At 41.9% G+C, this 288,358-nt stretch overlaps 1 protein-coding gene across 1 annotated transcript; it reads right to left on the bottom strand.

Moving 5' to 3' along the window:
• Nucleotides 1-23,361: 23,361 nt before the first annotated feature.
• LOC126188611 (methyl farnesoate epoxidase-like) lies at nucleotides 23,362-221,918 on the bottom strand. Its single transcript, XM_049930213.1, has 9 exons — nucleotides 221,825-221,918; nucleotides 150,874-151,128; nucleotides 104,139-104,357; nucleotides 101,385-101,572; nucleotides 92,046-92,166; nucleotides 65,864-66,044; nucleotides 42,753-42,870; nucleotides 23,615-23,756; nucleotides 23,362-23,537 (listed from the first exon to the last, which is right to left on the bottom strand). The coding sequence occupies exons 1-9, from the start codon at nucleotides 221,916-221,918 to the stop codon at nucleotides 23,362-23,364; spliced, it is 1,494 nt and encodes a 497-aa protein (XP_049786170.1).
• Between the last annotated feature and the right edge of the window lie 66,440 nt (nucleotides 221,919-288,358).

The raw sequence follows: 288,358 nt of genomic DNA on the forward strand, positions 1-288,358 counted from the left end.
GTTAAAGTCGATGACTTTCCGTCTGTTACTACAAACTATGATCTTTCTGACAGGAAATCACGAATCAAGTCGCACAACTGAGGCGATATTCCATAGGCATGCAGTTTGATTAGAAGACGCTTGTGAGGAACGGTGTCGAAAGCCTTCTGGAAATCTAAAAATATGGAATCAATTTGAAATCCCCTGTCGATAGCACTCATTACTTCATGAGTATAAAGAGCCACTTGTATTTCACAAGAACGATATATTTTTTGAATCCGTGCTGACTATGTGTCAATAAATCGTATGGTGGGTCTGACACACCGGTGTCAATGTGTTCTTTTTCCATTTCCAGGAGTGTAGTTAGACAGCTTATCAGCTGGTCGTGAACTATATTTTCTAAGGCCTTGGGGCAGTACAGCAAGAATGCAGATAGGTCAGTAATTAGGAGGTGCTGCGGCAGTGTCCTGTACAGGTAGTGGCTTATCTAGTTTCTGTTTCGAGGCCTCAGGAAAAACGCTTGTGACTAAGGAGTGTTTGAAGATATCTGTAATTGTGGGCAGTAGTGGGTCAATAATAAGCTTCATTATTTGGAGTGTGATGCCAATGTGTCAAGTACATGCCGAAGTTATACACACGATGGCCCTTTTGATGGTGCTGCAAGTAACAAGTTTTATAGTCAGTCCCACGAAAAAGTGTACCGCGTTATCTGTATGAAATAAAAGACACTATTATAAACATATATTTACATGAAACTACACGTTATTACTAATTGCACAATTACCTAATAGTTAATCCAATCGCCGCCATTATCAATTATAGCATGGTACCTTAACCCTCTCTCCGGTAAATCATTGACGTTTCCGAACTGTAAATATCATTTGACTCACTTTGCAACGAATTTTTCTGACTTTCTAAGAATTTCAGCAGCAGTTCCATATGAAATCTTTGGTCCCTTTGGATGATTTGCAAGGAACAATGCCTCGTGACGCTTCAGATATTTTACACTCATTTTAAACTGCGACCGACAAAATAAAACAGTCAGCTCTCACACTCTTTATCTATACACTTTGCAAAAGCGAATTCATTACAGATTCGAGATCACTACCAGAGATATCGCTGCGGACTTCACATTTAAAATTATGGCGAACTCCTTCTTGTGGAACTGACAGTAGATAGAATTTTTTGTGGCTACAATCGTTTACCCCTATGAAGACTTAATGAATGTCTACTTCGTTTCTGGTCCAGTAGTCGTTGTAGGTAATGTATAGTACCGGTTCAGTTCATAGGCTGTGATAATGGTTATCAGCTGCAGCTATTTCTTTGCCTATAGCAAGATCGTGTAGGTTTTTTTCTGTAGGACAGCTGGTCTATTTCTGTTGACGGTTCATGTCTGGCCTTGACTGAGTTTTGCATTTCTCACAGCTTGACTGACTCTGCCCCGCTTCTGCTTGTAAGTAATATAATCCTGCGGCATGGGCACAGTTTGTATGCACTATGTGTGCGTCTCTGAGACTCATGAGCTGTTTTGGTTCTTCAGTTAGCCAAGGTGTTGGTTTCTGTTCTTTAAGTGGGCGTATTTGTCGTATAGTTGAGTAAGTTTGTTACTATTTCCAGCAACATATCTGTCAGTTTGGACACTGAAGACACTGTAGGTAGCATGCGATAATACATTCCTGGAAATGGAAAAAAGATCACATTGACACCGGTGTGTCAGACCCACCATACTTGCTCCGGACACTGCGAGAGGGCTGTACAAGCAATGATCACACGCACGGCACAGCGGACACACCAGGAACCGCGGTGTTGGCCGTCGAATGGCGCTAGCTGCGCAGCATTCGTGCACCGCCGCCGTCAGTGTCAGCCAGTTTGCCGTGGCATACGGAGCTCCATCGCAGTCTTTAACACTGGTAGCATGCCGCGACAGCGTGGACGTGAACCGTATGTGCAGTTGACGGACTTTGAGCGAGGGCGTATAGTGGGCATGCGGGAGGCCGGGTGGACGTACCGCCGAATTGCTCAACACGTGGGGCGTGAGGTCTCCACAGTACATCGATGTTGTCGCCAGTGGTCGGCGGAAGGTGCACGTGCCCGTCGACATGGGACCGGACCGCAGAGACGCACAGATGCACGCCAAGACCGTAGGATCCTACGCAGTGCCGTAGGGGACCGCACCGCCACTTCCCAGCAAATTAGGGACACTGTTGCTCCTGGGGTATCGGCGAGGACCATTCGCAACCGTCTCCATGAAGCTGGGCTACGGTCCCGCACACCGTTAGGCCGTCTTCCGCTCACGCCCCAACATCGTGCAGCCCGCCTCCAGCGGTGTCGCGACAGGCGTGAATGGAGGGACGAATGGAGACGTGTCGTCTTCAGCGATGAGAGTCGCTTCTGCCTTGGTGCCAATGATGGTCGTATGCGTGTTTGGCGCCGTGCAGGTGAGCGCCACAATCAGGACTGCATACGACCGAGGCACACAGGGCCAACACCCGGCATCATGGTGTGGGGAGCGATCTCCTACACTGGCCGTACACCACTGGTGATCGTCGAGGGGACACTGAATAGTGCACGGTACATCCAAACCGTCATCGAACCCATCGTCCTACCATTCCTAGACCGGCAAGGGAACTTGCTGTTCCAACAGGACAATGCACGTCCGCATGTACCCCGTGCCACCCAACGTGCTCTAGAAGGTGTAAGTCAACTACCCTGGCCAGCAAGATCTCCGGATCTGTCCCCCATTGAGCATGTTTGGGACTGGATGAAGCGTCGTCTCACGCGGTCTGCACGTCCAGCACGAACGCTGGTCCAACTGAGGCGCCAGGTGGAAATGGCATGGCAAGCCGTTCCACAGGACTACATCCAGCATCTCTACGATCGTCTCCATGGGAGAATAGCAGCCTGCATTGCTGCGAAAGGTGGATATACACTGTACTAGTGCCGACATTGTGCATGCTCTGTTGCCTGTGTCTATGTGCCTGTGGTTCTGTCAGTGTGATCATGTGATGTATCTGACCCCAGGAATGTGTCAATAAAGTTTCCCCTTCCTGGGACAATGAATTCACGGTGTTCTTATTTCAATTTCCAGGAGTGTAGAAGCAATGACAACATACATATAGTCGACCGGGAAACTTTCATTAAACAAGATCACGACCAGTCGATTACGGGAAACATTCAATACCACACAGGTATCCCGTTGTTATTTCATGTATACTCAGAAAACAGACTTATGAAGCATATGACCTTAAAAAATTCAAAATGCTTACAGAAACGTGCTTTAGGACGTGATTAGGCTCGATTTAGTAATACACTAAGAAGGCAGCAAAAGGATGTGGTGCTGCTGCCAACTGGAGCATTTGAAACTACTCCACTAAATTTGTTACTAGTCATAGTCGGTGTTTTGTCTCATAGGAATTGCCGCCAGATGTCAAGAGGGAGCTTGTTGGCTTGAAAATATTGGCTAGACAAATTTCAGAGTGTAATGCCGGATTTTCCAATAAGAGTCGACTGAAGCGCTGACGGATGAATGCTTGGCAAGTGGACTGGGACACTTCTGATAAGGTTCGTCAAGTCAATGATATCTTCCCAAACAGCCAGCACAGACTTAAAACTGTATCTTTTCAAATTCCGCAGTGGCATATTTCTCTACTAACAGGCCAACGCCCTTATCTCAAGCACATCGATAGTTCAACGAAGAAGATGTGATCCTACAACACTGTGTGCGAAAGTGTATTATAACAGTGCCTAAGACCTGAAGTTACTCCTGACAGCGCACATAGTACGTTAAACTTATGAGATATAACAGACCAGCCACAGAGCGACGCGGTGCCGTGGTAAATCACCATTCGACCATCCTACTGTAGGTTTTCGGTGGAAGAACACGTGCAGTTTCCATCACCAGCCTTATTATATCCGAGCTCCATAAAGACCGTGTTGTTAACTCGACGTTAAATCCTAATTTTTCCTTTTTGAGAATTTCTTCTCTAGGAATTGAGGTGATCCACAACTTATCACGCATGTTTGAAGAAACAGTACAGATTAGATGACAACAGCAGCAGCCAAAGTTTTACGAGTGACAATAATAATTGTGATTAACTCTGAACTAAACGGAATAGTGACATTAATGGCTAACTCCATAGAAATGAAAATAGTAAGTTACTTGATTGACGGTTAATTTGCAGTTTTTCAGAATTACTGGAGTATCCATGTTACACTTACCCCCATGAAGCCATGGAAGTACGAAACGGGGGTATTTGTGGAGAGATCGGATAAACATGTGTTTCTTGAAGAAGGCCAGCAGCCTTTTCAGTACTTGTCAGGGGCAACGATCCGATCTGACCTTGTAACATTAGCCAACATGGCCTTCATATGTTGGTACTTTGAATATCTAAAAGCAATGGGAAACTATAGTCGTAACTTTTACCGAGGGTGTAAAGCTCCACTGTATGGTTAAATGATGATATCGTCTTGGGTAAAAGTTTCCGGAGGTAAAATAGTCCCCAGTTCGCAAATCCGAGCGGAGGCTACTCAGGAGGACATCATCATAAGGAAAAGAAAACCAGGCAATCTGCGGGTCGGAGCTTGGAACGTTGGATCGCTTAATCGCTTAGGAAGGTTAAAGAATTTAAGAAGATAAATGGATAGGCTGAAATTAGAAACAGTGGGAGTTAGTGAAGTGCGGTGGCATGAAGAACGGGAGTTCCGGTCAGGTGAATACAGGCCCATAAATAAGAAATCGAATAGCGGTAATGCAGTAGTAGGTCTAATGGCGAATAAGGAAATACGAATGCGGCTAAGCTACAATGAACTGCGTAGCGAAAGAATCATCGTATCCTAGATAAATACGAAGCAAACATCTATCACAGTAGTACAAAATTACGTGTCAGCTAGTTCTGCAGATGGTGAAGACTTCGAAAGAACGCGCTGCTTCCCGAGCGGGAAGGCGTGCCGGTCCCCGGCTCGAATGCGCCCGGCACATCAGTGTCGAGGTGCGGTGTGCCTGCCAGTCTGTGGATGGCTTTTAAGGCGGTTTTCCCTCTACCTTGGCGAATGCGGCCTGGTTTCCCTTATTCCGCCTCAGTTACACTGTGTCGGCGGTTGTTGCCAAACACTGTTTCCACGTACGTCAATATAATTTCTCTTACACAGAAACATTTGGAGTTACACTTGTGTGGTACGTGAAGTTCCCGGGGGGGGGGGGGGTTGGGTCCACGGCGGGGGAAGGGGGGGGGCACATCCACAGTCCACAGGGGCTGAACGGCATAACAACCCTGGTTTCGGTGTGGGGTGGGCGGACTGCTGTGGCCAGTTGAGGGGTTGTGAACCACTGAGGGCTACGGCGGGACGAACCTCTCCGTCGTTTATAGGTCCCCGGTTTAATACATGTATCATGAGATAAAGGAAATTATTCAGATAGTTAAGCGTAAGGAAATGGGAATTCAATATCAGGAAAGTGATGAGAAGGAAAAATAGCGGGAGATTTATGGGTGAACTGGGGCAAAGGAATGAGACAAGTGAAATACCCTTCGACTTACAGAAGAACGTAATAATTTCAATTCCAAAGAAAGCAGGGGTAGAGTCGAGTGAATATTACCGAACTGTCAGTTTAATAAGTCACGGCTGCAAAATACACTCCTGGAAATTGAAATAAGAACACCGTGAATTCATTGTCCCAGAAAGGGGAAACTTTATTGACACATTCCTGGGGTCAGATACATCACATGATCACACTGACAGAACCACAGGCACATAGACACAGGCAACATAGCATGCACAATGTCGGCACTAGTACAGTGTATATCCACCTTTCGCAGCAATGCAGGCTGCTATTCTCCCATGGAGACGATTGTAGAGATGCTGGATGTAGTCCTGTGGAACGGCTTGCCATGCCATTTCCACCTGGCGCCTCAGTTGGACCAGCGTTCGTGCTGGACGTGCAGATCGCGTGAGACGACGCTTCATCCAGTCCCAAACATACTCAATGGGGGACAGATCCGGAGATCTTGCTGGCCAGGGTAGTTGACTTACACCTTCTAGAGCACGTTGGGTGGCACGGGATACATGCGGACGTGCATTGTCCTGTTGGAACAGCAAGTTCCCTTGCCGGTCTAGGAATGGTAGAACGATGGGTTCGATGACGGTTTGGATGTACCGTGCACTATTCAGTGTCCCCTCGACGATCACCAGTGGTGTACGGCCAGTGTAGGAGATCGCTCCCCACACCATGATGCCGGGTGTTGGCCCTGTGTTCCTCGGTCGTATGCAGTCCTGATTGTGGCGCTCACCTGCACGGCGCCAAACACGCATACGACCATCATTGGCACCAAGGCAGAAGCGACTCTCATCGCTGAAGACGACACGTCTCCATTCGTCCCTCCATTCACGCCTGTCGCGACACCACTGGAGGCGGGCTGCACGATGTTGGGGAGTGAGCGGAAGACGGCCTAACGGTGTGCGGGACCGTAGCCCAGCTTCATGGAGACGGTTGCGAATGGTCCTCGCCGATACCCCAGGAGCAACAGTGTCCCTAATTTGCTGGGAAGTGGCGGTGCGGTCCTCTACGGCACTGCATAGGATCCTACGGTCTTGGCGTGCATCCGTGCGTCGCTGCGGTTCAGTCCCAGGTCGACGGGCACGTGCACCTTCCGCCGACCACTGGCGACAACATCGATGTACTGTGGAGACCTCACGCCCCACGTGTTGAGCAATTCGGCGGTACGTCCACCCGGCCTCCCGCATGCCCACTATACGCCCTCGCTCAAAGTCCGTCAACTGCACATACGGTTCACGTCCACGCTGTCGCGGCATGCTACCAGTGTTAAAGACTGCGATGGAGCTCCGTATGCCACGGCAAACTGGCTGACAGTGACGGCGGCGGTGCACAAATGCTGCGCAGCTAGCGCCATTCGACGGCCAACACTGCGGTTCCTGGTGTGTCCGCTGTGCCGTGCGTGTGATCATTGCTTGTACAGCCCTCTCGCAGTGTCCGGAGCAAGTATGGTGGGTCTGACACACCGGTGTCAATGTGTTCTTTTTTCCATTTCCAGGAGTGTACTACCACTAATTCTCTACATAGAAATGGAAAAGCTGATATTAACGCACCTCGGGGAAGATCAGTTTGGATTCCTATGAAATGTAGGAACACGCGCGGCAATCACCCTACGACTTACCTTAGGAGATAGGTTAAGGAAAGGCAAATTTACGTTTATAGCATTCACATATTTAGAGTAAGCTGTTGACAATGTTCACTGGAATACTCTCTTTGAACTTCTGAACGTAGCAGGTGGATGTAATATACAGGATCTAAACGATAAGATGAGCGGCAAGGGTCCAAACACACACTGTCCAGTCACATTAGTGTGTCCAACTGTCAAAGGCCTAAATAATCACTTTTCAGAGTGCGGACCACTGCGAGACGTGCAGGGAGAGAGTCAGTGAGGTTCTGGAAGGTACCGACAGGGATACAGAGCCATGCCGACTCCAGCGCCGTTTCGCTTTGTTTTGTTCTAGGGCGCAAAATAACAACTGGGTTCATTCGCGCCCAAGTCAGAACTATAGAACACGGACACACACTCCAGTGCCGTGGCTAGCTAGGTTCCTCGGTTGCGGATCCGTGGTGCGAACAGCGGGATCGAGGTGGACCTACTGGTTCTCAGTTGTGTTTAGATCTGGGGGGTTTGGTGGTCAGGAGAGTACGGTAAACTCATCGTGGTGCTCATAGAACCACGCGCGTGCACTGCCAGCTGTGCGACACGTTGCATTGCCCTTTTAGCAGATGTCATCGCTCCGAAGAAACACAAACAGTATGTAGCGGTAAGCATGGTCAATAAGAATAGATGCATACTTGTGTTGATCGATTTCCCCCACTCCCCCACTGCTAGTGCTGCCGCCTGCCGCGTGTGATGATGATGATGATGTTTGGTTTGTGGGGCGCTCAACTGCGTGGTTATCAGCGCCCGTACAATTACCCAATCTTTGCTCAGTCCAGTTTCGCCACTTTCCTGGATGATGATGAAATGATGAGGACAACACCAACACCCAGTCATCTCGAGGCAGGTGAAAATCCCTGACCCCGCCGGGAATCGAACCCGGGACCCCGTGCTCGGGAAGCGAGAACGCTACCGCGAGACCACGAGCGGCGGACGCCCGCCGCGTGTGAGTGGTTATTGCACGTTGACGTCGAACACAGGCGGTGGTCACATGAATGTGGAATATTAAAGATATTTGAAAGATATTGTTAATATTCCATTTATACAATTTAAATGTGAGTAATATTCTGTACAGTTTTCAAACTAGTTATGTAACGTGTGGATGATTAAAGCATGCTTCGTCAGTCGTGAACTGTCTTGTACCTTGAAACGGAAGGCGATCTTTTACCATGAAACATGTGATATTTCAAAAGAACTGAGTTTGTCTAATACATTAACTACTTCATCTGTCTTGAAAACGGAAATCCGTATTAGTTTACAGCAGATTCTGTTTCAGAATGTATTTAACTTTTAACAGGGTTTGCATAATAATTTTACTTACTGATTAATTATCTGTGTATAGTAGAGTAATAATGTGACAGATAGACTATTAAATACACTATCGACAAGATTTTCGTGACTGCAACACTTTTAAATTTCGATATTGCAAGACCAATGACCACGCTGATCCTTGGAACATTTTTTCACATTTGGAAAAACTTTGCTTTTCTAGAGTAATTCTTGTCATTCGAGAAAAAGATTGCAGCACACAAAAAGTGAAGTCTATAATTTAAAAATTGAATAAGAAAATTTATGACGCCTTATTGCAACGCTGATTATAGGCGAAAGCCTGTAAAGAGTTCCGATACACAACACTCTCCCCTACACGAATTTCAGATTGTAAAATTGGGCCAAAAGCAATTTAACATAATAGCACACAACCTCTTGGCGTCACAAATGTATGTTTTTTTTCCTTTATTGCATTTCGATTCACCCCTCCCAGAGGGGGAGGGCGGGGTGGCAGCAGCATAATATGTTGCTCTACAGCCTGCAGAAAAGTTAAAAAACATAATGAGAATATAAACAGACGAGAAAAAAGGCGATAAAACGGTGAGATTGTAATAGAACTGTAAAATGGTGGAATTTAAAACATAAAAACACTGTGGTGACGATGCAGATGAAGACACAAAATAAATAGACAGGCACAATTAAAAAAAAACATGGCGACAGTCTGGTTTCTGTTTGTACGAGATAAAAAACACAACTAGCGACAGTATGGTGGCTGTTTGCAACACTGACAGGGGACGGACAACACTGAACACTCACTTAAAACAGCTCTATACAGGTGACATGGCAGCAGATGGGGGGTGAGGACCTGGACCGATGAGGAGAAAAAAGGGGAGAAGAGAGGAAAAGAGAAAAGGGGGAGCTGATGGAGGGAGGGGACACAGAAAAAGGGTGGGGGGCACCGCGGACACGAGAAGGAGTGGGAAAGGCAATAGAGGGGAGAGCAAAAAGGACTTTGGGGAGAGAAGGGAGGCAGAGATGGTAGGCAGGGCGAAAACAGGATGGAAGGGGGGAAGGGGGAGCCTGGGAAAAGGACAGAGGAAGGGAGGGGTATGTGAGGATCAGAGTTGATGGGAGGGATAAGTGGAGGGAGAGAGGTCATCATCTGGGAGGGGGAGTCGACGGAAGCCACCTTGGGAAAGGAGATGAAGCGTGTAGAGGTGAAAGGTAGAGGGGGGACAACGGTGGAGGCGCAGTAGAGGGCAGGGGTTGGAGAGGAGAGGAGAGAAGCAACCAGGGCATGAGGGGGATCAAGGTGGCGGGAGGTGTAGAGGACGTGGATATGTTTGAGGAAAAGGAGCAGATGGGGCAAAGGAATCAGGTCATAGAGGATCCGCGTGGGGGACTCGAGGCGTATGCGGAAGGCAAGGTGGAGTGCATGGCACTCGAGGATCTGGTGGGACTTATAGAATTTGGGGGGCACAAAGGTATGAGAAAGATAAGACGTATATTCTAATATCACATGAACTAAATTAGATACATGGCACTCACAAGAATTGCTGAATAAATTAAACTGAGGGAAATAATCTCGGTATTTGGTGAATAAGTCTTTGGATTAAGAGACTAAAGGTCGATTCTGTAACCTCATGTTCAGCCTCGTGCCTATTGATTTTACGAAGACATGACGTCTTCACCTCTATGAAAAGATGATTAGTTGCGCCTCTTGTTGTTACATATTGCTATAAGCATCTCATTTAGTTATTGAAGAACTCGTCTTCTATTTTTTCAGCTGAGTTTTGAACTGATTCGAGTAGGGCTGTATTTGGGCACAACTTGAACTGTTCGAACAGTTTACATCACTATTCGGCAAATCTCAAGTTCTGTTCGATCTTTTGATCGGTCTGTGATCTAATACTGGTACTATATTCATACCATGCCTCAGCGTTTGTATGGCACTGTGGATTTTAATAATAAAAATAACTGTGAAAGACGAAGTAAAATATCTTCTAGGGTATGTGTCATACATAACATCGGCAACTACTCAGTAAATAAGAACTTGCAATGATACTTCTGTCAAGTTCTCGAGCTTCTGATCCTCCCGCGATCTGGTGGCGTCTTGTGTTGCTATTTCCCGGACGAGCATTGCAGTTGTAATTTATTCTGGCGATAGGAATAACAGTCAGTTTACAACAATTAATGTATCATTAATTTTCTTGTTTGTTTCATCTGAATATAGAAATTTGAAGTAAATCGGCCAAGAACTTTTAGAAATTTTTGGCAACAAAATTTCCCCTTTTGTAGTACATACATATGTAAGTCAGATTACGAAATCTTCCTCTTGTCTTGAAAATAAAGAGTGCAAAATTACATCAAGGTCTGAATGAAACTGTAGATTTGTATAAATTACAAACAAACAATTGGACACACTTCTTCAAATATAGATATGTTCAAATAAAATTTTTTGAAGTCCCTAAGCAATTCATAACAAGTTTAACAACACGAATTGGCGAAAAACTTAACTGTGACATTTTAGCACCCATGATTTGTCAGAGTAATCTTTTATATCAGTTAACAGCTCGGATTATAGAAATAAATAAAACCGTCTCACCAAAACTGCAAACCAGCAGTGTTGTTGTTGTGGTCTTCAGTCCTGAGACTGGTTTGATGCAGCTCTCCATGCTACTCTATCCTGTGCAAGCTTCTTCATCTCCCAGTACCTACTGCAACCTACATCCTTCTCAATCTGCTTAGTGTATTCATCTCTTGGTCTTCCTCTACGGTTTTTACCCTCCACGCTGCCCTCCAATACTAAATTCGTGATCCCATAATGCCTCAGAACATGTCCTACCAACCGATCCCTTCTTCTGGTCAAGTTGTGCCACAAACTTCTCTTCTCCCCAATCCTATTCAATACTCCCTCATTAGTTATGTGATCTACCCATCTAATCTTCAGCATTCTTCTGTAGCACCACATTTCGAAAGCATCTATTCTCTTCTTGTCAAAACTATTTACCGTTCATGTTTCACTTCCATACATGGCTACACTCCATACAAATACTTTCAGAAATGACTTCCTGACACTTAAATCTATACTCGGTGTTAACAAATTTCTCTTCTTCAGAAACGCTTTCCTTGCCATTGCCAGTCTACATTTTATATCCTCTCTACTTCGACCATCATCAGTTATTTTGCTCCCCAAATAGCAAAATTCCTTTACTACTTTAAGTGTCTCATTTCCTAATCTAATACCCTCAACAACACCCGACTTAATTCGAGTACATTCCATTATCCTCGTTTTGCTTTTGTTGATGTTCATCTTATATCCTCCCTTCAAGACACCATCCATTCCGTTCAACTGCTCTTCCAAGTCCTTTGCTGTCTCTGACAGAATTACAATGTCATCGGCGAACCTCAAAGTTTTTATTTCTTCTCCATGGATTTTAATACCTACTCCGAATTTTTCTTTTGTTTTCTTTACTGCTTGCTCAATATACAGATTGAATAACATCGGGGAGAGGCTACAACTCTGTCTTACTCCCTTCCCAACCACTGCTTCCCTTTCATGTCCCTCGACTCTTCTAACTGCCATCTGGTTTCTGTACAACTTGTAAATAGCCTTTCGCTCCCTGTATTTTACCCTTGCCACCTTTAGAATTTGAGAGTATTCCAATCAAAACTGTCAAAAGCTTTCTCTAAGTCTACAAATGCTAGAAACGTAGGTTTGCCTTTCCTTAATCTTTCTTCAAAGATAAGTCGTAAGGTCAGTATTGCCTCACGTGTTCCAGTATTTCTACAGAATCCAAACTGATCTTCCCCGAGGTCAGCTTCTACTAGTTTTTCCATTCGTCTGTAAAGAATTCGTGTTAGTATTTTGCAGCTGTTTCTTATTAAACTGATTGTTCGGTAATTTTCACATCTGTCAACACCTGCTTTCTTTGCGATTGGAATTATTATATTCTTCTTGAAGTCTGAGGTTATTTCACCTGTTTCATACATATTGCTCACCAGATGGTAGAGTTTTGTCAGGACTGGATCTCCCAAGGCCGTCAGTAGTCCCAATGGAATGTTGTCTACTCCGGGGGCCTTGTTTCGACTTAGGTCTTTCAGTGCTCTGTCAAACTCTTCCCATTTCATCTTCATCTACATCCTCTTCCATTTCCATAATATTGTCCTCAAGTACATCGCCCTTGTATAGACGCTCTATATACTCCTTCCACCTTTCTGCTTTTCCTTCTTTGCTTAGTACTGGGTTTCCATCTGAACTCTTGATGTTCATACAAGTGGTTCTCTTATCTCCAAAGGTCTCTTTAATTTTCCTGTAGGCAGTATCTATCTTACCTTTAGTGAGATAAGCCCATACATCCTTACATTTGTCCTCTAGCCATCCCTGCTTAGCCATTTTGCACTTCCTGTCGATCTCATTTTTGAGACGTTTGTATTCCTTTTTGCCTGCTTCATTTCCTGCATTTTTATATTTTCTCCTTTCGTCAATTAAATTCAATATTTCTTCTGTTACCCAAGGATTTCTACTAGCCCTCGTCTTTTTACCTACTTGATCCTCTGCTGCCTTCACTACTTCATGCCTCAAAGCTACCCATTCTTCTTCTACTGTATGCTCTCCCTGAAACTCTGTACAACCTCTGATTCTTTCAGTTTATCCAGGTCCCATCTCCTTAAATTCCCACCTTTTTGCAGTTTCTTCAGTTTTAATCTACAGTTCATAACCAATACATTGTGGTCAGAGTCCACATCTGCCCCTGGAAATGTCTTACAATTGAAAACCTGGTTCCTAAATCTCTGTCTTACCATTATATAATCTATCTCATACCTTTTAGTATCTTCAGGGTTCTTCCATGTATACAACCTTCTATCATGATTCTTAAACCAAGTGTTAGCTATGATTAAGTTGTGCTGTGTGCAAAATTCTACCAGGCGGCTTCCTCTTTCATTTCTTAGCCGCAATCCATATTCACCTACTATGTTTCCTTCTCTCCCTTTTCCTACACTCGAATTCCAGTCACCCATGACTATTAAATTTTCGTTTCCCTTCACTATCTGAACAATTTCTTTTATTTCATCATATATTTTTCCAATTTCTTCGTCATCTGCAGAGCTAGTTGGCATATAAACTTGTACTACTGTAGTAGGTGTGGGCTTCGTATCTGTCTTGGCCACAATAATGCGTTCACTATGCTGTTTGTAGTAGCTTACCCACATTCCTGTTTTCCTATTCATTATTAAACCTACTCCTGCATTAAACCTATTTGACTTTGTGTTTATAACCCTGTAGTCACCTGACCAGAGGTCTTGTTCCTCCTGCCACCGAACTTCACTAATTCCCACTATATCTAACTTTAACCTATCCATTTCCCTTTTTAAATTTTCTAACCTACCTGCTCGATTAAGGGATCTGACATACCACGCTCCGATCCGTAGAACGCCAGTTTTCTTTCTCCTGATAACGACATCCTCTTGAATAGTCCCCGCCCGGAGATCCGAATGGGGGACTATTTTACCTCAGGAATATTTTACCCAAGAGGACGCCATCATCATTTAACCATACAGTAAAGCTGCATGCCCTCGGGAAAAATTACGGCCGTAGTTTCCGCTTGCTTTCAGCCGTTCGCAGTACCAACACAGCAAGGCCGTTTTGGTTATTGTTACAAGGCCAGATCAGTCAATCATCCAGACTGTTGCCCTTGCAACTACTGAAAAGGCTGCTGCCCCTCTTCAGGAACCACATGTTTGTCTGGCCTCTCAACAGATACCCCTCCGTTGAGGTTGTACCTACGGTACGGCTATCTGTATCGCTGAGGCACGCAAGCCTCCCCACCAATGGCAAGGTCCATGGTTCATGGGGGGGGGGGGGGGGGAAACCAGCAGTAGTCACAGTAAATAACAGTCATCTGCCATGTCATGATGGAACTGGAACAAGTGTGTCATACAAAAGGGTGCCGGGCAACATGTTCGTATTCCAGTTAAGACGCTCAACCGCCAGTGCGCCCAGAAGCTTTTGGCCAGACCTTACTTAGATAACGCTTCTATGATCGTTACTGCCTGTAGTCGATACTGGTACAGAATCAGCTTTGCAAAGATTCTGCAATGACTAGTTAGCAAAATAATGTGATAATATAATTTAAAATTTGAAGGGATATCTAACAAGTGACTCTCAACTTAACATAAAAAAGTCGTCACGTGACTGTCACATAAAGCTGGGTGCTATTGTTCCATTTTTCTGACGCTATTTTGTGATTACTTTATTGAGAGTATATGACATGTTTGCTTGGGAGGAAGAGATTTGAGTTTCTTTCACTGGGAAGATGCGTTCCCAGAGTGGTCTCCCCAGAGTGGTCTCTAGTTCTGGTTTGTCGGTAGAAGGGGGTCAGTGAGTCTCACTGTAAGGATCGAGTGTCTCTGGGGAGCTGAGCAGTATCGTGGAAGTAGGGTCATGGCCCGCTTCGAGCTTTCTTTGGAAAGAGCTGGCGCCTGTCCTAGTTGAGGACAGAGACTCCATGCCACCACTGCCATCCCCATGGACATGACATTTCTGTCCTTTCTGTATTGACATCAAAGGACAGAACACCATGGCTCCGAAATTTTCGTGTATCCAATGAAATGAATGGATTGTAGCTAGTCATATCAGTTAAATGTTTTGATGGAGCATAACAGAATTATATGATTCAATACAAAATTACTATATAGCGTGTTTCAGAATTGGACAGTAAAACTTAAGGAACGGCTTCCTCGTGATACGAGAAGAAAAGACTGTCATCTTGAGCCCAGAAATGCCTCATTTCAGATTTATTCGATGTTCATTTCCTACAAACTGCGCTGTACATCTATAGCGCCAGCTGGCGTACTCTGTATACATACCAGACGAAATGCTGAAAGTCATCTCCTCTTGCCTGAAAATAGACCTTCATTCACTGCCTCATTAACTTCCGCACGATGAAAAAGTCTCTTAAATCAGTCGCAGGGAGGGGCGAAGTAAATGGTCCACCTCTACCTCTCCGTCACTCGTGAACGACTGTATTCATGTGGTTTGTGGCATATAGGGTAAAATATATGGGAACTCCATCCTGCATGAACTATAGTTGTCTACAAAATGCAAACGGTATGTCTTCTAAGTAATCAGGCAATGTAGTGTTCAAGAACTCTGTATAGTTCTGTCCAGTAAGTATCCCTAGAAGAACGTCGGGTCCCAACAAACAGTTGCCCTCAGTGGCTGTCCAGATGTTAATGGAGAACATATTATGTTGGTAAGACGGCTGGATAGTTGCATGGGAGGGTTTGTGTCATCCTTTCATGTGCTGTTTATGCGTATTAAGGGTTCCGTTCCTTGTCAACTTCACTTCGTCTGCGTTAAAGCACCAGCTACAAAGCTGACCGTCAAAAGAAATTACTGTAGGAACCACTGGCAGAACGCTACTCTTGGAGGACAATTCCCAGGACACAAGACTTGTACACGCTGCAGATGGTATGGACACAGCACATTTTCACGTAAATGTCTCCAGATCGTAACTCCGGCGCATTTCTCCCCCCCCCCCCCCCCACGCTACCTGATGGACTCGTGAAACTCACGTATTCACAAAGGGGGCGATGAGTTCCTACAAATGTCTTTCGGTCCGGCAGTTTGGCAATGGGTGGTGTGCCTAGTACAAGTGACGTGCCTCCAATGCATTGCAATCCACTAAAACGTACATATAATGCATGGCCGCGAGCTCTTGGTTGGTGTACATTTCCAGATTGCAAACCATGGACAGAGGCCATTACAAACTATTCCATTCACATATTTGCTATTGGATATGGAGACATTTTACATTCCTAATACTTATGTGCCACTTCAGAGCAGCCTGCACACCATAATTACGAACGACAGATATTCCCACAGCTAGGTATTTAAATGGCGATCACTGTACTTAATCTGCACATTCTAGAGGATATGCAGGCCCATATCGTCGCTTCGCACGTTCACTACCTGTGAGGGAAAGTTAGTCATTGTACAGGGTGAGCACAAAGTTTTGCCCTAATTATAACAATTTATTACAGAATAACCGTTTGACATAAAAATTTGCATTTGATGCCGTTACATAGGTTAGTGTTACTAATTTTTTTTTTACGATCCCTTACATCAGTAAACCTCAACGTGTGCTCCCTTGGTAGCTTGGAGAATGTCGAGGCGGTATTCCAGTTCGAGCCAGGTATTTCGTAACATGTGTTTCGTCACAGTACCAACAGCAACTTGTATCATAGCCTTCAGTTCGTCGACATCAGCAACTGGTGTGACGAAGACTCTGTCCTTGATATGTTGTTTTTGTTGAGGTCTTCAGTCCAGAGACTCGTTTGATGCAGCTTGTAACGGTACTTGAATTACATAACCATTACGGCACCTCACCTCAACCTCTCGATACTAGCAATATTCTACTGTGTTTCCGTAAAATAGTTAACATATTTCTATGACAACATTCAGATTTGATTTCATTAATGTAGAGGTACTTCGATACATCGATATGTATATATTGCAATGATATTATTCTTATGTGTATTCTCTCTTTTGTCACTATTACCTTTGACGTACTTGTAACTCTGATTTTTGGGCGCGTAGGCGGTTATTAGAGAGTCAAGTATTGGTCGTCATGTTAAAAAGACGCAAATTGTAGTCAGTTTATGAAATGTGAACTTTAACCGTGAGGAAGATATTTTCAAGTATGTTTTATATTGTGAAGTGATGTTTTGGAACAAGTTACGTGATATTGCAGCAAAATTAATAAAAAAGTAGTGTAACTTAATTTTGGAGTGCTGATTACTTTTTTACATCACCATTGTCCTAACTTGCAAAAGTTTAATCTTCAAGAATGGTTTATGAAACACAACTATAAAACTTTTGAATATCGCAGAACAACACCTAGGCCTCTTTGCATCCGAGCTTGGAATCATCACTACCTAGATTTTCGACTATTGAGCCATGAGTTCACAACGAGAACAGCGTGGGAAACACGAAAAGATGAGTGCCTGGTTTATCCATTATTTCAAGAAATGACTTTATTAACTGTGCTCTAATGACACCTGCCACATAATATAACTTTGTTGTTGCCAGAAAATGCAATATTTAGCAGCGTGAGCAACACTGCAATCATAATTAATTTTTTACTTTTGTTGTGGTAGGGTTGTTAGAAGCTCTCCATGCTACTCTATCCTGTGCAAGGTTCTTCATCTCCCAGTACCTACTGCAACCTACATCCTTCTGAATCTGCTTCGTGTATTCATTAGTGTATTTATCTCTTGGTCTCCCTCTGCGATTTTTACCCTCCACGCTGCCCTCCAACACTAAATTGATGATCCCGTGATGCCTCAGAATATGCCCTACCAACCGATCCCTTCTCCTAGTCAAGTTGTGCCACAAATTTCTCTTCTCTCCAATTCTATTCAATACGTCCTCTTTAGTTACGTGATCTACCCATCTAATCTTTAGCATTCTTCTGTAGCACCACATTTCCAAAGCTTCTATTCTCTTTTTCTCTAAACTATTTATCGTCCATGTTTCACTTCCATACATGGCTACACTCCATTCAAATACCTTCAGAAACGACTTCCTGACACTTAAATCTATACTCGATGTTAACAAATTTCTTTTCTTCAGAAATGCTTTATTTGCCATTGCCAGTCTACATTTCATATCCTCTCTGCTTCGAACATCATCAGTTATTTTGCTCCCCAAATAGCAAAACTCATTTACTACTTTAAGTGTCTCATCTAATTCCCGCAGCATAACCCGATTTAATTCGACTACATTCCATTATTCTCGTTTTGCTTTTGTTGATGTTCATCTTATATCGTCCTTTCAAGATACTGTCCATGCCGTTCAGCTGCTCTTCCAGGTCCTTTGCTGTCTCTGACAGAATTACAATGTCATCGGCGAACCTCAAAGTTTTTATTTCTTCTCCATGGATTTTAATCCCTACTCCAAATTTTTCATTTGTTTCGTTTACTGCTTGCTCAATATACAGATTGAATAACATTGGGGAGAGGCTACAACCCTGTCTCACTCCCTTCCCAACCTCTGCTTCCCTTTCATGTCCCTCGACTCTTCTAACTCCCATCTCGTTTCTGTTCAAATTGTAAATAGCCTTTCGCTCCCTGTATTTTACCCCTGCCACCTTCAGAATTTGAAAGAGAGTATTCCAGCTAACATTGTCAAAAGCTTTCTCTAAGTCTACAAATGCTAGAAACGTAGGTTTGCCTTTCCTTAATCTATTTTCTAAGATAGGTCGTAAGGTCAGTATTGCCTCACGTGTTCCAACATTTGTACGGAATCCAAACTGATCTTCCCCGAGGTCGGCTTGTACCAGTTTTTCCATTCGTCTGTAGAGAATTCGTGTTAGTATTTTGCAGCTGTGGCTTATTAAACTGATTGTTCGGTAATTTTCCCATCTGTCAAAATCTACTTTCTTTGGGATTGGAATTATTATATTCTTCTTGAAGTCTGAGGGTATTTCGCCTGTGTCATACATCGTGCTCACCAGATGGTAGAGTTTTGTCAGAACTGGCTCTCCAAAGGCTGTCAGTAGTTCCAATGGAATGTTGTCTACTCCGGGGGCCTTGTTTCGACTTAGGTCTTTCAATGCTCTGTCAAACTCTTCACGCAGTATCGTATCTCCTATTTCATCTTCATCTACATTCTCTTTAATTTCCATAATATTGTCCTCAAGAACATCGTCCTTGTACAGACCCTCTATATACTCTTTCCATCTTTCTGCTTTCCCTTCTTTGCTTGGAACTGGGTTTCCGTCTGAGCTCTTGATATTCCTGCAAGTGTGCAAGTGGATCTCTTTCCTCCGAAGGTCTCTTTAATTTTCCTGTAGGCAGTATCTATCTTACCCCTAGTGAGATAAGCCTCTACATCCTTACATTTGTCCTTTAGCCATCCCTGCTTAGCCATTTTGCATTTACTGTCGATCTCATTTTTGAGACGTTTGATTCCTTTTTGCCCTTATCCATTTACTGCATTTTTATATTTTCTCTTTTCATCAATTAATTTCAATGTCTCTTCTGTTACCCAAGGATTTCTACTAGCCCTTGTCTTTTTACCTACTTGATCCTCTGCTACCTTCACTATTTTGTCTCTCAAAGACACCATTCTTTTTATATTGTATTTCTTTCCCCCATTCTTGTGAATCGTTCCCTAATGCTCTCCCTGAAGCTCTCTACAACCTGTGGTTCTTTCACTTTATCCAGGTCCCATCTCCTCCAATTCTCACCTTTTTGGAGTTTCTTCAGTTTTAATCTACAGTTTTCATATAACTCCAGAAAAAAAGTCAAGGGGCGTAATGTATGGAGAGCGGAGTGACCAGGGTGTTGGACCGTTCCTTCCACTCCACCAATCCGGAAATGTTTCATGCAGGAAATCACGCACTATCGAACCCACTGGGAGGGTGAGGGGGGAGGAGGGGGGGGAGTGCTCCATCTTGCTGGAAAGGTATCCGTGGTTGATATTCTTCTAACTGTGGGCCAATGAACTGTTGCAAAACGTCTAAGTAAATGTTAGCGGCACTGGATTCTTCCGCCAAGAAAAATGGCCCAAAAACCTTGTTATGCATGAGGCCGCACCAAACATTCACTTTTTCGCTGTCTCGCTGTAACTATGCAGTAGTATGTGGAGACTCTGAACCCCATATGGAAATTATGCCTATGTACCATTCCACTGACATGAAATGTGGATTCATCGGTAAAGCATATGCGATTTAAGTAATCATTAGCGCCATCAATCCTGTTGAGAATATCAGCTGCAAATTCAGCACGTGCAGCAAATCATTCGGTTGCAAGGCCTGCACGATTTGCACTTTGTAAGCCTGCAACCTAAGCCTTTCATGAAGAATCTTCACCACACTTGCTTGTAGTATTTGAAGTTCACGTGATGCTTGACTAGTTGTTTTAGATGGACTCCGCTGGAACGATTGCTGAACACGGTCAACAGTTGCATCACTCACACGAGGCCTACCTCTTCGAAGCTTCCTGTTTCGTTAAACTTTACATACCATCGCTTTATTGATTTAACGTCAGTAGGGATGCGTCCATAAGAAGCCTGAAATTTACGCTCAACACTGATGGGAGATTTCGGTTCGTGAAACCAAAGCACACATTGCGGTTTCTCCTGCTTCGACGCCATATCGCCAGCAACTAACGTGACCTAACAGACCGCGACGGAGTTATGGAGCACTAGTGCCATCTATTGGTCACAACGACTAGTAACACTAACCTATGTAACGGTATCAGTTGTAACTTATTATGTCAAACAGTTATTCTGTTATAAATTTTCATAATCAGGGCAAGACTTTGTGCTCACCCTGGATCCCTCATCTCCGCTCCATCCAATCCAAAGCCCACAATTGCCTCCGACTCCTCAAACTCTTCTCTGGCCGGACATGGGTGTTGAACCCCTCTACCATCCTCCACACCTACAAATCCTTAATCTGTCCCATCCTCTGTTATGCCAGTCCCACTTGGGTATCTACCCGGCCTCCCCAAATTCTATAAGTCCCTCCAGATCCTTGAGCGTCATGCACTTCGCCTCTCCTTCCGTATATGCTCCCGTCCCCCATGCGGATCCTCTATGACCTCATTGCTTTCCCCCATCTGCTCCTGTTCCTCGAACATATCCGTATTCTTTACACCTCCCGCCGCCTTCATCCCCCTCACCCCCTGGTTGCTCCTCTCCCATCCCCACCCAGTGCTACGTATTCACTGTTGTGTCCCCCCTTCCCTCCATTTCTACATCCTTCACCTCCTTTCCCAAGGTGGCTTCCATCAACTCCCCCTCCCAGATGATGCCCTCTCTCCCTCCATTTATCCCTCCTATCAACTCTGATCCTCACCACCCCTCCTTTCCTCTGTCCTTTTCCTGGGCTCCCTCTCCCCCCCTTCCATCCTCTTCTTTTCCCCACCTACCCTCTCTCTGCCCCCCTTCTCCACCCCCCCCCCCCCGAGTCCTTTTGCATTTCCCTCCTCTGCCATTTCCCATTCCCTCTCACATCTGCCCTGCCCCTCCCCCCATTATGAGTCCTCTACATCCTTTGGTTCCCCCCCTTTCGGTTTTCCTCTCCTCCCTCCTTGTTTTCCCCCCATCTGCCTAGGTCCCTCCCCCATCTGCCCTCGGCTATGGTGTGTTATCTTTGTGCCGACATTTTAGTATAGTGTTTACAGTGAGTGTTCAGTGTTGTGTGTCTTCTCCGAAGTGTTGCGAACGAACATCATACTGTCTCTGGGTGTGATTTTTACGTTTCTTGCGAACAGAAACCAGACTGTCGCCATGTTTTTTAATTATCTGTCTACTATGTTCCCTGTCTGCTTCCTGTGTATTTTATTAGCTTTGCCACCCCTTTGCTTTATGTTTTAACTTTCCACAATTTTGCGCGTTTTACAATTTCAGTCACCATTTTATCGCCTGCTTTTATTGTCTCTTATTTTCTTTCTTACGTTTCAAAAAGTCTGTAGGCTGCAGAGCAGCGTAATAAGCTGCTGCCAGCCCGCCCCCTTCGGGGGGTATCGAAATACAATAAAGGAAAAAAAAGTGTTGTAGTGAGAGGAAACCGGCCACCTACCTATCAAAACACCCTCTCTTCATCCAGCCAGGAACCACAAAACATTACGAGAGGGCACAGCCACTACAGTAACACTTGCAACCATCGTCGTACATTTTCATCTGGCAAACAACACTTGTCAGCGTGCAGTGCATAACAGCTACACGCTCGAATAACTCGGTAACTTTGCGTTTTCGGACCCGCGTTGATACAGCCATTTTTTTCTTCTTGTTATATAACTAATTCATTCCCGAAATTTTGCTACTGAGTTTTGAAAAACCATGTATACATAATTTAGGTACTGCAGTTGCTCTTTTTCACTTCCATTGTGGAATATGAGATTGCCAGTAAGGATAACCGTTCATCTATGCGAAATTCCGTAACACAGAGTGAGTGCCAAATGCTACAGTGAAATCAGTAGCAAAAATTTTGTTAACTGAGTTATTCTGGATTTAAGGAAGTCTTCAGGGTGTAAGACTCAGCATAACGTAAAATCATTCAAAATTTTAGCCATCACTATAGATGGCTAAAACCCTGAACAGCTATTGACAGAACAATGGGCATCGAAACCTACTTTCAAATGTGTTGCTGACTTATTCAGACGGTCTTTGCAAATGGTTTTTTTGGAAAGCCAGCAAAATTTTTAACGAAAATGAATTACAGTTCTGTAAAAATGTCTTGTTACAACATAGTTAATTTTATGTGTTGCGTTGAAGTAAATGATTCTGTCAGGTGTTCCACAAGAAACAAGTTTCTGTTTGCAGGATTATAAGTGTTCTAACTACTGCTTTTTACTGAAACAAATATAAACTATGAATTAATTGGTGATGAAGAGCGACACAGGGGCAGAGTAAGTCCAGCCACCACTGCATAATCATTTCCCTAACAGAATACTGTAGCAAGCAATTATTAATGAGACTGCCATAAGTAAATTGATGTACTTATTTGGGTGCTGATATATATAAACTGCAAAGTTCATTACTGAAAAGCATTAAAAAAACTAAATTAGAATTTAATTGTTAGTTGAGAATAACAGCTCATGTACTGACAACAGTGACTTAAAAACACTCATATTCTTGATCAAGTGTAACCAAGTTTTACGAACTTCATCTGTCCTTCTCATAATTTTCTTTGAACACTGTTGTACATTCTCACAAATTCAAGGAAGGAAAATTGGAAGTGATGATGTGGCTGTATGGAAACAGGTTAATGAACTTTCATTTTACTGAACATTGACACCTCAATTTAAATTCAGTAAGGCATGTTCTCCTATTAGATTTCATGTTTAGTTGCAATAATGACAATCATTATATTTCTGCGGCGTTGAAATATTACCGAGATTTGAAAATAATGTCATAAGGTTTTGGTGCGAGAGTAACGCCCTCAAGAGTAGAGTACTTCAGGTTAGTAACATCAGCTGGAAGAAGTTGAAAATTTTGCAAGATTCCGGTAAACATTTGAAATAAACAACATCTTGCCAAATGCTCTCCCAAACATCGACGCCGACCTGAAAGACAAATTGAAGTTGTCAGGTATGGTTCACAAATTACCTTACCATAACTCATTACATTGTCAATAACTCACCAAGACCAAATGGTAAGAACGCATCATCCTCTCTAAACTTCCCAGCTTCAGTAATGAAACGCTCTGGTCGATACACTTCGGGATCACCCCAGTGGTCTTTATCCATATGCAGCGCCCAGATATTTACCAGTACAACTGTATTCTGCATAAAAAACAACAGTTGCTTCAAGTTAACGTCTTATTAAAGTTAGGAAGCAATATAAACTTCTGTTTTTAAGTACACATTTGAGACAGCAGTGTTACTTTTGTTGATATTATTTTTCAGCCTATAATTAACAGTGTAACTGAAATGTTTTGAATTTAAAAATATGTATATATACTACCCAACCTTCTTTGAAGGTATATCAGGACTCTTCCATACATTTCAATTCAAACTAACGTTAGCACTGCACATTTACAGGGTATGGTCTCTTAGATGCAGGTCCATAGTTGCGTATTAGTAATGGTTGTCCATGGCATAGCAGTCAGTTTGTCAGCAAATGGTCCAATTCTAATTAATGAAGTTCCGGCGTGTTGACCTTCCAGGAGGTGTTTTATTATGTTAATGCTTTTCTGAGCATTGTAAAAGTGTAAACAGAACGTTTATTTTGCATAATTTCAGCCGCAGGAAAAGTTCTATCGTACCACATCTCAAAATCTGAGTCCGATTTATTTCGTAAGAGGCACCGATGCATATCGTCGCCCACGAGCGTGCGCGCGCACACACGCACACATACACACACAATATATATATATATATATATATATATATATATATATATATATATATATAAGCAAAATAGAAACAGTACACCGACGAAGTGCAAGAAGTTCAGTATAGAGCAGTCTGCAACATCCAAGGTGTCGTGGTTGAATGGTTACGGTGTTGAACTGCAAAGTAAGTGAGCTCTGTTCAAAGCTCCGTCACCCTAATTTTTCCCCCGCTGTTCGCTGTATTCATATTTGTGTCTGTGTCGTGCTGTAACGTCCGTTTGTAAGAGTGAGGTGTAAGGAAGGGACCTACAATGAAAGTTGATTCTGCACAACTACTCGGTTAGCAGTCGAAAGGAAGTGGCTTTCGAACGGGAACTGCAAACGTTTGATGACAAGGCGACAATTCAGCCAACACGTCTGATGTGCATACATGGCGTTAGCGACAGTACGTGTGGCACATGTCAGGAATCTCTTATCGACGCACCTAATTTGTACGCCTGGTGATTGACTGAGATTCGCCTCCTTGCCTGAGTTAGGTGTTCGTATGAATGTGTATGTGATCAGTTCTAAAAAAAAAAAGTTTGTTACATAAGGTGCAACAAACGAACGCCACAGTTTCACATTGACACATTTTCTCTGTGCTCTGACAATAGATATGTTTTTAGCGTTTTTGAAGTTGTGTTCCGTTTTGGAAGTTTTGACTCTTGAACTCCTTTGCTGTAACATAGTTCACACCAGTCTATTTGTTGTTTTCATTTCTGTGAGGCGTTTACGTGGTATCCCGCCCGCTCTCACTATTCATCACATTTGTTCGCGACGGTAATTTATTCTTACCACTTCACTCATATTCTATAACCAGTGTCTGGTGTGACAACTGCTAGGACTACAGAAAGAGGACAGACAACTCAATGACAGGACGGACAGTTCATAATGTTGTGAGAAAAAAAGAAAATAAATCGCATGATAGAGTTTCGAACACGGCTCGTCCTCTTTCTAGTCCACCACCATGACCCCTTAACCACGACGCCGTTGCTTTTCTAGTTCGCTCGATGTTTCACTTGTTAAGCTAGGGCAGTTCACTGTTTCTAGTTGCTTCTTTTTACAGTTCAGTACACCTTCTTCCCGTTTTCATGCTTCACTTGTTATCAGTTTTTAACAGACTATCCACTGTGCCATCTTACCAATAAATCTGAAGATGAGATGGGAAGTTTCCCTTGTAAGTACGGAATCAGGTGCTTAATTTTAACCTGTGGGAGATTCAAGAATCAACTTCCCGATGTCACAGTTTATAAAGTATTCCCCATTCCCTTTGTACAGTTTGACCGATTGACACCTTAAGGTTAGAACCCAACAGTTCACTTTCCCTAAGTTTAAAGTAGTGGGGTATTCAGAAATGTACATGTCCTAAATTTAAAATGATAAAAAATTTTAAAAAATCCCTTGTCTTAAGTTTAAAATGGGGTGGAATTGAAAAAGAATCACTGTGTACATATATCGCTGGTGCAACCTGCACGCTTATCAAATAGTTGTAACTGTTTTTCAAGCATTTGCCACTTGCGCCGGTCCGCTTACAGAACTTGCACTGCCAAATCCACCAGGTGCCTCGTCTGTACAATGCTGTTGCATCTCATGCCGAGGACAGCTTCCGCGGCAGTATCTGGACGCTCCAAAGGCCAGCAACGAAATTCATCTTCGGGAGTCTAGTGTTGAATAACTGGAAGGTTACGAGAGCAGCCGGTGCACTGTGTGACATCACGTGGGGCAAGCATACCGCGCCGACAAACAGGAGCTTGCCTATTGTGATGTGTCCATACCTGAAGTTTGGATTGCATAGAGTCCTATGGGCTGTTCCCCCCTACACAGTCGGTTACAAGATTTCACACTCAGCCATGCACTAATTGTAGAACAGGATGTGACTGTTGTGCTAGAAGGACATGGTGTTGCGATGAAATGTATGCGACGTTTGTGGGAGCTAATTCAGATCTTTCAGTCCTCTGTAACGCGTCGCTATTAACGTTCCAATGTAGCAAATCTATTTCCAGCACCTGCTACACCATCACCTAGGAAGGGATTTCAAGGGGATGAAAATGCAGCATAAAAATCGTATAGTGACTGCTATGAGTAACTGCAGTTTTGGTATGCCTTTTAGATCTAATACATAGTTGATTCTGCGAGACACAAACACTGATGCATATGGCATCAGATGGAATACACACTAACCTCGAGAAGTTGAAAATAGGTCGGCAGTAAAATGTGTTTCCTGGTTTGTGATAAAAGCACTGATAATGTGTTAGAGATGAATAAGCGCCATCCAACAATCCTTAGGTCGAAATGTTAAAGTAAAATCAACAGACCAGTACTACAATGGTCTGCTGGAAACACGCTTATAAGCACTGTAGCGGTACTAGATATTTTCCTCACAAGATAGATGAAGCTACTTGACAGAGTACGTGGCTGGTAATACAGACACCACATGATGTCATTTGGTGCATTGGCTGCTGTTGTATGGAACAGGAAAGTTGTTCTGCAACATGCGCTGTGTGGAGACTTGTAGAGCACCTATGTAGATTCGATTCTGAAATAGAAGCTAGTAGTGACACTGAGACGAACGAACATAACATCAAAAGTCAGAGAACATAAAGAAGACAACTAATATGGCGAAATATCGCGGGCAAAGTGGAATCGTTTGTACAGAAATCCGAAACCGTTCAAATGTGTGTGAATTCCAAAAGGACCAAACTGCTGAGGTCATCGGTCCCTAGACTTACACACTACTTAAACTACCTTATAATAAGAACGACACCCACACCCATGGCCGAGGGAGGACTCTAACCTCCGGTGGGAATGGCCGCGCAGTCCGAAACCGTACAATCAACCACGCTGAGAAAAAGTTAAAAAATCGTAACGTCCCCGTCACCATCGTGAACATATAAGCGGAATAGAGAAAGGGTTGTGAAGAGGGGGAAAATGCGGAAGAACTAAATACGTAGAGTTGGTTCAAGGGCTCTGAGCACTATGGGACTTAACTTCAGAGGTCATCAGTCCCCTAGAATGTAGAACTACTTAAACGTATCTAACCTAAGCCCTAGGCAGGATTCGAACCTGCGACCGTAGCGATCGCGCGGTTCCAGACTGTAGAGCCTAGAACAGCTCGGCCAGCAATACGTAGGGGAGTGGCTTCGAACATATAATTTCAAGCTTTTAGTGATGCTTCATCTCTCGGGTGCACTGTGTTTACGTATTTAGTTGGTGATATACCTTTGAAATTTCTGGAACTCTCGAGGATGATACTGTAGACAGTTTTCACGAATTGCAAACATGGTTCAGGTTTTCGCCAACGTCTATGGTAAGCTGCCATCTTGTCATCTGGTACAGTTCTTTATAGATTGTACTTACAAAAACCGCTGTTATCAATAGGCACATCCCTGACCAGTGTGATGATAGTGAACATGTGACGTGTAAAGAACAACAGTGTGTGAGGTCTGAACCCAACAGTATGCTGCTGATTTTGTAGTAACATGAAGAACAGAACATATCTCTGGTAGTAACTTCCAAGAAAACGTGGGCATAATGATGAGAGAATCTCACCAAATCCTGTCACTGACTCTAAATCACTACAGACATGAATCTGAACAACATGGGTATGTCCAGACTACTTGCATGTCTACCAGATGTGGTGGACAAGATGGTTTTGGGAGTTTGATACAGCTTTTCGCAATAGGGCATTCCCTGCAATTCATCTATATGTATAACTGCAACAGTCTACACCAGACAGCACACAGTCAACGAAGCGGAATGTCATGAGCGCCGGTATTAGATTACCGTTACGATGAACAACGAGGGTTGGAACTTAAATAGTAGCAACTATTTATTCACAACCGATACAAAAGAGTTACATGTTTTCACCTGTTAATGTCCTTAAAAGTAGACCCCTCCATTGGCACCATCAACAGAACAGGCTCTGCTAAAGATATACTACGCCTTCCACATCGCTGGCAACGGGTTCTACACAACGCTGGTGACTAATTTGAAGCACAGTAACAAGTGCAAACATGTAACTCTTTTATATCGGTTGTGAATAAACAGTTGCCACTATTTAAGTTCTCCGGCCGGAGGTTCGAGTCCTCCCTCGGGCATGGTTGTGTGTGTTGTTCTTAGCATAAGTTAGATTAAGTTCGTTTAAGTAGTGTGTAATCCTAGGGACCGATGACCTCAGCAGTTTGGTCCCTTAGGAATTCAAACACATTTGAACATTTTTGAACTATTTAAGTTCCAGCCCTCGTATGTACATCCTCAAACCAATGTAACACGATTCGATCCTTAAACCAAAGACACCGATCCTGCTGTAAGTATAGAGCATACATACAGTGAATTTTACTTTTTTATCCCGCACAACTGCAATGATGTTCTGTAGCTGTAAATAGCAAAATCTGAGGAACAACGCTATTATCACCAAACAGGGAGGCAGCATTTGAAGACTGAACCTAACAGTATTCTGTCACATTGCCCGTTAGCTTATTAGTATGACAGGCTCCGACGTCAACAGAGAAGTAACTTGAATTTTCAGTTTGGTGCCTAAATTAAGGAATTTAACGTTGGGAAGTTTTTCCAGAACTCTGAATCCAACCGAAAGCTATCACAGTCCGTAGAGCAGCATTTATAAGTTCACAGTTTGTAGCTTAGCAGAAGTAGCGTGAAAGTCTCAGACTTAGAGATATTGCAGTAATTCTAGACGCGACAGAGTAGCATTTTTATCGGCAGGAGTCCTGCCCTGCCGCAAACCGCAGGTGACAAATCATGGGATACCTCCTAAATCGTGTCGGATCTCTTTTTACCCGGCGAAGTGTAGGAACTCGACGTGGTATGAACTCAACAAGTAGTTGGCAACCCCTGCACAAGTATAGAGCCATCCGTAATGCCGGTGCATGATTCTGTATACGAACTGGCCGCTCAATTACGTCCCATCTATGTTCGATGGGATTCATGTCGGACGATCTGGGTGGCTAAATCATTCGCTAGAATTATCCAGAATGTTCCTCAGAATGTCTCTGAGCACTATGGGACTTAACTTCTGCGGTCATCAGTCCCCTAGAACTTAGAACTACATAAACCTAACTAACTTAATGACATCACACACATCCATGCCCGAGGCAAATGTTCCTCAAACCAGTCGCGAACAGTTGTGCCACGGTAACATAACGCATGTCATCAACAAAAATTCGATCGGTGTTTGGGAACATGAAGTCAATGAATGGCTGCAAATTGCCTCTAAGTAGCCAAACATTACCCGGTCCCGCTCTATTTAATATTAATACAGTCATACGATTATGGAGCCACCACACCTTGCACAGTGTCTTGTTGACAACTGGTGTGCAAGGCTTCATGGGGACTGTGCCATACTCGAGCCCTAGCAAACTGAAATCGGGACTCATGTGACCAGGCCACTGTTTTCCAATCGTCTAGGGTCCAACCGATATGGTTACGAGCCTAGGTGAGGCCCTGTGAGCGATGTCGTGATGTTAACAAAGTCACTCGCGTCGATCGCCTTCTGCCATAGCCCATTAACGCCAGATTTCGCCACACTGTCCTAACGGATACGTTTGTTGTACGTCTACATAGATATCTACGTTTATTTCATCCAGTGTTGCTTGTCTGTCAGCACTGTAAACTCTATGAAAACGCCGCTAGTCTCGGTCATCAAGTGGAAGATGTCAGATGCTGCGCTGCCCGTGCTGAGAGGTAATCCCTTAAATTTGGTATTCTCGGTACGCTCTTGACATTGTGGACATCCGAATATTGAACTTCCTAATTATTTCGGAAATTAAGTGTCTCCAACTACCATTCCACGTAAAAAGTTTGTTAAATACCATCATGCGACCATGATCACGTCTTCACTGAGTACAAATAAGAGCTTAGCCAATACACTACCCTTTCATACACTGAAGAGCCAAAGAAAGTACACTACTGGCCATTAAAATTCCTACACTGAGAAGAAATGCAGATGATAAACGGGTATTCATTGGACAAATATACACTCCTGGAAATTGAAATAAGAACACCGTGAATTCATTGTCCCAGGAAGGGGAAACTTTATTGACACATTCCTGGGGTCAGATACATCACATGATCACACTGACAGAACCACAGGCACATAGACACAGGCAACAGAGCATGCACAATGTCGGCACTAGTACAGTGTATATCCACCTTTCGCAGCAATGCAGGCTGCTATTCTCCCATGGAGACGATCGTAGAGATGCTGGATGTAGTCCTGTGGAACGGCTTGCCATGCCATTTCCACCTGGCGCCTCAGTTGGACCAGCGTTCGTGCTGGACGTGCAGACCGCGTGAGACGCCGCTTCATCCAGTCCCAAACATGCTCAATGGGGGACAGATCCGGAGATATTGCTGGCCAGGGTAGTTGACTTACACCTTCTAGAGCACGTTGGGTGGCACGGGATACATGCGGACGTGCATTGTCCTGTTGGAACAGCAAGTTCCCTTGCCGGTCTAGGAATGGTAGAACGATGGGTTCGATGACGGTTTGGATGTACCGTGCACTATTCAGTGTCCCCTCGACGATCACCAGTGGTGTACGGCCAGTGTAGGAGATCGCTCCCCACACCATGATGCCGGGTGTTGGCCCTGTGTGCCTCGATCGTATGCAGTCCTGATTGTGGCGCTCACCTGCACGGCGCCAAACACGCATACGACCATCATTGGCACCAAGGCAGAAGCGACTCTCATCGCTGAAGACGACACGTCTCCATTCGTCCCTCCATTCACGCCTGTCGCGACACCACTGGAGGCGGGCTGCACGATGTTGGGGCGTGAGCGGAAGACGGCCTAATGGTGTGCGGGACCGTAGCCCAGCTTCATGGAGACGGTTGCGAATGGTCCTCGCCGATACCCCAGGAGCAACAGTGTCCCTAATTTGCTGGGAAGTGGCGGTGCGGTCCCCTACGGCACTGCGTAGGATCCTACGGTCTTGGCGTGCATCCGTGCGTCGCTGCGGTCCGGTCCCAGGTCGACGGGCACGTGCACCTTCCGCCGACCACTGGCGACAACATCGATGTACTGTGGAGACCTCACGCCCCACGTGTTGAGCAATTCGGCGGTACGTCCACCCGGCCTCCCGCATGCCCACTATACGCCCTCGCTCAAAGTCCGTCAACTGCACATACGGTTCACGTCCTCGCTGTCGCGGCATGCTACCAGTGTTAAAGACTGCGATGGAGCTCCGTATGCCACGGCAAACTGGCTGACCCTGACGGCGGCGGTGCACAAATGCTGCGCAGCTAGCGCCATTCGGCGGCCAACACCGCGGTTCCTGGTGTGTCCGCTGTGCCGTGCGTGTGATCATTGCTTGTACAGCCCTCTCGCAGTGTCCGGAGCAACTATGGTGGGTCTGACACACCGGTGTCAATGTGTTCTTTTTTCCATTTCCAGGAGTGTATTATACTGGAACTGACATGCGAGTACATGTTCGAGCAATTTGGGTGCATAGATCCTGAGAAATCAGTACCCAGAACAACCACCTCTGGCCGTAATAACGGCCCTGATACTCCTGGGCATTGAGTCAAACAGAGCTTGGATGGTGTGTACAGGTACAGCTGCCCATGCAGCTTCAACACGATACCACAGTTCATCAAGAGTAGTGACTGGAGTATTGTGACGAGCCAGTTGCTCGGCCACAATTGACCAAACGTTTTCAATTGGTGAGAGATCTGGAGAATGTGCTGGCCAGGTCAGCAGTCGAACATTTTCTGTATCCAGAAAGGCCCGTAAAGGACATGCAACATGCGGTTGTGCATTATCCTGCTGAAATGTAGGGTTTCGCGGGGATCGAATGAAGGGTAGAGCTACGGGTCGTTAACACATCTGAAATGTAACGTCCACTGTTCAAAGTGCCGTCAATGCAAACAAGAGGTGTCCGAGACGTATAACCAACGGCACCCCATACCATTACGCCGGGTGATACGCCAGTTTGGCGATGACGAATACACGCTTCCAATGTGCGTCCACCGCGATGTCGCCAGACACAGATGCGACCATCAGGATGCTGTAAACAGAACCTGGATTCATCCGAAAAAATAACGTTTTGCCATTCGGGCACCCAGATTCGTCATTGAGTACACCATCGCAGGCGCTCCTGTCTGTGATGCAGCGTCAAGGGTAACCGCAGCCATGGTCTCCGAGTTGATAGTCCATGCTGCTGCAAACGTCGTCGAACTGTTCGTGCAGATGGCCGTTGTCTGGCAAACGTCCCCATCTGTTGACTCAGGGATCGAGACGTGGCTGCACGGTCCGTGACAGCCGTGCGGATAAGATGCCTGTCGTATCGACTGCTAGTGATACGAGGCCGTTGGGATCCAGCTCGGAGTTCCGTATTACCCTCCTGAACCCACCGACTCCATATTCTGCTAACAGTTATTGGATCTCGTCCAACGCGAGCAGCAGTGTCGCGATACGATAAACCGCAATCGCGATTGGCTACAATCCGACCTTTATCAAAGTCGGAAACGTGATGGCACGCATTTCTCCCCCTTACCCGAGGCATCACAACAACGATTCACCAGGCAACGCCGTTCAACTGCTGTTTGTGAATGAGAAATTGGTTGGAAACTTTCCTCATGTCAGCACGTTGTAGGCGTCGCCACCGGCGCCAAACTTGTGTGAATGGTCTGTAAAACTAATCATTTTCATATCACAGCATCTTCTTCCTGTCGGTTAAATTTCGCGTCTGTAGCACTTGATCTTTGTGATGTAGCAATTTTAATGGCCAGTAGTGTAGTATAACTGCGCAATATTGTGCAGGGCCCCAGCAAGCACACAGAAGCGCCGCAATACGACGTGTCATGGAGTTGACTAGGGTCTGTAGTAGTGCTGGAGGGAATTGACACCATGAATCCTCCAGGGCTGTCGATAAATCAGTAAGAGTACGAGGGGGTGGAGATTTTTTCTGAACAGCGCATTGCAGAGCATCCCAGATATGCTCAATAATTTTATGTCTAGAGAGTTTGGTGGCGAGGGAAAGTTTTTCAATTCAGAAGAGTATTCCTGGAGCCACTCTGTAGAAATTCTGGACGTGTGGGGTGTTGCATTGTCCTGCTAGAATTGCCAAAGTCCGTCGCAATGCACAACGGACATGAATGGATGCAGGTGATCAGACAGCATGCTTACGTACGTGTCACCTGTCAGAGTCGTTTCTAGACTTATCAGGGGTCCCACATCACTCGAAATGAACAAGCCCCACACCATTACAAGGGCCACCACCAGCTTGAACAGTCCACTGCTGACATGCAGGGTCCGTGGATTCATGAGGTTGTCACCATACCTGTACACGTCCGTCCTCTTCCTACAATTTGAAACGAGATTCGTCCGACCAGGCAACATCTTTCCATCCATCAACATTCTAATGTCGGTGTTGACGGGCCCAGGCGAGGTGTAACACTTTGTGCCGTGCAGTCGTTAAGAGTACACTAGTGGGCCTTCGGCTCCGAAAGCCCATATCGATGATGTTTTGTTGAATGGTTCGCACGCTGACACTGGTTGATATGCCAGCATTGAAATCTACAGCAATTTGGGGAAGGGTTGTACTTCTGTCACGTCGAAAGATTCATTCAGTCATCGATAGTTCCGTTCTCGCTGGATTTTTTTTCCAGCCATAGAGACATCGGAGATTTGATGTTTTACCGGATTCCTGATATTCACGGTACACTCGTGAAATGGTCATACGGAAGAATTCCCACTTCATCACTACCTCGGAGATGCTGTGTCCCATCGCTCGTGCGCCGACTATAACACCACGTTCAAACTCACTTAAATCTTGATAACCTGCCATTGTAACGGCAGTAGCCGATCTAACAACTGCGCCAGACACTTGTATTACACAGGCATTGCTTGCCGCAGCGCCGTAGTCTGCCTGTTTTCATATCTCTGTATTTGAATATGCAAGCTTATACCAGTTTCTTTAGCGCTTCAGTGTACCTTGTGTACGCAATACTACTGCCATATGTATATGCGCATATTGTTGTCCTATGACGTTTGTCAGCTCAGTGTAGATGAAGAGTGACAAGTGTCATAAGATCGAAGAAAATGTGCAGATTTGTGGTCCATACGCATCGAGGGATATGTATCTCACGCAAACATGAGAACGACCGGCGATGCGTGATGTCAGAAGACGAAGTTTTCTTCTGGCTCCGGAAGAATGTAGCGTCATTATTGACATGAAAGCGACTGTCATACGCGTCAGTAGAATGGAGTCTTGACCCAGTAAATGTTGAATAAGGTTGAAAGACAATGCTACTGCTCATATGTCTACCAGTTGGATCAGAGTTGATGCTACAACTGTCACTGAACCTGCCGCCGTTAATAATCCATAATATATCACACCTAACAGACATCAAGAAGGGTTAAATAGGAGACCATCGTCAAATATCTGCTACAGGCATATACAGATACTGTATCTAGTGTTGCAGCAACACACACAGATCATAGGCAGATCCATATGTTTAATTTTGTACAAGAAGTATAGCTGAAAATCACTATCACAGCATGCAGACAGACACCCTGATACAGCGTCCGACATAGTGGAGCAGTGCACAGAACTATTTTCAGACAAACATCATTTGAGGAGGACACTCGGAATTGTTTCCAGACGTTGAGTTTTCACTATCTCCAAAGTCAGACCACTCTTATTGCTTATTACACCAATGAATGTGGCGTTATTCTCTGCAACGTTAAATACCTTCTTATGCGATGTTCTCAGAACGAGAGTTCAGTGTACTGTTAATTTCACGAATTACTGACATGAATGTTGTGCTGAAAAGTTATGATTGATATCAGTTATGTCAGAATTCAGCGCAAATAAATGGAATGTTCATCTCTCAACCACTGACAAAGATACTGGATTACCGTACAAAAAATGTGAGTACGACTGAAGAATAGTGAAAATACACTTCAACAATGAGAGTCCTAAGCAGAACACTCATTTTCAGCAGTCTACGTTCGGAAACCTGATGTATGACAGCCAACTCATCCAAAGTGTGAGTCCCTAAGTGTACGGATTTTATGGAACTGTCTGGTGAACCCTTGGAAAGCTCAGCCATCAGGAAACGACAGAAGAAGTCTTTGGTACGAATTTCTTGAATTTATTCGCTAGGAATGTGACATTTCAACACAATATACTATGCTAAATATCTTGTTATAGGTTTTTCATCAATCTGCGAGTTCAATGTAGTGTTAATTTTTGAAAATCCACTAATTAACGACATGAACATGACATTCCATCACAGTAAACTGCTTAGACAAAGCATGCTCCGCTTTGTCTACACTTATAGCTGAACTGCCTCCCCCAGTACCGTTTCATGTCTGCAAACGGGTTATTCACTAACCAGGAATGTAACACAGTAAACCACTTAGTTGGGTAATGATGTTTCTATGACAGTAACCTACAGATGCTAATGTGTATGGGCATATAACACATTTCGTCAGCTTTTTTAGTTTGTCAACATTGCATACCTGGTGCGCCCTGCACGGTTGAATGTTTTCCTTCCTGTCACCCATTGAGTTTTCCCTGCCATTACAGTGAAACTAGGCTACATGTGCTAAGTTTGGAATCCAAGACGACCATATTACCAAGTAAAAATCCAAAATACTCGCTTATCTACTAGATTCTCCACCTGTACGTGAGTAAATTTGGTACAATTTATGCTGTAAAACGGGGAATTTGTTGCAGTCTCACTGTAACCGGAGCATTTGGGGACAGTTTCACTATTTTTGCTGTAACATGACGGTGTAGGGTGGCAAGTGTCATGTAGTCAGCATTGTGTGATTAAGTTACCACTGTCACCAGAAGATGACAGACGATTTATACCGTCAGATAATGTTAATACCCTAGTTTGGAGACACTACAGTATTTGGCTGACTCTGACAGTAATTGAATGTGGACGGCTGAAAGCATGACAATCCTCGCTTCATACCTATAAAAATGACTGTTACTAGTGTCCAGCATGCTACTTCATCAAAACCTGTATGGCAGCATAAGTCAGACACTGACAAATGTACTTTAACGTGTAAGTTAGATCATTATTAGTCCCCGCGTGCCTTGTAATGTTGTAGAACAAATCTTTTATTATTTTGAAAAGAATGGTAATAAACAACATGTAGAAGTTACAGAGAGAGATGCCTGGATTCGGGATTGAAAAGAGGTAAGACGAAGAGCTGCAGCCCTATCAACCTGTAGTTAAATCTGTACATCCAAAAAGAACCGAGAGCTGATGAGGTATTCCACGCAGTTGTACCGACAGAAAAGCCGTCTTAAAGTATGCCGATTGCACTTTGTATAGTATGGTCACAGGATGTTTAAATGTTTCCTTGCCGATTTTACCCAGTATTTCTCCTGATATCACATTACAATTCTATGTAGGAGAAATGATGTTTATGCTTTGATGCTATCTCTCACGGAGATGAAGTTGGAGAATTTTTCACGTTGATAGCTGTTAAGCGCACCGCACATATTTTGAAGTGTTCCTCAGTTGGACTCATCTTCCTACCATGAAGCTGTCGGGTGTTAAGCACGTTATGCCAGAACAAGCACACAAAGTGTGTGCCCAATGGGTGGCTCACAATTTTCAACCACCACATGAAGTTTGTCGAATGGGACTCTCTCTTGAACATCTGCAGCACTGTATCAAGGAAGGAAGTGAGTTACTATCATGAGTGGTCGCTGGAGACGTGGTGTCATCACTTCGAACCCGAATCCAAAAGGTGAAGTCTCCAGTGTAAGCAAGCAGACACTGCCAACCAGAAATATCCAAGGCCGTCCTCATAAGTGGATGAAAGGTTATGCTCACCTCGTTCTTTAACCAAAAGTACCCTTTCTTACCAACTTCTGCAGTGTTGTACCACGATGAATGTGCAGCCTTGGCCACGCTTCGCAAAGCTATGAAATCAAAACGGGCAGTGCAACACACAGTAGGAGTCATTGTGCTATACGAAAATACAAGGCAGCATACATCAAATGCAGTCAAGGACCTCTTTCAGATATTAAGATGCGAAGTCCTCAGTCGCCTTCCATAGGCGTGAGTATGCCGCTTTTGGTTAGCTGAAGAAGGCTCTGTGAGGCAAACGATTCACCTCAGATGAGGACGTCAAGCGGTACGTTCGGAACTGGTTCCCAGCGCGGCCCCAGGTATTTTACGAGACGACCATTCACAGCAATGAGTCGCAATGAGACAAGTGCCTCAATAGTGCTGTGCAATACTTATGAAATAAATGTACACGCTTCTGTTTAGAGCTCCCTGCTCTACGTTTTTCTTTTTTTGCTTAATGCCTCTCTAAACTATTTCATTGACGAAGTCGAAAGAAACATAACCGTGTTGTGATCTCCGAAACAAATATGGTGAGGGGCAAATGGCATCATATTCCTTATTTTTAGAGTTACGATACGTTATAGAGAGGGTAATTTCAGCAGCGAGCGAGCAGCGTTGTTGAATGGCGGTAGGAGTCAATGTGGGCTGCACAGAACTCCTCAGTCGTTGCTACAGTACAGGTTAGTTTTGTATTTTGCTGTCCCTGTGAATACGTATCGAAAAAACGAATATCCCGCTAGACTAGAATGAGATTTTCACCCTGCAGCGGAGTGTGCGCTGATATGAAACTTCCTGGCAGATTAAAACTATGTGAAGGACCGAGACTCGAACTCGGGACCTTTGCCTTTCGCGGGCAAGTGCTCTACCAACTTTTTTTTTTTTTTAATCTCATTTTGTTCGCTTTCGTTCGTTGAATCTGCTCGGGGCGGACACCGTAAGACACCCGCTTAAGTTCGTTGTTGATCGATTAACTCAGTTTTTTTTTTATTACAGAGGGCTGCTAACCCTCTGACCGAACACGCTGAGCAACCGTGCCGGCTAACCAACTGAGCTACCCAAGCACGACTCAGGCCCCGTCCTCACAGCTCTACTTCCGCCAGAACCTCGTCTCCTACCTTCCAAACTTTACAGAAGCTCTCGCATTGTGTTTTATGAACTTCAAAATATTTTGGCTAACGTAAGCTGTATAACAACATCAATCAACGTCCACTTTGGATATTACATCCGTATTTGAAATCGCAAGGGACAGGATTTGATTAGTACCAAAATAAATATTGAAGTAAAAGTTCAACATGTTCCAACAACCTATGATGGACAGACAACTTGGTTTTAACATACAAATTAGATCATATTTTACGACAGTGTCTGCGGTTACTTTGATTACCATAAGAAATACTTTACTTTCTCTCGGCTCTACACTATCATTTTCACACATCCTTCTATAGAAACGCTCTTCGTTCCTTTATTTGCTAGTAATGTTACACTAACACTTTCTTTGGTTTGTGTTTTGCGCCAGTTATGGTTTAGGAAGGTTTGCACTTTTGTCAACGGTGGAAAAAATGTTGGCTTCACGATGGCATTTTCTTTTATTAATGGTTTCCAATTAAACATTACGTAATTTGCTATAATTTCTGTTAAGGCCTCTGCTCTGTGTGGTGTGGCAAATAACATGTATGTCCAAAATTTGTGCTTCTTAGAGAAGGAATATAAGAATTTGACTTTTTTTTTTTTTTTTTGGTCATCAGTCTACTGACTGATTTGATGCGGCCCGCCACGAATTCCTTTCCTGTGCTAACCTCTTCATCTCAGAGTAGCACTTGCAACCTACGTCCTCAATTATTTGCTTGACGTATTCCAATCTCTGTCTTCCTCTACAGTTTTTGCCCTCTACAGCTCCCTCTAGTACCATGGAAGTCATTCCCTCATGTCTTAGCAGATGTCCTATTATCCTGTCCCTTCTCCTTATCAGTGTTTTCCACATATTCCTTTCCTCTCCGATTCTGCGTAGAACCTCCTCATTCCTTACCTTATCAGTCCACCTAATTTTCAAATGGTTCAGATGGCTCTGACCACTATGCGACTTAACTTCTGAGGTCATCAGCCGCCTAGAACTTAGAACTAATTAAACCTAACTAACCTAGGGACATCACACACAGCTATGCCCGAGGCAGGATTCGAACCTGCGACCGTAGCGGTCGATCGGCTCCAGACTGTAGCGCCTAGAACCGCACGGCCACTCCAGCCGGCCCTAATTTTCAACATTCGTCTATAGCACCACATCTCAAATGCTTCGATTCTCTTCTGTTCCGGTTTTCCCACAGTGCATGTTTCACTACGATACAATGCTGTACTCCAGACGTACACCCTCAGAAATTTCTTCCTCAAACTAAGGCCGGTACTTGATATTAGTAGACTTATCTTGGCCAGAAATGCCTTTTTTACCATAGCGAGTCTGCTTTTGATGTCCTCCTTGCTCCGTCCGTCATTGGTTATTTTACTGCCTAGGTAGCAGAATTCCTTAACTTCATTGACTTCGTGACCATCAATCCTAATGTTAAGTTTCTCGCTGTTCTCATTTCTACTACTTCTCATTACCTTCGTCTTTCTCAGATTTACTCTCAAACCGTACTGTGTACTCATTAGACTGTTCATTCCGTTCAGCAGATCATTTAATTCTTCTTCACTTTCACTCAGGATAGCAATGTCATCAGCGAATCGTATCATTGATATCCTTTCACCTTGTATTTTAATTCCACTCCTGAACCTTTCTTTTATTTCCATCTTTGCTTCCTCGATGTACAGATTGAAGAGTAGGGGTGAAAGGCTACAGCCTTGTCTTACACCCTTCTTAATATGAGCACTTCGTTCTTGATCGTCCACTCTTATTATTCCCTCATGATTGTTGTACATATTGTATATGACCCGTCTCTCGCTATAGCTTACCCCTACTTTTTTCAGAATCTCGAACAGCTTGCACCATTTTATATTGTCGAACGCTTTTTCCAGGTCGACAAATCCTATGAAAGTGTCTTGATTTTTCTTTAGCCTTGCTTCCGTTATTAGCCGTAACGTCAGAATTGCCTCTCTTGTCCCTTTACTTTTCCTAAAGCCAAACTGATCGTCACCTAGCGCATTCTCAATTTTCTTTTCCATTCTTCTGTATATTATTCTTGTAAGCAGCTTCGATTCATGAGCTGTTAAGCTGATTGTGCGATAATTCTCGCACTTGTCAGCTCTTGCCGTCTTCGGAATTATGTGGATGATGCTTTTCCGAAAGTCAGATGGTATGTCGCCAGACTCATATATTCTACACACCAACGTGAATAGTCGTTTTGTTGCCACTTCCCCCAATGATTTTAGAAATTCTGATGGAATGTTATCTATCCCTTCTGCCTTATTTGACCGTAAGTCCTCCAAAGCTCTTTTAAATTCCGATTCTAATACTGGATCCCCTATCTCTTCTAAATCGACTCCTGTTTCTTCTTCTATCACATCAGACAAATCTTCACCCTCATAGAGGCTTTCAATGTATTCTTTCCACCTATCTGCTCTCTCCTCTGCATTTAACAGTGGAATTCCCGTTGCACTCTTAATGTTACCACCGGTGCTTTTAATGTCACCAAAGGTTGTTTTGACTTTCCTGTATGCTGAGTCTGTCCTTCCGACAATCATATCTTTTTCGATGTCTTCACGTTTTTCCTGCAGCCATTTCGTCTTAGCTTCCCTGCACTTCCTATTTATTTCATTCCTCAGCGACTTGCATTACTGTATTTCTGATTTTCCCGGAACATGTTTGTACTGCCTCCTTTCATCAATCAACTGAAGTATTTCTTCTGTTACCCATGGTTTCTCCGCAGCTACCTTCTTTGTACCTATGTTTTCCTTCCCAACTTTTGTGATGGCCCTTTTTAGAGATTTCCATTCCTCTTCAACTGTACTGCCTACTGCGCTATTCCTTATTGCTGTATCTATAGCGTTTGAGAACTTCAAACGTATCTCGTCATTCCTTAGTACTTCCGTATCCCACGTCTTTGCGTATTGATTCTTCCTGACTAATGTCTTGAACTTCAGCCTACTCTTCATCACTACTATATTGTGATCTGAGTCTATATCTGCTCCTGGGTACGCCTTACAGTCCAGTATCTGATTTCGGAATCTCTGTCTGACCATGATGTAATCTAATTGAAATCTTCCCGTATCTCCCGGCTTTTTCCAAGTATACCTCCTCCTCTTGTGATTCTTGAACAGGGTATTCGCTATTATTAGCTGAAACTGGTTACAGAACTCAATTAGTCTTTCTCCTCTTTCATTATTTGTCCCAAGCCCATATTCTCCTGTAACCTTTTCTTCTACTCCTTCCCCTACAACTGCATTCCAGTCGCCCATGACTATTAGATTTTCGTCCCCCTTTACATACTGCATTACCCTTTCAATATCCTCATACAATTTCTCTATCTGTTCATCTTCAGCTTGCGTCGTCGGCATGTATATGAACTATCTGCTGTCGATTCTGATTAGAACAACCCGGTCACTGAAGTGTTCACAGTAACACACCCTCTGCCCTACCTTCCTATTCATAACGAATCCTACACCTGTTATACTATTTTCTGCTGCTGTTGATATTACCCGATACTCATCTGACCAGAAATCCATGTCTTCCTTCCACTTCACTTCACTGACCCCTACTATATCTAGATTGAGCCTTTACATTTCCCTTTTCAGATTTTCTAGTTTCCCTACCACGTTCAAGCTTCTGACATTCCACGCCCCGACTCGTAGAACGTTATCTTTTCGTTGATTATTCAATCTTTTTGTCATGGTAACCTCCCCCTTGGCAGTCCCCTACCGGAGATCCGAATGAGGGACTATTCCGGAATCTTTTGCCAATGGAGAGATCATCATGACACTTCTTATTACAGGCCACATGTCCTATGGATACACGTTACGTGTCTTTAATGCAGTGGTTTCCATTGCCTTCTGCATCCTCATGTCGTTGATCATTGCTGATTCTTCCGCCTTTAGGGGCAATTTCCCACCCCTAGGACAAGAGAGTGCCCTGAACCTCTATCCGCTCCTCCGCCCTCTTTGACAAGGCCGTTGGCAGAATGAGGCTGACTATAATGACAAAATGTTTTCTCCATGACTGTTCATATGTTTAAGCTGTGCTAGAAAGCCAGCGTTCCTTGGAAATGAAGAAAGAAATCTATTGGATTTCGGTTAGTTGCAGACGGTAGAACAGACTGACAAGGCGGAACAATTTTGCTAACTGTATTAGACATAAAAGTACGTATAATCGACGGTGGTCTGCACAAACAAAAGAACTTGACGGTCTCTGTAACCCCACAATTGTCTCCATGCTACATTGTCGTCGGGTTGCCACACTATACACGTAGACAGAATCAGACGTCGCAACATCTCATGGTGAATCATTTCAAGGGTAGAAAGTCAATACTGAAATGTCAGAGTTTTGTTTGAAAAGACTGGACACTCTGGGAAAAATTCTCAACAGTAAGTTTTTCACTGGTGTCTGACTTCGGTTTTAATGAGTATGACACAATGTGTGTACTAACCTCTGGAAGTCTACAGTCATATAGCGTGGTGTCTTCGAGTACCCGTCGATATCCACGTGTTGGTATGACATGACACATTCTCATTGATTCCGTCAGCGCAGCTCTGGTGTAAACCAATCTACAAATAGTAAATGTTTTTGTCATTATTTCATTGATATGGATTCACAGACATCGTTTTTACCCGAATTATACAGGAAAATATGACAATGGTTGAGGTCTCACTTTTTTACAAATCACAAAAAATCAAATGGCTCTAAGCGCTATGGCACTTACCATCTGAGGTTATCAGTCCCCTAGACTTAGAACTAATTAAACCTAACTAACCTAAGGACATCACACACAATCATGCCCGAGGCAGAATTCGAACCTGCGACCGGAGCAGCAGCGCGGTTCGAGACTGAAGCGCCTAGAACCGCTCGGCCACAACGGCCGGCCAACGATTATGTGAACATTTTAGGTGATCAGGTGCTCTCCCTGATTCAAATGTTATTCCCCAACAATGATGCCATATTTCAGGACGATAATGCACGCATTCACATAGCCAGGATAGTGCAATCGTGGTATGAGGAGCACAAGAACTGAATTGCAGCGTCTTCCCTGGCACCACAGCCCCCAAACTTGAACATTATTGAACCCTTGTTGGCGGTATTGGAGCGCAGACTCTGGAACAGATTTCCGCCTGCATCGTCACTACAGGCGTTAGAAGAGATTCCGATCAAAGAGTGGCAAAACATTCTATTGGAGACTATACAATGCTTATATGCCAATATTACAAGGACAACGGCAGCTACATTAAGGGCAAAAGGAAGTCCAACCCCTTTTTAATAAACCATTCCCAACTAAGAACAGGTGTTCACATTGCTTTGCCTAGCCACTGTATGTTAATAGGCAGAATCCGGCGCTGCGGTCGGCAACGCCTATATAACAGTTGTTAGATCGGTTACTGCTGCTACAATGGTAGGTTATTAAGATTTAAGTGAGTTTGAACGTGGTGTTATAGTCGGCGCACGAGCGATGGGACACAGCATCTCCGAGGTAGCGATGAAGAGGGGATTTTACCGCATAACCATTTCACGACTGTACAATGAATATCAGGAAACCGGTAAAACATCAACGCTCCGACATCGCTACGGCCGGGAAAAGATCCTGCAACAACGGAACCAACGACGACTAAAGAGTATCGTTCAACGTGACAGAAGTGCAACCCCCCCTCAAATTCCTACAGATTTTAATGCTGGGCCATCAGCCAGTGTCAGCATGCGAACCAGTCAACGAAACAACATCAATACGGGCTTTCGGAGCCGAACGCCACACAAAGTTTTACGCGTCGCCTGGACCTGTCAACACCAACATTGGACTGTTGATGGCTGGAATCATGTTGTCTGGTCGGATGAGTCTCGTTTCAGATTGTACTGAGCGGATGGGTGAGTACGGGTATGGAGACAACCTCATGAATCCATGGACACTGCATGTTAGCAAGGGATTGTTCAAGCTGGTGGAGGCTCTGTAATTTTGTGGGGCGTGTGCAGTTGGAGTGCTATGGGGCCCCTGATACGTCTACATACGATTCTGGCATGTGACACGTACGTAAGCCTGCTGTCTGATCACCTGCATCCATTCATCTTCATTGTGTGTTCCGACTAACTTGGCCAATTCCAGTAGGACAATGCAACACCCACAATTGCTACAGAGGGGCTCGAGGAACACTCTTCTGAGTTTAAACACTTCCGCTGGCCACCAAACTCCCCAGACCTGAATCTTATTGAACATATCTGGAATGCCTTGCAATGTGCTTTTCAGAAGAGACCTCCATCCCGTACTCTTACGAATTTACGGACAGCCTGCAGGATTCATGATAGTAGTGACCAAAGTCCAACCACGTTGGAGGGGTATCTGAAGGGAGGGCACACTAACGTATAGACTAACGTATAGTTCCTGTAGAGGGCCAACAGCCTAGATGATTGACTGATTCGGCCTTGTAACATTAGCCAACGTGGCCTTGCTACGATGGTGCTGCAAACGGCTTACAGCAAGTGAAAGCTACAGCCGCTGTATTTCCCAGGATCATATAGCACTACTGCATGGTTTAATGATAACTGCGTCCTATTGGGTAATATATTCCGGGCTTTAAGTAGTTCCTCACTTGGGACCGGTCGGGAACTATTCAGGACACTATCAGAAAAAAAACAAGGCCGAACAAGTATTCTGTAGCTATCAACAAGCGATTTACAAACCTCGATCATAGAGAAGTTGATTAGCATAGTTTATCCGCGAGAGACACATTGTGTTATGTCTTTTTCATATCAGAAAGCCTTTCATAAATTCGCACCACCACCTGGTAATTGAAATATGTGCTTTTCAAGTGTGGAACAAGTGTATGATTACAGTAAGCATTTGTCAGCAAACAGAATTCAGTACGTCGTTATTAATGGATAGACATGGGCAGAAGTGAAATAGAGTCTGGCGAACATGATCAATTTATGACACGGTCGCTAGTATTTGTGAACCATAACCCCACCGACAAACTATCGGGAGTTGTTGAGGAATAATTACTGGATATTTTTGTATAAGGGACATGTGGTCTCCGGTGGTCCGTTACAGAGAACTGCATTTCGTTTGACTTCTTGTCTTCATTTATCTTTGTATCTTCATTCCACTGAAAATAAGTGCATAACACTGCAAATTCCGCTGGTATGCACTGTGTGTCTTGTTTTAAAACCCTTGTTCCATTCACTCATGGCACTTGTTGCGACAATAGTAAAGCCAACTTTACTCTTCGACCTCAAGACTGAATTCAGTACTGCTCGGTTCTACATCGCTTTCCTCTTTTTTTCAGTTGAGTTTATTGTTTATTACCAGTGATACAGTGCAGCACTGATAGATTTACTGACGGAAAATCTGCATCTCGTATATGGGCTCACTGACTGCAGCGAAAGGCCGGCACAAAGACACTATACTGAGACGTTCTCCCATCGATGGCAACCCCATTACACAACATTTCATCTGTTTGGGGATTTTTGCATTCTCTGCGTTTTGTGTTGTAGTATTATCTACCTTTTTGCTGTTGTTAAGGTTTTGCCCATAAAGATAGGTAATCTGCGTGGCAAACTGAATAAGTCGTAACTATATCATTACTCTGTAAAGAACCAATGGAGACAAGGTGTCCCTTATACCAAAACACTCAAAAAATATCCCATCAACAACCTCCGAAATTTTATCGGTGGCGTTCTGGCTCACCCTGTGCACTGTATAAATGGCTTTCCGGATAACGTCTGTAGTTTTGTTAGGCAATTCAAAGAGAATACAGTTATTAACAAGAAGACGATGTCAGAAAATTGTTACGAAATGCAGATACACGCCCAGATGATCACTGACCGGAGCAAAGACTGGCAGCTGACCCTAAACAAAAGTGATTGTTGCGTGATGCCTGTAATCAGACGGAAGGGCGTGACACTATTTAATTCAACTATTGTCAATCAGTCACTGATGTCAGTTACAGCCTTCAAATCCCTAGGAATAAATCTACTGAATGGGTAGCTGCATAGTAGCGTATTAAGTATTAATTTCATTGGGTGATTAGTCACATGCTTCTATAAGAGGAACGACAAGCGCTTCAGGAGAGATGATATGAAAATTTTAAAATTAGGAAGTTTTCCAAGAATCGCAAGTAACCATTGGCTTATTATCATTGAGTTTTATACTTATTTTTAAACAAAAACGTCCTTAAATATTTTTATGTCAATTCTTTCAGGACCATTTCACTTATGATCTTCGGAGGCAACAATGACATATCAGAAATTTTCTAAATATGTATTATATTGATTTGTTTTTATAATATGTTTCACTTCGTCTAGGATCCTTATAGTCCTGCGGAAAGTACAGTGTGTCTAATCTAATTGAACTCTATTCCTCGTCTTGAATTGTCTGTTTCTCCGTAAACGTGCTGAAAAATGCACGCATGTTTAAGCCAACTTTTCATCTTCAAACTCTCCGTTCAAGACCCTCCAGAAATCTCTATTATTCCTGCAAAAACACCTTGTGTTTTAAAGAGATACAACTCTTTACCACATCTATCTTTCCCTTTATCAGCTGCGTTGGGTCTGGAATGATATAAGAAGCATTCTTCTGTAAAGGGGGGTGTTTTATCGGTTTTGTTTTTGCAATTATTAACGAACAAGTAATCACTATAATGATGTCAAACCATTGTGAGTTCCACATTCAGACAATGTATGTTGAGAACACTGGGTGAACGCAGCGGTGCTCCCAGGGGCAATATTCCAATGGGGGTGGTTTTCCTTTTTTTTTTTCCACAACCTGTCATCATTGTCGATTGCCTATACGTGCCGTATGAATGACTGTCATGAGTGATTGTACAGTATATTATTTGTGTCGCTGTCAATTTGAATGGAGAGGGAGAATGTGAAATCAGGCGCTGGTATACAGTCTACCCTCTCGAACAGTACTTTCTTAAGGCCTTCGTTTGACAGACAACGCCAACGACAGTGTCATATGCCCAAGAAATGCAAAGATGTTTGAGATTTAACCGAGGGCATTGGTTGAATGTCTAGTCATCAGGAATTTAAAATACCAACAATCACATACAGCCGCCTTCGCTTAGGAGGCTGGTTCTATGAAGAAATAGGCGTACACGATGATCTACATTTCCACATATAGAAGCTCTATCCTAAACATGATAGACTGCATGCCTGCCCTTTACTGTAATGAGCACCTTAATTCTCTCTCAACTCGTTAAGTCCACAAACGTCTTTACGGTACCTTCATTTTTCCTTAATTTTTTGTTCCGAAGCTATTCGTAGGTTAAGAGTTAAGAGGTGCTCTCAGTAAGTAGCGTAATGCATTTTTTTTTTCTGAACTGAAGTTGGTTTTATTCAGGATTCCAATACACCATATTATTCTGCTCTCTCTTGGCTACAAAATCCCGCTTTTGAACATAATCGCCTTTCGATGCGACGGCCATATGCCATGTTAGTGAGAAGCCCTGTATGTCCGCATGAAGCCCTTCTACTGATCGACGTCGGAACAAGCCTCTTGTTGCAATAATCCCCCCCCCCCCCCCGCCCTCCGTCATCCTCATATAATGCTTCGCGCGGAGTGGGCCAAAAATATGAAAGTCGGGAGGTGCGAGATAGGAGCTATAGTGTGGATGAGAAAGAACAGTACAATGAACTTTTATGAGCTCCTCTCAGGTGCGCAGGTCTTGCGGTGTTACGGTGAAGGGGAAGTTCATGTGCATTTTTGTGGCGACGAACACGCTGAAGTCGCTTCATCATTTCATTGTGATCCTTCTCTCACCTCGAATGAGAGGGTCCGTCACGCAGGGAGATGGGACAGCTCTTCGCGATCTTATTGCTATGATTGCAGACGCCTCGTTCAACGATTCACCGTTCTTTTGTTCACTGCCAGGTCTCCCCAGACACTCTGCAAGCACCTATGACTATCTGCGTACTCTGACCGCCCGGTTAGCCGCGCGGTCTAACGCGCTGCTTCCGGAGCAGAACGGCGTGCCAGTCCCCGGCACGAATCCGTCCAGCGGATTAGTGTCGAGGTTCGGTGTGCCCGCCAGTCTGTGGATGGTTTTTAAGGTGGTTTTCCATCTGCCTCGGCGAATGCGGGCTGCTTTCCCTTATTCCGCCTCAGTTACACTATGTCGGCGATTGCTACACCAACAATGTCTCCACGTACGCGTACACCACCATTATTCTACCACGCAAACATTTGGGGCTACACTCGTCTGGTGTGAGACGTTCTCAGAGGGGGGAGGGGGGGGGGGGCTCCACTGGAAGCCGAACCGCACAGTAACCCTGGGTTCGGTGTGGGGCGGCGGCGCGGTGAGTGGACTGATGTAACCTGTTGTGGAGTTGCGAACCACTGAGGGCTACGGCGGGGACGAAGCCTCTTCGTTGTTTCTAGGTCCCCGGTTCAATACACACAATCTGCGTATTCTGGTTTGCCGCCAACATAAACTCAATGAGAGCTCCCTGTTTAGAACACACCTGTGTTACAGATGCTATTTTGAAGGCTACCTTCGACCGAAATCGGTGGACAACAGAAAATTATTGCGTTATTTATTGAACGCACCTCGCATTTTTCGTGTACATCAATCTTTTTATAATGCGTAATGATATACACTGAAGAGTCAAAAAAACTGGTATCCCTGCCTAATATCGTGTAGGACGCTTGCGAGCACACAGAAGTGCCACAACACGACGTGGCATGGACTCGATTATTGCCTGAATTAATGCTAGAGGGAATTGACATCATGAGTCCTGCAGGTCTGTCCATAACCTATTATAGTACGAGGGGATGGAAATCTCTTCCGAAAAGCACGTTGCAAGGCAACCCAGATATGCTCAATACTGGGGAGTCTAGTGGTCAGGAGAGTGATCCTGCAGCCACCGTGTCCCAATTCTGGATGTGTAGGATGTCGCATTGTCCTGCTGGAATTCCGCAAGTCCGTCGGAATGCACAATGGACGTTAATGGATGCAGGTGATCAGACAGCTTGCTTACGTATGTGTCACCTGTCAGAGTCGTAACTAGACATATCAGGCGTCCCATATCACTCGAAGTGCACACGCCCCACAAAATTACAAAGCCTCCACCAGCTTGAACAGACTCTGATGACATGCAGGACGTGTAGGTTCATGAGGCTGTCTCCAAACACGTACACGTCCATCCGATCGATACAATTTGAAACGAAACTCGTACGACCAGGGAACATGTTTCCAGTCATCATCAGTCCAATGTCGGTGTTGACGGACGCAGGTGAGGCGTAAAGCTTTGTGTCGTCCAGCCATCAAGGCTACACGAGTAGACCATCGGCTCCGAAAGCCCATATCGATGATGTTTCGTTGAATGGTTCTCATGCTGACGCTTGTTCATGGTGCAGCCTTGAAATCTGCAGCAAGCTGAGGATGGGTTGGACTTCTGTCACGTTGAACGATTCTCTTTATTCGCCGTTTGCCCCGTTCTTGCACGATGTTTTTCCCGATGCAGCGATGTCGAAGATTTGATGTTTTACCGAATTCCTGATAATCATGGTACACTCGTGAAATCCCCAATTGATCGCTACCTCGGAGATGCTGTGTCCCATCACTCACGCGCCGAGTATAATACCACGTTCATATTCATTTAAATCTTTATATACTGGTTTTGTAGTAGCAATAACCGATGTAACAACTGCGCCAGCCATTTGCTGTCTTATGTAGACGTTGCCGACTGCAGCGCCGTATTCTATTTACATAAATCTTAATTTGAATAAGCAGGCCTATGCCAGTTTCTTTGGCGCTTCGATGTATTTCAAGTCTCTCTTTCTGTTGCCACGTATATTAACGGATTCTGGAAGCGTGGAATGCCGAACGTAACTAGCACTATTTCTTATGTGTATCTGCTAGCGCGAACTTCAGCAATAACACTTTTTTCACGGATCACGATTTGGCGAGAGGTTTTTCAGCGACTATAGCTGTCTGAACTGTCTTTACACCTTTTAATACCCTACTAATTTCAGACCGCTGTAGAAAATTACCTTGAATGATATTTGGAAGCTAAGCATGAAATGAGATGAAAGAAACAGGAACTGCAGCAAATGACCGTCAAGATTTCCGCACAAAGCTAAATTAAGCTACATCTATAGCAAAGCAGTAGGCCCACTCCTTACTTCCAGTAAGCGTACGATTCAAAGATAACTAAGGGCACTATGTCAGAGTGACAAAGTCTCACTCACGTTTGCGCTTGCGTTGTGAACAGTGTGTAGTCTCTTGATAACGTCTACAACATAACGCCTAAACGATGCCATATGGACATTATTTTGCAGAATATAACATTAGAACATTTCTGGAGACAGACGGCATCTCAGCAGCACTGGAAGCGCCTCAAAGACTCAGGTCAGCAGTTTGGCAACGATCGTCTTCGGTTAGTACCAGATCGACCGCAAATGCGCACTTCAGAAGAGGCGTGGGATCTGGCCTTAAATGCACGATAAAAACCTGGAATGTATGCAATACAAACGCCTGCAAAGTTTACAGTTGTCTCACGAGCTGTAATTTCTCGACCAACTGATCATCACAGGCTCACAGCAATTCGCCCGTGTGTTCATCCCGTGGTGCACTTCTCGCTCTCAGAGATAGACAGGCTCACTAATTTTAGGATCAGGAACATAAATGTCTTGCGAGGCGAAGGGTATTGCCATTGTATAACTTATTACAGCTTCTTCTCATACCTTTCGCCAACGGAGCGCGCGGAAAATGAATGCGTCTGTGCATACTGTGGTTAGTCTAATCTTGCCTTTTTAGTCGCTACGGGTGCAATACGTACAGGTTTGCAGTGTATCCATGGATTATTCACTCAGTACTGGTCATTGAAACTTTTTTAAGTAGACGTTCGCGAGCTAGCTGACGTTTATCTTTTATCAGTTCATGTCTTTTTAGCATCTCAGTGAAACTCTGTCACGGACCATTCAAGCCTGTGACGATATTTGCTGCCCCTCTTTGAATAAAGTTCGAAAGTCATAATTCGTATAGATCCCCCACATCCGATCAATATTCTGGGATATGTCGCAAAAATATTTTGTAAGGGACATGTCCGAGAGAAAGGACACCACGCATTCATGTAACTGATACGCCTCAATGGGCTACGAGTACACAACCGTCAATTCAGATGCACATTTACCAAGTGTAGAAGTATGAAACCGTAATTTCCCTACAGATGGTGCTAGTCGTCAGACTAGGGCCCCGTCTTCGACCATAGATACTAGTAGACTGGCCTTGCTGTACAGAAGCTATAGGGCTGGTGTGTCTCCAACATAAACCTCGTGACTGTTGGCAAAACGTGGCGGGATTTCAAATCAGCGGTCTGCCATCCTATGTTTGTATCGTATTTTACCCACATTTCTCAATTGACTGTCAAACGCTTCCAACAAAAATTACTTTTTTATTTGCGAAAAATTATGTCAGAACTACATTTGACCTGGATTTGTTCACAATACCATTTATAAAATCTAACAAATACATCTATCGCCCCTCTGGTGGGCAGCGGGACGAAATTACTATAAACATCAATTAAAGTAAAATGTCGTTAAAATTCTTTTAAACAGTAAGAGTGGGCTCTTGTCAAAACTTTAAATATTGGATTCGCCGCGTTTTCAGCTCTAGTCACTTATAAAAGAAAATGAGATATGGGAATTATGTCAACTATAGGTGCCAAAATTGTCGACTTTAGGAGCAGGTCCATTTTAGAGTATCAATTTTAGGTGCACTTCAAAGGTTCAGTTCCTACTACTTTTACAAAGGTTTAAACTATCAGTTTAAAATAAAATGATATTTTAAATGAAAGGTGAGACTTTGAAGTTTCAGAAAATAATTTTGGAGCCTACATTTATTTAATAGTATTAGAAGATAGAAAAAAATTCTCTTCATGTGTCGACTATAGGTGCTCTTATCTTATTATAATTTCACTTGTATATACAAAAAGGCGCGTATGTGCAGATGGCTTAAAGTTTTTCCGTTTCAGGGGCTGTATCCAAAGCTGCCTTCGGTTTTCATCCTTAGTGAAACTACGAGTCGGAACGAGAAACAGTTATACTTACTTTTGTAACCGAATTATCACAGATACTTTCCAAAATGTAATATGAGTCTGACTTTACAGGCATCACTTTCAACACTTTAATTTACGTGGTACTCTATTTCAAGTGTAAAAAACATATAAAAGTCACTTCAGCAGATTTCAATAAACGCATTTGCACTATCATAGAAACACACGTGAAATGTAATGCCATTTCCGGCGACAAAACGCTGAGTACAGCCATAAGCGCAACACGAAACAACCATGTTTTGACAACATTCACGTGACTTTAGCCCAGAGATGTTGGAGCCTCGAAAATAACGTCAGGGCCAGTCTATTATACACTCCTGGAAATGGAAAAAAGAACACATTGACATCGCTGTGTCAGACCCACCATACTTGCTCCGGACACTGTGAGAAGGCTGTACAAGCAATGATCACACGCACGGCACAGCGGACACACCAGGAACCGCGATGTTGGCCGTCGAATGGCGCTAGCTGCGCAGCATTTGTGCACCGCCGCCGTCAGTGTCAGCCAGTTTGCCGTGGCATACGGAGCTCCATCGCAGTCTTTAACACTGGTAGCATGCCGCGACAGCGTGGACGTGAACCGTATGTGCAGTTGACGGACTTTGAGCGAGGGCGTATAGTGGGCATGCGGGAGGCCGGGTGGACGTACCGCCGAATTGCTCAACACGTGGGGCGTGAGGTCTCCACAGTACATCGATGTTGTCGCCAGTGGTCGGCGGAAGGTGCACGTGCCAATCGACCTGGGACCGGACCGCAGCGACGCACGGATGCACGCCAAGACCGTAGGATCCTACGCAGTGCCGTAGGGGACCGCACCGCCACTTCCCAGCAAATTAGGGACACTGTTGCTCCTGGGGTATCGGCGAGGACCATTCGCAACCGTCTCCATGAAGCTGGGCTACGGTCCCGCACACCGTTAGGCCGTCTTCCGCTCACGCCCCAACATCGTGCAGCCCGCCTCCAGTGGTGTCGCGACAGGCGTGAATGGAGGGACGAATGGAGACGTGTCGTCTTCAGCGATGAGAGTCGCTTCTGCCTTGGTGCCAATGATGGTCGTATGCGTGTTTGGCGCCGTGCAGGTGAGCGCTACAATCAGGACTGCATACGACCGAGGCACACAGGGCCAACACCCGGCATCATGGTGTGGGGAGCGATCTCCTACACTGGCCGTACACTACTGGTGATCGTCGAGGGGACACTGAATAGTGTACGGTACATCCAAACCGTCATCGAACCCATCGTTCTACCATTCCTAGACCGGCAAGGGAACTTGCTGTTCCAACAGGACAATGCACGTCCGCATGTATCCCGTGCCACCCAACGTGCTCTAGAAGGTGTAAGTCAACTACCCTGGCCAGGAAGATCTCCGGATCTGTCCCCCATTGAGCATGTTTGGGACTGGATGAAGCGTCGTCTCACGCGGTCTGCACGTCCAGCACGAACGCTGGTCCAACTGAGGCGCCAGGTGGAAATGGCATGGCAAGCCGTTCCACAGGACTACATCCAGCATCTCTACGATCGTCTCCATGGGAGAATAGCAGCCTGCATTGCTGCGAAAGGTGGATATACACTGTACTAGTGCCGACATTGTGCATGCTCTGTTGCCTGTGTCTATGTGCCTGTGGTTCTGTCAGTGTGATCATGTGATGTATCTGACCCCAGGAATGTGTCAATAAAGTTTCCCCTTCCTGGGACAATGAATTCACGGTGTTCTTATTTCAATTTCCAGGTGTGTATTTATGGTCGAAGGGCCCGTGACACCGCGTCTGCTGCGCCATCTCCTTCCTGTAATGGCTGACGACGAATATCAACACGCAGTAACTCAAGCTACTGTGTGTATGTGTGTCGAGTTTTGTGCCTACGAACTACGATTTGCTAACAGCATTGGTTTTTAGTTGTCATTCGAAGAAAACAGCTGCAGAATCGCATCGAATTCTTGTCGAAGCTTTCGGCGAACATGCTCTTGGGAAAACAGTGTTTCGAGAGGTTCAAAAAATTCAAAAGTGGTGATTTTGACGTGAGAAACGGCGAGTGCGAGAAACCACAGAAAAGGTTCGAAGACAACGAATTGCAGTCCTTATTGGATGAAAATTATGCTCAAACTCAACAGGAACTCGCGGAACAGTTGACTGTGACGCAGAAAGCAGTTTCTCCTCGGTTGACTGCTACGGCAAAGGTGCAGAAAATGGGAAAATGGGTTCCGCACGAACTGAATGAAAGACAGCAAACAAATCGAAAGAGCACTTGCGAAATGCTGCTCGCCAGATACAAAAGCAAGTCGTTTCTCCATCTAATAGTGACAGGTGATAAAAAAATGGATGTATTTTGAGAATGAAACTTCCTGGCAGATTAAAACTGTGTGCCCGACCGAGACTCGAACTCGGGACCTTTGCCTTTCGCGGGCAAGTGCTGGCAGAAGTAAAGCTGTGAGTACCGGGCGTGAGTCGTGCTTCGGTAGCTCTGATGGTAGAGCACTTGCCCGCGAAAGGCAAAGGTCCCGAGTTCGAGTCTCGGTCGGGCACACAGTTTTAATCTGCCAGGAAGTTTCATATCAGCGCACACTCCGCTGCAGAGTGAAAATCTCATTCTGGTATTTTGAGAATCCTAAGCGTCGTAAATCATGGGTGATTGCAGGCAAATCATCGGCATCCACTTCAAGATCGAATCGCTTTGGAAAGAAGACAATGCTCCGTGTTTGGTGGGATCAGAAGGGTGTCATATATTATAAGCTGCTAAAACCTGGTGAAACAGTTAACACTGATCGCAACAGACAGAAAATGACAGACTGGAATCGAGCATTACGTGAAAAACGACCGCAATATGGAAAAAGGCAACACAAAGTCGTATTCTCCCTGATAACGTCCCATCACACACACAGCAAAACGGGTCAGGGAAACGATAGAGGCGATCAGTTGAGAAATACTAGGGCATGCGGCTTATTCTCTAGACTTGGCTCCGTCCAATTATCATGTATTTGCATCAATGGAACACGCTCTCGCTGAAAAACGCTTCAATTCGTATGAAAATGTACGAAAATTACCCGCTGACTGGTTCGCTTCAAAAGAAGAACTGTTTTTTTTTTTTTTTTTTTTTTTTTTGCTTGGTATTCTTACCCTGCCGGAGAGGTGGGAGACATATATAAATAGAAAAGGGGATTATTTTGAATAAAATATTGTTTATCAGTTTCAAACAACAGACCTGTGATTATTGCGACCAAATTCAGGTTTAATACTTCTACACCCGGTACGTTAGACCTCCAGCAGGAATCTGAAATTACGGAGCACGGAGGACATGCACGGTGACTGCGGGTAAGTGGTGGCGCTAAGTGTGAGTGTAGGTCGGACGAGGAGGTTGGCGAGATACTTCGCTGGTTGGCGAATAAGCAGTGTGTCCCGGTAGCACTGTGGTTAACGCTGTTTCTTAGTAAGCTGGAGATCCTGGGTTCGAGTTACAGTCTGGCAAACGTTTTACCTCGTCGTCACTGATTCGGCATAAAGTCCTGAGGCAGATCATATCATCAGTACCTTTCCTTGCGCCCCCCCCTTCCGTTTCCACCTTCAACTTACATAATGTGACTGAATATTCCAGTATATTACCAATAAATCGAAGTACGCCACCTGCATTACATGCAACTGAGAGTGTGTGGGCAATTCATTTAATGTCCTAACACATTTTTATACCTAGATATGAGGTGGCTGCAGTTGTGACTCATTGATGATGTAGTTAATAGATAGTAGGTTTCTACGTTCTGTGAAGAACAAAATTTTACATCGATGAACGTCTAAAGAAATTTCTAATCATTGCTCCTCTTCTAAATCGTATCAAGAGCTGCGCAACTGCTCAACCTATACTTGACACAGATATAGAAAACATTGGAGATACAGATACCGCAGTCGCAGCGACTAGTGGTACTTAGTCGCAAGCGACAGACGAAAATATATCAACTCTAGAAACTGTTCCGGATTCCGCAGATGTACCAGGTCCAGCAGAGGCAGGCATTATGCAGACGTTAAGAATAATAACAACACAGATAGCAAATGTAACAGTCCAAATGAATACACAGATACAAAATGTCAGAGCACAGATAGGGAATGTAACAGACCAAATGAACAAGCTAGACAGTGATGTAAAAACCCTTACTGAAATGCACAATAACCTGACGACACAACTGACAACACAACTAAAAAGAGAGGTAGCGTATCAAGTAACAGAAGTGGTGCTCGAATATCTAAACTGAATGAATCGGGATATTGATCATTTGAAAACCACAGTTAGGGATGTGTCAAATCAGATAAGAAAGTTAACTGGAAATTTCAATGCTATGAGTGTACAGCAAACCGAGCCCAATACAAAAATTCAGGAAGCTGTAAATCAAGTGGAGGACTTGACAAAACAGCAGAAACAGCAATTCGAGGACTTTTTAGAAGAAAAAGACACACACATAAACCGTAATCTAGAAACAGAGCTACACAAACAATAAGTAACACAATGGAGCAAGTATACACTACACAAAACACACATGTAGTTAAACTGGAAACTGACATAGGCCAGATACAGAAAACTTTGACACAGGACTTACCACGTTGGCAGAATCAAATAGTCGAGTAACTAAACAGGAGACTTGGTACAATGAAAGAACGAAACCAACATGCAGCAGAAGAACTTGACAACACACCCACATGTAAGAGCGATAGTGCGGTCAGTGAATATCCTGACCCGAATGTACATGTGTATTCACCAAACTATGAGGTGTACCGTAACCAACGACACCGCGACGAAAGAAGGGAACAGCAGATAGCTGAACCCCTTTGTCATCAGTTTTGTTAGAAGAGAGTCTTATAACAAATTCACGTGTTTATCCCGGAAAAAAATCCTGCATCCGGTAATTTTTATAAACTCATTCAAAAATGTATTGCCTAAAACGTAGTCGGAACAGCGAAAGATACAATATGCTACGGGTTATATCCAAGGCGATGGAATGTTATGGGCGATGGAAATGTCAGAAACTTGTCAGACATTAGAACAGTTTGAAAACGTGTTTCTTTCAAATTTTTGGGCACATGGCATGCAAGAGAGATTAAGAAAAGCCTTATTCAACCCTGAACAGTATAATCCAAAATTTGGATCACTTTGAGAAATATTTAAATGAAACAAGATTCTGGAATGAACCAGTGACACACACGGACGTCCTACGCATTCTGAAAGCTAAACTACCGCTAAATATTCTGCAAAAGCTAGTACAAGTACCCGAAAGCAATTTGGACTATTTTGTATCTGTCTTGGACTCTATTGACTTAATTAATGAAGACGCAAGACAAAGCCACACAAATCAAAATAATTTCCGTAGCAGCGGTGGCAACCACCAGTACGCAATGCGTCAACAATATAGTGCGCGGCTGAGTCACGACCGGCTTTTGTCGATTCCGCCGCAGCAGCGCATATGCCAGGCCCGAATTCCGGAGGCAATTTCAATAACGACTATAATCAAAATTTTAATCCAGGATTTAAATGAAAAAATGGGGACAGAAACTACTCTGGCTATTCCGGTAACCGGAAGCGAAACTGGAATAGGAACGATAACAGAAATCAGTGGGTAACGCTCACAGTAATTTTCAGCCTCAACTTAGCAACAACACGACTAACCCACGAAATGTGCAGTGGCAGTACCCGATTAGCAATCAGCACTATCAATCCCAATCTCAAAGTAACATTACGCCTGTAAACTCGGGGCGAAATCAAGATCCCAATGTGCAATGGAGTAACAACACGTTGGGGGTGAATATTATAGAAGTGACGAACGAAACACATACAAACAGTAATAATGGGACGTTAAACTAAACGTGGCCTCATTATGCTCCCCAATGTTGAGACAGTTATTGATCTCTATTGCCGAACAAGCTCAACGCTGTAAGAAACATTTTGACAAACAGCTACATGGTGTTACCAGATTTGTGATTAGAGAAAAAGTATTATTTAAGACACATGTGAAATCTTCTCTGTCAGCCAAGAAAAACGCTAAGTGGCAAATAAGATACACTGGTCCGTATATTATTGTATATATTCCGCATGACGGATGTTATTTACTTGCGTATCCTCACAATGGTAAAATCAATGAACTATTCACACAGAGACTTGAGGAAATTCCACCATGTTTAAGTATCACACTTTATATCTATCTATGCACACGAGTGAAATAAGTAAACTATGGTAAAAAGAAGAAATACGATTAGCTTAAAGCAGGTATATCTTCCTATGCAGCTACGTGAATCAGAGCATTCCACTACTTCTGTTTACAATTTGTCAGTGATTGTGGACTCAATACACAAGTAAGCTAGGACACACACGTCAGTTGATGACTAGGAATGATAACATAGGATGTACCTGGAAGGTTGACTGAATAGCAGTAGTATTTTGGTTTTAAGTTTATGTACAAAGGATTCTGGAGCGAACAATTAGCACAGACCTCGGAACAAAGTAGATGTAAGTTTTTTTTTTTCTACTTGTGTTACAAGATTATAAGTTACAGGGTAAGTTACAGAAAATATCGGACTCCCTAAGGTACATAAGCATACGGTCACGCAAGTACTTCCCATGTTACAGAGAGAATATTTTTTTGACGTGTCCACATCTTAAGTTATCAATATATCGAGAAAACGACCTTAAATTTTTTATGCTCTGATGATGGTATGATTTCTGGCTGCCAATGAAAGTTTAGCGTGTTATACACCATATCCATGACAAGGGGGAAAAAACGAAAGAAAACTAGTGTCATCTTAGTGAAATAAAAATAATTTTTCAACTTTATACACACGTTTGAGTGCAAGTACACTGCTGAGGTACGATTTGTAAACATGATATGAGGCATACTTAATACCGTCTCTTCTAGAATAAAGTAAAAGAAATATGTACGAGGTAAGTTACAGGAAAATGACGGGCAGAGAAATTGGACAATGCCGAAACAACCTTAATTCTTTACAGGCGGCGTTCATCGAGATGCTACGAGACTTCAATCGGCGAAGAGAAGCAACTATATTACCCTTACGTCACTACGACTTATGATCTACTTTACAGATTATTACCAAGATCACTTAGAAGTACACTACTTGACACTCAGTAACTCCAGAAAGTTTTAATAATTGGTCTTATCTTCGGCATGAGAGTACCAAGAATCTATGCTGACTTTAGAGCAATGTATGCACTGATTTTCTCTTATGTTTGCAATATTTTGTCCTATCCGAGTAGGAAACTTTTTGTGAAGAATTAGAGTAAGAAAGGACTTAGGTCACGTTCTATATATATATAATGTACACGTCCCAGTGATACAATGATGCACACAAGTAAACATGAATAAACACAGACACGGACTCAGAAAGCAGTATAGCGTATAGCGGCCAATCTTCATTATCAATCTGTTGTTCGTACTGCCTAACATTTTAATTTTTCTATTTATGTATGAATATTAGTATAGTGATTTATTTATGTATATGTTCTTTTAATTTCTTTCTACTTGTTCTTGATGTGTACCATGCATTGTTACAATCTTGGGTGACGTAAAGATGAAATTCTGCTCCCCACAGTAACTCACGGGTAGTAAATGAACAGATTTAGCCTCACTTGGAGACAATTTCTATAAGCACGTTTTGTGCATTAATTTTTTGTAGTGCCATTTCAATGTGTAAGTTCGTCTATAGCACGATCCAAAGTTATGGAAGTGCTGTTGTTCACGAAAACGTGTTCTCTTATGCCCTGTGGGAAGTCAGATAGTATCGCGATTGCGAACTGTAGTACTAGAGGCACGTATGTTCTGTGAACACATTCACCTAACAACAGCTATAATGAAATATTTTGAGCAATATGTACTCCGATAAAGTTTTGAAAGAGCATACAGGAGCAAATAATGAACATGGGCATAAACTACTAAAAACGAGCCAGTGGTCTGATGAGCTACATTTTTTTGGGGGTGGGGGGACAAAGAAAATCAACGGGCCGGTGCATAGTTACCCAACGACAGTGAGTTATTCAGTGTCAGTGACATGTGAAATATACGCATAGGAACCAGGGAGAATACTAATATACCACAAGCTTTCTCCTTCGAAATAAAAAAGACTTGGTAAATCGAGAAAGCCTGTTACGGCACGGGTGTTTGTACAAAGTATAGGACAGTGTGCCGTTGGCAAGCTAAATAATAAAGTGTAGTACTTACCTTCGTGCAGTGAGCTTAGGAGGTGCCCTGTGGTCCCTTCTCACAGCCAAGGTGTACGAATAGTGGAAGCAGATGCAGTAGTTTCGTAAACGCTACGAACGCTGTACAAAACACTTCACGGAAATGTATTGATCGGAGCGCGCGACATGGCTATCCGGCGGTGTTTGCACGACTTCTGGACTCCAAACGGCGCGTAGCGTGCCGCCAAACTCATTGTTGCACGTGCGGTTGCTTGTAACTGACACATTATTGACTGACAGCGTGAAGCTGGAGGGCAATTTGAATAGGAAGCAAAAATCTGCGTTCAAATGGACGCTCACCATATTGCAAAGAGGCGTAGAGGCTCACTGTCCTGACCTACTAAATAAAGTCTTACCACTACAGCTCATGATTTACATCCCACATTACAAGACAAAACATAAAAAACGACACCCATGTTCATTTATCAGTACCCATGTTTATGTTAGTGTTAAGCTGGAACAAGTACTAATCTATGTGAATTTCATTTGCTCTATGTTTATCTTGCCCATGATGAGACAACTATGAAACCCAGAAAGGACATTATCAAATAGATCCTGGTATAAAAGAGGGAGAACATGGAGAGCATAAGCAACTACAAGGAAGAATTTCTCCCACTTACTACTCCAAATGCCCTTGCAGCCATACAGCCTGGATCGATACACTAAAATTTACGACGTTCTTGCAAATGTTTCTTGTTTTCAGCAAAAATGTAACTGCAGAATCATAGAAAAGATTTGTGAAATGTAATGTTATTGTCAACGTGCGATTGAAGATGTTTTTGTACGTAGGAACAATGACACTGTGAATCGTCGTAAAGAACTGAACTATAAATTTGATCTAAAAGACGATGTAATGTAATATCCATGTACGAGTGTAAAGGACAATGTAATGTAATATCCATGTATTTAATGTAAAGGACGATGTAGTAATTTTTGTATCTAGTATGTTAAGTATTTTGTGTGCTCTAGTGTGTACGTTTTGTTTTCCTTGCTAAGTACTAGTGTCAGCACCAGAACTATATAAACTAAGTGATGAAGAGAACTCCATTAAAGAAATGAACAATGCCATTTAAGTACGTGTGTGGAGGAGTCAAGAACTACCAGTGTGTAAAGTGGTTGGGCTCATTGCCCGGAATTTGACATTTTGAATTTGACATTTCTTCGGACAATTCGCCCAAGGGGGCAATGTAAAGGAATAATATAATTTTTTTATGAATATATAGACACTAGTTCAGCTACCAGAGATTAATGAGTAAAGCATGTGCTGAACAAAAGAAGCTTTACGCTCTTCGTTTATTAGTTTTAGAATAAGTTACCTTTCGCTGTTATCCTGTCCTAGTGTTAAGACGTGTTGTGCCATTTCTTACTGATAAAATTGGGTTAAATAATGAAAGTGATTTTGAAGCCGAGTGACTTCGCCTTTAGTGATACCATGGGTCCTAGCTCCTGAAATTCTGGAAAATTATTACTATTATTTTAATTTTATGCAGAGAATTTAGATGGAGGCGACGATCTTCACGGCGACGCTGCTCAACAATAGAGGTACGTGAATGTGTTCATCTTTTTCCTTTCGTGGCCGCTACCTTCAATTTAAATATATTTGCCGCGACATTCAGAACCTGCAGTCTTTCTTTTCATTTTATTTCGAAGGCCATGCATTTACGTTCTAAGACGAGTAAATGCATTTAACTGTAATTCTTTTTATCCAGGCCACGGGGGGATGATTGCACTCAAAATGTACGTGCCTGTATCCCTTTCGTATCTTCGCATACATTTGATGTGTACAAGCGTAACTATATTTAAGACTCATTTCCTACACAGTATTAACGTTTTTTTTTTCACTCATTCGTGAATGTACGTGCCCTCTTATTTGATTTAGTCAGCCGTATTCTTTAATAACATTATGTATAATATTCAGTGGCTTAGTTTCCACAGTTGATCTTTGCCTGTGTCACAACAGCGCTTCACGCGAAATATTTATTACGCGACATCCACAATAACTTTTATTTCGAAATTTCGACGACCGACTGAATAAAGATTTTCCTAACAATAACAATAGCAAAACTTAATAATATAAGAGGACGCGCTACATACCCGACACATGCTTATGACGCTTTATGGCAGACATTCGGTTGCTAGGACTCATGTAATGCACTTGATCTAGAGCTCGGAGATCGCACGGTATTATGCTTCTGAGGGCATGGATCATCAATGGGTCATAGCCAGTGGAACCTTGCTGATATCCAGATATTGTCACAGGCGCAAGGCATGCATTAATCATGACGTCTGTACTATTGCATGCGAGTGTCTGCCTGTTCATGATCACATACAGCTGACACTTCTGACAGATAGATCATCGTCTGGTAATGCTATACACAATATCACTGCTGTAATAATCTGCCTACAATGTTTTATTTGCCTCAAATTAACAATAACTGGAACCTAGGGAAAATAATTCTGAGAAATTTTCATTACGATACTGGTCATATAATTGTTTTGATATTTTAACTATAGTATGGAAAAATATTTTTTTTTAGTCGTTGTGTTTCGTAGTGGGTACTTGAAATTAACTAGTTACGACTGAAAACAGAAAATTTTATGCAAATAAAGTGATTGTAATGTACTTCGTTCACATTCCTGAATGTGGCGCTCCTGAACCATTTGCATGTTATTAATTTTTAAATGTTGCACTCTAGTGCCATTGTCTCATAGTTAATAAATATGATCAATCTTAATTATCTTTATCAATGGACCGCTGCTAAATCCATCACTAAACATTTGCAGCCTTCGTGGATCTGCAAGTAAAATCCTTTCTCCACAAAATCTTGAACTACCTCATAAAGAAACTACACATACGTTAAGCATAACCTCGTAAAGGTTTTATCGTTATCTAAGACATTTCCGTTTATGTTACAATTTTTATTTGGAACGTCTACTGCTTATATCGAAACTTTTCTGTTTCCATGTTAAGCTCGCTGTCGTTTCTAAATGCCTTCTGATTAAGCTTTACTTTGCTGTAGTTCCATAATTCAGTTCAGGAGAAGTCTCATTTCTTCAGGATGCTGACTTTTTGAAGGTAGTGTATTTCTTATGTATGAGTCACTCTTTTTACGAGTCACAGCTTAGCTTTTATTACTCGTCGAACAAGTATTTTAATTGCAAATAAAGATGGTAATAAGAAACAAATATCAATAAGTCTCCATCAATTTTTATGCTCCCCAAGTGGCTAAGATGAACGATCAAGAAAGAATGGACTGATGACAACCCAAATAAGAATTCTAGTAATTTCTTATGCAGAATAAGATCAATAGAGGAATCACTGCATTGTAAGATATGCAAGAAGAGAGGTAAAGAAAAACAGATTATAATGAAAAAATGGAGGATCACGCTATTGGTAACACAGAACAGAAAATTGAAATTATGCATGGAAATAAATTTCTTAGATAACTGTGCAACAAAGATATTGTGGACATGGAAACAGAAGACCGAGCAGCGAGACGCCTTTAAAAAATTAATTTTGTAAACAGTTGCTTGCTAGTTATCTGTATAGTTAAAACAAAACATTCTAACGAAAAAAAAGAGAACGACGCATTGCTTAGGAATTATCCGAACGGGACAGAGATCGGTAGCTGTGATGTACTTGTAAGGCAAACAAATGATTACAGTGTCAGAAAAACTGGTTGATTTATTCAAGACAAAAAAATTCACAAACTGAGCAAGTCAGTAACGCGCTGGTCCACCTCTGGCCATCATGTAAGCAGTTATTCGGCTTGGCAGTGAATGATAAAGTTGCTGGATGTCATCCGAAGAGATATTGTGCCAAATTATATCCAATTGGTGCTTTAGATACTCAAAATTCCGAGCTGGTTGGAGGGCCCTGCCAATAATGCTCCAAACTTTCTGAGTTAGGGAGGGATCCGGTGACCGTGCTGGTCAAGGTAAGATTTGGCAAGCACTAAGACAAGCAGCAGAAACTCTCGTCATGTGCGAGCGGGCATTATTTCGCTGAAATGTAAGCCCAGGATGATTTGCCATGAATCCTCTTTTTAATTATTCTTAAATAACAAATTCATTTGTACTTCACTTCCCTTGTCCATTATATTATTTGTAACGGTTTTAAAATGCTGCACCACAAGAAATAATACTTGTTAACATACTGGAAGAATATACAGCCCGCCTCCACGTGGCGGGACACGGGCAACGGTGTGAGTGGGGTCGGGAAACGGGGTGGTGTCTTAATAGCCACTCTGGGCCCTGAACCCAGTCACAGCGGCCAAGTGGCATATAACGACTCACCATAAGCAACCAGAGGGTGGGTCAGAAAACATAGCAGCAAGTGAAAAAAAATGGGGTATAGAATATTTTGGACATACCACTGTGCAGTAATAGTGCCATGGATGATAACTGAAGAAGTCCTGCTATTAGATGAAATGGCACCCCAGACCATCACTCCCAGTTGTAGGGCCATGTGGCGGGCAACACGTCTGCAGACAGTCTCATTGGCTGGACTAGAATTGTCTTCAGTGACGAGTCCCGCTTCGAGATGAGCCCCGATGACCAGCAAAGAAGTGTCTGGAGACAACCCAGACAGCGATGAGATACCAACCTGACTGTCATCCACCAATGTCTGGGAGTGCCGTTTCTTCTCATAGGACGACCCCTTTGGTTTTCATCTGCTGCACCTTCAAAGTATGGCGGTGCATCGACTATATTACCCACCCATTTTGTTGCCCTTCATGGAAAGCCATCCTGGCTTACATTTCAGCAAGACAATGCCTGCCCACACACGGCGAGAGTTTCTACTACTTGTCTTCGTGCTTGACAAACTCTGCCGTGGCCAGCAAGGTCTCTGGATATCTCTCCCATTGAGAATGGTTGGAGCTTTTTTGGCAGGTTCTTCTAACCATCTCGTGTTTTTGGCGATCTAACTCGCCAATTGGACATAATTTGTCATAATATGCATCAGGAGGATATAAGGGGCAGGGCTGGACCAACGGGATATTGCCTTGCTCAATTTATTCCTTCTGAAATTGTTGTCATTTGTTGATCCGCATAAGTACATCACATCTACCAATTCTTGTCACATTTGGGTAAATCCTTCGTGGGTCATTGTTCCTTTCTTTTGTCTTGGAATGAGTGTTAATATCAGTGTCGCGTAAACTGTTTGTGAATATTAAGATTAGTTAGTTAGATGTATCACTAAATTACAAACATCATCTAGCTGTCAAGTTTTAACAATTTTCTCCCATAAGTTCATCAGTATAAAGTTGATCTAAGTACCTGTCTTTGTCATCGAGAGTTGGGAGTCTGTCAGTACCAATTGCTTCTTTTATCTCTTTGTGCACTCGTTCCTGGACCTCAGGATGCCGTAACATCATAAGGAAAGCAAATCGAAGAGAGTTGCTTGTCGTTTCTGCACCAGCAGTAAACATGTCGTAACACAGCATGAGGAGCTGGCTCTCTGTAAAACAAAGAAAGCACTTCAAACGGACAGCGAAAAGATTATCTAAGATACGCAAATAGGGTTTTCGCTTTTTGTATACTCATTAATGTGTGTGGGTTTGATTCAAGGGAAGCAGGGATCGAAGCAACAACACTTATGAAAATAACCCGAATAACTTTACCGCGAAATAAAATCAGAGCAGTCACAAAAACAAAGGGAGGCAGGTCGAAAGTGAACATTTTCTTTGGATATCTGCCAAATCAAAATCTACTCTGATCTATTTTGGTACGTTATCAACGAAGCTCTCGAGACCATTGATGAATACAGCCGATTTCCTCCAGGGAGGGACTGGGGGGTAGGGGATATAAAGTTCACGGGGGAGGGAGGGGGGAAAGCTTACAGGCTTCAGATTTTATTGATAACATACTAAACAAGTAACAATGTTACTAATATGTAAAAATTTCCCTTCATCTCTGATACTTAATTAAATAGTGTGAGAACTAGGTAGTTGTAGCAAAATTAATTATCTTAAAGAATAAAATTATGAGAATCAATAAAACAATATTATTTTATGGAATAACGTAGGCCTACATTTACTAAAAAGTAGAGTGTTCTTTACAGTATATCAGTCGTTATCAATGAAAATTTCTGTAGGTTTCTCATCCCCAGTGTATTCGCTAAGATACACTAATGAACCAACACGTTATGACCAACTACTTTAAAGATGGTTGCTTCACTTCTGGAACGAAATTCAGCACTGATTCTGCGTGCCACGGGTTATAGAAGCACTTGATAGGTTTCCATACTTGACAGGTTCGCAGAAGTGTGCAGCAGCAAATGTTACTCACAGGTCACACACTTGCTCTAATTTACGAGCGGTTGGTTCGAGGGCGTGGAGCTGACGCCCGATAGCGTCCCATTTGGGTTTCATCGGATTCAGATAAGTCGAATTTGATCACCAAGACATCAACGTGAATTCACTATCATGCTCTTGAAACCACAGCAGCACGATTATGGCTTTGTGACCCGGACAGTTATCGTGTTGGAATATCTCATTGCTGTTTAGCAAGATATCAAGGATATGGGGTTACGGTGGTTCCTAATAATGTTCACTTAGTTCACAGGTATCATGGCGCCTTCCATTATTACCGCAGCTCCCATGGAATCCCAGATGAATGTCCCCATAACCTAGTACTGCTTTCAAAGGTCTGCGTCCTTGGCCCGCTGCATGTTTCGAGCTGTCATTCGTCTGGATGACAGCGTATCTGAGCTCGAACTTCGACCTGGTTTAAAAATAAATGGGACTCCTCCGATCAGGCGACACGATTCCATTTATCCCCGGTGCATCCTAATGACCCTGTGCATACTGTAATCATAAGTGACTATATTATTGGGTAAACATAGGAACACGGAGGTGTCCTGTGCTGCGGAACACTATGTTCATCACTCTTCACTGAACGGCGTGTTCCAAAACAGTTGTGCTTGCGCCAGCACAATACTCTGTCATCAGCTCTGCAACACATCACCGCCTGTCCTGCTTCAGAGAGCGGGCCAGCCTCCGATCCCTATATTCTGTGATGAGGTATGGATGATGAGGTTTGGACGTCATACTTCTCGTCGACTACTCCTGGTTTCAACGTTCTTCAACCTCTTTCCATAGACGCACACCACAGCAGCACGCGAACAGCTTCGCCGTTTCCGAGATGCTCGCTCCCAGGCACTGGACCGCAACATCTGGCTTTTGTCAGTCGCGTAAGTCGACGGTTTTCCGCATTTGCGTGGCTTATCGTCGCCAGAATGATTCCCCATTTGTCTCTGCCCCGCTCATATATTTGTCCTACCGTGTCACGTGCCCTCTCCGCGACCAGGCAGCACACGACCTCGTGATGGACAGTATTCATAATGTTTTGCTCATCAGTGTATGTGGACCTTTCACTCCGAAATTAACCCATTTTTCAAGAATACTGTAGCTTTTTAATACTATCTTACGAATTAGAGATTACTATTTTGTTGTGTGGTGGTGTTGTTCAATACTAAGGAAATACACACACGAATTGAAAAAGACATTACTTCGCGATTAAAATGGTTCAAATGGCTCTGAGCACTATGGGACTTAACTACTGAGGTCATCAGTCCCCTAGAACTTAGAACTACTTAAACTAACTAACCTAAGGACATCACACACATCCATGCCCGAGGCAGGATTCGAACCCGAAACCGGAGCAGCAGCGCGGCTCCGGACTGGAGCGCCTAGAACCGCACGACCACCGCGGCCGGCTCACTGGACATCTCCTGAGGTGCTCCTCGTTCTGCTGTGTCTTGACAATCGACGAATCAGATAACGAAGAGTGACATAAATACTGTGAGAAAGTTCGTAGTCGAGGATTACATGCAGTACTATCATATTGTAACATTTTACAGTCGCCACACTCGCTAATGTGATAGTTGTTACCGTCTGATAGAACCACACCAGCACCCCTAACGGCGAGAAAGCCAGCCGTGAGCTGAAAGCAAGAGAACATAAACACGTATTTCACGCATGAGAAACATATTTCTGTTATTGTCTGTTTTTATTGTCATAAACACTTCCCTTGGCACGTACCGATTGTCCGCAGCTCGTGGTCGTGCGGTAGCGTTCTCGCTTCCCGCGCCCGGGTTCCCGGGTTCGATTCCCTGCCTCGTGATGACTGGGTGTTGTGTGATGTCCTTAGGTTAGTTAGGTTTAAGTAGTTCTAAGTTCCAGGAGACTGATGACCATAGATGTTAAGTCCCATAGTGCTCAGAGCCATTTGAACACGTACTGATTTTGTACGGTGTCTTATGATTCGCATATTCTTATACTTCAGTTGAATTTATAATACACGAATATTTTTTGTAAATGAAATTACCTTTACTTAAAAAGTGACTGTGTTGAAGAATCTTGCCATTTATGAACCTGGTTTCTTCTGTGCTGGGAAACACAGAGGTATTACGAGGGCTATTCGGAAAGTAATGAACGATAGGTCGCGAAATGGAAATCACAGTGACAATCAAAACTGTTTTATTTGCAACGGTTAGCTACACCTTCCAGCTACTTCTCTACATAGTCACCACTCAGACACCTGCCATAGCGTGCCGGCCGCGGTGGCCGAGCGGTCTAGGCGCTTCAGTTTGGAACCGCGCGACTGCTACAGTCGCAGGTTCGAATCCAGCCTCGGGCATGGATGTGTGCGATGCCCTTAGGTTAGTTAGTTTAAGTAGTACTAAGTTATAGGGGACTGATGACCTATGATGTTAAGTCCCATAGTGCTCAGAGCCATTTGAACCATTTTTGTCGTAGCGTTGTACCAACTTTTCAATTCCCTCGTTGTAGAATACAGCCGCAAGTGCTTTTCGATAATTTTCTACTCGGGACTGCAGCTCGTTGTCCGTGTCAAAATATTGTCCTCATAGGCAGCTGTTCATCTGAGCAGAGATGAACCTCAGGGGTAGCCAATTACGGGCTGTATTGTGGGTGATCAAACACGTCCCACTGAAAACACTGCAGGAGCAGTTTCATTGCCCCTGCAGAGTGCGGCCGAGAATTGTCATGTAGGACGAACCGCATGACAGTTATGTTATCTGGATTGCATAGCTTCAGGCGAAATCTGTCACTACGCCCTCATACTTTGCGGGAGACGCTAATTTATAGCCATCTTTACATTCTCACTGTGAACACAGAACTGAAAAGAGCGACATGATGCTATCGGCGGGTGTACTACACACAGTGCCCACCGCATCTGTGCAAAACTTCATTAGATTTTCACTGTATTTTCCATTTCGCGACCGTTCGTTTCTAACTTTACGAATAACCCTCGTATTATCACATCTTCTTGGTTCTCCCTTCAGCTACAGTTGTGGTGGCTTACTCGATACATTAAATAAAGTAGACAATGTATTCCATACAATGTTCTTATGTTCCACATTCTCTAACTTGACTGGAATGTTAGTGAACAAAATTCACGTTTTTGAGTAGATACACAGCATCTTTCTCAACAAGGTGAAGTCTTCTGCTGTTCACTCGCCATTTTCTTTTTCTTAAGAGAAAACGACTTTCTTCAGTAGATATATGTAGGTTACATGAAAATCGTAAAAAAACTGCCTTGTTATGAACCATTTCAAACCTGCCAGAGTCCTTTGTAAACTACAGAAGAACACATGGGTGTCAGGGATATGCCGCTGCACTTTGTATAGGCGCTGTAAACTGTTTTGAAGCAAGTGTGGGCGGTGCCCGCCGCCATTTTCAGTAGCCCAAAACAATAGTAGACTACTATTTGCATGTAACAGCTGCTTTAAATACAAAAAATTACAGTTCTTACACGAACAACATAGTGTTAGGAAGAAATTTCACTCCTTTTTCTGATCTTGAGTGAATTTTTGCTCGAGTAATACGACACATTTGGCCTCGTTAACGTAACTTGTTTTGCTTGATATGTTTCTAATAACCAATGGATGTATGTGATGTGAAAAGTATGCTTTCGTAAAGCATTTTATTCCAGTTTTACTGTATTTAAATCGATAGCAAATGAAGCTGGAACTCCGAAACTAATGCTTGTTTACTTACTGGTACTGCTTCTTGCCCGTCTCATTTTCAGCTTTCAATTCATAAACACAACATTTTTAATGTTCACTTATACAAGAACCTTACCTACGAGTTCTTTTGAGGTATACTTCCACGCAGAATAGAGTTCTTGTTTCATTAGATTGTCAGAGCATTAGTCTCATTGTAGTTTACACATATTGTCGCTCTGAAATCTTACCTGTGATGTGTCTTTCAGTGTGTGGCCAATACTAGCAATTACAGGGTAAGAAAAAAAGATATAATTTTTTTAAACGTCTTCCAGCGTTGTGGAGTGCTATAAATGTGATTAAGGGAATGGTCTCAAATCCTTAAGACCCCATAAAATGGACATCTGCTTTAACATGTATATAAGTATTTTTTATTAGTGATTGCTTAACCTGTGTAATATGGAGGCCTACCTTTCCAACAGTATCCTATTTGTTTCTTTCCCCAGAATATTTCTCGCCAGTAGCTCTATCAGTTTTTCAAGAACAACCAAATGTAGGACAATTTGAATGTATGTCTGCTTTGATCATCTGCTTGATTTTCCTGTTGAATTTTATTTTGATATTTTCAAAGTATATAAGTCTGTGCCACGCTTTTTGATGTACTAATAGTTAGTTACTTAGTTTCGTGTCCCATTTATCATTTTCATGATAACATTTAATGATATGGAACGAGCCATTGCATATTGACATCAGTTTATTTTTTGTAAATATGTGTCCATGCTGATCATTTTTTAGTTTCTACGTTTTTCAATTAAAGACAGACAGATGTTTGCCAGTAATTCCTACCGATCACCATTTGCACGTTGCGGTAATAGACAATCTTCTGCGGAATAGGAGGAGTTACCAAAGAGAAACGTTTATGAACTCTCCTCGGGTTATGAGCTGAGTGATGGCGTCGTCTTGTCGAAACGTTTCGATGAATTTCGTACCCATCACCCCAAGCAAAGTCTCGGGATGCTGCCTCTCTCACGTTTTACTTTCCCCTCCTTGGGGAAGTGTATGGAGGAGTTTATAGCCTGTTGGCTTTTACTTCACAATGTGTGTTGTGAGTGTGTGATTGTCTTTGAATGTTGTGGCTGTCTATGTGTTGTTTGGTGTTCTGGTGGTGTCTAGTACTTGCCTGAGGTTGGCGAGATGTTGGGTATTTTAAGGATTAAGGACTGGTATTAGGATTTGGAGATTTTTGGGATTTTTCTCTTCGACTTACTCGTTGAAGATCGTCATGGGGCGTTTGTGCTTGTAACGGGACATGTCATACTGACCTAAGGAATGGATGAGGTTATTTCCAGATCTGGAAGAGCTCTCGTGGAAAGCCCTTGCCAGATCTTGGAATCTTTCTTTGAGGAGTGGGATTTCGGTAGCGGCGTACAGATCGTCGATGGGGGATCCCATAGGTAGGTGCAGTGCCCTCCTGAGGACGCGGTTCTGCAGTCTCTGGAGTTTGTCCAGGTGCTGCTTCGTCGCGTTGAGGGTGTCCACTGTGCTGCACAATCCTAGAAAGGTTCTTGACCGCTGTCCTCGTTTGCAGGCGGGCCAATCACGAGGCTCCGGGATCAGGTGCCGAGCGGCGCGGCCGGTGGTGTGGGTTCACGGTGCGGCTCTGGTGCGGGCGACGAGTTCTGGTCAAAAAAATGGCTCTGAGCACTATGGGACTTAACATCTGAGGTCATCAGCCCCTAGAACTTAGAACTACTTAAACCTAACTAACCTAACGACATCACACACATCCATGCCCGAGGCAGGATTCGAACCTGCAACCGTAGCGGTCGCGTGGTTCCAGACTGTAGCGCCGAGAACCGCTCGGCGACTACGACCGGCAAGTCCACGTCGCTGTCCATTCTGTCCGCGGACGCCGCCACCTCCAGAACAGAGCGCTCCTGACGCATTTTCTCAATTGCGGAGTCCCACGTTGCGCTAAGTTGAAATCCTCTGTCACGGTTGACCAGATTGTTGTGGAGACGTATTTCCACTGCCTCCTTGAAGACGCAGTCCCAGAATCCGTTGGCACTGCACATCTTCTTCGTTTCTTTAAAGTTGAAGGTGTGCCCGTCGTTAACACTATGCTCTACTACCGAGGACTTGCTTATTTGTCCTAAGCGCGCGTATGTGATGTGATCCGTACAGCGCTGTAACATACACCGTTGTGTTTGTCCTATGTAATGCCTTCCACATTCGCACTGGATACTGTAGTTGCCAGGCGTCTGTATCCCTAAAGGGTCTTTGGTCGAGCCAAGTATGTCCTTCACTTTTTGCGTTGCGTGGAAAAAGGCTTTCATACCGCACTTTTTCGATATTCTTGCCATTTTGGCTGTTGGCGGGACAGCATAGGGCAGGAACGCTACACGATTTGCTTCGTCTTCTTCTGGCTTGTCTTCCCGCCTCTTGTCTGTCCGTAACATGCGTCTTTTCTGCATCTTGCTGTAGCCTTTCGGAAAGTTTCCTGCAGGTACTGCAGTTCCTGTGGAAAATTCCCCCTGTCGCAGATGGACCTGGCTTTTTGTACCAACTTCTTTCGTATCGAGTTGCGTTGTGCCGGATGGTGGCAACTCCGAGCATTAAGATAAAAGTCCGTGTGCGTCTTTTTCCCTGTACACCGAGAGTCCCAACGTACCGTCCGGATTTCTGTTGATTAAAATGTCCAGGAAGGGTAGGCATCCGTTGTCTTCTACTTCCATGGTGAACTTGATATTTTCATGCATGCCTTTGAGATGACGTAGAAACTCTTGTAGGTTTTTCTTGCCATGTAGCCCCACCAAAAAAGTGTCGTATGCGTATCTATAGAATGCATTTGGTTTAAGGCGGGCGGTATCCAGTGCTACATCTTCAACGTGGGAACCCATGGCAACCCCGTCTATTTTTTCATATAATTTCCCAACACATTTGAAATAGGTGGTAGTTAGCACAGGACGGAAGAGTCTGATTGTGTCTTCACCGAAGTGTCCAACTAGAAGCGCTAAGGAATCGTCCAGGGACACGCGGGTGAAAAGGGACTTAACATAAAAGCTGACTAGTAGGTCCTTCTCATTTGTGCACAGCTCTTGGAGAACCTTAACAAATTCTGTCGAGTTCTTGACGTGGTGTAGGCAGTGATCCAAATGTGGTGTTAGTAGTTGTGCTAGATGTTTGACTATCCCATATGTTGGTGAGTTTATGGTTTTCAGTATCGAACGTAATGGAACTCTCTCCTATGGATGTTCGGGGGCCATATAGTCGCGGAGACGCCGGTGCCCAGGGGTAAAGCCTTCCGGTGGTGTTCCTGTCTCGTTCCGAGATGGTGAGAAGATCTATAGCCCTACGTGTGATTTCGGTAGTCGTGTCTTTCCTAAGGTTTTGAGCTAGTCGACTTCAAGTGTGTGACGTAATGAGACATCCCTTCTCTTTTTACTTCCATGGATAAAACTCAATTAATGACTGTCGTCTGTCAAAGATAAAATTTACCCATCGGCTACTCGGAGCCTTTGGCCAAATATCGCTCAAGGACAATCTCATACCTGTTTCCTTTCTGTTAAATTACCACCACATTAATATATTTCGATGGCTATTCTGTATAGCCGTAGATAATAGCTGCTGAAGCCTATCTGAGTCATAGGTGGCGGGCATCTTGCGGAGGGATCCTGTGACGACGCCATGCAGATTCCAGCTGGTTCGGAGGGACTGTTCTATCACTCATCACTGCACATGGACTGCTGCGAAAGACTTCTGCAATAGCTGACAAGGATTAATGACGTCTGGTTCGCAGAATTTTCCTTAATTCTTTGAGTTTAGCTGTCAGTGACAATTTCTTATGCTTCTCAAAGAGATGATTTTGGTCAACGCTCTTCGGAGGAATCTACACAATAACACGCATCTGGTCAAATGTAGCCCTTGTGACGCCTCTGACAACATGCCTGACCTTGGTGCTCAAAACATGTCTGACCCTGAGTGTTCCTCTAACCATGCCACTTTCGATCACTCAACCAATTTCCATTCTTGAAATTTTGTAATGAGAAAGCAGTGGATCATGCTGTCTAATTGCGTATTTAACGTGACGTCGCTCAGGGTACATTCAAAATTGTTTCTGGGGTTTTTGGTCTACAGTTCTCCTATAGGTTAAGTTCCACTGCAGTGTCGAGTAGCAACTGAGCTAGTTTTGACAGGAAACAATATGTAAGTTGCCCAAAGGTGAAACGTGCTCTGTAATTACATTAAAGGAAAGTCAACTGAAGTTGAATGCTCCTTTCATGTCATTAGATACGGAGCACAAGCTTCGACTGGCTAAGCATGTTGGAAGTAACTGGCGGTACCTGTTCGAAGGTATCGTCCTATAATTCAACTGAAATGTTTTAGAGAAACAGTGGGGTATTTAGACACTGGATCTCCAGAGGGAGTCCACTTTGTATCAACTCGCATTGGTGGTCATGTTAAGTGTGCAAGTAGTGTATTTAGAGTTCAAAATGTACTTAATTTTAACTCTGCCGCAGCTATTCACGTGAAATCAGCTACTGTACACAGTATACCGTATTAAAAATCTTACTTATATCCAGTTAAGCGCAATGTTAAATTCCCCGCTGCAGTATTGGAAATGAATTGGGCGTCCCGTTTGTTTGAAATGTTAACCGGATTGCCAATGCGGGATTACGTTGCCTTTTCTTTTCTTTCTTTCTTTTTTCTTTTTGAGTCATCAATTTATCAATCTACTGACCGGTTTGAAGCGGTCCACGAACTCCTCTCTTCTACCAGCATCTTCATCTCAGGGAAGCGCTTGCATCCTACGTCCTCAAATATGCGGTGGGTGTATTCTAATCTCAGTCCGCGTCTGCAATTTTTATCCTCTACAGCTCCCTCTAGCGTCGTGGAAGTTATCCCGTGATTGCTTAACAGATATCCCACCATCCTATCCGCCCTTCTTGTCAGCGTTTTCCACATATTCCTTTCCTTGCCGAAACTTCGCAGAACCTCCTTATTCCTTACCTTATCAGTCTACCTAATTTTCAATATTCTCCTGTAACGCCACATCTCAACTGACTCGATTCTTTTTTTTTCTGGTTTTCCAACAGCCCATGTTTCACTGCTATAAAATACTGTTCTCGAAACGTAAATACTCAGGAACTTCGACCTCAAATTAAGACCTATATTTGATACTAGTAGTTTTCTGTTGTCCAGAAATGCCCTTTTGCCTTTGCTAGTCTGCTTTTGATGTCCTCCTTGCTCCGACCGTCGCAGGTTATTTTGCTGCCTAGAGAGCAGAATTCCTTAACTTCATCTCCTTCTTCATCACCAGTCGTGATGTTCAGTTTCTAGCTTTTCTCATTTCAGCTACTTCTCATTACTTTCATCTGTCTTCGATTTACTGTCAGTCCATATTCTGTACCCATTAGGATAAACATTCCATTCAGCAGATCTGTAATTCTTCTTCACTTCCATTAAGGATAGCAATATTATCGGTGACATCCTCTCATCTTGAATTTTAATTCAGTTGTTGAACCTTTCTTTTATTCCTGTAATTGCTTCTTCTCTGTATAGATTGAATTGTCGGGACGAAAGACTACATCCCTGTCTTACACCCTTTTCAATCCGAGCACTTCGTTCTTCGTCTTCCAGTCTTATTGTTCCTTCGTGATTCTTGTACACATTGTATATTACTCGTCTTTCCCTATAGCTTAACCTTATTTTTCCAAGTCGACAAATCCTGTAAACTTCTATTGATTTTTCTTTACTCTTGCTTCCATTATCAACCGCGTCAGAATTGCCTCTCTAATGCCTTTATTTTTCTAAAGTCACACTGGTTGTCGTCTAACATATCCTCAGTTTTCTTTTCCATTCCACTGTGTATTATCCTGGTCAGCAACTTGTATGCATGAGTTGTTAAACTGATTTTACGAAAATTCTCGCACTTGTGGGCTTTTGTAACAGTCGGAAATGTGTGGCTGATGTTTCTCCGAAGATCTGCTGATATATCACCATACTCATACATTCTACATACCAGCGTAATAGTCGTTTTGTTGCCACTTCCCCCATTATCTTGGAAATTCTGATGGAATGTTGTCAATCCTTCCTGCCTCAATCGATCGTAAGTCCTCCAAAACCCTTTTAAATTCTGTTTCTAATAGTGGATTCACTATCTCTTCTCTATCGACTCCTATTTCATCTTCTATCACGCCATCAAACAAGCCTTCTCCCTCATAGAGACCTTCAATGTACACTTTCCACCTATCTACTCTCTCCTTTGCATTTAACAGTGGAATTCCCATTGCACTCGTAATGCTGCCACCCTTGCTTTTAAATATACCGAAGGTTTTTTTGACTTACGCATTTGTTCCCCTGCGCGTTCTATTTATTTAATTCCTAAGTGACTTTTGTTTCTCTATTACTGAATTCCCTTAATCTTTCATCGATCAACTGAAGTAGTTCTTGTGCTTCCAATGGTTTCTTCGCAGTTATCTTCTTTGTATCTGTGTTTTTCTTTCCAGCTTCTGCATTGTCCTTTTTGAGACGTCCAACCCTCTTCGACTTAACTGTGTTTTGAGCTGTTGCTTGTGGCAGTATCTATAGCCTCAGAGAACTTCAAGAGCATCTCCTCATTCCTTAGTGTTTCCGTAGCCCACATCTTTGCGCATTTATTTTTCGTTACTAATCTTGTAAACTTCAGCCTACCTTTCATCACTACTAAATTGTGATTTGAGTCTACATCTCCTCCTGGGTACGCCTTACAACCTAGTACTGATTTCGGAATCTGTGCCTGACCATGACGTAATCTAACTGAAATCTTCCAGCATCTCCCGGCCTTTTCCACGTGTACGCCCTCCTCTTGTGATTATTGAATAGAGTATTTGCTATTACAAGCCGAAATTTAGTACAGAACTCAACTAGACTTTCTCCTCTCTCATTTCTAGTACCACGCCCTACTTGCCCTACAACCACATTCCAATCACCCATGGCTATTAGATTTTTATCTCCCTATACGTACTGAATTACGCGTTCAATAGCTTTATATACTTCCTCTATCTCTTGAGTCTTCAGTTTGCAACGTCGGCAAATATACTTGAACTATCGCTGTCGATGTTGGTTTGCTGTCGATTCTGATGAGAACAACCCTATCACTGAACTGTTCAAAGTAGCATACTCTCTGTCCTACCTTCCTATTCATAACGAGTCTTATCCCCGTTATACCGTCTTCTGCTGCAGTTTATGTTACCCTGTAGTCATTCGACCAAAAATCCTTGTCTTCTTCCCATTTCACTTCACTGATCTCCGCTGTATTTAAACTGAGCCTTAGCATTTCCCTTTTCTTATTTTATAGTGTTCCTAGCACGTAAAAACTTCTGATATTCCACGCCCCACCACGTAGAACATCATCCTTTCCTTGGTTATTCAATCTTTTACTCACGTTCGTCTCTTCCTAAGCAGCCCCTCCCGGAGATCCGAATTGGAGAACTATCCCAGATTCTTTTGCCAACGGAGAGATTAATCACAATGACAGTTTTTCAGTTACAGGCCACATGTCCTGTAGATACACATTATGTGTCTTTAATGCAGGAGGTTCCATAGCCCTCTGCATCCTCATGTCCTTGATCATTCCTGATTCTTCCCTCTTAAAAGGGGATGTTTTCCACCTCAAAAGGAAGAGAGTGCCCTGAACCTCTCCTGTCCGATGCTCCATGCTCTGTGACAAGGCCGTTGGCAGAATGAGGGTGACTTCTTGTCCCGAACGTCTTCGGCCGCCATTGCTGTTGATTTTTATTCAAAATTTAAACGGTGGCGGGGTTCGAACCTGTGACCGAAGACGTTTTGATAACTAATTTAATATACCACCGCTAGTCTACGGGTTGTCTATATGTGTCGTAAAACAGCGTGTTGGTTTTGTAGTGTAGCGTAACGTTTTTTGAAGTAATTCCCTTTGGAATTTTGGGCACTATATATTCGTGTATGATATTTGGAATTCTGGTTGTACTTTTTCGAAATATGTCGCGACCTTGGAGGAAAGTAGGGTCATTTTCAAACTTTTTCAAATTTTGAGCTTCATATCTTTTTGTGAAACCTACTTGGAGCACCGGATAAGTTGTAACGAAAACAATCGTTTTCAACATAGTACGTAGGCCTTTCGCATTGGATAACTGATATCTACATGAAGGCCAAATAAACATATAAAAAATTAGTATATATGATACTGTCACGTTGTAAACAGAATCAACTGCAAATTCGGAAGCAGTGACGTAGTTTAAGTATGACTCTTATTACTGAAAACACGTTTATTACGGAAATTAACATACAGCCAGAACATAAAAATATTGAATTACTGGATGGGGAGTGGTGTTATTCAGAAAAGCTTCGAGTATTCGATAATATACGACTATTACAAAGATAAAAAATTTCTAGAACCTTTCAGAAAATGATAAATACTTCGTAACATCTAACCCCTGCTTGGTGGCTTTGACCTATTACGTACAACACGCCAGGAAGGGACACTAACCGCTACGCCACGCTTATACGGCGTTGCGTCTGGCCATATGATCCTATTTATAGCGAATTCACAGAGTTGAACATCGAGGGTCCACTTTGCACTCAGTTGTTGACATCCGATTGCCATTAATGTAGGAGCGTGGCTGGTAGAAACTTTTCATAGATCATTTTTAAGCTGAGAACATAATGAAAGTGCCGTGTCCCTTTTAGCTGAGGTATTGAGGTTTAAAATTACTTCAGCAGAAACTGTCATTTGAACCACTGAAGTTGGCAGCACTTAAAATTAAGTTCAGTTTTGAAAAATCGCAAATATCAATGTATCTAAAGAAGTAATAATTTCAAAAATGAGATTGCAACACTGAAAACGCAATCGAATCCGATGAATATTGGCTTTTGTGCAGAAGGGTCAGTTAAGTCCGAGAGCTTTTCCTCGTAAATGATGTTTCACGTGTTTTCAGATTTTTCAACTGTTACAATGACGGAACCACATCCCAAGATGGCTTTTTACAAACAAAATTACAAATGACCGAACGTGGTGTAATGAGTATGACCCAGATACTAAGCAACGACAGTAGTAGGAAGATGGGGTTCAAGGTACAATTTTGATATCAAACTGATATGCAATTTAATTACATTTATCAATTAATAACCCCCCCAACCATGCCCACCTCCACTTCGACGACGCCCACCCCCATCCCCGGGTGACGACGTGTGTTTCTCAGCCTGCACGTGAGCTCCAGCTCCCCCCCCCCCTCCCCCCCACCTATCCCATTGGCGAGAATTTCGAATTGGTGGGAATTACTAATTCCAAAGACTGTGCTGACATCCCACCCCTTCCCCAATCTGGGAATTGGTGGGAAATTAAAAATGGCGGTACTCTTTCCAGGACATGAACCCTGGTCATCCTGGATGGAAAACCCAATTGCAACCCCCTAACACAGTTATACGACCAGAGGCACTTGTAATGGGCGGGGAATAACAAGTAGCCATAGCCTTTTCGGGACTCGAACCCTAGTCCTACTGGGTGGCAAGCCCAAGTCCCCCCAACTCATGGAACCTGTGCAGATGGAGAGGAAGGTTAGATTAGTGAATTTTATTTATTTTGGTTGGGAAACTCGAAGTAAAGATCGGTCCTAATTACATAATTATTCACAAAGATCGGGCGTAATTACACAACTATGTGCATAGCGATACACAAGGACTGCCTAAAATCGCAATACAGCTCAAAAATTGACGCTACCATACAACTGGTGTACTCTTCTGGGAAAAACTTCACAATACGACTGGAAACTAGTGACAGACATGCTCAAACTCTACCCTTCACCTGCAAGCTAGCGGGAAAATAAAGGCTGGGGTGTCAGGTACTACCTCTATTCGTTTTTGCGAGAAATACGTTCAACTGAGGAGATGCTGGTGTTGGACAAAGAAGAGTTCAATAAATATATTACCTGTTAACATACAGCTGAGGACATTGTCTGTCATTGTTTGATGTCAGAGTTCGCTACAGACGCCCGCAGCCCACGTAATAGAAGCCAGTACACGCTACCGCACCTGATGGACAAAATGCATCACTGTTCTAATTACACTTGGAAATTGTAGTAAAAAAACCAGAACTTGTAATGAATGGGACATTATGCACAGGGGGTGGTAGTTGAACGTGTGTTCAGCTCACAAACTGCCAAAATCAAGGCCGTCTTACACCCCCTCATCGCTCCCCTCCCTCCCACCACCCATCCATCCATCCACCTATGGGGACAACACAAGCTTTTTGAAACAGTCAACTGCTACAGCAGAGCACCCCACTGCCTACACTGGGCCTTTCACCACAACCCTGTGGACGCTGTCCGCCTTGAGGCGATGGTCATTCACCAACGCAAAAGCAGCTATGGTTAACTAAACGATAGCAGGTAAAACGACAGCCGCCCCATGGGCAAGTTGTTCGTGTAAAGTATAGCGACATCTGTACTATAAAACCTCCGCTAACTTCATCCGTTACAGAATTCGATAAGATATTACCGCATCCCTGTCTTCTGATAAATCCGACACAAATAAAGTGTGCCTTCCGGCGTGGACCATATGTGGCGACTCTCTTAAATATTGGTTCATTGGGGAAGGTGGCTCGTGATCGGTGTCGCATCTACAGACCAGTGTAAACGTTCGTCATCTGTACTGTGGGAGGACCACATCCGACGGGCTATCAGTCACACGAGAGGATTCATGTACTGTTCATTCATAAGCAGTGTAATGCATTCGTTTGTCACACATCCAATCTGTGTACACCGCCGTACACTTTGTTTTCTCTAGCATGACTTGGAGGTCTGTGTCACCTGCTGCTAAACTGACATTAACGCGTTTCGATCCTTTGGCTCTCACAGAAAGCTATACTGCTACAACAGCCACGGGCTGGTAGAAATAAAACACAGCAGCGATGTTTCTCATTGAAAAAAGTGTGGAACACATTGCAACATATGGAAACTGGAAGAGCTTGCGGTATTTTGTGGAGAGCTTCCAACAGCTATCCGACTGTTCAGTTAATCTCATTTTCTCCAGCGACAGGGTAGCGAATGTCTCGGTGTTCCATTTGGAAGAGCATTGCTCCCTCATTCTGCAATAATGTACATGATTACTGTTTCAGTGTTGACCATCGCCGGAAAGTGCTGTTCACAACACGTGTGAGGTGGTACAAATAAGAAGAAGTATTGTTATCATGTTGGTGAAAAAAATAAAAGTAAAAACACGTGGAAGGCATCGCAGCTTATGAAAACAGGACGAGTCTGCAGCGTCGAAGAACGCTTCCTAACAATTGTATGTTGCACAGCGACAAGTTGCAGATATCCAGGGTTCCGCCAAGGCTCTCTCCACCTCAGCCGAGTGTCGTCAGTCATTCATTATGCGGTAATCAACAGCGTACCCAGAGGACGAACGGGATGAAAAATGCATCGTTGATATGAGACGATGTTCTGTATTACAGGCCATACTTGATAGCTGGATTAATTTTAGCAATTTTACCTGTTGTTCCCTAATTTCAACGTCAGTCAATGACACGGTAGAACAATTCCCAATTTCTGCATCATTGCTAAATCACCCCTCCACTACTTTGCAAGTTCCATATACTAGATTGCGGATGCAGCTAGATAACTGTGCAGTACATCCATACGACCATATACACGAAAGTATACCAGACAGTGTCCTATACCGATGCAAAGAGGTTATATACATATTTCGAGCATATCGAAAGTTAGTGTCCAGAAGCTAGAATAGTTCGGATAGCGACAGCGTTGCCATCACGAGGTACACTGACGAACTGACTGACAGAAGCTGGCGTGGCGTTTTTGTCTGCTACCCCATCCGACAACCGGCGAGTCGCTCTGTCCACCACCGGCGCTCAGCATATTCTCCCCCACTCCTCCCACCAACACGTTACTGCCTCTTTGGCCTGTGTCCAGGTACACGTGCTAGTGACATGTCTTCTGTGCCTCCATCTGCCACTCGAAATCAGTTCATTCTGGAATGTCTCCTTCCTCTTCATCCTTCAGCTAAACCATGAGCACTGTTTGGTAGTGTCAGAGACGACCGTTGACTGCACAGATCTAGAGACTATCAGATACCCTACCAATGTGGCATCATATACATAGGGCCATGAAACCATGGGTAACAGAAGAAACACTTCACTTCATCGAAGAAAAAAGGAAGGACAAAAATTTCTGGGAATAGAGTAATACAAGGCATTTAGAAACGAAATAAATAGGAAGCGCAGGGAAGCTCAGGCGAGGGGGAGGACTCGTCTGATAACGTGATAGAAGAAGATAAAGGAGTCGATGGAGAACAAATAGGGAATCCAGTGTTATAACCAGAATTTAAAATCAAGTAGGGCAGAAGGGACAATAGTCCATGAGAATTTCTAACACCAATGGGGGAAGTATCAACAAAACTGTTGTTCAAGTTGGAGTGTAGAATGTATGAGTCTGGTGACATATCATCAAACTTACGGAGAAATATCATCCACACAGTTCCGAAGACTGCAAGAGCCGGCAAGTGCAAGAATTATCTCATGATAAGTTGTATACAAGTTGCTGACTACGATAATGTACAGAATAACGGAAAAGAAAATTGAGGAACTGTCAGATGGCGATCAGTATCGTTTTAGGGAACGTAAAGGCACCAGAGGGGCAGGTATGACGTTGCGGTTGAAAACGGAAGCCAGACTGAAGAAAAACCAAGAGACGTTCATAGGATTTGTTGACCTGCACAAAGCGTTTGACAATGTAAAATGATTCAAGATGTTAGAAATTCTGAGGAAAATAGGGGTAAGCTGTAGGGAAACACGGGTAATACACAATATACATAAGAACCAAACTGGAACAATAAGACTGCAAGAACAAGAAGGAAGTGCTCGGATTAAAAAGGACATAAGACAGGGATGTATTCTTTCACTGCTATTGTTCAAGACGTATATCAAAGAGGCAATTACAGAAATAAATGGAAGGTTCTAGAACGGGATAAAATTTATGTTGAAAGGATATCAATGATAAGATTCGCTGATGACATTACTATCCTCTGTGAAAGAGAAGAGGAATTACAGGATCTGCTGAATGGAATGAAGAGCCTGACGAGTATAAAATATGGATTGAGAGTAAATCGAAGAAAGACGAAAGTAATGAGAAGTAGTAGAAATGCAAACAGTGAGAATGTTAACATCAGGGTTGATGATCACGAAGTAGAGGAAGTTAAGGAATTCTGCAGCCTAGGCAGCAAAATAACCGGCGACGGTCGGAGCAAGGAGGACATGAAAAGGAGAATAGGTCTGGCAAAAAGGACATTACTGGACAAGAGAAATCTACTAGTATCAAACACAGGCCTTAATTTGAGGACTAAATTTCTAAGAAAGTACATTTAGATCACATCATTGGATGGTGGTGAGACATGGGCTATGGGAGAACCCGAACAGAAGAGACTAGAAGCATCTGAGATGTGGTGCTACAGAATAACGTTTAAAATTAGGTGGACTGATAAAGTAAGGACTGGGGAGGTTATCCGGAGAATCGGCGAGGAAAGGACTGTATCAGAAACACTTACAAGAAGAAGGGACGTCTGTTACGACAACAAGGAGTAACTTCCATGGTACTAGAGCGTGCTGTAGAGGGTAAAAATTGTAGAGGAAGACAGAGATATTGAAGCATCCAGCAAATAACTGCGCACGTAGATTGCAAGTGCTACTCTGAGATGAAGAGGTCGGCATAGGAGAGGAATTCGTGTCGGGCTGCATCGGACCAGTCAGAAGACTGATGTCCCCCCCCCCCCCCCCCAAAGAAAAGTGCATAGGGCAGACGGTGGGTACAGTTGAGGATCATTGCCGAGCACACTAACGGGACGCCAGATTGCAGCAGCCCAACAAGCTGGCAGTCGTAGAACATGGCCTATCGGAATTACATGGAATGATTATGACCAGACCAAGCTTCTGACACAGATGTATAACTTCTGAGACTGTGTAATTATAGAATTTACAGAGATTCGAATAAGGGAACTGATGATAAAGTTAAGGCATGGGAATTGGCCATAAAAGGAAGGCTACATCCCACAACAAACCCACTCTAGCGTAAGTGGAGAAACAGGAGAGGTACTTCAGTACATGTATCTGTGCACGAACCGAGGACGAAGCAACCTGTCTGTGGGAGAAATGAGGGAGGAGATGTTGGGTACGGACGAAGAGCAGCAAGGCGGAGGGAGGCGGTAGAAGACAGAAACACCAAGCTGTCCGCTCAGCAGTCAGTTCATCAGCGCTTCTCATGATCACTTGGTGAGTGGGGCAGTCGCAGCTGTAAAGATGCATTTGAATAAATAAATAACCGTAACAGCTGTCATAAAAAGATTTATTGACTTCCTACTGATTCACAACTAGTACCGTGACTATAAAGTCACATGTTCAGGTACAAAAAAATTGACCTTTCTTAGACATGTAAGCTGTCCTTCAATATAACACCCCTGTCCCCTGTCGCCATGCTGATCATAGCGTAGAGCCACAACAGTCAAAAAACTTGACAGTGGACTACATGCAAGATGTAGGACGAGCAGCAGTGGAAGAATGTTCGCAGAGTGGCTCAACCCAGAACATGGCACGTACTTTACCTCCACCTGGTGATGGCAAAGTGGTTGCTTTCTGAAATATGGTGACTGTTGGCCACTACATCTAGCCATTCACCTGTGAGCTATTTCGATACTTTGCAGCAGATTACATTAGTTAATAACATATTCACTTATTTCATCTTTAAGTTGCTAGGAGGGAGAAAAAGTAGCGTTGTTCAGAAAGTTACGATGCCGGAAAAAGAATTAGGACACCTGGAAAGATGACGTCTGCTCTGATCCGATGACAACGTATGCCACCTGAGAGGTAATATATGTACTGATAATAGTTTCAACGCCGCCCTCCAACAGATAGCAAAGCGGCATAGTTACCAGAGCGCCATCTGTGTCTACCCGATAAGAGGGGTTGCTTACAGATAAACCCCTTCCTCCTCGCGAGTTATACGATCCCATTAGACACCATCGGACCCTGCGCTCACTAGTGCCGAGAAAGGACCTAAATCTGATAAATCGCCACCCTGTCTCCACGCCCTCTGACTGTGAACACATTTGTGTGGTCTCAGCCAGGTGCGTGTCGGCAGGGGAGTGCAGTTCCTGTCCGCGGCGATCTCTGCCACTTGACTTACCACCAGACCCAGTCAGTCCCCAGGCTTCTGAGTCGATCTTAGAATTTATTAGGAATTCTCAACCCTTCCTGGATGCCTCGCGTCTACCATATCCATCCAATCAATGAGTCCCACGTTTTCCCATCTACCTCAAGATCTGCAGGCACAGTGACTCAGTTTCGCTTATCCTGCTCAACATGAGCTTTGGTTGCCCGTTATGTTCCAGCCGTAGCCGCAGCCGCAGCCGTAGCAGAAGGCTCAGTGTGGTGCAAACGTGTGAAGCAAGCAGGCGACTGTGCCACAAAGACGCACTCGTGCCTCATAAGGGGAACTGAGCGAGTTTGTAAAGCGTCATATTAAGGCTTTCCAAGTGGAGGGATGGTTCTTTCGGAGAAATGTCAAATAAGTTGGACGTGGTGTGTCAGTTGTGCAACGATGGTGGTATCACTGGCCATGTCAATACACACACAGTTGTATGTAAACGTAGGCTTCCGCGGCCGTTGTCATAGTCACAAAATTCTTCTGGGTTTGAGGCCGCATTGTCATCTGTAAAATTCCGACGTTTCGGCGACTGTTGCAAGGCGCCTTCATCAGGGTGTATTGCTAACTGCCGAATGAGCACTAGTTTGGATACTTATATACTATGGAGGAATGCTGTCATTGGATGTGAGGGTGAGGAGGAAGGGTATTAGGAGTTCATTTCATTGGTCTTTGCATTGCGTGTTGTCATTGGCGGAAATGGGCGGTTTCCATTGGAGTTTCCTTTACTGCTTGCCATTGGTATAAATCGGCGAATAGGAGACTGAGCGTCGACTACAGCGTAGCGTTGTTTACTAACTGCCTAGTATCGACTAGGCCGCGGCAGCACTCTGTGTACCCTCCAACGCTGTGGCCTACCGCGCGCCTGTTGCTCTGCGAGAGTTGTCCTTCCGCAAAGCTGTCACAGCCGGCAGCCAAGACGCTGGAAGTCGGTGCCGTCCTCTCTAGTCATATTGTTGGGTCCCCTGGCTATTTCTATAGCCTCTCTAATCTTCCTCCTCAAACTAAAAGGCTGTTTCGCCAGTACGTGGGCCTCTCGAAATTCGATCTTCATCCTGCACTGTTCCTGATGTTTTGTCACCGTTGATTTGTTGTACTGTTTGAGGCGGATGTATCTCTCGTGTTCAGTTAACCTTGTGCTTATTGCAAAACGGTTCAATTGGCTCTGAGCACTATGGGACTCAACTTCTGAGGTCATTAGTCCCCTAGAACTTAGAACTAGTTCAACCTAACTAACCTAAGGACATCACACACATCCATGCCCGAGGCAGGATTCGAACCTGCGACCGTAGCGGTCTCGCGGTTCCAGACTGCAGCGCCTAGAACCGCACGGCCACTTCGGCTGGCGTGCTTATTGCACGCCCAGTCTCATCTACATACACAAGTCCACATTGGCATCCGATTTCATAAACTCCGGCGGCATGAAACTTGTCAGTTGTATCTTTCGTCGAGCCCACAATGTCTTTTATGGCTACGAAAAATCGGCTTAATGCCTGCCCGACGGAGAATTTTGCAAAGACGTTCAGTATCCGCTTATTGACTCTCACAGTTGTAGATGAGGTCCTAGACGTCCACGCGGCAGAGACGCCTTCGTATTGTAAGGGCAACAGTTACAGATCGTACAGCTACTGCAGCACAGATAAGAGTGGTTGTGAGTCCAGGTGTGTCAACACAAACTGTTGCAATCCGGTTATTACCAGTGGGACTACGGGCACGCACAATTCTAGCCCGTCTTCCACTCACACCACAGTATCAAATGCACGGCTCAACTGGTGCTGTGAAAGAATCACTTGGAAGATGAAATGACGCGCTGTGGTCTTTAGCATTCAAAGCAGATTCTACCTTCACGCAAGTGATGGTCGTTTGAGCGTACAACATAGACCTGTTGAGCGCTTCTCTTAGAGTGCAAATGTCCAAGACACGCCGACACCACCCGAGGCCTTGGGATCTGGGATGCGATAACCCACAACTCTCATTCATCTTTGGTGTTTCTGGAGGGGACGCTAACCAGCGCTCGGTATCTGCAGAAAGTTGTTACCCCATTCTTTTGCCATTCTTGCAACAGGGAGGTGATATGTTGGTCCAGCCGGATAATGCTTGTCCACACACGGCCCGTGAAACTCGAAGTTCTCTATAAGACGTGCAGCAACTTCCGTGGCCAGCACGATCTGCAGCCTTGTCCTCAGTCGAGCATATGTGAGATACCATGGGACTAGAAGTGATTTATGCGGCTCGTCAACCAACTATTCCTACATAAATACGTGAACAGGTTGAACAGGAGTGGCATAACGTGTCCCAGGACAGTATTTACCATCTCTACGATAGACAGTATGCCAGAGCCAGCGTCGCATTGCCGCCCTTGGAGGCTACACCTCGACCTAACATGGGTGCTTCATCACTGGTCGATACTGATACGTCAGAACCGCTTGTCCTATTGATCAGTAGATGTAATCGTTTCATATTCTCCATACGCACTGCTGCAGCAATAAATTATGAGCAAATCGGAAACCTCTGCAACCGTGTAATAATTGTTTTCCCAGCAGTGTTTATGAAAAGGCGTGTCAACTAAACTGCAGAATTTTTAGTTCTGTAACTGTGCTGCACTCTGTAAGGATCGAGAAGTTACCAACATCTTGTGAAGACATCTTCCTGACCTATGTAAATGTCTGGGATTCAAATCCTGATAGGTCCTGGGATTTATATCTGTCATTTACCACTATTTCCACCTTAGACGGTATTTTTAATTTGAAACATACCGAGTTAGAACGGCGGTCAGAATTCTGTAGTTTCCATGTATAGCTGGCTGGGTAAGTCAGTTAAAGGGCGGAGGAAGGCAAGGGCATACCACCTCCAACAGGACCATGCCTAATAAAGCATTGTGATGGCTTTGGGTTGATAACAATGTTCTTAAAATTCCATACTTCCCTCCCTCCTCTCTCTTCTGGTAGACAGTGTGGCATTTTTCTATATCAGACTGATGCAGTTTGGGTCCATAGATATATCAGGGCACTTGGAAATTATCACAGTCGTGAGTGTCCTTCAGGGTTTACTACAATGGCTTTGGTGTGCTGAGATAAACATAGTCTCACCAAACCGCCGTTTGTGTTATTAATGCAAGTATACTAGTCTGATACACAAGTACTAATCAACGAAGAGATACTCTTGAAGTTCTCTGAGGCTTTATATACTGTGATAATGAATGGCCCAGTAGGCAGTTCAGCTGAAGAGAAATAGACATCGCTAAAAGGGTCAGTCAGAGAAGTTGGAAAGAAAAACATTGGTACAAAGAAGGTAACTCTGAAGAAACCATAGGCAACGGAAGAATTACTTCAGTTGAACGACGAAAGGAATAAATTCAAAAACGTGCAGTGATATTCAGGAATACAGAAGTCACTAAGACACGAAATGTATAGGAATTGCAGGGACGCTAAGGCGAAATGGCTGCATGAAAAATGTGAAGAAATCGGAAAAGGAATGACTGTCGGAAGTAGTGACTCAGCATACAGAAAACAAAAAATAACTTTCCATGACATAAAAGCAAGGGCGGTAACATTAAGAATACAATGGGAATTCCACTGTTAACTGCAGACGAGAGAGCAGAGCAGATAAAGAGAAAGTGTACTTTGAAGACCTCTATGAGAGGGGGGACTCGTCTGATGACGCGATAGGAGAAGAAACAAGAGTCGATGAGGAAGAGATAGGGGACCCAGTATTAGAATCAGAATTTAAAAGAGCTGTGGACATCTTAAGATCAAATAAGGCAGAAGCGATGGATACCATTCCGTTAGAGTTTCTAAAATCATTAGGGAGGAGTGGCAACAAAACGATTATTCACATTGGTGTGTAGAATGTCTGACGATATATCATCAAAGTTTTGGAAAAACATCATCCACACAATTCCGAAGACTGCAAGAGCCGACAAGTGCAATAATTATAGCACAATCAGTTTAACAGCTCATACATACAAGTTGCTGACAAGAATAATATACAGAAAAGTATAACAGAAAATTGAGGAATTGTCAGATGGTGAACAGTTTGGCTTTAGGAAATGTAAGGGTAGCAGAGAGGCAGTTCTGGCGCTGCGGTTGATAATGGAAGCAAGAATGAAGAAAAACCAAGAGACGTTCATAGGATTTGTTGACCTGCACAAAGCGTTTGACAATGTAAAATGCTGCAAGATGTTTGAAATTCTGAGGAAAATAGGGGTAAGCTGTAGGGAAAGACGGGTAGTACACAATATGTATAAGAACCAAACAGGAACAATAAGATTGCAAGAACAAGAAGGAAGTGCTCGGATTAAAAAGGGTATAAGACAGGGATGTGGTCTTTTGCTACTATTGTTCACCCCATATATCGAAGAGGCAATTACAGAAACAAAAGGAATGTTCTAGAATGGGATAAAATGTATGTTGAAAGGAAATCAATGATAAGATTCGCTGATAACATTACTATCCTTTGTGAAAGAGAAGAAGAATTACAGGATCTGCTGAATGGAATGAAGAGTCTGATGAGTACAGAATATGGACTGAGAGGTAAATTGAAGAAATACGAAAGTAGGAGAAGTAGCAGAAATGCGAACAACGATAATTTTTACATCAGAATTGAGGACTACGAAGTAGACAGGTTAAGGAATTCCGCTTCCTAGACAGCAAAATAACCCATGGTCAGAGCAAGGAGGACATAAAAAGTAGACTAGCACTGGCAAGAATGGCGTTCCTGGACAAAAGAAGTCTACTAGTGTCTAACAAAAGTTTTAATTTGAGGAAGAGATATCTGAGAATGTTCGTAGGGGGATAGAATTGCACGTTAGTGAATCATGGACTGTGGAAAAACCTAAAAAAAGAGAATCGAAGCATTTGAGATGTGGTGCTACAGAATAATGATGAAAATTAGATGGAGTGATAAGGTTATGAATGAGGAGGTTATCTAGGGAATCGGCGAGGAAAACACTACATGACGAACACTTACAGGAAGAAGGGATAGGATGATAGAAGGTCTCTTACGACAGGAAATAGCTTCCATGGTACTAGTGGGAGTAGCAGAGGGTAAAAACTGTAGAGGAGGACAGAGATTGGAATGCATCCCGAAAATAATTATGAACAAAGTTTGCAGCTGCTACTCTGAGATGAAAAGGTTGGCGCACGTGAGGAATTCGTGGCTGGCCACTGCATCAAACCAGTCTGAGGAGTGATGACTCAAAAAGAAAAAAAAAAAAAAAAAACTACTACTGTGATGAGGAACTTACGCAGTGGGTATATGTCTGCCACAGACGGGTGTCCTGTAGCCATGTTTAAATTCTGCTGGTGAGGGAGAAAAGAAGTATCTTGGGAACTGTGGCCAGCCAATGTGCTACAGGGTACTGGATGGGTCCTTCTTGGCAGCCTAAATAGCTTGTATCGGGGAGCTAAAGAGAAAAGTACGGCAACTCTATTTCGACTATATTCTATCAAGGTTCGCAGCCGCTTTGAATGCAGGATACCGCCGAAACCGTCTTCTCGGGCCCGGGAAAATTCCATTTCACTAGTGTGATTACCAAACAAACTGAAATTAAGTAGCGATTGCTGAAGACACAGTATTTGTCTTTCACAGCAAAAATGAATCGTAACTTTCCCTAAATTTGTAATGAATTAAAAGTCTGTACATAAAATTCCAAGAAGGGGCAAGGGTCTGTCTTGTTTAACACATCCCTGCCTTTCAGATGCCTGTGAAAGCAGACAAAGTTCGGTTGCAAGTTGCTCCAGCACGGTAACGTAACCGAAACAATACTTCCTCCGCTTTCTCCTTCCTTCTGGCTCTATTCTGTGTCTCCATGGGATCAACATGTTATATCGGATTTGTTCATCTTAGTAGCAGTGGGTGGTTGGATGCACTTCCTGATGCCATCTCTTCCATCCTCACCCACCCTGCACAGATTCGGACGGAATTTGTGAATCGTGTAACTGAGGCAGGATATGGGTACCAAACCAGTGTTCACCTAGTTGGAGATGAGAAGCCGCCTAAAAGCCACATGAAGGCTGTCCTACCCACAGACCCTTGTCGGTGATCTATCGTGTGGATTCTATCCGGGGCTAGCACATCTCCCGGTGTCCAAGAAGTGGGCAGGTTACTTCTTCCTTATTGAAAACTTTTTAGTTGTTGTTGTTGTGGTCTTCAGTCCTGAGACTGGTTTGATGCAGCTCTCCATGCTACTCTATCCTGTGCAAGCTTCTTCATCTCCCAGTACTTAGTACGTTGTAAATCTCGTTTTTCCAGGACAGATGTCACTTACCTGTAAATGTTGTGTTATCATTTTGTTCCTTTTGTGCTTTTGCCATTTTGGACAAAAATGCGTCCATGAGATCTCTCTTCTTCCTAAGAGTATATGTTGCCTTATGGTTTTCAATAATTTTCTGAAAAATTACAGGAATTTTATTATAACACAAGGGAAAAATTACTACCTTCAAGAACACGATATTTATACAAGTAAGTGTAAGAGAGAAAAATGTTGCAAGTTTTCCTTTTATATAGCATTGTTTGGCCTTGTCAACAAAATGTATGTGTTTCATAACTTCTTTGTAAACGTTTTCTTATCCATAAACAGTCGTCTTATGATCACCAGATCTCCACTTGAAATAATGATGGGAATCTGTTTTAAAAATGTCCATAGGAGTGAGCTGGCGCACCGGTTGCGGCACTGGATTCAAATCTGGGAGAGGTGGCGCTCAAAACTTCTAGTTTAACTTTCCCGTGGTTTTCACTTCAAGCGAAAGTTAGGACGATTAAGCAACGAGACCACAATCTTTATCTTACTCCATTTTTGTCCATCTGAGATAGTGTCCTGTCTCACTGATTACATTGTCGATTCACTTGGTTGGTTGTAAGACTTGACTTTACGTGTATTCTCTGTTAATCATTATGAAATGTGGGGCATATATCATTTTAACTGTTGCATTCCAAGATAGAGTAAGGGAGGAATGACTGCTAGTATGCTTCTTTTTTTCTTTGTTCTAATTTCTTTCACTTCTGGGGCTGGCTGATAGTGGTTACTTCCGTTCATCAACTGTACTGTTACAATTTAATAAAGAGATATATTAATACTACTAAAGTATATAAAGTACAGAGGAATTCATCCTAGCTGATGTAGCTGAAAAAGAACGCATCAATGCGATATTACGAAAGATGCTAACAAAACATGTTTACAATAAAAACTCATTTTCTAGAAGTGCAAAAATTCATCATTACACGGTACAGCAAGAATGCACATATACATCAGAAACGTTTACTTTACGAACAACAACAACAAAAAAATGGGGAAATCAGAAAACAGGGTTTTGAGGAAGATATTAGGAAATAGAACAACAGTAGAAACATTTGAATTAGAAAGTAACAGTGCTATAAAATCGTTCAAGAAATATTACAGGTGGAATTAGGAAAATAAGACAGGTATCCTTGGAAACATCCTAAAAATGTGTCCTAGAGTGTTGATGAGAAAATTGTACAGAATTAAAAAAAATAAAAAACCAAGCCTAACTGGCTTATGAAAGTACATGGACATCTAAAAAGAACTGGCACAAATAAGCATGAAACTGAAGACGAAAGAAAAAATTGAAACATAATTCAGAGACAAGAAGATTTACAAGTCAAAATATTTCCAAAAAGAAAGGGTAGAAAATGGAGATCAGAAGAGCAGAAAGGAATAAGTGAGCAAATGGAGTATTGGAGAAAGCATAAAGATAATTTAATGACTTAAATGTGGTGCTTAGTTGGTCTGCAACGAAAGAAGAAGTCGCAAACAAAACATGATTGTTTAATAAAAGTTCTGGTTATTTTTTTACATAACATTTTTTCACAGTCGTTGATTTTGTGGTCTGCTGGTGCTGATGATGAGGTTCTATGTTGCTCTGGAAGTGACGATACTGGTAATGATACTGAAATAGATGATGATGCTACAAGTGATCCTTTATTCCTGCTTTTATTGTTTGCATCAGATACAGTACCTCGTCCAACAGTATTGTCGATATAGCGAGAGAAACTACCTCATTCACAATTGAGTGGCTAGAGAACGAACTTAAAATTATATGCAATGTTTTTAGAGACGCAAAATAATAATATTTTCATTTATGATCTATAGTGGCGTAAGTGTGAGGGCCAGTACTGACAGTTCCTCTCTGTCTATCATTATCTCTCCTGTCTCTCTCTCTCTCTCTCTCTCTCTCTCTCTCTGTTCCACTACTTTGGTTCCAAGCGAGCTTAACAGAAAGTTTCCCTTTGTTATTAATTGAACGACACAACTGGAAATCACCTCCAGATATCCGCATTTGGTATCATTTTTCCCTACTCCCATTTTACCCCAGCTGGCTAGGATTTGATTGTTGTTTGAACAACAGTTTGAATAAACGATGAAGGAAAGCGCTCTGTGATAGTAGAATGAAACATACCTATATACCGAGGGAATCATGGAGTTTTATCTGTTTCACTCATTTCTCGATGTACACATATACACTGTGCCTTCATATATTAGCCTGGGACATGTCATCCTACTAAACAGAATAAAAATATGCCTCAATTTAAAGCCAGCTTTTCAAAAATTCATTAAATCTCGAAGGAAAGACCAAGGTTTCCTGGGAGATCATCTTGGTGTAAGGAAGGTACCAGAACTGATAATCTTCCCAAATATTCCAAAATGAGAACCTCTTTGCCCAAGTACCAGCTCTGAACGTTCTGCTGGAAGAGAACTGAGCTCTGCAAGAAATATGATCTCAGAACACATAAGAGAACATGATAGATAAAAAAGCACATTTGTTACCTGTCCCACTTTGCACCTTAAAAAGAGTAAGAGCTAGATTGGCTTGCCTATATGTCAATGACAAGAATGTCATCAATGAACTTAAACACATGTCATCAAGATGGGAGCAGTGGGGAAGTCAAAGACGCAGCATGATGGAACTAACTCAATTGTGATAGTGTGATATTTAAAAAAAATTAAAAAGTAAGAAATTAAGAAGAGTTTATAATGATGAAACTAGTGCACTTGTGATAGTAGCCATTAGATGCTACATTCAGAAGTACCTAAACTATCTGTAATTTATGTTACGTTCAAAAAATGTCATACTGATAATACGGCAGTATTTCCATTTCAATAATACATAAGATTCTTCTGAATGTTGCGCAAATTGGCACCGTGTTTACAAGTGTTCTATTGTTTATCGAAATACTTAAAATAGTGATCTAATTTGTCAGTTAAGCGGCACTTGTTGAATGTCCATAGCTCCATTCCTGTATCAGACTTGGTGTAAGGCACAATGGACCCTTGAATTAAATGTTTCCACATCTTAATTGTTCTATAAAACACATAAACCTTATAATGAAGTGCAATATTAATTGCACACCTAAAATGTTTGCAAAAATACTTAAAATTCATCAATAAAATGTTTATGTCAATGTTACTTCCATGTCTAAAATATTCATCATACCTGATGTCTATAACATGATTGTGGACTCTCAAATTAGTTGCATCAGTGCCACATCAATGTCCAAATTGTTTAGTAATATATGTGGTAAAAATCAACATCCAACTTAGGAAGTTGGTCATTCTAATTTTAGGCCTAGATGAGGCTTACCAAGACTATAACTGCTCAAAACACATTAGGTTAAAACACTCTAACAAACAGGCAAATACATACACAAACAAACAGGCAGCTGTATTACAGCGAGTTACTGGCAAAATGTAGTCAATGTGTGACACCTTAAGCACAACAATGAACTCTCAAAACAATTGTCACAGTGCTAATTCCGCATTCAATTTATTATACCAACAGCAAACACATTTAGTATGCTAAATAGCAGTTGATATTTCATCCCAGGCATAAACAAAGGTATGAACTAAATAAATCTTACCAAGTACCACTTTCAGGGGAAGAAGTTAATTAAAGAAAGTTTAATTCATGCGCCACAATGTTAACTTCATATTTAAAATGTCCATCAAAATACGTAAATGCTAAATTTACAGTATTTCCATGTCAAAAACATAAGTCAAAAACTGTTAGAAGTTTTTCACTTATGTGTCACATCACCAAGCAATCTTTAGTGGGTGGGGGAAACGTAATATATCAACTTCTACAGTATAAAAATCCAATCGCTATTATTCACTGTCTGTTATTGATATATATTGCATTTCATTTAAGTCCACCCAAGATATTATGAACAAAAACCGAGCTTTCAAGGAAGGTTGTGACATTTACTGGTCGGATCTATCGTGCCAAGGCTTACAAATAGCTTTTGCGGTCTTTACTTCCATTATCGACTAATAAATAATATCCAAACCTGGTTGTTTTGCTCCAAATACGAGATTAAAAACACATAACATGACCAAGCACCATTTTATTAAAACAGAAGGTAGTTTGATGAGGTCTCCATTGCATTGTAATACAAGAACTACATATTTCCGTAATATGCAAATATAAGTTCCTGGTGCTCCTGGTGCAAACATGACAAAAGACAATGATGGACAAATTTCCACACACAGACATTGAACTTTGGTATCTCTTTGCACCACTCATCTCTGATTCCAAACAAAAATCCTATCTTCGGAACAACATAAAATTATTTATGAAAATAAGTAAAGATTTGGAGCACAAAATTACATGAAGGTTGCTTACCGTAAATACATACCTCTGACTCTAAACAAAAATTTGAACTTTGCAGCAAAATAAAATTAAAATATTTCTAAAAATATGTACTATTTTGAGTACAACACACAGGTGGAACTATTATCACAACTTAATTGTTCTACAGGACTTTAAAAACGACACTATGATTATATCTTGGCACTACTGATAAAACTCACAGTATACGGTACAGTGGCGGTTACCACAGGTGGATATCTGTACAACATAAACCAAAACACATTTAAAATTTGTCCCATAACATTACAAAACTCGCTTAGGGACAACTGCTGATCAAACGTACTAGAATTACCATAGCTGTACGATCTGACAGCTTGCCACCAGTTAATGGATGTCATATTGGTTCATGAAATGACGACAGCCCCTACCATCAAGTTATCTCTTTCACTTACGAACTACAATCATGTTGGAATAGTTCTGGGTCAGCAACTTCTTAATCAGGACAACGAAAACCAATCCAAAATTGCAAATTCTTACTTTTTTGATTCACCCTTACAGCAAAACTGTAAGAACGTGCCTCATACATTACCATTGCTATAAAGATTGTCGCTAAGTGACTCGTACATAGTTTATTGCAGCAAATTAAAACAAACTGAAGCATAATCGCTATTACAGCAAGATTGTAACAAATTGTCTTGTCCATTCCTAAGTTATCACATCTTTGTAATATGATTTGAAAATGGGTCTTAGCCTGAAACTAGTCATCGAGTGATTAAAAAAGTGAAATCTGGAACTTTGGACAGGTTTTAGTTGTACTCTTTTATTTAAGCATTTCATTTCTCTAAGCACAAATTTAGCTTCAGTTTTGCATGAATAGGTGGAGAATGGACTGTCTTGCTAAGAAACTGTGCTATTGATTCTAAACATAGTAGTTTTATAGAGAAAAACATGCTTCAGTTCAGCTAAAACTGATATCAACCAAACGATGTAGTGACTCCCAGACCAGGATTACCTCTGTCTTGTAGTACAAAACCTTTGTCACACAGTAGAGAATAAAATACTTAATCCCATGCATAGACAGTTTACAGCAAAATTGTAAGAAGTTGCCGTATATATCTCTATGTTACCGCAAAACTGTAATAATGTGCCTCACACATTACCATTGTTATACAAGACTGTTACAAAACGCTTCATACATAGTTTATTGCAGCAAATTATAACAAACTGAACCATAATATCTGTTACAGCAAAATTTTAGCAGATCGTCCTATCCATTGCTAAGTTATTACAGAAGAGTACAAGCATAACAGATACACCATCATTTTCCAGGATGGTGTAGTGATGATAATTTTCTGGGGTTGGCCATTGATGAACAGTTTACAGGGTGGGTCAATAATGGTTACCTTTCAGTATGTTTCAATGACAATTTTTAAACATATTTTAACACTACTATTTGCCAGTGTGTGACTGCAGTTGCTGTCAATGGTGTCAGCTACTGGGGATGTCAGCCACTTATTTAGTTACAAATAAGCATCTAATGAAATGGTAATAAATTGCCTCATACATCGAAGCAGTAAAAAGAACTGAACATTTTACAGAAAAACTGTTGAGCATTTTCGTCTTATAGCAAAAATTGTAACAAATTACTCCATACATTGCAATATTACAGCAAAAATTGCTCAAACATCGCCATTGTTACACAACATTGTAACAAACTGCTGCATGTCTTCTAAGCAAGTTGATACTTCTTCTGTGAAGTTGTGGTTGTTCCAGTAATCAAAACCAATCAATCAAACAAGAAAAAACGCTTAGCCAGACACATAACATCACATTGCCGGATCAATACGAAATCTGTGACATCACAGACGACACCACCTTTACTATGACTATGACTGCACCATGAGATCAGACCTGGATCCATGCTCTTAGTCGCATGATGTCAACATCCATGATAGCAGAATTCATGATGTTGTGGTGGCATTTATTGTAAAGGATGGGTGTATGTCACACTGTGATTGGTCGTTTCATGTTCATAACTGATACAACACCACTGTGATAGCAGGGATTCTACCACTGGATTGCGCCATAACACAGTTAAGGTGAATGTCATGGTTGACCATAGTAAAGGGAGGGTGACTTGTGATGCTGCACGTGGGATGTAGCATGGAGTTTGTTACAACTCTGCTGTAACATAATGGTGCATGATGGAAGTTTTTACAATTCTGCTGTAACATTTCGATGGATCGGCTAATTTGTATTACTTTTTTCATGATATGGCGATGGGAAAATTTGTTACAGTTTTGCTGTAACAATAGTGATTTCAGGGTATTTTGTTACATTTGTATGTAATATAGGCAATTTACTATAATTTTGTTGAAACATGGTAGTGTGTGGACCTTTTTCTTAAATTTTTGCTACAACAGGAGGAAATTCAATACATTTTTGGTGTAACATTTTGATGCATGGAGCAATTTGTTACAATTTTCAAGAAATATGCTGATGTATGGGCAATTTTTTACAGTTTTATGTACAATGGGGCAGCTTGCTACAATTGTAAAGTAACATGAGATGCCATAGTGCTATTTGTTATAATTTTTGCTGTTATGGAGTATTTTGTTACATTTATTTTTACTGATGTATGGTCCAATTTGTAATAATATTTCTATACCATGAGACAATTTGTTAGAAATCTGTTGTAAAACGGCAGGTTTAGAACATTCAAGTTGCGTGTTCTTGTCAGTCATCTGTTTTTTATCCTCAATAATCTTTCTCTTCATTCTTTTATTTAACCTAGTTTCCTAGGTAGCAGGTTCTGCAGCTCTCTTCACTTCTGTTTATTCCAGTCTGGTTATCTAATTTCTTCAAAGTGTTAATTCTATAATCTGCATAGCACTGAAAGTTATTACTGCATCCATTCACCGGACTTCATCACGGTCAACCTGACCATTTCAATTTTTGGTATTTTCTCCCCTATGCAGCTGTTTTAGCTTCTGATGGAATTCTATGAGAGATCATGGAGATATTTCATAAGAAGATTTGTATTTGCCAGATCCCTTTATTTAGCTGTAATTGCTTTCAAAACAGCCAGGAATGCTTGTGAGTGTAATCTATGCTTGTACACCCAGTTACTGTAGATGACTATTGAACCAAATGATGTGTATTATTCAACATTGCTGTGAACAGATTGCCTCAAAGCCTGTTTCCTGACTAATTTGTTTACTCTTGGCATTTCTACCACAGCAAACACAAACACTGAAATAGAACAACACACCAGCAACTACGAAACATATGTGATTCAAATCCAAAAAGCAATAAGTAAACAAATATGTAACAAAACTTTTGGTTGCAGCTAAGGCACAGCCTTCTAGATACACGTGTACTTACTCCCAGAAGAGTAAGCCTTTTAGACTACTCCAGTGTTTACAATCCATACATAGAAGCTGAAGAAATAAGGAAAAGTAGAATATGACATGTCTTCCGATTCACTTTAAAATGACAGAGGGGCATGGCACCAGTGCAACATTACAAAGAAAATTCACGAAGACACGAAAATTGAAAATGTCCATAAACTCTACATATTTTGTAATTGACATGAAATACTTTTTTGTGTCGTGTGGTAATACTTATTACACATTTTTTTGTCATTTTTTACGAGTGGGACCCTTTAAAGTTATTTAATTGCTGTCAATTTCTTAAGCACATAATAATGTTGAATGGATGAATTGTATTGTAAAGGACAGTTATAAAATTCTTAACAGCTGGTGTTATCACTGTTATATTAGACATTAATGTAATAGATATGGATAGTATAACGCATTAAAATTCTCATAAGCTAGTATCAGTAGCTAGGATGTCAAAAATTATTTTAAATTGCGAAATTTATTGCTTGGTAGCATGTTAACATCACTTTGTATTAAACATTGTGATAGGCAGACACTGATGAGGGAGTGAGAATTTGTGAAATGATCTGGTGTGTTTATTTTTTGTGTGGTTCCCATGTGCCTTTCGTTATATAGAACTGTTCTTTAGCTTTGGTACTATAATGGGGAATTTCTCTGTTATTGCTTTTGTTGCTTTTGATATGAACTGCATGGACATGAATACACTGACTGAAAATTATCAGTAACCTCCAATTTTCAAGGTGATATATTTTTGCACACCACACCATATATATATATGGTGTGGTTTGCAAAAATATATCACCTTGAAAATTGGAGGTTACTGATAATTTTCAGTCAGTGTATTCATGTCCATGCAGTTCATATCAAAAGCAACAAAATATATATACATATATTTTATGTGATTCACAATGGATTGATATTAGCAAAGTTTCTAAATTTTTGGCAAAATCTTTTATTAGCTGTAAGTCCATAACTAAACATCTGTGGACCTGTGTTTATATGAAATTTTGTCTTTAGTTTTACTTGTGGAATACTATATTAAAATATTTACCTATCACCCAGTATATATATATATATATATATATATATATATATATATATATATATATATATATATATTGCTGCATGTTTTTTTCTGGGAAAAGTTTAGGTTACTGACAATTTTCAGTCTGCGTATTCATGTTTGTACAGGTTACATAAAGAATAACGAATGAACATATTAAATTTTCTTTCTTTTATATATATATATATATATATATATATATATATATAAAATTTTCAAAATGTAACTTTCTCATTCGTTATTTCATAGTTAGGATTTGTGGACTTTGTTGTTCCCTTTGAGGGTTGAACATTAATTTGTGTGTGTGTGTGTGTGTGTGTGTGTGTGTGTGTGTGTGTGTGCGTGCGTGTGTACGTGCTGACTGAAACATTGTGCGGTGAAATGTGTGGAATACTCAAAAGGTACAATTTCACAGAAAAAATAGCCTTTTTAAACTTCAAAAACCGTCATTCACTGCCAGGCTGTGAAATTTTTGTCCTTAAACCCAAAGTGGATACAGATACATAAGCTTAGTGAGACTTGAGTAGCAGAGTACTTACCAAAAAATAGGCGCACGCCATCTCATTGAACTTTGTGATTGCATTGTAACCCGATGCCTCAGGCTGGATGAAACGCAACCATGGCATGGCGCTGAGTTTCCCCCCAGCCATGTCGAAGGCACGCGAACGCGCGTGAATGAGGCCAAGCAGCGTCTGCAGTTGCTGGTCACCGTGTGGGAAGCGGTATCCTGCACAGTGCGACAGTCAAACGTTAGTCTACCATGTACTCAACATTGACAGCAGTATTGTACTATTGTCATGCCATGTTTGTAGTACTGAAAATGTGCTCCTTTTATGCTCTTCACCACACTCTTTTTAACATGTTGTTTCGAGCCTTATGAGTTGTAACTTACTCATTAATTAATTATCGTGGTATTCTGACAATGAATGTGGCTTCTTGGCTCAAAGGATAAGTGTCAAACAATAAATGGCAACTCTTTCTACTCACTAGATGAATTTTTTGATATAGTAAGTGGGTAATTTCTACAACCCCAACCAAAAAAAAAAAATTAAGTGTCGTGTAATATTTTGTGTAATGTAATATCTTGTATAGACACCTTTTATTAACCTGACACGTTCCACATCATTACGAAGTGTCGTATTCATGATCTATGGAACAAGTACTAATCTAATCTAGTCTAAATGGCGATCAGCAGAAATTGAGCCAAGAGACGGGAAAGAACTGGTTTCGAACAGTTTCAAGAGGATATTTAATGAAGCCAACTGGAAGTTTTATGAAATTCGTTTTGGAAATGGAAAGAGAACTTCACACAATTTCATTAATCGAAATCCAAAAGTTTTTGAAAGGTAAAAGGGCATTATCAATGAGAAGTATCCAAAAATGGAGGACTTCGTTGCATTGTGTTTCGTAAGGGAATGACTTTCATCTGAATGAAAGCTATGAACAAGAAAAAAATGCAAAGGTAGTAAGCGAAATGAGGGTGAACACAGACAAAAACTGAAAATAATGAAAAAGTTTTAACATAACTTTATGGAATGGAAAAAGACAGCCTATTAATACTGCTAAGAGCTTAATATAACATTACAGCGGTTTCTCTGTACTACAGGTCAATGTAGTCTCAGCGTTTGTGAACCTCATCCCCCAGACAAACAGCAGTGCTCTCCAAGATGGTGAAAGAGATTGACGTCCTTTGCGGGCTTTACACTAGCAATTTATTAACCATATAAAAAATACTATAATGTAAAGCATAATGATAATAACAATAAGAATAATTTACTAAAGCATGGAAAATCTCGATTGCATTCATACTTGCCTGCGAGTTAAAAATGTGTGCGTCATGTACCTACAAGCTTCAATGCTGTGCAGCGTGGCAAGAGGGTTTACCATGACGTCTAGAGTCCGTAATTGTGCTACTTCACTCGGTGTTTCGTGTCGGAAAATTTATGCTGAGGGCCAAGTGCCAACCTTTGCAGGTCTTCCACAATTTCGTTACAATTATATAAAGAAGGACTTCTCTATATACAACAGCATTATCTGCGAACAGCAATGGCCACGCAACACTTGCTTCGGTCATAGCGCAAAGTTATTTTTTTTGTTTGAAGACCTTGCTAAGAACTCTTGAGCCCAGTAACAATGCTGATAAGAGACGATTGCTGTCCAGAGACAATACGTAGCAGTATCAAAAGAGCTCCTAAAAGTCAAGGATGAGGTCATAAACCTAGGCACCAGTATCCGCTGTGTTCTTGGTCTGGTGGACGAGCTGAGCGACACATGTTTCACACGATTGTTGTTTGCGAAATCCGTGTAAATTTCCACAGAGGAGATTTTCCATTAGGTATGTGAAAATGAGAGGAAGTACCACCACTTACGAGGTGCAACCAAAAATTTCCTAAAATTTTAGTACTGCGCCCAAGCAATCAGTAGCACGAACTTCTGCTGCTACGTGCCTCTATTTATATCTTTCAGTTGTCAGTATTCACGTGACGACACTACTTTGTGCGCGAATTTCTAAATGACTCACATGCAGGAACAAAGCATCTGCTTTAAGTTTTGTTTTAAACGCCGCAAAACTGCAACTGAAACGCTCCACATGCTAAAGGAGGCTTTTGGTGTGGAAGCTTTAAGCCAAACAAGAAGAACTGAGTGGTTTAAGCGAATAAATATGGCCAGGAGTCAACCCCCGGACCAACGTCATTTATACTCGACTCTGGGAACGATCGTGAAAGTACCAGGTGGTTACAAGTAAAGTGCGGCTACTCGCAGAGACCCAGTGTGAGCTGTAATTGTCAAAAGACAGAGAAATTTGGTAGATATGCTATTGCGTTAATGTGGAATCGATTTACAGTAGAAAAATATTAGATACAATTTTGCCCGCGAGGTGCAAATTTGGCGCTGAAACAAAACAGCAGTGGAAGATACAATCCTCTCCACAACCCAAAAGTTCGCGCCACTTTCGCAGCAACGCCACGTCAATGCTCCTGTTTTTTTTTTGTTCTTTTTCTTTTTTAACGTCTATCAAATTGAACATAAGGAATTTCTTCCATGTAGTCAGACAACCGCAAAGATGCTTTGAGGAGATTAAGGGTAGATGTTACATGCAAACAGCATGAGGGATGGGAGAACAAAGAATGGTTGCTGCTTCATGCACGCACCTCGTGGAGACTTATTTCAAGATGACAGTGGTCATTAAGATGTGGTGCACGTTTTTTGATTATTAGGGGGAGTTCTCGAAATTTTTATGTAGCACCTCGCAGACACTAGCTATCAAGACATGAATGGATGGATGTACTCACCAGCACAGAATTGGAGGATGACGTTCAGCACGGAGGACGCCAGCAGCTTATTGAGCTGTGTCGGCCTTCCACGGCTGTCGCTCAGTACGTCCAGCAGGGCACGCACCTCCTTCCCCACCTGAGCCTGCATGGCAGCCCCACTGAAGCCCAGCGAGCGCAGCTGACGCATCACGAAGGCGCGTTGCTCCTGCCACAGCTTGCCGTCCACCACTGATACACCTGAGCAACCGACACACATATCCATCAGCAACTGTTTGAAGGTCAGTCAGACCCGAAATTCTGTATCAGGGCAAACGGATGAAGAAAGGAAAGAAGAATAGGACAAAGTCGTGTGAGGACGTTGGAGACACAGAACAAGCTCGGATAGCGGGGGAGTATTTGGACGTTATTTGGCTTGACGTTGATTGATAGAGTCGTCCTGAGAGGTATCATGGCAATTCTGTCCAATTTACGCGTTAGATAGTCAAAATCACAAGCTTGCTGGAGGCCTCTGTCCACAATGCTCCGGAAGTTCTCAATTGGGGAGAGATCCAGCAACCTTGCTAACCAAGGCAGGGTTTGGCAAGCATCGAGACAAGTAGTACAAACTCTCGCCATGTGAGAGTGGGCATTATTTTGCCGAAGTATAAACCCAGGGTGGTTTGCCACGAACAGCAAAAAAATGGGGCACGGCATATCGTCAACGTACCTCTCTGCTGTAAGGGCGCCAAGGAGAACTATCAAAGTGGTCATGGTATGAAATGAAATGGCACCCCAGAGCATCATTCCTAGCTGTCAGGCCATATGGCAGGCGTCAGTCAGGTTGGTATTACCCAGCTGTCCGATGCTGCTTCGGACACGTCTTCACTGGTCATCAGGGTTCAGTTCTAAGCAGGACTCATCACTGAAAACAATTCTACTCCGGTCATTGAGAGATTCCAGGGAAAATGTGTCCAACACCACTGCAAACGAGTGTGTTGGAGTACAGAGGTCAGTGGTAGTCGGCTCAAGAGGCGCCATTAGTTCAGAATCTTTACTATAAGCTGTCTATTAATTGTCCTTGTCGTCACTGATGCATCAGCTGCATGTCGGATTGTTCATAACAATGAATCCAGGGCAGTGAGCACCTCTCTGACGACTGCTCAGTTCACACTTTCTGTTTTCGCCGTAGGTTGTCCGCTTCCTACTTGACATTGTGTTCGACCAAGGTCGTCAGATAGTGATATCGCTCCTATTCCAATGTCGGGCGATTCGCCGATTACTCCAAGCAGCTTCTTTGAACCCAGCTATTCGTTCTGTCTCAAACTCTCATATCTGTGTATATTATTCATGTGATTGTGACTGATAGTTACTGTCCATCTGAGCACATGGAATAAAATTCGCAATAACTTTATGTCCTGGTATTGATATGCGGTGAAATTGCGCTGAAAAGTCACATATTCATCCACTGGGCGATAAAGTTTACAATTTTGTATTTTGGCCTATAACTGTATGAATACTAGTTTATGACCAATTTGCACAACTCCTTTGTCAAGCGTTGTTCTTTTTTTGTCTTATAGTGTATGTAAAAAAAAATTTTGCTCTGGTCAGTTGTATTAAACGAAAACATCTGAGTGAAACTGAACTTTCAGTGGCTCATGAATAACTATCATATCCCCACAAAGGAGAAAAACTATTTTCTTGTCCACTTTTTAGAGCAACTGCTACACATGAGAGCTTCATTTTGACGTAAAAAGTAAATCTTGAAAGTTGTATGTTATAATTTGCCAACTTCCATATACTACGTTCTTACACCGAGCGAGATGGTGCAGTGGTTACCGCATTCTGGAGGACAACAGTTCAAATTCATGTCCGGCCATCTAGATTTATATTTTCCGTGATTTCCCTAAACATCTCCAGGGAAATCCAGTGCTACTTCCTTTGAAAGGGCATGGACAATTTCCTTCCACATCCTAGAAACATTCCGAGCTTGTGCTCCATCTCTCATAACCTCTACGTCGACAGAACGTTAAACCATAATATTTTTCCTTCCTCCTATGTTCTTGCATGGTCTGCTCTGAGTGGTCGCGAAGTTAGAGGCGCCATGTCACGGATTGCACAGGCCTTCCCACGGGAGGTTCGAGTGTGTGTGTGTGTGTGTGTGTGTGTGTGTGTGTGTGTGTGTGTGTGTGTGTGTGTTTGTGTGTTTGTTTGTTTGTTTGTTTGTTCTTTATATCATAAGTTAGTTTAAGTTAATTTAAATAATCACCTCAGCAGTTTGGTCCCTTAGGAATTCACACACATTTGTTCTTGCATGTTTACTACGCATGAATAATCTCTGCTGTCGTATCTGAATCCAATGACTGATTTTCCGTATATTCACTTCTACATTTGTCATGCTAGTTTATCTTGCCTAAGATCTTTGAGAGGAGAACCGCATCAACCAATGACAACTGACGGCGCTGAGACGCTCTACATGGCTTGCACATGTGAAGGAGCGCAAAACCCTCTTTTGCGTGTGTGTTCCATTTGAGCTGTTCTGTAGGGAAAGTGGGCATTTACTTGTGTGTGATGGGATTTGCTTTTGAGCGTGACTGTATTGAATCTTACTGAGAAAGTTGGAGAGTGAAATCTTAAAGCAGCTTATAATTCACATTCACGACGTCATGCTGAGAAACGTATACAGTATTTCTCCATCCGTCTGCTCTGGAATACAAGGTAATGTTTTTGTTTTATTTATGATTTGGTGGCCACATTATAAAAGTAATACTCCATGGTTATGAAAGCAGAATAAATAGCAGAGCAATATTCGTGGTTACGATTAACATGGGGCAGCTTCAATTGTGCTTACATACTGTATTTGTTCAAAACTGAGCAAGCCAGTGTTTTGTTCACCAAAGCGTTTTTGCAGATTGTGTATTTCCATGGCTATCCAGAAGAGTAGGTCTTTCTACGATAGCGGTGTGTCGAGGTGCGACAATAAGGTAATAAGACTGATGATGCTTACCGTTTTAGTCAAGTTTAGTGTTGTCTCCATCAAAGTAGTTCCCTTTTGATTGCACACACTTTTTCCATCGCTGCTGCCATTGATGGTAACATTTCTGGAACTCATCTTCTGTAATATTCTTCAAGACCCTCGTCACAGCTTTTTGGACATCTTGGGTTGTTTGAAAATGGTGTGCCTTAACCACCGTTTTGACTCTTGGAAATAGAAAACAGTTGCACAGAGCGATATCTGGTGAATAAGGTGGCTGTGGTAGTACTGAAATTTGTTTTGAGGGTAAAAATTGCTGTACTGACAGAGCAGTATGGGATGGCGCATTATCGTGATGCAGAATCCAATTATCAACAATGTTGGCACGGACAAGAAGAACTCTTTTACGAAGTCTTTCTAAAATTTCTTTTTAGTAATATTGGTTAACTGTTTGTCCAGGAGGCACCTACTCTTTATGAACAATTCCCTTGGAATCAAAGAAGCACACAAACATGCATTTAACTTTTGACTTTGACATGCGAGCTTTTTTTGGTCTGGGTGATCCTTTTGAGTACCATTGCGAACTTTGGCGTTTTGTCTCTGGATACACTGAAAAAAACCAACTTTCATCACCAGTGATAACACGGCTCAACAATTCTGGATTGATTTCCGTTTGCTCTAACAGATCGGCTGCCACATTTTCCTATATTTCTCGCTGATGTAGTGTGAGATTTTTGGGGACCATTCTTGCACAGATCTTTCCTATACCAAGATATTCAGTTATTATTAGACAAACCGTTTCTCGATTAATGTTCAGTTCTTCTGCAATCATTTTCATGGATTATCTTCGATCAGATCGTATGAGTTCACACACCCTGGCCAAGCTGCAATCCGTCCGTGAGGTTGATAGTCGTCCACTGCGGTCTTCGTCTTCAATATTCGTACTGCCTTCACTACATATCTTATGCCAATGAAAAACTTGAGATCTTGACATAATCTCCTCTGCAAAAGCCTTTTGAAGCTTACTATAAACTGTCGTCGCGTTTTCACCCAATTTAACGCAGAAAGCAATGGCATACAATTGCGCAAAATTAAGCGGTTCCATTTCCGTGACGACAGACAAACATATATTAACTTATTACAACACAACTCACGACTGAGGAGCTGCATTGATGTGCCGCTTGGACTAGAAGCAGCTTATAGACCAAGGTCAAACATATTGTGCCTACGCAAGCCTGCAGGGTTGTCACACCTTGCAAAGAAAATCACTACTTTATTGCTGCACCTCACATCCCACATGATTCACGTAATGTTAATCATATTGTTCTATGTAAAAACAGATGTAACCATTGGGAGCTAATAATGACAAGTCAAAAGACAACGTCATATCCTTAAGTAATATTTTGTTTCTTCCATCTGTTTGTTTGAAAGAAGTATACTTCTCATGAAGGTGGTACTGAGTAACCATAGAGCCGTCCACTAGTGCCTTTCTCAGGATTAATAAAAGATATGACCTTGTGGTCTCAGCTTAATTATTAGTTTGATAATAACCTCTGCTCATTTTGTAAAAAATTGTACAGCCAGCAAGACCTATTACTTTATTAATACATCGTTTTAGATTGCAGAATGTATTTGTAAACGCAAAACGTTGAGGAGTTGCTGTCATTTCTTTGCTTTCTGTACATAAGCCTAGGTCTCATGTGTTGATGCTGATGGGACTCTTGCTTTAACAAGTATATTTATTATAAACATCTATCAGGGAAATATACGCACAGATTTGTGCATCAGAAATGGAATGCCTTGATCCTGGAGGGGCATATGGCTGTAGACAAGAGGAATATTGTTCAACAAATAAATACAATGCAAAATAATGGCAAGAAGATGCATTACGTGACTGGATGCACTGTTATTCTGCATATGCTGGAATCGTATACCCTTTTTAAAATGTCTGTCCAGTCCTCCACCACACAAGAAGCAAATAAACAATATAACAGAATTGCATAACTTTAGAGGACCCTCGCTGCAATTGCTGTAAGTACTCATCCTTCTAAAACAGTTATTATTATGATGTGTGCATAACGTTGTGTTTAAGTCTGTGTTGTTGTCATTACAGAACTATCAGAGCTACAACAGGAAAAGAAATGGTGGTGTTCCTCATGATACAGCAGCAGCAACAGTCCATAAGTGTGTATAGAACCAGGAGGAATATAGTGTAATTGTCGCTATGTAAATAAATATATCTAAAAAAAATTTATGTTATTATTTTCAAACCAGTCAATCAATAACACCACAAAAAAACACCTGCAGTTTATAAAATACCAACAGTTGAACTGTCTCTAAGTACAAGAAAGCCTTGCTGATGAACATGTTAATATAGGGCATATTCATTGAGAGATTTGACTAATGATAGCATAGTCTAGCAGCTGAAAGATCAGTTGGTGCACCATACGCAGAGGTAGAAAACCGCTCTGCAGACTCTCGTAATACATTTGATTGTAAGAGCCCACTGCACAGCCATCTTTGGGTTACACCTGCATCCATACAGTATGTGTACATTTCTGATCTGAGCCCCACAAATTCCATGATATGCAAGCCATTCACCTCATCTTTCATCAGGCCGGTAACTTTATTCTTCTAAGATGTTATTCTCTAAGGAATATCAGCTGCATGTCCAGTAAGGTCGAATTCCTCAGGATTGTAGCTAATTACTTCATATGAATCATGGCCTTTAGCCTAGGATATGAAAGTGTCTGCATCCTTATAACACGAGCAAAGTTATGAAACTCGTACTAGAATCTGTACATGTAGAGTTCGGAGAGTTCCATAATACACCTACCAATATAGATACGCTTCGGTAACTTTACTTAAACCTTAGCCATCTCCACAGTCACCAGTTCTCCATTGAAGATTGTGGCCCACTTAAAATTTGGCCAGGTAACGTAACCTCTAGCGTCATAACACAAGTCCTAAAAGTGAACTAAATGAATTGCGCGACTGAATTATTCACTAATTTATAAAAATGTTTCCCATAATTCGTTATTAACATAAAAAATGGTTCAAATGGCTCCGAACACTATGGGACTTAACTTCTGTGGTCATCAGTTCCCTAGAACATAGAACTACTTAAATCTAACTAACCTAAGGACATCACACACATCCATGCCCCAGGCAGGATTCGAACCTGTGACCGTAGCAATCGCACGGTTCCAGACTGCAGCGCCTAGAACCGATCGGCCACTCTGGCCAGCGTTATTAACATCAATGTACTTCTTCAACCAGGCATGCTGGTCAAAGGAGATAACGTAGGTGATTCTAGAAAATTGAGACATTTCTGGATGTTCCTGTAGTGCTGGTAGGAGATAATACAGATGGTTGTAACAAGTTGCATCCCCAAGCTGAGACACTGCTGGAGGTTTCTGCAGTGTAGAATTTATCTCTGCTTATTCCACACCATTGTCTTGGGGCCAGAAGTATTTTGTGGGACTAGGCACTCCAAACACAGTGTTAAGTTGTGTGCAGATCATCCAAAGTGATGAGATACTCCAGGTGTTCCTCGTGAACATGTTCATTACCAGCATCAGTACCACAGTTTGGATCTCATCTTTCAATCTGTCAACAGGTCGATTCAGCTGTGTTTTTTTTCTAACAGTGCATGACACGAAAGTCCTGGCGCAGGTTAATAGAAGGCAGGATCCAGAGCATATCCACCCAGATATACACTCTGAAATTTCTCAAAAACATCTGAACAAGCGCACATCTCTCTACATGTAAAATTTAGAATATTCCCATGAATTAGAAATGTTAAATTCCTGCCAACATTCTTCGCATACAAATCCTTCACATCCGTTATTATAGTTATTGTGAGTTTCCTAGTGAATGTGGGTATTTTGGGCAATGGTTTTGCGGAGTCTCTCCATCGAATCTAGGTATTTGTATCAGAAGACTTCTTTCTTCATCAAAAGCTGAAATTTTGTGTCATTGGGGTATGCAGCTCTGGTGACACTCGTATCCTCCTGATTTATTGTCTCAGAATGTTTCTGAAGAGGGGAGTGCCTGTTTCGTAAGGAATCTAGGAAGCAGAGTGATCTTGTAGATATTATTTATTTGGAGAATGAAAATGTATTTTTTTTTCATTGTCAGGTATGACACTGACCTGCCCAGCCTTCAACACAAAATCACGTTCTCAACAACAAAGTGAGCATCACAACCGCTTAAATTACGAAAAAACCTGTTTTTGTCGTGGCAGTTGGTACTTCAAGTAGCCTGCACTGTTATCTGCACTGCAGAACTTTCTCATTAGATGACAACGGTATCTACGTGCCGTTTCATCTGTTATATCCAATGGCAGGCCACAAATATAAAATTCAACTGTCTGCTTGTATAAGGCGTCATTCTTTCACGATTTGGTCTTTGGTATGTTTTTGCCATAAATAATATCAACACACAATGAAAGTTTTTCGAGGTTGGAGAGCAACTATCTTGCAGGATTATCCCTATTGTATGATTCAAATTTGCTTGGCCTAGTATCATATGAGCGTCCACCTTTATATACAGCTGCATATGGTATGTGTCGTTTTTTGAAAGTGGTGTGAGGGGTCTTGGGATCACATTCACAGCATGCCACAGGAGCTAGTAAACACTCAAAGTCAGCGTATATAACAAAGGGATAGTGTTCCTGATGTTGGACATTCTTGAACTTTAAGACTTTTTGTATTCAATGGAGATTTCCACACTTTCCTCGCCCAAGCAGTCAGTCAGATGTTTTACTAAATACTCGTAGTAAAAGAATTGAGACGTCTAATGTCCTATGATGTTTCGACAATCGGGAGGAAAGTAAGTGAGACATGCCCTTGGTCAAGATGTAGTGATGCTTCCCACCTTTGAAGAATAGCAGTAAATCACCGATTACTTTGGAAAAGTAGAGGAGCCCAACTGCTTTATGCTTCCCGTTTACTGGTTTGCTTTTTCTCATTTACATCCAGACAGTAAGCATGTGCCGAATAACTAGAGTTCTACCTCTAGAATTTTGGCAGGTCTGGGACTGCGATGAGGATCGAGGTGCTTTTGAAGTTATAATGCTTGCAGATTTTACTTGTTTCATATGTATCCGTAGGCACTGTATAACTCGAGTAATTTCTCTCACAAGCCAGAAGCGAGTACGTAAAGCAATAGTTATCTCCCTTTTTGGTATTCTGCACGTTACTAATGATTTTATGGCTGTAAAATCTTTCGGAAAAAGGATGAAATTGGACCACATCACGTAACACATATGCTGGATAAATCACAGGCTGACGAAAACATTTGAGATTTGAATCTAAGTGTTGGTTAGGTTGGAGGAGCTTTGGGCCTAGGGTGGCATTTGAGAATTCCTATGGCAAGGCTGTATGATCAGCAACAACAGGAGGATTAACGCAGGTACTCAGGAGATTTCACCCCAATAGTAGAAAGTTGCCGGCAGATCGTTTGTTCTTAAGTAAGTAAACCTGGACACTGGCAAGAGTTTAATACTTACAAAAGATAGTCATTCTTAAATGTGTTTATGATTTGTAATTATTAAAGAAAGAATGGCAAGACAAATCCAAGCATATCAAAATGATCACCACAATGTGATGCAACTAATAAAATGTCAGCTACAATTTTAGCAATAAAAATAGGGAAGTTAGAAATTACATCAAAACATTTCACAAGTGAAATTTTGTAGTTTAGGTCCTGAAAGCATTATAGGCAGTTTCGTGTGGAGGCTCTGAGCTTAGAATTTGCAGCATTTCTGTACGTACTAATGTGTAGCAGTAGTAGTTAAGCATGTGGAAAATAGACATGGAAGAAACGCAAGAAGGAAGAAAGAGACGACGCAGAGGCGTGCTGCGCTCGAGACTTTGGGCAGCTACCAGTCGGATGCAGTGAGTGAAGCTGACACTGGCAGTGGCTAATTGAGAATAAGTTGAAAGATATTACAGCAGAAGTGGGCTAAATGTTAGCTAATTTTGGTCTTGTTAACGGTTGTGTCGATTCAGTTGAGAACCCAGTAGTAAGTGGAATCGATGGGTAATAAGATGAGGTATGTAGTGGTGTGGAGGGTTGCAAGTCAGAGCGAAATACACTTGAGAAAGTGGCTAAGCAAACAAGCAGTGAATTAACGGACGTAGTAGTCTATAGCCAGATTAAAGACATTGAAGGCGAAGACTGTGGCAAAGCAGCGCAGCAGGAACAGCAGGTACAGATTCTGTGTTCCTCTGGCGATCAAAACTCTGATAATGTTACGAAAAAGGTAGTAAATTCGCAGATTAAAAACGTGAAATGCGAGAATATTGTTGCTGGTGAAAGAGTGACAAAGCAACGCACTGAGAATGGGAAACAGAAACTAAGCGTTTTACTGGGGATTTGATAGACTATAATAACGTTTTTCAAAACTGATAAAAATGTAGCTATATATAACGAACTTAAGTAGACGTTTGAAGGACCAGTGATTCATGGACCGCAAACCCAAGAGAGAAGGTCGGAAACAGATTTTCGTCGCAACTGACATCCTGGGGTGGAATGGTATACCAGCACGGAAAAGGACAAGTGATGGACTGAATTTTGTTAGGTGTGATATAGTGATGGTTGAGGCTCAGATATCAGAGGTGTTTATCGTTAAGAAAGTAGACAAATTTTGGAGCAGTCTGTAGTGCCACAGCAGATAAATTTACATAAGTAGTTGTAATAGCTATCCGTATTGTCTACTGAGAACCACACAGCACAGAACAGTGTTTTGCAAAAGTGGTGAATGTTTTAAATAGGTTTATGATAGACTTGGGGGAGAGGAGGAAATAGAAGGGGCAATGAAATGACGCTGGCTCGGTAGAGAAAAGCAAGCAGTGATAGAATGGTGGGGATGCCATGAGTTTAACAATAGAGGTGATGCTAAAATAATAGACCATACAATTATGTAAAAATCCTCATTAAAATACTAACAGTGTCGAACAATGTGTATGCAAAATGAAAAGGCATAAAATAGTAAAGTTATAAACTGGAGCAAGATGGATTTAGAGCAGGCAAAGAAGGCAGGGAAGGAGGGGAGGAAAGGTTAGTGGCAGAGACGCTATGGGTTTAACAAAATAGGGTTTTACACTAAAATTTCGAGAGGTCAATTATGTAAAAAAAACCTTGTTTAAAATACCACACTGAATTTTTAAAAATGTAAAAAGGGGATAAATAGTAGGTTACGAAACTGGAAATGAAGTAGTGAAATCTGAATAGTATCTTAAGATATTTAGAGTGTGAAACTTTGAAAGTATAAAATCACAGGGTCTTAACCTGAAAGTATAAAAAATAAAATTGTATGAAAATTTTATATTTGTAATATTGAAAGTATAGGCTTACAAAAATGAAAGTATAAACAGTGGAAGACAAAAAGATCGTAAAATTACATCAGTGGAATTATGTAGTGGACCTAGAACAGCATGAAGCGTCATTAAAAATACATTAAAAGTACATTGAAAGTATGAAACCATAAAAGGTGTAAAACAATAAATTATGAAAGTGAAACTATGTGCAGCTACTGAAGTTACAGGGTACAAGGTGTGGCAGTTACGGCTAGTTGCATTTGTTTCAGCTTTGTAGTATGTGTGGAAGCCAGTGTGCCTGCTGGCTAGGACAGTGCGTGAGCTGATGATGCACTGCCACTACTCTTCTTGGTGAGTGGGGCTGCTGATCACACCAACTCTGTAGTGAGATGGGCAACTGAAAGACGCTTTCAAATGTTCTAACAAATGCACTGTTAATAAAATGTAATGCTGACTTAATGTGTTGCTAGGCTGTTGCAGATGGTGTGTAAAAATCTTAGTTTCTTCAAATATTTTCAGGAAGCGTCTCTTAAGCTCACTTTGCAGCACTTCCAAATGCATATCATTAGTTCAAACAGCATCCTATGGTATTAGAAAATTCTCACCAAATACTGTTTTATTATACTGAACTGAAGTGCGATCTTTGAAGAGTATTTCAAACGTACTGGCAGTCTGACCTACACAAACTTTCGGATAGTTTCCATACTTTAGATTATAGACACCTGCTGCCGTTAATTTCAATGGTTTTCTGTTAACCTTGTGTCTGAATCTCAAGCGAGTAATTTCATTAGTCTTAAAACCTACACACAAATTGGTATTGTGAAATTGCCTAGCACTAATTTCTGAAACCTGTCCTTTATAATTCATAGGCATGAACAGGACTCTCCTGTTTTCATGATCGCCTGTTAGTGTGGTGACGAGGAACCACTTCCAGCGGAGTATTTTTGTGGAAATTCCTGTGCAGTTCGTGTGACAAATGTTCTGTTAGGTTTTCATCCACATGCATGTCATCGATTCTAGTGCAACAAAGAGCAGTCATGCATTTCCATGTGCGTGGGGAAAGCTATCCTGGTAGAACAATGATGTCATTCATCTTTTCGTGATCACGTGTACACATGTGGAAAATGAGGACCAGCTCAAAAGAGCCTATGATGGTGTAAGACGACATCCTTGGTGGTACTGCGGAGCTGGTTGCAAACACGTGTGTTGCAGTGCTTGTGATACGTGATGCATGTGGATGACTCAACAAGTTTCTTCCAGCTCTCGGCCAGACACAGCTAAACCACGCGAATTTGAGCCTGCTGGCCCAGAAGGCAAGGAGGCTATAAGGACACAGAATATGTTTTAAATATTCATCTGAAGCCCATAAGTGAGGAAGTGAAAAAATATGAACAAATGAATACAAAGCTTTAAAAAAACAGTTTAATTATTGGTAAATCAATTAAATAGTAATTGATAATTTTTTGCAGCGTTCAGAAACTCGTCCACATTTCAGTTGAGGTCTGGGTATTGGGGTGGTTTGAAATTGTGAACAGATACATTTTTATAACTGTCTTGGAACCAGGTCATCTTTCACATAAGCTATGCTGAATCTACGATCATTAGTCGGAGCCATGACACCACATGTCCACTCACCACTTCATCATTATCCCAGCGTTTCGCACTTTAAAATCGTACACCTCTGTTTTCTGAGGTTTAGCACACGACACTGAACTAAACGATTTGGGGGAGTGTCGATTATGGAATACCTTGTTAATACTTGTCTGGGACGGAGAATGTGATGAATGCAACAATTTCTATAACGCGTCATAAAACCCTTGTGCGTTTGCGATTATGTTTGCACTTCCAGGCGTCGTTGTAAAACACTCAACATGTGGGTAAATTCTATATTTACGCTATACATTAGAGAATTCCAATTAGGGACGAGCAGTTTATGAGGCTGCCATGTAGCAATAATGCGTACGCTATGGTGCCTGCACTGAAGTTCTGCAATGTTTCGAATTCGATATATACATCCAACTTCCAGTCTTCACCACCTCACATTGCTTTGAACAATTTATCACCACTATGGATGATAAATCCTTAAACCTTTGTGTGCTGAGTTTGAACGCAAAATCATGATCAGACTTTTAGTAATATGAGTAAAACTTTGCTTACATGTCGTACAAGATGCCATACACGTTTTTGTCCCAGCAAAACTGTAAGTTACCGAGTGGGAAAAAACTGGGAGTTTAGGTAAAATCTAGCACTGATTAGTTTACTGTTATCAAATACGCTCTAACACTTTTTCAGACATTCCTTCCTGCCTGTATGCAGTGCTAGAATAATGAAGTGAAGCGTTTCTAATCGAACAGATGTCTTAGTCATCCACACTTGGCGTTATTACTCTGGAAGGACTGGGTATTCAAACAGCTACAATGAACGGAAAGTAACTAGCAGCTGAACCAAGAATTTGGTACACATAAAACTTTCAAGTTTTCTTCGTCTAATAGAGATATATGAAGCACTTTTCACACAAATTTATCAAGCACAATTTCGTGCTCTTCTCCTTCTCGTAGAATATACGAGTTATTGCTAGTGGCACTTCGAACTAGAATCAGCTCCCGTTTAATGTTCTTAATGATGTGTTTCCTATCATCAATGAGGCCCATTAACATTTTTAGCAGGGAACACACTATAAAGAGGCCATCAGTCGATCCATCTATGAACTGTTCAGCGTTTTGTAATGCATTCATAGCTGATGTTGATGCAAAGACAGAAGGTTTGAGAGCCGATCTGTTGTCCATTTTAACATGATTAAGTTCGTTTGATATTTCTTGTAACAGAAAGTCAAATGCATTATATGTAAGGTGCAATGTCAACGCTTCTGCTGCTGGAATGTTCTTAGGTGTAAATACGACTTCTAAATATAGGAAGCTCTTGCTTCGAATTGTTAAACCAATTTGGTGTTGAGTAATTCATATCTAGTTACTATTATTAAACGTCGCTGACACAAAAGCTATGTGGGAAACATATTTCTGACTAATAACACGGCCATCGTATTCAGCTGGAGCTGTTATATAAAGTGACCTCACTGCGAGGTTTCAATCCTATCGGTTTAAGAAACTCTTAATTCTCACGTGTTTTCACATTACGCTTTCTTCGCACAATGGTCTTTTGACGGTTACGTGCGTTGAATTCATTCTTTATACTCACGATGCTGCTTCAGAAGAAGAGGTATTATAATTTCCTCATTGTTAAATTGAAGTAGATTTGCTTTCTGATCTATGATATGCAGCTTAAGGTGGTCTAAAGTATGAATACTGGGAGATATACTGGATTGTTAAGAACTACTAAAATTTTATAACCTGGGCTCACCATAGGAATTAATCCGTATACAGTATGGATTACTCTGTCATTCAGGTGTGAATTCATCATCATATAACACTCAATACAAATTGTACTGACTGGCAGTATACAGGGTGTTACCAAAAGGTACGGACAAACTTTCAGGAAACATTCCTCACACACAAATAAAGTAAAGATGTTATATGGACATGTGTCCGGAAACGATTAATTTCCATGTTAGAGCTCATTTTAGTTTCGTCAGTATGTACTGTACTTCCTCGATTCACCGCCAGTTGGTCCAATTGAAAGAAGGTAATGTTGACTTCGGTGCTTGTGTTGACATGCGACTCATTGCTCTACAGTACTAGCATCAAGCACATCAGTACGTTGCATCAACAGGTTAGTGTTCTTCACGAACGTGGTTTTGCAGTCAGTGCAATGTTTACAAATGCGGAGTTGGCAGATGCCCATTTGATGTACGGATTAGCACGGGGCAATAGCCGTGGCGCGGTACGTTTGTATCGAGACAGATTTCGAGAACGAAGGTGTCCCGACAGGAAGACGTTCGAAGCAATTGATCGGCGTCTTAGGGAGCACGTAATATTCCAGTCTATGACTCGCGACTGGGGAAGACCTAGAACGACTAGGACACCTGCAATGGACGAGGCAATTCTTCGTGCAGTTGACGATAATCCTAATGTCAGCGTCAGAGAAGTTTCTGCTGTACAAGGTAACGTTGACCACCTCACTGTATGGAGAGTGCTACGGGAGAACCAGTTGTTTCCGTACCACGTACAGCGTGTGCAGGCACTACCAGCAGCTGATTGGCCTTCACAGGTACACTTCTGCGAATGGTTCATCCAACAATGTGTCAATCCTCATTTCAGTGCAAATATTCTCTTTGCGGATGAGGCTTCATTCCAACGTGATCAAATTGTAAATTTTCACAATCAACATGTGTGGCCTGACGGGAATCCGCACGCAATTGTGCAATCACGTCATCAACACAGATTTTCTGTGAACGTTTGGGCAGGCATTGTTGGTGATGTCTTGATTGGACCCCATGTTCTTCCACCTACGCTCAATGGAGCACGTTATCATGATTTCATACGGGATACTCTACCTGTGCTATTAGAACATGTGCCTTTACAAGTACGACACAACATTTGGTTCATGCACGATGGAGCTCCTGCACATTTCAGTCGAAGTGTTCGTACGCTTCTCAACAACAGATTCGGTGACCGATGGATTGGTAGAGGCGGACCAATTCCATCGCCTCCACGCTCTCCTGACCACAACCCTCTTGACTTTCATTTATGGGGGCATTTGAAAGCTCTTGTCTACGCAACCCCGGTACCAAATGTAGAGACTCTTCGTGCTCGTATTGTGGACGGCTGTGATACAATACGTTATTCACCAGGGCTGCATTAGCGCATCAGGGATTCCATACGACGGAGGGTGGATGCATGTATTCTCGCTAACGGATGACATTTTGAACATTTCCTGTAACATAGTGTTTGAAGTCACGCTGGTACGTTCTGTTGCTGTGTGTTTCCACTCCATGGTTAACGCGACTTGAAGAGAAGTAATAAAATGAGCTCCAACATGGAAAGTAAGCGTTTCCGGACACATTTCCACATAACATATTTTCTTTCTTTGTGTTTGAGGAATGTTTCCTGAAAGTTTGGCCGTACCTTTTTGTAACACCCTGTATATACTTGTTCATTCAACCAGTACATACTACCAGTATTTTTCTCCAGCACTTGACCCCTTGAGAAATCTAATAGTGATCTTACTGAACCTTCATGGCTAACGTCTACTGTCTCTTCCCTTGTTTTTATGTCTGTTATAAACGTATTAACGTTCGCTTATAACTCAAACCTTTCTACAAATTGTTTTACATACACATTTAAATCGTAAATATCGTAGGAGGCAGGAGTTATAACTTTACCAACTCCTACAAGCATGTTTATTGATTGCCTCACTGACATTAGCTAAGCTGTTGTATATTTCCAGCTCAAACAATGCAATCCTCCACTCCACCTTGCTTAGCTCTATTGAAGGAAAGTAGTTTGCTTTCGATGTAGACGAACGTTCTTCTAAAGCTATGATATACGACACCCACATAAACCTCAATTAATGCAGTGGAGTGCATGCTGCTTGTTTTTATGCAATCGTCATGAGAAACATTAGATGTAGATGTCCATAGAGATGTGAAATGCAGCTTTTGTAGCGTCGAAAACTGTAGAACACCTGGTTAGTGTCAGTAAAGTTATGACATGATTCTTCTGTGGGTCTTAATCGCTGAATGGATCAAAGTAGTAGATTGTATTCTGTAAGCAATCCAGTGAGCCCCATATGCTCCTGCAACATCTGAACTGACAATCCCACATTCTTTGGATTTCCACTTAGTCTTTGGCAACGTATCCCACACAAACAATAATCTTGGGATTTTGAATTTTCTGATCAGTTGAAGGAGGTGTATGTATGTAAGTGGTCCATCTGGAACTATATGAGCTTTTTTGCTTATGAACAGCGTAATCCATTTCTTGTTCAGTTTTAAATATGGTCCTTGACCAATATCCATGGGCTCCATTGTCATATTATGTCTTTTTAGCCTCTTATAGTAGCGGCTCCTCCTCCTAATGTACCAGTGGCCAACAACATAGCAAATGCAAAAATTAGAAACAGAATTCTTCCACCAGATGTCTTAGGTACTCGCAGAACCCTTGACGGTTTTACTTGTCTTTTTTTCCTCCTTAATGCCTCAAAGCACTTCTCACCACTGGCACCGCTGATTCAGTGGAATTTGTAGAACACCTCATAAGCATTTTCTTCCTCTTCAGCGTACGATGAGCTGCATTCATAATTTGCCTGAAACTTATTCCTGCACTCAATTCAAGTTTTGCACACATTGCTTCTCTTACTGTGAATACAGCTATATGTTGTCCTATACCAACGTCCATTCTTCAACATATTTGCTTGGCTTTATCAGGTAGTATTTGGTCTGCAATTCAATGATCTTTATTTGTGGTAGAAGGAATACTGTGCTTCTTGCATGCATAATAAAGAGTATTACTTCCTTTATTATCATGAGCTATATGCTTTTTCAGCTTCGTACCAGGCCCACAGAAGTTGTATCCATGGGTATGAAGTTCAACACGTAGTTTATTGACAATAATCCTGCGTCTCTGCTGATGCATTTCCTAGCAAGCAAATTGCAAGCGTTCCCCCAACTGTTGCGCTATGATGAAAATCATCGCCATTTCACTAATGCCTTGCTCACTCAATGTCTTATGACGCCCTCGTCAAAGAACACGTCTAGTTCAGAACTTTTCTACAGTTCCTCTATGTAAAAACTCCCTTGCAAATTCTTCAGCGTAGCTGTCTTTTAACATGACAGTTCATGGGTATGTGCACTGCGTTTTGGAAACTGCATATATCTCCATTGACCAGTTTGGCAGGTAATACTTCTCAAATGCAGCTTTCTATTTCGAAATACACAAGATTTATACTCGTCAATAATTTGTGGTAGAGTTATTAGCCATTTGTATGACCCTTGAAGATTAAAGTGCATCCACATCTGGTTTCTCATTGTCCTGTTGAACTGTTCAACAATATTAGCTTTCAAATGGAAGAATGTTGACTAGTAGTTTATTACATATTATACATTACCGATTTGAAAAGCTATTGTAAAATTCGCTTCTATGGGCGGTTAGGAGGTTGTCAGTTCACAGATTTTTTCTAGTCTGCAGCAACTGTTCAAACAGCTGTTTAACATCCTTCTTTGTCTTTACCTTCACACCTTCACCTGCACGCATTTTGGATATGTGTTTACTGAACAAGCATTAAAATTTATTTGCAACCTTTATTTGATAATGAGTACTCTCACATACCTAAGAGATAAACCTGTTATATCACACAGTCCTTGTACTATTACATGTCTGCACGAGAATGTCTTGTGTACTAGCCCGTGGAGTTCAGTAGCAACTGTCTCTATAAGTACTAAGTGCTACATCTTCCTTAAAGGTCTGAAATGACTGGTGTGTCTTCCTTCATCTGAACTGTATTCCCTGCAGCAGAACAACAGGTATTCTTTCAAATTACTCATTCCCAACTGGCTTTGCATTCTTGGTTAAATTTGTAGGGTGATCACCAAACATATATGATTTCCTTTTGTTGACCCTTCACGTTCTGTCTTATGCACAATCACTGTGATGGATGGTGAAACTGTAATAGCACATCCTCCCTCTTCTTCTTCTTCTTCTTCTTTCCTACCTCCATCCATAGTGTTATTGGTTTAAACATTTCTGCGAGAGACTAATCTTGTTACAACTGTCCTAATTTTAACAACTGCAAGTTCTGTTGAATAGCATTATGTTCTTCAATAACTTAACACTGTGTCACCGACATGCTATTATAGGATATGCAACGTACATGTCCTCTGAGACTACTGGGGGCGATGCAGTGCAACCTCCTTGGATATTGGCTGGATAAAACTAAGGGCATCCATTGTTTCTATGGAACAACGTTGTAATATCAATTGACACATAGCATAATCGACGTCATTCACCTTGTATAATATTACCTTGATGTCATTAAATGGAGATTTTCAAATGTCACCACTGGGTAGAATTCCTGGATTGACATCACACTGACACTGAGATGCTAACTGCCATTGGTGTTTAAACTGTAGGTTTGATTGAACAGCTTTATTTCCGTGCAAGGTGGCTGTTGCTGCAACCTCGCCTACAAGGAAAAAAATTATTAGTTAAGCATATTTGTTTTTGCGCCTACATAACCTATTCATCAAAATCGGTGCTAATACTTAAAATGTCTCATGGCTGGGAGCCTTGATGTATGTGTCTACATCATTACCCTTTGATGGTCCCCTCACAAGTGGGTGAACTACTTATCGATTGCTGTGAGTATATACTATTTGCAAATTTAAAAAAAACGAAAACTCTACCTATACTATAGGCTCATCATGAGCAAAATGCTTACAGCTATAATTATCTTTGATGTTAAATTCAGAGCGATCATGCTCATTGTCAAGCTTCCTGAGGACACAGTGGCATCTGTTACATAGACGTGATGACGACATGTGCTGAGTGCAGACTATTGCAACATGTGGTTGACAAGCAGAGTGAAAGGTAGCACATTCACACATCATGCCATATGCTCAGCGCCATATTGACATGACATCTAAAGTTATTATTATAACATCATCACAAGATTTGCACTGTGCAACGACAGTTGGTCATATCTATTAGTTAGCACGTCCTACATCAGTGTATTTACCAACAAGGCTCTCAGATGTTTAGAGACAATTCAAATGTTGGCATTTTATAAATTGCAAGTGTGTGTGTGTGTGTGTGTGTGTGTGTGTGTGTGTGTGTGTGTGTGCGTGTGTGTGCTGTTATTAATTGATTGGGTTGAAAATGAAAAAAAGTAAATAAATAAATAAAAACATTTTTGCAGGACATATCTATTTCCATACCGACAATTTTACAACATTCCTCCTGATTGCTATAAACACCTGTGGACTGTTGCTACTGCTGCCATGTGTGGATTACCTCCATTTCCTGTTCTAGTTGCAGCCCTTCTGGCACTGTAATAATAATACAAAAACTAAAAGTATAATGTCATATACACCTCATAATTATTATTACAGATGGATGGATACATACTGTAATCGCAGTGAGGGGTTTTCTAGGTACTGTATTTCTGTTATATTGTCATTACGGCCTCTTTCATGGAGATAGAGTGGACAGACATTTTAAAAAGAGTGTATAGTTCCAGTATATGAAGAATGTTACGCTGGAGGACACACTAAGGAAATCCATCGACTTGCCAGTCTGTTGAAATCCCCCATTATCATACATTTCAAATCTTGTTGCAGAAAGCTTTGAGAACATTTATCTGATAGATACTTACAACGAATAGACTTTTTAAAGTCTTCCTCGACCAAAAAGGCGTCTCATCAATTGAACAAATGAGATGTTGACTTTCATACAGACAGTGAAGAAATGACAGCGACAAGGTAGCATTATGTTTTAAGAAATACCATACATATCAAGTCATTCTTACGATGGCCCAATCATAGGCTTTGCCAGCTCACAGCTTTTCTACAGTAGGGCAAGAGCAAAGTAGCACTGCATGCACATTAATTGTCCATGGAATGAGGGAGTAGTTGGATGAGGTTGCAGGTCATTGAGGTGTTCGGGGCTGCGGACTGGGGTGGTTGTCTTTGCAGGGCAGTAACACAATGATGTCAGAATTCCAGAAGTGATTATGTCACCGCCTTGGGGATATGATGATGCCAGAGTTCCTGGCGCAGTGCTGAAACAGTCTTGGTGAATGTGTATGGATACGCTGATGTCATAATTCCAGGAATGTTGATGCCACTACAGTGCTGACCTCAGCATTTGTGACCACAGTGCCAAGTGATCCTCTACTATCTAGATTATACCTTTGAGATCGAAGGTTCGATTCAGTATTCTAGGGGCCTGCGTGGAGTTCCTTGCTGTTGGGATGATGAAGCTTGGAGTGTGCAGTGGAGTAGGTAGGTCAGGGTGCTGGACATTAATCATACAACATTAACAGAACACGAATTTATTACTTTGACGTTTACAATCGTGTATTCCTCTGTGGCGGCGTCCAGGCCAACAGAAGTGCATTGGATGGCCCTGGAACGCGTTTACACTGTCTTATCAATCACTGAAGGACGTCGCCCCAGTAGCATCCATTCACATGAACTTGGTGTTAGGCAGGGGCAGGTCTCACTGGTGGCCATTGTAGACTGTAGAGTAGGTGTTGCTGCCCAGGACAGCGACTGTGTATTAACAGAGCACTCTCATGGACACTGAAGGTATGTGCGTGGGTAACCTCTCAGCAATTCTGCACAGTGTCGCCCTTCCACCAAGGAGGGCCAGGGAAGTAAGTGACTGCTTACAATACTAGTCTGGAGCAGCAGCGGTTAGCATGACTCCAAATTTCTGGTACAAATGGATGAGGCATCAAAGACCATCAGTCTGGCTCACCAAACCAGAGGTAAAAATATCCAAGTCTTCTCATTAGAGGTTGCAACATCAGCAGCTCACAGCGACCAACTACGGCAGATCAGACAAGTAGCAGTTTCGAAGTTGGAAGTCATCTTGGTGAATGGTGGCACCACATCACAGGCTCAGCCTCATAGCTGGTGTATTGCAACGCAGTTTCTCGGAAGGCTCGGCTGCCTGGTATCTGCTACTGCTCGTCTGAGACAATGGGGTTATGCTTGGTTGGCGATGACCAAATATGGCTATTCCGCAAGAATGGCTTTCAGGCCTTCAGCCGTGTCAACAGGCTTATAGGTGTTCTTGTGAAACTTTTACTATCTCATGAAATCAAGCTGTGCAGTTAGAATGACGTTATGTCTTTTCCTTATTGAGGTCATGTCGTTGAGTCAACGATTCATGCCTCTCGCTCGCATGAGTTGACACAATATCTTCCAGGTTTGTTACTCTGTTCTCAATGTCAGGTCTTTGGCTATTTGTCGTTCTGATTGTGACATGGCGTTGGACTCGCTTGCCTTGTTTGGTGCTGACTGGAGGGGACTTTGAAAAATTTTACTTGTCCTTAATATAACACATTCCTGCTGAGTAATGCTTCCCTCTCCTTTCACAAATTCGTTCCAATTTTTTTTAGTTTGCTCTGAAGCAATCTCATTACAGGCATGTTGCATAGGTAATTCCACACTGTACATTTTTACGTTATTTAAATGTTTGAAAAATTTACTGAAAAAGTTTTTTCTTCTCTTCTCAATCTTATATTGTGTCTGTTGAGTCCTATTTTCTAACAAATTTATATTTTTTCGTTATGGTACACTATTTTACTATGATACTAAATTTGGGCAGGTGTTTGGTGGATTGATGATCCCGGCGGAGTATTAATTTTATGTCCCAAACAAGAGCAGAACGCACGAACTGTTAGTAGAATCGTGAGAGTACTGTTGGTAAAAATTCTTATCGTCATGACGTACTGTTCTATATCCATATAGTTCTGAATATGTTGGAACATTTGTTCTGCCAAAATTCATCCTGTTTGTGATGCTATCAGCTCATCTAGTGAGTGCAATAGGGCGGAAATAACGTGTTGAGGAATGGGCGAGTAACACTTCTTGCGGTTTTTCCAGCCAATACAGAGTATGTTATAAGAACTGGATCGTGGGTGAGCCCATGGTAGTAGCTGGAAGACGAAATTTTCTCTTGCTGTATCACATGTTGTGCTATTTATTATTACCCCACTGTTTTTTAGTTCTAATTTGGTCATGACAATGAGCTTTTCATTTTGGTAACAGTTTATGATGACAATTTCTAATGAGAAAACTGACTATATCCAGTATGATAACACTTTCTGGAAATGTGGTTGCGGGGCAAGCGCTTCCCATTGACGCTTTGATACCGCAGTTTTCCTTAATAATAGTTCTATCTCAGATGCCTGTGCATTAGTCTGTATAGCTCTGGCGGGACAATTCGTCATGCTTTCCTTCTACATCCTTGTAACTGTGCTAATAATGGAGGTTGTAAACTTCCCTTTGTGCTGAGATTAATAATAGTTCTTGAGTTTGTTCTAGTGTACTATCTAGGTTTCATATGTTTTCACTGTCTGCTATGCCAAATACGGTTTTCAGTATCTTCCCTCCTGCATACAACCACCTTATTTTCCTTTCTGATGAACGTGTGTTACTATATCCGTCAACTGGTTTGGATGTGTTCTCTCTCTCTGTCTCTCTCCTTCTCTCTCTCTCTCTCTCGTATGAGAGTCCTAGCTCGTGATTCTCGTTTTCCATTTCCTTCAAACTTTCTCTTCCTGCACTTCCTCATGTCATATCGTCAACACCTCCTGTAACCTGCACACATCATTTCGGATTTCCCACATTTCAAAGTTTTATCTCAATCTTCACCGATGACTATTTAATCCATCCAGTTGTCTGGACGACAATATTCCAGAATTGGGCAGCTGCTTCCAAATTGTACTGGGTACTGTTCCCTTGACTAAGTGAAGTGTTATCAGGATAACAATAACCTCCCTATATGTCCATAGTAATATGCTTCATCAATTGCTTCGCTCTTGAGAAAACGTGTTTACACGTGAAGAAAAAGAAAATAAACTATACCCTACTCAACACAGTTCCTGAACTCTGTCATGATACGTCAGTAAATACATAGCAACAATTAAACATAACAAATGTACAGCAAACTCTAAACCAATACAAAAATATCTGACCAAAATCTTTTATTTCACGATTTGCGGGCGTAAGGCATTTTGTACGTAACTTGATAGTCATTAGACGCCTGTGTCCTAGGGTATTTGGATGCTTTTTTCCAGACTTGTAACTGGTGGAACTTGTTGTCAAGCATTAGGAGCTCCATTGAATGGTTTAATCATATTAACGTGAACTACAGAGCTTGGGGTTGGCAATTGGAAATTAAAATTTGCAGTGAGGTCATTTCAATGACTTTTTACAGGCTGTGGTACTCAGTTAAAATTTTTTTGGTTTTGTCTTTTGGTGTATATGAGTTGGTTAATAATACTCACTGACCTACAATGTGTTACTGTAGTTTTCCTATGCGTTCCTCTGCCTGCTTCAGAGGTTCTAAAGCTTTTCTATTGGCCTGTTTTACTCTTTGCCACACTTCCCATAAACGTTTTGTGAATTTGTATACTGATTCACTGTTAGCTTCAAGCTTGCATTTTATCATATCAAAAGAAGATGGTGTTTTCCAACCCTATATCAACATGAAGAGAATAGAAGCTTTCGAAATGTGATGCTACAGAAGAATGCTGAAGGTTAGATGGATAGATCACATAACTAATGAGGAGATGTTGAATAGGATTGGGGAGAAGAGAATTTTGTGGTACAACTTGACTAGAAGAAGGGCTCGATTGGTAGGACATGTTCTGAGGCATCAAGGGATCACCAATTTAGTATTGGAGGGCAGCGTCGAGGGTAAAAATCGTAGAGGGAGACCAAGAGATGAATACACCAAGCAGATTCAGAAGGATGTAAGTTACAGTAGGTACTGGGAGATGAAGAAGCTTGCACGGGATAGAGTAGCATGGAGAGCTGCATCAAACCAGTCTCAGGACTGAAGACCACAACAACAACAACAACAACAACCAACTTGTATTGTGCAAGGTTGGAACTGGAGTGAACTTTAGAATTGTTAGCTGAATTTATGAATTTGTATTTCTCCCAATTAACATATTGGCTGTTAGTGTAGTGACTTAACATTTTGGAAATCGTCCTGTGAACCCTTTCTGTTTGTCCATTTCCTTGTGGATATAAGAGATTTGTTCTTGCAAATGTAAAGCATTAGCCGTGATACAAAATTTATGCCCTTGGTCTGTTATTATAGTCTCCAATACTCCAAACATGAGGATCCAGTTATTTACTATGGCTTGCGCTACTGTGTTAGCTTGTTTGTCTGGATTTGTCTGGGTGTCTTTGTACCAGGAAAAGTGATCATTATTGTTAACATGTAGTTATTCCCTTCAGGAGTTACATGAAATTGTCCTAAGAAATCCTATCCTATCATTTCAAATGGTTTTTCGCTTTTGGAAATTTTTGCAGTGAAACTTTTTGGTGGCTAAGATCAGTTCTTCGTGCACAAGATACACATTTTTTATGTGCTCTTCCATATCATGTTTCCTAGTTTTCCACAGCTTTTCCAGCAACTCTCCTAGCCACTATTTTGCAACTGTCATGACTTGCTAACATGTGCTCCTGCATTTGTTGCAAAACTTCGTCTCTGGACACTGCTCAACATGCAATGCATGGTACACACTTTATTCATCTGCATAGGAAGCCATCATGCATCACAAAATGTTGCTACTGTTTGAATGCCTTATATATTACATCTCTTGCTTCTGCCACTCAGCTATACTTTGATTTACTGTTTGCAGTACTCCAATTTTTCTTCTCATTGTGTCCATATTTGTAGGCTAATTTCATGGTTTATGAACTACTTCATAGTAAAACTCACTCAGTTTAAGTGCCTATCACACTAATCTGTCAAAACGATTCTGTAATTCTATTAATAATTTTAGTAATGTGTATTATGTTACCACTTTGAACTTTTGGCCATTTGCATAGAAGGAAAGTGTATAATTCCATAAATCACAGAGAGCATTTCCTTTCCTGTTGCATCAAAATTCTTTCGGCGCCCACGATTTAGGACAAAAAAGTGGTTACGATATAAAAAAGGGGTAGCGTCTTTGGTTCATAATCAGAACGTCTTTGGTCCCAGGTTCGAATACCGTCGCTGCTTAAATTTTGTTTAATAATCAGCATTGGCGGCCGAAGACTTCCAGCAGAAGAAGTCACGCTCATACTGCCAACAACCCTGTCAAAGAGGGGGCAGAGGTGAGGACAGAGGTTCAAGGCACTCACATGTCCTACGGGTAGCAAACTGCCCCAAAAGGCGGAAGAATCAGCAATGATTAACGGCATGAGGATGCAGAAGGCAATGGAAACATTGCGTTAAAGACATGTAACGTGTACCCACAGGACATGTGGCCTGTATTTGAAGAAGTGTCATGATGATCTCTCCATTGGCAAAAGATTCCAGAATAGTCCCCCATTTGGATCTCTGGGAGGGGAGTGCCAAGGGAGAGACTAGTAGTGGGGCAACGAGGGTATCACCCCACAGATTGCCCTGAAAGTTCCGTTATGATGACGGCATCCAACCCCAGGGCGGGTGTCACCCCCACTCTCCATTGTTACCAAAATTATTCAAGATGGCGGCGATGACGTCATCCAAGATGGCGGCATGTAGACTTGGCAACATTGCATGAGTTCATCCAAGATGGCGGATTTTGGCGGGAAAATAGGCCAATTGTGCTACATCCACTAACCTAACCTCAAGAAAAAAATGGCGGGAATTTTGAAATTTGGCGGGAGAAATAGGCCAATTGTGCTATGTCCACTAATCTAAGCCTCCAGAAGAAAAAAAGGTGGAAAATTGGAATTCCAACAGGATAATGCATGCAAAAACCGTACTTCTCTTTATTATTATTATTCATTATTATTGATTATCATTTACTAACATTCATTGTCATTTATTATTATTTATTATCATTTATCATTATTTATTATCATTTATTATTATTTATTATTATTGACCTGCCTCCACTAGAAAATTCCCTCCAAATTCAAATTCCAACATGATAATGGCTGCAAAACCTTACTTTTGTTTATTATTCATTATCATCTATTAACATTCATTATCATTCATTGTCATTTATTATATTTCATTCTCATTCATTATCATATATCTGGTTAAAAATGGAAAGTGACACGGACCTTCAACAAGCGTGACTTCCTTTTAACTGTATGGTATATGTTACATTGTATTTAGGAACTTTCGGGTTATTGAACACGTATCAATAATTACGGATTTCTATAGTTGTATATATACGTTCGGATGTAGCTGTATTGCGTTGATGTACTGGTGGATATTGTGTGGTATGACTCCTGTACTTGATAGTATAATCGGTATAATGTCAACTTTATCCTGATGCCACATGTCCTTGACTTCCTCCCCTAGTTGGATGTATTTTTCAATTTTTTCTCCTGTTTTGTTCTGTATATTTGTTGTATTGGGTATGGATATTTCGATTAGTTGTGTTAATTTCTTCTGTTTATTGATGAGTATGATGTCAGGTTTGTTATGTGGTGTTGTTTTATCTGTTATAATGGTTCTGTTCCAGTATAATTTGTATTCATCATTCTCCAGTACATTTTGTGGTGCATACTTGTATGTGAGATTGTGTTGTTTTATTAGTTTATGTTTTATGGCAAGTTGTTGATGTATTATTTTTGCTACATTGTCATGTCTTCTGGGATATTCTGTATTTACTAGTATTGTACATCCACTTGTGATGTGATCTACTGTTTCTATTTGCTGTTTGCAAAGTCTGCATTTATCTGTTGTGGTATTGGGATCTTTAATAATATGCTTGCTGTAATACCTTGTGTTTATTGTTTGATCCTGTATTGCAATAATGAATCCTTCCGTCTCACTGTATATATTGCCTTTTCTTAGCCATGTGTTGGATGCGTCTTGATCGATGTGTGGCTTTGTTAGATGATACGGGTGCTTGCCATGTAGTGCCTTCCCCCTCCAACTTACTTTCTTCGTATCTGTTGATGTTAGGTGATCTAAAGGGTTGTAGAAGTGGTTATGAAATTGCAGTGGTGTAGCTGATGTATTTATGTGAGTGATTGCTTTGTTTATTTTGCTAGTTTCTGCTCGTTCTAGAAAGAATATTCTTAAATTGTCTACCTGTCCATAATGTAGGTTTTTTATGTCGATGAATCCCCTTCCTCCTTCCTTTCTGCTTAATGTGAATCTTTCTGTTGCTGAATGTATGTGATGTATTCTATATTTGTGACATTGTGAACGTGTAAGTGTATTGAGTGCTTCTAGGTCTGTGTTACTCCATTTCACTACTCCAAATGAGTAGGTCAATATTGGTATAGCATAAGTATTTATAGCTTTTGTCTTGTTTCTTGCTGTCAATTCTGTTTTCAGTATTTTTGTTAGTCTTTGTCTATATTTTTCTTTTAGTTCTTCTTTAATATTTGTATTATCTATTCCTATTTTTTGTCTGTATCCTAGATATTTATAGGCATCTGTTTTTTCCATCGCTTCTATGGAGTCACTGTGGTTATTCAATATGTAATCTTCTTGTTTAGTGTGTTTTCCATTGACTATGCTATTTAACTTACATTTGTATGTTCCAAAAGCCATATTTATATCATTGCTGACTACTTCTGTTATCTTTAGTAATTGGTTGAGTTGTTGATTGGTTGCTGCCAGTAGTTTTAGATCATCCATGTATAGCAAATGTGTGATTTTGTGTGGGTATGTTCCAGTAATATTATATCCATAATTTGTATTATTTAGCATGTTGGATAGTGGGTTCAGAGCAAGACAGAACCAGAAAGGACTTAATGAGTCTCCTTGGTATATTCCACACGTAATCTGTATTGGCTGTGATGTGATGTTATCTGAATTTGTTTGGATATTAAGTGTGGTTTTCCAGTTTTTCATTCGCGGTAGCGTTCTCGCTTCCCGAGCACGGGGTCCCGGGTTCGATTCCCGGCGGGGTCAGGGATTTTCACCTGCCTCGAGATGACTGGGTGTTTGTGTTGTCCTCACCATTTCATCATCATCCAGGAGAGTGGCGAAATTGGACTGAGCAAAGATTGGGTAATTGTACGGGCGCTGATAACCACGCAGTTGAGCGCCCCACAAACCAAACATCATCATCATCATCATCAGTTTTTCATTACTATGTTTAGGAACTGTATCAATTTAGGATCTACTTTGTATATTTCTAATATCCGTTGTAACCATGAATGGGGTACACTATCAAAAGCTTTTTGGTAATCAATGTATGTGTAGTGTAGCGACCTTTGTTTAGTTTTAGCTTGATATGTCACCTCTGTATCTATTATCAGTTGCTCTTTACATCCTCGTGCTCCTTTGCAGCAGCCTTTTTGTTCTTCATTTATAATTTTGTTCTGTGTTGTATGTGTCATTAATTTCTGTGCAATGACTGAAGTTAATATTTTGTAGATTGTTGGTAGGTATGTTATGGGGCGATATTTTACTGGGTTTGCTGTGTCTGCTTGATCTTTAGGTTTCAGATAAGTTATTCCAATGGTCAGTGTATCAGGGAATGTGTATGGGTCTGCAATGTAACTGTTAAATAATTTAGTTAGATGTGAATGTGTTAACCAGAAATTTGCTATTTTATCATTTCCAGGGGCTTTCCAATTGTGCGTAGAATTAATTGCTCGGGTGACTTCATGTGGCAAATTTATCATCTTGTATGTGTCTGTTTCTGCTTGTATCCACCGTGCATGCCTTTTATGTTGTACCGGGTTTGACCATATGTTGCTCCAGAAGTGTTCCATGTCTGTTATGTTTGGTGGATTGACTATTTTAATGTGTGTGTTATCTATTGTTTGGTAAAATTTCTTTTGGTTTGTGTTGAATGTTTGGTTTTGTTTCCTTCTATTTTCACTTTTTTTTTGTATCTTCTAAGTCGTTTGGTCAATGCTTGTAATTTCTGCTTCTTTTCATCTAATTGCTCTATTGCTTCTTGTTGTGAGATTTTACCTAACCTTTTTCGTTTTTTGTCTGATATTTCATTTCTTATAAATTGTGTTAGCTGTCCGATGTCTTTTCTCAGTTTTTCTATTCTGATCTGTAGCCTGTGTTGCCATGCTGGTTTTGTGGGTTTCTTCTGTGTGTTGGTTGGTTCTGATCTCTGCCTAGTGTGTATATTTAGAGTAGTGAGTGCTCCTACATAAACCAGTAGTTGTAACTCTTCCATAGTTGTATTTTCATTTATTTTCTTGTGTATGATTGTGTTGATAGTTGTTATTGTTGTTTCGACTTGTGGGCTATTTGGTGGTCTATGCAAGAATGGTCTAATGTCTGTATTTGTGTCTTTGTATTCTATATATGTCAACTGAAATTTTTCTTCTATATCTAACATGTGTGTCACTTCAAGTTCTATTTGTGCTTGTTCTGGTGGCTGTCTTAAGATTTCGTTTTCCTCTGATTGTTTAATTGATGCGTTTTGTTCTTTGTTTGTTTTCTCTGGGATGTTTGAGTCCATTACTGTATTATCTTCTTCTTCTAATTGCACATTATTTTGTTCCAGTAATTGTTGTACTTGTTGTTTGATGTTTTCAAATTCTGACTGGGGTATCCTGTTATTTTTTATTACTACACAGATCTGATCAGCTAGTCGTTGCTCTGTTAAAAATTTTAATTCCGGGTATCTGGTAATAAATGTTGTGTATACTTGTGATCTGTATCCAGTTGTGTTGGTTCCTAGGTTTGTTGCTTGGTAATAACAGAACATGAGGTGTCGATTAACTTCATCTGACCACCTCATCCTCTGTCTTTGTTTTCCTTCTAGGGTGGTTGCAGGAAGCATATCCTGCAAAACACCTCTATTTGGATTTAAAACATTTTCCAGTTGGCTAGCAGTGTTGTTACCATTGTGGGCGGGCATAGGGTTCAAGCGTCGTCCCCGACCATGACGGCGCTTGTCCGAGGCTTCTTTAGTTCTATCCTGAACCAAGTAATCACACTAATAGGGGGGTTAGCCCTATTAGTGGTTTGTTCTTTTCGTCGCCTTTTACGACTGGCAGAACATGCCGGAGGCCTATTCTTTTCCCGGGCCTCCACGGGGTAGTTATTATTATTATTAATATTATTATTATTATTATTATTACTATTATTATTTATTATTATAGGCCAACATCCACTAGAAAATTGCGCCAAATACAAATTCCAACACGATAATATCTCGAAAACTGTACTTCTGTATATTATTATCATTTATTATTTATTAAAAATGTCCGATTTTCTCGGTGAGAAACTCATTTTCCTTACATCCATAATAAAAACCTATCACAAGTTCAAATCCCAACACCATAATTGATCACACATACGAACTTTCTCCCTCACTTATCTCTTTTCACTGGTAGCCTATCATAATCGCATCAAATGATAAACTGCTACGTAAGTCACGTCCTTTGATTTTGCAGGGGGGAAGGGACTGAAGACTTTATTTCAAGCAGTACGGTCATCACTTGTTCTCCAACACAGTCAGCACACACATATTTGATATCGCAGTGCAGTCACCACGACGTCCGCGCTCCAACTGAATTACTTGAAATCCTAGCCACCCCCTGGCCAGCGCACGGAGACACTGCCTACGCCTGTCACGTGCAGCGGCTGGTCACTAGTGCGGGGGGCGAGCACAGCGATTGCTCCCTCGTCGTAAACATGTTTTCGCTGGACACACTGGAACTTGTCGAGTTTGACGTCACAGCGGCCCCTTGTCCGCTCACCATGTGTATTCGTCGCCTCCGCACGTTTCCCGCCAAAATTGTCTGCCTCGGAGCTGAATCACACAATGGTCGACCGTTCCCTGAGCAAATCCGAACCTGCAGATACCGACCTCACACAGTTGTTCGCCACGTGTCCTTGTGCGATCAAGGATGCAGTGCTGCACTTTTGGCGGCAAAGTTTGCTCGGCAGTGGAATCCGCCATGACTATATAACAGCACGTTTGGTCCGCACTAGAACGCTCGCTAATTGACTCGCTCTCGCGAGCGCGTAATAACTGTACAATCGCTGCGCCGCCGCCCTGCTTACGTCACACACCCTCCATACACGCGACGGACATAGTCTTCTGTAAATACCTGGAAAATGACTCTTTATTTCAGACATTACGGTCATGCAGGTGTGTCCCAACTGACTTCTCCACGCTCACACAGCAAAACTCCAGAGCGCAACTGAGGTACGCGCGGCCGGCTCCATCAGCAGCTCCCTGGCCGGCTGACGTCTACCTACCTCACACAACCGCCAGAGATGTTTGGAAAGTTCTATCACGTGACATGCTAAAAGCTATATCGGTCCTAAAGTTCGCAGCACCGACGGACGGGTACCGACACGCTTGCTCTGTCCAAACCACCCTCACGCCACATACAGCCCCACCAGCACGTGTGATGGAGCACAAAGGACGCCCTCAGCCCCATAAACTTTGCAATTCAAGACCGATAGACAGGAACCGACACGCTCGAACTGGAATGTTTTTTCTACCGAGTTGGAAACTTCCTTGAAATCACAACGCGCGATTGATCACGTGGCTCTGTCAGACAAAGAACGCTCTCACTAAGTTAACTGATCACCTGATTCTCATTATTCAGCCCACATGCTTCGATTATCTAATCCAGGATCTTGGCGAAAACACACGTCCGTACACATGAGCCATCGCGCGCACCTAGCTTAGTACCTCCGCAAGTTAATGTAACAAAGTCTGCGTGAGTATTTAATTAATCTGATCAATTAATTAACCTCTCTGATGTGGAAAACTGCCACGTCCACCTAGAGTTGGAATCAATTTTCGCCACTGCCACACCCACCTGGACTTGAAATGAAGTAGTTAAAGTCCCTACCGACCACCACGTCCTTTTACCGACCCATGTTCGTTGGCTAACATGTACTAATGCCTGCGTCCGTTTACTAACTTGCACTAACGTGTGCTAACCCACTTTAACTTATATCACATTCTGCCTATACAAATAAGCCAAGCTTCAATTCTGATGGTCAGTTCGTGTTTCGCTACCAAACACAAGAAAATTGTGGCAAACGAAGCCACTAACCTAAGTCAACTGTGATGACTCAAAATCGTCTGCTTTGCCTCTCTCACACACCACGAGCGCGAGCCCGCCCACATCACAGTCTGGACCTTTATACTCGCGTCGGACATACTCCTGTATAAATATTCTAGCTAAACCATGACCCTAATACTGTTGTTCAATACACACGGTCTAGCACATAGCCAGAGCACACCCCCAGTACCTAAGCCGAGAGCATTGCTCGCCCCATCTTTAGTTAACCGCTGAGAAACGGAGATGTGCTGCAATCACATCCCTCGCGCTCTCGCAGCTACTCACCTCAGCAATTCGATCTAACAAACCCTCCAAGTAGAAAAAATAACAACCAACTCGAACTCTCTCGTATTCTATCTCGTCCCACAAATACGTAACGTACATTTTATTTACGCATCGAGTATACCTATCACTCTCATACAAAGAACACTTGTCCTGATATACCTGGTGTCATGTTGCACAGTCAGCAGACACGCAAACAGCTCCTAATTTCAGTGCACAATATCAAACTGCTCCTAAATAATGCAGTACACATAACTGTAAACACCATCAGTACTCGTAATCTGTCCAAATAACGCACAGCAAAGTAACTCAACAGACGCGCGCAATCAACCTGTCCCACATTAAGTCACACGTCCGACAGCTCTCAATTCGCTCAAAGGCCTCTGTTCGACCCTTCAAACATGACTTGATGACAGCCGCATTCATACCCAACACCTGAGAAATTCATATCACCTACACGCCGAACATGACTATACAAGCCAGGCCACGCTAGTCGTCTGTCACCGTCCTAACTCAGTGCTATCCAACACACATGTTAAGGCCGCATTCCATTGCTTGCCGGCCTATATGCAACACCTTCACGTCTGTTGTCAGAATAGCCGAGAGCGAGTTCACACACGCACCGTCCGCACACATCCCAGTGCTTCTCTCCCCTCTCAGTCTAAAACGATCATTTGAAAATTAAAAAAAAAAAAAAGAAAACTAAGAGCCCAGTCAACCTCTCTCGAAATTGTATAGTGCCCCCAAAAATAGTTAACGCTCGCTTTCGTGTTTTCTCAGCTTATTTCTAAATTCAAATTCTTACCGTAACAGAAATTGTTCACCAAAATAATACTGAATGCGCTCCCCCCCCCCCCTCCTACCTTTCCAGCTCTCAACATTCGCAAATGTTCTCAACCCTCCTATATCCCAGCACAATCGATTAATCATTCTTATTCCGTCTTATCGAATTTACTGGCCTAATTTCCTAAGGACCCGTTATCGAAGTACCATCCTGCTTTTCTTTCTGATGCTTCCTATGCTTACTTTTACAGATATCGCTAAATTACCTCCACAGCCCCCCTCAATCTACAAACACACACACACACACACACACACACACACACACACACACACACACACGGTCATCCTCTCTACTCATCCCATAACATAAGCAATAGTAACTTTACAATCCATTATATACAAACCCTACACAATGTAAGCTACATTAACTTTACAATACCCACTACATGCCCCAATTCCTAAGGAAGCACTGTGAACCCGCTCTTTCTTTCTACACACGCCACACTCAGCGGTAATCAGCCCTTCTGCATCAACGGACGGAAGTCCCTCTCAGAACTGTTCCACAAATTCGGCGATCGCTTCCCTTCAACACAAATGCGTTACTCTCTCTTCTTCTTCCTTGCCTGCTCGCTTTTATTCTACAAACTTATCCAGACTCATAGACTACAAGAACACACCAATTTTTTTTTCTAAGTACAGCATCCTTTAAACCACTGAATAACTAGAAGCAAACAGACCAAAAAATTATATTCGCGCTCTCGAATACCGAAGTCGTTGATCTCATACTTATACAGTTAAATCTTACGATCGCGGTCTCATTTGATTGGCATTCCACAATAAGCTAAGTATCCGAAATACACTCTCTTGACCGCTGTTACTCTGGAAATATCTCTACCGTCCTTACGACTTCCTCTCTACTCGTCACAAATGGTTCAAATGGCTCTGAGCACTATGCGACTTAACTTCTGACGTCATCAGTCGCCTAGAACTTAGAACTAATTAAACCTAACTAACCTAAGGACATCACACACATCCATGCCCGAGGCAGGATTCGAACCTGACCGGAGCGGTCGCTCGGATCCAGACTGTAGCGCCTAGAACGGCACGGCCACTCCGGCCGGCTACTCGTCACATAACATAATCAATATTAACTTTACAGTGCAGTATATACAAACGCTACACAATGTAAACCACATTAACTTCACAATACAGTATATACACATTTGACACAAAACAGTGCACTTATCCAGTATATCTCTACAGCATGCGAAAAAAATATCCTATCCCTACAGCGTCTATATACAGCAATGCTCCCCAATCCTAGGAAAGCACCGTCAACCTGTTCTCTCTACAGACCCGACACTCAGAGCTAATCTTTCCTCTTACATCAGCGGACCTAAGTCACCCTCAGAACTCTTTTTACAAATTCGGTATTGTCCACTCCTCAGCACAAAAGCCTTACTGTCTCTCCTTCCTTATCTGTTCGCTTTCTACAAACATCCTCAGACTCATAGACTGCAAGAACAAATGTACTTTCTCCATAATATTACACCATTTTAGCTGTACTTCTCAATATCATGCACTAGGCTACACCCTACCGATCACTAGTTCATCATAATTCCCAAGATATAGACTTCAAATTAATTCTCTACAAACGCCGAACTTTATCTATGTGCAGCATGCTGTAAACCCCTGACTAACTAGAAACAAACATACGCAAAATGATATTTCCACTCTCGAATACCGGTCTCAGTCATGTAACATTTTCGAGATCTTGGCTATAATTTACACCTCAACTAAGGTCTGTCCCAGGTCTAGAGAACAGACAAGCATGTATCCAACACACCACAATCGATATTCACCCAGCTAAATAAAGGAAGAAAATGTGCAGAACTAGTCAACGGAACAATCTACATCCCATCTAATAACACTCCAACCCAAATCAATCATCTTCTCAAATTCTGACTTGATCACCAAAGCCGCCCAACACATAATATTACTTCGCTATTCGGTCGTCTAGAGGACATCAAAGTCCGCTCTTACAGATCCATACACTCCAACAGGTCTCTGCATTCGGACAGCTGCTCCAGTTATTTATTATAATTTCTATATCTACATCTACATTTATACTCCGCAAGCCACCCAACGGTGTTTGGCGGAGGGCACTTTACGTGCCACTGTCATTACCTCCCTTTTCTGTTCCAGTCGCGTATGGTTCGCGGGAAGAACGACTGTCTGAAAGCCTCCGTGCGTGCTCGAATCTCTCTAATTTTACATTAGTGATCTCCTCGGGACGTATAAGTAGGGGGAAGCAATATATTCGATACCTCATCCAGAAACGCCCCCTCTCGAAATCTGGCGAGCAAGTTACACCGCGATGCAGAGCGCCTCTCTTGTAGAGTCTGCCACTTGAGTTTGCTAAACATCTCCGTGACGCTATCACGGTTACCAAATAACCCTGTGACGAAACCCGCCGCTCTTCTTTGGATCTTCTCTATCTCCACCGTCAACCCGATCTGGTACGGATCCTACACTGATGAGCAATACTCAAGTATAGATCGAACGAGTGTTTTGTAAGCCACCTCCTTTGTTGGTGGACTATATTTTCTAAGGACTCTCCCAATGAATCTCAACCTGGTACCTGCCTTACCAACAATTAATTTTATATGATCATTCCACTTCAAATCGTTCCGTACGCATACTCCCAGATATTTTACAGAAGTAACTGCTACCAGTGTTTGTTCAGCTATCATATAATCATACAATAAAGGATCCTTCTTTCTATGTATTCGCAATACATTACATTTGTCTATGGTAAGTGTCAGTTGCCACTCCCTGCACCAAGTGCCTATCCGCTGCAGATCTTCCTGCATTTCGCAACAATTTTCTAATGCTGCAACTTCTCTGTATACTACAGCATCATCCGCGAAAAGCCGCATGGAACTTCCGACACTATCTACTAGGTCATTTATATATATATTGTGAAAAGCAATGGTCCCATACCACTCCCCTGTGGCACGCCAGAGGTTACTTTAACGTCTGTAGACGTCTCTCCATTGATAAGAACATGGTGTGTTCTGTTTGCTAAAAACTCTTCAATCCAGCCACACAACTGGTCTGATATTCCGTAGGCTCTTACTTTGTTTATCAGGCGACAGTGCAGAACTGTATCGAACGCCTTCCGGAAGTCAAGGAAAATAGCATCTACTTGTGAGCCTATATCTAATATTTTCTGGGTCTCATGAACAAATAAAGCGAGTTGGGTCTCACACGATCGCTGTTTCCGGAATCCATGTTGATTCCTACAGAGTAGATTCTGGGTTTCCAAAAACGACATGATACATGAGCAAAAAACATGTTCTAAGACTCTACAACAGATCGACGTCAGAGATATAGGTCTATAGTTTTGCGCATCTGCTCGACGACCCTTCTTGAAGACTGGGACTACCTGTGCTCTTTTCCAATCATTTGGAACCTTCCGTTCCTCTGGAGACTTGCGGTACACGGCTGTTAGAATGGGGGCAAGTTCTTTCGCGTACTCTGTGTAGAATCGAATTGGTATCCCGTCAGGTCCAGTGGACTTTCCTCTGTTGAGTGATTCCAGTTGCTTTTCTATTCCTTGGACACTTATTTCGATGTCAGCCATTTTTTCGTTTGTGCGAGGATTTAGTGAAGGAACTGCAGTGTGGTCTTCCTCTGCGAAACAGCTTTGGTAAAAGGTTATTTAGTATTTCAGTTTTACGCGTGTCATCCTCTGTTTCAATGCCATCATCATCCCGGAGTGTCTGGATATGCTGTTTCGAGCCACTTACTGATTTAACGTAAGACCAGAACTTCCTAGGATTTTCTGTCAAGTCCGTACATAGAATTTTACTTTTGAATTCACTGAACGCTTCACGCATAGCCCTCCTTAAGCTAACTTTGACATCGTTTAGCTTCTGTTTGTCTGAGAGGTTTTGGCTGCGTTTAAACTTGGAGTGAAGCTCTCTTTGCTTTCGCAGTAGTTTCCTAACTTTGTTGTTGAACCACGGTGGGTTTTTCCCGTCCCTCACAGTTTCATTTATTATTATTATTATTATTATTATTATTATTATTATTATTATTATTATTATTAATTATGATTTATTATTTACTATTATTTATATCATGTTACCTAACAATCTGTCAGATCCGTTGTTGAAAAGTATAAGCATTGACCCAGATTGTCCAACATCTCTGTAACACTGGGAAAAGGATACATGTCAGTGACAGATTTGGTGTTCAAGTATCTGTAATCGCAACAGAATCTGTAGTTTTTAGCATCTCTGTGGGAAAATGACTACATTTGCGTTCCATGGAATAACACTACGTTCTATTGCTCCTTGTGCCAGTTGCTGGTCAATGGATTCTTCCATCAATAATTGACACTTGGGTACCTGATATGGTTTCCTAAAGACTGGAGCACTGTTACCTGTGGGTATATGATGTTGTGTAACAGGCGTCGCTGGTAAAGGACTATTAATGTACAAATCTAAAAACCATAGTACCAAAACTTCCAGCACTTGTCGGTCACTTCCTTGCAAGCAGTTCACTTTCTTACGTAATGCAGACGCATTCATGATTTGCTTGTGATTCTATTTGACACATGACCTATCAATGTCTTCTTCATTTATAACATCTAAATAGGCAATCATCAGCGCCTCTGGCAGACTGACCTCATCCCTACACTGATAGGAACCATAAACTCTCCATTTCTATTACTAAACTGTGGCACACATCTACGCACGGAACAATGGATTTTATCTAACTCTTCGTTTCTTTGTAGTGGTTCTAACACAAACAAAACCTTTTGCGACACATCAGTATCTGCAGGAATTTCTGTACCTGGTGGTATGTTAACATGGAAACCAATATTTAGCTGGAATGTTTACAGTTTAGTTGGCCACATCTTCATGATTGGTGTACCTTTAAACATTCTCTCGCTTGCATTTGTTGTTCGTAGTGGAAAAAAGTTCCAGTGAGTTCAGCTGTGTGCCACAAAAGAAAGATTTTCGCGTGATGTTTATCAAGAAAGTCTAGTACGAGGATTGCAGAATAATCTTCACCAACATTCCCCAACTCTTCTATGAATTTTTGAAAACTCTTAGCTCCAATGTTAAAGTCAAATTGAGTTGTTCCTAATGTCTTCACGTAGTTGTTATCTACTCCACGTAAACTGTATCATGGAGACAAGTGTCTTCTTGCCTGTGATCCAGACTAATGGCTGACGGGTGTGCATCTGTGTCTACCAAACCCCTATGTCACTTGCCCTGTACTAAGCCTAACAAACAGCATTCTATCTCTGCATATGTGTGTGGAGCGCTAAATTCTAGTGGGAAAGCCATCTGACGGGCGATGCATTCCCGTTTGTGTTTAACAGACGAATTTTCTGGTGATGTTTCCCTCGTTTCTTATTCCTACACCAACTCGACCACACTCATAACAATGTCGTTGGCGATATTGCTTCTGCAAATGACCCTTACATACACATCTGTAACATCTTACTTCAGAGGTGAAATTACTTCATAGAAATATCGATTTCATCCAGCTAATAACTTTGGACAGGTCAGACAGGTTCTCCATGGTGTCAGGATGGAGAATCTGAGCCCTATTTTCAGCTTCACACAAGGTAACTGCATCAGCTTATACTCACTGCGTCAGCTCATATGTCTGTGCATTAGTCACTCACATCATATCCGAAAAAAATTTCATTTTCTCATTAGGCTTCTGCAACAAATTACTCAATTTCTCACTAAAAAAACTCACACTGTTTTCCTTTGGGTAGCGTTGACTCAAAACGTAATCAGCTCCTGGAACTTTCCTGCCTTGCTAAGCCCCTCATAATAGATTATATGTGTTTTAGCTTCACCCTCTTGACTGCAAGGTACCCATATGCAGTGAGCCGTGCATGCTTCGTGTCCCCATCTTTTACACCCTATTTTTAACGTACTTCCAACTCACTACGTTAACTTAAATTACTACTGTCACTGAGTTGCTGCTTTGCCTGACTGTCAGCGGTGTTAGCAGCGTGTATCGATATAACCCCTCTCGTAGTATCTTTGCTTGCCACGCCTGTATTCCCACGTCCCACCCGGTCTCCATCTCTCCACCCTCCTTACCCTCTCCCAAGGTGGCTTCCGCCAGCTCCCCCTCCCTGATGATGTCCTCCTCCCCTCCATCTATCCCTCCTACCAACTTTGATCCTCTCTCCCTCTTCCTGTGTCTGTTCCTTTGGGCACCCTCCCTCCCTCCTCCCTTTCTCCCCACTCCTCCCCCGGGCCTCCCCTCCCCTGTCCCTCTACTCCTCCTCCCATCTCCTCAGCCATTGGCATCTTTGTTCTCCCCTCTCCACCCTCTCCACCCCCTATCACCCTTCTTCCCCTCTTGGCAGGTCCCCGGACTCGTACACGCTATGTGGACTTTCGCGCGCCGGAGATCATCGCCATCAGTGTCTCATGTGTGTGACATCGTTTTGTGTTTTTAGTGTCCGCCGTCACGCTTCTACATTCACTTGTGCTGTCGGATTCATCAGTGTTATGTGCGCCGTGTCAACGTGTTTTCAGTGTCGTTATCGTCGAGTGTGAACAGCTCCGTGTTTTTGTGTATCTGTGACGACTATTTTTTGCCCGTCACTGTGGTCATTCGCATTCTCCTTTCTTGTACTGTTATTGTCAACACTATGGCTGAAGAGCGGCGTAGCATGCCGCTGGCAGCCTCCCTGATTGTTCAGGTATTACAATAACAATAAAGGAAAAAAAATATCTTTGCTTGACTGCTATTACTTCCCGGTCGTCGTCTGTCGTAAGCCAGTTCGGGTCGCGAGTTCGGGCTGCCAGTCAGTTGGAACGTGTCTGGAGCGCAGTCCAGACCTGCCCGTCAGGGAGTTGTAATGCAGCACTAGTGCGGTCGGGTTGGTGCAGCAGTGAGGTCTACGTCGACATGGCTCGCCCGACCATTGTCGCCACGCAGCAATTGAGCCGGGCCACGGTCTTGGTGGATCGTCGGTTGGTCGTCCTACTGGACAACGCGTTTTGGCTAGCCGATCGTTCATGAGTCGGCTGCGTGTGTGTGTGTGCATCGACTCCCGATTTGTCTTCGTGCATGCTTAGTTACTGTTTGGTATCATTCAGGTCTTCGTGCAAGTGTTTGTCAGGTTGTGTGTCTGTAGTTGTCGTATTTCCACTGACGACTATTTTAGATGTTGTCGTCATTCTGAGAGGAGTCAGAAGGGTTGCTGCGGACTGGGGAAGTTATCTCCAAGCAGTGCAGTCGGCTGGGTCCGCTGGTGGTCCCTGCACAGTGTCGGAGCGTGTTTGGAGCTGTACAATTGCTACGAGCTTCGTGTTTCACCGACCCAGGACGTCAAAGTTGAGTAGTGGTTTCAACTACCCAAGCCACGTCCATTCATGTTGTGGTGGTTCGTTTCGGTGCTTCACTGTTGGGGAGGTTTTCCTGTGAGCAACACAGAGTGTTTCTATTGCTGAAATTTAGCCGCCATGCGGTGCAATTAACTATATTGGTTGACTACAACATTGTATGTAATTTTGACAGCTAATACTCGTACATACTTCATTGTGGATTATCACGTTCGTAACCTTTTGTGTTTGAGTTCTCATGTACTGATTGATGACAAGCAAGTCTTTGTGTTGGTCGGTCCGTGGCTGCCCCGTGGTTGGGTTCCGACGGATCGAGTGTAGTTGGGCTCACCACCTGTCTCACCTAAGCGAACGAGGGCAGACCGACCTCCCTGGAGGCTTCTGAGTGCCGTCGTCTTTATTGTCTTTCGCACCGGTGTTTAATTATCTGTTTCCAGCTACTTAAAATTTAAGGATTATGGTTATATTTTATTAAAAATTTTGGAAAATTAATTGTGGGCTTTCAGCCTTGCAACTGTATTCTTGAAATTATCTTCAAGCTTAAACATTGCTGCCTTATGCCTTTAAAAGATTATGGTAATTTTTTATAAAGTTTGATACTTAATTGTGGCCTTCAACCATTTGTATTGCACTTTGCATATGTTTGTTCAATCTACCTTGCCTTGATGCTTTCCACCTAGCTGCGATATATGCTTTTTTAATCATTTTATTTGCTATTTTAACTGCATTTATATCTTGTTGATTTTAAGATTTCTTGTTTGGAGGTCTTCAGCATTTGGTAAAGGTTCGGCTATGTGCCGCTTTGGTTGTAAATGTGTTATTAAATTACAATAAATTACAATCAGAAGGTGAAACTGACCCCAACCTTATTTGGCCCTTTCCACAATCCTAATTACCTGTTCTGCCCAGCGGGTTTAGCGGGCGTTTCATGCCGACATGTTTCATTTATTCATTTGCACAATTTCGCAATAGCTAATGTGTCTGTAATTAACAGTTGCGTCCTATATTGATTTTCCAGAAAAAGGCATTATTAAATTTGCTGCTGACGGATCGAAAAAAGGGGAGGGTGCACTTCACACTGTCTTAACTTCTCCTGACTGCTGTACCATAGCTTGTGAAGTGTCAGCTTGCTTATGTAGCTCTAAATGAAGACGTGCTCATGGGCTTTTACTCGCTCATTTGAAGTAGTGAAAGCTTCACCCATAGTAGCAGCAAGTGTTTAGACCACTTTTCAGTTTATGCTACTGCCGGTACTGAGGAAAGATATGGTAAAACTACACTTATATTACACTGACAGATACAACAAATGAATAGTTACCCCGGACCATAGCCCAGTGTGACTGAACAGTCCTGCTCCAACTGTTGAAACTTGTCTACAAATGTCACATGTATCTGGTACAGATTTAGTACATGGCTACTCACGACCTGATAAGTTCCAAAATTTGCACCTCACTGGCGTTAAATACATTTGCCTGGTATTTCATCTAAAGAATTAGAAATCTGCAGGTTCCTGAGGTTTAGCAAACGACACTCTGAGTGTGGAATTAATGTCCCTACGATTCGACATGACTTTCAGAAAGCTCAACAGGAATATGCTTCATTCACTGCACTGTGTAGCACGGGAGTGGAGGTCCAGACGGTTATGACGATGATGGCGTAACGTAATCCTGCTATGGGCTGCGTCAACCGACTTAAACATTTCTAACGCTAATATGTTGGCGCCTGGATTAAGATCCCTGCTGTTGTCGGGATGACGGAGCATAGAGTGCGGTGGAGCAAGACGACTGGCACGCTGAACAACAATCATGAAACATTAACGGCACATGAATTTATTAATTTAAAGTTATAATCGTGTATTCTTCTCTGTGGCGGCACTCAGGCCAGCGGCAATGGAGCGGGTGGCCTCAGAAGTGTCAAGTCTGTCTCAACAACCTTTGGAGGTCATCGTCGCGGTGGCGTCCATACACGTAAACATGGTGTTGGGAGGGCGGGTAGCGGGTCTCGGTGGCGGCCAGCGTAGCTCGTACAGCAGGCACTGCTGCTGAGGACAGCGACGGCGTATTACCAGAGCACTCTCCTGGACGTCGAAGGGGTGTGTCCGAGTACTTTCTCAGCAGCGCTGATTGTGACATTGGGCGTTAAATTGGCTTGTCTTGGCTTGGTGTTGGTAATAATAGATCTCTGTTGTCCAACAGTATGCCGAAATTTCCTCAGTTAACAACAGAAAATTATGTCAAATGACAAAGAATAACTGTTGCGCTATACTGAATCATACCTTAAGGGCACTCGGATCATATTCTTATATTATCCTTTTTGGGCTTTATTTATTTAGTAAAAGGGGCATCTTTATTCAGGGCAAATTTATGTGGAACGTAATGACCACTACTGCAGGATATGGGCGTTTTAATTTTTCATACACCATACAGTCTGGCCTCATCCTGAAGATTGGTTTAATAACAGCAATGCTTTATTGTACATGGTCCTATGTCTTCGGTGTGTCCTTGCCTCTTCCGGCCACGGAACTGACTCACCAAGTTTAACGGGGATGAAATCTTCCTTTTCGTCCCACATGACGTGTTGTCCCACAGTGATTCCAGGAACCATTTATTGCTAGATCAGACTAATTATCTGTACTTTAACACATATAACACCAGTCGCCAGCCTCAATTTGGCCCGTGAAACACGGATAATATTGTCACTGCTCATATTGCATTATTCAGTCTCCTGCAGCAATCCAACTCCACTGTTTTGCAAAACGTACGGACGAGATAGATAAAGTAGCATACTATATCAACTACCCGAGTATGATGTCAGAGATCTCATGTTGGCAGAGATCTCATGGTGGTCATAGTGCCAAATTTGGCTGTTCCCGCAACAAGAGGCAAGTTGCAGGGACGGGAAAAGACAGCGTACGTAGATCAGCGAGCAGTTACGGTGGACTGTGGCCGTTCGTTACATCATGGCCTGACGCAACATCTGGATGATTTCACAGGGAATTACACAGGGAGAAAAAACATCTGGAAACTGGAAGAAGGACGAAGTATGACGAGTGTAGCCCGGAGTTTGGTACTGCTCACAGCATTGTTTCAAATGCATAGGGAGCGTTCCGAAGCACGGACACTGTTGCCGTAAGGAGAGGAATTAGATGGTCAAATGTCCCTAAGCACTGTGGGACTTAACAGCTGAAGTCATCAGTCCCCTAGACTTAGAACTACTTAAACCTGACTAACCTAAGGACGTCACACACATCCATGCCTGAGGCGGGATTCGAACCTGCGACTGTAGGAGCCGCGTGGTTCCGGTCTGAAGCGGCTAGAACTGCTCGGCCACAGCAGGAATTAGTCAGCTGCAATCAACTACAAGAGCAGATGACCGCTGCATTGTGTAATGGGGAAGAGTGAACCCGCCCAAACAGTGGGTGTAATTGCAATCACATTTAACAGGACTGCAAGGAACGCTATCTCGTGCTTTACAGTGCCCGCCGACCAGTACGTTGTTTTCAATTGGGATTCGCACATCAGCGGCAACGTCTGCGATGGTAACACGAGCATTGGAACTAGATCAACGGGAAGTGGGGTCCCGTGTTCTTCTCGGATGAGAACAGGTTCAGTATGATTACGCTAGGTTATTTTCTCTCTATTTCTTACATGCTCCTTTTGTCTTGTTGTCTAGCTGATGACCAATCTGTCGAAAGAGCTGCCTAACATCATTCCCGTACCCTCTCTTTGCCTCGTGTGTGAATAGAGATTCTGGACGCACCCTCATATGGTGAGTGGTGGGACCACACAATTTACCCAAGAACATTGTCAAATATGATAGGGCTGGTGGTCCAGGTGTTTTGGTGTGGAGAGGCATAATAATGCATGGGCGCAACCTATAGTACTATATTAAGCAGGTCTTTCTATTTATAGTCTAAGTTCCATCGAGCTATGTTACTTGGCAGTGGAACATCACGCGAAAGTGATTTTCGTCCTTAAGACTTGCACACCAGCGTTCTTTCAGAAGACGCTCAGATCCGGCCACTAGATTGAAAAACAGGCACCACAAACAGTCACTACGTGATCACCAACTGGCCTCCGAAATCTCCATAAACATCACATACTAAAGTCGAAAATGAGGACCCACGCAAAATCCACTTCAGGCTTCCATCGGAACAAATGAAATTTATTGCTTCTTATAACACATGGAGAAGTCCGTCTCGTTATCAAATATTACTTCCATATAGTTGTTTTTACAAGGTACTGATATAAGCCTACCTCTCGCTCATTAAGTCACCCCGCCAAGCCTTTCAACATCTACACGGTAAACACACTCACCAATTCTTTCCGTCGTTTTCTGTAGCAGAACAACTCCTTGATCGCTGAGTATCTCTCACTCCCATCAAATGAAACTATATGGTTCCAGAGACCTTGTAAAGTCTCAAACATCTGAGATGTATATAAGCAGACTGAAGCGACAACTGAAAAATTGTACCAAGGCCGGGATTCAAACCTGGCCTCCTGCTCACTGGGCAGATGCTCTAACCACTAAGCCACACAGGCACAGTGGCTTTGCACGGCTGCACGGATTACCCTATCGTCCGTCTGCATATATACATCATAGATGTTTGAGACTTGGAGAGGTGTCTCGGACCACATAGTTTCATTTCATTAAAGCACCTGTGCATGGGTTTCAGACAGAATCCCCCATTTCGTTCGATGCTGAAGTGATATTCCAATACAAATGGAATGTTGCAGTGTTATTCGAGTGCTTGTCAGTAGTGGACAAAGCCTGGAAGTGATGTAGTACTGTGACTACAGAGTAAGCTGGTATTTTCACATTAATGAATCATTGCAAGACCTGAAAAAATCGATAAACAGAAAAACATACACTCTAAGGAAAAAATCATGCACCATGAAAGAACATCAGTGGTTGTGAGGTGCATGTACAGACAAATAAATAATTACAATTTTAGAAAAAACTGAAAGATTTATTCAAGAGAAAGAACTTCACAAACAGAGTAGGTCGGTAACGCATTGGTACACACCTGGCCTATACGAAAGCACATATTCGGCTTGGCGTTGATTGACAGGGTCGTTCGATATCTTCCTGAGTGACATCGATCAAGTATTCAGTCCAACTGGCGCGTTAGCTCCTCAAAATCCCGAGCTGGTTAGAGGGCACTGCCGCCCAAGGTAGGGTTTCGCAAGCATGAAGATAACCAGTAGAAATTCTCGCCGCGTACAGGCAGGCGTTACCTTACTGAAAAGTAAGCCCAGAATGGCTTGCCATGAAAAGCAACAAAAGGGGGCGTAGAATATCGTCAACGTATAGCTGTGCTGTAAGGGTGCCATTGATGACAGCCAAAGGGGTCCTGCTATGAAATGAAATGACACCCCAGACAATCACACCTGGTTGTCAGGCCATATACATGTAAAGTAGTCACGCTGGTATCCCATCCATGTCCGAGGCGTCTCCAGACACGTCTCTGCTGCCCATCAGGTCTCAGTTCGAAGCAGGACTCATCCTGAAAACAGTTCTACTCCAATCAGTGAGATTCCAGGCCGAAGACACGTCTGGAGACGCTCTGGACAGTGGTGGATACCAACCCGACTGTCGCCCGCCATATGGTCAGACAGCCAGGAATGATGGCCTAGAGTGCCATTTCTTTTCGTAGGTGGACCCCTTTGATTGTCATCTGCTGCATCCTTACAGCACAGCGGTAGGTGACGATATTCTACCCCACTTCATGAGAAGCCATCTTCACCTTACATTTCTGCAAGGTAATGCCCGCCTGGTTATGGTGAGAGTTTCTGCTGCTTCTCTTCGTGCTTGCCAAAATCTACTTTGACCAGCAAGGTCGTCGAGTCTCTCTCCAACTGAGAACATTTGGAAAATTCTGCTTAGGGCCCTCCAAAAAGCTAGGGATCTTGACGATCTAACGCACCAGTCTGACATAATTTGGAACGATATCTCTCAGGAAGAAACCCAACAAATCTATCAATCAATGCCAAGCCCAATAACTGCTTGAATAAGGACCAGAACTAGACCAATACATTATTTACCTAGTCAATTTGTGAAGTTCTCTCTCTTGAACAAATCAGCCAATATTTCTGCAATTGTAACCATTTGTTTCTCTACACATGTACATCACATCTACGAACTTCCTTCATGGTACATCGTTTTTTATTTGTCTTCAACTGTACTAGTACAGATTGGGATCTAGACCCATTGCAGGCACTTATCCACTGAGCCACAGCATTTGTGTTTTGTTTTTTAAATCGCGACCACTAGGATGACAGCTACGTCGATTCTGTATACCAGTTTGATATTTGGTTGGTACCAGCTTTAGTCTCTGTTCGTATGTTTGTGATAACAGTGAAGCTGAACACCTCATTTATCGCTTTACTTTTAACTACTTGTAGTAATGCTACATTACATGTAAAGCAGTGCAACTCACCCTTTCTCAGACCCAGACTGCGCAGGTACGCGAAGAAGTTCTGGGGCCGTCCTTCAAACTCTGGTCGCGTGAGCACCTCTCGTATGAGGCTTCTGGTGGAGACGATGACGGTTAGGTCACCGCCCAGACGAAGGCCCACCACGGGCGACTTGTACTTCTGGGCGAGATATGTGAACGCCTGGTACTGCGATCCCAGTTTCTTGCTCAGCTGACGGACACCAGGGTAGTTGCCCACCAGGGGAAACCACGTCGGACCTTAGGAGGCACCCAGTAATACATATATAGAGGCGTCCAATAACAAGTGAATTTCAATGCCTCAGTGAAATGCCTGATTAGTAGGTAGTCGATTAATACTGTCTAGCTAACCTAATGTGTTCAAAAGTATCCGGACACCTAGCTGAAAATGACTTCCAAGTTCTTGGCGCCCTCCATCGGTAATGCTGGAATTTAATATGGTGTTGGCCCATCCTTAGCCTTCATGATAGCTTCCATCCTCGCAGGTATACGTTCAATCAGGTGCTGTAAGGTTTCCTGGGGAATGGCAGTCCATTCTTCACGGAGTGTTGCACTGAGGAGAGGTATCGATATCGGTCGGTGAGGCCTGGTACAAAGTCGGCGTTCCGAAACATCCTAAAGGTGTTCTATAGGATTCAGATCAGGACTCTGTGCAGGTCAGTCCATTACAGAGATGTTATTATCAAATAACCACTCTGCCACAGGCCGTTTATTATAAACAGGTGCTTGATCGTGTTGAAAGATGCAATCACCATCCCCGAATTGCTCTTCAATACTGGGAAGCAATGAGGTGCTTAAAACATCAATGATAGTGCCACGCAAAACAACAAGGTGTGCAAGCCGCCTCCATCAAAAACACGACCACTCCACAACACCTTCGCCTCTGAATTTTGCTGTTGGAACTACACACGCTGGCAGATGACGTTCACCGGGCGTTAGCCATACCCACACCCTGCCACCGGATCGCCACATTGTGTACCGTGATTCATCACTTCACACAACCTTTTTCCACTGTTCAATCGTCCGATGTCCACGCCTCTTACACAATGTGAGGCGTCAATTGACATATACTGGCGTGATGTGTGGCTCTGAGCATCTGCTCGACCGTGAAATCCAAGTTTTCTTACCTCCCACCTAACTGTCATAGTACTTGCAGTGGATCCTGATGCAGTTTGGAAATCCTGTGTCATGGTCTGGATAGATGTCTGTCTATTACACATTATGAACCTCTTCAACTGTCGGCGATCTCTGTCAGTCAAGAGACGAGGTCAGCCTTTACACTTCTGTGCTGTACGTGTACCTTCACGTTTCCATTTCATTATCACATCGGAAACAGTGGACCTACGAATTTTTAGGATTGTGGAAGACTCTCATACAGACGTATGACACAAGTGACACCCAACCACCTGACCACGTTCGAAATCCGTGAGTTCTGTGGAGCGCCCCATCCTGCTCTCTCACGATGTCTAATGGCTACTGAGGTCGCTGATATGGAGTACCTGGCAGAACAATGCACCTAATATGAAAAATGTATGTTTTTGTGGATGTCCGGATACTTTTGATCACAATGTATCTTTTATCTTATACAGTTATCGTATTGAAAGTACAGTGTGCTCATGCACATTGGAACCGAAATACACATTAAGTCACATTAATGTCATCAACGCCTGTTTTCGACGCCAACATGCAATAACCACTCATACAGCAGATGGCAGCTCTAACAATGAAGGGTATATGAAGCGTGCCAGTGGGACACGGAAGACAAAACAGTCGTAGTCGCATTGTGAAAACGGAGCGATTTATTTGATGTCCAAAAGAGCATAATCGTTGGCTTTCGAGTCACAGCTGGAAGTATTTGTGAAACTGCTGAGTTTGTTGTTAGCCTGTCGTCGTAGTTAAATTATTCAGTGAATAGCAAAATAGCGCTATCGAAAACCGACGTCGTGGTAGCTGTGGTGCACCATGGTCCACAGATGACAGAGGTGAGCAGTGGCTGCAGAGACGTGTACGAGTCAAAAGACGTGAATCTGTTAAGCAACTGAGTGCCCGGATGAACCAAGAGGCCAACAACTGTGTCTCCTGTACGAACGTTCGGCGAATGTTGCAGATTATGCACCTCCACAACAGGCGTCCTGTTCAAGCACAGACGTTGACTGCTGTTCATCAGAGATAAAGACGGCAATCTACAATTCAATACCACAACTGGATGTCCACAGAGCAGCAACAGGTGACCTTTCCAGGTGAATAACGTCTTACGCTCCATCGGACAGATGGCCGTTGGCATCTACGGATGAAACGCAGAAAAATAAACACGCTACAACAATCGTCAGATGGTTCCAAGCCGGAGGAAGGAGCTTTATGGTGACTCTCCCTGAGTGATCTCGTCATTCTGGAAGGCACAACGGATCACCACAAGTATTCATCTAACCCTTGGGACCTGGTCCGCCCCTGTAAGGACCTTATTTTTCTCGGCACGATTGGCATCTACCAGCAGGACAGTGCAACACGTCACACAGATCCCAATGTACGTGCTTGGTTGGAAGAGCACCGAGATGAGTCTTCTGTATTCCTCTGGCCACCAGACTCCGAAGATGTGAACTGAATCGAGAATGTGTGGGACCACCTACTCTCTTCCTGCGTGTCTCACAGTGGTATGCTCTTCGAAAGGTACGTATTCAGTCTTGTGACACGTGGTGATAATGTGACTTGACAGTGGATAAAATGTTGTGTTCAAATATGTATTCACTAATGAGACTCCAGCAAACGTTCAGCTATCTTACCGTTGCACATGTACAGGGTGAGTCAGGAGGAAAGGTACATGCTTTGAGACGCGATAGTATTAGTGATTCTGAAGAAAAAATTTCTTACAGAAATAGGCCCTATTGCGAATGGTTTCCGAGACAGAACACGTTTAATATCACTTTTGTACGTTTTTCGTTAATAACTCGAAAACCGGACACTCCAACGAAAACATGTCTCAGCACACAATTAAACTTGATGGCTCTCGATCTTCCGCCATAATCAAGTCCATCAACATGAGGTAGCAAGTATGAGGTAGCCAAGGAGGTGGAAACGTGGGTTCTACTACGCCAAGACTGCTTGGTGGCTACAACAGGAAAACACAATTAATTAGCAGGAGTACAAAATAAGGAAGTATTTATTACTTAACTTTGTTGTAGTCCATGATCTGTTGGCTGACAATTATAGCAGACGCGACTAGACTAAGCGTCTGTAGATTGACAATTTACAAGTCACAAATCTTACAGTGACGAATTAATCTCTATTAATCTTGGATGTCGAATCCGGTGAATTTGAAGACTAGCATGGAACTGGGCTACAAAGATTTGATGGCAGCAATGACTGAGCTGCAGACGATGACTGACTAACATCGGCGCTGGCTGACCACTGAGCGCGGCTACGAGCTGTAGACTGGCACAACTGCACTACTCCCCTGCTACACATGAAGTGGCCTCTTGGCGAGCACAAGTACTGCGACTGGCTGTGTACTCTTTGGCTAGCACAGCCGTTCTTCTGTTCCGTTTATCTAGAGAATCACATCCGGCGGATCGATATCGCAGGCGGCGGTGTGGTCGTATGACTGACGACATCACACAACTAAATTAAATTTGCAACAAAAAAGGTCCTATTTATTTTTTGTCTAGGACTAACAATTTGTGCGAAGAAATCGCGAGAATATTGGAAATCTCCCGCGATGAGCGTACGCCGTAGCGTAGGTACTTTTTGTAGGCCAGTTTGAGGTGGTTTTCCGACTTGATATACCAAAAGAGTCTTCTATCTAAATGTTCGTCTCAACCTCCTCTATACTACTGTGATACGTTCTAAACAATGACAGTGAATAATACAGAAAATAAATAGAAATGTACATTTAAAATGTTCTCTCTCGGAAACCTTTCGGAATAGGCCATATGTCCACATCAAGTTTTTTGGTCTGGATCACTAATGCTGTCATCCGTCAGTTCACGTACCTTTCCTCTTGACTCACCCTGTTTATGACACTAAAACAAATGTTTCCTACGTACAGGGCTTTTCATAGTACTTGCATCAAACGCCTATAGGTGACAGATTACGTCACAGGGAACACCTTTTGTTAAGAACACCATGTTCGTTGACGCTTCCCGCCTACACTTGACGCCCCTGAGACGTGGTATCGAGAAGGCAATGTGGGGTGTGCTTTTTCAGCTTGTGTTGCCTATAAGCTAGTCAACTACTCTACGTGAAAGGTGGTAGGCCGAGTAAAATTATAATTCCTGATTCGCTTCTAAAATAAGTTTCTCCTCACAGACACACTAATTCTTTTTGTGAAATTCGCTCTGTTAATTTACTGGTTGGTAGACCCGATAGTTCGGTGAAATCTCGCCTTCCCTGGACCGGCGAATACTAAAGGTGCCTAGTGTTGCCAGCAGCATCAGCGAACACCATGTCTCCAACAAAAGATGTTCCCACGATGTGATCTGACGACTGTAGACGTTTCTTGCAAATACTTTGAAACACATTGTGTAAAAACATTAATACTGCTCACAGTAAAGACGTTACCAGGCCGTGAAGGAAATCTACACTCCTGGAAATTGAAATAAGAACACCGTGAATTCATTGTCCCAGGAAGGGGAAACTTTATTGACACATTCCTGGGGTCAGATACATCACATGATCACACTGACAGAACCACAGGCACATAGACACAGGCAACAGAGCATGCACAATGTCGGCACTAGTACAGTGTATATCCACCTTTCGCAGCAATGCAGGCTGCTATTCTCCCATGGAGACGATCGTAGAGATGCTGGATGTAGTCCTGTGGAACGGCTTGCCATGCCATTTCCACCTGGCGCCTCAGTTGGACCAGCGTTCGTGCTGGACGTGCAGACCGCGTGAGACGACGCTTCATCCAGTCCCAAACATGCTCAATGGGGGACAGATCCGGAGATCTTGCTGGCCAGGGTAGTTGACTTACACCTTCTAGAGCACGTTGGGTGGCACGGGATACATGCGGACGTGCATTGTCCTGTTGGAACAGCAAGTTCCCTTGCCGGTCTAGGAATGGTAGAACGATGGGTTCGATGACGGTTTGGATGTACCGTGCACTATTCAGTGTCCCCTCGACGATCACCAGTGGTGTACGGCCAGTGTAGGAGATCGCTCCCCACACCATGATGCCGGGTGTTGGCCCTGTGTGCCTCGGTCGTATGCAGTCCTGATTGTGGCGCTCACCTGCACGGCGCCAAACACGCATACGACCATCATTGGCACCAAGGCAGAAGCGACTCTCATCGCTGAAGACGACACGAATCCATTCGTCCCTCCATTCACGCCTGTCGCGACACCACTGGAGGCGGGCTGCACGATGTTGGGGCGTGAGCGGAAGACGGCCTAACGGTGTGCGGGACCGTAGCCCAGCTTCATGGAGACGGTTGCGAATGGTGCTCGCCGATACCCCAGGAGCAACAGTGTCCCTAATTTGCTGGGAAGTGGCGGTGCGGTCCCCTACGGCACTGCGTAGGATCCTACAGTCTTGGCGTGCATCCGTGCGTCGCTGCGGTCCGGTCCCAGGTCGACGGGCACGTGCACCTTCCGCCGACCACTGGCGACAACATCGATGTACTGTGGAGACCTCACGCCCCACGTGTTGAGCAATTCGGCGGTACGTCCACCCGGCCTCCCGCATGCCCACTATACGCCCTCGCTCAAAGTCCGTCAACTGCACATACGGTTCACGTCCACGTTGTCGCGGCATGCTACCAGTGTTAAAGACTGCGATGGAGCTCCGTATGCCACGGCAAACTGGCTGCCACTGAGGGCGGCGGTGCACAAATGCTGCGCAGCTAGCGCCATTCGACGGCCAACACCGCGGTTCCTGGTGTGTCCGCTGTGCCGTGCGTGTGATCATTGCTTGTACAGCCCTCTCGCAGTGTCCGGAGCAAGTATGGTGGGTCTGACACACCGGTGTCAATGTGTTCTTTTTTCCATTTCCAGGAGTGTATTAGACTGTACAGGGAATACGATGCAGAATAGCCAATCTGGTAGCTCATGTTAATCGATTATCTCTTTACTGTGATAGAAAAGAGCGAAACACAATTCTATTTACCAAAAGATAAAAGAAGTCATGCGCAGAATTACAGACCGCTATTGGTAACGTCAATTCGTTTTAAGACATTAGACCGTATTCTAAACTTGGACATAATAAAGTAGTGGGTGGGTGTAATTAAAGTGCAGCTATTCACAGAGATCCAGTGTGGGCTGTAATTATCATAATGGCAGAGAAACTTGGTAGATATTCTAATACGTTAGTGCGGAATCGATTTATGGTGGAAAAAAAATAGTTCCAGTTTTGAACATCAGGACAAATCTGGTGTTGTGAATGCAAGAAAGACGTATAGGAATGTTTTTGTATGTCCATCCTTTTGGCAGGATGTCTCTGGGACGACGGGCGTTTACTATTGTGACAAAATTAAAGACCTGCAGTCATTCTTATGATTTTATATTATTTTGTTGCGACCAGTTTCAATGCTTCAATGCGTCATCTTCAGACTGTTGTTGATGCGGCACGGGTTGATATCATCCCCATATATATTACATCAATTGCCAGCATTACGCGATACGCAGGTAATGTGTCTGGCAGCTGACGGTTGCAATGCTGACATTATCTGCGTATCCAGTAATGCTGGCAACTGATGTAATATATGTAGGGATGATATCAACCCGTACCGCATCAACAACAGTCTGAACATGACGCATTGAAGCGTTGAAACTGGTTGCAACAAAATAAAATCATAAGGGCGGATGTAGGTGTTTTGTTTTGTCACAAAAGTATAGAAATGTTTCCATATATAATGGGACGTGGGCAGAAAAGATCAAATAAGTGAGAAAGACACAATGTTGATTTTATTATTAACCGCAGCTTACAGTTTGTTCAGTATGAGTAACTGTGACGTCGACGAGATTCTGCACGCTTAAAACGACGGAATCAAGGATTGCTCGCAGCAGTCCCGATGATATCTGAGCAACGTGTTAAGTGAAGTTAGTGTTGGTCATTCATCTGCTTACACCTTCATCTACGTGACAATATTAAGATCTCTGGGAGAACTTGACATAACAAAAAAAAGTCTTCAAGTAAAATGTTATAATCCTAATACCAGAGAAGGCAGATCTTAGTTTGACCCGTGTAAGCCTCCTCGTCTTCACGTAACTACTGTAACTAAGGTGCACTTGAACCAGCTTACTGCAGTCAAGGCTTGGTCTCCTTCTACAATGTTTACCGTGCCGCCCCCCCCCCTCCCGCCCCGCTCACCCCCCCCTCCCCACCCCCCATACACACACAGACACACTTCCCTCCATTATTAAATTAAATATTCCTTGGTGCCTCAGGATGTTTCATTTAAACCGTGCCCTCCTATGCTATACAGCAATGGATCGTTACAGGTAACGAGCAAATGTCACACCCATGGACATATGAATCTAGAAGTATAAAATGACAAAATGAGTGCACTAAATAAAGCTCAAATAAAATATACTACTGTATTACTTCTTAAATATTTTGCGTGTTGTTACATCGATTTCCTGTTTGAAGCACAAAACTGTTTTACGTATAAATATGATTTCTGGTATTATCAAACTCAATGGAGTAAAAAAATATTTTTCAAGCCTGAATGCTAATAAATGCTTTCACTAGGTATTTTTATACACTGAATTACGACAGTTAGTCTTTTTTTTTCTAACAAGGTGTCCACTCCAAGCCAAATTTCGAGTAACCTCGACTTGTGGAATTTCTTTGAAATTACGAAATGAATAATCACCATGCAGCCTGTAGAATAACTATCGGTCTACTTTAATGCAATTTGGAAGAGGTGCGAATTCCGTTTTGCACATAAATTTCATTCATTGATTGGCTGTGAAGCCGACCAAAAATTCCTCCCACAAAAGCTTCACTTATTACGATGCTGACGGCCAGTTTTACTAATTATTTGAAGATGAAACATGACTCAGGATACGTACATAATGCACACGACTCTCGGTGGCTAATACTTTGTTTTAAAATCATATTTCCAACTTGAATACACTTGTACTAATCAGCAACGAATAATAAGAATAATAATCGCAGTAGGAATCTCAAGCGAAATGAACGATTTTACATAGGTTCTTCACATTATTTTATACTTTTACGGAAGAAAAAAATTAAGCCGGTTACGACATATTCTGCGTCATTGATCTGGTTAACTTTCAGTTCTTTGCTTTGTTACTTAGCCATCTCAGGCTCTTTGCCTCTTTATTCATTACAATTTCTTACTCCTAAGAAAGGAAACATGAATAAAAAATACCAAAAATAACTTAAGTCTAGAAAAGAGGTGCCACAAAACATGCTTCCGAACTTACTTAACAACAGAAAATGGCCACTTCTAAGCTTGCTAAAAGCGTTTGTGTAATCAGTACCTAGAAATGAAGAGATTAGCACAGGACAGAAATAAGTGGAGTGGCAGCACAAAAAACAGTGGTACTTGACTATAAATATTCTGGTCTGTCACTTGTCGTGTGTAAAATAAGGATAGTGAAAGTCAAGATTGCTCGTTTCTGTTTGTCATGAGTACGTTGCGACAAGAAACACGCACTGCGTCAGATAGCAGTAAGTGTCATATCGTAGCTGACCGCTCGGAAAATAGAAATAGATTTATCGGATGTTTTCCCATTGGCACAAGACTAATTGTTGGTGTTTACGTCATCCTAATAACGAAGGTGTCTTGACACAAACACGAAGAACGTTAGCGATGTTGCTACGGCGAGTGAGTCTAAGGCCAAGGTGTCGTAATGGCGAGGAATAAAAACTGTTAGCATTGTTTGCGCGTTGCTGACGTCACACAGGAGATATAGTAGACACATGACATTCAGCTCATTGAGAATTACCGTTTCCTAACGTGGGTTGTTTGGAGATTTGGAAAATTACGAAATTGATGTACTGTCAGGCAACAGTAGACACGCAAGTTTTTAGGGTTCCGTGCCTCAACTTGTAGAAATGGAACCCTTATAGTTCACTTTGTCGTTCATCTGTCTGTCTGTCCATTTGTTAAGACCTCTTTTCCTCAGAAACGGGTGAGATACCAAGTTGAAATTTATATCAAATATTAATGAAGACAAGAAATAATAACAGACACTGGCTGCTAGCAGGCATTGAATTAAATCAGTGGAGAAAGTAGAAAACTTGTGCGGCTGAACCCGGGTCTCCTGCTTACCAGGCCGATGCGTTGACCACTGCGCCATACGGACACAGTGGTCGTAGCACCTGCACGGACTACCCTAGCACGCATCAACGTAAGACCCAAATTCTCAACTTGTGCACACACTACTAATGCAGTGTCCCTCGCCCACTATCCCCTTTATTCACAGCATTTCGCCTATTACTTGGCGTGCATCGGCACTGAGGAGATCACTGGCCACCCTAGCCTCAGTTGTATATATATGGCATCTCTTCTTCCACAAATGACTGATAATTCTGGCATTTTCGAAATGTCTCTGCAGCAGCCGCTTCACTGACTGTCAATGTGCGAGGAGCGCCATTTTGCATAAAAATTATCGTACCCTCACATCCGCGTTGTTAAAGGGTTGTAATGACGTCGGTGCGCAAAAGACTTTCGTAGCCTTAACCAGGGACGGTGCAGGTGACGGGTCACGTATGACTCATCTCCTCGAAACATAAGTTCCTACGATAAACGATTCTGTCAACCCGCAACACACAGTCACCTTTGCAGAATGACGTGGTACTAGCTGATGTGTGTGTGGATCTTCGGTTGCCCATTTGTTGCAGTTCTGCGTATTGACATGTCCTTGAGATGGAAATGGACTTCGTATGTCTACAGAAAAATCCATGGCCTTTCAATGTCCGCTTCCATGCACGCAAGAAACTCTAGAGCGAACGCTCGTCTTGCTGGGAGGTCAGCAGGAAGCAACTCCTATATATGAGTTATTTAGTATGGATAGAAATACAGAATGTTTTGTAGAATTTTATGCACCGAGGTAGCAGGCATGTCCAGTGTTCGGGCAATTCCCCGTGCTCTGCATGTTTGCACCCAATCGCTCGACTCCTCCTGCAATGCTGATGACATATCTTCGACAGACGTCAGATCAACTGCTGTCCTCCCTCTCCAACATCGCACTTCAAAACAAATGGAACTTCTCTTTTTGAATTCTGTGATCATCTTCTCTAGACGCTTAGCAGACATCGGACGGATGCATTTTTCATAGGCTTCAGCGTCCGGAACTTCTACAGAGCTACAGGTGCACAGTCACCGTTCTCATAAAAGAGCTTAAGCGGCGGTTCGCGATCCTTCATGGAGACAGTTATCTTGGACATCTGGGACGCAAACAGAGGAATAGCCGTTTGCCGCGCAGCTGTTCGTGTGCATATTCTGATGCTTAAAGTGCCATATATTGGTCAAATTTCAGTTAAATTTTTCTTTTGTTCCATAACGCTTCCACCTGCGTCAACAATATGCTCTTCCCATTTGACATCATTCTTAGCAGCTGTTCTCTTTCTACAGTGTTTTGAAACTGGAATATTAATTGTGGACATACACCCACCGTCCGAACAGGCCTCGGAAGGCCCAATGGTACCAACTGCCCGCGGTTGTGTGGTCAGCGTACCGCTCTCCCGGCCTTTGTCAATTTTCGTGACTTGAGCTGCTACTTCTCAGTCAAGTATCTCCTCAATTGGGTTCACAAGGTGTGAGTGCAGCCCGTTGCCAGCAGCGCTCGACACATCCAGACGGTCACCCATTCAAGTGGTAGCCAACTCGGACAATACTTAACTTCGGTGATCTGATGAGAACCGGTGTTATCACTGCGGCAAGACCATTCGCAATTATGGACATTATGTATTTCAGATTACCCATTTCAAGTTTTAAAGGTTCGTGACTTACCGGAGTGCTAGTCGTTCGATCAATCAGACAAAATGAAACTGTGTTTATGAGCTGGAGGGTCACACAAGGATGCATTGATGACAGAATCACTTGTTGTGTTTTTAAAAATGTACTTAATGTGCCCTTCTACTAATTGAAGGCTTAAACTCAAATAATTTAGGCATATCCATCTCTATTAAATAGGAGGAGTGGACCATAGCCGATAGGAATATTACAATACTTAATGCTACTCTCTGCTGTAGTTTCGTAATAAATTTATTGGTAAGCGGTTTCGACGATGCACTCCATCATCATTAAGAACTAAAAGTAATATGTAAAGAAAAACAGTGAAAACCAGTGTGATATAAAAAACAAATTGTACCTAGAGTTAAAACATACGGAGGTGACGAAATTCATAGGACTGCGATATGCATGTATGCAGATAGAGGTAGTATAGCGAACAGAAGACATAAAAGTACAATGCATTGGCGGAGCTGTCATTTGTACTCAGGTGGTTCATGTGAAACGATGTCTGACATGATTATGGCCGCGAGACGGACATTAACACACTTTGAACGCTGAGTGCTAGTTGTAACTGTAAGCATGGGACATTCCATTTCGTAAATCAATTTTCCGAGGTACACCGGCTGAAGAGTGTGTCAATAATACCAAATTTCAGGCATTATCTCTCACCACGGACAATGCAGTGACCGACGGCCTTCACTTAAAGACCGAGGCCAGTGGTGTATGTCAGTGCTAACAGACAAGCAACAATGCATGAAATAACTACAGAAATCAATGCGGGACCTACAACAAATGTATCTATTTGGACAGTGCGGCGAAATTTGGCGTTAACGGGCTTTGGCGGCATACTACCGAAGAGAGTGTCTTTCCTAACAGCATGACGCCTGCAACGCCCCTCCCGGCTGGTGCCCATATCGGTTGGATCCAAGACGGCTGGAAAACCGTGGCATGATCAAATGAGTCCCAGTTTCAGTGTGGCACACGGCTACGAAGCCATGGACCCAAGTTGTCAACACGGTACTCTTCAAGATGGTGTGCTTCCATAATTGTGTAGGCTGTGTTTACATGGAATGGACTGGATCTTCTAATCCATCGGCTTTATGGACTTAATGTTCCCAAACAACAAAGAAATTTTTATGGATGACAATGGCCCATTTCGCCATTCGTCTGAAGAACATTTCGGATATTTCGAATAAATGATTTGGCCATCGAGATCGCCCGACGTGAATCCTATCGAACAATTATGGGACATAATCGAGAGGTCAGTGCACAAAATCCTGTACTGGCAACACTTCCGTAATTATGGTCGGCTACAGGGGCAGCATGGCTCAATGTTCCTGCATTGGACTTCCAACGACTTGTTGAGTCCACTTCACTACGCTTGGCAAAAGGAGATCGGACGCGATATTAGGAAATATCCCATGACTTTTGTCATCTCACTGTATGTAGAGTTCATACGTTACTGTGTTCCATTAGAGTTGACCTTTAGTAATTTTGTCATGCGTACCTGATCCACTTATCTCACATTACCCAAAAGAATGACAGTTTTGATGATTGGCTGTTTTTCTATTAACTGGTCCTCGTCTCACTATCTTGTCTTCATGCAAACTTTTATAGACTCATGATTGGTTCTGTCCTCTATATTCGCTTAGGTCTTTCGGTGCTTTATTTTAGCTTTTATATTATGTATGGACATGCATTTTCATTTTTATTGCTGATTACGACATAGACCAATTGTACATGTGTATGTACCGCATATCATTTGATTACGTTTGTAGTTATGTTGTATGCACGATTACGCCCAAGATTAGTGAATATTTATTTGTGTGATGTTATTAACCACATGTCTTTAATTATGTCCTTATATACTAGTTTCGATAATTTGTTATTGCGGAAGGCGAGGATTTACAACTAGCTTGCCAGTTTGGTATGACCTATGTAGGACAAACAACACGCACAGTGGAAGAACGTTGCACAGAACATAAACGTTTCTCTCGCCTTCTGCAACCCAGAAAGTGTGCAATTGCCGAATATTGTATCTCCAACGGACATTCAATGGAGTATGACAAACCACACAGCAACATCTTTTTTGGACTCGATTATAAAAGAATCCGTTGTAATACGCATTCCGGAAAATGTAATGCAACGTGATAGCGGCTACTAGCTGGATAATGCGTGGAATCCCATCATCTCCGAGATTTGTTCCCGCCGACGACGCCAGAATATTCCGATGACAGCGGCGAGGGGCAACGCCTAACACAGCTGATCCTTGCAATTCCACCAGCGAGGGCGTTGCCGTCGGGCAGTGTAGTCCTTCTGCCACCGTGATTACGACGCATGCGGGGCAATACTCTCAGCGCGCTATATAAGTCTGAGCGGAGAGAACGTCTTCGTCAGCCAGCTAGCTTGCAAGCTGCCATGGTTTATTCTACCACAGGACAATCCATCAAGAGAGACCCACTATCATCAAGAGTTCCAGGAGGAACAGCAGGCTTCTGCTATGCTTCCAGCACCTCGGACCAAAGTTTAAGTCCGTCTGAGTTGCGACCGTCTTCGTCAGTCTTCAATTGCTCATCTGAAGATGACTGGCAGGTGTCTAGTCGAAATGTTGTGGAAAGAAGTTTACTATGACCGGCTGCAATCCTGAAAACTCTTCGAACGCAGAAAACATATGACTAGAAACACTACCCAATAATGTTGCTGGTTTATTATTTGAGAAAAAAAAAGAAGAGCTGATCACACCCTTGCTGATTGAAGTCTCTTTTCTAATAGTTTAAGAATGAGGTAAGACACAGCTACAATTTTTAAAGCCAACAAATAAATATACTGTCAGAAAAAAGTGGGAGTTTCTACAATAAACTACAATAAACTAAGGTCTGCCGTCTTGTCAACCAACATACTATGAGATGTACAGATTTCTTGCAAACATCATTTATTGTTGGATGATCTTCTCTAAGAATGCGACTTCGGTTAATTGGTCAGTGGCGTATTCTGAGGGAGAATCTCTTAATTCCAGTGTTGTATTCGACGGACATCATCACGGTCGTTTGGAATGATTCACTTGCGACGATTCTTCTCCCCGCTCAACGAGCGCGATGGCGTAGTGCTAACACACTGGACTCACATTTGAGAGGACCGCGTTTCGAATCCCCTCCCTGCCATCCAGATGTAGAGTTTCCATGGTTTCCATAAATCAGTTAAGGCAAATAGCAAAATGTTTCCTTTCAAAAGGACATGGCCGATTTACTTCTCTTGCTTTTACAATCAAGGTTTTATTTATTTTCCCACTGAAGGTTTTGTGTAGTTTTTATTTTACATATCTAGTTCTGTAGGACCAAATTAAGTCGTAAATTTCCATAGTCATTGACGAGTCAATACATGAAATTAACATCAGAATTTAATTATTGATAAAATTGAAACGAATCTTATTGAAACGACAAGCTCCTGAGTAGATGTTAACATAATCAACAATGTAACAAAGAAATTTGCTTAATTTTTTCCAGAAACTTCCCTGAAGAATAGAATGAGTGATCCTACGCAGGTTCCTCAGTTTGGACTCGATGGTGCGTGGATTACTGCTAAGACTGTTTAATTTCTGTGGTAGGTTAGATAAATGGAAGCAGCATAATGATGTGCGCTTTTTTTCACGAGAGTCAAGGATATGCGATCCAAATGCAGACTGGATTTCTGATTAGTATTAACTGAGTGAAAGCTGATAATTCTTGGGAATAAGTTTATGCTTTTAACAACAAACGATTTTAAAGAATATGTATGTATTTAGAGGCCAATGTCAGAATTGCCAGACTCCCGAACAGGGGTCAACATGAGGTTCGCGAACTTACAACACACTTCGCTCTAAATGTCCGCTTCTCAACCAAAAGTACCCTTTGTGAATGGGGAGAGTTACTCCAGAATATAATGCCGTATGTGATAAGCGAATGAAAATAAGCAAAGTAGACTATTTTCTGTGTTGGATTGTCACTTATTACAGATGTTGCTATAATTCAGTTTTTGGACAATGGATATGGGCATTCCATGACAGATTCCCACCTTTCTCAACAGGTAGAAATTTGGGTTGTTCAGCCTCGCTAGTCATATGCCCGTTATGTGTAGTAGAAATATCAGTTTTAGTTGAACTGTGTGTTAGAAACTGAGTCTTACTGTGATTTAGCACCGATTTATTTCCTGTAAGCCATGAACTTATGTCTGAAGCTGCACTATTTGATAAACTGCCTGTATTTCACTCAACATCCTTGGCTATCAAGCTAGTGACATCAGTAAACAGAAATATTGTAGAATCAACTGTCATATTAGAAGGCATACCATTTATATATGTAAAATACAGCAACGGTCCCAGCACCGACCCCTGAGGCATCTCTTCACCTAATCGCACACCAGTCAGACTCCACTTCATAGCCATTCTTATTATTGTGGATAATCACCTTTGCTATCTGCTCTTAAAGTATAAGACGAGCTATTCCTCTCATTCCACAATAGCCCAACTTCCGCAGTAATATTTTGTGCTCATCATAATGAAACGCTTTAGTTAAATTGTGGAAGACACCTAGTATTCACATCCTTTTCTTTGATCCGTCCGATAACTCAGAAAGAAATGAGAATATAGTATTTATAGTTGTTAAACTACTGCTGAAACCAAACCGAATGTCTGACAGCAAATTATGGGCACTGAAATGATCAGTTACCCTCATACTGCATACACAGCCTTTTCAATGACTTTAGCAATCAGCGATAGCACATAAATAGATCTCAAATTGTCTTCATTATCTTTTTAAGCGTCCTGTACCTCTATTGGTAAGCATAGAACCGTTATAGGATCAATCTGTTGCAAATCCGTTCGTCTATGTATCTGTTCTACTGTTAAGAATCCGTTTTCGTTGGAATGGGTAGTGTATCAAGTTGAAATTTGTGTTACATAGTAAGGTCTACAGTCTCTTGGCCGTACAAAACTTTAAGCTTCTATGACAATGCAATAAAAAGATACGCCCATTTGGGTTACAGATTTTGACATATTGCCAACATCGATATCGATAACAGACAAAAAACTTCGAAATTCTCGATTCCCGGGATGGATGAACTATCTGTATACACAATTAAGTTTGTACTGAAGCCTCGGTACTCGCGTCCTATTCGCATTTATTCGGATTTTCTTTTTAAAGTGGTTTCACTCGAGCATTTTAATCGCGCAGGAAACTGACCATTGCCTGCTTTTCATCGGTTTAATTATTGATTGTATTTCACCCTTGTTAGTAACACGGAGGTGTACCAACACGGAGGTGTATTTCAGATAGCAGTCTTGGAAAGCAATTTTCTAAGAATGTTATACGACTCCTTGAAGAAACTAAGTTTTATTTAATTCAGATTCTCCATTCGGAATGTGTTAGATACTGTACCTGCATGTAAATCATCAGTAAGACAGCATTTTTGCTACATACTGACTTTAGTTTGTGCTGCTGGCTAGACACTTCCTTCATGACTGACCGTATGGTTTTAATATTACCCTAACAATCAGCTGTTCTATTTGCATATCACATGCTTTTTGTCTTCTTAATGACATTTTTAAAAACATTGCAGTACTATTTGTAATTGGCTACTTCAGCTTGATTTTGACGATTTCTAACGTTTTTTAATAATTCCCAATTTTTCAGCCTTTTATGGTGCGTTTCAGAGCCATTACCCTGCTTTAAATCTTCAAACGGAAAGTAGCTTTTAAAAAACATGAGAAAAGTGGTAGAGGAAAACATATTTATCGCCTATGTTTTCAGAACTGTAAACATTACGCCACTTTGATTTCTTTATAAGGTTTTAAAAAAGTCTCTGGATTAACGTTTCTAAGTAGTTTGTAATTGTCATGTTTCCGAGGAGAGTCCGGACGAAAGCGCGTGGGATTTTAACCACTTGACGCTGCTGGAAGCCCGAGAAGAATTTATTAGTTTGTAGTAGTATTAAACATATGTATGATCACGAATTCCTTTTAGTGTTGAAGACTTTGCGCTATGACTTGAAAGGCCATTTACCCTTTTACTAACGCAATGCTACTCTATTAATGAAGAATCAACAAAAACATTGTCTAAAGTTGTGCTACCGTTTTTCTGAGCCTGGGATGGAAAGAATGCATTCTGCATAAGATGATATCAGTTTAGGTAATCTTCCGACATCCTTTTCCCTTGGTCAGCATGTATTTTTGGCTCTCTTTGGGTGGCCGAATCGCCTTTGAGCGCACAGCGGACCTCGAAGTTTTAGCACTGTCTTCAGCTTTCCGCTTACACCTCGAAAACTTATGTGTTTTTCGGAGATTACCCTTCTGTGGTAACTTAAACCAGACAAAATTTACTACAAAATGCTCGAGACAGGTTTGAATTTAAGACGAGTGGTATCGGTGCTAGAGGGCGCTGAAAAGCAGCGGTTTTTTAATTTTTTTAATTTTTACTCTTCTGCAGAGACAGCAAAAACGCCCATTCCCAACGTTTACAACTCTAAGAATATACAAGTCGTCAACAAATCCCCTACATCACATGGAAGAACATTAAATTTTCCAAAAGGAAACTTCTGTAGCTACTAATTGTCTCATAAGTGGGGAGGAAGCAAAGCGAAAATTACGAAAAATACCTTCTGTGCCCTTCATCCAAACGACCCACTCCCATCTCTTTTTTGCCGAGTAGTCATGTCGAAAAACGTATAGTTCTCGAAATGTGAGCGAAAAGCTAAAGGAAGTGCTAAAATTTCGAGATTTTTTGCGTTTTTGTTGTGAAGCCGACGTTCGGCAAGGCTGAAAACTTTAAATTCGGCTTTAACACCCTAAGAAACATATATAGCTGCTGAGAAAAAACTCCCACAGTTTTGTTACGAGTCACGTATTTGTCTGACTCCTCCACAGGTACCTCTCCGCTGTGACTGCACCTACGGTACAGCTCTCTGTATCTTTGAAGCAGGCAAAACACCTCACTGCAGCAAGATTCTTGATTCAATATCCATTATATTCTGGCTCGTCAAAACTTTAATTCGATATTCTTCAAGTCTTTTAGTATTCATTAAGTTAGCTACTTGATGAACGTTGTCTCGACAAATGGTGTGACGACATTTCTTTTTGTTAGTAAAAAACCGAACCTCTGTCCGAATAGGCCTCTGCAGACCCGACGCTACCGACCAACCGTCGTGTTAGTCTCTGCCGATAGGCGTCGCTGGATATGGATGTGGAGGGGCATATGGTCAGCACACCGCTCTCTCGGCCGTTGTTAGTTTCCGAGACTGGAGCCATTACTTCTCAGTAAAGTATCTCCTCAACTGGCCTCACAAGGGCTGAGTGCAGACTGCTTCCCAACAGAGCTCGGCATACCTCAGTGGTCATCCATCCAAGTGCTAGCTTACCCTGACAGCGTTGAAGTTCGGTGATCTAACGGGAACCGGTTTTACCACTGCATCAAGGCTGTTGGCTCATTCTGTTAATAGATTTTAAATTATGAGCCTATTACTGTTAACTATTGACTCCAGAGCTGGCCGTGGTGGCCGAGCGGTTCTAGGCGCTACAGTCTGGAACCGCGCGACCGCTACGGTCGCAGGTTCGAATCCTGCCTCGGGCATGGATGTGTGTAATGTCCTTAGGTTAGTTAGGTTTAAGTAGTTCTCAGTTCTAGGTGACTGATGACCTCCGTAGTTAAGTGCCATAGTGCTCAGAGCCATTGGAACCATTTTATTGACTCCATAGAGTGGAAATACTTTTTCGAATGAACCTTCTTTACGTTTTATAACTGTAAACACGTTTATCAAGACAGGACAATTTCCGTCTCTAACGGCAGCATGATAGTGAATACTAGATTCCCTTGCTCTCTTGCTCTTTGGGGTGTTTATGCTAGCTGACGGCACACCCATCTCGCTGGGAATGTTTGTGTTAACACCACGGGAAACTTCCATGATCAACAAGGCGTAGATGTTAACGAAACTTTGTCGCAATAATGAATATTTTTTACCTTCGTTGTATTAGGCATGGAATTCATATCCAATTGTGATATTTGAAAATTGTTGCTGGACTGGGGCTCGAACCCAGATATCCCCGTTTATCTCGAGCGGTCGCCTTAATCTTGGCTATCCGCGCACGCTTACAGGCCCGATCCATAGCTCCATACGCCACAGTTTGTACTCTCCCACTGCTCGCAGCTTACCTGCCTTCCCGTTATAGGGCTAATAAGAGAAACGAGTTAAACGTCAGTACTATCGTCGTTTTACCCATTTAGGCTGTAATATTATTACAATATCTAGTCCTTGCATGCATGTTTGAAGGAGCAGACATGGAAACAATAAGGTGTGTATGAGAGGACTGCCGTTGGTTAGCTCGACTTGTAGTGTTGACATTGCCACCACAATGTTGAAAATCATTCCCCCAAATCAAGATTGGACGAACTGAAAATCCATGCAACCTAGAACCGTCTCGTCGTTTTGTGACTTGAAAGCAGTTGTCATATAGGAGCAGATGTGCTAGCTACACGTTAGAGGGTACAACAATTATCAAGATCTCTAGGAGACAACCATTAGACGTTCGATGTGCGAAAAGAATATAACTTGCACTGATATGGTGCGTTATGTTTCTGCACATGCCGATGGAGACATATATGAGACACTGATGTTCCTTCGGGAGTGGAGAAGCGTTCGAGCCCGTTGTGATTTCTTCAAATATGGACTATTTCTATGCAATAAATGGGGACTACATTATAATTACAATCGTCACTCACAAGCGAAGAACCGAAGGTAATGGACATCTATCGGCTTGCTCAGAGTACCCTGCCGGATCGACGTCCAGCTGGAAAGACAGTTAACCACCACGTTGCTTCCGAACTTTGTCAGGATAATTTGAATAAACAATCCTTATTTTGGTCTATTGCATCTATTTGCATTCCTTTTAACCGCCATCAGATGTTCTTCTTAGACACCGCTACGACAAACATCGATGTGGTATTTACAGCTTTCGACAGCCAAGGATCACCATGGTACCCAACGTTTCGATTGCCTTCGGGAATCCGCACACGATGAAACGCTACCGCGTTCGTGGTAAAGGGGATGTGCTCTGTTTAACTACAATTCGGCTGCTCATTAACGTAATTTTGGGTCCAGAATGAAGGACACTCAATAATTGTAACTAATATTTTGTATGTATGAATGCTGTCATCAGATATTGCATACGTCAGTCAGTATGAATCTCTGTTCTGCTATTATCCGAAGAAATCACAGAGGTCGGTCTTTAAGAACCCGGTAGGGACCATCATGTTGTTTCCCTTTCCCAATACGTGCAAAGTAATTTTTCCATCCGACATCGTTTCCTAAAGTTTTCTTCAAATACGCTGTAGTTACACAATGTCACTAATTACTACGTATGATACTCTTCTCATGGGCGGGGTTCACAGTTGTGCAGAAATTTTTAAAGAACATCACATTCGCCGTTGACCGTAGAAATTATTTATTTCACAATTGAAATTTCGACGTCTCGGCCATTTTCAAGTGGCTTTGCAAACGATTTTGTTTCAGCTCATGTCATCGAAACTAAACCTTTTCACTGCTTTGACGATGACATGTATACATGTAGGAGGATTTTAAAGTCTGAGATGAGCTGATGCAAAATATTTTGTCTTACCACTCGAAAATGGCCCAAAAGTTGAAACTGCAGTTGCGAAATAAATACTATTTACGGTCAACGGCAAATATGACGTCTTTCAAAATATATAACCGGGTATTTTATATTACTTTTATTTTATTTGGAGCCGTATGAATTGATTCAGTTCCGTGATGTCGTTCTCCTGCTGCTTGCAAGCATTCGACGGAGCTTTAGACTTATTTGGGATGATGTTTCCTACAAGATCATTCTTTCACATCAGGAACTGGATGCAGAAGAACGACTGAAGTCGACCGGACTGAGATAGAAAATGCCGTTAGTGTGCCCCAAAGGCCATTAAACGACTATGGACTCGCGTACAAACAACGATATATATTTGAAGATATGACCAAGGTCATTCATCAGTCCAACCGCCGTACGCCAGCACACAGTTTCAGGTAAACTGCCACAGAATACCAGTGACTTATTTAGGAGCAATGTGTGAGAAGTACCGCACATACTGTAAACGCATAGTTCAAGTGATTAGAACGATTTTTTAATCACCGTTTCGCTACAGTGAATGGTCCTATTTCAAACTGTTCCAGACACGACATCCTTCCCCGCACGTGAGAGATCAACCTTCCTGCTTACGTAATTGTTAGCACCAGCGGACTTCTTATTGTTTCCGTGAGTCGCGTTTCGAGTGCTCGATCGAAGAAGTATTGCCCGTTGTTCTTAGAAGTATAATTAACTGGTTTTCTGCGAATGATCTCATCTTCAATTTTAAAAAGACCCATGACATACAGTTCTACGCATCTAGAGGTACTATACCAATGATTAGTGTAACACATGGTACGGAAATAATAAATAGGGTGCAAATTTCGAAATTATTAGGGGTTCAAAATATTAAGAATTTAAATTGGATAAAAACACATTTTCGAACTCCTAAAATAATTAGTTCAGCCCAATTAGTGCTTAGAATCTTTGCAAACCTTGGGTACCGACAAATCAGGAAGCTGACATATTATGCATCTATTCATTCAGTAATGTCATATGGAATAATGTTCTGGAGTAAGTTATTTTTAAGAAAAGAAGTCTTCATTGCTCGAAAAGGTGTGTGTGAAATCTTATGGGAATTAACCGCTAAGGTCATCAGTCCCTAAGCTTACACACTACTTAACCTAAATTATCCCAGGGAATAACGCACACACCCATGCCCGAGGGAGGACTAGAACCTCCTCCGGGACCAGCCCCACAGTCCATGACTGCAGCGCCTCAGACCTCTCGGCTAATCCCGCGCGGCGCTCAAAAAGGTGCTGTGAGAATAATATGTGTTGCTCATCACTGATCATCTTGTAGATATTTGTTTAAGGAGTTAGGAATTCTGACTACTACTTCGCAGTGTATTTACTCCCTCATGAGGTTTGTTGTAAATAATTCATTACAGTCAAAGAAGAACAGTGAGGTACATATTCAGGATAACAGATGGAAAAGTGATATTCATTACTCCGCATTAAAGTTGTCTTTAGAATAAAAGGGGATGCACAATGGGGCAACAAAATTTATTGATATTTACCCAGTGATATAAAATGTCTGACAGAGAACAAAGTAAAATTTGGTAACAAACTGAGAACGTTTCTCCTTGACAACTCCTATTCCGTACAAGAATTTCTATTACTGCAATGCGTAAAAGGTGGTGGGTAGGTATTACTAACTTACTTTTGTATATCTTTTTTTTCCTTTTTGAAAAAAAAATGGAATGTTCGAAATGGAACCGCATGTACAAATTAATTTTCGATGCGAATGTGTAATGACTCCTTCCACACCTTACGATCTGTCGTGCAAAATGATCAATGGGACATGTTACTAACTAACTATCCAACTAACGGCCCTGCCCACTGTTTTACGTGCACAAATCTTTTCGCTTAGCAGTAACTGAAACCAGAGATAATCTTACATCTTATTCACAGCACGACGGAATGCAAAGACTACTTGATACTGGTCCTGCATTCGTACTCATGTTGCGCCTGATACTGATATTACACCTTAGTCTCCGATACAGTATAAATTTAAATGTTCGGGAGTCTTTCCTGTAGATATATGTGTAGATTATAGCCTTCTAAGGAAGTGAATCAAGAGTGATCAGCAGTTCGGACATAACGAATAATATAAGTTTTTGAAATGTGATGCTACATTAGAATGCCGAAGATTAGATGTGTAGATCGAGTAATTAATGAGAAGATATTGAAATGCGCTAAAAATAAATTTATGGCACACTTTGTCGATCTGTGTCATGAAAAACAGTAGACAGGAAGATCACCGTTCGCTGCCAATACTTTTTCAATTGAGCTTATACAAGAATAGGAACAATTGGCTTGAAAATTTGCATAAAACCGGTCTTCGAACTGATGATCACAACAGCTACAGCCTCCAAAGAATACTGAATGGTGCACAGAACACATGACTGGAACAGTGTTTTGAAGATGATGATGATGATGATGATGATGACGACGTTTGGTTTTTGGGGCACTTAACTGTACGGTCATCAGCGCCCGTACAAAATCTTAATTTTTACACAGTCCAGTACTTTAGACACTCCAATCGAGCCACAGTCACTAATGATGATGATGATGATGATGATGATGATGATGATGATGAAATGATGAAGACAACGGAAACACCCAGTTACTGGGCAGAGAAAATCCGCAACGTGGCCGGGAATCGAACCGGAACAGTGTTTTGTTCTCACGTTAAATGAGCTGGTCCATCCAAAACAACAACGCTGTCCGAAAGGTATTCACTAATGTATTACATTACTGACAGGTAACCAAGTTATTAGAACACACAGTGTCTTCTCAATTGTGAGTTTTGATTATGAGATTTTTGACAGAAAGAACGGTGAGTAGCAAACAGAATCGAAAGTCACATAAAATGGTCCCAAAACGAGCATATTTAAACTTTAGCTTCTTGTAAGGACCTCCATGAAAACGAGTAATCATATGACAATGAATCTTTGTGGAAACATTTGTAAGCATATGCGGAAAAGAAATAACGAATAAACTATTGAGAGAAACGCATTTTAACTTCTGCATGAGAGGTTAACATTTTTTAATTGGGTATCATGTTTACTTTAGGTGCTACAAACGGTGCTCAGTGAGACGACCATCGTTGGCTGCCTCCCTCACTTGGCTCATCTTTAGCCTCCACACTGCGTCCAGAATTCTCAATCATGGCTACAGTAATTTCTCCAACAATTTGTGGCGCTTTTGGTCGTCGGCCTCTTCCAGGAGCAATTACACAAGTCGTCAGTTAATTCGAACTTATGAATCATGTTCTTCAACTCCAGTCCAGAAAGAGGACCTCCCTGTATTCCTCTAACGCGTCGATACTCGCGAGGAGCAGAAGTACTGTTAATGTTGCTTAGATAAAACAGCTTGTCCAGACCCATGTTGACTGTCTGCAGCTGTAATGCACGCTGATGCTTGTGTTTCAGCCCTACGTCGCCGTGCCAGTATCGGCGCCTAACGGCAAGTCATGGCATTAAAACTACAAACCGTGCAGCACAAATTCTGAACAATATTCCTGTAATGTTGGCTAGCCATACGGTAAACAGTTTTCCGTCTACACTGGCCCAAGCAGCGAAAATTTTTATTATAGCCAATCTGTATATAAAGGATTTATCACACGGGGTCAGAAGTACCCCGATTAATCGCTAATTATGCTGCTGTCTAAATGAAAGCGTCGTTGCTCGGCGAGTGTAAGCAAATACAGAGCAACTTAAGCGGTATGTTGTTCTGAATGATAGCTCTGTTGAAGTATGGGTAACTGCAAGACAATGCCCACAACAACCAGAAGGTGTCGACAGTATTCAATTGCAAGATCGGTGGTAAACGTTTGGAGCTCTTCGTACCATTTCAACATTGAGGCGGAGTAGTGTAAAGCAGAACGTGTCAGATTTCTTGGGGGGGTTCTGGGAAAGTGCCGTGCACAAGTGACATAAGCAATACATGTCAGCGGCGCCTATTCATTTCAGTCTTTGAGTCCTTCTCAGGTCGGCATGACAACAACACGGAAGATACACGAATATGCGCAGCAAGAACTCTCTTGGTGAAGACTTGCTACAAGGTCAGGACATCATTCGAATGCTGTGGTCAGGACATCAATACTAACGGAATATCTGAGATTAGTTTGGGATGGTTCAGCACCGTGCATTTTTATTCCGTTATTGGAGATTGCTCCTCTTAGCATGGCCGACATTTTTCTCAGGATTTCGACAATTTTGGATCCATATTACGCGATTAATAAGCGAAGTTTCCGGTTTCCAATTCCCAGATCTCAATTTCCTATTACGGGACAACAATGATTGTTGTTTTTCATGTCTCTGAACTACTCCGTAGACGCACATGAACCGTGAATTTACTTTCAAATTCTTAAGAATGTTATTTATTTACTAACGATTCATCAAGAACATTAACACATTTAATCACACTATGTGAGCGTGGAAGTAGTTGCCAGTGGGTAACTGATGAAAACAAATTAAATTTCAACAAATGGAAATTTTATTCCTAAAAACCCTTTCTTTTTTTAAAACAGATCTAAATATTACAATCAGAAAGCACCCTCCAAATATCAAGTTACAATTTATTCAGAGACAGAAATAACAATTTATTTATTTATTTTTGACAGTATGAACGTTCAGCCTGAGAAGCTTGCCGCTCCCTTTTAACACGGCCGTAGTCACGACCGCTCACAACAACCTGTGAAGGACTACACTGGTGCAAATCTACAACACACCAGATTACTTTAAACTAAAAATTTTAACAACTCACACAATCACATAAACTATGCACCCCGCAGGAGGGATGAAAATGGTACGAAACACTCACATTAAAAAAAAATACTTGCCACCGAAAGTGCAACTTGTTTTTAAAGGAAAACTCTTTCGGTGGAAGGGTGGCAACTTTGTATACTAAAATGACCATTTAAATAGAAACCCATGAAATGCAGTCTTACATAAAATGTACAAACGTGCTCTACATTACACATATACCGCCTCTCAAGATGATAGGCAAGATAAAAACATATTTCAGGAATTCGGCCTTTAGACCTTAAGCAATAAATTCGTTACATCAAATCCGGCAAACACGACAAAGGCAGCTATTAACGTACGGCAGATCGACAGACAGACACTAACTGCCTAATAAATGCAGACGAGAGACAGACGAGCAAGCTGGGGACGAGAGACTGGCCAAGAAAACAAGTAGAATTCAACAAGTAAATGAAACAACATATCACGAATCACTTAACTTCTAATAAACTTCGTTGTCTGGCGAAGACCTGGCGCATCACCCCCAAAACGCTCTCCCGAACCGTCCGCTGCCAGCCACTTCAACGGACGCAGGAAGGCGCGCCGATCTCCCGGCTCACGGCGTCGCAGCTCGCCCCGGCCAGACCGATGTCGTGGGTTGACTCCTGTTGCTCTCGTGTCGGCCGCGAAGCCACTACCTCTCGCTATACGACGCGGCCCACTGGACTCACGTGGCGACCTCACATGCGCCGACGCTCAAGGCGGACAAGTCATCTTGTGTCTCAGTGCGCGACCGACCAACCGATCGATCCAACCGCCAATGACCGTTGCCTGAGCAACTCGAGCAGACTGGCGGCCTAACACATACTAGCACTCCGGACGACAGACAGACAGACACTGACTGCCCCACACTGACCTGGCTGACCAACTGACCAGACTGGCCGCCTAGCGAGTTCATAGCGCCCCTTAAATGGACGTGAATAGGCTACCTTTCCCCTTACCCACCACAGGGAGACACCAAAGCTGCGACTGCCACAACGGTGCCCCCGCCAGAAACGGAGGGCGACTGCTTCACACAACGCGCTGCGGCGCGCTGTTCAAAACAGCAATTTTTACCACGGCTGAGCACAGATTCTCTTTCTACAGTTTTTCTTCTGAAGCTAAGACTCTGTTCTGGACAAGGACTCGAATCTACAGATAGACAGTGCTCCTCCGATCCAGCAACGAAGCACAACTCCGGGACCCGTTCCATGCTTCATCCTTCCATTGGAACTTCCTAACAGATTAAAATTCTGTGCCGGATCAGACTGTAACTGGAATCTTTGTCTTTCGCCGGCAATTGCTCCGTCTCCTGAGTCATCTAAGCACACCTCACAAACCACTCGCACAGCTTTACCTCTGCCAGTACCTTATCTCCCACCTTCTGTTGGAAGCAAGGGAGAAGAGCCAGTGGTAAACTAAATCACTCAAACGGTCCGTGACTGAAGCTTCGGCTACGCAACTGAAATGGCACTCTTGGCAATAACAGTAATTCTGCAGTATCCAGTGATTATAAGTGAGCCGTGCTGCAGCTCTCGTTGGTGCTGTTTGTAGCTTTCAGCCCTCTGTTGGAGACCAGGCCCTATCCTTTAGTTGACATGGTTGCGGTTGTTTGTCTTCTTCTCGGCTTGACTGGCGCCACTCGTTTCGTAAGCGTTTCCTATCCGCTAGTGGCAGCAGCGGTGGTTATCGATCTGTAGTAACTCCTGCCCTATCTTTAGGTTGTTAAGTTCAACTAGCGTTATTTTTCCTGCCTGGTGGCCGCCAATGTCCCAGTTACCTGCCCTGGGGTTTAGTGCCTGCAACGGCAGTGTACGTTTCCTCTTGGCCGAGCGGTTCTAGGCGCTACAGTCTGGAATCGCGCGACCGCTACAGTCGCAGGTTCGAATCCTGCCTCCGGCATGGATGTTTGTAATGTCCTTAGGTTTGTTAGGTTTAAGTAGTTCTAAGTTCTAGGGGACTGATGACCTCAGACGTTAAGTTCCATAGTGCTCACAGCCATTTTATGTTTCCTCGTCTTGCCCCTGCTGTCCGATAAGGCGTGTAGTTTTGACAGCTTTCTTGATTGTAGGCCGTTCGTGATTCTTCTACTTTGGTGACCGTGATTCCTTTCTCGTTCTGGGCGCTCTAAGCACAGTATTCTGGGGGCGTAGGGCAGTCCGCCGGTTCCGGCTTTGGCGTGTTGTTCCATTCTTGCATTTAGTTTATTGGACGTGAGGTATCTTCAGCAAGATTATCATTAGTCATTCATTAGACTGCCACTATTCTGAGTTACGATCTTGTGATGTGAATGCAACTCTTGGCTGCCTATCTCATCGCTCGCGAAAGTGTTTGTTGCCGGGCCTTCTCAGAGGTCGATTCCTGGAGCACCATCTGTGACGGATCGTTGTGTGTTATCATTGTATTATTTATTACCATACCTTGTAATGTGGTTCCTGAAGAGGGGCAGCAGCCTTTTCAGTAGTTGAAGAGGCAACGGTCTGGATGATTGACTGATCTGGCCTTGTAACACTAACCAAAACGGCCTTGCTGTGTTGGTACTGCGAATGGCTGAAAGCAAGGGGAAACTACAGCCGTAATTTTTCCCGAGGGCATGCGGCTTTACCGTATGGTAAAATGATGATGGCGTCCTTGAAACGTCCCCTTAAAAATTTCTGTTTAAATAAGTTCTCTCTATAATTACGAGCTATCAATAAACAAAAGCTACACTAATTACACAAACTACAAGAAAAAATCAGAAGATTCCAGTGAGGTATCCTCGGCTAAGGGTCGACATATGAAACGTCCCCTTAGAAAAATTTGTACATGACTGTCCTTAAACTGACACACAATATTTTTAGCGCAACGCAATCTGACTTTCAAAATTCCCTACAAAAGAATGGCCCTGACTAACATTAACCTATACGTTTCACAAATCACTTACCTCACAAATATCTTGGTTACTCGAACTACTGCAATACAGCGAGCGCCACTACTGCCAACTAAATAAAAGATTCAAACTACTGAAGGCACTAACTACTAATAGGCATAGTTAGCAAATGAAAGATTTTGATAGAGAACAAACAATGTATTTACCTCAATAGTGTTGAAAAGTCATAATGTATATAGCAGTTCATGACATCCAGTCTTACAAATTTCAAAACTCCGCCATCTCTCTCCCCATATCCACCACTGCTGGCGGCTCACCTCCAACTGCGCAACGCTACGCGCTGTTCACATCCAGCTGCCCAACACTACAATGGCAGACAACAATGCAAACTAGGCACAGACTGCACACAGCACAGCCAGTGATTTTCATACAGAGCGCTTAGTAACGTTGCCAATAAGAAAACATAAACAGCCTACTTACATCCTCTTCGGTACAATATTCCGGAGGTAAAATAGTCCCCCATTCGGATCTCCGGGCGGGGCTACTCAGGAGGACGTCGTTATCAGGAGAAGGAAAACTGGTGTTCTACGGATCGGAGTGTGGAATGTCAAATCCCTTAATCGAGCAGGTAGGTTAGAAAATTTAAAAGGGAAATGGATAGGCTAAAGTTAGATATAGTAGGAATTAGTGAAGTTCGCTGGCAGGAAGAACAAGACTTTTGGTCAGGCGAATACAGGGTTATAAATACAAAATCAAATAGGGGTAATACAGGAGTCGGTTTAATAATGAATAAAAAATAGGAGTGCGGGTAAGCTATTACATACAGCATAGTGAACGCATTATTGTGGCCAAGATAAACACGAAGCCCACGCCTACTACAGTAGTACAAGTTCATATGCCAACTAGCTCTGCAGATGACGAAGAAATTGAAGAAATGTATGATGAAATAAAAGAAATTATTCAGATAGTGAAAGGCGCCGAAAATTTAATAGTCGTAGGTGACTGGAATTCGGTAGTAGGAAAAGGGAGAGATGGAAACGTAGTAGGTGAATATCGGTTAGGGCTATGAAATGAAGGAGGAAGCCACCTGATAGAATTTTGCACAGAGCACAACTTAATCATAGCTAACACTTGGTTCAATAATCATAAAAGAAGGTTGTTTACATGGAAGAAGCCTGGAGATACTGACAGGTTTCAGATAGATTATATAATGGTAAGACAGAGATTTAGGAACCAGGTTTTAAATTGTAAGACATTTCCCGGGGCAGATGTGGACTCTGACCACAATCTATTGGTCATGAACTGTAGATTAAAACTGAAGAAGCTGCAAAAGGGTGGGAATTTAAGGAGATGGGACCTGGATAAACTGAAAGAACCAGAGATTGTACAGACTTTCAGGGAGAGCATAAGGGAACAATTGACAGGAATGGGGGAAAGAAATACAGTAGAAGAAGAACGGGTAGCTTTGAGAGATGAAGTAGTGAAGGCAGCAGAGGATGTAGTAGGTAAAAAAACGATGGCTAGTAGAAATCCTTGGGTAACAGAAGAAATATTGAATTTAATTGATGAAAGGAGAAAATATAAAAATGCAGTAAATGAAGCAGGCAAAATGGAATACAAAAGTCTCAAAAATGAGATCGACAGGAAGTGCAAAGTGGCTAAGCAGGGATGGCTAGAGGACAAATATAAGGATATAGAGGCTTGTCTCACTAAGGGTAAGATAGATAATGCCTACAGGAAAATTAAAGAGACCTTTGGAGAAAGGAGAACAACTTGCATGAATAGCAAGAGCTCAGACGGAATCCCAGTTCTAAGCAAAGAAGGGAAAGCAGAAAGGTGGAAGGAGTATATAGAGGGTCTATACAAGGGCGATGCACTTGAGGACAATATTATGGAAATGGAAGAGGATGTAGATGAAGATGAAATGGGAGATACGATACTGCGTGAAGCGTTTGACAGAGCACTGAAAGACCTGAGTCGAGACAAGGCCCCAGGAGTAGACAACATTCCATTAGAACTACTGACAGCCTTGGGAGAGCCAGTCCTGACAAAACTCTACCATCTGGTGATCAAGATGTATGAGAGAGGCGAAATTCTCTCAGACTTCAAGAAGAATATAATAATTCCAATCCTAAAGAAAGCAGGTGTTGACGGATGTGAAAATTACCGAACTGTCAGAAAAATTCGGAGGAGGTGTTAAAATCCATGGAGAAGAAATAAAAGCTTTTAGGTTTGCCGATGACATTGTAATTCTGTCAGAGACAGCAAAGGACTTGGAAGAGCAGTTGAACGGAATGGATAGTGTCTTGAAAGGAGGATATAAGATGAACATCAACAAAAGCAAAACGAGGATAATGGAATGTAGTCGAATTAAGTCGGGTGATGCTGAGGGAATTAGATTAGGAAATGAGACACTTAAAGTAGTAAAGGAGTTTTGCTATTTGGGGAGCAAGATAACTGATGATGGTCGAAGTAGAGAGGATATCAAATGTAGACTGGCAATGGCAATGAAAGTGTTTCTGAAGAAGAGAAATTTGTTAACATCGAGTATAGATTTAAGTGTCAGGAAGTCGTTTATGAAAGTATTTGTATGGAGTGTAGCCATGTATGGAAGTGAAACATTAATAATATATAGTTTAGACAAGAAGAGAATAGAATCTTTCGAAATGTGGTGCTACAGAAGAATGCTGAGGATTAGATGGGTAGATCACATAACTAATGAGGAAGTATTGAACAGGATTGGGGAGAAGAGAATTTTGTGGCACAACTTGACTAGAAGAAGGGATCGGTTGGTAGGACATGTTCTGAGGCATCAAGGGATCTCCAATTTAGTATTGGAGGGCATCGTGGAGGTTAAAAATCGTAGAGGAAGACCAAGAGATGAATACACTAAACAGATTCAGAAGGATGTAGGTTGCAGTAGGTATGGGGAGATGAAGAAGCTTGCACAGGATAGAGTAGCATGGGGAGCTGTATCAAACCAGTCTTAGGACTGAAGACCACAACAACAACCTTGTAATGCCTACATTAAAGGCTATGTATGTCTAGTTAATAGTTCCGGTCGCCTTCTGGAATAAATCTAGCAGTGTATGGTTTGTATTACAAGGTTACCATCAGCTTAGTTCACCCGTATGGTGGTCAGTTGCTTGTCTCTTTTAATTAAGGTTTGCTTGTATTTGCTGTTTTACAGCAGGTTCCTAAATTTCTTATATAATTGTCATTCCTGGTGTGTAAGGCCTTCAGCCGTGATTGTGGTCATTTGCTGTGAAAAAAGTAATTCGATATTTGTAGTTCAGCAGTAAGCCTTAAAACCTTACTTACTGCCATTCCTGGCGTCTGATACCTTCTGCTGTGTTTGTGGCCACTTACTTTTTAATATTTCAATACCTGTAAGTTTTAATTGCAGCGAGTTTTTAAACATTCTTAATTTATTGCCATTTCTTGGCGTGTAAGGCCTTCAGCCGTGATCACAGTGAAATTTTTTTTTTAACATTACCTCTGTCTGTATTTTATGGTGATTTGCTAAATTGTAACGCACTAATAACACTATTATTTACACAATTGTTTATTCCTTCATTAATAACGTGTGGTATTTTTTTATTTATTGTTCAGGATGGAACTAATGTTTTAAAAATATATGTGTGTAACTGTAAAAGGCAACTAATAGTAACTGATTACGGCCCCGTCCACAATCGTAACCGAATCCTGCTCTCCCTCGATGACCAAGTTTCAATAAGTGCAACCAAGGAGAAGTTAATTTCATTCTTAACTGTCGTTTCAAGTCTTGTGTAACATAGACAAAATAGCAGGCCACCGATATTACATGTCGTTATTCCGCACGTCAGTCGTAAGTTTTGTTTCATGCTGTTCTTTAGTCCTGTCACTTCAGTTATCGTCTTGATTTCAGCATAACTGCTGCATTCTACCATTAGTTCCTTCGTTGCAAGACCGAGAGTACGCATTTCGTAAGATGCTCCTAGCTGCCTCTCTCTTCGGTTCATTAGTCTTTTATTACTCTTTTTAACGCTGACATTTTGCAAGATGTCCTCATGCCTTACTCGATCAGTCCAATTGATCTCCAATAGATTCTTGTAAACTAATATGTCAGAGATATCTAAGCGTTTCATCTTTATCTTTCCCGGTGTTCACAAATACAGAGCAATAAATCAAATACGTTGTTGTTGTGGTCTTCAGACGTTATATCTGATGACTCTTGTCACCTCAGTGTACAGTCCGAATCCTCCGGTACAGCGCAAATCGTGCGGTATTTATATAGTAATTCAAGACTTTCTGTCCGAATCTATTTGTGTATGGAGCGTAGGAAAATGATTGTCTACATGTGTCGTGATCTCCCTTGTGTTGTTCGGGTAGTCTGTTTGCACGAAAGACGGTGAAGATGGCAGAACTGTTGTACAAACTACGTAGACTATCTTTTGTTATAATTATCCCACATCCTTCGCAGAAATCAACGTCGCCCTGCTCTTTTAAGACTTCCGAGCTTCTTTATTACACTTGTTTATTAAACTGTTTCCTAACCTGTTCCAATGTAAGCAAAGCGTCTCCGAAATCCTCGATGACTGCTACTTTTCCTACTTGATAATGACTACAAACGCTAGAGCAGTACCATACGGGATGCAGCACAACTCCACATTGTTCCGGAGTGCCCTCTGAGTATTTTAGTATGAGGGACCACGCTCTCTGCCGACTCGCTACAGAGCTATCCCATTTAGTTTGGTTTCTCGCCCATATTAACTTTGTATCTGTAGTGCACCGAAAATAGTGCACAACAGTGCAAATGTCGACGGTATGTCGTCCCTGTATTGTGGGGACAAAAGTTGTTTCATTCGCTTAAGGTATTTGCTACGAAGTAAGATGAGTAGGAAAAAATCCTTAAGGTTCGAATACAGAGCACTAGTGGTGTCCTGTATGACACATCCATGCCGTTTAAATGTTTAGGCGTAACGTTGCAAAGAGATACGAAATCGAACGAGCATGCTAGGACTGTAGTAGGGAAGGCGAATTGTCGACTTTCGTTTACTGTGAAATTTTGGAAAAGTGTGCTTGATCTGTAATGGACACCGCATATATGACGGCAGTGCGACATATTCTCTAATACTGGTTGAGTGTTTGAGATCCGCACCATGACAGATTAAAGGAAGAATTCAGAGGCGGGCTGCTACATTTCTTACCGCCTGAGTGAGTGAATACGTAGATATTACGGATATGCTTGGGGAACTCAAATAGGAATCCTCGGATGGAAGGAGGTGATCTTTTCGAAGAACACTATTAAGAAAATTTTGAGAACCGGCATTTGAAGCTGACTGCAGAACGATTCTACTGCCGCTAACATTCATTTCACGTAGGGATCACGAAGAAACGAGAAATTGGGGCTCATACGGAGGCATATAGATAGTCGTTTTTCCCTCACTCTGTTTGCGAGAGGAACAGGAAAAGAAATGACTAGTAGTGGAACAGCGTACCCTCCGCCACGCATCTTACTATGGCTTGCGGAGTATGTACGTACATGTAAATGAAGATGTTGACAACATTATTGCCCACTTTAGACTACGCCCTTACGCTTGCATTCAGAATTGCTTGGTTATGTCGCGTGTTTGCTTCTTCCACGACGTTAATACGATACAGAGTAGCGGAGATAGATTTAGTGATGAAGCGAAGGTCTCGTGTGTGATTCACTGACTGCGGTGGAAGAGCGGCACAACGACACTAGGAACAGCTGTTCCTGCGGAGACGGAAACCTCAGCACAGTACTGTTTTATCTGTACACATGCGCCTTCAAGAAAGCGGTTCCTTCCGTGTTAGAGTGATTTCATGTTACCATCATTTTTACTGATAAAAAAATATTATCACTGAAACAAAGGAGACTTGACTAACGAACCGAATAAATAGTGATTACTACATTATTCCAAGGAGCTGCAGGAGACGGTGGGACTCTTACACTATCTGATCAAAAGAATCATGACACTCTCAAAAATATGCTTTTTTCATATTAGGTGCATTGTTCTGCCACCTACTGACATGTACTTCATAATAGTGAGCTCAGCAGTCATTAGACATCATGAGAGAGCAGAATGGGGTGCTCCGCGGAACTCACGGACTTCGAACATGGTCAGGTGATTGGGTGTCACTTGTGTCGTACGTATGTACGTGAGATTTCCACACTCCTAAACATCCCTAGGTCCACTGTTTCCGATGTGATAGTGAAGTGGAAACGTGATGGGACTCGTACAGCACCAAAGCGTACAGGCCGACCGCGCTGTTGACTGACAGAGACCGCCGACAGTTGAAGAGGGTCGTAATGTGTAACAGGCAGACATCTATCCAAACCATCACACAGGAATTCCACACTGCCTCAGGATCTACTGCAAGTACTATGACAGTTAGGCGGAAGATGAGAAAACTTGGATTTCATGGTCGAGCAGTTGCTCATAAGCCACACACCACGCTGGTAAATGCCAATCGACGCTTCGCTTGGTGTAAGGAGAGTGGTCGTTGGACGATTGAACAGTGGAAAAACGTTGTGTGGAGTGACAAATCGCGGTACACAATGTGGCGATCCGATGGCAGGGTGTGGGTTTGGCGAATGCCCTGTGAACGTCATCTGCCAACGTGCGTAATGCCAACAGTAAAATTCGGAGGCGGTGGTGTTATGGTTTGGTTTAGTTTTTCGTGGAGGGGACTTGCACGCCGTGTTGTTTTGCGTGGCACTATCACAGCACAGGCCTACACTGATGTCTTCAGCACCTTCTTGCTTTCCACTGTTGAAGAGCAATTCGGAGATGGCGATTGCATCTTTCAACACGATCGAGCACCTGTTCATAATGCATGGCCTTTGGAACGCTGACTTTTTGCCAGGCCTCACCGACCGACATCGATGCCTCTCCTCAGTGCAGCACTCCGTGAAGAATGGGCTGCTATTCCCCAAGAAACCTTCCAGCACCTGATGGAACGTAGGCTGCCATGGCTGAAGCTGTCATCAAGGCTAAGGGTGGGCCAACACCATATTGAATTCCAGCAACACAGATGGAGGGCGCCACGAACTTGTAAGTTATTTTCAGCCAGGTGTCCGGGTACTTTTGATTACATAGTGTATACGGAAATACTCAAAAGATATCGGTTGAGTTTAGGTTCAAACTATAGAACAGCTCGCACTAGCATGTTGTATGTGATTACCTCTATAGTTTCACTTCAATTTTCCAGAACCTTCCCGTTACATTTGAGTCTTCCACTCAGCGTACTGAGTACTGATTGCACTTACTGGTATCATTCCAAGGTGGTTATAATTACAGTACAGCCGTTCATAGAGACCTTGTGAGGCTGTAATTATCGTAAGGCAGCTAAACTTGATAGATATTCTAATGCGTTATTGCGGAACCGATTTACGCTGAAAAAAGAAATAGTTCCAGTTTTGGTCACCAGGTATATATCTGACGCTGTGAATGCAAGAAATACGTCTATAAATATTTTCGTGTGTAATATATTAGAGACGGGACATGGGCAGAAAAGGTCAACCAAGTGAGAAAGGCATAATCTTCATTTTACACTGACGGAAAAGAAATCGCAACACCAAGAAGGACTTGTGCGGCATAAATGAAAGTTGGTAGGCGTATTTCTACACCTGATAGATGATTTCTATTCATATTTCATGCTGGTGGCATAAGATTGGCACCAGTAGCGTCACTACGAGGATGCGAATCAGCTTTGCTTTAAACACATATTGTAACGGTGGTGAGCGTTTGTTATCTTTGAGATTGGACGTCATGAGTTGTTGTTAGTCAGGAATGCCTTTAAGGTGACAAAGGCGCCATTATCAGCACCTCACTGAGTTTGAACGAAGTCGTGTAATAGAGCTACGAGATAGTGCAGGAAGCTCTGGCAGGAATGTAGCCACTGTATATGACTGTAGGCGAAGACAGGTCACGTCGCACCGCCGAGATGGAAGATCATCGTGTTCGACGTATGGCTCTGTTTCATCTTACTGCATCTGCAGCAGCAATTTGAGAAGCAGTTGGCACCGCAGTGACACAACAAACTATTACAACTTCAGTGGCAGCAAGCGAGAGCTCACTGGAAAGCTGGCTGGACGTCGGTTGTGTTTTCTGATAAAAGCTGGTTGTGCCTCGGTGCCATTGATGGCCATATGTTGGTTAGGAGGCCAGTGGAGGGCCCGCAGCTCACCTGTCTGCGTGCTAGGCACACTGGACCTGCCCCTACACCTGGGGTGCGATTTCGTATGAGAGCAGGAGCACTCTCGTGATTATCCCACAAACCCTTACTGCATATTTGTGCGTCAATCCTGTGATTCGACCTGTTGTACTTTCATTCGTGAACAGTATTCCAGGGGTGTTTTCCAAAAGGATAACTCTCGGTCACATACCACTGCGGTAGCCCAACAGTATCTACAGAGAGTCGAAATGTTTCCTTGGTCTGCTTGATCAACAGACCTGTCTCCATTCGAGTATATATGGGACATCATCGGACAACAACTCCAGCATCATCCACAAACAGCATTAACCATCCCGTTTGCGTGCTTGCATTCAATATTCTGCCGGTGGCACCTGCCATTAACGTACCAGTATTTCACAGTATTTAACGTTGACTATTAAAGATGCTAAAATAGAGTTCAACATATTCCGGAAGGCAACGTATTCAGACAACATCAACCCGGCCGATTCAACCCACCCCCAAGCTCATAAAATGGCGTTTTTCTATTCTAGTATCCATCGGGCGATTTCTATTCCGTTGTCAGATGTGAACCTCGAGAAACAATTACGAATTCTCGAGAGTATTGCACAGAATAATGGCTATGATCCAAAGAGAGTGAGGCAGTTATATCATAAGAAAACGCGAAAAAGGACAACTACTTTAGTAAACACAAATACTCAATCCCAAGATCAGACCAAGAAATGGTTGTCGGTTCCTTATATAGGTAATGTCTCCTACAAGATAGGGCGCCTGTTGAAAAATTCAGGTTTTAAAATATCCTTCTCGACGAGTAATAGTTTAAAGCAAAATTTGGTTCATTCCCTTGAGAAAGACTGTGATAAGTCAGCGAAATCAGGCGTATATAAGATTATGTGTGATGATTGCCCATGTTATTACATAGGTCAAACAGGCAGAGCTATAGCAGTAAGGTTTAAAAAACATCTTCCAATAAAGGACGTAGGAACACGGGGGTCAGCCTTTGCGGAACATCTGGTGCAAATGGCTCACACACCTAAACCTTTACGTGATATAGTGCTACCACATCATGAAGTTAAGGGCTATAGACTCGACACGCTCGAGGAACTACAAATTTATGCACACCTTATTACAGATAGAGGCAATTTACTGAACGATCAACTGTATCTAAAAAATAGGGCATACTTCGAAGGCTTCCAGCCTATATTAGGTTTACAATAACTCTTAATGCATATGACTTTATTGATTTTCAATTCCCCCCGAAGGGGGCGGGCTGGCAGCAGCTTAGTACGCTGCTCTACAGCCTACAGACTTTTATTTCAAAAAACGGAAGAAGAAAAGAAACAAGAAAAACAGGCGATAAAACGGTGACGTCAAGTGTAAAATGGCGGAAAAATGCGGAAAGTTAAAACAGAAAGCAAAAGGGGTTGGCAACGTTAATAAAAGACACAGGAATCAAACAAGTAACATAGCACACACACAATTAAAAAAACACGGCGACAGTCTGGTTTCTGTTCGCAAGAGATAAAAGGCACACTCAGCGACAGTATGATGGCCGTTCGCAACACTTCCCAAAAAACACAACACGGAACACCCACTGTAAAACACTCACTGTAGAACACTCAATGTAGAACACTGCACGAAAGTGGTGACACAAAGATGACACTCCCGAGCGAAAGGCAGATGGGGGGGGGGATCTGGAGGAGGGGGAAGAACAAGGAGGGAGGAAGGAAAAAAAATGAAAAAGGGGGGGAACCAAGGAGGGAGAGGACTAATAAAGGGGGAGAAGGGCAGACGCGAGAGGGAATGAGAGGAGGCAGAGGAGGGAAATGTAAAAGGACTCGGGGGAGAGAAGGGGGCAAAGAAGGGGAGGTGGGGAAGAAAGAGGATGGGAGGGGGGGGAGAGGGAGCCCGGGAAAAGACAGAGGAAAGGAGGGGGAGTAAGGATCCGAGTTGATAGGAGGGATAAATGGAGGGAGAGAGGGCATCAACCGGGAGAGGGAGTTGATGGAAGCCACCTTGGGAAAGGAGATGTAGGGTGTAGAGATGGAGGGTAGGGGGGACACAACAGTGAAGACGTGGCAGGGGGCGGGGATGGGAGAGGAGAGGAGCAAACAGGGGGTGAGGGGGTTCAAGGCGGCGGGAGGTGTAGAGGATGCGGATTTGTTCGAGGAATAGGAGCAGATGGGGGAAAGGAATGAGATCATAGAGGATCCACATGGGGGATGGGAGGTGTATACGGAAGGCGAGGTGGAGTGCATGACGCTCAAGGATCTGGAGGGACTTATATAATTTTGGGGGGGGGGCAGATATCCAGGCAGGACTGGCATAACAGAGGATGGGACGGATTAAGGATTTGTAGGTGTGGAGGATGGTAGAGGGGTGCAACCCCCATGTCCGGCCAGAGAGGAGTTTGAGGAGTCAAAGGTGGTTGTGGGCTTTGTATTGGTTGGAGCAGAGATGAGGGTTCCAGGTGAGGTGACGGTCAATGGTGAGGCCAAGGTAGGTGAGGGTGGGGGAGAGGCGGACAGGACGGGCGCAAATAGTAAGGGAGAAATCCAGGAGCCGGAAGGAGCGAGTGGTACGACCTACAATGATTGCCTGGGTCTTGGAAGGATTGATTTTCAGGAGCCACTGGTTACACCATGCAGCAAAAAGGTCAAGGTGAATCTGGAGAAGGCGTTGGGACCGTTGGAGGGTAGGAGCAAGGGTGAGGAGTGCGTTGTCATCAGCATATTGCAAGAGGTGTACTGGAGGGGGGAGGGGGGGGGGGGGTTGGGGCATATCTGCCGTGTATAGGAGGTAGAGGAGAGGACAGAGCCCTGGGGCACACCTGCAGAGGGGTAGAAGGTGTGGGAATTGGCATTATGGATGGTAACATAGGAGGGGCGGTGGGAGAGGAAGGAGGCCATCAGGCATATGACTATTACAGTTTCTGTAATAATAGAACCTTTCCTACAGATGTTCATACGAGATTCGTTGGTCAGTTTATAAGGCTCTGTAGTAGAATGTAAAACGTAGTCATGCTGGATACTGTAATTAACTTACAATAGTAAAGTATAAAATAAATTTATAGCAAAAATGTTATCTGACACGTGCGTAATAAAGAGTTTGATTCTACACGTCTCGCGCATGCGCGCGAAGCCCTCGCGGTCCGCAGTCTCTAGTCACACGACGAGGCCTATACAACGGGCTTAAAGTGAATTTGCTACAGCTTGTTTAATAGAAGTGACAAAACCTTATGGTTATGCATCAAGTTTTATAAAGTTGACTTAGGACATGGCTTGTTTTAGGCAAACATTTAAATAATATTTCATGTAAGTACTACACGTTGCATCCTGTAGGATGACCATATCTAACATAATTTACTAGCACATTATAATAGTAACTTTCTGCAGGTTCTGAAGAAGACGTTATTACTAACGTTGAAACCTAGGTAAACGATAAAGTTAACCTGCAAATGTAGGCTGTATATTCTTATACAAACAATACCAGTTGCTGTCGCTGCATAAAAATGTTAAAATCATTTGCAATGGTTTATGTCGCACTTACATTAGCCTGTAATCTTGAAAAGTTAATTACATAAATATGTTACCTAGAAACTGTGCATTAATTACTGTTTTGTCTTGGGATTTATTTCTGTCAGTGTATTATTAAACGCCGCTTACATAATTTGTTCAGTATGAACGCTTCAGGCGTCGATGAGATGCTGCTTCCATAAAACGATGTGATTAACAGCTACCCGCAGCAGTACCGTTGGAATCTGAGTAACGTGTTCCTGTATATTGGCCTTCACATCAGCTAGAGACCGAACAGGTTCCTGATGAACGCGTTCTGTTACACATCCACAGAGGAAAAATACATGGATTCAGATCAAGTAATCCTACGGACTACGTATCTGGAAAAGTATGGAGGCAACACGTTCGTGGGAGGTTGCATAACATAGAACTTCCACTGGGCGAGCGACATGAGCTGTTGCCCCATCTTGCATGAAAACTGTGGTTTCCACACTGCTGCGCTATTCCAAAGCAGGAATCACATGCTGTACGAGAAGGTCACGACGGTGTAACGGTCGCAGTTGATCACATTTGCCTGTTCTCTAGTACACAAACGTGGATAATTGAGGATTAATCCGCTTAAACGATCTTCATCAAACCTCGAAGGTCTTTCTTACGTGGAGAGTACTAAAGTTTAAACGATCCCCATTAAAAGGAGAACACCATTTTTTTGCCTTTCTCTATCCAATGGCATTGTTTCGTACACGGCGCAAATTTTTGTGGCTGCCTCCACTGTTGTCAGCCCTCTTATTGAACCGAAACAGAAGAATATGTCGGAAATGTTCTGATTGACATTACATTTCCTAGCGTTCACAGATCCACTCGCTACCTTCAAGTTACAAAATGAGAGTATGTAAACTCATATGGCAATAGTGACCCACAAATAAAAAATGACAATTGATGAACATGCTCATCGCAACTGTAATACCAATATGCAAAACAAAAATCCTAGGAACTTATGCGCGAACTTGATACATGTTTATTGATAGGTAGGTTCAAATTTCATCCTTATGCGAGTTTACCTACAACACTGAAAAAAGGTGTCTTAGATCTAAATACACTACTGGCCATTAAAATTGCTTCACCACGAAGATGACGTGCTACAGACGCGAAATTTAACCGACAGGAAGAAGATGCTGTGATATGCAAATGATTAGCTTTTCAGAGCATTCACACAAGGTTGGCGACGGTGGCGACACCTACAACGTGCTGACACGAGAAAACTTTCCAACCGATTTCTCATGCACAAACAGCAGTTGACCGGCGTTGCCTGGTGAAACGTTGTGTGATGCCTCGTGTAAGGAGGAGAAATGCGTACCATCACGTTTCCGACTTTGATAAAGGTCGGATTGCAGCCTATCACGACTGCGGTTTATCGTATCGCGACATTGCTGCTCGCGTTGGTAGGGATCCAATGACTGTTAAGCAGAATATGATGTGGAATCAGTGGGTTCAGGAGGGTAATACGGAATGCCGTGCTCGATCTCAGTGGCCTCGTATCAATAGCAGTTCAGATGACAGGCATCTTATCACCATGGCTGTAACGGATCGTGCAGCCACGTCTCGATCCCTGAGTCAACAGATGGGGGCGTTTGCAAGACAACAACCATCTGCATGAACAGTTCGACGACGTTTGCTGCAGCATGGACTATCAGCTCGGAGACCATGGCTGCGGTTAACCTTGACGCTGCATCACAGACTGGAGCGCCTGTGATGGTGTACTCAACGACGAACCTGGGTGCACGAATGGCAAAACGTCATATTTCGCATGAATCCAGGTTCTGTTTACAGCATCATCCGGTGAACGCACATTGGAAGCGTGTTCACATTGACGGCACTTTGAACAGTGGACGTTACATTTAAGATGCGGTACAATCCGTGGCTCTACCCTTCATTCGATCCCTGCGAAACCCTGCATTTCAGCAGGATAATGCACGACCGCATGTTGCAGGTCCTGTACGGGCCTTTCTGGACACAGAAAATGTTCGACTGCTGCCCTCGCCAGCACATTCTCCAGATCTCTCACCAATTGAAAACGTTTGGTCAATGGTGGTCGAGCGACTGGCTCGTCACAATACGCCAGTCACTACTCCTGATGAACTGTGGTATCGTGTTGAAGCTGCATGGGTAGCTGTACCTGTTCACGCCATCCAAGCTCTGTTTGACTCAATGCCCAGGCGCATGAAGGCCGTTATTATGGCCAGAGGTGGTTGTTCTGGGTATTGATTTCTCAGGATCTATGCTCCCAAATTGCGTGAAAATGCAATCACATGTCAGTGCTAGTATAATATATTTGTCCAATGAATACCCGTTTATCATCTGCATTTCTTCTTGGTGTAGCAATTTTAATGGCCAGTAGTGTAATTGTGTGAGTAAGTTTGTAAGTGTCTAAGGATGCGTCTACCGTTACTGGTACTCTTCAGATGGAGATCGTGAGACAGCATGCACAGAGGACATGCACGGCCTTCTTATCGCCATCTTTCAGACTTTGGGACAGGCCCAATCATTAATATTAGGGACGTGGGAGCAACATACCGACAGATCGAACATACTACTGCACGGCCTTCTTATCGCCATCTCTCGGACTTTGAGACAGGCCCAATCATTAATATTAGGGACGTGGGAGCAACATACCGACAGATCGAACGGACTACTGCAGAACATGCCGTGACGAGGAGGACTCAAGACAACAATTTGGTAAGAGGCGTGGACATAGGTCCTTCCACAGGGACGACACCACCAGAAGATCTTAGGATTGTTCGGCTTACTCTCGCGAAGAGACGGATGACAACAGGTGAAATTCGACAGATGTTACAGGCCAAAGTGTCACCAAGAACCGCAGTGCAGAAGGATTGATATCTCGAGATGTCATGCGTCGTTTACCAGTGACGCCGTACTACACACATTAGAAACGTGCGGGGTGTGGAGCCAAAGTCGACCAGGACATTGAGTTCCATCCTGTGGTGTTCGGTGATGAGTCTCGCTTCAGTTTGTGGGGGTCAAATGGTTCAAATGGCTCTGAGCACTATGGGACTTAACATCTATGGTCATCAGTCCCCTAGAACTTAGAACTACTTAAACCTAACTAACCTAAGAACATCACACACATCCATGCCCGAGGCAGGATTCGAACCTGCGACCGTAGCGGTCACGCGGTTCCAGACTGAAGCGCCTAGAACCGCACGGCCACACCGGCCGGCTTGTGGCGGTCAGATCGAGGCCATCGCGTCCATAGGCGACGTGTGAAACGTCGCAGGAAGCAGCGATTCGTGAGCCCCATACACCTCAAAGTGCTAGAATCATGGTATCAAATGGTTCAAGTGGCTCTAAACACTATGGTTCTTAACATCTGAGGTCATCAGTCCATTATGCTTAGAACTACTTAAACCTAACTAACCTAAGGACATCACACACATCCATGCCCGAGGCAGGATTCGTACCTGCGACTGTAGCAGCAGCACGGTTCCGGACTGAGCGCCTACAACCGCTCGGCCACAGTGGCTGGCCCAAACATGGTTATAACAATAGGATCAATTTGGTAATTGTTGAAAGGCGGCTGAATAGTCACCAACATATGGGAAGAATTGTAAACCTTATTGTCATAGCCTTCACAAAAGAGCTTCGATAACATAAAATTTCAACAGCACAATGCTTCATCCTGAAATGCAGTGTACGCCTTAAACGTCTTGAGGAGTGTACGAAACCTCGTCCCCTGGTCTGTTGCCCACAGAGCACGCCTAGGATACGATAGGAAGTATAATCCTACATACTAGCCTCCATTCAGCAACCTTAATGAATTGATACGGAATGTGCTTCAGGCTTTCCAAGAAATCCTCAAGACGACCTTCGGATCTGTCTGCTTCCACGCTACATCCTAGACAGGAGATAACCTGTGCCATTGGGGACCAAATCTCATGTTGATGTGGACATCAGTTCCGAAGGCATTCAGAGTTTAATCACGGATGCCCGTTATTTGATCAACATTTCCACGAAGTTTCAGAAATATTGAGCTCTACATATACATGTATGAATTAAAAAAAGAAAAACATAAACAGCATAAGATAAAAAGATCTCCCGTCGCAATTTCGTGTTACGTCCCGGAAAGTACTTGTGTGAATTAGGGAATAGAATGTCGATCGTACCGTGCCTACTAGAAAATTTAAAGTTTAAAAAGTAAAAATAAAACCTAAATCAAAAATTAAAAAAAGAAACTCAGACACAAAAAGACTTCCAAAAAGTAAAAAAAAAATTACTGACCCTTTAAATTCAATATACAGTATATACTAATATTTTGATCCATGCTTCGTCGCGTCACGGATCCGCAAAGTAAATAAAAACAGAATACATCTAAAAATGATAAAAGTACGAAACTTAAATACAAGTAAGCTTCTTAGGAAACGTAGGTAAATATCAGTACAACGATATCAGGTCGTTGAGCATGAATTTTAAATACTTTACTAAGAAAAATTCCCAGTTTAGACACAACCGTCAACAACGCCTGCCTTCATCCGACTGCCAGTTCGGGTCACCGCATCTGGTCACGGACTGCGCGCAACATACTCCCTCTCACCGTTTAGTCAAGCGTGAGTTAGTACGCTGTCATCAGACAACTGTAGGACGTAGGACTCGCATGATAGATTAATGCAAGAAACTAAGTTCGTACGTAATTACGTAAAATATGATATAAAAGAAATACGTAACTCTTTTCTTTAACAGTGTGAGAGTAATAAGACGGACTGATTTTCACATTTTACGTAACAAGTATTTATAGCTTCACAAGCTATTTTGAGGTGTGGATGCGGGACGAGAAGGACTGGAAGAGATGACACCAAACAGAAGAGGCTTATACCCAGCAATAATGAAAGTATGCTGTTCCAGGAAGGATAGCTGCTGTTAACTTCTTTTTTTAATTCACTTAGCAATCCCCCGAGGCGACACCGCTTGGATCAAAATATTACTACTTGAATAAAACTTGTAGGGCCATAAACATTCCACATCACCTTTTAGAGGTCTTTTGTGTTGAGGTTTTTAAATTTTTATGTTCTGAACGTGTGTATGAACAGTAGTACGTTGTTGAAATGGTGCAGCGTAGTGCTACTACCAGTGCATGGCGACTTTCTGCACGTACCGATGTCCCACGAACACGTGTATGGCGAATATTACATGACAAAAGCTTGTACGCATTTCACATACTGCGTGTCCACAATTATCACATTGGCGTCAATACCGCACAACTTGAGTAACTGGCGCTGTTTAAATGACAATTGTCATCCATTAATACTATTCACCGATGAAGTTCGCTTACACGGAGTAGAATCAACAAGACACGTAATTATCATTGATGGTGGCAGGAAAATCCACAAGCTACAGTGGAAACCAATTCCGAAGTTCATTCTTCGATCAGTGTTCCGAGTGGCGTGTTCGGTAACATGTTGATAGGGCCAGTAGCTTTTGAGAAGAGAATGATAGGACAGAATTATTTGCATTTTTTGGAAAATTCTTTTGTTGAACACCTTGGGGGTATTATTTCGGCCACACGAACTGGACTCTACTTTCAGCAGGACAGAACCCCTCCACATTTTACCAGACGTGTGAAGGAACATCTCGAACACACTTACCCTAATTGCTGGATTGGTCGTGGTAGTACAATTAACTGGCCACCAAGATCACCAGACCTTTCTCCAATAAGTTTTTGCTCTTGAGGTTGTATTAAGTCTGAAGTGTATAAACGAAAAGTAAATGCGAGAGATGAAATGCTTGGTCGCATAGTGGACGCTTCCCTCATTAGGGAATGCGCAGACGCACTCAGTCAAGCAGCACAACATGTTCTCTCCAGAATGTAAAAATGCATTGGAGTTGACGGTGGGATCTTCGAACATTTTGTTAAGTGTACAGCAGCTGCAATGCGACATGTACAATAACGCTTAAAGGTGAATGCCTTAAAAATATGTACTTTTAAATTGATACTTTGTAGAACGCGTATTCTAATGTTTACTAACCGTTGTACATGTGTAAACCTGACAATGTATTGAATAATACAGTAAATAAATAACAATTTACATGAATTACGTTCTATCTCGGAAACCATCCGGAATAGGGCATGTGTCCGTATAAAGTTTCTTTTGCTTCAAATGATCGTTCCTGCCACAGTCCTGAGTGTTGACCATTTTCCTGGGACACCTTGTATAAAGTTCCTTAAGCAATTGTTACCTCTGTGCGTTATTTCTACTTTCGTAGAATGACGGGTGTCTGTTTTACATCCTGTCTGCCATACGAGAGTGGTCAATGTGTGAGAAACGGTTTGTTTACATCCGCTCCTAGCAACACCGTTGACAGTATGAAGTTACGTTTCGGCAAAGTACTATTGTTGTAGTGGTCAAAAACTGTACGTTAATCATCCATTTGAGATCTTTAGGGTTTAATGTCCTGTCGAAGCAACTTATGGAAATCACAGAAACGTAACCAGACGAGGATCTGAATCACTGTGCTTCAGAATGCGTGTCCGGTGTGCCACCGTGCCACCATCTTTACAGAACAGCAAAGTGTAGTTTGAATCATGAGTGGGGTCGTCCTCGAACTCGCGGTGCATTCTTTACAAAAAAATCGGTTTAATGACTACGTCATCTCCTACATGTACTACCAGACGTCTTTTGTCATTTATAGCCCTGTTCAACACGAAATTGACTGCCATCACCATGATCATAACACTAGAAGGAAAGACGATCTCCACTCTGAGCTGAAATATTCGATACTGGTACAAAATGGGGGAAAATTTTAAATTCACTGCCAAGTGATATCACAGACGCAAAAAAATATTATATACCTTTATTTACGATTAATTTAAATAAGTACCTGTTTGACACCCTATTTTAAACAATGATATAATTTTATAATATTAACTGTATTTTCCGTCGGTGCTGGCAGAACGTGATAATAATATCAAAAATGGAAAACACTCCAAAATGTCCTGAAAATTTGTATTTATTTGATCACAAACCGGCTTTTGGCTTCTCAGGCCATCTTCAGGTGACAACTGCATTGTGGTACCTGAAGATGGCCTGAGAAACCGAAAACCGTTTTGTGACTAAATTTTAATATTAATGAAATAATTCCTTTTCTGTAATAAATGGAAGCTTTTGAATGGTTCTGTTATGTGCCACATAGAGTTCTAAATTCATAATTATTGTCACTATCGACAAGTATTTTGAAGAAAGATAGCAAAGAAAAATAATGTAGGTCCCTGGACACCCCTCTCTTCCCTCATCAGCACGATATAATTATGGTTATGGTACACCTGGGTGGCATTCACTCCCTGCCTCAGCTACGTTACTTATCACACCAGGGATTACCGTTTCTTCGTGCACGAAGAAACAAGTAGTTTTACATGACAGATTTATTCAAGATGTTCAAAAAATGGTTCAAATGGCTATGAGCACTATGGAACTTAACATCTGAGGTCATCAGTCCCCTAGAACTTAGAACTACTGAGGCATCACACACATCCATGGCCGAGGCAGGATTGGAACCTGCCACCGTAGCGGTCGCGAGGTTCCAGACTGAAGCGCCTAAAACCGCTCGGCCACACCGGCCGGCCTATTCAAGATGTCTTAGACATCTTATTTCGTAGGTGTGTTCATCTATTCTTCAATCGGTAAAAGAAAATAATATTTTCCGTGTTAGATATGAGGGAAAAATCTGTGAAATTTCAGGGCCGAATAGTGGTCTTTTTTCCAGAAACTGGTACCTTTTCGATCTCAGCAGGATGCTACATGGTGCAATAAGAATCCGTAGACTTACGATGAATGCAGTTCAGTTGGTGTGGTTCAACAGCAAAATATCAAATTGGGGAGACGAGAAATACCTTGGTCCAGTGTAATATTAGTAATTTTCGCCTCACAAACATTAATATACGCTCAATAGTAAACGCCTGATGGCCTAAAGTTATCGAACAATTGTAAAGTAAAAGAAATGAACCATCGCATAGCAGCGACAGAATCTATTATTCTTTATTTTTGCCGTTCTTGCGCGGTGCCAGTAAATCTCTATGTACATGTATCGATTAATGGTGTAAAAAAGAATTCTGTTGTTTCAAGACAAATGAGGTTTTTGGCGCCTCACCTTTTACTGTTTGTATTCCATGAGAGGCGGACGCGGACTTGCTGCGTTCCGCAACTGTATTTTATATTCTATGTGAAAGTATTGAGTGAATATGCTAATTGTTATTTTTTTCCAATCAGAAAACATGTAGTTTCTTGTAACTGATATCGAACAGACAGCGTCAAGAGGACATTTTGACTGTTATGTATAAAGTATCTACCCACAATGGTCATCTATTGTAATTTAATATGAAAAGGTACGTAGCATTAAAAAACGTGTGTTAAAGATAAGTGTGCTTCGTAAATTAACCTTGATAATTCCATCTCCTTATTTAGTTGAATGTTAATTATTTTGTGTTACTTCATCATCAGAAATTACGATCACGCTGATGGGCCGAACGCAGCATGAGGCAGAAGGAACATTATCGTTTTCCTATTATTTCTGAACCAACTCTTTTTTTAATTGTGTAGTGTTGCATTTCTTTTAAAGTCTATAAATCTTCTGGTCCCTTGGTGTTGATCCGGGTATGACTACATCGCGACTATAAAAATGCACAGAAATGATAATGTTTCTTCCGAGCGATCTCAAATATATATATATATATATATCAATATGCTGCTCTTATTCAGGTATTTAATGGTCAACGTATGCTATTATAATAGAGTAATCAATCCCTGATTCTGTTGCCAAGTGGCGCATCAAAGTATTCACATTTTTCGACATTTATAAAAAAAAAAATAAATAAATAAAATATCAATTCTTTTCTTCTTTTCGTCCCCCAAGAGCAACGCTACACTTGGCGCCCGAACAGGGACTCGATCAAAAAAAATCATTTCATTTATGTGTTTAAAAATTTTTCAGTGCTTGTTCTAATAATTGTTTAATTTTTTCATGTGGATGCAATTCAACCGAGAAAGAGAAGTGGGAAACCTTTTAATTAATTCAGAAGAACGATTGATGAAATTACCAAAAAACGCGAGTATTCATCTGTATCACCATCAAGACAGCCATAGTAAGTGAAATTTTTATACGCAGTAGCCAAGCTTTCGTAGTGACGTAGCATCTTTCGAGTTGATCAGAACGTAAACCTGTCTTTCCTTGCCTTGAAACAGCTTTACTTCAATTTGTCCATAGTCCATTCTTATGTAGTTAAATTCAGTGAAAGTGTACCATTGTTGTCAGTGCATAAAAAAATTACGATATGGCGGATAACAACGCTCAAAACTGGTAAAACGTGTGATATTTCATTTGTTTGTAAATAGTAGGAACCATCTTGTCTTCTTGGCGTAAATGAACGTCAGTTGTTACCCAGAGTTTAAATTTCATCTTAGGTCCCAGTAAGCCATAGCACTACGTCACAGACAAACGACTGACGGCAGTGACAAACAATATCTGTAGCATTTTGACGTTTGACAAATAATTCATGAACATGGCTGACGGTAAACAGCGGACACAAACAAAACCAGACGACAGCGGTGATGCGAATGGACCTCACTATACATTACGATCACGCGCGATAGGTACACGAGCGGAGGCAGAAACAGCCTCGACCGAAGTTTTAGAAGCTGGTCCTAGCGTGCAAACTATTCCCGCTTTTGAAAAAAATGACTTGGCTGCAATGATCGAAGCAATAATGGAACGCAAGTTCGAAAGTCAAAGACAGAGAGAGGCGCAAAGACAGGAACGAGAAAAGCAGGAAAAATTAGATGAAAAGGCCCGCGAAGAAAAAGAGAAGGCCGAAAGACGGCATAATAAAAATCAGGTCCTTACAAATCTGTGCAACTCAGTAAAAACAGAAATAGATTCGGTAAAAACAGAAATAAATTCGGTAAAAACAGAAATAAATTCGGTAAAAACAGACATAAATTCAGTAAAAACAGACATAAATTCAGTAAAAACAGATCTGCAAACGGAGATAAATGACCTAAATACACGGTTAAATTCGGTAAAGGCCGAACTAAAGGCAGACATAACAGCTGATTTAAATACCCTGTTGGGTAATGTCCAAAGCCAAATCAGTAGTCAGATCACGACCATGAGGCTAGAAATTGACACACAAGTAGAGTCAAAAATAGAGGATATTTCAAAACGGTTAGATGAAAAAATCGAAGCAGCCAAGGGAGAAATAAATTCAAATGTGATGGAATATCAAAAACAAGCTGCGACCTTAAAAGAAGATTATACTGCAATCTCTGATGAGGTCAAAGGAGTTAAAACCGCAGTAGACACGATCGAGAATGTTGTTGATGATCTTTCTAAACAGATTGAGACTCTTAATGTAGAGGATCAAATAAAGAATACTGTTAAGGCACATGCTGAAGCATTGTCCGACCACTACCAAGAGTGGATTAAAAACAAAGACGGATTAATAGAAAACAAGGTCAAGAACGAACTCAGGGAAACTGTCAAAAACGTGACATTTGAAATATTGGCGGCCCCTGGAAAAACAGGAGACACGGTGATGTCAGAATTAGGCCAGATAAGACGAACGTTAGCTCAAGATTTACCTGAATGGCGTCAACAGATAGTTGATGAAGTTCGTACACTAAAATGTCAAGTTGAAAATTCCCCACCTCCCGTGTCAGGAGACTGGAATAATTCACCACGAAGTAATGAACAACAGCAGGTACATTACCGTTCACCATTGAGTACCAGCCCACCCACTTTCGTCAGTTTGATGCAGGAGGAAAGCGTGATCAAACATCGTATTTTTCCGACCTTTCACCCACAGAAAAGAGAAATTCATCCTATAGTGTTCCTCCGAAATTTTTCAGGAATTTTCCCAAATAGCTGGAGTGACCGCCAGCGAATTCAATTCGTTAGTGGATTTATCGTAGGCGATGCTGCCTTATGGGGAACCGAAATGGTCGACTCTTGTAAGAGTTACAAAGAGTTTGAACAGATGTTTTTAGCTAAAATCTGGAGTTCTGGTGTGCAGCAGCGCCTGAGAAAAGAGGTTTACAACGCCGAAGTGTTTAACAGTAAGCGCGGTAGTTTGAGAAGGTATTTTGAAAAATATTTAGCGAAAATCAAGTTCTGGGATTCGCCGATCACCGCCAAAGACGTTATTATGATTCTAAAAACTAAGCTACCTATTGCGATCAGAGAAAAGTTAGTAAACGTGTCTGAGGACGATACGGACACTTTCCTATCTGTGTTAGACTCGTTAGATCTGATTTACGAGGACGCTAGAGTTGATGTTGGCAACGCTCACTTCAGTGCAGGCGGCCAGCACAATACAGAATATGCAGGCAACAATGGTGGCCGAGCGAAAGCGCGTCACAGCGACAGCCAGTACCAACCCCACAACGGTTTCAAAAATAAACAAACTACGTACTCCAACAGCAAATACAAAAATAAGTACAATAACGGCCAGAGATACAATCCAATATATAATTCGTCACCACCTCAGTACGAAAATGCACATTATAACACACAGCCCCAGCAATATGGAAACACGCAACCAATCAACGGTAATTATCAAAACGATCAGTCTTACGATTCAAATCGTCAGTGGAAAAGAAATAAATTGCTTAATCAAGGTGGAGACCAATGTACACCTTTCAGTAACGGTTACAATCAACACAAGCCACAGCAAAATACCTTTCAGCCACAAAATATACACTTCACGCAACAAGCGAACGGACCTTCGGGAAGTCTGAAGCCTAAACGCCCGCATAATACGCAAATTTATTATGCCCAAGTGAATACGCCAGGACAACAAGATCCATTTCCAACCGACTTCGTACCACAAAACCAACACCAGTTCCAGACGGAAGAAACTCTAAGAAATATAAATCAGCAGGAAAGTAAGCGTCGAGCGGAAAATTAAAAGCAGCACCTTTGAGCCTCCTAGAGGATGCTGCAGGTTTGAATGGGGGCACCCTGTCCCTTAGTCCACACGAAATTAAAGCAATTAGGTATGACAAAGAGACAAACTTACGGGATGATCTAGTAGCAGACACTGAGACGAAAGACAATGATGACGTATGGGACGAACAAGTTCAAGCTTCCATAAGAGTATCAATTGCCAACATACCAGTAACAGCCATTGTAGATACAGGAGCTAATATAAATGTCTTATCCTTATGTTTATTTAAGCAAATATCCTCTGTATGCAAAGTTTTATCATTTCCAATTCAAGGTTGCACCGTATCGGGAGCAATTGGTCCACTAACACAACGTGTAAATCTTCAGACTCAGCTTCAAATCCAGATAGAGTCTATTTCAGTAACGTGCATTTTTCTTATTGTTAAAAACCTATCAGTGCCATGTATCCTGGGTATGGAATTCTTGAGGCATACGAAAGCTAAAATTGACATCGAGTGTGGAATCTGTACTCTAGTAGCGAGCCAGCAACAAGTAACTGTAAATTTGTTAAGAAGTAAGGTGAAGACAAACTTTGGGGTGCTTCGAATAGCTGTACGGCCATGGACTAAAAGACAACAGTACAGTCAGACAGAAGACGTGACAGATCCTGAAAGTGTTAATGACGATGAGTATAAAGACCTAATTCCCGGTCAGAATGAATTATACGGTAAAGCTAGTGAGTCCACTGAATTATCCAAACAACAGAAGAATGAGCTTTACAATTTGTTAACAGATTATGTTCAAGTATTTTCTAAGAAACCTGGACTAATAAAAGGCTTTGAATATCGAATGGATGTCCTGCCCCATTCAACCTACTGTAGAACAAGCTATTCCATTCCATATGCGAGACGAGAAGCTGTCAAGTGCGAGATCAGGAAAATGTTACGCTGGAATGTGATAGAAGTATCTCATTCACCTTATTCGAGTCCTTTATTGTCTGTACTAAAATCAGATGGTAGCGTAAGGCTAGTCCTAGATGCAAGATTAATCAATAAAATTATAGTACCCATAAGAACGAGACCAGAGGCTCTTGAAGAGCATCTGCAGAAATTTCACGGAGTTAAGTATTTGAGCACCCTTGATTTGAAAAGCAGTTACTGGCAAGTAAAACTTGCGCAGGAGTCTAGGAAGTACACTGCGTTTATATTTGCAGGTAGATCTTACCACTTCAAAGTTGTACCGTTTGGACTAAATGTGAGTTCCGGAATTTTTATTTCTGCCCTTGACTATGTACTGGGTCCTGAACTTTTAGACGAGGTAACAGTCTATGTGGATGACGTTCTTGTAGCATCGAGAAATTGGGAAGATCATGTGGCCCTTCTGCAAAAGATATTTCAACGATTCAGAGATTATGGTGTTACAGCAAATCTTAAGAAATCCAAGTTTGGAAAAAGTGAAATTAAATTTTTAGGACACATCATCACCCCTGAAGGAATTAAACCCGACCCGGAAAAATTATCTGCTATAAAAAACTTTCCAACCCCTGTTACAAAAAGGCAACTGAGAGGATTTATCGGTCTTACGTCATTTTTCAGACGTTTTGTTCCCAATCAGGTACTGAACAATCCCGTTCTTCACAACCTTTTAAAAAAGAATTCACATTGGAATTGGACGCCGGAATGCCAAGACGAATTTAAGAAAATTAAAGACAGTCTGGTTAACAGTAACATTCTCCAACATCCTCAGATGGATAAGGAATTTTGTATTACTGCAGACGCTTCCTTTGTGGGTATCGGCGCTTGTCTTTTTCAGATTCAATTAGTAAATGGACACGAGCAAATCCAAGTGATTAGCTTTGCGATTCGAGTGTTATCAGAGTGTGAGAAGTCTTATTCGGTTACGGAGTTGGAGGCACTTGCCGTAATATGGGCTTTTAGGCGATTTAACTATTATATCTATGGAAGGAAAATTAAAGTCTATTCAGACCATCAAGCCTTATCATTCCTCCTTACATGCAAGTTGCAACACCCTCGTCTTACTCGATGGTGCTTATTCCTGCAGGAGTATGACTTTGACATTGTATATATAAAAGGTAAAGATAATGTTATAGCAGACGCACTTTCTCGCTCACCTGAGGGCTTACCAGAAACCAGCGAATTGGTGGAACAAATGTCTAATTATAAAGTTTTGTTAATGAAAGATCCAATTCACAGACAGTATTTTCTTCAGTTATGTAGGCAGATTCAGATTCTTCAAAATACAGATCCAAAATGGAAAAAGGTTATACAAATTCTTCACGAAAATCCAGCCCACAAGTTGTCCAAGTCTTATAAAGTTCATAACCAAGTGCTATTTCATAAGACGTCTGAGTCATCTGAGAGGTGGTGTGTTTGCATCCCTCGAAATTTCATTGAACATTTTCTGTGGTACACTCACATTTCATGGGGTCACTACGGACCAGAAAAATGTAAAAGGAAAATCTCGACTTACTGTTATGTTCCGAATCTACACCAGAGAATCCATAAATTATTGAGAAACTGTGTCATCTGTCAAAAGGCAAAATCCTTAAACATTTCCACTTCAATCCCACTAAATCCAATAATTGCTGAAAGGCCAAACCAGCTTCTTAGTATTGATTTGGCAGGTCCACTACCCACCGGTAGGGGAGGCGCTAAATACTTAGTAGCAATCCTGGACAATTTTTCTAAGCACATAAGACTGTACACAGTAAAATCTTCTTGTGCAAATCCAATAATTCGTCGCATTGAAAATGACTATTTCCCACGATTCGGGGTTCCAGAATCAATCTTGTCTGATAATGCTTCAAATTTCACATCACGCCCGTGGCGTGCATTTCTTGCTCGCCATGGAATCAAACAAATTTTGATATCCCTGTTTCGACCGCAATCGAATCCGACAGAAAGAATCTTCAAAGAATTTAACAGATTTATAAGGACGTACATTCCGAATAAGCAATCTAAGTGGGTAGACTTCGTAACACCTTTCGAACAGATTGTAAACCACCTTCCTCATCTGTCGACCGGATTCACGCCACATGAGTTAATGTCAAGATCAAAAGAAAGGAATGAATGGATAGACCCCCTTCCAAAGTTACAAGACAACGAATTGGACCTAGACGCAAAAATCAGGCAAGCTCTCATATCATTGACAACGTATGCTAACCTCCGAAAAAAGGCATTTGATATGAAGGTAAACAGAGTTATAGATTTCAAAGAAGGAGAAAAGGTATTAGTCAGGACTCACTTTAAACCATCCCTGTTGTTAAAGAAGAATCGTAAGTGGCAACATATTTATGAAGGTCCCTTTGTGATAATGAGGAAACCACACATTGGTAGCTATTTGTTATCTGACCCTGCCACGAATAAAATCAAAGGATTGTTCTACCATCATGATTTAAGAAAATTTTATAACGCCAGGAATTAAGTTAATTTAAGCTGTAAGAAAATTCTAAGGTATTGGAGATCAGGATTAACCAATGAGTAACAAGAACTGAACTGACTACGGACGTTAACTGGTGCTAAAAGGAAACCTTATGTACCAAAACAACGTGTCTGGAAAATAAAATACTGAATAAGTTGTAGACAAGTATTTACATGAATAATCTTTATGTAAACAGGAGGACATGTCCTAGAGGCGATTTTCAATTTTAGTTATAAGTTAGTATGTAAGAAAAATGATGTACTCGAGAGGTATTAATTAGCCCCAAGGTACCACAATGCGGAAAGAGGAAGGAGCGAATGATGCACTTCTCTCGCTAAATAGTAATTTGAGAATGAGCGGGAAGGAGCGAATAATGCACTTCTCTCACTAAATAGTAATATGAAAATGATGATTATATGTGCTTAGTATTAGTAAGTGAAATTTAATCGAGGACAAATTAATGACCTGTTTTAAAAGGAAATACTTAAACGTCCAGACAAAAGAGGACAGTTATGTGAAATGATTCGATTCCATGAGGTTATTCCCTATTTTCAAATGTGACGTAAATAAGGCACCACCTGTTAGCACAAAACAGTCGGTAGATTTAACTTGTAAGTCCCAGCACAGTGCTGTGCCAGCGATGAAATAACATCTCTTTGAAGTAAACAGATACCTAGGATTAAGCATGAACAAATTGATAACGCAGTGCAATCGTTCTAAAAAGGCCTGACGTTAACCTTAAGTAAAAGCGTGATGGAATAAAAAGGAAGTTTATTATATAACGCAAAGTAAGATGAGTCCAGACTATAAACAAGCTGAGTAAAAGAACATATGAATAGCATGGTTTATTATGCCAACTTCACGGTACTATTGAGCATTAGCGATACTGCAAATTCACAAGCTAGCAGCAAATAGAATAAGGATCTCGCCCAAGCTTCACAGGTCGCGACAGCAGCAAACAACAACACTCTAGTGAGAGGCTTATATATACAAATGATAATTAATACCCAAGTGCGTAATGCATAAACTTGACTTAGTCTAAGAAATGAGCAAAGAGTAGTAAGCAAGCTGCAGTAAGATACATATTAGATATACATGCTTGAAGTGATAGATTTTATTTTAAGTGCGCACTGCAATATTTATTGTTTTCTCTGTGATTATGTGATTATTGAATCCCTTTCCTAAGTGCAAATCCTTTAAGATCCTTGATCCTATCCACTCCTCAGGATCAACTTGTAAAGATGCACGTGTGCTTAGGAAGTGAGGCACTACATATAAAAATGAGTAGGTTCGCGACGCGCATATTGCTTTTGTAATGCGCAATGTAAATTAAATTTTCGACCAGGTTGAGCAGTAATTTAAATTCTGTCGACGATCTGTGAGTAGGCCCGCTTTGCCCACTTTTCTTTTACGACTGTTTGTATTTCTACACGAAATCCCGAGGCGGAATTGCTATTTTCAAATCTGTCCTCGAACTTTCTTTAAAGACAAGCACATACGAGAGCAACTTTGACATAAATGAAGCTTCCCTCACAAGTCACTAAATAAGACAAGCAATTTAAAAAAAAATGTATTGGGCCTACAAAATGAATAAGCAAGCGTGATAAAGATTACTATGTATGAAATTAATTTGTAAAGGAGATTGGAATGGATTTGGTCAAAGAAAAAGGACTTATAATAGCCTACCTGTGACCGTAGGCATAAATAAAAAAAAAAGACTAATTAAGAAACAATTGTTCTGATTCAACGTGGTCAATTAGATTAATTCTCGATTTAAATGAACTCTTGTAAATATTAGTATGTAAATCAACTTGTAAACACCATGTGATGTTATGAAGCGAGAATTTCATTTAATACACCGTTCACGCAGACGCTCACCACAGTGCAAGTGAAGTTTTAAAGTTCGACGATTTTCAGTGGCAGTATTCTACTGCACCATATGTGTAAAAAAAATTCATTGATGTGTGCAGTGTGTAATAATCAGTGTCATTCCACACATGCAGTTGCAGCGGTAGCTACCACTTACCTGTGAATCCGTAACTGGATAGTGAGCAGGAAGTGATATGAGGCAGTTTCGGTGGCAGAAGCTCCCTCCAGCAATCTAAAAAGCACAAAGCCACGATCCGCCGAACAAAAGCGACGCACGGCACCTCAAGCGCGAAATAAACGCTCTGCAAGGAAGCTCCGGTCACGTGCGCGCGCACAGACTGAATTTCAAGATTGCTCGCAACAGTGGAGGCGGACAGCCACCACGTGACGAAATAATGTAAACGTTCAACCGCCAACACAGTTGCTGTGCGCTACATTCTGTAGCAAAAACATTCACACCCAGTACTGAAAGCATTTTGTATGTATCATAAACCTTCTGAGAGACTCTAAGATAGAGAAGTTAGCGTAATTAGTATAATGACTGATTGTACACAGAGACAAGTCACAAAGTCACCTCTGAACACTGTTGAAATGTAAACTTTAACGAAAGGTCACGATACGAATGAAAATAAGCACACGAAAATACGTCAAAGGATCCGATCCTTCCTAAATCCCATCCCATATGTATATAAAATTAGTTTTGTAAGCTATTCTAATATAAGATATTTTATCTGTTTCATATGTGAAATAATTCGGAGAGCCACACTCGAGCCCTGAAAGTGAAAGATATGGACTTCCTTGTCGAAGCCATCACCAGTGGCCGCTCTACAATCCAAGTCTATCATAAATAGTGTATGTGCGACGAAAATAAATGTATAATTAAGTGCGACAACGGACAAGGCAGTCAATCGACAAGACGATGACAATAAAATGAATACAGTCAAAACAGAAAGTTGTGTACCAGTTGTGATAGTCAAATTACTTTTGCAACGTTGAAAAATGAAGTGTGACTCTATTTCCTTATAAAGTTTGTAAATATGTGTACTTATAGCCTTAATTTTAAGAATCATCAAGAAAGACTGAATCCGTGCAAACACTGATAGACACACAGAACAAATTCATAATGATCCATCGTCAGTAATTACAAATTGAAGCGTTAATTATTTTATTATGAAATGAATGTAAAATGAAATTTTTAATAACCTGTATGTCACACCCGAAAATTACAAATATTCCAATGGGCATGAGGATGAAAGTAATACCTTCGGTATTCCTTCCCTCCTCATGGGAGGCAGTGTAATATTAGTAATTTTCGCCTCACAAACATTAATATACGCTCAATAGTAAACGCCTGATGGCCTAAAGTTATCGAACAATTGTAAAGTAAAAGAAATGAACCATCGCATAGCAGCGACAGAATCTATTATTCTTTATTTTTGCCGTTCTTGCGCGGTGCCAGTAAATCTCTATGTACATGTATCGATTAATGGTGTAAAAAAGAATTCTGTTGTTTCAAGACAAATGAGGTTTTTGGCGCCTCACCTTTTACTGTTTGTATTCCATGAGAGGCGGACGCGGACTTGCTGCGTTCCGCAACTGTATTTTATATTCTATGTGAAAGTATTGAGTGAATATGCTAATTGTTATTTTTTTCCAATCAGAAAACATGTAGTTTCTTGTAACTGATATCGAACAGACAGCGTCAAGAGGACATTTTGACTGTTATGTATAAAGTATCTACCCACAATGGTCATCTATTGTAATTTAATATGAAAAGGTACGTAGCATTAAAAAACGTGTGTTAAAGATAAGTGTGCTTCGTAAATTAACCTTGATAATTCCATCTCCTTATTTAGTTGAATGTTAATTATTTTGTGTTACTTCATCATCAGAAATTACGATCACGCTGATGGGCCGAACGCAGCATGAGGCAGAAGGAACATTATCGTTTTCCTATTATTTCTGAACCAACTCTTTTTTTAATTGTGTAGTGTTGCATTTCTTTTAAAGTCTATAAATCTTCTGGTCCCTTGGTGTTGATCCGGGTATGACTACATCGCGACTATAAAAATGCACAGAAATGATAATGTTTCTTCCGAGCGATCTCAAATATATATATATATATCAATATGCTGCTCTTATTCAGGTATTTAATGGTCAACGTATGCTATTATAATAGAGTAATCAATCCCTGATTCTGTTGCCAAGTGGCGCATCAAAGTATTCACATTTTTCGACATTTATAAAAAAAAAAATAAATAAATAAAATATCAATTCTTTTCTTCTTTTCGTCCCCCAAGAGCAACGCTACACCAGTCCAACGTGGTTAAGAGTCACTTCTACAGGTCAAGTTGTATGAAGATTTTGGGATTTCCCTGTGGTTCCCAACCTGGAGGTAATTATCGCCTGAAGGGTAAAATGTAATTCCCGTGGGGTAGCACAAAGGTTTCCGTTGTCTTTCGGTCATGAAACTAAATTATTTTTAAAATATCGTTACCATTATCGTTATTTCGTAAGAGTGTAATACTGATTACAAAAGTTACCATTAATTACATTACTTTCAAATACTAGGATTAATGCGTGACACAACGTGGTGGAGCTTGCAGTTTGTCGTACACACAAGATGTTTCTCACATAATTCACCCACTACACATATACCCGGTAACTTGTGGTTATGACAGTAAAATTGACATGTGTATATCACATACGTTCAAATGTCTGATGAAAGTGCATTCTCCGAGTTCTAAATAGTTCCCACAATAGATTACAAATTGTTTTGTTATGTACTTTGCAATAATAAACGAACCAGTTGACAGCACAACATAACAGTAACTGCAGTGGTCAAATTTAATGTCGTCAATTGCCTAAACTTTAAAACTGAACGTTGCGATCCAGAAACACTTTATAATATCACTACATTGGTTTGTCTGTAATGCAATTTTAGTAGAAACAGTCCATGTTTCTACCGTAAGGGGACGGTATGTGCAGTCTATGGCAATCGTATCACCCTTAAACATTGCACTGCTTGTGCTGTCTATCATCAAAAGATTTGTGTTGCTTCAAAATGATTCGGACGACAATAACGTACGATCAGAGGCTCCGTATACTCCAAGGAGGTAGCGAATGAGACAGGCCGACGTCGCATTGAGTGTCGCTGTGAGTCAAAGTAATGTCTCTAAAACCTCGAACAAGTTTCTAGAGGCAGTATCAGTTGAGGATCGTCTGCGGAGGAAAAACAACAGGTGTGCAGGACCAATATCTGCATACAACAGCAAGTAGACAATGAATACAATGGGACATGTCTATGGTGGCAGCTCAAAAATCTACAGGAGTGCAGGTGTGAACGCAGATCATATGAAATTGGCTCCATGAGCAGGAATTAAGTCCCAGAAGACCTCTCAAAACTCCTGCTCTAAACTGGGTTCGGGGAGGGGCTCATGTCACATGGGCACGAAACCATTGTTTGTCAACTAGGAAGTAGTAGGACACAAGGCTCTTTTGTGATGAGACCCTACCATTCTCTACCCTGACAATACTGATAGTCGTGTGTGGAGGCAACGAGGATAGCGTTTACATCCCACCTGTATCGTAGACCGCCTCTCTTATCGAGGTAGTTCACTTATATTTTGGGGTAGAGCATACAAACAGTCAGATGGAATGGCGCCCATATTCCCCAGATCTCACTTTACTCAAAATGCATGGGCCTGCTAAAACGAGCGCTTAGGAATCGTCCTGACCCATCATAGACCACATAGAGGCCGCTGTGGAGGAATGGAGCAACATCCCACAGGCTTAAGTCGACATTTTGACCCCAAGAAAAAGTGTTTCCAGTTACAAGGAGGGCCAATTGCTTCATAAACAATGTGTTATGCAATATGACAGTGAAAAGAAACGGTAGTGTGCAGTTTGTCCTATTGTGAAGTTTTGTTCTGCTGTTTTGTTCGCCTTCATCAAATGGAAATGTGTTTATCTTCTTTAATTTCGTCTTCTTTTCATTGTATCCGACAGAACAAAACCAGTTCTGTTTCCTGTTATGTCCAGTGCTGACAATAATTCAATATGCCTCGTTTATTGTGATCACTGTATGTAATGGCTACTTCACTGAGGTAGGGCCTACAGTTTATTATTATTATTATATTTATTAGCAGTCACAGATACGAAGAATTTGCCTCCTGTGGTCTTCCAATTTCTGCCACATCAGAAGAAATTAATCCATCGTCTCCATGGATAACACCCCTCTTTCTATCACCCATACACTGGCCTCCACCCTCCACACCTTCATCCTTTCAACCCCGGACCCCAAGCTCCTCGATGCCCATACCCTCATCATGGGGATACGAAAGTATCTCCCAGGTGCTCCCATCTCGCAACTGATTCCCCAGAGGGACTCAGTCCTCATCAAGTCCCCCTCACCCTCCTTTCATACACATACGTCATGTCTGACCCCCATACACACTTCGTCTCCTCTTCCTCTCCTCGCCAGCCCCAGCCTCCCAGTCACCCCCCAACCTACACCACTTTGATCACCAAGGTCAGCCAGTGAACTCTCACCCTGACCTTGAAAGCTGCTCTCCCCACTGTATCCGCAATGCCTCTGGTCACTCTTATATCATGTGAATCTTTTCAGAGTCCGCCCCCTCCATCGACCACCTCCTCACCCAGGGTGCCCTGATTTTTCGCTACCACCACCCAGCTGAATCCTCCAAATCTCCTCCCCAATCCTACCGCTGCCAGTGCTGCCTCATGCATAATGATCACCTGACCCCAACTGTAAACCCCCCCACCTCTCTCCAATTCAAGGCCTCCTATTTTCTCGAAACCTGCCGCAACCTCGCATCCTTCCTTCCTGTAACACCTGCAATGGACCCCATCCCACCTGCTCCTACAAAAGTAAGGCGAAACCCCCTACTGCCACCCCTGAGCTTACTGTCTCCATCCCTCCCATTGACCCCCCCTGTCCACCCCAACAATTCTCTCTATCCATCCCCCACGGCTGAAGACATCATTTGTTTCTTAACCTTAGTCCTCCAAAACATTCACCCTTTCCAATGCCCCCACACCCTCCAACAGATCTCCCTCATTGCCTTCTCTGTCTTCGCCACTTACTCCCACAACCAATCCCACTTCTCCCTCACCTACCTCAACACCTTAGTTTAAGCCACTCCTCTCCTCTCCTTTCACCTCCCTCTTCTGGTCATGCTGTGGCATGAGTGTCACATCCTTTTCAAAAACATCTGCTCCTTCCACACCAACAAATACCTCCTCATGAACGGCCTCTCCCAACACCGGGTCGACACCTTCCACTTGAATGAAACCTTTTTCCATCCCCACCATACTGTCCACACCTCTTCGTACATCCTCCACTGAACCAATGCTCCTGGTCCCAGAGTGCAGGGTGGAGATGCCATCAGCCACCTTCAGCATATCACCGTCTGGCCATCACCCCTCCTCAATCACCCCACCAAACACCTTATCCTCGGTGTTTTTCCCCTCCCTCACCCTCACCTGCACCACTCATCTGCTCCACTGCTCCTATTCCCTATGACTTCATCTCCCACATTGACCACATCTTCTCCACCTACGTGATTGTCACCGACATGACCATCCATTGCTGCTCCCCTGCCACCCTTTGACAGTGGCATCAGTTCCTCCCCACAATCCAAGCTGACCTTGTTCATCTTCCCCAGCACACCTGTCCTGAAAGCAACACCACCCCCGATGTTGTCATAGCCTCTGCCAACCTCCTTGAGTGTATCGCAGTTGACATCCTCGACCACACAGGTAGCGACCACCTCTCTGTCCTTCTCACCATAATGTCTGCTCACCATCCACCCCTGGCTCCCCACCCTGCACCCCCTCCCAAGGTAGTCCATGACTACTGTCACGCCAACTGCAATGCCTACCAGAAATCCATTGCCACTCAGGTCAAAAGCCACTCTCTTACCTATCACCATCCCAAAAAGATTTAGACTCTCCATCGCCACCAGCAAATACAGCAACTTGTTCGGAACCTCATTACAGCAAAGAAACGCCAGGACTGGCGCCAGACCTATTCATGACTCAACATCGCCCTTTCTATTAAGTCCTCCAAGTACTGGTCTACCTTCCATTACCTTACTGGTTCCCATTGTGCACCCCATTACCCCTGTCTCCATAATGACTGCATCCTTCCTGGCAACATCAGTAGGGCCAACCACTTTACTTCCCACCTTTCTGAGGTGTTCTCCATCCATGATGATCCCCACTTTGATTATTCCCTTTTCCCCACCGACATGGAATGCGCCAATACCTCGGTCGCCCCACTCGCTCCCAGTCTCCAGTACTTGGGGCATTTACCCCTCTCCGACATCAGCATTCCAATCACAGCACAAGACATTAAACATATCCTCTGGTCGCAACACGACCCCTCGTCACGCCTGTCACCTACTGGCACCTCAGAAAATGCCCTCACCTCAGAAAATACTTCCTTCTTGACTGTCCTTGTCGATTTATACAATGTCGTCCTCTCCATTGGCTTCTACCTCGACCTGTGGAAGACTTCCTGCGTTCTCTTATTCGTCAAACCCAGCAAACCCCCTTCTGTTGCCTCTTACTATGATCCCATCTGCCTCACCTCCATCTTCAGTAAGGTCTACAAATCCATCATACCCATCACTACCTTAATCAACACCACTCCCTCCCCCTTACCCAGTGTGGATTCCAACCCTCCTTCTCCACCAAAGACCAACTCCTTAACCTTGTCCACCTTCTCTCCCTCCAACTTAACTCCCACTGCTCCGCCATTTTTGTTTCCCTTGACCTCCAAAATGCTTAAGACCCGATATGGCATCCCAGTCTCCTCTTTAAACTCCAAATCTATGCCCTGCTTATCAATTTTGTCTGTCTGGTCGCTTCCTTCCTCTCAGGCGAACATTCCTATGTCACCCTCTGCAGTACCAACACCCGTGTCCTTTAGCCCACCACTGACATCCTCCAAGGATCAACCCTCTCACCTCTCCTCTATTTCCTGTACACCACAAATATACTCAAGTCACCCCCACCTGTACGCCTCCTCCAATATGCTGATGACACCGCCTTCCTGGCTCTCTATCGGACCCTTCAATGCTTCCAATGCACCCTCCAAACCCACCTTGACCGGTTCACCACTTGGTACAACCAGTATTTCCCTCATAACTCCTCCGAGACCCAGGCAATCAACATAGGCCACACCACCCGCTCCTTCCGTCTCCACAATTTCTGCCTAACCATTTATGGTCATCCCATCCAGCTCACCCCCACCCTGAGATACCTTGGCCTCACCCTCGACTTTCACCTCACCTGGACCCTTCATCTCCCAACCATCCAGCAGAAAGCCCATACCTGCCTCTGCTTCCTGAAACTCCTGTCTGGCTGGACATGGGGATTGTGTCCTTCCACCATCCTCCACACCTACAAATCGCTCATCCGTCCTATCCCCTGTTATGCCAGCGTTGCCTGGGTCTCCACCCCCTTCCCCTGCTTATATAAGGCCCTCCAAATCCTAGAATGCCATGCACTCCACCTTGTGTTCCGTATCCGTCTTCTGTCCACCACACAACTCCTGTATGAACTCCTCCCCTTCCCCCATCTTCTCCTTTTCCTCCAACATATCTGCATCCTTTACAGTGTCTTCAGGCATGATCCCCCCACCCCCTGGTGTCCTCCTTCCTCTCCAACCCCCATTGCCACGCCTCTATTGCTGTATTTCCAGCACCTCCCACTCCCAGATGATGTACTTCGCCGTGACGTCTACCCTTCCTACCAACAATAGCCTGACATTGTTTCTCCCCCTCCCCAGGGCTCCCCTTTTTCCTCTCCCCTCCTTCCCCCAGAGCAGGTTTTCCTCCTCCCCCCCTGAGTCTCAGAACCCTCTCCTCAGCTGTTTCCCTCTCCTGTCCTTCCCAGCCCAGCCCCCTTCAGTGCGCCCCCCACCCAATCTCCCCCTCCCTCCACCCTCTCTAGCAACGCCCATTCCCCCATTTCTTCCCTTCTCCCTCATGTCCCTACCCCTGGCAGATCCTCTCAGTTTATTCTTCATTGTCAGTGTGCTACGTCAGTGTTGTGTTCAGTGCTGTTCCACAGTGACGTCAAGTGCTGTGATTTTAATTGTGTGCTGGACTCGTACATAGTGTTGCTGTCCGTGATTGCTCTGTGATACGCCACCCATCGCAAATTTTATGCTCTGGCCGTACTTCGCCTTGTGTTCGTTTAATCGCCACAGTGTGTGGTTTTTTATGTACACTACTTTTTTAGATTTTTCTCTTCATTTTTACAGTCGCCCCTTTTGTATGTTGTCTTCCATTATGTTCTCCCCTTTTATATATCTATATTTCGCCATGGGGAATTGAAATTCAATAAAGCAAGTTATAGTCGGCGCACGAGAGATGGGACACGCCATCTTCGAGGTAGCGATGAAGTGGGGATTTTCCCGTACGACCATTTCACAAGAATACCGTAAATATCAGGAATCTGTAAAAACATCAAATCTCCGACATCACTGCAGGCGGAAAAAGATCCTGCAAGAACGAGAGCCACGACGACTGAAGAGGATCGTTCAATGTGACTGAAGTGCAATCCTTCCGCGAATTGCTGCAGATTTCAGTGCTGGGCCATCAACAAGTATCAGCGTGCAAACCATTCAACGAAACATAATCGATATGGGCTATCGGAGCCGAAGGCCTGCTCGTCTACCTTTGATGACTACACGACACAAAGCTTTATGTCTCGCCCGAGCTTGTCAATATCTTCATTGGACTGTTGATGACTGGAAACATGTTGCCTGATCGGACGAGTCTCGTTTCAAATTGTATCGCAGATGGACGTGTATGGGGCAACCTTATAAATCCATGGACCCTGCAGGTCAATAGAGGACTGTTCAAGCTGGTGGAGAATCTGTAATGGTGTGGGGCATCTGCAGTTGAAGTGAAATGGGACCCCTGATATGCCTAGATACGACTCTGACACGTACGTAAGCACCCTGTCTGATCACATGTGCATTGTGCATTACGACGACTTGGGAAATTCTAGCAAGACAATGCGACACCCCACATGTCCAGAATTGCTATAGAGTGGCTCCAGGAACATTCTTCTGAATTTAAACACTTCCACTGGCCACCAAGCTCCCCAGACATGAACATTATTGAACGTATCTGGGATGACTTGCATTGTGCTGCTCAGAAGAGACCTCCATCCCCTCATACTCTTACGGTTTTGTGGACAGCCCTGCAGGATTCATGGTGTCAGTTCCCTCCAGCACTACTGCAGAAATTAGTCGAGTCCATGCCGTGTCGTGTTGCGGCACCTCCGCGATCTCGCGAGCGCTCTACACAATATTAGGCCGGTGTACCTGTTCCTTTGGCTCTTCAATGTAGTAATAACATGTATTTTCATATAAACATATATTAATAATAGTGTCTTTTATTTCATATAGATAACGGCGTACACTTCCTTGTGGAACTGACTGCGGGGTTTCAAGGAGTGTATAAAGTCTCTTGGAAGAGGAGTACTATAGAGGAACCATCTACTGTAACAAGTGTCTACCCTCCATGTGCTTTCTTTTCTGAGAAGGATTTGTAGATAGCAATTGCGATGTACTGAGAATTGCTTCATACATACATACTTTAAAAATGGATGGATGTATGTACGTGTGTGTGTATGTATGTTCCACATCTCCTCCTAAACCACTGGAGCGATTTCAAACAAACGTGGTACACATACCCCTTCCTGTCAGACAACAATAGCTATTAGAGTAAGAACCGCCCAGCTACCATAGTTCAGGAGTTATGACGCCATAAGCAATGAGATGCGTGAGGAAATGCCCCATCATGCATGCAGTTGTAATACATTTATTCCTCTCTACTACTAAGACATCCCTACAGCCGAGTCAACTAAGGATATCTCTTACGCCTGGCAACGTTTGAACAGCTTTCAGCTGCGAAGAGCAAACTACTATCGGTGAAAACGGTAACGTATATAGAGCTATGAAGAGTCGTTGCGAGGGAGACGTTTGCAAAATCTCGTTGTAGGCACTCATAGCTACTGCGCCCAGCGTACAGAGACTGTCTGGGAGTCTACTGCAGGAGTACACATAACGTTTCTTTTCTAATAGGAGACTGCCAAAATGAAGACCCGGACAATGGTGGATTTGTCAGCTAGTCATTCTATAAGAGAAATTTTGTTGGAAGTGAGCAGTAGCAAATGTCTCATTGACTCATTAGTTCGTATTTTAATAAAATGCTTATAAACAATAAGTCATCATCTATCTTTCGTCACTTTAAAAATGAGTGTCCAAAGAAAGTTCTTTTTCATATCAAAGTTTTTTAGGCGCTAATATTGATGGTGATGGGAGGAGGATCGTTAACTACCTAGTATCTGATTATGCTCAGGGGTAATGGTCTCATAATGGTTGGGAGCCAAAGATCTAGTCTACATCTCACGAAGAACCTATTATACCTGTTTTTCGAAACACACTTATTAAGTTTACATTAATTCAATCACATAAAAAATTTAAAAGAAAAACGCGAAAATAATGCAATACACCCATTTAATTATCAGATCGGAACTTTTGCAAGCAAACAAATTCTTGAAGGTATCAACGTTCTTTTTTTCTAATTTATTGGCTCTAGGGAAGTGTCGCTATAGCCATCTTGATTGTGAAATGTCAGTTATGACGATACGAATTTACGAACAACATAACATCCAGTTCCCGAGCGGAGAAAATCCCCGACCCGGCCGGAAATCGAACCCGGGCCCCTTCGGTTGGCATTCGTCGCGCTGACTGTGGAGCTACCGAGGCGTACAAGATAATGTTGAATAAGCATTTTTAAAAGGTTTATATTCTATGTGTAGAGTTTCAAGAATATTAATCAGTGAAATAATATGTTGATTATTTTTGTTGATGTGCAACAGCATTTTCTCAGCCACATAAATATTTACGTATAAACTTACAAGAGGTCATCAGTCCTTAAACTTACGCACTACTTAATCTAACTTACAGTAACTTACTCTAAGGACAACACACACACCCATGCACGAGGGAGGACTCGAACATCCGAAGGGGTCTTGCATTCTCACTGTAATGGATTTCACCAGAGATTCTGTTGTCTGCATTGTAATTTTGCGCCATTCCGCTATTAAGCGTTCTTTAGGTCATTTCCGTTAAACATATGAGGATTCGTCATACTCTTGTCGGGTAAATTTCATAAATTCTCTATTGGATTAATATCCGGTGATTGCGGTGATATCGAAATCCAACGGGGAGTGTCTTACAACAGCCACAACATTGCATCCAGAACGGTATGTTTTGTATCATTATCTTGTGTGAAAATATAATCCTCAGAAAGACCCACATGATTCACACTTACGGCCTGATGTGTTTTTAGAACGTTCATTTAAATCTTGTGGTACATAATCCCATCAATAAAAAATTATCACCCACACTACTTGCACTTAAGCAGGCCCTGGAAAGTACTGAACCTCCTCCATGCTTAACAGAGGCTGTTATACTTCTTTCTTCAGGTTCGCAATTTCTTTTTCTCCATACTGTTGTTTCCCATTTGACTTAAACAGCTCAAATCGTCTCTCGTCAGTAAACACAACCTTCTTCCAGAAATCAGAGCCTTCGGATTTATGTTCTCTTGCAAATGCAACACGCTTCCAGTTGTTGATTTTACTGATGTATGGTTTTCTATGGGCAGTTCAGCCTCATAAAGCACATTTATTATAGTTTGCTATAACCGCAGCTCGATCCATCACCACCGCCTACGAGCCTTTGCAGTCGAGATCTTTTGTGCTCATTTTTAAGTACCTTTTGCTAGACCGCTTGTAATGTCCGCAAGAAAATACCCTCTACCACGCACCAATTAATCATTTTCGATCAAACCATCCACATTCATTCACTTTGGAAAAGTTATCTGATCTGATTTTCTCGTAATATATGCGGCGACAGCTCGTCGACGCCAAAGTATTTTCTAGTGCGTTTATTCTTTGAAATAACAGAGATGCATATATGCATTCTCCTTGGTTGTTAGAGTGGTAACTAGGACAGCTTCTGGAGTATCTGTTGAGGGATTTACGTGTTTTTGAAAGAGACATATTCTGCTTTTCTTCTCGCTAAAGCGAGCCAATTAACATTTGTGCCGCTAGCGGTTTGTTTGAAGAGAAAGAGACTGTAAAAGGAAAATAATTAAGGCGTGGAATCACCGGAGATCTGGATATGTAATGGAGAAGGATTTAATACACAATTTCCTTCATAAATAAGGTTTGTGACTTTTTTGTTCTGGAGTGAATGAACGAATGAGTTTTTTTTTAATCATTTGATGATCAGGTTGGCCCTGTAATTAGTGGGGAAGTTTCAGCTGTGTCGAAGAGAGCCTGCAATCACTGAATCTGTGTTAAATCGTCCAAAAAGGCTTAGTACACATCTGGAATTCGCGATCTTTCGTAAAAGGAACAAATTGTCCAAACGATTGATTCTCCCGACTGAATGCAGTGTTTAACAGTAATAATAAATGTAAAGATCTCTTACAGCAAGCCAGCCGCTGATTACCAAGACGAAGGACTCCACCAAAGATTCTATTTGGCTGATTTCACGTAATGAAATATTATATTAAAAACTGTACATAGATAAAGGGGAGAAAGAGAGAGAGCGAATGAAAATAGAGATAACACTAATAATCCTCCATTAGTCTAACTTTTCGCCTGTCTTAACGGATCAGCCAAGAAATGGGAGGCCCTTACTTTACTGTATAGATTTATGTGTGAAGGTGAAGGGATCTTAAAGGCAACAGATACACGTCTATACAGACAAGACATTACACAGAGATAGCGGCTAGCTGCATTCATCATCTATTCTTAGATAAAGAGACGGCAACTTATTATCCGAACATTTTAAAATGTTAAACGCTGTTCTCCAAGAGAAATGTTCTAAAAATCTACTTCGGGATTGGTTTTCGCACTTTTCTGTTCTGATCAAACCTGTATATAATAGTCTTCACTGTAGCGGTAGGCCTTCCAATGGTTTCTTGGAAAGATTTTGCATTTCAAAACAACATGATTCCGATTTCTCTCTCTTATTTTGTAGCTTCTCAACGTTTTCGACCCATATTCCCTAAAAATCGCGCAACTGCTTTGAAAACAGAGGGGGAACTATCCACTACAGTAAATGAAACACATCTGCAAGGGAAAGAGGAGTCAGAACAGCAGTATACCTGGGATCTTGACTACTAGACGGATACTTATTCGAAATTTACTTAGGAATAATTTTAAATGTCATGGATTTGTTCATAAATGAACCCAAATAGCATTTTATTTCTAAATATAGACGTAAACTTGCGTAAGGAATTAATTATTGTTCGTTTCTTAGCTATATTTTTATGATTGTCCTTGTTGTATTCTATGTGCAGAGGTCGGAAGAAAATTTTTTGGAATATGTAGTATTGCTACCTTGTAAGTATTGAAGTGCTGTACCTGCAACAATTTATTAAGTGGATTCTATCATTTGAAATATCGTCACACTTAGTTCTTGCTGCCCGAGATATCTTCAGACTCGCCGAATCAAATATACCAAAATCGGAAATTTTAGAATCTTTCCGCCTCTTGGATAAAAGCGCACGTTACAGGTATTACGCTGCAAATAGCCATAGACTTGACAGCAACTGATAAGGCTTTCCTCCTGAAGTGACTTTATAATAGCAGGTGGCGCCTTACCTGGTGGGAATCCCGGAGGGCGCCTCAGCTGCCCCCAGAACCAGGCGGCCAGGGCGGCCGCGGCGAGCAGTAGAGGCAGCGCCAGAGGGAACATGCCTTCTCTACCCCTCGCTGCGCTGGCCCGGCAGGCACTGAATCCACAGAGTCCGGCGACAGACCGCCTATCTCCCCAGAGCCGCCGCGCAGGGGAGGGGAGCTCAGACCAGGCCAGCCCAATCCCTCTGCTGCTCTGCGCGCCGACGCTGGTGGAGTGAGCACAGACAATTCGTCCCCACTTCCTGCCCATATTTCACCAGGGACGTTCAATAAGTAATCCAACACTTATTTTCTCTGAAAACAGTGTGGTTTTATTCAGGATCCCAATACATCATATTATTCTCCATTTTTTGGCTACAAAAACATGTTTTTCAACATAATCTCCGTTCTATGCGACGGCCTTACGGCTCGTTACTGGGAGGTTCTGTACACCCACATGGTACCACTCCACTCGTCGACATCGGAGCAGACGTTTTGCTGCATCAGGAACCTCCCCATCATCGACGTGCTGCTTCTCGCGGAGTGCATCCTTCATTGGGCCAGACAGACGAATGTGGGTAGGCGCGAGATCCGAGCTGTAGGGTGGATGAGAACATTAAAGATCTGTGAGCTCATCTGGGGTGTGCAGACTTGTGTGAGGCCTTGCGTTGTCATGGTGCGAAAAGTGGCAATTGACTCTGAATAAAGAAAAGTGCGAAGTTATTCACATGATTACTAAAAGAAATAGGCTAAATTTCCATTACGCGATAAGTCACACAAATCTGAGGGCTGTAAATTCAACTAAATACTTGGGGATTACAATTACAAATAACCTAAATTTGAATGATCACATATATAATATTGTGGGTATAGCAAACCAAAGACTGCGATTCATTGGCAGAACACTAGAAGGTGCAACAGGTCTACCGAAGAGACTGCTTACACTTTGCTTGTCCACCCTATTCTGGAGTACTGCTGTGCGGTGTGAGATCCGCATCAGGTGGGACTGATGGATGACATCGAAAAACTACAGAGAAGAGTAGCTGGTTTTGTATTATCGCGAAATAGGGTGGATAGTGTCACAGACATGATACGTGAATTGGAGTGGCAATCACTAAAACAAAGGCGTTTTTCGTTGCGACGAGATCTTCTCATGAAATTTCAATCACCAGTTTTCTCCTCCGATTGCGAAAACATTCTGTTGGCACCCACCTGCATATGGAGAAATGATCATCACGATAAAATAAGAGAAATCAGGGCTCGCACGGAAAAATTGAAGTGATCGTTTTTCCCGCGTGCCGTTCGAGAGTGGAACGTAGAGAGACAGCATGAAGGTGGTTCATTGAACCCTCTGCCAGGCACTTTATTGTGAATAGCAGAGTAATCACGTAGATGTAGATGTAGAGTTCATTTCCATTTGTGTGGTGACGAACACGCTGAGGTCGTTTCTTCAGTTTTCTAATGGAAGCACAATACACTCCACAGTTTATCGTTGCCCTATGAGAGAAGACATCAATCGAAAAACCACTTCACAGTCCCAGATCGAACGTCGCCACGGCGTCACCGGCTGAGGTCACGACTTTGGACTTTTTCTTCAGTGGAGAGATAGTGTGGCGTCACTCCAGGTATTGCTATTTTGTTTCCGGTTCGAAGTGGTGAATCCATGTTTCATAGCCTGTGACGATGTTCGACAAAAAGTTGTCACGATCCACCTTGTAACACGCAAGCAATTCCGCACATATGGTCCGTCGTTGGTCTTTATGGTCTTCTGTTAGGTGACGGGGAACCCAGTGGGTTCACACATTTGAGTACCCTAGCTGGTAGACGAGTCGGTCAGCATTGCCATCAGAGACGAACAGTTGTGAGGCGAGGTGTTTGATTGTGATCCGTCGATCACCTCGAATCAGAGTGTCCGGACGTTGCAAAATTGCATCTGTTCACTGCCATGTTTCTGTAATCATTCTGCACGCGCCTATGAATATCTGCGATGCTCTTGTTTTCCGCCAGAAGGATCTGAATGGCAATTCTGTGCTTGTAACACACCTCCGTTACAAACGCCGTTTTGAAGGCTACGTATTGCGACACCACCTCTCGCAACTGCAGTGGGAATATCCCACGGTGTCCCACAACAAAATTCACATTTTTCAACCGAAATTGGCCGAGAAAAAAATGCGTTGCGTTACTTATTGAACGCCCCTCTTATTGTTTTCTACCGCAGTTTTCATTATCATTCTAAATTCCTCCTTGGTCTCCTCTACAGACGAACATACAGGGAGGTGGCGGACTGTGCAAACACCAGATTTTGAGGACCGGCTCCTACAGAATATTGAGACCCTAATACAAGCTCCAGGCAAGTGAGCCGCCAACATGATGTAAGTCAAAGTGCGATAATGTGTATCCTGCATGACAACCGCTACTACCCTGTCACCTGCAACGAGTCCAAGGATTATCAAATGGTTCAAATGGCTCTGAGCACTATGGGACTTAACTTCTGAGGTCATCAGTCCCCTAGAACTTATAACTACTTAAACCTAACTAACCTAAGGACATTACACACATCCATGCCCGAGGCAGGATTCGATCCTGCGACCATAGCGGTCGCGCGGTTCCAGACTGAAGCGCCTAGAACTGCTCAGCCACTTCGGCCGGCAAGAATTATCAACGGCGCATTTCCCTTTAAGGGAAGGGTTTAGTCGATGGTTTTTGCAACAGACGATCACAATTATAGAATTTCTGTCAACAACCCTCTTTAACAACGACGCAAACTTTACCAGAAGTGGCATCCTCAATCTGAGTAATCGTCATCTGTGGGCTAGAGATACGGCACATGGTCAGAGGAATTTTCATTCGTCAGCGCCATCTACCGTGGCAACGACACATTCCAGATACATGTTATAAGACCTTTTTTCCTCCATTTCCAGTCAGGAAGCCGTTCCTACAGTTTGTCGGTCTCATTAACGTTCACCCCGTATAACCGAGTTCTAACGTTCCCTACGTCCTTTGATGCTCTTTTGCTTTTCAGATCTCACACTGATATTCTTTGAAACGCAAATTCTCTCGGCGTTTTGCTGCTCTGGCAGATATGATGCCTGGCGAGACATAATGTAAAGGACGATCAAAAAAAATTTCCATTCGAAGGCCGTATAGTCGAAAATCGGTACGCCAATCAGGTAAAATAGCCATGAGCATCGACATAATCATCCTACTGACGCACCCGTTTGGTAAAACATAGTCTTGCTGTGTAAAGAAGTCCATAACTTCCTGTTGCACATCCCCGTCCGACAGGAGTCGTCGACCTTCGAAGCCTTTTTTAACAGACGGAAGGCGTAATAACAGCATGGGGAGATAGCAGGTCTATAGGGCGAGTGTTCGAGTGTCTCCCATTTGAGTTGGCATTAACTTCTGCATTGCGACATTTACTCTATGGCGACGTGCGTTATCATGAAGCAGCAGCACCCCTTGTCTTCTCCGATGGGTCTCTACCGGCGTTTGTCCTTCGGCAGCCAAGAAAAGAACAACAGCACGTTGATCCCGCTTGGACGCGTTTGGTAATAACGTCTCCACACTTCACGATGCCACATTCACACACGTACATACGTTGGAAAGAAACGAATGCCACATAAATCGCCTGCCTAGATGTCGGTGTTTCGCTTCCGAGTCGCACTATTCGCCGCAGCAACGCACTCAGAACGAACCTTTTGATCGCCCTCTTAAATTGAGTTCTGGCCACCAAGTGTTATTTAAACTGAAACCTCCATCGCTATTAAGTAGTTCTTCTGACTTGTTCATTTCGAAACACTCCTTAGTCATGCTGTCCCCGAAATTTGTCTTTTGCACCACAATACTGGTCTCATCGTATTTCATTTCATGACTACATTCGAGGCGGTGCTCGGCGAAAGCTGATTTGCTTGGTTGTTTCAGTCAGGTGTACGACTGAACCGTGGCGAAAGAAAGTTTTAAACACTTGCTACAGTACTTACCTATCGGCGATCTGAAATCTCAGCATTTATATTTTTTGTAGTCTACACTACTGAATTAATATATTAATGTGTCGTAGTGAAATTACCCTAATATCCTTGTACTTCTCTGCGATACTTCTACGGACGGCTAGAGCATTCTCTTAATTATGTGCAAAAGACTGCGTAATTCTGTTGAGTTTAAGGGGCGCAAAACCACAGTCCAAAGGCCTCCAAACGTGTTCGTGAGATTTAACGAGAACACTGACTTTCGCACTAACACTAAGTCATATCTTACACAGTAAATTAAAAATTTACGATGTACTGCTGTCTCTTATTAATTTTTTTTAAAGATTTGACCTCCTTGTAAAACTACATAGAACTGAATTCATTTCTAAGCATTTTAGAAGTGAATGACATTTTTTCCGGAAAGTTATAAACAGATTTCGTCAGAAATTTTGTCAGAAATACTTTTAATTAGTGAAGGTATGTGTGGCTTTATTTAGAAATATGTACCTGTGATGTGCTTACATTATTGCATATTGTATGAACACTTCTGCATTGGTGCTATACTCCCTAACTCAGCGACGTTTATCTCCATAACTGTACTCAGCAACTGCAGATCCTAGGTTACGTCTCACAACACTAACGCTGTTAAATTTTAAATCCCCTTCTCTTTCTATACCCTAAAATCGCTAGATGAAAGGCTGAATGTGTGCACCAGGTAATGGCCACGATTAAACTGCTTGCATGTGTTTCCTCTTGTTAAGTCACTGAATTGTTAGAACTCGAAGTTATCCAGAAAAAAGCTTATGACGACCTTCGCTTTCAAATGATAAGTTATGCATCGGCACACAAGACGAAGGTCTTATTTCAATTCCTAGTGACACGGCCCAAATGAAAAATAACTTACGGCAGGGGTAGCCAACCCGCGGCCCGCATGTCCTCTGATGCTGTGTCTGTCTACAATGTTACGTATATATCACACTATGTCTTCAGGTGCTTCACTTTTTTTGTAAGGCCATATAATTGCAATCAGTCTCCTTTCTAATGGTTCAATTTTTGTTTTGAAATGACCGATTTCAAATCGCCTAGCGACAAATCATCAAGTGCTGCATAGTTTTTAGTGGTTGTTTCTAGGTAATTTGGGGATCAATGTGTAAGTGTGACAAGAAAGAAACACATATGCACAATATTTAGTGGTTGTTTGTAGGTAATGTGGGGAGCGATGTGTAGCTGTGGCAAGAATGAAAAAAATGAAATACATTGACTCAAATAAACTGCAAAACCAAGAAGGAATTTTGCGACACAAACGAAAGTTGGTAGGCGTGTTTCTACATCTGAAAGATGTCTATTCAAATTTCACGCTAGTCGCAGAAGAGTGGAGCTAGTAGCGCCATTATGAGTCTAAAACGCAGGTTTGCTTTAAATACACGCTGTAGCAGTCTTCACCTTTAGTTACCTCGGAGATTGGATGTGGTGAGTTGATGTTGGTCAAGAATGCAAGGTGACAAAGACGCCATTATCAACACTTACTGACTGTAAACGAAGTCATGTGATAGGGCTAAGAGAAGCTGGATGTTCCTTCTGCTGTACAGCAAAAACTTGGCAGGAATGGAGCCACTGCACATGATTGCTGACGGTGATGGTCACGAGAATGCACAGTGTCAAGAAGATAGGGCTCTGAACGGCCGCTTGGAGCAAAAAAAATGGCTCTGAGCACTATGGGACTTAACAGCTGTGGTCATCAGTCCCCTAGAACTTAGAACTACTTAAACCTAAGTAACCTAAGGACATCACACACATCCAAGCCCGAGGCAGGATTCGAACCTGCGACCGTAGCAGTCGCGCGGTTCCGGACTGCGCGCCTAGAACCGCGAGACCACCGCGGCCGGCTTCGCTTGGAGCATTTAACTGCATTTGCAGCAACAATCTAAGCAGTAGTTGGCACTACAGTGACACAATGAACGGTTAAAAATCGGTTACTTCAGGCACAGCTTCGTACCAGATACTCTGTAGTGTGCGCTCTACTGACACCAAACCACCGCCGTTTGTGACTTCAGAGGCGTCAAGCGAGAGCTCGCCCCGGAGCGGGATGGAGGTCTTCTGTGTTTCCTAACCAAAGCAGGTTCTGCGTCTGTGCCAGTGATTGCCGTGCGATAGGGCTAAGAGAGACTGGATGTACCTTCTGCTGTACAGCAAAAAAACTTGGCAGGAATGGAGCCACTACACATGATTGCTGACGGTGATGGTCACGAGAATGTACAGTGTCAAGAAGATAGGGCTCTGAACGGCCGCTTGGAGCCTGCAACCAACCTGTCTGTTGGTAGTCCCAATGCACGTACACCTGGAGTTATGGTCTAGGGTGCGATTTCGTATGACAGCAGGAGCGCTTTCGTAGTTATCCCACGCAACTGAGTGCAGTTTTGTACGTCAGTCTGATGATTTCATCTGTTGCCTGTCATTCATGAATAGCGCTCCCAGGTTAATTTTCCAACACGATAACGCTCGCCCACATACCGCTGTTTGCCGCGCGGGGTAGGCGTGCGGTCCTAGGCACCTTGCCACTCTTCGCTCGGCTACCCCCCGTCGGAGTTTCGAGTTCTCCCTCGGGCATGGATGTATGTGTTGTTCTTACTGTAAGTTAGCTTAAGTTAGATTAAGTAGTTTGTAAGTCTAGGGACCGATGACCTTAGCAATTTGGTCCCATAGGACTAACCACAAATTTCCAAATTGCCACACCGCTGTCGTAACCCAACATGCTCTGCAGAGTGTCTACATGTTGCCTTGGCCTGCTTTATTACAAGGTCTGACTCCATTCGAGCACACGTGGCACATCATTGGACAACTCCAACGTCATTCACAAACACCATTAAGCGTCCCAGTAATGACCGACCAAGTGATATAGGTGTGGGACTCCATCCCACAAACTTATTTCCAGAACCTGTCCAACATAATGAATGCAATTTTGTATGCTTTCATTTTATATCCTGGTCGTTAAACTGTTTATTAATGTACCAGCATTTCACATTTGCAGTGGCTTATCTCACGCTTACATTAACCTGTGATCTTGCAATGTTAATCACTCAAATATGTTATCAAGACACATGTATTCCATAAATTTCATAACTGTACATTGTTTATTGTTTGCTGTTGCGATTTTTTTCTGCTAGACTACGGAAAAACAATGTGCAGAGGTATCAGGGATTGTTGTTGTTGTTGTGGTCATCAGTCCAGAGACTGGTTTGATGCAGCTCTCCATGCTACTCTATCCCGTGCAAGCATCTTCATCTCCCACTACCTACTGCAACCTACATCCTTCTGAATATGTTTAATGTGGTCTCCCTCTACGATTTTTACCCTCCACGCTGCCCTCCAATACTAAATTGGTGATCCCATGATGCCTCAGAATATGTCCTACCTACCGATCCCTTCTTCTAGTCAAGTTGTGCCACAAATTTCTCTTCTCCCCAATTCTGTTCAATACCTCCTCATTAGTTATGTGATCTACCCATCTAATCTTCAGCATTCTTCTGTAGCACCACATTTCGAAAGCTTCTATTCTCTTCTTGTCTAAACTATTTATCGTCCACGTTTCACTTCCATACATGGCTACACTCCATACAAATACTTTCAGAAACGACTTCCTGACACTTAAATCTATACTCGATGTTAACAAATTTCTCTTCTTCAGAAACGCTTAACTTGCCATTGCCAGTCTATGTTTTATATCCTCTCTACTTCGACCATCCTGAGTTATTTTGCTCCCCAAATAGCAAAACTCATTTACTACTTTAAGCGCCTCATTTCCTAAACTAATTCCCGCAGCATCACCAGATTTAATTCGACTACATTCCATTATCCTCGTTTTGCTTTTGTTGATGTTCATCTTATATCCTCCTTTCCAGACACTGTCCATTCAGTTCAGCTGCTCTTCCAGGTCGTTTGCTGTCTCTGACAGAATTACAATGTCATCGGCGAACCTTAAAGTTTTCATTTCTTCTCCATGGATTTTAATTCCTGCTCCGAACTTTTCTTTTGTTTCCTTTACTCCTTGCTCAATATACAGATTGAATAACATCGGGGATAGGCTAAAACCCTGTTCACTCCCTTCCCGACCGCAGCTTATAGCTACCATCTGATTTCTGTACAAATTGTAAATAGCATTTCGCTCCCCGTATTTTACCACTGCCACCTTCAGAATATGAAAGAGAGTATTCCAGTCAACATCGTCAAATGCTTTCTCTAACTCTACAAATGCTAGAAACGTAGGCTTCCCTTTCCTTAATCTATTCTCTAAGATAATTCGTAGGGTCAGTATTGGCTCACGTGTTCCAATATTTCTACGGAATCCAAACTGATCTTCCCCGAGGTCGGCTTCTACCAGTTTTTCCATTCGTCTGTAAAGAATTCGTGTTAGTATTTTGCAGCCGCGGCTTATTAAACTGATAGTTCGGTAATTTTCACATCTGTCAGCATCTGCTTTCTTTGGGATTGGAATTATTATATTCTTCTTGAAGTATGAGGGTATTTCGCCTGTCTCATACATCTTCCTCACCGAGTTTTGTCAGGGCTGGCTCTCCCAAGGCTATCAGTAGTTCTAAAGGAATGTTGTCTACTCCCGGGGCCTTGTTTCGACTTAGGCCTTTCAGTGGTCTGTCAAACTCTTCACGCAGTATCATATCTCCCATTTCATCTTCTTCTACATCCTCTTCCATTTCCATAATATTGTCCTCAAGTACATCGCCCTTGTATAGACCCTCTGTATACTCCTTCCACCTTTCTGTTTTCCCTTCTTTGCTTAGAACTGTGTTTCCATCTGAGCTCTTGATATTCATGAAAGTTGTTCTCCTTTCTCCAAAGGTCTCTTTAATTTTCCTGTAGGCAGTATCTATCTTACCCTTAGTGAGACAAGCATCTACATCCTTATATTTGTCCTCTAGCCGTCCCTGCTTAGCCACTTCGCACTTCCTGTCGATCTCATTTTTGAGACGTTTGTATTCCTTTTTGCCTGCTTCATTTACTGCATTTTTGTATTATCTCCTTTCATCAATTAAATTCAATATCTCTTCTGTTACCCAAGGATTTCTATTCGCCCTCGTCTTTTTACCTACTTGATCCTCTGCTGCTTTCACTATTTCATCTCTCAAAGCTACCCATTCTTCTTCTACCGTATTTCTTTCCCCCATTCTTGTCAATCGTTCCCTAATGCTGTCCCTGAAACTCTCTGCAACCTCTGGTTCTTTCAATATATCCAGGTCCCATCTCCTTAAATTCCCACCTCTTTGCAGTTTCTTCCGTTTTAATCTACAGTTCATAACCAATAGGTTGTGGTCAGAGTCCACATCTGCCCCTGGAAATGTCTTACAATTTAAAACCTGGTTCCTAATTCTCTGTCTTACCATTATATAATCTATCTGATACCTTTTAGTATCTCCAGGGTTCTTCCACGTATCCAACCTTCTATCATGATTCTTAAACCAAGTGTTAGCTATGATTAAGTTGTGCTCTGTGCAAAATTCTACCAGGCGGCTTCCTCTTTCATTTCTTAGCCCCAATCCATATTCACCTACTATGTTTCCTTCTCTCCCTTTTCCTACACTCGAATTCCAGTCACCCATGACTATTAAATTTTTGTCTCCCTTCACTATCTGAATAATTTCTTTTATTTCATCATACATTTCATCAATCTCTTCGTCATCTGCAGAGCTAGTTGGCATATAAACGTGTACTACTGTGGTAGGCATCTATCTTGACCACAATAATGCGTTCACTATGCTGTTTGTAGTAGCTTACGCGCATTCCTATTTTCCTATTCATTATTAAACGTACTCCTGCATTACCCCTATTTGATTTTGTATTTATAACCCTGTATTCACCTGACCAGTAGTCTTGTTCATCCCGCCACCAAACTTCACTAATTCCCACTATATCTAACTTTAACCTATCCATTTCCCTTTTTAAATTTTCTAACCTACCTGCCCGATTAAGGGATCTGACATTCCACGCTCCGACCCGTAGAAAGCCAATTTTCTTTCTCCTGATAACAACGTCCTCCTGAGTATTCCCCGCCCGGAGATCCGAATGGGGGACAATTATCAGGGATTAGTCACACAATAAGATTGACTTGAAGGCATTACTTACCGTTATTAACATCTGTCGGTTTAATCCTGGTGCACAAATCACTTTGGGAAACAGTCCCATCTGCTTTAAAAGATATAATTACCACCGTCATACCTTAGCAAAAGATCAGGCAGAAAATCCGGGAAAATCTGGGCGTATGTAAAATCACTAAGCGGGCCTAAGGCTTTCATTCAGTCCCTTGCTGACCATTCTGGTGTGGTAGTTGAATATAGCAAAGCCGAAGTTTTAAATTTCACGTTCAAGAAATCGTGCACAAAGGATAATCGTACTAACATACCGCCATGTGACCATCGGATGGGACCGTCCAGTATGGGCGACATACTAATAGAAATAAGCATCCCTCGCGCAGAGAAACTGCTGAAAGATTTGAATGCAAATAAATCTCCAGGTCCGGATGGAATGCCAATTCGGTTTTACAAAGAGTACTCTACGGCATTGGTCCATTATCTAGCTTGCATTTGTCTGTCTCCCAGCACAAAGTTCCAAGTGACTGGAAAAAAACGCAGGTGACTCCTGTATATAAGAAGAGTAAAAGAACGGACCAACAATATTACAGACAGATCTCCCTAACTTTGGTCTGCTGCAGAATTCTGGAACATATTCTCAGTTCGAATATAATAAACTTTCTTGAGACTGAAAAGCTTATTTACACGAATGAGCATGGTTTTAGAAAGCATTGCTCGTCCGAAACTCAGCTTGCCTTTTCTCGAATGATATACTTAGAATTATTCAATATCCTGAGTCCATATTTCTAGATTTCCAGAAAGCACCTGACTCGATGCCCTATTTCAGGTTTTTAACGAAGGTAAGAGCATATGGAGTGAGTTCACGAGTTCACAGACATCTGAGTAGTTCAAAGACTTCTTAAGTAATAGAACCCAGTATGTTGTCCTCGACGGCGAGTGTTCATCAGAGACAAGGGTGTCGACAGGAATGCCCCAAGTAAGTGTGATAGGACCGCTGTTGTTCTCTGTATACATAGATGATTTGGTGGGCGGGGTGGGCAGCAATCTGCAGTTATTTGATGATGATGCTGCGGTGTATCGTCAAGTGACGATGTTGGGTGACTGTAAGAAGATACAAGACGACTTAGGCAAAAATTTCTAGTGGTGTGATGAAGGGCAGTTAGCGCTAAATGTGGAAAAACGGAAGTTAATGCGAATGGGTAGGAAGAACAAACCTGTAATGTTCGGATACAGTATTAGCAGTGTCCTGCTCGACAGAGTGAAGTCATTTAAATATCTGGGCGTAACGTTGCAAAGCGATGTGAAATAGAAGGAAAACGTGATAACTGTGGCAGAGAAAACGAATGGTACAATTCGATTTATTTGGAGAATTTTAGGAATGTGTGATTCTCATGTAAAAGAGCCCGCATACAGGACGTTGGTGCGACCTATTCTTGAGTACAGCTCGAGTGTATGGGATCCGTACCAGGTCGGAAGGAACACATCGAAGCACTTCAGAGGCGTGCTGCTAGATTTACTATCGGTAGGTTCGAACAACAAGTAAGTGTTACGGAGATGCTTCGGGAATCCCTCGAGGGAAGAAGACGTTCTTTTCGAGGAACACCATTGAGAAAATTTAGAGAACCGACATTTGAAGCTGACTGCCGAACGATTCTACTGCCGCCAACATACGTTGCGCGTAAGAACAGCGAAAGTAACATACGTGAAAATAGGGCACATACGGAGGCATATAGGCAGTCGTTTTTCCCTCACTCTATTTGCGACTGGAACAGGGGAGGGAATACTAGTGGTGGTGCGTGGTGCCCTCCGCCACGCGCCGTCCGATGGCTTGCGGAGTATCTATGTAAACGTAGATGTAGATGTAAACAAACCAGAGATTGTGATTGTAACAGTTATGTCAAACGGAGTTTCGTAAGGTGGAGCAATAGTGCACAGGACGTTCAGTCTTGGCAAAAAGTAAACGTGACGTTCTGATGAGGCGGTGCTTCCAGAGTGGAGTCAGCTATGTGGCACGATGTCACCCGCCTGCTCACTAGCTATTGGTTGAAAACAGCCGAAACATAAGAAAAATCCAACCCCCTGGTTGACCGAACAATTTGAGACCCGGGACGCTATTGTCACTGCTATAGGAGACTAGCGGTGTGGACCAAGCGAACGGTTGCGTGTCGATCATGGATCGTACAGACTTGCAAAATGGCTTAATTATCGTCAATTTAAGTCAAAATCATAATCAAAAGGCAACAGAAATGGTCATGAGATGGTTCACAATCGCAGTTATTAGATTGGACGTGTGATGATTGCGAATCATTGCATATTGGGCATATTGGATCACAGAGCTGATTGACAACTGCAAGTTAGCCACCACTGTATTAAAGTCTCATATGACATCAATGACCGAGCGAGGTGGCGCAGTAATTAGCACACTGGACTCGCGTTCCGGAGAACGGAGAGGCGGCTGCTGTGGCCGAGCGGTTCTAGGCGCTTCAGTCCAGAAACGCGCTGCTGCTACTGTCGCAGGTTCGAATCCGCCTCGGGCAAGGATGTATGTGATGTACTTAGGTTAGATAGGTTTAAGTAGGTCTAAGTTCTAGGGGACTGTTGACCTCACATGTTAAGTCTCATAGTGCTTAGAGCCATTAGAGGGAGAACGGCGGTCCAAACCCGCGTCTGCCCGACCTGATTTAGGTTTTCCGTGATTTCCCTAAATCGCTTGGGGCAATTGACGGGATGGTTCTTTTCAAAAGGCACGGCCACCTCCCTTTCCAGTCCTTCTCTAATACGACGGGATCGATGACCTCGCTGTTTGGTCCCCTCCCCCAAATCAACTAACCCACCAATCATAAGAGAACATCAATGATTATAATTGTTTTCATACTGCGGTGCAGCAGAAATAGTAGACAATTATTGAAGCTGACATTAGTCAAATTTACTTGAAGTATTCATTACTAAAGTCATGCTCCTCACTACCCTACGATTTTCACATAACAGTGCTCCGACGTCTCTCTGAGTCAATGAGTCCATTACCCGGTGCTATCACCTGCTGCAAAATGGACATCATCTGTAGAGGATGCCACGCAGACAGCCCTATAGATACTCTTGGTGAGGTGTGACATATCTGCACGTGTGTACGTCTGGCTTGGCTATCACAAATAGACACTGGGGCACAAATTTACTAACGTAAGTGAAATGTTGTGTGAGAGCAGTCAGTCGTTAAAAATTTTGCGTTGGAACAGAGATTTTATTTCATCAACACTCGCAGCTTCGAAATTTGCACACTGGTAACATTAGATATACAGGGAGAATCACCCAAAAATTTCTCCGCAAGTGTTGCGAAAATTGAAAGTGCTATTGATGTGCGGTTTTCGCACAATGGACCGATAGTTAGGAGCTCGCACTGTTATCCAATAAACAGATTGTAATAATAATTAAAAAGTGTATTTTTGTCCAAACGTACGCTTTTTGAATGGAACAATACCCATTGACATTAACAAACTAAAAGTAGGGTAAATTAAAATGTCAGTAGTGTTTGTTGCAGGATTATATTGAGAGTCGTTTACGAGATATCGTATTTTGAAAAGTTTCCACATAGAGATTTCCTTGTGCCATTCAGCCTGCATAGTTGCTAGCTATGACGTTGTTATGTTTGCTTACTGTGTGATTATATGTTCCTTGCGACTTGCTATTCACTTAGTGTGTGAAAATCCAAACAATAGGTCGTGAGTGAACGACGGGATTTACCAATGCAGAAACAGGCGACACGCTAATGGTGTATGGAAAGTGTAGGAAGAATAAAGTTCGTTCTTGTACGGTATAGGCGGAAAGATATCCCAAGATACGTCAACCATCTCGGCAATTACTTATCATCCTCTTCAGTCAGTTGCGTGAAAGTGGTAGTGTAACAACTAGACAACGTAACAGCAGAAAACAAGTAACGACAGAAGAGGGGGAAGCTACTCTTCTTGTTAGTGTTACAGTTGATTCGCACGTTAGCTTGCGCACAATCGCACGAGGCAATGGTGTGTGTCAGGCAAGGGTGCTACGCATTCTCCATCGGCGTAGGTTCCATCCCTGTCACCTCTTTCTCCATCAAGAAGTGCATGGAAACGGTTATACGAATGGTGTTAACTTCTGCATATGAACATTAAGACAGAATACTTCAGATGTATCATGTGTCTTGTTTAGTGATGAAGCCACATTTACCAATCGTGGCCGGGTAAACCATCGAAGCTTGCACTCTTGGTCTGTTGACAAACCCCGTTGGCTGCGTCAGGTGGAACGTCACTGTCCATGGAATGTAAACGTGTGGTATTGGATGGTGAACCATCAGCTCATAGTCCGCTTTTCCATAGTCGGAGCACTGAACGCGCCCAAGTGTTGCAGCCTCCTAACATGCCGTCTTCCAATGACGCTAGAAGACGTTCCTTTGATGGTTAGGAGGAACCTGTGGTACCAACATGATGGCTATGCACGAAGTACTACACCATGTATTCACAAACTGTTTCCAAATGTTTGGACTGGACGCAGAGGACCCGTACATTGGTCGGACCGTTCCCGGATTTGACGCCTGTAGACGTTTCTTTCTGTGGGGAAAGCTGAAAGACGCTGTCTACATGGACATACCAACTACACCCGATGATATGCAGCAATGTATTACTGCAGTGTGCACGGACATCCCCACTGAAATGCTAGTGCGTGTGCAGCAACCGTTCCATTCCAGACTGGAAACGTGTATTGCCCCTACTGGTGTTAACTTTGAACACAACCTGCTATGGTTAATTGTGTCGTCACTGATCGGAATGCACGTAACCGGTGTATTCACTTATGTTGTTCTTTACTGTGTGCTGCTATCACAGGTATTGCAGAAGTGTCCGTGAGTGAAATTTTGAAAGTATGATACCTCGTAAACGACTCGCACTAGAATCCTCCAACAAATACCAATGACATTCGAATTTACCCTATTTTTAGGCACTATCACATTTGTAAAAGCGTATGTTTGCACAAAAGTACACTTTCTAAATATTACTACAATCTGTTGATTGGCTAACAATACGAGCCCATGACTACCAACCCATTCTGTGAAAACCACACATCACTAGCATTTCCCATTTCCTCAGTACTTGCGGTGCAAGTTTTAGGTGATTCGCCCTGTATAATCCATTTCAATTAAATTTATTATTACGAAAGTAACATGTATTCGTTTTACTCTTGTACAACTGTAAATAAGCACATAGACAAATGGTGAAAGATGTGTTGAAAACGTTGTTTAAGAAGGCATCAAACATTATACACTAAAGAAGTACAGTATGGCCAAATCCATGAGTTCAGCATATCCACTGTTGCTGTTCTTGAAAAAACTCTCCAGTAATATGAAAACAACTATTTCTAGCTGCACTGCGGATGATATGTTGTTAGGACATAAAATGTAAATAGCACATCCCACTGTTAAATTCAAGTCTTGTATGCTGTACCTTAAAGTGAGTGATGATTTAAATGTATACACAAATATTAATTTTTTTATCTAAAATAATAATACAGAACTCTTGCCAAATATGTACCATATTTTATGGGAATAAAACGAATATTACCATGGGTGGCACGCAGTACCGAAAGAAGCCTGATTAAAAAAAAAATGAAATCGATGTGTAGTATTTGTAGTATTTTTAATTATAAATCATTGTGCATCTTATGCTCAAAACACCTGTCACACATTTTTGAATGGTATAAAATGCTACATATAATCAGTGGCAGCATATCCACTTAGTGATACCATGTAGTTTATCACTCCTTTACTTTCTTTAAATTTCAGTTTCGTTATTTCCGAATGAACAGCTGTTGCAGACCCGTGTTTCTCACCTACTGTCACACTGAATCTCCCATAAATGGACAGCGTTGTCGACAAATTTGTTGGACTTTCACCTAAAAATAGTGCACAAAAAGTATTTTAGGTATAAATACACACATTTTTTTGGTTTTTGCTGGTTATTTAGAGATGTCGATGGGTTTCTGAATACTGAAGCCAAAATTTCCGTTAAGCTCCCATGGTTTCACAACAAAGTATGCAAGTGTTGACTGACTTTGTGAAAATATTTAATGGTCATTTTTAAAGTGATAGGAGACAATAGAATGATGCTCAGTATGGTAACGACCCACACGCTGTTGGTTTGGGAATAAGAGAAGCACCAACAGTATCTCCTGTAGAAGCATCTTGTGAGACGTGAAAAATAATTCCTTAATTGCTGTTTCCCATGAAGGAATCTCGCGCTAGTTTGAGGTTTCCTATCGCTACACGCTAATGTGCTTCTTCGACAGAACGTCTGCCACTGCATCAGTTGATGTTATTTCTTCTCCAGAACCTATAACCTTTGAAGGCCATTAACAATCGATACGACGATAGCGTGTGAATGGCCGTTTAGACTATTTGTCTGTATCCTTCCATGTATATTAATGAAACGTAAAGTAACGAAATCCCGCTTGAGATACTACATCACCTGTACAGATGGAGAGGTACTGAAATAAGTTAAACTATTACGAGGGTTGGAACTTTAATAGTGGAAACTATTTATTTACAGCTCGTACAAAATAGATACGTGTTTCAAAGTTTTACTGACCTTCAAAGTAGTCACCAGCATTATGTACAGCTCGCTGCCAGCGTTGTGGAAGTCGTAGGATACTCTCAGCAGTGCCAGTTGTGTAGAGAGTTCGAGCGGCGCGGTCTATTGCCCGATGAATTTGTAGCAGTTCTGAAGCGAATGCCGTGAAGTGTTTCCTTCAGTTTAGAAATAGAGTTGAACTCGCAAGGGCTTAAGTGAGGGAGGTGCGATAGGTGGTATAGCACTTAGCAGCCCCATCAATCAAACAAATCAGTAACAGCTTGCACTGTACGTGCTTGAAAATTGTCCTGCACAATGATGGACAGGTCCTGCAGAAAGTGTCATCACTTCTGTCTCTATGCTGTTCATTTTTGGAACTCAATCTACGACCAGCTTAGAGACAGTAGTGATGACACTTTCTGCAGGACCTGACCATCATTTTGCAGTACAATGCTCAAGCACGTACAGTGCAAGCTGTTACTGATTTGTTTGATTGATGGGGCTGCTTAAGTGCTATACCACCTACTGCACTCCCCTGACTTGAGCCCTCGTTAGTTCAACTTGATTTGTAAACTGAAGGAAATATTTCACGGCATTCGCTTCAGAACTGCTACAAATTCGTCGGGCAATAGACAGCGCCGCTCGAACTGTCAGCACTACTGGCATTGCTAAGAGGATCCCACGACTTCCACATCGCTGGCAACGGGTTGTACACAATGCTGGTGACGACACTTTTAAGGTCAGTAAAACTTTGAAACATGTATCTGTTTTGTAAGAGCCGTAAATAAATAGTTGCCACTATTAAATTTCCAACCCTCATATTTCACTCATATTAGCATCATGTGCATCTCTAATAACTGAAAGATAACTCATTACTGAGCGATTAACTTCACTGGCATTGTTCTCTACTTTGTGAGTATCAAGATTCGCATTCACATTAACTACTCGAGCATCAGAACGGCCAAAGATCTATATGACAAATATTGCATTTTATTCATTATTTCCCTTTAAGGTAGCACAACCTTTCTGACATTTCTTATTCCGTTACAGTTAAATGTTGTTAAAATTTGAGGACTATGAAAAGTGGATGACAAACTAAATTTAAAAAATTCTGTGATTATGTCTTGTCACCCATATAAGAACCAACGACATCAGTTGGTGCAAATTTCTAGTTTTAGCTCTCAATTTTTAAAGGGTTTTCGCTTTTTGCTTCCCTTTTCGCATTTTTAAATGTGAGAGTGGTTCAGTAAGGTATACACAGTCGGCGATTGAGGTGGGAAATTTAGTGTGGTTTTTCGTTTGAGGAAAATGTCTCTATATGCATTTCGTAGTCAACAAGTGGAAATTTACAGAGTGATTGTAATGTCAATAAAACAGGTGTGGTTCTAGTCCCGTGAATAAGATAAAGGTTGATGAGACGTGCGAAGGTCAGGGTGACCAATATTGTCCACCTGCGATGACAACGTGTGTCATATAGAAAGACTGAGACAAGCCTATCACTGCATTCACGTGAGGCAGACTGCACCCCAACCTAACACCTCTGTTGGCAGTGTGATGGATATCACATGCAACAAAATGTCCTCCCGAAAAACGTGTGCACGCTTGGTATCACGGCAACTCTTACACGAGAACGAAGCCAAGCGGATGGGGTTGCCTCTCCAATGCTTAAGCCGGACGGTGTTCCAATCCTGCACTGCATTGAGGTGGCAGGAGTCATGGGACAGCGATATGAACATATATAGATGGTGGTAGCATCTCGTACACAAAATATAAAAGGCAGTGCAATGATGGAGCTATCACTTTTACACAGGTGATCCATGTGAAAGAATTTGCGTCGTGATTATGGCCGCACGAAGGGAATTAACAGAGTTTCAACGGGGAATGGTAGTTGAAGCTAGACGCATGGTACATTCCATTTCGGAAATCGCTAGGGGATTCAATACCCCGAGATCCACAGTATCAAGAGTGTGACGAAAATAACAAATTTCAGGTATTGGCTCTCACCATGGTTAACACAGTGGCCGACTGTCTTCACTAACGACAGAGAGAAGCGGCGTTTGTGTAGGGTTGTCAGTTCTTACAGACAAGCAACACTGCGAGAAATAACAGCAGAAATCAATGTGGCACGTACGATGAACGTTTCCACAAGGACAGTGCGGCGAAATCTGGCGTTAATGGGCTATGGCAGCAGACGACCGACACGAGTGCCTTTGTTGACAGCAGGACATCGCCTGCAGCGCCTCCTGGGCTCGTGACCATATCGGTTGGACCGTAGACGACAGGGAAATCGTGGTCTAGTCAGATGAGTCCCGATGTCAGTTGGTAAGAGCTCAGGCAGGGAAACAATGGACCCAAGTTGTCAGCAAGGCACTGTGCATCAGTCTCATGGAGATTCCATTCGTCATCCCTTCCCCCTTTACGCTATGACAAGTTCAAGCAGGGGAAGAAAGTTATGGCCGCAACTTTGGAACACGCAGGGTGTGTGCTGATTGATATCCTAACACATGGTGAGATAGTGAATGCTGTTAGTTACTGCGGCACACTGGGACGATTTCAAACAGCGATTCAGAGGAAACGACCGGTATTGCTATCACAAGGTGATGTCTTATTATAAGGGAACGCTGGACTGTGTACCAAGTCGGCTAGCGTGATTAGAACTGGCTTTTCTAATGGACTGTATTGAACACCCTCCACATAGTATGTATCTCGCACTAAGTGATTTTCCTCTAGTCGGGGCGTTCACCACCGGCCACCACTTCAGAAACGACGCCGACGTTCTGGTCGCTGTCGATAAGTTTCTTGATTTCTTTTATGCCGTTTCGAGAGATGGGTTTACTGATGGAACAACCATGGTTGCTATGTGGAAAAGTAATACGTAACAATTCAATACCTCGGTAACACTGCGTAATCTCTTTCATTCCCTGAAAAAACCTATTCTTGCAGAGAAGGTTTTGCCGTACTTTTTTGAATCGCGCTCGTAATTTATGTTTCCCAAAAGCTCTGGCACCAATTGTTGCTTATTTCAAGGAGGACAGCCGTGTAACTAATAGTATGTTGGACACCTTTTACTACCATTATAGAGCTGATTTTTCAGTGAAGGCCTTTTACTAGTTTCCGAAACAAACAGCGCGAAATATGTTCCATCGCCTGAAGCATATCATTAGTTGCTTCCGGGTGTGGAGGATAATTGTTCAAGTGTAAATTTGCCTTAGGATATGGAGTCGGGATTACCGCTGAAACGAGCGGTTTTCGGTTACCGTTATATCTGTTTATTTCCACGGCAGTTTCACCTGACTTAAAACCACTCAAAATAACCTGTTTCTGAAATAACTGATTTTCGGTTTTTTTATTCCAGTGATTTACTTTAATAAACACACAAATCGAACAAACATCGAAAAATTTTGGCTCTCTCGGTTCCCAGACACACTGAAGCAAAATATTAAATTAAACAGGTAAATAAAAGAAAACTTATTGCTCCCACCGTTCGCTTCTTTTCTGGAAAAGTGATTAGTGGTTGAATTCTACAAAAAATCACCAGTATCCCCCTACTGACTCTAACTTTTTGAAACTCTGCTCAGCAATCATGTTGTAATCGGGGATCATGCCACTATTTCGGCATTACGAATAGTCATTGATAAAGAATGAAAACTAAGGTTGAAGAACTCTGTTTCTCGCGTTAATTTGTCCGTTGCCAAGGACTACAAGCAGATAAATACATATTATGTAGACACGAAAAGCATATCAGATATTTTCTGTTCTTATGGCACACCATCAACGAATTGTTCTTAAGTTTTTATTTTATTACTACGCCAAAATTTCCTTCCCCTTTTATTAATTTATCAGGGGACCCGTGCGCAAGTTTCGCACTTTTATAGTTATAATAATGACAGTATTTGGAACAAGTGTAGTGTTGGGATGACGGTAGCTGTGTGAATGACGACGAAACATATTTAAAAATGAACCGAACGACGTGAAATAATAATCATGAATTTATGATACATCCTTGTCAATGTATTTCCGTGCATTATTGCTTATAATTCTTAAATTTCGATCGTAATATTTAGATTTACTTGATGAAGAGAAGTTTAATGAGAAACATGAATATAAAATAGAAACAATTAAATAAACGCAAGACGCATAGGTCAGAGCGTAGTGTTCGGTCCCTAATTGGTATACCACCAAGGCCACGATAACGTCTAACTGTTTTTTGTGAGTTTAATTGCGCTTTGCACTTTATGTAAGTACGTTAGGCCGTAATAGCGATACTTTAATCACAATTCAAGGTCGTAGTGACAAATATGTTTGCCTTTCCGGAATCTATATGCGTTCAGAAAAGTCAGCTTGTACGACGGACAGTGATACTGAACTGCAGTGGTCACGGTTATTATCTGTCACAATGCTGTACAACAATTAGCCAGCCGGCCGTGGTGGCCAAGCGGTTAAAGGCACTACAGTCTGGAACCGCGCGGCCACTACAGTCGCAGGTTCGAATCCTGCCTCGGGCATGGATGTGTGTGATGTCCTTGGGTTAGTTAGGTTTAAGTAGTTCTAAGTTCTATGGGACTGATGACCTTAGAAGTTAAGTCCCATAGTGCTCAGAGACATTTTTTAGCAATTAGCCAGTTAATCAGTAGTAGTGAAAAAAAAGGGGGAACTGTAATAAGATAATATGAAAAGGGATTCTCTTATTCGTAATTATTAACTTAGCTTCGTAAAATGTAGGTATGCACGATGCCCTTTCGCCTATGATAGTTAAAAGTATCTTTTATTTTAAAATTTTCCACAAAAAGTAAGTTTAACGGCCCTGCCGTATTGGGACGCCAAGGTAGGTCTGCCAGCCGCTCCGTTGGCAGCGCTCAGGTCTGGCAGTACGAAACGCCAGCTAAGAAGCTAGAGGAATGCCTTCAGTCTCTGTTCAGTAGAAGAGCGACAAGTTTTGTGCGCAAGTTCGAAATGAAAAGGTAATGCAGAAAAAGAAGTTCTCTGCACATCCCTTCATTGCTGATCGTGGCATGAACGGGTTATTTGACACGCTTTATAACTATTTAAGAAATCACAGTGATAAATTTTCCAGTATCCTGAGAATGTCATTCTGTTCATTTGAGAGGTAGTGAAGATCTCCCGAGTTTAACTGACGGAAAAGGTGATTGTTTTAGGGAAAATAATCTGACCAGAGGAAAAGATTTTAGTGACCTGTGTACTCGGTATCTAATTATTTGTTGTCTGCAGTGATATTTACATATGTTTAAGCAATATGTGGGAAACACGTCTCCCTTGTCAACATATCTACTTTATTAAAATAAATCTAGCTTGTCTGATGTATCTGGCCCATTAGCATCACTTGCTGCCGCAGGAGATGTAGCTGTGCTATTTCGGTCTGGAAGTCGGTTTCGAGGAAGAGGGTTAGCGAGGTGCCTGCTTATGAGTATGTAGTAAATGTCATGTGCCCTCACTGGTCTATTGGCCAACAGATCTGCCATAACATAGCTACATTCAAGGAAAAATTCTCTGATGTGATGAAATGGTTGAAAAATGTTCTTCACTATCAATGGCACAAGTAGGGAAGCTGGTGCCAGTTCGTCTGTCAAGAGTTCCGACAGACTCGGCTGTTGTTTACCCCATGTCTTCAACATCAGACTGATATGAAGTGACACCGCATGATGATGAATGTGTAAAAGTTCGAGGCCACCTTTGCCAGTGGGTATGGTCAGGGCATTGTATTCAATCCTCAAGAGTAATCCTGTACTGACGAAGTATACAATGGCTATGCATCGAGCGATGTCTGCAGCATCAGAAGAATCTGTGCATACGGGGGTATGTGATGCAAAATAGGTAATCATGTAGGCGACCCACTAAATATTGTCTAAGGCGCACAAGCCACTCGCTCTGACACCATTCTGAACAGCTAGGAGCAACATGTTAAAGCTGATCACCACCATGTGTCTTACGTCATTCCTGAACACGATCCCCAGACACTTTGCACTGTCCCTTATCTGGAAGGCTGCATCACAGTCACAGGTAGTCCAGCACCAGTATTCAGGGCCACCGATTTGTCAATGTCCATACCCCAATCTGTAGCAGTACCGCATCTGTAGATGCAATCCAACGCAGAAAATATTTTGTTGCCCGTTCACATCACCAGTAATAGGTCGTCTGCAAGGAGTAGCACTGAGAATTGTGTCCCCATATCGTTAACTCCTGTCAAAAGTTGGCAAAGGCCGCTGAGGAGTGGTCTGAGGGTCAGTGCATATATCATCGTGGATAAGGGACATCCTCGTCAGATCAGTCTCATAATAGTACGGTGCCCTGTCCACCAGCCTTTAACAGGCACTTTAGAGGTGGCTCCGTGTGGTAACCGCGTCACCATGGCAATTTATAGGGCTGCAGGAACTTAATTTATGTCAACACTTCCATAATGGAGGTATGGCTGATACTGTCAAAGGGTTGATCAAATTCTGTGGATATCAGAGTCTGTGTAGTTTACATGCTTTCAGCAATATAATCGAATTGAATGATCGAGTGAGGTGATACAGTGGTTAGCACAATGGACTCACATTCAAGAGGACAGCCTTAACACAATCTGCGCTTGTGCTCTGTCTCTAATAACCTAAGTTGATGGGACATTTAACCCAGTCCTCCTTCCTCCACTTGAATTGCAGTATTCAGTGAGTACCATCTGAATGTTATCGCCGCTGAGGAATGTTTGGTCAAGTGACATCACACGATGCACTATTCTTGTAAGTCATGCTGCCAACAGTCTGGTAAGAATCTTAAAATCACTGTTAAGTAGTGTTAATGGGAGGTAGAATTGGAGTCATGTGCCACTTGAAGGTTAAGATATTGGGACCATCAGCCCATTTACGAAGGCAAGTGGAAGAGACACATCAAGAGATATCAACTCGTGGCAGATTTCAGTCCAACAGGAAGGCATCAAGTGTTGAAACATCTGATAAAACTCCAAGGGTATTGTCGATCCCTGGCAACTTACTGAGTGCCCCTTTATCTATAGCTTCTAACACTTTGTCCTCGTTAATTTCCTCCAGTAGTATGGCCACTCCTCTTGATTGAGCATCCTAAAAACCATCTGAGCACTGTATTGTAGGGGCATCTTCTTCAGTGTATAATCAGATATAGTAGACAATGAAGGTGTCTGCTATGTCATTTTGTGTTGTCAGATGTATGCCATCCTCTTTGTCAATGGCTTGTATTAGGGCTCTTCAGCGCTGCTTATGTTCGTGAATGATAAGGTGCATCGATGGGCATTCACCCGTGACTCATTCTAGTGTCCTTGTGCAGACCACTACTCCTCCCTGGTGAGAACGCATAATAGCAATAATTTTTGCTGTGGCTCATTGTACCACAGCCTGTCATTAAGGAGAGGGGCCCTGATTGGTACATTCCCATAAATAGTGAAACAGAGGTTTGAAGTTTGCTATTTCCACTGTGAATATTCTTACCACAATGCAATCAATGTACACCTTATCACCAGTTTGGTACATCACAACCACCAACATAATGTGGTAGAGTATATACACAAGATTGCCAGACTTCTTCAATAACATGGTGACTCTCTGGAGCTCTAAAGTGGACCACATTCATTTTCCATAGGCCATAGCTTCGCCACACCTGTTGTCTACTGGGAAAGATGGTACAGTGGTTAGCACACTGGACTCACATCCTGGAGGATGATGGTTCAAACCTGGTTCTGGCCATCCTGATTTAGCTTTTCTCTAGTTTACATAAATTGCTTCAGGTGAAGGCTGAAATGGTTACTGTGAAAGGGCACAACTGACTTTCTTCCCCATCATTCCCTAATCTGATGAAACAGATGACCTCACTGTTTGGTCCTCTACCTTAAATCGATAAACCAACCAACAAACCTGTTGTCGCTGGAGGACGATCATTCAGATATGTACCATGTGGTCAGTGAAGGCTGCTCGCCATAGTTTCGTGTCATGGACATCAGGTTAGAGGCAGCATATGATATAGACATGATCGATGTGGCTGGCAGAGTGGTTAGTTAGGTATGTACAGGGTGTACATAAATCTGTACCCTGATAACAAAATGATGTAACTCTTTACTGGATATACACTCCTGGAAATTGAAATAAGAACACCGTGAATTCATTGTCCCAAGAAGGGGAAACTTTATTGACACATTCATGGGGTCAGATACATCACATGATCACACTGACAGAACCACAGTCATATAGACACAGGCAACAGAGCATGCACAATGTCGGCACTAGTACAGTGTATATCCACCTTTTGCAGCAATGCAGGCTGCTATTCTCCCATGGAGACGATCGTAGAGATGCTGGATGTAGTCCTGTGGAACGGCTTGCCATGCCATTTCCACCTGGCGCCTCAGTTGGACCAGCGTTCGTGCGGGACGTGCAGATCGCGTGAGACGACGCTTCATCCAGTCCCAAACATGCTCAATGGGGGACAGATCCGGAGATCTTGCTGGCCAGGGTAGTTGACTTACACCTTCTAGAGCACGTTGGGTGGCACGGGATACATGCGGACGTGCATTGTCCTGTTGGAACAGCAAGTTCCCTTGCCGGTCTAGGAATGGTAGAACGATGGGTTCGATGACGGTTTGGATGTACCGTGCACTATTCAGTGTCCCCTCGACGATCACCAGTGGTGTACGACCAGTGTAGGAGATCGCTCCCCACACCATGATGCCGGGTGTTGGCCCTGTGTGCCTCGGTCGTATGCAGTCCTGATTGTGGCGCTCACCTGCACGCCGCCAAACACGCATACAACCATCATTGGCACCAAGGCAGAAGCGACTCTCATCGCTGAAGACGACAAGTCTCCATTCGTCCCTCCATTCACGCCTGTCACGACACCACTGGAGGCGGGCTGCACGATGTTGGGGCGTGAGTGGAAGACGGCCTAACGGTGTGCGGGACCGTAGCCCAGCTTCATGGAGACGGTTGCGAATGGTCCTCGCCGATACCCCAGGAGCAACAGTGTCCCTAATTTGCTGGGAAGTGGCGGTGCGGTCCCCTACGGCACTGCATAGGATCCTACGGTCTTGGCGTGCATCCGTGCGTCGCTGCGGTCCGGTCCCAGGTCGACGGGCACGTGCACCTTCCGCCGACCACTGGCGACAACATCGATGTACTGTGGAGACCTCACGCCCCACGTGTTGAGCAATTCGGCGGTACGCCCACCCGGCCTCCCGCATGCCCACTATACGCCCTCGCTCAAAGTCCGTCAACTGCACATACGGTTCACGTCCACGCTGTCGCGGCATGCTACTAGTGTTAAAGACTGCGATGGAGCTCCGTATGCCACGGCAAACTGGCTGACACTGACGGCGGCGGTGCACAAATGCTGCGCAGCTAGCGCCACTCGACGGCCAACACCGCGGTTCCTGGTGTGTCCGCTGTGCCGTGCGTGTGATCATTGCTTGTACAGCCCTCTCGCAGTGTCCGGAGCAAGTATGGTGGGTCTGACACACCGATGTCAAAGTGTTCTTTTTTCCATTTCCAGGAGTGTAGTAAATGAAACATGCATTATAACACATATGCCTATACTCATTAAGGTTTGAATCTTATATACACATTCAACACAGGTAATACACTTCAAAATTTAAATTACTTCAGTATGTGCACCCTTAGTAACATGGAAAATATCAAGCCAGTATTCAAACTCTTGCCACACACTCTGTATATTATGGGTGTGTTTGTGCCAATGGTATCTCTGATACATTGTTGCAATGTCACAATATCAGGAAATGCTGTTTTGTACACAATATCTTTTACATAGCCCCAAAGAAAAAAAGTCTATGGTTATTCAGATGACCTTGGGAGCCATGGAATTGGACCATCTATGGCAGTCCACCTGTTGGGGAAGGTTTAATTAAGAAAATTGTGGACTTGCCAATGAGGGGGAGCAACATCTAGCTGAAATATAGTGTCTTGCATGTTCTGTAGCTAGGGAATGGTATAATTCACCAACATGTCTAGATAAACATACCAACATACATTACTTTCAAGGAATAGAAATGAGCCAGTCACTTAATCGCACCTTAACCCACACTAGACATTAACCTTTGGACTGTCCCAGATGTGTTCTTGTATGACGTGAGGACATTCTTATCCACAGATCAGGACATTATGGCATCTAACTGAGCCACAAACACGAAATGTAATCTCATCAGAAAAGAATACACACTTCAAGAAATAATTTTTTACTATATAGCTCACACAGGGGTTCTTGTGGTGGAAGTGTTGAAAGAGACACAGCTGTACTGAAACTTCATGGGATTGCTAGTAGACCTGTAACAAAAACAAAAATTACCATCTTAAATATAATCAATATTTAATCTTGAAATAAGAGTAAACATTCAAGGGCACCCTATATCTCCTGTTCAGTTTCCATAGACTGCAGATCTCATACCAATGTTCTAAAATATGGGCACTGGTTGTGAGGTGGTAACTCATCCTTAGGGGCCAGCACACAATTACGGTTGTCACTGAGGATGTAATCCTAGAAAGACTGAAGCTATTTCTTCCGCAAAGAAGCATGTTTGTTCTTTTTGTCTGCCCTTCCCTGATGGAGCATAGGTGTTGATAAACCTCATTCCAAGTACTGTTACAGCCACTTCATGTGCTGGTGGTAGGTAAGTGACATCCTCCACTATGATGCCATCGTTAAGGAGTATTGCTACACAACTACCAGTTTCTGAAGCTGGTGTCAGTTTGTTGATCTATACCTCCTGTAAAAGACCAATAACTATATCTGCCCCAGTAGTTAATCTTTCACTAAGGTTGTCTTGACCTGTGATAGTATGGTATTAGTATTAATGGATGCGATGTGGAACATCTGTTGAAGTCCTATGTGTTGAGGGTGTACATGTTAGGTGCACCGCACACATCATCCTTGGCAGGTTGGGGGGGGGGCAAGTTTGTGACATGTGGTTGTGTTGCCTCAACCATGACACCTGCAGCTGCAGGTGGCTGGATTTCCTGAGTCATCTGCCCAGTTCTGCCACGATGAATTCTGTGGCCAGACCGCCTTAGCCTTAGCTGTTATGGCCATGACTTCCTCCACTATGCCGAGTTATGAAAATTCCTTTGGATCTGCCTTAAAGGTCGCACCAGTGTAGAGAAGGCCATCATATTTGCTGGTGTAATGTCAGTCATTTTTGAAAACCCTTGCACATTCTACTATGGCACTGTCATTGTCTGCTTGTTCATCTTCTGTATGAAGAAAGCAATCATCCAAAGGTGTGCTTCATCTTTTCTTTCACCATTTTGGTAACCTCTGTTTGTGTTGTCATGCACCATATCCAAATCTGAATGATGTTTGGAAGCCACATCGTCTTGAAAGTCAGGGACAAAAGTGGCTATTGGTACCACCAGTCAGCTGATTTCCATCTTTGTCTCCATTCCTGTGACATCACACTTCTGTTGCAGCTGCTCAGTAGGAGGTACTTCGTCTGACATCTTGGACACATTAATTGTCAGCCACCTGTGTTGACTGTGCCAAGGGATCATCTGTCATTTGGTATTGGGGTACGTGCAAGAGGGAATCCTTCAGGAAGATGGCTGTGTATGTAGGAGGCATGGATTCTATCATGGGTGTAGGTACAGCTTTGTCCATTGGTACTTGAATTATCCTCCATTGGATACACTCCAAGTTTACAAGACCTTCCTTGCCACAACCTGAGCATGTCTTTGGCTGCCCATCATAAAAAATTGTTGCTCTACAACCATCAATAAGGAGATAAGATGGGACATGCCGTGTAAGCTCAGTCTGAACTGGCTTCAAGCCACTGATAGTGGGGTATTAAAAGTGGTCCATTTTTTGGTGACACAGTAAAGTATGCGTCCACCCTCTAATGATGCAGAATCTGTGACCCACGTGGTTGATTGACACTGTCCCCCACATCACCATCAGAATGTTTGAATTTTAGCCCATTCTTCTGGTCATGTACAATTTTATCACATACTCTGTTGTTGATCATTTCAAGATAAACCACACTGTCTGTAATAGAAAAGTGGATATCTGTCAGGTCCTGTGGATCTATTTTGAGCTCTTTTCATACAAACTGTTTGGATTTTGAAAGTTTTGGGTGGTGTTAATCCAGTATTGAAGCTGATCTGAATGATTGACTTTCTGTATGAGTGAACCGTTTTGTGTCTACAGTGTAGCTATTCATGAGAAATACAAGTTGTAAACAATCTTACAAGTGCAATGCTCTGTGGCATAAATGTAAACAGCTGTCCATGCCAAGCTGTTACTGGTGATGAAGTGACTTACTAGGCAGATGCTCTGTCCAGTGTGCCATCTGGACACAGTGGTCACAATAGATGCACGAATTACTCTAACACACCTTCGATCAACCATACATTTTCAACTTACACTACACACTGCTGGCGTAATGCTCCTGCTCAATAGTCTCATTACTCACAGTATATTGCAATTCCTGTAAGAGTTTGAGCTTGGTATGCAACTGCACAGAAGAGATAATTGGCCATCATTGAAACATATGTGCAAACTAAGATACAAGCACTGGAAATACAATTTGAATGACAGAAATATTTATCAGAATTTCAACAAATAAGTCATAGTGTACCACGGGGCATCATATTAGGGCCCCTGCTGTTTTCGCGTATGAACACTGAAATGATGTTTCATGCAGTTGATACCATCAGTGTAACAATTGGTATAAATTTACACAATACCATAACAAAAGCCAAATCAATACTTGAGTCTATAATTCAGTACCTAGGAACCAATAGGGTAACACTCAATAAAGAGAAAACTAAAACAGTACTATTTAGTAACAACAATAGAAGGAGAATAGAGGAATCACCACACTTACAAGACCTTGATATGAATGTAGTTCAAAGCATAAAGTGCTTAAGACTCATTGTAGATAACTGATTACAATGGAAAGACCATACTGCTACCCTAACAAGCAAACTAAGTTCACCTATGCTTGCTTTCAGAAACATTAAATCACTAGTAACACATGATGCCATGTAAATAGTGTATTTCTTATATTTTAATACTGTCAAGACCTATTGAATAGAAATATGAGGTCAGTTGAGTGATGGGAAAAAAATTTCAAACTGTAAAAAGTAACCATCAAAAAATGGCTAACACAGGAAGAACAAATAGCTGTAGGCCATCAAACAGTATAATTTAAGAGTTCCATGGCACAACACAACTATACTAGAAAGAAATACTGCTTATATGGCAGTAAAACGTTACAATTGCTTAGAGAAGGTAGGGACGTTTGACCAGTGGCAGGTTTGACCCTCCTTGGTTTAAGCATCTTCAGAACAGAGAAATATAGTGCTTTCTAGTGGTTAATATTGAGATTACCTTTGAAGAGAAAGTATTTTGTGGAATGGTACAGCAACAGCTAATGTTTATTCATTTACTGTGAACAAACTGGATATTTCTCTTTTCACTTGGACACCTGTCGGTACCTGTTAGTCAAACTTATGTTAAACAGAATGGGATTAAATGCTATTTATTTATTGGTTATTTCTCTGTAGTTTCATATGATAATTTTGTAAAAATTTCAAAATATAATATTGCTTATATTGGAGTTTTATTCAGAGGTTACCGGTATTGTCAGGGAGGTTTGACCCAGAATTTTAAGGGAGGCTTGACCCAACAAAAAGTTCCCCTTTACTCTAGTTTTAATTATATTCTGTTTCTTTTCCTGTAAATGCTTTTGATATGGAAACCTAGCAGAAATACCAGGCAGAATGTTTCCCCTGAAAGAATGAAAGGAGCTGTTATATGGGTTATTGAAAATGACGAAAGTATCAGTAAAGCAACAAAAATTTTAATTTGGACAGAAAGACATTGGAAAGATATGTTAAGGAAGTAAGATGTGGTAAGGAAACTACATTTAAGGTAACAATGTATCTAATCAAATATTTACAATGTACCAGGAAGCCAGCTGGTAAGATAACAAAGCAGCAAGTCATGACTAGCTCTATGGTTTCATGCTACAGAAGAAGAAATTATTGCTGTGAACTCCATAAGCTAAAATCCTAGGAAGAGGAACTGCTTTTAACAAAATAACAGTGATGGAGTTCTTTGATTATTTAAGTAAAGTTTTTGACAAGCATGCCTTTGGTCCTGAAATCATTCATAATGTTGATGACACTGGTGTGAGAACTGTTCAGAAACCAGAGAAGAAAATTACCAGTAATGGAGAGAAACAAGTTTCAGAGGTCATGTTGACAGAAATAGAATATCAGTGGTGCTTTGTTGTGTTATTACTGTTCTCTAGAAACAGAGTGCATGAGTTACTGAAAGTTGGTGCTCCTTCAGGATCAGTGTTCTGCTGTCATGACAGTGGTTGGATAACTGGTGAGAATTTGGCATAAAACAATAACTGTAAGTGAGAAGACTGGTGTGGACCAAGTTTTAGAGTTTTAGACAAAAAATGATAAATAGAATTCCATTGAGTTCAAACCCGATACAGAGGAATCATGTGCAAGTGAGGATCCTGATGACATGCTGGAAGAACTTGCTGCAGATGAAGAAGATAAATTGAACTCTTTTGAAGATTCATTGGACAACATACAGTGGAACAAATTCACTAACAGGCAACAGTTATTTCCATTCACCAGAAAGGGTGTGCTTTTGATGGATTTTCCATCTGATATTTGCACAAGTGAAGTGCTTTCATTATTCTTAGATGACAAACTAATAAGCATTTTAGTCACAGACACTAATAGATATGCAGAGTAAAAATTGCATCAACATTAATTGATTGAACATGCTTAACTGAACAGATGCAAACCCACCTCACCTGAGGAAATTACAAACCTTTATCAGACTGATGATTTGGATGGGTCTACTACAGACACTGGTTGTTAGGTGTTGGTCAACAGACATTTACAATTTTACACTTCTGTGTAGCAGGATTTTCCATAATCATATTGAATTACTGTGTTCAACCTGCATTTTGCAAGTAACAAAATAATAGATGAGAGTAGCAGACTAGAAAAGTTTTAGTGTTACTAAAGATATTGACAGACAGTTATCAAAACAGCTCTTCACCAGGTAAAGATACTGTAGTTAACAAGACAATGGTTCCTTGGAAGGGTGACTAAGTTTTAGGCAATACATACTGACAAGGTCATGTAAGTATGATTTAAAACTTTTAAACTGTGCTCCACTGAAGGGTGTGCATGATCTGCTAAAGGTTATTCTGGATGAGGTACTAGTGGAAGAAAGCCACCCTGAATAGCCAAAAACCTCTGCATTGAACTTACAGCTATAGTGATAAATGAACGATGAATGTAGTATGTTGACAACTTTCCCATGAGCAATGAATTAGCAAATGCATGTCATTGAAACTGTACAGTACCACATAAAGATTATGTTGCATTTTGTATATTTCACCCACTGAAGAGAGGTGAAATGATAGCATGTGAAGATGACAGTGGTACTGTGGTGCTAGAATATAGGGATGTTCACAATGTTAGGATGTTACCAACAAAACACACACCTATTACAACATCATGCTCTGATTCTACACATCATGGTTGTCCTCTGAAACAGAAACATGTGGTGACACTGACATACAATAACAGAAAAACTGGCATTAACAGAAGCGGCCAGATGCTGTCTTATGCCATAGTGATACAGAAGGGTATCAAGTGGCATCAGATGATAGCACTACATTTGCATTTAGAAACAACTATAGTAAATGCTCACACATTGTGTACCAGATGGACACAAACACAAAAATGCAAATAAGAAAGGTCTCATTACTGATTGGTTGTCAACAGAAAATGCTATGACTGATAGCAACAGAAATAAAACAAGGAATGTGACCCATCATTCAGAGATTTGTAAGAATCAGCAGGGAACACCCCTATGAAAGATGTATGTCCAATGTTACCAGACGAAAAGTCAAATGGTACATGGCAAGAAGTGAAGAAAAAATGAAAAAAAAGACTATGACCTATTGGTACAACTGTCCAAAATCATCTCAAATGTGTTCAGTGTGTCATATTGGACACCATGTGAGATAGTGTAACATAATATGTTATCCTAAATATAAGTGAATAAAATGTACAGCAGTTTGTGTATTTTCTTTATATACTTATTTTATATATCCTATAGTTATATGTCAGTGCTTATTCCATTAAATTCTTTTCAAAATTCCTACTGCAAATCCTAAGAAGAGAGTAACCCATATGTAGGTAAGGGAGGCGCCACAGAAGCTTCCCTATCACCCATATATGGAATAGACAATTACAAACATGTGATATCCACAAAGGTTTTGCCTGCACTGGTATTTATCAATTTAACATCAACACTATTACTGAGGATGATTTTTTAAGATCATATGTTACAGATGGACCATATTTAAATGTAGACTCCCCTTCTATAGAAGAGGTGCCACGGTCATCAAATTCTAAGGAGATTTGTGCAAAAACACATCCGCTTCTATAGAGGGTCATTCAACAGTAACCGCTTCTTTGGAGGATCATCCAGTAGCATCACTTCAATGAAGGGCATTGCAGTAACATCCAGTTCCATGGAGAATTTAACTCTTGTTAACATATTTGGAGGACCATGCAGTAGCTTTTGCATCTAAGGCTTTTGTTGAAACTCTTGGCAAATGCAGCCAGAGTGCTGCAGAAATCTCTTCTCATACTACCTAGAAAGTAGTGTCCATAGGCAGTCAGGACATTTCCTAAAGGGGAGCAAAGAAAGATTGTTAAAGCTGGTAGGAAAAGATGTGTCATTAGAATTCTGACTGATACAGCCAACAAAAAGCCACTGAAGAGGAGCTTGCTGAATGGATAAGTAAAAGATGTAAGAAAAGCATTGCAAAATCAGTGAAATGAACTCTCCTAAGATTTGAAGACATAGAGAATTTTCAAGAGTTTGCAGACTTAAATTATCTGCCACAACAAGAGTCCATCAGACTTGGGGCTATGTTCTTGTGAAATTTGATTTGACAGATACTTTTATATTAGGGAAATATTAAAATATATAAACAGCAATGAAATCAAACTCAAGTTTTTGAGAAGAGTAGTACCAAAATCATTTCATTTTCCTAATGGAGACACTAATGTAGTTGTATTTAGAGATGTTAGAAAATTACCCATCCCAGCTGTAACTGGGGAACACAATATCTTGTCTCTAACATAAAGTTTTCTGTCATTTTTTCAGCACTGGATGTATGTTACAATTATGCTCATGTATGTTTTATATGCAGTAGTTTTGCCTGATATGACTGATATAGTGTGCTCCAGTTATTATCTGTTTCTTTATGTGTGTGTACCTATTTTCCCATTTCTTCATCACTTGGTCAAACATCCTTTACCATGGGTCTAATCTCCCATGGTCAAAGAGCTCTGACACATATCAACCATCAGACAAAACTGATCTAACATTATTTCTGTAAGATGGAGAACATTTTTATAAATGAGGTAGGTACTGTACTTTCAAGAATTAGCATGCAATATTAGACAAAAATCAGCCAATACCAAATAGATTTACAATATGTATTTTAAAAACTTGGTCAAATCTTACTAGGTTCCCCTACTGGTTCATATTTCAAATAGTAGCCTGAGAGAGAAATTTAAGCAAACAATAAAACTATTAAACTTCCTGGCAGATTAAAACTGTGTGCCCGACCGAGACTCGGACTTGGGAACTTTGCCTTTCGTGGGCAAGTGCTCTGCCATCTGAGCTACCAAAGCATGACTAACACCCAGTACTCACAGCTCTACTTCTGCCAGTATCTCATCTCCTACCTTCCAAACTTTACAGAAGCTCTCCTGCGAACCATGCATAACTAGCACTCCTGAAAGAAAGGGTATTGCGGAGACATGGCTTAGTCACAGCCTGGGGGATGTTTCCAGAATGAGATTTTCACTCTGCAGCGGAGTGTGCGCTGATATGAAATTTCCTGGCAGATTAAAACTGTGTGTCCAAACGAGACTCAAACTCAGGACCTTTGCCTTTCGTGGGCAAGTGCTCTACCATCTGAGCTACCGAAGCACGACTCACGCCCGTTACTCACAGCAAGATCAGGTGGTAGCAAGTTGTTGAGTCGCAAAGTGATCTGAATGCTTTTTCAAAAATTATCACAGGTGATGAAACTGGGAGCTATACTCATGTTCCTAAATCAAAGCAGCAGTGAAGCCAGTGGAAGACTTCAAGTTCATCTCAGCCCAAGAAAGCTCATCTTGTGAAATCAAACATTAAGAAAATGCTGACTTGTTTGTTCAGGGTGAGAGGAGTTGTCCATTCAGAGTTCGTTCTGCAGTGTCAGACAGTTAACCTTGCTTTCTGTTTGCAACTTTTGAAAAATTTGCACAACAGTCTGTGGCAGAAGTGGCCTAATCTGGGACAGTTGGGTGACTGTTTTTTCCATCCTGACGATGCCCCTGTTCACACAGCCCTGTCTGTTTGACCATTCTTGACCAAAAATGGTGTGATCCCTGTTCCTCACACCCATTGCTCAGTTGACTTTGCCCTGTGTGACCTTTTTGTTTCCTAGAATGAATAGAGACATGAAAGAAAAGTATTTTGCTGAGGTGAAGAAGAAAACTACAGAAGCATCGCGGTGTAGCTTGCTCGCCAGGTTTCGAGAGGTTGCGTTTCTGGATGAGGTATCAAATATATTGCTTCCCCCTACTTATACCTCCCGAGGAGATCACGAATGTAAAATTAGAGAGATTAGAGCATGCACAGAGGCTTTCAGACAGTCGTTTTTCCCGCGAACCATACGCGACTGGAACAGGAAAGGGAGGTAATGACAGTGGCACGTAAAGTGCCCTCCGCCACACACCGTTGGGTGGCTTGCAGAGTATAAATGTAGATGTAGATGTAGAAGCACTGTTAAGCACAAAAAAGATGATTTAAACAATCTTTTGAAGAATGGAATAAAAGACTAGACAAGTGTGTTAGAGCAAGTAGAAAGTACTTTGAAGGGGATTGAAGGTTTGTGCTCAAAATGTCAATAAATAAGTTTAAAAAAAGAAATTCAGTTTCTTTTGGGTACCACTTTGTGTGTTATCATTATTGTATTAAACTGACAATGCAAATATCTACTTAGATCTGATCATTGGATGTACATCCAAAGCTGCTAAATTAATAAAAAAGAAAATCATATAGGCTCAGTTGTAGGTAAGGCAGGAGGCAGACTGTGATAAACAGATACAATGTTCAGGAATGCAATCAGTCTACAAGAGACTGCAATCTAAACGCTCATGTTAACCATCCTAGAATATTGCCGAATTGTGTGGGACCCATAGCAAGTATGACTAATGGGGATATTGAATAAATAGAAAGAACAGCAGTACAAATGGTCATAGGTTTTTTTGACTTATGGGAGAGTGCCATGAACATGCTGCAAGAACTGAACTTGTAGGCATTTGAAGATAGTTACAAACTATCCTGTAAGAAACTAATTAAAAAATTTCTGGGGCCATATTTAAGTGATACATCTAGGAGTGTACTACATCCCCCATGGGGACCATGAAAATGAGGTTAGACTAATGACAGCAAACACAAAGGCATTTAAGGAATTATTCTTCCTACACTCCATATGTGAATGGAATGGGAAGAAGTCCTAATAGCTAGTACAATGGGTCATACCCTTTGCCACACACTTCACAGTAGTTTGCACAGTAATGTAAAATCAGTGAATCTCTCACCATTTCTCTCAAATATGTTTACAAATAAACATTGTAACACTTCTTACTTTGAAAATTGTAGCACATTAACATCATTTTACCTATATTATGATGATTTAATACAAATTTTTCAAATGAACTATATTACTAACATTCAATAGCATGCAAGATGTGATGACAACTTGTAACATGATGTCATCTGACTACCTATGTTTCGGAAAACTTCCAACAATATTTCAAAAAAACCTGTTCAGTAATTATGACAACAAACTGTAAATTACAGAATGTATCAAGAAAGTGATGGTTTATGTTATATTAAAAGATCATCATGCCTCCTCAGGAGGCACCACCTTAATGAAACACTGTCCATGTGGGCAAGGAGGTTTGCATGCTCTGGATCCGGAGGGCTAGGCCAGCGGTAGCGTAGCTACCAGAAGAGTCACCCAAGCCAGACAGGCTGAAGAGGAGGAGCCAGACAAAGTGTGTCTCACAACGTCCTATATATCACCATTTCCCTATTCTCATCTTGTCCTTGCGTGTCCTTTTTCCTACCATCCCTTGTCATAAGTAAAGGTTGGGGTAGACATGGCTCCTTAGCCATAGTGAAGGAAATCTGTCTAGGGGTCACAACCCCAAATAATAAGCCTCTCAAGCCAACAACTTGGGTAGTATCTTGGACAGTGGCTTGCCACTGTTCCACAAAGAATAATCTTCAACTGAGCTTGGAGGAAAATTTTGCTGTATGCACTACCCCAGGTGGTAACCAATCCACCATCACCCTAGGTGACATTAGTGGACCTTCGGATTCCGAGGAGTCTGCATCAACATGCCTTAAGGATGAGTTGGAGCATCCTGAAATCACCAGACCTAAACTCAGACCAAGACAGCAAAGCTTCTTCACAACGTTTAATGCTAATTCAGTGCTCAAAGTGGGTGAATTGAAACTTCTGACCAATTCACTTACACAGCATGACATAGTACTGACAGCAGTACAGGGAAATAGTTTCACAGATTATCGTGCCTTTGAGTCCCAAGGATACAGAATCCTCAAAGGAAAAGTGGGTTAGTGAGTAATGAAGAACGTACCCCACTTAGGTACAAGATTTATAATCAGTCACAAGATACTGGATTCAGTCACTGACTTCACCTCCCAAAGCAGTCATGTATCCATCCTGTCCCTCAAATGTGCTAACAAGGGCTATAGTGTAGTCAATGTACATGCCCCACCCAATCAGGACAACAGACGCAATCCAGACAGAACGGAGAAATTCTGGGAAGACTTAGAAGGTATTATTCTAAAATTCCAGAGACACACACCATCATACTGCTTGGTGACTTCAATACCCATTTGGGAAGAGAGAAAAAGTACAGAAATGTAATGGGCAACTATCCAGCACATATGAGAACTAATCGCAATGGTGAACGATTGGTGGATCTGTGTAGGACTTTTTGCTTGGTCATGAAATCTACAGCCTTGAAACACCTGCCAAGGAAACAGGAGACTTGGATTTCACCTAACACCAACTTGGTGAATTCCAGATAGAGCATGTGGCCATTTCAAGAAAATCTCAAAAGAAAATACAAAATGTGAAGTTATTGAAAAGTGCCAATTTGCACTCAGACCACTATCTCTCAAAGATCAAAATGAGACTCCAGCCGAGAAACACTAGAGTACACAAAAACCCCATTATGGTGAGATTTGATGTAGAGTGACTTAAGAACAGTCAAGAATTATTCCAGAGGCTGAAAAGTACAGATTTCAACAGCTTGGACCAACTGAAGGAGACTCTTGTGAAGACGGTGAATGAACTTGCCCCCCGCACAAGAAGAAGGAAGCATCCATGGAGGAATGAAGACTGTGACAATGCAATAGCCCAAAGACAGACCCTCTGGGAGAAGTGGAATTGTAAGAAAATGAAGAAAAATTGGAAGAACGTTTTGGAACAAAGAAGGCTAACAGCTAAGATAATTCGAGGAACCAAATGGACCTTCACACAAAACCAACTGACCCAAATCAAAGAGAACTTTGCTAAGAATAACTCCAGAGATTTCTATAGAACCTTCAAGCAGACATTCAAAAAATTCAATCCATCAAGCCTCCACTTCAGTGACTCACAGGGCAAACTGTTTTTAATGACAAGGACAACTGCCACCTCTTAGCTCAGTACTCTAAAAACCTATTCAACTGTGCTCCACCCAGTGAAGACTTCAACTACAAACAACCCACATCAAACCTTGACTCACTGCCTCCTTCATTGGAAGAAGTTGGAAAAATCATTCAACTTCTCAAGAATAATAAGGCAGCTGGAGAGGACTCTATCAATGCTGAAACTCTGGAAATGTGCTGGAAATAATGCCATGGGCAAGCTCACCAAGATCATCCAGAACATCTGGGAAACAGAGAAATTACCACCTGATTGGAACACAGCTCTGATCCATCCCCTTCACAAAAACATCTGTTACTGATCTGAACAACTGCCATGGAATTTCTCTTCTCCTGTTAACATACAAGATTCTCTCCAAGACATTACTAACAAGGGCAGAAAGTAAACTGGAGAGTCAACTGGAAGAATATCAGGGAGGTTTTAGGAAAACCAGATCCTGTGCTGAGTAGATTCTCAACCTTAGAATGATACTGGCACCCTCCAAGATGAGAAACCAGAAAGGGATTGTCACCTTTGTTGATTTCAAGAAGGTCTACGACTCTGCTGATAGAGAAACATTTAACAAACTACTCCAGGAATTAGGACTAGACAACAAAACCCACAGACTCATTCTAGGGGCATTGACAAACACCCATTCAAAGGTCAAATTTAGAGGTGAGATCTTAAAAAGCTCTGAGATAAAAGCTGGAGTGAGACAAGGGGATGGACTCTCCTCTCTTCTCTTCAACTGTGTCCTCGAAAAGGTTGTGAGAGAATGGCACAAAGAACTGACCAGTTTGGGTGTCCAAAGTGGTGACTACCTCGGCTGTAATAATGAAGGACTGATTGTAGATTGCCTGGCTTTTGCAGACAACATGGCACTGATTGCTGATTCTCTTGAAATGGCAACAGTACAGGTAAACTGCCTCAGAAAACAGGCAGCTAAAGCGGGTCTTCAAGTGTTGCTGGAGGAAACAGAGTTCTTCACCAATCTCAAAGAAGCTAACAAAGAGATGTTACTAGACCAAGGAAAGATCAAAAGGACTGAAAAATTTAAGTATCTCAGTGAATGGATTGAACCCAGCTTATCGGAAAAAACATCATTATTCATGATAGTCAACAAGTTGGAACTAGCCTATCGACTGACTATGAACACCTACAACAAGAAATGCCTGTCATACAACCTGAAACTGAAGCACTACACATCAGTCATACGACCAGAAGCCCTGTATGCTATGGAATGTCTTTCTATGAGCCTGAGAGGTCTGATGGAGAAATTCGAAGTCAGAGAGAGGAGAATCCTCAGGAAGAGCCTAGGCCCAGTAGAAGAAGCTGGGGAGTTCAGAAAGCAGTATGACTCAGAGCTCTATGAACATATCGAGAGGCTCTCTGACTGTGCAAGAAAAAGAAGGGTAGCTTTCCATAGCCATGTTGCAAGATTTCCTCCAAACAGATTGACCAACCGTCTGTTCACCTTCTTGCAAAACAAGAAGGTTCGCACCACTTGGCTGACAGAAACTGAGAAGGACATTAAATAACTGGGAATAACTGATCTCCAGAACAGACAGTCTGTGAGACACACCCTGAAGGAAGTCCAGGGATTCAGATTTCGTCTCTTGGTCTCCCTCTACAGTTTTTACCCTCCACGCTGCCCTCCAATGCTAAATTTGTGATCCCTTGATGCCTCAGAACATGTCCTACCAACCAGTCCCTTCTTCTTGTCAATTTGTGCCACAAGCTCCTCTTTTCCCCAATCCTATTCAATACCTCCTCATTAGTTATCATTAGTTATGTGATCTACCCATCTAATCTTCAGCCTTCTTCTGTAGCACCACATTTCGAAAGCTTCTATTCTCTTCTTGTCCAAACTATTTATCATCCATGTTTCACTTCCATACATGGCTACACTCCATACAAATACTTTCAGTAACAACTTCCTCACACTTAAATCTATACCCGATGTTAACAAATTTCTCTTCTTCAGAAACGCTTTCCTTGCCATTGCCAGTCTACATTTTATATCCTTTCTACTTCGACCATCATCAGTTATTTTGCTCCCCAAATAGCAAAACTCCTTTACTACTTTAAGTGTCTCATTTTCTAATCTAATTCCCTCAGCATCACCCGACTTAATTCGACTACATTCCATTATCCTCGTTTTGCTTTTGTTGATGTTCATCTTATATCCTCCTTTCAAGACACTATCCATTCCGTTCAACAGCTCTTCCAAGTCCTTTGCTGTCTCTGACAGAATTACAATGTCATCGGCGAACCTCAACGTTTTTATTTCTTCCCCATGGACTTTAACACCTACTCCGAATTTTTCTATTGTTTCCTTTACTGGTTGCTCAATATACAGATTGAATAACATTGGGGACAGGCTACAACACTGTCTCACTCCCTTCCAACCGCTGCTTCCCTTTCATGCCCCTCGACTCTTATAACTGCCATCTGCTTTCTGTGCAAATTGTAAATAGCCTTTCGCTCCCTGTATTTTACCCCTGCCACCTTTAGAATTTGAAAGAGAGTATTCCAGTCAACATTGTCAAAAGCTTTCTCTAAGTCTACAAATGCTAGAAATATAGGTTTGCATTTCTTTAATCTATTTTCTAAGATAAGTCGTAGGGTCAGTATTGCCTCACGTGTTCCAACATTTCTACGGAATCCAAATTGATCTTTCCCAAGGTCGGCTTCTACCAGTTTTTCCATTCATCTGTAAAGTATTCGCATTAGTATTTTGCAGCTGTGACTTATTAAACTGATAGTTCGGTAATTTTCACATCTGTCAACACCAGCTTTCTTTGTGATTAAAATTATTATATTCTTCTTGAAGTCTGAGGGAATTTTGCCTGTCTCATACATCTTGCTCACCAGATAGTAGAGTTTTGTCAGGACTGGCTCTCCCAAGGCTGTCCGTAGTTCTAATGGAATGTTGTCTACTCCTGGGGCCTTGTCTCGACTCAGGTCTTTCAGTGCTCTGTCAAACGCTTCACGCAGTATCGTATCTCCCATTTCATCTTCATCTACATCCTCTTCCATTTCCATAATATTGTCCTCAAGTATATCGCTCTTGTATAGACCCTCTATATACTCCTTCCACCTTTCTGCTTTCCCTTCTTTGCTTAGAACTAGGTTTTCATCTGAGCTCTTGCTATTCATGCAAGTTGTTCTCCTTTCTCCAAAGGTCTCTTTAATTTTCCTGTAGGCTGTATCTATCTTACCCCTAGTGAGACAAGCCTCTACATCCTTATATTTGTCCTCTAGCCATCCCTGCTTAGCCATTTTGCACTTCCTGTCTATCTCATTTTTGAGACGGTGTATTCCTTTGTGCCTGCTTCATTGAATGCACTTTTATATTTTCTCCTTTCAACAATTAAATTCAATATTTCTTCTGTTAACCAAGGATTTCTACTAGCCCTCGTTTTTTTATCTACTACATCCTCTGCTGCCTTCACTACTTCATCCCTCAGAACTACCCATTCTTCTTCTACTGTATTTCTTTCCCCCATTCCTGTCAATGGTTCCCTTATGCTCTCCCTGAAACTCTGTACAACCTCTGGTTCTTTCAGTTTATCCAGGTCCCATCTCCTTAAATTCCCACCTTTTTGCAGCTTCTTCAGTTTTAATCTACAGTTCATAACCAATTTATTGTGGTCAGAGTCCACATCTGCCCCTGGAAATGTCTTAAAAATTAATACCTGGTTCCTAAATCTCTGTCTTACCATTATATAATCTATCTGATACCTTCTAGTATCTCCAGGAGTCTTCCATGTATACAACCTGCTTTTATGATTCTTGAACCAAGTCTTAACTATGATTAAGTTATGCTCTGTGCAAAATTCTACCAGACAGCTTCCTCTTTCATTTCGCGCCCCCAATCCATATTCACCCGCTATGTTTCCTTCATCCGTTTTCCTACTCTCGAATTCCAGTCACCCATGACTGTTAAATTTTCGTCTCCCTTCACTACCTGCATAATTTCTTTTATCTCATCATACATTTCATCAATTTCTTCATCATCTGCAGAGCTAGTTGGCATATAAACTTGTACTACTGTAGTAGGCATGGGCTTCGTGTCTATCTTGGCCACAATAATGTGTTCACTATGCTGTTTGTAGTAGCTTACCCATGCTCCTATTTTTTTATTCATTATTAAACCTACTCCTGCATTACCCCTATTTGATTTTGTATTTATAACCCTGTATCCACCTGACCAAAAGTCTTGTTCCTCCTGCCAACGAATTTCACTAATTCCCACTATATCTAACTTCAACCTATCCATTTCCCTTTTTAAATTTTCTAACCTACCTGCCCGATTAAGGGATCTGACATTCCACGTTCCGATCCGTAGAACGCCAGTTTTCTTTCTCCTAATAATGACATCCTCTTGAGTAGTCCCCGCCCAGAGATCTGAATGGGGGACTATTTTACCTCTGGAATATTTTACCGAAGAGGACGCCATCATCATTTAACCATACAGTAAAGATGCATGCCCTCGAGAAAAATTACGGCTGTAGTTTCCCCTTGCTTTCAGCCATTCGCAGTACCAACACAGCAAGGCCGTTTTGGTTAGTGTTACAAGGCCAGATCAGTCAATCATGCAGACTGTTGCCCTTGCAACTACTGAAAAGGCTGCTGCCCCTCTTCAGGAACCACATGTTTGTCTGGCCTCTCAACAGATACCCTTCCGTTGTGGTTGCACCTACAGTACAGCCATCTGTATCGCTGAGGCACGCAAGCCTCCCCACCAACGGCAAGGTCCATGGTTCAGGGGGCAGGACACATATAAGTTACAAATAAGTTACATATATAAGTTACGTATTTTCTGTGTACAATGGAGAGCAACAAGAAACAATGATTATAACACTCTATATAACTAACTAATTTTTGTGTGCACATATAAGAGTCTACCCCATGACACAAGTTTGTATATGAGTGACTTATAAGATAGGTGAACGCACGCTATCTTTCTGAAGAATTCATGTATTCACTAACACTGTAAAAACTATTACTAATTAACATTCTTTTGAGTTCACTTTTAAAACTGCTCAGCTTCTGAATCCTTTTAATTTTTAAGGGAAGAGCACTATAGAGAAATTTTGGGTGGTATATTGCACTCTTGTTGTACTGGGCTTTCTTATGCACTTCTCTGTGAAAGTCATTACTCTGTCTTGTTGTATAGTTTAAAGAAGGAAACTGGAGGTGCGACTTCAGAAAGCATATGCTTTCATAGATGTAAAAGGATGGAAGAGTCATGATTTTATATTCCTTGAAAAATTCCCTACATGGCTCTCTAGGTGCAGCTCCTTTTATGATCCTTATCGCTCATTTTTGAATAATGAAAGAGCATTTTGTCTGACTTGAATTGCCCCAAAATATGTACCATATCCCAAAAGACTATGCATAAATGCATGATATGTACACAATACTGTTTGATCACTGCAGCAATTTTTGAGCATTCTAAATACATAGCAACATTTACTTAATTTTTTATTGAGCACATCTATATGCTTGTTCCACTTTAGATGCTCATCTAATCAAATTCCTAAGAATTTTTTATTTGGCGATTGTAGGATATTCTGTTATCCTAGCTTCACAGTTATATTGGGATTCACATTATTTGAAACATGTCTGTAATTCATCCATAATGTTTTTTTTTTCTCATTCACAAATAAACTGTTGTCCCTGAACTATTTACTTGCTTCAACTGTTGTTGTTTCAATTTTCCTGTTAAGGCCAGTCTCACTCTGAGCTTTAATAAAGAGACTTGCATCATCAGCAAAAAGTACACAATCAGCTTGTGTTAAATAGTTAGGCAAGTCATTTATAAAGATCAAGAACAACAGGGGTCCCAACACCGAACCTTGGGGAACCCCATAACTAACTTCCTTACAACCAGAACAGTATGAATTTTCATCATGAACTATTTCTACTTTCTGGCATCTGCCAGATAAGTATGACTTAAACCATGCATGAGCAGTACCATGGACTCCATACCAACAAAGATTTTCGAGCAGTAGTTTATGATCAATAACGTCAAAGGCCATTGATAAATCTAAAAAGACCCCACAATTTACTTCATTATTATCAATGGAATTTAGGACAAGTTTTAGAAAGTTGTATATAGCTGTTTCAGTTGATCTATTCTTTTGAAAGCCATTTTGTTCATTGACCAGTATTCCGCTTTTTTTTAGGAAAGTTGAGAGTCTTCCATACATTATTCTTTCTATAATTTTTGAAAAACAAGATAACATTGATAAAAGCCTGTAGTTTTTTACATCATAATGATCCCCATTTTTGTATAATGGTTTTATAATTGATTGTTTCAGCTTTCTTATTTATTTGTGTATTTATTCATTGCAAATTGCAGTGATCATTGTATCCGTGTTGTGAATATTTCACAGCATATGGAATATGTCAATTTTACAAATTTGTCAGGATATTATGTAAAAGTACTAACCAGTTTCATATTAAAATCTCTACAGCTTAGGTTCTACTACAGAAAAATAAATTTTGCAGTTTAATAAATATTGTATAAAAAATATTATAAAAAATATATCATAGAAAAATGTATACCTTAACAATAATAAACAGACAGGATCACACCGAGCGGGGTGGCGCAGTGGTTAGACACTGGACTCGCATTCAGGAGGACGACGGTTCAATCCCGCGTCCGGCCATCCTGATTTAGGTTTTCCGTGATTTCCCTAAATCACTCCAGGCAAATGCCGGGATGGTTCCTCTGAAAGGGCACGGCCGCCTTCCTTCCCAATCCTTCCCTAATCCGATGAGACCGATGACCACGCTGTCTGGTCTCCTTCCCCAAACCAACCAACCAACAGGATCACAAATAAAGATCAGGAAATGAATCTAAGTGTTACAGATACAGAAGTAATATTCATTATCATTCAGGATCTCCTCTATAAGCACAGTACTAAAAAACAGTACTAAAAAACTCAGTAAAGTGGGCCCTGTTCTGTATCATACTTAGGTTTTGCATGCTCGTAGATGATATCATCTTTTATTATCATGACTATGAGACGCACTGTTAGATCTGAAAATCTTTTTTTTTCTGTTATGAAACACAGCAGACAGAATATAATATATTGTGCAGTGGATTTGAATATTTCAAGTTCCTTAAAAAGATTTTCGCATGTGGCTCTAGGATGGACTACACTCATGTTTCTTATGCTTCTTTTCTGTTCTCATAGCACTTTTCTAGCAAGTGGCTAATTTCCCCAAAATATGATTGCATACGCCATAATGGCATAAAAATAGCCACAGTACATTGATATAATGGTTCCCATATTTCTGTAACAGTAGACAATGTTACAGGTACAGAATTAATGTTCATTACGGTTCAGGATCTCCTCTATAGGGACAGTACTGAAAATCTTACATTGCAGAATTCAGTCTTTTGCACAGATTCAGGATGTGGTTTGACAAGTTTAGTTTGCTATTAGTATGTAAGCCCTAGATATGTGCAGGTCACCTAGTTTTTCTCCAATTTTGTCTTCTTTAGAGGTTGTATGAAACTGAATATAGTTTGTTTTATTATACTTAATAGAAAGACCATTTATATTAAACTGGTTTACAATATCCTAGAAAACATTACTAGCTAATATCTCAAGTTTGTCTATTGAATTACCAATAAACAGTGTAGTGCCATTGGCAAAGATGGTGAATTTATAATATTCTGAACAAAGATGTAGATTATTAATAAAAATAATAAAAAGTAAGAGGCCCAGAACAGAGCCCTGAGGCACTGCACATATGATGACACATCATTCCAATACTGCTGAGACAATTTCAAGACTATCCACTATAACATGCAGTTTTCTGTTTGAAATATGTGAATAGCATGGAGCAGTACAGTGCTCATGTTTCACAGCTGTTGTGGATACTGTTATTTGATATATTGTGTTGATGCATAAGTTCAGAGCAATTTTCCATACATGTGATAAAAATAACAGATACACATAACAGAGATTTGAGTCCTCAATAATATTTTATTCTTCAATTTACATCAGACCGCCAATGCTGGGGTAACTTTCTGATTCCGGGACTATATAAATGAAACAGTTTTGATGTGTTATTTGGCAGGGAGTGGGAAAGGTAAAAACCTAAGGGTGCAAGATCAGATGAACCTTCCCCATTGTGGAATGACTTCCCAAGTCAACTCCTGTGTAGCACTTTTGTCGGTCTACCAGAACGCAGACAGGTGTTATTATTGAGCAACATCACTTCCATGCAGTCTTCCTGGTCATTGTTCTTGGATTATGTCAGCAAGACGCCTTAGTTGTTGACAATAAATGTCACCAGTGCTGGTTACACCTCAGAGAAGTAATTCACAGTACATGACACCATTGCTGTACCATGCGCATAACATTATTTTTGGTATGGGGAGTGTTTTTAGGCTCAACCATTCATTTCTTTCCCTTATGTTAGCATAAAGACACCCTTTCTCATCACCAGTAATGACACAGAATAGGAATGATTGATGTTGTTCATGAGCCAATTGATGATGAGCAAGCAGAGATGCAAATTTTGCCACCTGCTGATTTCTGTGATTTTGGCTTAGAGCATGCAGTACCCATACACCCAATATTTGAACCTTTCCCATTGCATGCAAATGTCACACCATATTGGAATGATCACAGTTCATCACTTCTGTCAATTCTTGAGTACACTGATGTGGAGCATGGTGGAAAATGTGTTCATGTGATTTTCAACAAACCCCAGAGCTCATCCTGAACATAGAGAGTCACTAATGTCAGAATGATGTTCCTTGACATGTAAAAACAATTTTCTTCCCATGATCTGTCCAGTGGCATTATCCCCACACAAAGTGCAAATGTTTCTGGCTGCTCTGTTGCTGTCACAAAGAAAAGAAAATGTCAGAAACATTCAAATTTCTCCACTTGGCACTCCATGATATAGCATCCACATCACCACTCATTAACTCAAACAGACAAAATGACAATGTGTAAACTCAAATAGCAATAGTGAACTCAAAATATTGCAATTGATAAATAAACCCATAACAACTAGAATACTAACATGTAAAACAAAAATTCTATGAACTACTACACCAACCTAATCCATGAAGATGGTTGTGCTTATATCAGGGATTCAGGGTAGCTCAATGCTATTGGGCTATGTTTTACTAATAGACCTGCTAAGTCTTCTACACCTGATAGTCTCCATAATTGTATTTTTATTTAAGAGGAGTTTTTGTCAACATCAGCTGTGTTGGAAACAGAATAGTAACATCATCAGGATATGTCACTGTAAACTTTAATGCTTTGGCTGCAATTTTCATGTAAATGCTATGAGGAAAAGTGGGAATTTTGATGCGCTTCAATAAATTTCAGATGTCTCGACCACACATTTTATTATTTCCAAAATTGTCTTATGCATTTAGATAGTCCATCATTTTCAAAGGCTGGAATCAAAATATGAAAATGTGTTACATTTCACCAGTGATCAGATGCTTAGTATAGTGAGTAAAATAGGTTTTTTAGCCTACCCATGTTATATCAGTCAAGCAAAAATTGTTCAATAGATACATTGGCTCACATCAACATTCTTTACCAAGAGACAAGTGTAAACTGCTACTAATCAATGAATCAGAAACCAAATGGATTAAACAGCTAGGTAGTGCTGGATACATGGTACACAATGTATCTGTTTCTTCATAACTACCTTTTATCATCATTACATCATATAAAAATATAAAATGATACAGCAGAAGGGGTCACTGGGTGGTGCTAACCTACTTGATACAAACAGTCTGTTATAAGCATAATTTTTGACAACTTACAGCATATAAAATAATAATGTCAGTAAACGTTCATAAATATTACATAATAATTACAAAATATGGTAGTATCAGTTGAAGCATGTAACATTTACTTTTGAAGAACAGGTGGCACCCATCCATTGCACTTTTTTAACCAATGGGAGCAAATGCATAAGCACCATACAGGAAATTCAAACAATCAGAGAATGCACAATCTGGAAACACCATACATCAGTGTCATCAATAGCGTATGACAACCATCCAGTCTGCTTTATCTATTAAAAAATCTTTAACCATCAAACATCAGTTTAACCAAAATGCCATCCAGAATTATAAATATATAAATAATAGGGCAATATAATGCTAACAATACACTGGCAGTAATGCAACCTTCCATAACTTGTTTCCATTTTCTCATATTATATATTAAATTTTTTTTCCAGAAATTCAAACTAATTCTCAGAGAAATATCTATATCTCTATAATATAAAATAAGCTGTAATTGTGATCATGTACCAAATTGTGGCACTGTTGTTGTTTAGCACAAGTTAATAAACAATTTATATAGGTTAATAGAAAACAATAGTTAATGCATTTCATAAGTTGAAAATTAAAACATGTTGCTAGTGAACCACTTGATTGACTAATTTGCAAAGATATATGCAGAATAAAATTAAATGGCAACAGCAACTAAGACAATGGCACGCAGACTGAATGTGAGCACTGCACTGACTGACAGAAGAAAAAGTTTTAAAGATGATCGAAGCAGACTGACAAGGCAATTCCCCAACAAGTCACACACAGTGGTCAACCTCACTGAACGACTGAAGAGGAAGCATGTATTCTTCAAAAAGAGGGAGAACTATATCTATCGAGGATATCACTGCTAACAACAAAGTGGCCATTCAGATCCTTCCTTGTGAAAGAGCAGAGGAAACACACACTGAAACAGTCAGGATATTCTGCCAGCTTGCAATCTGAAGAAGGAAGAGGTACAAACTTTTAAGAATATTAATGTTCACAAGAGTATATTGCTACTGCCTGCCAACAAGGGAAATGCAACCATCATAATGAAGATTGAAGATTATGAGCAGAAGTTCCAGGACCTATTAGATCCAACGAAGTACCAAAAACTAAGTGCAGGTACAACACAACGTATCACACAAAATGTGAATTGGTTAATCAAGGTGTCTTCTCTGCCAGCGGACATACAGAGGATCCTGCACAACACAGAAGCTGTACCACCTTGGCTGTATGGATTACCTAAGATCCATAAGGAGAACATTTCAATAAGACCAACTGTTAGCGCTCCTGGCTCACAAACGTATAAACTGGTAAAACACATAGCCTCTCTGCTCCAGCCACACATGGAGAAGACTGACACATACATAAAGGAGCCAGAACATTTCACTGAGAAGCTAAAGAAATTAAAACTTGCACCAAATGACATCTTGGTCAGCTTTGATGCTGTTTCTTTGTTTACAAAAGTGCCACTCACTGACCCTCTGGAGCACATCAGTTCCATTTTCCTGCAAGACATCACAAAGTTCTTTCATGCATGTCTCACCACAAGCTATTTCACATGGAATGGCAATTTCTATGAATAGGTGTTACCATGGGTAGTCCTCTGAGTCCAGTAGAGGCGAACTTCTTCATGGAACATTTCGAAGCACTGGCACTGGACTTGGCAACTTGTACACCTAAGGTGTGGTACAGATATGTTGATGATACTTTTTTGTGTGAAGCCATGGTGGAGAACAGCTCAGTGACATCCTAAGACACTTTAACACCCTCTTTGCCAACATAAAATTTACAATGGAAGTAGAAAAGATAAAAAAACTACCATTTCTACATGTGCTGATCACAAGGGATGGTAAAAAACTGGGACACAGGGTGTATTGAAAACCAACACAGATAGATTAATACCTGCACAAACTATCAAACCACCACCCAAGCCAGAAAGGCACATGATTAATACACTTGTGACATGAACAGGATGAATATGTGAGCCACGCCACCTTATTTTTGAAATGCATCACCTGGAAAGTGTTTTGAGGAGCAATGGGTACTCCACAACTTATATTAGAAGTGTAACATAGCCAAACACTCAGCAAAGTGAAAAATCAGAAAAACAAATGTCAGGTATGGCCTTTCTGCCATACAATCCCAGACTGACAGACAGAATCAGCCATATATCGAGCAGACATGGTGTAAAGATTATTTTCAAACTGACAAAGATCAAAGAGTATCTTAGATCAGCAAAGTAGAGAAGGGCCCCACTTGCAATGTCAGGAATATACCACCTCCATGCACATGCAGAAAGATTTATGTCATAATGATTGGATGATCAGTCAACAAAAGCACCAAAGAACATAAGTGTCATTGCAAGTTGGGGCAGATGAAGATATTGGCTGTGGCAGAGCATGCACTGTGCGAGACTGACCACATAGTAAAATTCATCTACATGGAAGTTCTGGCTGTAGAGAAGCACTATCACACCCACTTGTTCAGAGAAGCTATAGAAATACTAAAACATGGGAATAGTTTCAACAAGAAATAAGAAAGCCTCAAGGTAAACAGATCCTAGCTTCCCGTGCCACAGTGAACAACTGTCACAGGTAGCTAGAGGAGAACTACATGGGAAATGACCATGGAGGAGCCCTCAGATGATGGCGTGCCAGGTACATATAGTCTGCAGCTTTGAGCTTTGCTCCAGTTCACCACCAGCAATGGATGGTGAAACTTTGACAATGACAGCCACTCATACTGGTGAAACATCAGAAAAACATCACATGAACATCAGTCAAAGAACCCGTGACAGAAGCCAATAGGCTAATTTTAATATGTCTTCAGCAATCTCAAAATGTTCGAGATTAAAGAATCTGATTATGCTACACATATGGTACTTTCATTACTTGTAGAAGTTTTCTGTCAATATTAAGTTTCATGCTGTTACTAAACTATCCATTTGTAATATTATTTTTTCATTTGTTATAATAGAAATTGAATTTTAAATATTATGCGTAGTAAGTATTTGAAGTACTTGAAAAGATTAAGCAAGAAAGAAAGCTGAAAATGGGGGGACCAGAAAGGTCATGCTTGTGGAAATAATTATTACAGTGTTCTATATAGTTTTGCCATTATGTTTTAATGTGCTTTATGTTACGAGGGAAATAATTTCATAAAAACTTGTTATTATTGTTTTCTGAAACAATGTAGTAATCAGTGGAACTGCCAGCCCTGATTGTTACCTACTAACTGTTTGTGCATTTGACTTTTACCCAATTAAATGAACTGAAAACACTACTGTTAGTTCAAATAGGAAGTATAAGGTTGTTTATATTATAGTCATTTTTAAATTTCCAAAGAAAACTGCCTTTGGAAACTATTTATAAAATCTAAGTTGATAAAAATTTTCTGAAGTTCCTTGACAGAAATTGCTTGAGAAATTGTACATAATGAACCTATTGTACATTTTTTTTTTCTGTAACCAGTGAAGTGAAATGCCTCTATAATCCTATCATTTCATTATTATTTCATTGCAATTTAAGATGTATCACATCTGTTGCACAGCAGGGTGAAAATTTGATGTTGGGTTAACAAAAAAGGAGTCATATTCAAGTATATTACTGGAGTTTATAGAAATTTCACTCTTGTGCCTATGTTTTTAAATGTGTATTTCAAATAGATTAATTATCTATGCCCTGTTCATATTTTCTGACTATAAAAACTATGTTTAATTTCTCTAAGTGCACCTTTCATGTAACTGGAAACCAAAACTGCCATATAACTTCTATTTAATTGTATACACCAGTCTTGAACCAGTATTACTGAAGCAAAAACTGTTGCTGCTGTATGAGAGTGCATTGTAACTTTGAGAGAAGGACTTAGATGCAAACAGATTTGAAAATCAATGAAAACAAATGTGACCTGAAGCCATATATGCAACTGATGAATGGAATAGCAATTAAGAGGAATTGACATTGTGGGGAGGGGTGGGGTGTGGGGGGTGGGGGTGGGGGTGGGGGTGGGGGTGGGGGGGAGCTAATGTGGTAAAAACTCAATCTTATGATAAAAGAGTAGGACTAAACTTTATAAAATATATTCGAAGTGTTCAAAAGATAATATTTTTTATTTTGATTACTGTTATCATAAAACTATTTGTTGATTTACTTGGAATACAAACCAGCCACTTTTTACAAAGCTATTTATTTATTTAAATAGTGCTGTTACCATTTCAAACTGACAGGTTCATCCTTAGACAGCTAGTTCATATTAAGGTACAGTTTACATCAGCTTACACTTTTTGATTTCCCAAATTATGAAATTTCCTAGGGGTGGTGGTGCCCTACAAACAAACCAAGGTGTGAGACAATGTCTTTTTAACTTTAATTATGCCTCACAATGATTTTAAATCGTGTAAACAAATTATTTATACAAAGAAATAGCGTTATAAAAAGTGGTTGGCTGCTGTTATCTCCTCTGTATGAGTCAACCAATATTCTGTACACAGCCACAGGCTCAGAAAGTCAGTTGTTGACAAGTAGTATATTAAGTTGATGATAATATGTTATATTTACTTGTATTTGCTATTTTTCCATGTATCTGTATACAAGTACAAATATTGTAAGTGTTTATTGACAATATGTTATGTGCCTTGTAAAGTGTATAAAACCATATTTGAAAAACTTACTTCACTAATGAACACAAACATTATTAGTTTGTAACTTTCAAGTGAATGCACCTTTCATTATTATTATATTATGTATTCATTAGAAGAAAATTCTTTGTTTATTGAAACTTTATTGTTACTTCTAAAAACTTCAAAACTTGTATTAAAAGCATGTTTTACACTTTATTTGCACTTCATGATGTACTAGCTAATTAAGCAATGTCTACTGTATATAAAAAATGTATGGTTCAATTTTGCTATAACACAGTTAATTAACATGTATACTGTTATCCCATGACATGGTATCAGATGATATTTGCATGTACCAGATGACTATGTTTTTGTATTTTTGGAAGTAGTAGGTCCCTTTAGGTCACAAAACAGTGTTCCATTACATTGTGTACATTTGTGTGTGTCTGGGAGGGGAGGGGGGAGGAGGAGAAAGAGAGGGGTGGTAACTGCAACAACCCCTGGGTTATTTTCTCTCTTCCAAATTGAAATGACTCTATGGTTATCGATCTCACTATTATTGAATTACTCGACATAACTTTTCATCAACATATAGTAATTCATAGCTGTTGGTAGCAGTACCACTTTTTATTGTACTTATTTATCATTTACATTTCTTCATCCTACTGGATAGATATGAGAATATTTTGTATGCATTTTATCCAATTTCATTTGCATTGTAAAAAGTAGTCATACAGGTATTTTTTTAATTTTCAAGAAAAAACAAAAGCTGATAAAAATAATTTTAACCACAATAGATGTTATATTTTACAATAATATGTGAAACTCTGTTTTCTAGTTCACAAAATGGTTCCTGTTCTTACACCACTGTAACTTGTTGGAAGCCCTGCTTTGGCACCAGTGTATCTTTTGATTCAGAAGTTTGGAAGTTCTTCATTTGGTGTTAGGATGTTTATGAGATGGAACTCGCTGAGTTTCAGTTGTGGACAGTTGTTAGATTCTATAGAATTAGTTCGATTATAACTAGTTTGAGTTTGCTAATATTGTTGTGTAAAAAGTATATGATGAGATTTTTATTGGTTTGACTCAACAGGCAGAATGGAAACTTGTATTTTATTCAATAGAAGCAATAAAAATGTGGACCATTATTAAGACTAGGTTAACAGAAGAAACAAACCTCAAGACAATGAAGCCAAAGTTAAGTATCCACAATCATTTACTGAATGTACTCTGCTCTAAATTTATTTGAAATACAAAATAGATCTTTTTTTTAATATCACTGTGGGAGCTGCATGCATTTCAATCGCTGATAGTTATTTTAGGCCTTTTACTGTAAATACAATTATTTTCTCTAGGTTCATGAGATCTATTTTGACAGAACTATTCACATAACTAGTGAAATGAGCTTTTTTCATATATTTACCTTGCAAGTTCTATTAATATTTTCAATTCCTTATATTTATTTTTTGTAAGTTTCTTTATGTTTATACGACTCTTTTCTAAAGCTAAAATTCTTTGAATGTACATCCTGGTTGCTGTGTTCCTTTTTACCACTCTGTATAATAGGAAAATATGTCCACAGAACATTTTGTGTACACTGTAGGAGATATTTCTTTATTAGAACCATATCTGTAGTTAATACTGAGAAAAATTTATTTTTATGATCTATCCAGGTCATTCACTGAATGTGACAAATGGTAGGTTGGCAAAGACCCACAACAGTTACAAATATCTTGGTCTTGTCTACCTCAGATTACCAGAAAATACCTAACATAATGTCAGTAAATAAATGTAAAATTAATATTGTGAAATGAATGGAAAATAAAGGCTTTTCCCTTGTTTAGAGTTCCGCCAGTGAGTGGCAACTAACCTACATTTTCTATGAGAATGAACTGGAAGTAAACAACAGATTTGATCTGATGACATGCCACACCATGTAACTTATTTATTAGTTCCTTGAAGTAATTGTCACATACCTGTTTAATTACTGTGGTGACTACTGATCCAGAGGAAAGTGAATTTATTGCTTTGTGAGATTCAGTTCTTTGACCTGACCAGTTCTGTTCTGTTGTTTACTTGGTGTATAGCTTGATACTATCTGTCAGTATCAATAAATGTATGCGCCAAAACATTCTGCTGATTGCCTGTGTTTATTGTCATCACATTATACGCATAGACTTTCTGATAGCTGCATCTTCTCTGCTACACATGACTGCATCCCACTCCCTTCGAAACAGGCGTATGCTCTGATGCACTCCTCAGTTATTCCTACTATACTGCTAGTGGCTATATGGCCACACCAAGAAATGGACTGTTATACTCAGATCATCTCAACAACTTTCGTTTGACTGACCAATTCGGCCCCTGCACTCACACAGTAGTGCTACCCAATGACCAATGTCATCACTTTTGTGCTGGTTCCACCAAATCTGTGGGTGCTATATCATGCACCAACTGCAAACACTGCTTTGTTGAGGCTCCAATGACCTCAGGCGATGTGTCACATCATTAAAACCCAACACCCATCTTGCACAATCAAGATTTTGTGGACAAGGCCCTTGTTATGCCTCAGTCTACGATTCAGACATGACTTGTGCAGCCTACTATGAAGCAGGATATCTCACCAGGGAAGTTACCAAAGTTACTTATATTTCAGAGAGACAATCCCAAAACTTGGTTTGTATTTGTGGCAGACTACTTACAAGCAACATTTTATATATATATTTTTTAAATAAATGGAAGTAAATTTATGTAATTATGTCATTTCATGAAAGATGCCTCATTTACTCAACAAAAAAAAGAGACATGGCTGCATGCAGAAACTCAGTAAGGCCTAATAAGGAAAGCTTAGAAGGGTGTTCACAGAGCAAGAAAGTTCTACAGAGAAAAATATAGTAGAAAATAAACAACTTAAACAAAATCTGAAACAAGCAGAGTCATCAGCATAGAATTAATCGTTAACACTGAAAACACAAATCTAAAAGAAATGGAATGCTTCAGATGTCTGGCACTGGTCATGGACAAATTTACAGACATACAAATGCTTTAGTCCCTTTTCAACATCTTGCATGCAGTAGCTGAGATCAAAATCTAATAATAGTAAAAAAGTACTTAACTATGTACAGTACGCAATTAAATAAATGACAGTAACAATAAATAACATCATAACAGAGCAGTTGCAAGGTAAATGTACAACACAGTCATATTTATGACAAGACAATAAGTATGTTGGTTATTACTCCTAATATGATGATGATAAACTCAGAAATCCAACAGAACATCTCAACACACACTTTTATTGAGAATGACACACAAGCTACACACCAAAGAAACATTGAAACAGAAATGGTCAAGTCAAAAAACTAAGTCCTACAAAGTGTAAAGTACAGAGAAAGGTGTGGCATGGGGTGCTCCTTGGTTCAGTGCTGGAGCAAGGCATGGCACTGTGATCCGTATATGGCCACTGGCTGACAGTGTGGCTGAAATGTTATCCAAGTTGGGTGACAGCTCAAAAGAGCAAAGGAAGGTGATATGGATGATTATTGAGTTGTCCTGTGAGGGCTGTGGGCATGAACACAAAAAAGTCTTGTCATGGGAGTTGCAGAGAGAAGTCTTCAGGATAGAAACCAGAATGTCAACCATGAACAAAATGTTTTTGATATCTGTGGAGGGAGGAGGAGATGTTGAGTATTTGTGAAAACTTGACTGATCCACCACTGGCAAATGAATGTTTACTGAGGGAGCATCATGGCACACCCTGGATGAGAGAGGAGGATCGCTGTCACCCTGGCAAAGAGACACAGTGTGCAGAGTTTCTGTCCGCAGCCAGGAGGGATGCAATGTCAAGCATCTAGGCTGGTTTAACCCTATTGAGTGAAACTGTCTGTTTCTTATAATTAAGGAGTATGTTGATGGTGTTATCACTCCACAAGATTATCCTGTGAGGGCCCGAGTAGGGAGGCTGAAGAGACAGCTGGACCATTTCATCTTATAACGTCACTCGGCTGCAAGACACCCAGTCTTTGTAGATGAACACACATGGTAGCATGTATGGTCATGGAGGAAGGGTGCACAAGTTTGAGAGCCAGGAGCTCATCCTGACAAGGAATTTCCATATCTTTGATGAATTCTGCTGGTAAAACTAATGGCTTGCCGTACAGGATCTCCACAATAGAAGCTTTCATATCCTCCTTGTGCATGGAGCAGATGCCAAGTAAGACCTATGGTGAGGCCTTGAAGCACCAACAGCTGTGGCACATCAGTGCCATATTGAGTGTGTAGTGCCATATCTCCATGAGCCTGTTGCTTTGCAGGTGGTAAGGAGTGGTATGGAACTTACCTATGCTGCCATGCAACACAAAGTGAGAAAGAGGGAGACTGAAACTGTTGTACCTGACCTGTTGTTACTGAAGATAAGCACTCAAATGGAGTAGCAATGAAGATGTCAAAGATGGAATCAACTGTGACATCCACCAATAGCAAGGCCTCAACCCATCTTGCTGCATGGTCAACAGCTGGAAGTATATAGTATTACCAGTCATAAAGTGGAAGAGGCCCCATAATGCCAAGGTGCAAGTGTCAGAGTTTCCCTTTTGGTGTGTTGAAGGTGCCCACTGGGGGCTACATTGACAAGGAAAACAGATTTGAGACCACATGTGTCAGCCCTTATGATAATGGGCCAAATGCAGCACTCTGTGACAAGGCACATATATGGGTGTGTGACATCATGGAGTGTTGCAAAATATCTTTTGGTGGAGGGGAGATGGAATGAGGGGCCAGAGGCTACCAGTAGATGTGTCACACAAAGCTGGAAAGGATGCACTGGGAAGGTTCTGTGCCTCAGTATAAGCAATGAGCTGGGGTCCACTGTAGGATTAGAAGCTCTGGGTCCTCCCTGAGTAATCATGCTAACTCTTGACTTCTGATGAGTAAGAGATGATGTTCACAAAACGTAATCTGCCACCATGTTGGCTGTCCCCCCAGATGTATTGCACATCTATGGTGTATTAAGTGACTGGTCCATGTGTTGGAATCTCCTAAGGTGGAGGTCCTGGGCAAAATGGTGGAAAGCATTTGCAAGTGACTAGTGATCAATGAAAATTGTGAATGCATGGCCCTTGAAATCCTCACAGAACAGTCTCACCCCCTCATACATCAGGACTAATTATCAGTCGAATGCAGACCACTTGCATTGTGGCATGTTAAGTTTCCTGGAAAAGAAGCAAAGTGGTTGCTAAGTATCACTTATGTGTTGCCGTATAAGTGCACTAATGGTTGTGTCACTCTCATTGGCAGTAATGGAAATGCCCACATCTGATGAGCAGTTGAGTGAGAGTAACAGCCTTATTGAGAGCAGTCTTGAGGAGACTGAAAGTTTGAATCACATCATAGCTCACATTAACTTAGGCCTCCCAACTGTGTTCTTTCCAGTCAAGGCATCTGTGGGAGGAGCCTGAATCTCAGCAGCATGGAGAAGGTGCCTGTGGAAGAGTCCACCATGCCTATTAACAGCATAACTCATGGTAGTGCTCAGGAAGAGGAAGGTCATGACTGAAAGTGATGTGGTTGCAGGTTGGCCAGATTCTGTCACCAGGAATGGTGTGGCCTAGGAATGAAACACTTGGGAAATGTAGTTGAGGCTTTTCATCATTGTTTATGACACCATTATTTCTAAGAGCTTCTTGAACTTTTGACGTTCATGTACCTTGTCAGAGTAGGAGAAGATCAAGATATGTGTAGCAGAAGGGAAAGGTAAACAATACAGAGCCATTAAATTGTTCCAACCACTTGGCAGCATTTTTAAGGTCATAAGAAAAAAATCAAAATTTAAAAGGATGAAAGGAGTAATAACAGCCTATTTAGCAACATCTCCAGGACAGTAATCACATGTGCATCACCGAGAATTTGAGCAAAATCCTGAATATTGGTTACAGGGTAACTGACAATGATGGTGCATGTGTTCAGTTTCTGACAGTCTCTGCATAAATGGAAAGAGCCGAATTTCCAAGGTACCAAGTGTACGGAGATGATCACTACTGTCTGTGGGGTGTAATACACACTTGTTCAACAGGCACTATGAAGTGCTGTGTGCATTATCTGCCAGCCACAATAGAAGTCACAGTGCTGCCAGTGTGCTTGATGTAGGTAGTAATGGGCAGTTGTGAATTATCTTTTTAGTTTGGTCAGCAAGACAGAGTTTAGAGTCCAGCGTATCTGAGGAGTGGGAAAGGAGCTGTACTTGAAGCTCCTGTGGCAGCTCGAATAACCACAGAGTCCACAGAGCGATGTCTGGCTTAACCTCCTGACTAGTAATTCCCATGATGCAGGAGCTGTGAAGGCAATCTCACTGCTCTTCACTGATTATATGATGTGTCATCTCAGTCTGAGAGTGTGGCAGCCATTTGATAATAGTTGACTTAGCCTTGGTGCACTTGCAGTGTATCAGAGGTCCAAGGAGTAAGTCACTTACGAGGTCTATGTGATCATGGTGGTCGCACACCAGACAGGTGAATCTGGTGACTTCGTTCATTATCCAATGAAAGTCCAAGAGGTTGCCCACAATAGCAAACCAAGTTCTGGGATTGTCTCTCTGAAGTTGAGATAATATTGGAAACTTGCCTGGTGAGACGTACTGCATCATAGTAGGCTGCATGAGTCAGGTTCGAATCACAGACTGAAGCACAGCAGATAAGGCTTTTTCCATGAAATATCAGTTGAGAAAGATGTGTGTTGGGTTGTAATGATGTGACACATTGCCCAAGGTTGTTGGAGCTTTAAAGAAGCAGTGGCTGCAGTTGGTGCATGATATGGTATCCACGGATGTGATGAAACCAGCACAAAAGGGATGACATTGGTCATTGGCTAGCAGTACTGTGTGAGTGCAGGGGTCAAATCACTCAGACAAATAAAAGTTGTTAACACGATATGAGCATAACAGTTCATTTCCTGGTGTGGTCAAACAGTTGCTGGCAACACCGTAGGAATGGCTGAGGAGTGCATCATGGCATACTCCTGCTTCAAGGGGAGTTGGACAGAGTCCTGTGTAGTGGAGAACATGCAGCTGTCAGAAAGTCTATATGTATAATGAGATGATAATAAACACAGACAACCAACAGACTGTCTTCACACACATTTATTGATACTGGCATACAGTACCAAACTGTGCACCAAGTAAACAGCTATCTGTGTCATGATACAGCCTTTTCTAACATTAAGGAATTCCAACTTTAGACATAGTTGTCTGGAGTGATGTGTGTGGAATGTATTAGCCAGATTGGTATGTATATCACCCTTTAGGCTAGAATGTCAAGCAAATAATAGTTTTTCTATGTGATAATCTTGTCTGAACAGTAATGAGAGTTAAGTTTGCCTTAGATTAAGGATCTGTTATTGTGGAGTGTTTTTCTGTAGAGTCAATTTTGCATCCGATAAGCAGAGCAGGTGTTTGTTTATTGGGTAATGAAGCAATAATGAAATAATAAAGTAATGAATAGTGTTAGGGTGTTAAAGGTTAAGGAGCCTGTCTCTGCAGTAAGGATATTTTTTGAGAATGTAATTCACCTATTAACTAAGTGGGAAATGTAAGTAAAATAATGGAGTTGACAGCCAAGATTGAGTAATGGAGAAGATAAATGTGTACAAACAAATGTGAGGTAACTGTATTGATCTAATTGTGAACTAGGCAACAGACTGAGAGTGTAACAGAAAGAGCAATATTAACAAGTCTCAGTCCTGCATACAGTTTTAATCTGCCAGGAAGTTTCAAGCCACATAATGCTGAATCATTGGATCTATAAGTTATCTGAAAACTTCTGTTTGTGTTCTGAGGAATTATGAGCTTAAAGTGGTAATACTGGAAAGAAGATCAATAATTTTTCTGATTAACTGATAACTGTGGTGCTAAACTGATGTGAATGTTCTGACAGGTCAACTATTTGGTAACATTTAGTGATTTTGTGAGGATTTAATTTTCTGGTTGAATGAGAATAGTGCTCAGAGTTGAATAAAGAAATAGGGCAATGATTTGGCACAACTTCCATCCCCTTAATTTTGATTTGAGTAGTAATTGAGTTTTTTAACGGTGACTAATTTTTTTTCATAATATAATGAATATTAAAGCTATGCTACTGCACACCTTGAGTTTTTACTAAAGGTAATGTACATATTTTGGGCACTAAGGTGATATTTTGCAAGTGGGAAACAAACAAAAGTCTTTCAAGTTTAACCAGTTTCATACAGGTATGACTTTGAGTAATGTTTTGTTAGTGTAATGTGCACTTGACTTTAAAGTTTTTCCTAGGCACCACCTTTCATACAATAGTCAAATTTAGTGTTAATTACGGCAAGGTTATGGCAACTATATATTTATTCACGATGTAATGACTATCATTTGCTATTAGTGTTAAACACTCTCTTTCTTAGACTTAAGTTAGAAGTATAAGTGCACTAAAGTCAGGTATTTTGTCTCATTTATTCATGTACTGTGGCAGAGGAGAACCACCTCCAAGGGAAATGACAGTAGTGCATTTCCTTGATAACTGCCACTTGGATCTGTTGAAGGCATGGACAGCTGGGTGAGAAAGTGTGTTAAAGATCAATAAAAGTGTGAAAATGCTTGTGAAACTTTTGCAACCCATGCAAGACTTGTATCAGATGATATGTAGCTTTAAATGTAATCTTATCTTACCCAAAAAGTACATCACTTATAATAAGGAGGCCTAATTTTTTGTTAAAAGTATAATTTGTGGATATTTTAAGTAAATATACAATACAATGTATGTAAATATTTTGTATGGGGATTTTCATATAACCAGTTCACATAAGTATAAATTTGAAAAATACATATGTCCTGTAGTCCTTGGCCGGCCGAAGTGGCTGTGCAGTTAAAGGCGCTGCAGTCTGGAACCGCAAGACCGCTACAGTCGCAGGTTCGAATCCTGCCTCAGGCATGGATGTTTGTGATGTCCTTAGGTTAGTTAGGTTTAACTAGTTCTAAGTTCTAGGGGACTAATGACCTCAGCAGTTGAGTCCCATAGTGCTCAGAGCAATTTGAACCATTTTTTTTGTAGTCCTTGATAAGATTTCTTATCTAATATTTTTTTGTGTGTGTAGATTTTAAACCCAATTTCTGGAGACACTTGTGGTCATTGAATTGTCCAGTTAGCTATTTGCAATATCTATCTGATCAATCCAATGAGGGGGTGACATGACAAAGCAAGCTGGGATAATTTGTCTTCCCCTCTTGTCTTGTCATCTGCCTCCTTAAAATTCATTTTTTTCACTTTTAACTAGTTGCCGTTAACATAAGTGCGTATAATCTGCATTTTTCATAAAAGAGAACGATTGGCCCTTAGATCAGAACACTATAACACCAGATCTAATTTTGTACCTAGTTTTATGTATGTAATTGATTTTGTAATTTATTTTGAGTATTCCTAGTTAGTATCTTTCATTATAGGGAAAAATCAGTAATTGTTCCATAACTTAAATTCTATTGTTGATGTATAAACAAATATAAATTCTGTAATAATGATAAATATTTGGAAGATGAAATGCTAGTAATCTTAAAGTATCTATTTAGCTCTCTTCAAAAACTTGTTAGCAAAGCCAGCCCTCAATTGATTCCAAAGTAACTAACAGTTTTGTCAAAAGTATTGTTTGTGTAACTATATTTGTTAATTTCATGATTTAAACAAATAATTTGTCCTAACTCTTGCAGAAGAAGAAACTGTTAAAAAGGCGGCATTTTTTTATGTATTCAGTTAATTTAATGAGTTAAGTTTTAATTGTAATTTCTGTAAATTTAACTTCAAACAATGTGTAGTTTTAGAAACTGTTATTGTGATGATATTTAAGGGCCTGGTTTTTGGTCACAAGACAATCAGTGCACAGCCAAATTTCAGACAAGTAACTTGTGCTCTTTAGAACAACAACATTGCTTCAACTTAACAATGTAATAAGTATTAAACAATTAGGCCATGTGTATAAACCATACATACCTGATTATTCTTCAAGAACTGTGAACTTTATGGTTAGGTTTTTACTGCTTGTAGATGCTCAGCAAGAAACTATTGCTGGTGTATGTAGAGGTGAGTCTTATTGAAGGTTAAACAATAGTGCACTGGCCATATCACTGTGAATTATTGGGGAGTTGTGAACAGCAGAAGTAAAAGACTATGAATTGTAACTGTGCATCTGGTGGCTACATTATTTACCATAGCCAGTGTCCAAATTACAAACCCCATTTTTCAGCCAGTGTAGCAATGCAGTATGTCAACTCCGAGGACAAGAAACAACCAAAGAAATAAAAGCAGGTGGAACCGCTACAAACGGTTTATCAGATATGCATTCGCCAGTGATGCTATTTTCACATGGAACTTCATCTTCATCAGCATACTCCACTACCTCTTCCTCATTTATCTCAACATTAATCTCAGTCTAATCATCAGGAACTCCAATATAACTACCTTTTTCACTTTCCTCATTTGTACGAACCTCAATGACATTATCTTCAACATGTGCACCCATCAACAACTAATGGCAGAATGGTGCTACAGAAAACTGGCATCGAGGTGACCATAATGCACCTTGAGTCATAGATGACAGCAGTGACTGTCAGCTGCAGAGATGTTTATGGGTAAACAGAATGTGCAGCTATTGAGCAACTGACTGCCTAGATGAACCAAGAAGCTATCAACAGTGTCTCCTCAATGACCATTCAGTGAACATTGCTGGTTATGGGGCTCTACAGCAGGCTTGTAGTTCACATACCCATGCCAACTGCAATTTGCGCATCAATACTGCAACTGGACATCCACTGAGAAGTGACAGGTGGCTTTTTCAGATGAATCACATATTATGATGCATCGGACATGTGAAATGCCTGAAAGCAAACACACTGCAGCAATTTTCAGTGTGTACAGGTTGGAGGGGGAAGCATTATGGCGTGGGGAATGTTTTTACACCATTCCCTGGGTGATCTCCTCGTTCTGGAAAGCAAATTGGACCAACACATGTATACATCTATCATTGGGGACCATGTCCACCCCTACATGCATTTTGTTTGTCTTGGCATAATGGCATCTACCAGCAGGACAATGTAATGTGTCACACAGCTCACAGTATATGTGCTTGATCAAAGACCATCAGGATGAGTGTACCATACTCCCCTGGCCACTAAACTCCCCAGATTTAAACCCTGTCAAGAATCTGTGGGAACACCTTGATTGGGTTGTTCATGCCATCAATCCTCAACCGAGAAACCGAGTGTAACTGGCAACAGAACTGGAGGTGGCATGGCTCCTCATCCTGCTGGTACCTTCCAGGATCTCACTGACTCTCTCCCTGCGCATCAGTGGTCCAGGCTACACAAGGTGTTATTTAGGCTTTTGATAGGATGTTACATTAACGTGACTGAACAGTGCCCATACAATGCACTGAAAAAAATTGGGTTGACTTACTTGGGTTACTGTGTTAATGCTTCTGGTTCATAAATTAATACTATACATATAAAACAAGTGCTATACCATACAGTAAAATGTCAAGCAAATGGAAACATAGTTCCCATACAGCAAAAGAAAAACTGGATGTGCTTAAGCAGCTTGACAGTGGGCAAAGTGCTATGAAATTGGCTGTTGAGTTTGGTGTCGGGAAAGACACTATCAGTGACTGGAAAAAATATTGCAGGAAAATTGAGAGCTTCTGCAATTCCACTAGTGAAAAATCTTTAGCCCCAACTCCATCATGTCATCATATGATATAATTGATGAAATGGCTTTCTTGTGGTTTACTCATGAAAGACAAGATTTTGTTCTCATTAGTGGTACATTGATCCAAGAAAAGGCATTACAACAGAACAAACTTATAAATGGTAATTTTATGTTCACTGCCAGCAAAGGTTGGTTGGAGCGTTAGAGGATAAACAGGGAATCAATGAGAAGAAGAGGAAAACTATCAGCTGATGTTGCCACAACAGACACATTCTTAGATGGGTGTCCAGACTTGATAGCATTGAAAATTACTCACCACAGCTTGGTGACAAAACCAGACTGAATTTGAAAGCACTCAGTACAAAAATCCTTGCTCTGAAAGAAGAGTCATTTGCACTAGGCTTTAAAACAAATAAACAGTGGTTCTGTTTTAACTTGTAGCAACACTGTACAAACAAATTACCATTCATGGTGATCAGAAAGTGTGTAAAATCATGAGCTATAAAAGACATGCCTATGAACATTCTCCATGTTTGTTAATTTGTTTCCTTTGTTAGAAGATTCAACACAGAAAATGGATGGCCACCACAGGCTCTACCTTTGGTTGAAAATGCTCTGTCTCATCCTTCTGAAATGCAACTGCCAATGCAGATGACAAAACATTTTTTCCCCCCACCAGATGTAACCTCTATCTTGCAACCAAGGAATGAAGGCTTTACAAAATCTACAGTTGAATTACAGAAAAAAGTTGAACAATGAAAAAATTCTCCTACAATTTTTATTTGAAAAATAAAAACATAATAATAAAGTATGTCATCTACTTGCTAGCTTGAGACAATGTGAACAAACACTTAATACAAAAATCGTGGAAGAGAAGAAACTGAAGCCAAATTTTGCTTCTGAAGAAACCTCAATCATTACAGCATCAGACATTAATGATATCCTTCAGCTTTTTTTTTATAAATTCCAGGATGAAATGATGCAGGGAAAAATTGCCTTCAAGAATGGATATCAGTCAATGATAATGATTATCAAGAAATCAATGATGAAGCTATTATCTCTGAAGTCCAGAATCAACCTGGTGGCAACTTTGAAGATGAAGATAGTGAAGGACAGGAAACCCCTAAACACACTGTGTCACACTCTAATGCTGCAGATGCTCTTGAATTGGCATTACACTATGTAAAACAGCACACTGTTTCCTTACCAAATGACATGATTTTCATGTGATGCTGGCACACCTTCACATCAACAAGTTGAGTTCTTTATCGTAAAAGGAGATCACTGATTTTGCAAGTTACTGTAAGTGAAAATAATAGTACTGCTTTGTAGACATATGATCCAGTACTGTAGTTAGCAGTGCAATAAACATTTTGTCCTGATAGAGTGTGCTTCAACCATGAGTTGTTCAGTTCTACAGTACCTTTCTTTACACTAAAAATAAGCATTTTATTTATTCTTTCTTCTGTCCCAGGTTTTGTTTCGATTATCCAAAATTTTTGATTTGGGAGGTTCAGATTAGCAGGGTTCTACTGTAGATGTATATGATAAAAGATGAAATTATTGCACACTTACCTGTAGGTCCTGCAATTGGCATCTTTCATTCCACTACAGAATATGTGAAAAAATATAGTTGATTTGTGAAGCAGACTTCCTGAATAATGCTCCAATAAGAATAATTGTCAAGGTGCACTGCACTCACAAAACTGAATTAGTATTGAATAGTACAGTGAAAGCAGTATTAAATAATGGATGATTGATTTGTTGTAGTTCAATATAAGTCTACTGGGTGTAAGTTTCACCACGTTATGAAATGATTCACCATTTTAGCCATCACTACAGATGGTTGAAATTCCATTCAGTTATTTAGAGTGTTTCTTATAAATGATCTTTTTGGTCCACTAGCAAA

This window comes from Schistocerca cancellata, chromosome 5 (assembly GCF_023864275.1).
Source record: "Schistocerca cancellata isolate TAMUIC-IGC-003103 chromosome 5, iqSchCanc2.1, whole genome shotgun sequence".
NCBI lineage: Eukaryota > Metazoa > Arthropoda > Insecta > Orthoptera > Acrididae > Schistocerca > Schistocerca cancellata.

Excerpts from the sequence above, each read along its gene's own strand:
- LOC126188611 (XM_049930213.1), bottom strand. The coding sequence starts at position 221,918 with ATGTTCCCTCTGGCGCTGCCTCTACTGCTCGCCGCGGCCGCCCTGGCC. Across the intron at positions 101,573-104,138 it reads CATCCTCCAATTCTGTGCTG|GATACCGCTTCCCACACGGT; the intron begins GTGAGTACATCC and ends CGCACTGTGCAG. Across the intron at positions 92,167-101,384 it reads TGGCGTGCGCCTATTTTTTG|AAAATTATTGAAAACCATAA; the intron begins GTAAGTACTCTG and ends GTAATTTTTCAG.